At 39.1% G+C, this 288,358-nt stretch overlaps 1 protein-coding gene and 2 long non-coding RNA genes across 3 annotated transcripts; 2 read left to right on the top strand and 1 right to left on the bottom strand.

Annotated features, from left to right (window-relative positions):
- Positions 1 to 1,047: 1,047 nt before the first annotated feature.
- On the top strand, positions 1,048 to 11,749 carry LOC146668406 (uncharacterized). Its single transcript, XR_014911992.1, has 4 exons — positions 1,048 to 1,219; positions 2,839 to 2,926; positions 9,101 to 9,188; positions 10,287 to 11,749. It is a non-coding gene; the product is annotated as an uncharacterized LOC146668406 (long non-coding RNA).
- A 42,241-nt stretch (positions 11,750 to 53,990) lies between these two features.
- On the bottom strand, positions 53,991 to 237,575 carry sgcz (sarcoglycan zeta). Its single transcript, XM_085410305.1, has 7 exons — positions 237,366 to 237,575; positions 187,135 to 187,236; positions 160,036 to 160,123; positions 133,695 to 133,817; positions 127,898 to 127,970; positions 82,455 to 82,578; positions 53,991 to 56,567 (listed from the first exon to the last, which is right to left on the bottom strand). The coding sequence occupies exons 1-7, from the start codon at positions 237,573 to 237,575 to the stop codon at positions 56,361 to 56,363; spliced, it is 927 nt and encodes a 308-aa protein (XP_085266431.1). The 3' UTR covers positions 53,991 to 56,360.
- On the top strand, positions 71,494 to 85,748 carry LOC146668405 (uncharacterized). Its single transcript, XR_014912150.1, has 3 exons — positions 71,494 to 71,564; positions 71,643 to 71,818; positions 84,601 to 85,748. It is a non-coding gene; the product is annotated as an uncharacterized LOC146668405 (long non-coding RNA).
- Positions 237,576 to 288,358: the final 50,783 nt, after the last annotated feature.

The following is a 288,358-nucleotide window of genomic DNA, read 5'->3' as shown; positions in this document are numbered from 1 at the left end:
GAATTTGATCGTGTAGAAGAATGTTACAAGCAACATAGTGTTCGCCACGGCTTCTCCAGACCCTTTCATGTCTGTAACATGTGCTCAGGGTTAACCTGTTCTCATCTCTGAAAAGCAAAGCGTGGCAGTGGACCCGCCAATTTTATATTCTGGTTGGGCTCCATGGTCCCAAGCAGTGAGCATAAGGCCCACCACAAGATGTAGGGCCTTCAGGCAACCCTCGTGAAATTTGTTTCTGATTGTCCGGTCAGAGACTTTCGCATTAGTGACCTGATGGAGGACATTCTGTAGGGCTCTGAGGGTGCTCATCCCCTTCCTCTCTGTACAAAAGAGCAGATACTGCTCCTGCTGGTTACGGCGCTTCTACGTAGGGCTGCTCGATTATGGCAAAAATGATAATCACGATTATTTTCACTGAAATTGAGATCTCGATTATTTGACGATATTTATTTAACCCTTTAAGACCTACTATAGAACCAAGTCCGCCAGAGCTTATATTATTTTTTTTACATGTTGTAGTGCCATTTGTGGGAGCATTTCAAGTTGCTATACAACTGTTATAGCCCATATTTTAATAATATGTATGCATTAAGTCCATAGTAATTACATTAATTGCAAAAAAGTGCAATAAACTACAAGAAAATTGAAAATCGTTTTTGTTTTTTTACATATATTTCTACTTGGAGAAATTTAAGAGGTTTATCCCTCAAAACTTTAAATACAAAAAAGTTGCAAAAAATAGTTTACAACAACAGGAAATTTATTTTGAGTGTCTTCATAGTTTTATTTTGGAGATACACCAATTTTTATATACACTGCAGGAAAAACAAAAAAACAATCCTATGATGCAAATTTGCAAAGAAAACAGCATGTGCATCAAAATAAACTATTTCCAGCAGTGCAATTTGAGTTCTAAGCATCCCAGCAACTATTCAGAAAAGTCAAACATGACCAGTATAGGTTTTTAAGGCCTACAAGTAAAGAACTACATTTCCGCGAAAATGACATCACTTCCGGTTTCGGCCAGGAAATGGCGGACATGTGATAGTTCGCGCTGACGACTTTTTCAATGTGGGAAGTGTTATGAACAGCTGATTGGATCGGCAAAGCGTGTTTCTGGAATATTATGTTTTTGTTCCTGCAAGCGCTTTTTATGCAATTTTTGCAAAGCTGTATGTGGAAGGAAACCGTGACTGAGGACAAGCTGATGGCATCAGATGTAAGTACAACTCCTCCGGTTTCATATGCAAAACAAATTATTGCGCTAGCTTACACGGTTCAGGTTCTACAGGGATTTAAAAATTGTTACACAAAACGGAGCATGCAGCTCTGACCGGCTTTAAAGGGTTAACAATGACTTTAAAAAATAATATAAAATAGTGTGCAACACCACTGAAGTTTTTTTTTTTAAACTCTCTTTTCAACCAACGGCAGTCACTCTCCAAATAACTTCTGCTTAGCTTTCCGAGCTTCCCTCGGGTCCTCTTAATCAGCGGTCTCCAACCTTTTTTGCGCCACGGACCGGTTTATGCCCGACAATATTTTCACGGACCGGCCTTTAAGGTGTCGCGGATAAATGAGGGAGGGGCTAATAATCGGCTCAGTCATTTTTAATGATCGTTGAAAGCCCAGATCGTAATCGTGATTAAAATTCGATTAATTGAGCAGCCCTACTTCTACGTCCCTTTCCAGATCTCCTAGAGTAACTGCTTGTCTCCTGGAATCTCCGTCATGAGACTGTGCTGGGAAACACAGCAAACTTTGTATTGATGTATTGATGTGTCATTCTGGAGGTGTTAGACTGCGAAACCTCTGTAGGGTTCAGGTATTCCGAGTCAAATACAAAACTAGTGACAAAACAGTCAGAAACTGGTTTTACAGTGGTCTCCATCTGTAAAACCAGTTTCTGTTTTGGGGGTCTCATTGTTTCCCCTGTACTGCACCTGTTGTTAATTTCAAGAGAACCAAAGCAGCTGAATCTGATTAACAACCCCCTCTGCTACTTCACCGACCAGATCAACATCGCAGAGGTTTTACTGACTTGATGCTATAAGTGTTTCTTTATTTTTCTTTTATTTTTGAGCTGTGTACAGCTACCACCTCAAGTTCTCCCCAGAGGAAAGAACCAGGTGAGGGATGTGATATTTGGAGTGAGTGGGTACATTAACTGACTATAGGAGGTTAAATGTAATCACCAAGAATATGAAAGGTGTAATTTAGGTAAGGCAGCGGAGAGGAATTCAGAAAAATACTCTGATGCTTTGATGAAATTCCCATCTTTCTATAAATTAAAATAATCACACAATCACAATCTAATCACAAAACGAAATACTTTAAATGCAGTAAAAATACCAGAAGAGCACTTATAAAGAAACAGCTAAATTTCTCCTTCTTCCACAGGGTTGAGAAAGATACAAGTGATTAAATTCTGAAGGTTGTTTTTAGTTAGCAACTTAAATCAGCCTGAGTGCGAGCAGACCAACAACTGATGGAGAGTGAGTTGAAAATATTTGTTGGTCCACGCAAGAATATCATCTGCATTTATCTTTTATTGAGATAACTGGAATGACAGTATCAATCTGATAAGTTGCTCTTTGAATTACAACAGTTGCCGAAATAGCTCAGTTGGGAGAGCGTCACACTGAAGATCTGAAGGTCCCTGGTTCAAGCTTGGTTTTTGGCATGGTGGTCCATTGACATAGTTTCCTTATGAATTAATAAAGTATTGTGATAATGTTGTAGCTTACATCTGGTGGTGAGATTTACACGGCAGATAATTTATTAATTAAACAAATACAATTAATCTATTTTCTTCCACTTATCTATGGACGGGGGCAGCAGCCTAAGCAGAGAATCCCAGACCTCTCTCCAGCCACCTCTTCCAGCTTATCCAGGAGAACAAGATCTTCCCAGGCCAGACTTGAAGGTGCTAATTCTCATTCTTTCCACTGCACATTGGGCTACAAACCACTAGTTATGGTCCTGTAATGCCAACAGGACCACAATTTCTAGCAGAGAAGCCTAGAAATTCTGTCCATAAAAATTATGAACAGAACCAGTGACAAAGGATACCCCTGTGGACTCAACACCCACCATAAACAAGTCCAACTTCTTGCCAGCAATGCAGACCAAATTATTGCAGTTGTTGTACGGTGACTAAATTGCACGTAACGATGGGCCACACACTATATTACCAAAGTATATCTCATATGACAATAAATGAGAAAACTGTTTGTTTCTATATTTTCAATGTCCAAAACTTTTTTTTTCAACTAGGATGTAATCATTTCATGATCATTACCAAACTAACTGGTAGCTGGTTTATGCTGAACTGCCATGGTACAGTTCCGATCAAAAGTTTAAGACAACCTGAAAATTGGCAAAAAAAATCACATTTTGCATGGTTGGATCTTAAAGAGATTACAAGTAGAGCTTCAACATGCAACAAGAAGAAATGGGAGTGAGACAAAACATTTTTGAGCATGCAATTTATTGAAAATGACGCTTAATCCCACCTAAGATGTTTTTTAAGTGCCACAGAGGAGGGGGTGCCATAATGGTGTGAGGTGCTTTTTCCTTCAGTGGAACAATGGAGGTCCAGGGGCATCAAACGGTGGCTATGTCTGGATGCTGCAGGGAGCGTCCCTCATGACTGAGGGCCTTCGTCTGTGTGATAACGACTGGATTTTTCAACAGGACAACCCTACAGTACACAATGCTGGCAGGACAAGGGGCTTCTTCCAGGATAATGACATCACTCTTTTGGACCAACCAACTGAGAACCTTTGGGGATGGATGGCAAGGGAAGTTTACAAAAATGGACAACAGTTTCAGACAGTAAATGCCCTTCGTGCAGCCGTCTTCACCACTTGGAGAAATGTTTCCACTCACCTCATGGAAACTCTTGCATGCTGCAACGAACTTTGGAAGTGATCAACAATAACACAGTGATGAGTTGTTCATGTGTGTTTGTTTTGTTTGCACATTTTTATTCTAAACATTGCACACGCTTATAAACCTTTTAATATCATAATCCAGAATCGAAATTTTTCAGCTAGTAATTGTAATTTTAAGCATTTATTGCTTTAGTAAAATAAAATACACTATTTGACACCTATGCTAATTAGGAATGTGCTATAAATGGTAAATGGCCTGTATTTGTATAGCGCTTTACTTAGTACCTATAGACCCTAAAGCGCTTTACACTACATTCAGTCATCCACCCGCTGGTGATGGCAAACTAAATGGTAGCCACAGCTGCTGGTGCCACCGGGCCCTCTGACCACCACCAGTAGGCAACAGGTGAAGTGTCTTGCCCAAGGACACAATGACCGAAACTGTTGGAGCCGGGGCTTGAACCAGCAACCTTCCGATTACAAGACAAACTGCCAACTCTTGAGCCACAATCGCTCCATGAGTGTGAGTTTCTATAAATCATAAAAATCAACTCATAAACAAAATAAGACCTCAAATAGGCCCACATTTTCAAGAAATTACAAGCTTAAAAAAGTTCCAACATATTTCCAAAGTTATAAAAATAACAAATTGCCATCTGATCTTTGGTTTAAGCCCTCTTTCTGCGCTGTAAAATAAATGTTTTATGGGATACTATTGAAAGGCAGGCAGACACACCAAACAGTGATGAGCTCATTACCTCCATTTTCTCAGTGAGGCAACCACCTGACTAAATATTTATATATCATGAAGTTAGAAATTAAATGCTAATCCACATATAAAATTAAACAAAACTATGTTGAAAGAATGGAAAGAAGGCCCTAGACCTGAGCACAAGCCTGTGCCTAAGGCTGTGCAAAGATGTAAGCATATATTTAAACAAGAAGCTGTTCAAAATAATGATGTATAATAATTTCAGAAAAATCTAAGAGATACATTTGCAGAACCAACAGAATAAAACTGCTTGGCCTTGAATGATTTATCACACTTAAAAGGCAATAAAACACCAACGCTGGAAAACAGAGAGAGCACTGATGTTGAATTTTGTTTGAAATGAGCCTTAATGAGCCAGAAATAGTTGCTAAGCAACATCTGTTTTGACATTCCCAGTGTGCATTTTCTGTCCCTATTTTCTTCTACTTTACCCTTTCTTCGTCAAAATATCATTATATAAAACCTATAACACTATCAGAATCAGAATCAGAAACTTTATTGTCATTGTCATGAGAACAACGAAATTAAGAATGGTCCCCGATCATTGCATCATCCCTAGCAATATCAAAATATAAATAAAACAATAAAATTCAATAAATAAAATAGATAGAATACTTAAAATACTAATAAGATATAACAGTAAAACATTCACATACATTCCCACACACATGCTTCAGACCGTGCATAGATTAACACAAGAGTGGCGTGATGGACATTTTTTTGTAGTATTCAGATGTGTTATTGCAGTTGGATAACAGCTGTGTTTGAGTCTATTAGTCCTTGCTCTGATTGCCCTGTACCGTCTGCCTGAGGGCAACAGTTCGAACAGGGAGTGGCCAGGATGTGAGGTGTCTTTTATGATGTTTTGGGCCTTTTTAAAACAGTGGGCGTTGTGTAGAACTTCCAGTGTGGGGAGAGGGCAGCCAGTGATCTTTTGGGCGGTGTTAATGATCCCTTGGAGTGCTTTCCTCTGAGCCCCTGTGCAGCTAGTGTACCAGATGCATATGCAGTAAGTTAGAACACTCTCAATGGTGGCTCTGTAGAAGGACACCAGCAGTCTCTGTGTGATGTTATTCCTCCTGAGAATTCTCAGGAAGTACAGTCTCTGTTGGGCCTTTTTCAGCAGCTCGGAGGTGTTCACACTCCAGGAAAGGTTCTCCTCTATATTGACTCCCAGGAAGCGGAAGCTTGCCACCCTTTCTACACAGTCCCCATTTATGAATAGTGGTTGGATCTCTGCCTTTTTCCTTCTGAAGTCTATTATGAGTTCTTTGGTTTTTGAAGTGTTGAGGAGGAGGTTATTGTCCTTACACCATGACGTCAGCTGCTCCACCTCGTCTCTGTACGTAGACTCGTCTCCCTTGGAAATGAGCCCCACCACTGTGGTGTCATCTGCAAATTTCACAAAGATGTTGCTGTGGTGGCGAGGAGTGCAGTCGTGTGTGTAGAGAGAGTAGAGCAGTGGACTGAGCACACAGCCCTGGGGTGAGCCAGTGCTGAGACTCAGGGCTGAGGATGTGTGATGGCCAACTCTGACTCTCTGTCTACGGCCCGAGAGGAAGCTATTGATCCACATGCAGGTGCTGTATGGAAGCCCCAGGTCTTGTAGCTTGGCCACCAGTTTGTGTGGAAGGATGGTGTTAAAAGCTGAGCAGTAATCCACGAAGAGCATCCGCACATAGCTACCATGCTCTTCCAGGTGAGTTAATGCAGCATGGAGTGCTGTGGCTACAGCGTCTTCCGTGGATCGGTTTGCTCTGTAGGCAAACTGGTGTGGATCCAGGCTGCGGGGCAGGGCTGCTGTGATGTGTCTGCGGACCAGCTTCTCAAAGCATTTCATTACCACTGGGGTGAGTGCCACCGGTCTGTAGTCATTCAGGCCGGTGATGTGGGGCTTCTTAGGCAAGGGGACTATGGTGGAGGACTTCAGGCAGAGTACGCACAGTGAGTAATAGTTCCTAATAGCAGTTATCTTGAATTTTGCTGGCAAGTTTTCCCTTTGAAGTTTTGGTTCCGTGGTATTGCACAAAAACTCATCAAACAGAATAAATATCAGTGGCTTCTGAGCATATTGGAATGATCAGCCAAAAACATTGTCTTTTTTGGTCATTTCTCCAACTCCAAACTGGATATGGCCAGAAATATGACTGAACAGAAATGCTGATGCATAAAAGGAAGTGATTTAATGCTAAGTATATATGCCTGCAATTCTTAGAAAAAAAGTGTAAATGTCTTGCCCCAGTCACTCAGGCCTAGAAATTGGTCTGCAACCAGTTGCTAGGGAAAATATTATCTATTTCCTGACCAGTTGGTGAGTGGTTGCTGTAGATGACTCACTCTGAATCTGTTGCTAAAGCCTGAGTCACACAAGCCCATAAACTAGTTAGTAAACATCTGGCAACCACTGGACTCTAGGGAAAAACCTGCTAGTTGCGGTTTTAAGGCACAACTTTGTTTTTAATCACTATCAGATTTTTGATTGATTTTGCCTGGCAGCAACCACCAACTTCCAGCAACCATTCGCCATCCTGTTAAGCAATATGCAATATTCCTTGGATAGGGCACACAGGTATAGACAGGTTTCTATGCATGTGTGACTAAGGCATTAGCTTATACTTTCATTGTGGTAATTTTAAATACTGGTTTTGCAGATTTTATTATTTTGTTCTGCTATTCTGTTACATGCTCCAAAAACTCACTCAGCAGCAAAATCCCATACAGAAATTAATGCAGACAAACTGAACAGAGAAAACTATTTCCTCGTTGTCCTTGCTTCACCAGTTATACACACATATTTTTATTTTTTCAGTGCTATTAATATGTAAATTGATATCATCCTTTCTGCACAGACAAACACACAAAGGAGACACCTTCATACAAGTGCTGATTGACAGACCAGTATGAGGCACACACTTCTTCTATTTGTCAGCAATCAATGCACTAAATTAAATAGCAATCCAGGGGATTAACTACTGCATGCAAGAAGAGAGGAGGGGTGAAGATGGTGTACACATACACAATGAAGATGCTGACTTTTAACATTTGAAAAAACTACTTAATCTTGCTGTCATTGCAGATATGAATACATGTGCACATATACAGTCAGGGACAGGAGGTGATATAAGTACTAGAAGAGAATACAACTTGTCCTGGCCACACAGCTGTCTCTGTTTCAGCTGCAGGACACACACACACACACACACACACACACACACACACACACACACACACACACACACACACACACACACACACACACACAGGCCTTCATGTTCTTGTTTTCCCTCCCTTTCAGGCTCTCTCATACACTAATGGCCTAGTTTCAAACTGCTGAATTAAGGGTTTAGTGACTAACAGACTGTGTTTTTTGTGTGTGACCGCTTTAGGTGCGCAGACAATCATCATTATACTGCCATAAAAATATGCCTTCTCTCACTATTTATTCTGATCTGTCCCAGTCTGGGAGAAATAAGATCAGATTTAGCATTGCTAAAGTCATACAAGGATGCCCTAATTTGGCTTCACACATTCCAAATTGTATCATAAAATGCAAAAATCATGCACTTCTTTCATGTGTTTCTGTGTGATTTGTGAAGTGTTTTGAAGCTAGAAGACTGATTTGATCTACATGTACACAGTTTTCTCATGGGTATGTTACATTTTCATCAGTTAGTTAAAACAAGAAAATTTCGCACTTGTGGAAATAAAGAAGATTAATACTGGCAATTATTTCCAATTATCCTCTATCTAATGGAAGCTTCATAGTATAGTTGCTTACACATTCACCTAACAAGTGAAAGGTTCCTCATTTAGTCCCAGGAGCAGACACAAATCCCTCGGGGGTTACATCAGGAAGGGCATTTGGTGTAAAAAAAAATCAAAAAATCTGCCAAATCGAACATGCAGAGCTACCCGCTGTGGCCCTTGGGGTCTACTGTAACAGATAGGCTTACTGTGAATGGGATTTTTTGCTCATGCGGTTTGGGAAATATAACTCTTACTTTCTTTTCCCCCCCTAAAACATTGATACATGATAAAGATGAAAGTTTTCGAATAAATTTGACATTAAAGTAATGTTAACTAAGTTTTTAAATGTTCAAAAGTCATCATATCTATCCAAAGACTCAGATCAGATGGTGAAATTGTGGTGCTCTCAGTGATGTCTCCAGATTTGTTTGACACCCACGGAAGACTATTGATGGAAGTAAATCTTTCTTCATCAGATTCATTATGTCTTGTCTTTTATTTGTTTCTTTTCGTGTCCCTATCAGGCTTTGCATTGCAGTTTATGAGGAAATCATAGCTTTGGTTCTGCCTTGTGAGAACGAATCTTTGATATATGGTTTGGTATGTTTCATAGAGAATTTCTCTACAAGCAGAGTTCCATGAAGCACAGTAAAGTGTAAAGTGTCTGGTCTTCTTGTTTTGGCAGATCAGACTGATGATGTTATCAAAGAAACATAAAGAGGCTTTTAAACTCTCAGTGAAGTCAGAATTCCAACAATAACAACAAAGAAAAGGTAAAATATTTTGGGAAATACTGATTTTGTCTATTTGTTTGTTTACTGCATGTACAGATAAACTGTTTAACAAAACAATTATTGCATTGAAAATCCTAATTTGCATGACCTCAATACATTTAATGTTACTACCTATTTTGCTGTACAGTATTTCTGATTTTTTTTATTGTATTTGATTTTTCTTGACGTTTTAAACTTTTATATTACTATTTCTAGGGAAGTTAGATAACTAACTGCTCATGTTAACAAACAAAAGAAAATGATAATTGAACACACAGACCTTTACTTTTCAAAGCACGACATAAGTGATGCTGTCATGGCTGCAGAAGCAGACATATAGAGTTATGAGAGAAGGACCCAAGTGCAGGCACTGACGACTGACTTTACTGCAAGTGAGCTTTATTTACAGTAGGAAAGTGAAATACAAACAAAAGCTGAGGGGATAGGAAACAGGAGGGACACACAGCTGGGGCTAATCAGACATCACGCGACAGGGAGGAAGCAAGGCAGTAAACGCTGACATAGGACAAGGACTGTCAAAGTAAAACAGGAATCACGAGACATACGCAAAGACACAGACTCAGAGAGACAGGCTTCACTCTGAGACATGGCTGACTCAGGAACACAGGGAAGATAGAGACAAGGGTGACTAGACATGGGACGTGGGACCAGGACTAGCACAGAGAAGACATAGGAATTGACACAGACTAAGAAAAATAGAAAAATACAGAGGAAGGAAGAACTAAGATCACTAAGCACAACAGAAAAATAACCTAAACCAGCACCAACAATAGTCAAATAATATTAAATCAAGATCTGAAACATAAATACTGGGTTGCAGACCCAGCACCATGACAGATGGAGAGGCTGAAGTGCAACTGACTATTTATCATTTTAATCTTGGCATGTGACGTGTCTTGTTTGACTATTATTTTTCCAAAAGTAAAGAGTAAAGATAAAGCAAAGATAAAATAGTAAAGACAAAAATTAAACAAATATAAAGTAAAAGATGTGGTTTCTACCCCTTTCATCCTGAACTGAAAGCATTCCCCTCTTCTACTTTTCCCTGTTTCATGTATGGTCTTTGATGGAGGGCAGCCAGCAGTGAACGACCCTTTCAGCCACTCACACTCTGAGCTATCAAAGACTGTGATAGATGATGGGAAAGAATTCTCAGTGATGGATTTGGATCACAATGTGTTGTGACACATTGTACGGGGCTGCTGACATAAAAATCCCATTTCTTGACTTACACACATATAACATACACACACGTATACATAGATACACACACTGAGGATGACAGTATCAACTCACTGTGTCATCTTTCTCATTGACAGCATTTTTAAGTGTCTCTGCAGGTTTGAAAGAAAGAGAATCTCTATAGGTTGGTGTTTTCACTAAAGACAAGTTGCAAGAGAATTTGAGTATCTCCTGTGACTCTTCCCTTACCATCAGGTTATAACACCATCTTCCACTTTGGGAAACACAACTGTCAACTCCCCCCCACCCCCTCCCCGCCTTTTTTTGTGAATACCATCTGAGCATCTTATATAAGGCTCTTGTGGCATTCCTTCTTTTCAGCCTCTGTCTTTTTATTCTCACCTGCAGGCATTTCTGAAGGAGCTTCCTCAAACAAAGATCAATGCTGAAAGTAGAGGGAATAGCCACATGAGAAAGCTTTTGTGTCTTTTTCCTTTAGCAAAAGAAAGCAGAAAAAGTAGAAAAAAATGGGGGGGGGGGGGGGGGGGGCTTCATTTACTTTATCATCTACATTGGAGTTCAGTGGAAAACCCCAAGGGTAAATGCCATCTTTTGGAAAGATGAATTAAGCACACAGCCATTCATCCACCAAAATCAGAAGGTTTCAAGTTGATTTTTCTGTATGTATGTTTAAAATATACAAAAGTGTGTATTTTGTGTGTATTTTGTGTAATGTTTTGTAACCCTCCCTACATAACCATAGAAATGAAAATAATACAAATGACATCCCTACATAAGAGCTAACCCAAAATACTGCAAAATCCAGGCTTGGATGAAGCATTAATATTCCCCTTGGTCAAAAAACATGATATTAACAAGGACAAAAAATAAAATATAGGAGAACTCAAATTAATGCATGCTATCAAAACAGGGATTTGCAGATATGCAATATATACTGTCTATGCTGTTCACTAAGACTATGGAAGGCAAGTTGCCCATTTGCAAGTGTTTTACTTAGTAATACACAATACAAATAAAATAATCTCTTCAGTGTAAACTGCATGAACTGTCTCCTTTTGGCTATCCCTGGGTAATAGATATATGATTGTAGTCCCTGTAATATCCCTTTGGATTGCAGAAGAAAAGGTTTACAGGTCTGCTACAGAACATGAAAATCTGTATTTCTGTAGACTCAGAAATCCAAACCTAATCTCATGCAAAATGACGCAGCGTCTTAAACCATGAATGGAAACCCAACTAAACTGATAGTAGGACACTGCTGACTTTCAAACCAATCATCATGCCTTCTTTGTCATAACCTTTGCCTATCTGACCTTCTGGTTTGTACCTACCTGTACTCCTTGGCAGCAAATAAATGTTAATTTTTAAAAACACTGGAGTTTAAATGTGGTCATATTCAAATGGTAATGATTATCTGAAGAACTGTAGTTTGCTAAGAATGAGATTTTGTTAGAAAGGATGTTAGTCGGTGCCAGGAAAATACTGAATGATATTACTTGTAGACACTGAGCTTTTTTAACTTTATTCTTTCACATCTGTAAGCTGCATTACAAAAGGTTTCTCTAAAGAGTTGTAGAAGGGAACTGCTCTGCTTGTAATGATTCTTCAGCGGCAAACTGTGTGGGACTTAGTGTCATTCTCAGTAAATGGGATGCTGAGAATCTAAGGAATGCTTCTCTATCACATACCCCCGCATTCATTTCTAAAGTTATGTAAGCATTCATTTAACTTTGGAATCGACTAGAGTCAGTCAGGTTCTGTCATCACAAACGCAAGCCCCAATTTTCCCTTTCAAGGTTTACCAAAGGACACACGACAATGGAGGTTTCAGCATCAGGCCTTGTAATTATTGTGAAAAATTCAAGAGAAGGATATTAATGCCCTCTACCATAGCACGTACTAATTTCTGCTCACTGTGTTACGCAAACTTCTTTCAAATAAACCAAGGGCAAAATATAAAATAGCCCTAATCATATTACGGCAACAAAATATTTTTGTCATGATCAGGCTGTGTGCAGGCAGGATGGGGACCCAAACGCAAACTCACGGGAAAACAGGACTGAACTCAAAATACAGCTTTATTGCTGACAAAAGATAACGGCGACACAAAATAATACGAAACTGAATTGGGAAGTACTAAGGAACTGACTTACGAGGAAACACACGGAGGGGCACACAGTCACGAGGGAGAACGCGACACTGAACTGAGGGAGATGTGGACATAAATGCACAGAGGGTAAACGAGGGAAGTGGGAGCACATGGGGAACACAGCTGACACAGATAACCGTAACGAGACAGGGCAGGGGTGAACACAACATGACGCATACTGACGAGAGACTGTCAAAGTAAAACAGGAAGTACACAGAGGTTCAGACAGGAGGAGAGAGCACGGACATAACGGAAAACATGGAATAAAACACAAGGAGGGGAAACAAGGGTTCACAGATACATAAAGGGGAACACAGGAGGTAACCAAATAAGGAACATCTTAACTAAACAACCTAGGAACCAAGGCATAAATAGAGAACAGAATACAAAACACACAAAAACTAAGAATACTGGCCCAGGACCATGACAATTTTGCTTTCAGAATAAAAATTAAGTCCGTGGATTATTCTGTGTCATCTCCTTTAATACAATAATAATAATAATAATGATAATAATAATAATAATAATAATAATAACTTTATAACAATTTCTCTCTACTAGACACAACAAATACACACACTTGTGCTGTCTATGTACTTGCATATTTCTATACTTATTTGCCGAGATGCTTTTGTGTGTTCTGGTGTATAGATGTCCTTCTGTCTCTGTTTGGAAACAGAGGCAGAATTTACTCTGTGTGTTTACTTCAGTACAAACAAGGATTGTGTTTGTTTTCTTATCTTGAGTGTGTGTTTTTGCACACCGGTGTATGTATGTGTGTGATGAAGTTTGTAATTAAACTCAAATCCATTACATTACAGTGGGGAGTTTTTCAGGAAGATTCATTTCTACAAAGGCACCACCTCCTCCAAGTCCTTTTAATTTGACAGATAAGTTTATCCATTTTTTCCTTTTGGGGGATAAACTGTACACAATACATCCCTGCATGGTGCCGCACAAATGAAAACTATAATTAAAAGTGACATGGCGGGTTTGGAGTAGTCATGAAAGCATTTGTGTGCATTTTGTCTCTCATAAACAACATAGTCATAGTTGACAAACTGTCCAGCACTTTTTGTAGTTGACATTCAATTCAAATTTTTTTTATATAGCACTGGCTCACAATAATTATAACCTAGAGGCAGTTTCTATTGTAAGTTCAAGACCCACAAATATTAGAGAGAAAACCCCAACAATCAGACAATCATCTACAAGTAGTACTTTGTAACAACAGGAAGTAAAAACTCTCTTTAAACAAGAAGAGACCTCCAGCAGAACCAGTCTTTGGGAGGGACAGTTGTGTCCTACTTCGGGATGAAGGGAAAGACAAGAAAAAAGAAGGGCACACAGAGACGAGGACAAAACACAAACTATGGGAGACAGAAGACAAAGTATTTATGACATGTAGCAGCGGTAGTGAGTGAAGAAGAAACACCCAGAAACCTGAGCCTATATCAGCATAACTGAGGACTGATCCAATCCTAACTATCGGCTGAATCACAAATGACAGTTATAAGTCTAATATTAACAGTAGAGAGTATGTCTGTCTCCTGAATCTGAAATGGGAGCTGTTTCCACAGAGGAGTGGCCTGATAGGTGAAGGCTCTGCCTCCCATTCTACTTTTAGAAACTCTAAGAACCACAAATAACCCTGCAGTCTGAGAGCAGAAGTGTTCTACTGGGACAATATGTTATTATTAGCCTTATAGTAACATAATCAGGCCCCCTCACATCTTACAGATCTTAAAAAATCTTTAAGATGCGACGAGCCATGATGAGGTTTTGTACGTGATAAGAAGGGCTTTAAATTAAGTTCCAAATTGAGTGTAGGGAGGAATCTGATCTTTCTTTTTAGTCCCTGTTAGTACTCCAAAAGTGTGACATTTTAAATAAAATTGTAGAATGGCTTGAGATGCCAGTTGGACTGAATAGCCTAATAAGGAATTACACTAGAGTGAATGAAGAAAGCAATTCTGCATATTTATTTAACATGCATGTTGAAGAACACATCCCAGTTAAGAATAACTCCAGTGACTTCTCACAGTGTTACCGTAGGACAGAGTAATGCCACACAGAGTAGGTTTCTGGTTGGATGCCATGTTTCTGAGGTATAAGGGCAAAGTAGAATAACCTCGGTACTGTCCGGATTTAGAAGTATAAAATTACAAGTTATCCAGGCCTTTATGGCTTTAAGGCATGCCTGTAGCACTGTGTCTTACATAGGGAAACACAGAGCTGTCCCAGTGCTTTTAATGGAAATTAAATAAAAAAAAAGAATTCAAAAATTTGAAATAAAAAAAGAAATGATGTATCTTATTCTATAATTATAATAACAAGTATACAATGATACTACACCCCTTTGTTAAATTATTGAGGTTTAGCAAAAAGTATACTGTCCACAGGTCACATACAAAGCAAATTTACAAAGAAATATGATACCAAAAATACTCATTACACAGGGAAAATTGCAATACATGCATTCAATTGATTGTATATATGTTTTTACCGTATCTGCTATTTTTACATGGTCACTCACTTTGGCCCAACTTCAGTCCCAATTTTGTAATCAAACCAATTTGCAACTGATTTTACAGTCTGGCAAACTTTCTGGTAGTTGTTTTCCTCTGCAATTTACAGGGAGTGTTGATGCCTGATTAAGTCCTAAACCAATCCTAATCTGGATCTTTTGGGTATCTGGCAAGATCCAAAGTCTGATTTCCCACAACCAAGCATGAAATTACCTCAGTGGCCTTGCACAATGACAGAAGTTAACAGTAAGAAACACAGTGTAGACCAAAGAGCTTGTTTTATGGACAGAACACAGGCTAGCATTTTTACTTTTCATTTTTTCCTCGAGGACGAGGATACAGCTATCTTCTTGTAACCCAGCTGGAATAATCTTCTCATCATCCAGAACAAGAAAACAGTCTCGAGTGTGGGGGTAGAAGTATAACTTTAAAATTCACACTTATCTTTTAACAGAAGACAGAAACATGATTTCAAAAAAAAAAAAAAAAGGTTATTGTTGAAATTTTAGTCAGCAGTGTCCTACTATCAGTTTAGTTGGGTTTCCATTCATGGTTTAAGACGCTGCGTCATCTTGCATGAGATTAGCCTTATGTTAATTATATCTAATAACTCCTGGTGTGACGTGACTCTATGGGCCATGAAAAGAACAAATCGCTTAGTACACACTCTCTCTCTCTCTCTCACACACACACACACACACACACACACACACACACACACACACACACACACACACACACACACACACACAGGGAGTCGGTGAGTGTTAAATAATGTAAAATGTGATGAGAACCATGTTGGTAGTTTCGTTCACTCGTATGTATGATTTATTCACAAAGCTCTCTCTTTCTTTTGATGTGATTTTGTGTGATGCGTTATGTGAGGTGAGAGACACACTTCCTTTCTTCACCCAAGAAGAAAAAGGGGATTTAGTCACAGGATAACACAAGTGAAACGGAACGGTCGAGGAAGATGGGGACGACGAGTTTTCAGGCAAAAATAAATAAATAAAAAATGCAGAAGCAGGGAGGACAGACAAAGTGCCTTTCAATTACTTTCCTCTAGAGAACATGAAAGAAACTCGTCATTTCACCTAAATGGAAATTGTTCCAGGTCTGGAGAGACCTAAACCCAAAACATTCCCACCCACATTTAAATAAACTAAACCCACTTAAACATCTTATTAGCAGAGAGGTCCAAATAAGATTAGCACTTACTGGACAGCTGTTAGTGATGTTACGCATTCGCTCTTTCCATTTTCCCCACTCACTAAGTGACAATAAGAAGTAGTTGTTTAACAAAAAGTCTAGTTTCTGCAATTTTTACTGCCTGTGATTATAATCTACAATAATCCACTCCATAATGCTTCCAAGACAAAAAAGAGGCAGAGAATTTGAATTGGGGATTTGTATTACTCCAGTTACTTTTGTTTTGCATATTTTTGTCTTAGCCTTACTTTTAAGCTTGCATTTGAAATGGAACACCATCTTAATCGAAGTTTGCACTAATCTAAATGCTAAATGCAGACAGTTGAGATGTGAGGACAAAAACAGCAACATTAACAGGAAAATACACAGAGGGAAAGCAAGTTTAGAATTGCAAGTTTATAATACTATCAACATTGTTTGTTGTTTATTGACCATATTTGTAGATATTTATCTGTATTTGTCAGTGTGTGTGTGTGTGTGTGTGTGTGTGTGTACACCAGCACTGAGAAATCTGACCTTTACTACAAGTTGTAATATGTTCCTGCTTTTCTCTCTGGTGTGCTTTAGAAGTATATTAATCTGTGGTACTAAACCAAACTCATATAACTCCAATGTCAAGTACCAAAGGGTAAAAGGGGAGCACAAACCTCAATTTCACCAGGTTATCCTGGCCTTATGAAAACATGAAACAAAAAGGACATCATGTCATTTATATACAGCAGTTTGACAGATGATTAGTTTGAAGAGTCACATAGTAATTCACTTCCCAATTTTGGATATATTCAGTAATAACAATAACAAAAACAAAGTAGTACGTTTGAACAAGGTTATCTGTTTTTGTAGTAAACATTTATTTCTATATTTTATGTAGACTGGTTCAGAGGAAACATTTCCAACTGAAATCATCATTCAGTCTAGCAGGTGACATTGTGTTGAGTGCTGGGATCCAGTGCATCTCTCTCTGTGACAGCAGCTTTGACAAATTGCCTCCTGTTGCAGGAAGAGTTACATATTTAACATCCAATAAATTCCTCCTCCAGCATTATGGATATTGCACTTATATGCAGCATACATAATGTTTTAAAAAAGTATTGGTTTGCAATGAATCACGGTGAAAGTTACTAGTCACAAATGGAATAAACTTGGAACAGTGGTGAACTTTCCCAGGAGTGGCTGATGTATCAAAATGATTCTAGTATTGCATCAACGACTGTTCCAGGAGGCCACAAAAGTACCCAGAACACTGAGGTCACTTAGGGTCAGTGTTTATTATTCAAAATTATGAAAGAAACTGGATAATAATGGTATCCATGTGAGAGCTCCAAGCTGAAAGCCACTGTCCATCCATCCATCCATCTTCAACCGCTTTATCCGAGGCCGAATGCACTAACATGAGACACAGACCTTCAAAGTAAAACAAGAAGTACACAGAGGCAGCCTGGAGGGGGAAAGAGAACTTGGAGGAGCACATGTTGGGATGAGGAACACAAGGAGTGGGAACACGGCACCAGAACTAACATCACAATATAAACACAGACACACAGAGGAGGACACAGAGGGCAACTATATGAGGGAAACTTATTAAATACTCAGGGAACTAAACAGAGAATACAGGAAACCTAAACTAGAACACTAGACAATATAGGATAAATTAGGACTAACAAAGTAAACTTTGAACATAAGCCTGTAGAGATTGGTACTGTTCTAGAGTTTCCCCCTCGAAACCACTATAACTAAGGAGATGGTGGTGGATCACAGAAGAGTTAGGCCATTCCATCCACCAGTTTCCATGTGAAGGACACTGAGGTGGAGCACTGTTATAAATGTCTGGGGCTCCTATTGAATAACAAGCTGAACCAGTCCCTGCTCTCTACATGAAGGGGCAGAGCCGCATCTACTTCCTGCAGAGGCTGACATCCTTTGGTGCATGTGATAAGATGCTGCACATACTTTATTAGTCTGTGGTGGCCAGTAGTCTCTTTTATGCTGTTCAGAGTGCAGCCTGATGGACAAATATAGCAAGTGGCTGGACATGCTGATGAAAAAAACACAGCTTGGTGCTTGGCAGGAAATCGGACTCGCTTAAGACTGTGGTGGGGAAGAGCACAATGAATAAACTGAAAGTTATAATGAACAACAGAAAACACCCTCTCCACAGCCTCCTGGCAGGGCAGAGGAACAAAGGTAGATGGCTCCTGTCACTGTGCTGCAGATCTGATCAGTTCAGGAGGTCCTTTGTCCCCACTGCAAAAAAGCTTTCTAAGACTCTCTGTAAGTGTGATAAATGAGGAATGGGCAAATACTTTCTCAAAGCTCCTTATGTACAAATGATTTTAAATCATTTGATTTAAAATCTATAGTGCTGGTGTAGAGAGGCAAAATTACAAAAGTGTCACTTTCCAAAAACATATGGACGTAAGAGGAATTGTGACTTTCTTTTGTTGAAATGAATCAATCTGTTTTTCCTTTTAGCATAAGAGGGATTAAATTGCAACAATTAATCTTAGTGCAGCCAAGCAGCTGTCATCCCTTTGCTGCTGCTTCTTTAAAACTTTGGTAGTTTATAAAACTTGCCTGTTTTCACAAATGATGCATATGCGTGTATGTGTGTACATGTGGGTAATTGTGTTAAATTAGCTGGCTGCTGAATGACGCTACACTTAATATTGTTAATATATTGTTAACTTTATATTACCATAATCATCTTGCATTTCCTCATTGAATCCTAATTTAATGCATCATTTAAATAAAATGATCACATTACATTAACTTATCAAACAATTATAACAGTACTTGCATTACATAAGTTCTCTGCACAATGAGAGGATAGCAAAAAAATACAAAAAAACCCTTCAGCTTCATAATATAGATATTAATGTGTCTATTATCCACAAAAAGGCAATATGATGAGACATGAGCACACTGCACCTAGACCAGATATAACTATTTAGTGCTGCTAACCTGGCACCCTCTCTTTTCAAGCGTAAAACCCCCAAACCCAGAGTGGTGCTCAAGATGAGTGTATGCTGACCCCGAACCAATCAGCAAAAGCTGGATTTTCAACAGGTATCAAAAGCAGCAATGAGCTGCCAGGTTTATAGTACTGTGGCCTCCACTGTACTAAAACCTCCACCTGTACCTACTCAAAAAATATATGTTGTTTGTCAGTTGTCAAAGGTTTATATTGTTAACTTGTAATTATGAGACAATGCACCGCAGGCCATGTAATGCAAAAGTGATACAAAATAACATAGAAGTAATGTTAGGAATTTCTTTTTAGTTTTAACTGTTTTGTGTAAAAACAAAGTACAAAGTAGGAAAACTCAATAAATCTGCTTCTTAAATGTTTAGCCAGGAGATATTTTAACACACCAGCTTCCACAGACCTCTAAATAAACAGTTTAGCATATATTTGGCTACTATGATAGTACATGATCATGGATGAAGTGTTGTGTAACTTCCTATCTCTTGGTAGCCAGTTGGACATATAGATAGAGTTAAACCTTATGATCTCTGAACTCAAATGCAATAACCGCAAACAAACGAACAAAAAATCAGCCAAAAGTACGTTTATAAAGGATACATTAAAATAAAAAAATATTTAATTTCATATTTTAGCACTACTTAGCAGAAATCTGTCTGTGCAACATGAAGATATAGTGCATGGGTGCAGTTTTCTCACTAAGGTTACGTCATGAATTATGGTTATGAGCATGTTTCTAAGAGATGTGTCAAATCAAGGGCTCACAAATCAATGGGGTAATGCAGTTCTAGCTTTGTCCTCCTTTTCTATACAGTCTGTGACTATGTCAGCTTTCACCAATGCCTTCACAGCACAGACCGTGTGAGGAAATGTTAGAAGAGGATTACAAAAGTTTGAGGCGTGTTTGGGAAAAATGCACATGACCTATCCAAATTTTCCACTGCTTCTGTTTGTGCCAGAATGATACACTGGCACACACACACACACACACACACACACACACACACACACACACACACACACACACACACACACACACACACACACACACACACATACAGAATAAACATTTTAATTATCTCTCTCCCACATATACACATGCACATAGAGATATGTACGCAAATGCAATCTCGCATCAACAGAGATACACACACTCATACATAAAGGCAAACTCAAAGAGTGCAGACTTAGCAAGGTAAACATAGGCACCATTACACATGCAGTTTAATATGTACCCACACACACACTCACATACACAAACTCTCACACATGCACAGTCCCCCCACAGCCCAAATCCTCTCTGGCTTGTTTAGACAACCCACTGCTTTCCAGTAAATCCTAAATAAGCTAATCCCAGAACATCAACAAATGTAATTTTCAGCTTACCATAAAACACATGCAAATGGAAGGCAACCCCTCTATGCCCTCACTGTGACAATATGTGAGTGCATGGATATGGGTATTTTGTAATGTGCAGGTAATGTCCGACAGGCAAAAATGATGATGAATGTAGGTGAAGAGGTGCATAAGGCTAAGAAGGTCATCCAAGCATGGCATATATAGAGAAAAAAATATGGCTTTTGTTGGAGTGGGGGTAGCAATTAAATCCACAAATTTCTTAAGTAACCTTGACATTGTTAGTGCTGTCTATGTCATAAAGTCACTGAGTTGACACATAACCCAATAATAATGTGTTACAAAACCTGTTACAAAACACATTATCACTGAAAAATACAAAACTGGGATCAACTAGTCAGACACAGACTATGATGTGAATATGAAAATGTGACATAGTCTGAGCTAGTTATTGTGTACTGTAGTTTGTTCCTCCTCTGAGTCCAGGTTGTGGGATGGGGAGGCCCTCCAGCCACCTGCAGGGCAGAGTCTGAGTTCCCATTCACCAGGAAGGCACACCCATTTCTCACCAAGCTGCAACCAACCACCAGTACTTAAGGATCAGTGCCTCCGGTCTTTGCCAGATAGTCTGTTGCTGTTCAGTGCTTAATCTTGCCTGAATCAGGAACATATCACTTACCTGTACAGCTTACCTGACTCCACAAGACTGGTCTTCTTTACCTTAAAACACTCACCTACATTCAGATTCCTACCGCTCTCTGCTGGCCCTCCTGGAACTCTCAAGTAAGCAATAGTTTCTCAATGTTTTCCCTGTCAACAATCATCTCTGCAGATCTCTCTCTCCTGAAACTGGATTAACTCCCCTCTCCTCTTCCTCAGTGTTCCTGAGGATCCAGCCCTCAGTTCCTGCTTCCCGGCATCTGCAAATTCTTAAAAAATAAAGACTCTGAATTTTATAAAACTGTCTCAACCATGGCCACATTTGAGCCCTCCCTTTTGTTTTTGCCTGTAATAAAATGGCATCTCTTGAAAAAGAAAAACAATCAGCAGATATTTATTTATTAATTTTTTAACAGAATTCAATTGAAAAGTGCAAATAAATTATTAATAAGGGTTTTGGTTTAGGCAGCAGTTGTGCTCCTCTCTTTAGTGATCCCTTATTTGTCAAAAGTGTTGGAACAGTTGAGATGCATTTTTTCTAAACACAGCATCTCCATGACTTTTAAACCCAAAAACACGCTGCTCAAAAACACCCGGTCCACCCCATGGATCGGGTCCCCGACACAAACATTGACTTACCTGGATGATTGAGCATGCATCAATGCTGGAAAACTTCTTAAGTTTAGGCTTGAATCACTAGAATAAGGTCTTTTGTTGAGAATCAAATACTAAGTCACTGATTTTCTTTTCTGGGCCATTCATTTATTAATTATCAATATTCATCCATTTCTTTTCAAGCTGCCAAAGAGTTGTGGAGCCTTTCCAAGATATACTCACTGGAGGGGAGTACTGACTGTTTGCCAGTCATCACATAATTATGGCAATTGCATTCACAAGTATAGACTAATTAGAGTGTCTTGTTTACCTCACTTTGAATCAGCTGGTAGGAAGACACAAAGGTGAATGCAGAAACAGAAATGAAAGTTTTAACACAAATCAAACTGAATATGCTGGCTTTACAGGTTATAATGTGTTACTGATACAGAATCTGAAGGATAAACTCCATAAGTAGCTGCTGGTATGCACAAAGATACTTTAAAAAGTGTTGACTAACCTGAGAATTTTCTTTCTACAACATCCTCCAGCCTACAGTAAAGCACCAGAAGACTTAGCTCAGGATGTCATGCACCAACACAAATGGAAGGAAATCTCATTTTTGATTAACCCAAAAGTGTTTACTAGATCTAGGAAATTTGTGCATTATTGAATCTAAGGGCATGCGTATATCCCAGTGCACAAGTTTCAGTATCTACTAGGGTTATTTATGGATGTGTCTGGAAACCTGTGTGTGCGCTCTGGCCCAGGTAAACATTAATCATTAGCCTTGCCATATGGTGGCCACGTTGATCACATTCCCCTGACAGGCAGGGCAGCTTATTCTGGAAAGAGAATGTACTGGTTCAGGTGAAAGCAAGTACACATGTTCATGCACACGACACACACACACCCAGACACAAAAACACACACGATCCTAAAGCCAACAGGAAACTCAATCTGTAACACAAATTCCCCTTGCTGCCACGTTGGGTTTGAGTATGTCTACAGATATGCTGTTGCTGTTATCAACAGTTAGGAAAAAGAAAAGGACTAAACAAGAGTTGAAGTTTCTTTTCCTCAGTGAAAACTGTGTCTATATTTCCTGTGAAGACAATTATCTGGTGTTGACAGAAAGAAAAATAATATATATTTAAAAAAGGGGGGAAGAGGCAGGCATACCCTGAACAGGTTGCCAGCTTGTCACAAGGCAACCAGAGAGACAGACAACCATTCATACCTATGACCAATTTAGAATCACCAATAAACCTAACCCCACTAACTGCATGTCTTTGGACTATGGGAGGAAGCCAGAGTACCTAGAGCCCAAAAACTATTTGTAAGTGTCTAGAGCTGTCTCTAATTCTTGGTGTGATGTAATACTAATGTTTTATAGGCCTATCTGTTATCATACAATACACCTCTACCTTCTTTTGGTAATTGTCTTTTTTCATACATACAAGTGGAAATATCTGGTTAGTGGCACAACTTTCATAGATTTTATTTTCAATGCCATCCTGCTTATTTCACTGTGACTGCAGGTGATCTAACATACTTTGGATTATGAGCTGTTCCTCTAATCTTTATCTGTCAAAAAAAATTGTTTTCCAAAGTGATCTGAATTTTCTATTCGACTTTTCTAATTTTCAGATGGATAGCAGATTTTCATGTTTTGTTGAACCTTTGTATAATGATTTCACATCTCTAAAAAATGTTCTTCACTTGGCTGGATATTGCAAAGTCTTTTTTCCCCTTTTACTTTACCAGGTAAAAGACACTGAAAACATCCAGTACTATTTTACCTCATGAGCACATGCGTCTTTTTATGTTGTTCCTTCATATGTGCAAAACTGTCCTAATATTCCCACTATCTCCCTGATAAATTTGTTTTGTTTTTGCAGTTTAAGGATTACCTTCATTTGCATTTAAATGTTTTTGGTTCACAGCAACAGCTTCCAAATGCAAATCCCACACTTAGAATCAACTTCAGACCTTTCACCAGTCTAATTTATGAGGAACTGCACACACCTGTCCATTAAAAAGCTTTTTAGTCAGTTGTGTATGAGAGTCTGAAACTAGAGGACTGTGTTTAAAAGTGACTATAATTCCTTGACAGTGAATGTAGTATTGTTAAATATGTAAACTTTGTTTTCAATTCAATTCAATTTTATTTATACAGCGCCAAATCACAACAGTCACCTCAAGGCGCTTTATATTGTAAGGTAGACCTTACAATAATACATACAGAGGAAAAAACAACAATCATATGACCCTCTATGAGCAAGGACTTTGGCAACAGTGGGAAGGAAAAAAAACCTTTTAACAGGAAAAAACCTCCTGCAGAACCAGGCTCATGGAGGGGCGACCATCTACCGCGACCGGCTGGGGTGAGAGAAAAAAGACCGGATAAAAGACATGCTGTTGACACGCATTTCAAGAATTCAACTGCATACTGATTGTTTTATTTAAAATCTGTTGTGGTTGTATACACGGTTAAAGCTGTGAACATGTCACTGTTCAAAAAACTGTATTTCCCTGTAAGTAGCACAATGTCTTATCATTGGCATCACATAACTGAATAAATGACTTTTTAGAATTGGAAAGCATTTGATTTCTTTTGTTTAATACCTTGTATTGGGTGTTACTGTGACCTAGGTTGAGTATGTTTCAGTTTCAGTATCAGCACCCCAACTTCCTCTCCTGTTAATGACCTAAGGCAGTGATTTTTGTGGAGGAAGCTGTACAGAAAGCAATACACTTTTGCATCTTGAGTGTTCTTGTACTTCATATCCAACCTGTTCAAGCACACTCAGGAATGGCATGCTTAAATATATCCAAGTTGGGTACTCAGTTATCACACTAGTTAAAGAAACTGTACTGTCAAACTAGCTTATAATGGATTGCATTTATATAGCGCTTTTCGAGGCACCCAAAGCGCTTTACAATGCCACTATTCATTCACTCTCACATTCACACACTGGTGGAGGCAAGCTACGGTGTAGCTACAGTTGCCCTGGGGCAGACTGACAGAAGCGAGGCTGCCATATTGTGCCATCGGCCCCTCTGGCCAACACCAGTAGGCGGTAAGGTAAGGTGTCTTGCCCAAGGACACAACGACCAGGACAGAGAGCCTGGGGATTGAACCGGTGACCTTCCGGCTTCCCAACCCCCTGAGCCACAGTCGCCCTAATAGTGGTTTAAAATGGAACTGAACCACCCAGAAAAACATCAGCTATAATGTATCTAAATATATACAAGTCTGGTATTAGTGTAATATTACTTTGCACTATGTATTATGTATGACATAGAAAACAGGCTCATTTTTGGTCCCAAGAATTTAGTCTATTTATTTTCACCTCAACCAAATTTGTAGTCTCAGTTACTTTAAATGTGCATTTATGATTGTCATGTCATAAATGACCACTCCTCCTTGAATCGCTACCTTATCGTGGTGGAGGGGTTTGTGTGTCACAGGGATCCCAGGGGCTATGTTGTCTGGGGGCTTTTGCCCCCTGGTAGGGTCTCCCATGGCAAATTGGCCCTGGGTGAGGGACCAGACAAAGAGCGATTCATAAGACCCTTATGAAAAGGACACCGAGGGAACAGTTTACCCTGCCCGGGATAGGGTTACCGGGGCCCCGCCCTGGAGCCAGGCCCGGGGAGGGTGCCCGAGGGCGAGCGTCTGGTGGCCGGGCCTTAGTCCATGGGGCCCGGCCGGGCACAGCCCGAAGAGGAGACATGGGCCCATCCTCCCGCAGGCCCACCACCCACAGGAGGCGCCATAGGGGTCGGGTGCATTGTGTGCCGGGTGGCGGCCAGGAGCGGAGGCCCTGGCGGACTGACCCCCGGCTGCCAAGACTGGCAATAGGGACATGGAATGTCACCTCTCTGGTGGGGAAGGAGCCTGAGTTAGTGCGTGAGGTTGAGAGGTACCGGCTAGATATAGTCGGGCTCACCTCTACACATGGCTTGGGCTCTGGAACCAGTCTCCTGGAGAGGGGCTGGACTCTGTCTCAGTCTGGAGTTGCCCCTGGTGGGAGGCGGCGGGCTGGGGTGGGTATCCTAATATCCCCTCGGCTTGCTGCCGGTACGTTGGGGTTTTTCCCGGTGGACGAGAGGGTTTGTTCCCTGCGCCTTAGGGTCGGGGAACGGGTCCTGACTGTCATCTGCGCTTATGCGCCGAGTGGCAGTTCAGAGTACCCAGCCTTCTTAGAGTCCCTGGGGGGGGGGTGCTGGAGGGTGCTCCACCTGGAGACTCTGTTGTCCTGCTGCTCTGTTATTGGACTTCTGTGCTAATCACAGTTTGGCCATAACGAACACCCTGTTCGAACATAAGAGTGTCCATAAGTGCACGTGGCACCAGGACGCTCTAGGCCGTAGGTCGATGATCGATTTTGTAATCGTATCAGCAGACCTGCGACCATATGTTCTGGACACTCGGGTAAAGAGAGGGGCTGAGCTGTCAACTGATCACCACCTGGTGGTGAGTTGGATCAGGTGGCGGGGGAGGACGCTGGACAGACCTGGTGCACCTAAACGCGTAGTGAGGGTGTGCTGGGAACGTCTAGCAGAGGCCCCAGTCCGCGAGATCTTCAACGCACACCTCCGGCAGAGCTTCAACAGCATTCCGAGGGAGACTGGGGACATTGAGTCCGAATGGACCATGTTCAGCGTCTCCATTGCCGAAGCTGCTGCATTGAGCTGCGGCCGCAAGGTGGTTGGTGCCTGCCGTGGTGGTAATCCCCGAACCAAATGGTGGACACCAGAGGTGAAGGAGCCACCAGGCTGAAGAAGGAGTCCTATCGGGCTTGGTTAGCCTGTGGGACTCCGGAGGCAGCCGACAGGTATCGACAGGCCAAGCGGAATGCGGCTCGGGCAGTGGCTGAAGCAAAAACTCGGGTGTGGGAGGAGTTCGGAGAGGCCATGGAAAAAGACTTTCGGACTGCCTCGAAGAGATTCTGGCAAACCGTCAGACGTCTCAGGAGGGGAAAGCGGTGCTCTACCTGCACTGTGTATAGTGCTGGCGGAGCGCTGCTGACGTTGACTGAGAAAATTGTCAGGCGGTGGAAGGAATACTTCGAGGACCTCCTTAATCCCACTGACACGTCTTCCGAGGAGGAAGCAGAGTCTGGGGATGAGGGGAATGACCCGCCAATTTCCGGGGGCGAGGTCACTGAGGCAGTTAAAAAACTCCTTGGTGGCAGAGCCCCTGGTGTTGATGAGGTCCGCCCCGAGTTCCTGAAGGCTCTGGACGTTGTAGGGCTGTCCTGGTTGACACGCCTCTGCAATGTTGCGTGGAGATCAGGGGCAGTACCTGTGGACTGGCAGACCGGGGTGGTGGTCCCCATCTTTAAGAAAGGGGACCGGAGGGTGTGTTCCAACTACAGGGGGATCACACTCCTCAGCCTCCCTGGGAAAGTCTACGCCAGGGTGCTGGAAAGGAGAGTTCGTCCGTTAGTCAAACCTCGGATACAGGAGGAACAATGCGGTTTTCGTCCTGGTCGCGGAACACTGGACCAGCTCTTTATCCTCTCCAGGATACTTGAGGGTGCATGGGAGTTTGCCCAACCAGTCTACATGTGTTTCGTGGACTTGGAGAAGGCATTCGACCGTGTCCCTCGGGGTGTCCTGTGGGAGGTGTTGCGGGAATATGGGGTGTCTGGCCCATTGCTACGGGCCATTCGATCCCTATACAACCGTTGCAAGAGCTTGGTTCGCATTGCCGGCAATAAGTCGGACTCGTTCCTGGTGGGTGATGGGCTCCGCCAGGGCTGCCCTTTGTCTCCGGTTCTGTTCATAATTTTTATGGACAGGATTTCTAGGCGCAGCCAAGTGGCGGAGGGCTTTCGCTTTGGTGGCCTCAGAATCTCATCTCTGATTTTTGCAGATGATGTGGTTCTGTTGGCTTCATCGGGTGAGGGCCTCCAGCTCGCACTGGAACGGTTCGCAGCCGAGTGTGAAGCAGCGGGAATGAGGATCAGCACCTCCAAATCTGAGGCCATGGTTCTCAGCCGGAAAAGGGTGGAGTGCCCACTCCGGGTCGGGGATGAGTTCCTGCCCCAAGTGGAGGAGTTCAAGTATCTCGGGGTCTTGTTCGCGAGTGATGGGAGAAGGGAGCCGGAGATCGACAGACGGATTGGGGCTGCAGCTGCAGTAATGCGGACGCTGCACCGGTCCGTCGTGGTGAAGAGGGAGCTGAGTGTAAAAGCGAAGCTCTCAGTTTACCGGTCGATCTACGTCCCTACCCTCACCTATGGCCACGTCCTGTGGGTAGTGACCGAAAGAACGAGATCGCGGATACAAGCGGCAGAAATGAGCTTCCTCCGAAGGGTGGCTGGCCTCTCCCTTAGAGATAGGGTGAGAAGTTCGGCCATCCGGGAGGGGCTCAGAGTAGAGCAGCTGCTGCTCCACATCGAAAGGAGCCAGCTGAGGTGGTTCGGGCATCTGACAAGGATGCCCCCTGGGCGCCTCCTGGGTGAGGTGTTCCAGGCATGTCCCACCGGGAGGAGGCCCCGGGGCAGACCCAGGACACGCTGGAGAGATTATATCTCTCGGCTGGCCTGGGAACGCCTTGGTATTCCCCCGGATAAGCTGGAGGAGGTGGCTGGGGAGAGGGAGGTCTGGGCCTCTTTGCTTAGGCTGCTGCCCCCGCGACCCGGCCCTGGACAAAGCGGATGAAGATGGATGGATGTCATAAATGTAAGAACTCCAAAGTTTCAAAGTCTTAACTAATACGCGTTTTAACCTTTCATTTTTTGTGGTAGCTGCTTAATCTGTCCACATCTTTTTCACTCTCTTGCCTTAGTTTGAATTGTTTGACTGTAAACCTATTTTCACAAAAAAACATAATGACTCATCAATGCAGGAAACACACAACTGAAACAAATTTCAGCAATGACGGGCCAGCTCCATTAAGTCATAATAATAATTGAGCACACACACTACCTAGAACCAGAAGCATGAAAACTAGAACTGTATTTACACACAAAGGCAGAGACGTGCTTACGCATTCTTATTAAATAAACAGGTAGGGGTCCTCTTTCATAAATGTCAGTCATTATGTACAAGCCTGGCTTCCACTCCCGTCTCTAGCAATAAACTGATGTAGACAGTCATTTTTTTTTAAACCGCAAGTTATTAGAACCGGCAATGCAAAAAACAGCAAAGAAGTAGCATAATTTCACTGAATGTCAAATTCATGGAATTGTGAAACAAATAGAAACTACTGAATGGAAAAATGGAACAAAATCGACTCGATCAACTCTGCAAGGTCTGCATTGAGGAAAGCAAAAAATATAAAATGGTCACAGCATAAATATATTGGCAAGATCCTCCAACAAAGCCTGAGCAGCCATCATTTTGCACAACTGCAGGAATTTATAGCGTCAGCATTAGCATAATCATAATTAAATAAATAAGTAAATGTGAAAACAGTAATAAGAACATGATAAATTCAATACACAGTCAATTATTTACAAGACTGATTATGAATGTTAAACTGTATATATCAATATTGCTGCATTTGTAAACTGAATAAATATTTAGATGATAATAAGAAATGCAATAAATAAAACTGGATGTTTTATTTGTGTTCACTTCATCACCATATTTTAATCTCCATAGCTTCTCATAAACTTGATTTACTCCAAAGCAATGTGTGTACACTTGTCCGCTTATTCTTCCTTTATATTTTGTTAATTCCAGCTTACCTGTGGCATGTTTTTGTGCATATATCAAGATGCTGCAGTTAATGGAAATCAGAATTCATTGTCTTAAGATTTTCAGTTAAAGTTGTGCTCATCCTGTTGCAGAACGTCTCTGGACAAAGACAAAGGTAAGCAATATATAAATGTATGTTTTTTAATAGTTATTTAGAATTTGCACGAGTTATCTGAGTATTAGTTCCAGTACGATGAGTTTGATGTCTTGTGTTACATATCCCATTAGAAATCTTTACAGATAAGTATCATAAAGTAAATCAGGATAATAGTTTGATGCAAATGATGCTTAAGAAGTAGAGTGATGCATTTTGTGCTATTGCTGTTTACATAGGAGTAGATAGAAGCAGTAAAAAAACAGTATTTCATCCACAAAAGTGGATTTTTAGTATATTTTACCCTCAGGCTGTCAGACTCACGGGTCACTCTTGAGAGGCTCAGGAGAGAAACTATAATAACCCCTCAATACAGAAGATATCATTAAAAGCAAATAATAAAAATGATCTGTATGTTTTACATTATACTTTTTCATTTTTCTTTGTAGTTCTTACAAGGACTTAGGCTCAGAGCTATTTGAGGATTCTGCTTTGTTTCTTCTGGTGTGAACATCTAAGCACATTTATTCTGTTTCAGGGTTCAGTCCAGGCAAAACGAAAACAAAAAAATATATGTCAGTGTGTATGTGTGTGTTTGTATTAAATTACTTGTTTGCAGCACAGCACTACTGCAAATCATTAAATGTCAGAGTACAGACTTTATTATTATGTTTTAGTTTAAGGCTAAAGTAAGGAAAGGACCATTTCTAATGAGAACTCCAACTTATTTTTTCTAGAGATATCCAAATTAAATTTAACTTTACAGCTTTTGAACATTTCCTCATAATTCTTAAATTCAGCTCCTGATCTTACTCTCCCATAAGATCTTAAAAAAACCCTCTTTTTTTTCTGTCTCCACTGATCTTTTACTGGATTAAACAGCTACTCATATAAATATTTGTATATAAAAGAGAAATCTTGACTGGCTTATAAATGAGGCTTTATGTGTGTACATGTGTATGTGTGTGTGAGGTCTTGGCTACAATAAAAATACTGTAAGTGTCAAAGAAACTGTACTGTGTTGGTATTGCAGTCCTGTTGTATGTCTTTATGCTTCTTTATCTGAACAGATATGCACATATGTGTGTTTGACCTGGCTTATGCCAGAGCCTAGTTAACCAGAAATAGCTACAAGAGCATCGCATCCCCAGCAAAGTGGTAATGGTTTCAATTCCTAAGTCATTTTTCAAATGTGTGGTGTGATTGAGTCAGCCCGCCCACTGAATTCAGTATTTAATTTCCTCAAGGTCTCATGAGCCATGTCTCTATTTCCAATTTCTCCTCCTCATGAGATCAGGACAGGACACTAAATGAAGGGTTTTCTTTTTCTTTTCTCCCCTTTTTTCAGTCCATCGTTTCCTTTTCTTGCCTGTACAATGCTGAAAGCTCAGGGTTGGATAGGAGGGGACAGGTTAATAGGTGTTCTTGGAGTAGAAACACTTTCCATTATCATCATTTCTCTTTCCCTTTTACTCTTCCACAGCATTTATCAGCCTTAATCCTTGTTTCCTTTTCCCCCTGCTATCTGTCACCTGATGCCATTTATTTTCCCCATTTTCTGTAATTTCTTGTAATTTGTATTAAATTTTTTTAAATGTGCATGCTATAACATAGAAGCAAAACTTTGCCCTACCTAGAATTTGTTTCTGTTCTCTCTCTTTAAAAGTGACCAAATTATAAATTTAAAAATAAGTAGAAAACATTTAAAACCTAAAGAAATCACATTTTCCACCTAAACAATTAACACAATGCAAAATTTTAAAGAGTGGTGGTCTTAATAGTTGCAGCATTTGAAGCTGGAAATCAAAACTCATATGTATGTGTGTACTGGTAAATGTGAAACAAATACAAAAAAGCGTACTGTCTCATGGTTGAAAAGCCTGGAGGGAGACAAAAAGTTGCTATTTATGGTGGAAATGTTGGGAAGAGAAAATAAACTGACCTCAGTCTTTACAGGAAGAATGACTGCACACAAGTAAAGGTAAACATGGTTTTATTTTTTTACTTTTTACTAAGAGGCCTACGTGACCAGGCATGACCAGGCATGCCTCTGGTCAATGGCATCGACCGAAAGCCAGATGACCGCTAATGAATCAAAGATTGAAAACACGAGTGGCTCTTCCCTCACAGGAGGATGCACTTGAAATGAATCACAAACACTTTTACATATCCATCCAAGTTGATTCAAACTTCAAGGGATATACTGTAAAGTCATTACACATACAAACCCAAGCACATGCAATTAGTTTTCAGTTGTAGTACAAGAACTGAATTACAAGTGCCAGAGAGCAAATTATAACTACATTAAAACTGTGAATAGGGATGCAAACAACCCCCTTGGAAGGTAACTAACTGAATATGGAGTTACTATATCACCCTTAGTCTTCAGCTGCTTTGACACGTCCTACAAAAGGCAAAAACTTCCACAGAAAACAGGCACTTTGAGGGATTTTTTTTTTAACCAGATAAACATTACTCATTTTGCTTTTTATTTTATCTCCTGTAGAGAAAAAAATATGAAAGTGTTGAATGCAGAGGTTGGTATCACAGTATGACTTGGGAAGCTCTGGTTGATGGATGGTGCAAGCCCAAAGTCAAGTATGTATAATTAAAAACAAAAACAAAAAGTAGAAGAAAGAAAAACTAATTGAACAGCAAAGTGGACTAGCAATTCAGTTTTCTCTAGCAACAAGGGAATTCACCATAGGGTGCTATGGGATCAGCTCAATTATAAAAATGCTACAAACAATCTAAACAAATGAAAGGGACTCCTGTGGTGCTTTCAATGAGCAGTACTGCTTCATTTCTTTTATTCCAAATGGGAAACACAAGTTGCATGTAAGTGTGTTTATATTTCAAAAAGAATATGAACACTTCTGAACAATTTTTAACTTTGTGTGCTTTGGATGCCAGTCCTCAAATGGAGAATTTTGGTTTTCACTGTTTTATCATTTAAGAAATTGTACAAGGTATTTCAGTAAGGATTATAAACTTAAATCACACATTGGATTTCAATGAATAAAATATTAATATGTTCTCTTATTCACTGAACATTGGTTTTGCATGGAACGGAAGGGCAAATAGGACAATAAATATAAAACTGGACTTTGGAGAATGACCTAGTATTGTGTTAAATTTAAATTACTAACAGACCTTGAGATAGTGGCTCAATGACAAAAGGTCAATCAATTATTTTTAAGATCTTTCTCAAATTTGGGGGATTACAACACAATAAAGATAAAAACATGATAATTGCTGTTTCCAATATACCACTGTGATTTTAAATGTGAACCACAAAACAGAGTTCCTAGGAAGGACTTTAATGTGTTTTTAAATATTTATGCCCTTTTGAAAATATTTTCCCCTTATTTTCCAAGAGTCATCCTTTCAGTAACATGCATGAGCTGGAAGAGTACATATTAAAGACTGCTAAAAGGATTCTAATTCATATAGATATAGGAGAATACCACTAAAGCACTTCTGTTGCTTGGAAAGACATGACTATAGTATCACTATCCTTCTTATGATTATTTTGAACTGTATATAAGGTAATATAAAGCTTCAGAAATGTAGGTCTATGCTTGCATGTGTGTATAGAAATGGATTGGCAGTAAAACATCATGAGCTTTTATTAGGAATAAACATTTAACTGATTGAATTTATATCAAAGCCGTTTTTCAGAATTAATCCTTAATCTTTGAGCAAAAGCCATTGATCAGTGACAATTGATCAATGGCCATTAGTACCATTCACAGAGAGTTGGGGAATGGCTGCAATGGTCTTTGATCAGTGGTCATGACAATTATTATTAATAACCAAAATACTGACCATTATCATTATGCAAATGTACTGTTTATAAGGTTGGGGAAACCTGCAGTCAGCTAAGACGAAATCACCTGGATGAGTGATGAAATGTTTCTCCCACTGAACATCCAGATGAACAGAATCCACTTTTTGGCATCCATCCTTCCATTCTCTTCTGCTTATCCTTTTAAGGGTTGCAGGGAGGCTGGAGCCTATACTAGCTCCTATAGGGCAAAATGCAGGGTACACCTTGGGCGGGGCTAACACATGGAGACCATTCACACCTGTGAGCAATTTAGAATTACCAATGAACCTAACCACACTTACTGCATGCTGTTGGACTGTGGAAGGAACATCTACACAGCAAGGTGGAATCGAACTCAGGACCTTCTTGCAAGGCAACAGTGCTAATCCCTGCGCCACCATGCTGCTTGACTTTTTGGCATGTAGATGAACTTTTAAAAGTACTTTTATTGCACTATGTTCATTCACTAATGAGCTTCTGTAACATGAATCAAATGGCTGAATTGCCACTTCAGCATTCGGTTAAGTTCTATAGAGTCTTACTAATGACCTACTAATTGTATTCAGGTGTGTTGCAACAGGGAAGCATGGAAAAGCTGCAGGACACCGGCCGTTGAGGGCTGGAGTTCGAGACCCCTGGTCTAAAAACAGCAGAGCTTATTGACGGGAATGAATATCCTCAACAACTCACCCCAGTACCGGTGTCAGAAGTGAGCTTTACTGACTTACTGACAAAGTTTGACAGTCTCTTCCAGAGTAAATAGAGGTAAAGACCCAGCCTATGGGCAGTAGGGATGGGTATCGTTTAGATTTTATCCGATACCAGTACCAAAATGGTACTTTTGAAACGGTGCCGGTGCTTAAACGGTGCTGGAACCGGTGCTTAAAGAATGGAGAACACACACTTTGTCCAAAAACCTCTCATGTTTAGCTTTTTTTGTGTGAAAAGATAACAGTGTTAGCCTTTTCTGCAGCTTTAGGGGATATATGGTATGACTCTTGGCTGGAAGCAGTGCTTAATCAATGGGGGAAAAAAAACACAAACTTTGTCTAAAAACCTCTCATGTTTAGCTGCTTCCCACTTTTCTTTGGTCATTTTAGCCTTTTGGTCATCTCAGACCTAGTCCCTGTCTTTAAAGTGACCACTTCAAAGGCAGGGATCTGTGTGTTGATTGCCAAAGCTGTGCTGCATTGTGCTGTTTTCTCTATTGTAACTGAAGCCTGATATATTAACCTGGGGAATTATGGTCTGGCCGGGTCTTCCGTAGCCTTTCACATCCTTGCAGTGTATGAAAAGCTATGGACAGGGTGGAATGACCCATAAGTGTATTCACATAGTGTCGATGATTAAATAAAGACACCAAGACATTCCACTCCATAGTTTGCCTGTTTGTTAAAACTGATGATAACCTTAAGACAATGACTCAACAGAAAGTGCTATCAACCCACTTTCCTTCCACCTTTCCACAACAAGAGGAGCCAATGCATTTCCAGAGAGCTTGCCTCTCTGCTACTGAACCTCGGTGGAAGATCCAAGTGGGTGAGCACCTTTATTGCATCAGAATGAAGCTAAAAAAGACTCACACATCAGTAATGGCAGGAGTACAGACTTGTGGCTCTCAAATAAACTTCCTGCCCTTTCTCCTGTTATCTGCCTGACTCTGTTCAGGCTATAAATTCCTTTCACATCAGGCTTTGGTTGACTGTGGTTTTGAGAAAAGTTTTCTAAGTAAGAAACAGAGCCACACACTCTCTGAAATGATGACAGTCACAACTTTAAACAAAGATTTTTTACTTATATCACCTAATATAATTTCCCTCGTCTCAATAATCCTATCATTGATTGATCAGCTGGTAGGTGGGGTAATTTCTTTCTTGCTACCTGTTTTCCGTCCACCCTGACTTCAGTTAAGGATCTTGTTTGAGCTGAGTAGTTGCTTTCCTTAGAATATAACAACCTTGAACAGGCCTTCAGCAAGGCTGGGCCTCGGATGTTACCTCCCCACTGTCCATACAAGTGCACCACAGATGTCCTCCCTTCGGCTCTGTTTCCCTCCAGCCAGATTTATAATCTATCATGCAGTAAACATGAAGCCATGGAGCAGTTCATTTTATTCTCTTTCATTATTCTCATATCATGTGTCCCCTGTTTACAAGAAAGAACAAAACCAACACGCTTGCAGTTTTTTGTCATTGGTTATACTATTATAATAGTTTTTCTACCATTAATCAGCTCAACTTGTTAACCTCTTCACTGTGGCCACCATAATTGTTGAGAAAAACCCAACAATCATATGACACCCTATGAGAAAACACTTTGGCAAAAGTGGGAAGGAAAAACTCCTTTTTAACAGAAAGAAACCGCCAGCAGAGCCAGGCTCAGGGAGGGGCGGCCATCTGCTGCGACCGGTTGGGGTGAGACAAGGAAGACACTATAACAGACATGCTGTGGAAGAGAGCCAGAGATTAATAAGAAGTATGATTCAGTGGGGTTAGGGTTAGTGCGTAGGCTGTAGCTAAAAAGCTGCAGCCGCGTGCGTAAGTTGACAGCTGCAATAAAGAAGTGTACTGAAAAGTGTGAGTATGTGGTTCGGTCTCTTGTGTCCCAGTCCTGGGTTTCGGCACCACTGTAAATGATGCACGACAGATCCGACCACATGTTCACACTTTTCAGTACACTTTTTTATTGTGGCTGTCAACTTACACACACGGCTGCAGCTTTTCAGCGGATGCGCATATTATAAATGTAACTGCTGTGAATTTCTTTGTTCTGACATAAAAGTGATTCCTATGTTAAACATTAGCGCTGCATGACTTTCCTGCCAGGTAACTTGCTCCTCACCTGTCAGAACTCTGCGCCACACACTTTGAGAACCACTGCATTAATCCAACACGTCACACCATAATCACTGCATTTTAATAGACAATCAGCATCATATATCACTTTGTTATGACATGACATTTATCAAATAAAGTAAAAAAAGAAAAATAGAAGTTGCGCTGTGTGTGCACCGCTGAGAAAAGAAATGAGTTTTTAGTAGAAATGTTACTAAAATCCTGAAATACTGGAGCGTGCTCTGTCCACTGTACAGAGAACAAAATGTGTTGGGATTCTTATCTCATCACATAAAGTTCAGTTTAGCTCTGTTCTGTTTTAATAAAATACTAGTGTTAATGCAAAGCATAAATATGTGGGGCTTCACTCTAAACACTTAGAGTGAAGAGTGAGTAAAGGGTTAAGGCACAGAGTCAAAGTTTTAGATCAGAGTTTTGAGATCAGAGTTTTGATCTAATGGCAGCTGTGCCAGTAATGTCTTTGTTATAATAACATCTCCCTGTCTACTTTCTTTCGCTAGCTGTAACTATCACATATATATATGGTGCTTTTTGGTGCTAAATCAAGCAGAGTTTGCATTTGTGTGATTGATTATATTCCATGCTCACTTGGGGAAATAAATGGAAGAGCAGATGAATTGCACTCACTGGTACAGACGGACTCTGAATGACTGCAATCTGAATTGCCTTCCACCAGGTGACCTGTGCAATTGCCTTGCAACCCAAAGTCTAAACCTCTGGGCAACCAGTGGATCACTGCAACTACTCACTCTCAGTTTTAGACAGATTGCAATGATCTTTCCTGGTTGCAAGGAGGTTGCAGTTCTATGTTTACTATTGTGTGACTGAATCTTTAAAGTTATTTACATTATACATTATATACATTTGGGAGCATGCTGTTCATTTCACATGAACCATGAGATCAAGTAGCTAATTTTATCTCACTGCAGTGAGATAAAATTAGCCCTTGTTACTGCTCTAGACAGATGACATACTGCACACTGAGTAGCAATCTCTTTATAATCTTTATTCTATTTCAGTGAAATTAAATTGAGTTTAAAGTGCAGGATCCTGATCAGAGAGTATATGCATGGCCTCAGCTGGATTGGAGGCAGGAAGCCATATTTAGGCTTTGATAGCTGCTTGTAAGAGGGTTTGAAGTTCATAAAAAGATTTGGGGAGCGTTGTCATGAGCCCAACCCCCCCACCCCACCCCCACCCCCAACCCCTCAGCTTCAGAGTCCAGGGAAGTAAATTAACTTAATTGGAACAAATCATTTTGTACATGCAACATCAGAAGTTCAAGTCTGTAATTATGAGCTTAAAGGATTTTAGGTATGCTTGTTATTGGGTTAATCTAATTTTAGAACACAGATCGTAAAGGTGTTTATTAGCTACTTGATCTCATGGTTCATGTTAAATGACCACCATGCTCACAAATGTATATAATGTATATTTCAACCAGAATGTGTCGTTGTAAATAAATAACAGAATGAGGAAAAAAGGCTTTTAAATATTCTGTCTGTGTTTCTTGAAATAATCTGCAGAAGGAACTGAAGATTATCAGAATTAGTTACCTTGGGGGAGTTTAAGTCCATTTTAAAGGAACCGGATAACTCTTTTACTCAGTGCGATTGTTTTTAATGTCACTCTTAATTGATTTGCTATTGTATATTTTTCACATGTTTGAACGGGATATTGTATTTGTTTTAAATTTTGTTTGTTTTAAATGTACTTATGTGGTACATGTATTTTTGACGTTTGTGGCCATGATGCCAGGTCTCTCTTGGAAATTAGATTTTTAATCTCAATGAGATTTTTTTACCTTGATAAATAAAGGACTAGTAAAATTTGGCTGAAGTCCTTCAAAATATTTCTGCAGATGAGTCAGAAACAGGATAATTTAGCAAGACTGGGGGTCCATACCAACTGGAGAGAAAAAAAGAAACTTATGTGTAATACTGCCTAAAACAGTCCACACTATTAATTTGGCAAAGAATATGAATTAATATTTTAAAAATGAATAAATATATTTTAATAACCATTATACCCAAAGCTATCCTTCATAGTTTAATAACCAGTCATGTTTTTAAAATCAAAAATATCTATTTGCTTTTTGTTGTAAATTGCAATTAAATGTAACAACACATCTTCTGGTATCTACTCCGCACTCTTGAGACTGCACTGGGAGACACACTAAACCTTGCAACTGGCAGATGTGGCAATGGTATCTTGAAGCATTTGGACTCCCTGGGTAAACCTGAGTGGCTGCAGGTAATGTCTCATGCAACAGAAGCGAGAGGAACATTAGCAAATAGCAAAATTATAGAACAAAAAGGTCAGGAGAGAAAAGGAGATGCTAATGGTTTGTGGCAATCACCTGTAATTATTTTTTAGGAGTTGTGTTGCCGCTGCTTTTCCAGTGACCTGTTGCCACTTTCATTTCCATGCAGGTGAAACGGATTCATAATGGTTTACACTTTCAAGCTGGACTAATTGATATCCATGAAGTTTAACTGACTTGGTGTTTCACTGTGATGATTGAGCGTTCTGTTAATTTTACTGAGCAGTGTGTACCCTCAGGCAGTTTTCATCTCACCTACTTAATGAATCTACCTTAAATTTTCTTGCACCCTTCTTCAAACAAAACCAGTATAGTGTATGGTTGGAAGTGACTGAGAGTGAAAGAAAGACAGAGAGAGAAACAGATGGCTAATCCTTTTCACCTAGTAGCAGTGTCATTGACTGTCACTGATAACAGAGTGAACATCCCAGGCCAACATACTCTTTCCCTGGTGGGTGATGTACACAACAACAATAACAACGACATCAAGCTGCTCTCACTCTGAGTCTGACAAGATCAGCTACTGGAGGGCATACCCGCTGCCAAGGTGACTTCAGCTGCCTCTGTGTGTGAATGAATCTAGCAAGAGTAAAAAAACAAAACAAAACAAAACATACTGGCAGAAGAAATACAACAGAAATTCATAAAACAGCCAAAACACCTGGCTGTGTATTACTCTGAGCATTTTGGTTTGTTACCAAATCATTCATCAAAAAGGAAAATGTCAAAAGAGAGATTTAATGTCATCTTTAATATTCAATAAAAAAAAAAAATCTAAAGCTTAAATAGGCGTAAGCTTAAATATAAAATGAATGCAGGTATTATTGTAAAAGATGGTAAATATTTTTGCGTGTGTTGTGATGCCAGAGAAAATGTTCAGCTGCATTTTCAGTAAGTGGTGCACAGGGCAGTCTGGATCCATTAAATATCTACAGCCATTCACCACAGCCACATTAGAGCGACTGTTGCGTCAGTTAATGGAGGAATGCACATAGTGTTGATTGAAATCACATTCAGATTGAAACAGAAAGGATGATTTCTCTCTGTGAGTAATAGGAGTGCATTTCAACAGCAGTTCAGTCCTGAAGCCACAAAAATGTCACTTCACAGTTACATATCCAGGTTTACACAACTTCCCCAACTAGTGTAATCCACATTTCTTCCTACAGCTCAGATTAAGGTTGCTGTCTCCTGAAAAGTTTTGAAGCCAGTTATGGTCACATTGTGGTCCAGGAAGTGTGAGTATTGTCACGTCTCACTGCAATGCTCCATGAACTTAATCCTTTCACTGTGCTCCCATTGGTCTTAATCAGCTCACCAAGCTCACCCACAATATTGCCCATATAACACCTTACAGTCTTCATGTTTGCAGGTGGATCAGCACCATTGCTGAAAACCCATAATTTCCTCCATAGTTCCTCCTGGATTGCAGTGTAATGTGTAGAAAACTCGTGGATTTGTAAAATTTGACTTTACAACACTTGCAGAACAAAAATGACCAATTAACCTTCACAGAAATCACAAAGCGCAAGAAAAGTAAACTTTAACAGGTGATAAAATATTTTTTTTTAAATCAAGGGATCTTCTGCAAGAGCTACTCCCAATTCAATTCAGTTTTATTCATATAGCACCACATCACAAAAACAGTTGTCTCAAAGCACTTAATATTGTAAGGTAAAGACCCTACATTAATACAGAGAAATCCCAACTATCAGACGTACACATATGGGCAAGCATTTTGGCAGTAGGAAGGAAAAAACTCCCTTTAACAGGTAGAAACCACTAGCAGATCCAGTGTCAAGGAGGGCCAACCATCTGCCGTGACCAGTTAGGAGTGAAAACCACCGCAACAGGCCAAGAAAAAAAAAAAAGGTCACATACCAGAGCTGAGCTTGAGAGATGCTGTCTTCATGCAAATCTGAAACATCTGGCTTGGTCTACCTTGTGCTTTTGGACAGATAAAAATAATATGGCCATTGTTTGGCAAGAATTTCAATAGGAATTTCAATTCATGAAGTCAGTTTCACAAAAAATATAGAACCAGTGGAGACAGTTATACATCAGAATCCAGTACAACACTCAGATTTCAGATTTATTAGGAAGACGCAGCTGTCAAAGTTACACTGTTAAAAACAATTCTAATGTTTATGCTTGGTAACATAAGTCTACTGTATAATGTCTCTTTAATAAATACAAAAAAACCTATCACTTTCATTCAGAGGTGTCAAACTGAAGGCCTGGGCCCATACTACACAACAGTAACTAAATAACAGAAAACATCCTACTGATTATAATGATTTCTTTTTTCTTTTCTTTTCTTTTTTGCAATGAGTCCACAATAAGGACATTTTCAGTGGGTTCAGTTTTGAGCTAACAGATATACATATTTAATTCTTACAGTTTAAGCCCAAACAGTCATGCTGACACATTTCTTTCATTTACCAAGCAGTATTTCTTTATCATGTTGGAAGACTGAGACATCCTTTTGGAACTGAAATTCTTTTTCTTATATTGAGGCATTTAATGTGTAATGAAACATCTTTACACTGACAGAAAGGGGAGTTTCGCCGGTGCTGCCCACTTAGCATCAAAGTGGTCTGCATGTTGTCCTCGATATAAAATGAGTTTGAGTCCTGCTTTTATTCACAGCCAAATCTCCCTGACCGTGCTAAAGGTCTCTTCCTGTTCAAAGGGAGTTCGTTCTTCCTACTGTGCCAGTGTATTTGCTTATCATCTGATTCTCTGTAATACTAAAGAGTCTTTAATATCAAGTTGACTCTTATGTGTTGGCACTATAAAACCGAGTTGAGTTGAACTGAGTTGAATATTTCGGTATGATGTATTTTTTTTTTACCTTAAAAAATATCAAATTTTCCAGAACAAGTGAATGATTACTTTAATTCTTATAAGTTAAAAGGTTTTTGATGATTTTGTGCTCATAGCACTGTGCTGTTTTGTGCTTAGATTTTGTGCTGTTCAGTCTACTCACTAAGAAACTATGTGATGTTTAATGCACAGTGCAGGATATTTGTTTGTGCTGGTAAATATTTATTTTATTCATCTTTGAGACCTGAATATGAATTAAAACTTCTTGCTCACCTTCCTTATCATGTTCTCTTTTTCTTGTTCTGCTTGTGTTTCTGAAATTGACGTTCATTTACAGTATAATGATGGAAAATATGAAAATGCTTATCAGTAACACAGGATAAAGCACATGTTTGATGCTCTGTGTACAGAACATCTATCTGCTTGTAGGATTATTTTGATAGTAATCCTTCTTCCAATCCTTATTTTGATCATTTGGAATAGACTTGGACTTAATTTTTGGAATTATTTGCATTCATACATGCGTTACACAATACACTGCTATATGATAAAGAAAAGAAAAATGAAATTTTAACAGCATTCCCTTCTAATTATTTCCTGTCACAGTTGTCAGGTTCAGGTTGCCTGTGGTAGGTAAACAAGGGAATATATAGAATTACTTTTTTGTTCATTGTGTTCAGTTTTATGTTTGAGTAGTTGAGCAAAAGAGTACAATGAATCGTTTATCACTGCTTATTGACTGTCTTGGAGATAATTTGCATAGAGACTTTCAGAGTCAACATCAGCATTCATTCTAGTGAGACTTGCACTCAAGACCATTGGCCTCGCAGTCTGCTGGTCTTCAGGTCCAGTTTCATCATATGTAAAATCCTTAAAGTTTTAAAGATAGAAAAGAGAAAAAAAGCAGTAAAACATAAAAATGCTATTACCATGCTGAAAGCATTGACATAAAAGTCACTGCCATCCTTATTAAACACAGCTGATGTTATCTTGTTACTGAAGATGGCATTATAAGGTTTTAGCTATCAATATTTTAATTTACGAATTAAGCTTTAGAGAGTTCAGTAATCAATATATTACCTCAATAGACGTTACTGGTGAAATAACAAAACTGTTAACTGAATAATATGCATGCAAACGCACACACCAGCCTGCCACCCCCCACCCCCACCCACAGACATCTAAAGAAAAGAAAAAGCAAACTAACTTACCACATGTGCATCTTCCTGTGGAGACACAATTTCTACTTTAAATTAGCCAGTCTGTTAAAACTACTTCTCCCTGAAATATTCATACAAAGTTTTAATTATAGTTTCGTTATTTTAAGGGTTAGGGTTAGGGTTAGCACCAACATGTATTTCGATCCACTTTTATTTTTTTTTCGCAGGAGCATAAAAAGCCCCCCAGGCGGCCAGCTGCTGGCAAGCTCCCCACAAAGACTGAAGGTGGAACGATCACGATCCCTTTAACCGTAATTAATCTGCAGTGAAAAATAGCGTTTGTAATGGGTTTCAATGGGGCACAAATCGACCACTAAGACCAATAGTGTAAGTTTGTCTGTAGCTTAGCCACTGAAGCTAATTTCCGGAAGTCATACTGGAATTTTAATAGTAAATGTGACCAAACTTTTTTTTGCAGACTTTCGCTATATTCCATTCAACACAGTGCGAATGGCGTGTATACGAACAATGAAAAATGGCACAAATCGACCCAAGACCACCCAGAGGTTAATATTTACCATTTAAAACCATGACTCTATTCCATTATTCTCCCTCCTCACTGCTCCACAGGTTCTAAATTACCTTCCTCCTATTGACTGGTAAAAGTAATATATTTGTGATACATCAATTAAATGCATGTATACATATAAATGTTTTTTTTTTTTTTTGCTTCCTGGGCTAAAGTATATAATGAAATAACTTCACTAATAGAAATTTGAAACTCCCACAATTTCTGTAAAACTGGCATTAACTTATGGCACTTTGCACACTTGTTGAATAAATTCACAGACACTGAAACTAATAACTGGACATGAATTCTTTCATAACTTTCTGCACTAGCATATTTAAAAATGCTAATGCAACTAAGCTAACCGCACAGCTAAGCTAAGCTAACAACCGGGTATAGCCTGCCATGCTAGCGACTTAACATGCAACATACCAGAACACAAAACATAGAAAAAACAAAACAGTCACATACCTTTCAGGTTGGCAATTGTTATTTCGTCCAGTTTTTCCATAGCGTGCCTTAATTTCTTCACACTGTACCAACTGTATCGCATCTACACCCAGACCCCAAAATCCTGCAATCCAACCGCTTAGGCACGGAGCTAGAGGCGGGAAGGTGGGCTGTACCAACTCAGGAGTATGGGGTTGTGTACGGAAATGGTTTAGTTCGCTCTTTTATACCTATAAAATGATATATATTTAAATATTTGACTATTTAGTTAGATTATGTTCTGTAAATACTGACGTGTGGGTGCTGTTACTTACTACAGCTGTTATAAGGCACTGAATTAGGATAGCCATTCCTACCCCATAATGGAATAATCCTGGTTATCTTGACTTTATGGGAAAAGTAGTTCACAGACCAGTAAAACAAAATGATTTGGCGCTGTGTTATCTACATCGTTTTTGTGGGTCTGACCCTCAAATCCCTACTGAGTCATATTAATTCTGCACATAGCCATAGTCCAGATTTCCGTGAAGATTGTGGCATAGATGGATGTGTCAAAGAATATCGTGTTTACAGCTAATTTTGGTATCACATTCTTCGAACACACTCCGACCACCTTGCCAATGGACGATGCAGCGGATCGATTAGGACACAAAAATCTGTAAGGTGAGACTGACTATATACTTTAATATCTTTGAAAATAATCATATAAAATATTCATGTTAGATGTCTACTTGTTTTTACAGCTTAACAGTAGATATGTTAATGCTTATTCCTTATAATCCACAACAATGCTATCTATTTATAAAGAATATTCTGATAGTGTTTAATTTCTTCTACTAGAGAAAACAACATTTTGTATTTTTTTAAACTTTTGTTTTAAATAAACCGATTGTCATGGTCCGCAGTCTCCTTGGTTGTTTGTGTTTATTAATATTCATTGTGTCAGTTAGTTTCCTAGTTATTTGTTAATTATTTCCAGTGTTTAGGTGTTCTCTGTACCTCCCTTGTCTTCAGTGTATTGTCCCTGGTTCGATATTCGTGTTTATTCCTGTTTTACTTTGATAGTCCCTGCCCTGCATCGGTGTATTCTGTTTTGCTTCCTCCTGGTCTCTTCTCATCTGATTAGTGTCAGCTGTGTTTCGTGCCTGTCTGCCAATTCCTCGTTTCCTTTTGTGTGTGTATATTTAGTGTGTTCTTTGTCGGATCGTCTGTATTCTCTCCTGTGTTATCATCTGTGTTCCCTCCCTGATGTTTTCATGTCTTATGTTCCTTGTTCAAGGTTGTAAGGTTTTTGCAACATTTTCCATGTTTCCTGTGTTCTTTAGTTTAGCTTTCCCATTTTAGGTTTTTGAGGATTTTTCAAGGCTTTTAAACTACAGTTAAGCTGCCAAATAGCAATGAGCATTAAATGAATATCCATTTATTAAACTCAGCTTGAAAACATGCATATTTTGGAGTAAATTATAAAATGCAGTATATTTCTGACATTAAAATTTTTTAGAAATTATCAGTGTACCTTGTATTTAATTTCCTTATCCGCAACTAGTCAATTAATCAACCAATCTCAATTGCAGTTCTAGGAGGGAACCCTCATCAGCAGTGAACAGAAATCTGAGTAACATGTGGGCATACAGGACTGATTCAGTGGTGGAAAGCCAGCCAACAATGATATGATATGAGATTCCATTCCATATTACAGTTTCACACACAAAGATATGACATGTGCGGTCATGAAATATTACCTGGGTGATGTAATTGGACTACACGTGAGCTCAACATATGTTTTATAAAAGGTACACTGCTTTACATGCATGAACTGTATTTTCAGGTTATTGTTTTGGACAGTTTTGTGACAATTTTTAAAATGAAGTTGTTGTTTTCCTATAAATTCTGACAGTTGAATGCGATTTTAGCATTGCCATAGTATAGATATACTGATGCTGATCTATTATTCTGTTTGACATGGCCTAAAGTGAATGAGTTGTGCTGTTTCTGTTTTTCAAATGGGCCTGTATTTCATGTTTACCATGTGCTTTTAGTTCCTGCCTTTGTTCATATACTGCATATTGTGTCAAACTTGACAGCAATTATATTAAACTTTAGTGTCAATAAATACATTTCTTAAACTGAGCAGCTGTTTAAATGCCCTTACTCTTGAAATGAGAAAAATAATCTTATTTTTATTCTGGAAATTCAACCAAACCATTGTCATGCCTTGTAACTGGTAAATAAAGCTCAAGATGAGCTGAAATATCCTTTTAAGGAAAAGTTAGACATATTTTCCTAGAATAAGCTTTATTTTCTTGTCCAAAACTTGCTTGTTAAGAATATATTTTCTTTTTAGGCAAAAAATAAGAAAAAATGTCCATAAACAAGGTTTTTTTTACTTTCTTGAAAATCGTTTTTTGCAGTGCAGAATACAACATGAAGAAAGCATGTGAACCACTGATTTAGTTCATGTGTGTTCTTACCATCTTTTTGAATGGGTGGTGTAGTTGGTGTTATATAGGATAGGACAGACAAATTAGTAATAATATCCAAATGGCTTGAAGGCATAGTCGTTCTGTTTAAAACAGCAAAGGACACAGTTGACCCAGCAGTGACTGTCTTAGCAGGTTTTTTGGGACCTGGAACCACAAATGCAGCATACATTTATAAATAAATTAAGATTGTAAGTTCCTTCTGATTTGAACAAAGGATTTGTTTTGTTTAATTCTTGAAAGAAAAGAAAGAAAAGAAACTCACCATGTACAACTTTTAGATTGATCTCTATAAGTGGATCAGAGGCGAGTCTCTCAACTCCACAGTAATATTTTTTTGAGTCTACCAATTTAAGATTATTGAAAGTCACTAACAAATCATTCCCTTTGTTTTTTAGGATTACTCTGTTTTGATGTTTAGTCTTTCCAGGTGCAGCAGTGATGATTATGTGTTTTTTATCTGAGCATGGACTTTCACAAAGGTACTTATTATTAGTGGTCACACTGAACCAAATGTTCCAGTTTGAACATGTGAATGACACCTTTCCCCCAATTTCACCTTGTACATTGAGTGTCATTATCTCCACAATATTGAGAGCTATAAGCAGAAATAAAAAGAAAACGTTTTCAGTGAATGCATACCTTCAAATATTAACATTTCTATCAATAGTGATATGAATTGTATTTTAATATTTGCAAACATTACTTGACAGCTACCACGTTTATGCACCTGCTTATTGTCTAGGTGCAAATACTAAAAAAAAAAGAAGCAACCCCCCCCCCCCCCCCCCCAAAAAAAAAAAAACAACAACAACTTACCAGAAAGAATAAAAGCACATCCACTGATTTTTACCATGTTTACGATGAAATCATAAAAATGATCAATGACATAAAGTGTGTGGCAGTATTGACAAATAGCTCCACTGTCGATAATTTCCACTTCCCCTTCCTGTTACTCTTTTATGAGCTAGACGCTCCTCCCTTTTGCAAACACACACAGACACACAGTCCATTCGCAGTTTTCTCCCAGTATGTTTTAAAGTTGAACAATGTTTTTTATTTACTGTTGTCGACTTTAGAACTTCACTATGAAAAACTAAAAAGACTGACAACAGCAATTGAGAATACACATTCAGTGATAACAGCAATCAGTATTTAATCAAACAATGCGGAACACTTCACAGCTTTACCCACACGGTCGATTAAGAGTGCTATAAACTTGAAACACTTTTCTTTTAACTTGTTTAACACTCATACCACTTAATGTATGCATGTGAATGTCTCAGGATCACTTTGAATCACTGTCAGAACTAATAAATTGAACATGAGCATTGAGGTCACATACTGTAAGAATAAGGTTTAAAAAGGTAAAAAAATATTTTTTTTCAGGGTATGGCTATGATACGCTATGATTATTTATTTGCGATCGTTAAATGAAGCCACAAACTGTGTTTCAGAAACTCACAACTAAAATAAATAAATAAATAAAAAATCCTGCCCTCATGCCTGAATGACTACTGGCCACTTGCACTGACTTTGGTGGTAATGAAGATGTTCAATTCAATTCAATTCAATTCAATTCAATTCAATTTAATTTATATAGCGCCAAATCACAACAAAAGTCGCCTCAAGGCGCTTCATAGATACAGAGAAAAACCCAACAATCATATGACCCCCTATGAGCAAGCACTTTGGCGACAGTGGGAAGGAAAAACTCCCTTTTAACAGGAAGAAACCTCTGGCAGAACCTGGCTCAGGGAGGGGCGGGGCCATCTGCTGCGACCGGTTGGGGTGAGAGAAGGAAGACAGGATGTTCAAAAGGCTGTTGAAGAACATCATCTCCTCCTCCATCCCAATCACCACAGGTCCGCTCCAGTTCGCCTACCGACCCAGCAGATCCACAGAGGACACCATCGCCTATGGCCTGCACACCACTCTCAGCCACGTGGACAAGAAACAGGGTAACTATGTGAGATTGCTGTTTGTTGATTACAGCTCAGCGTTTAACACAATAGTGCCCATCCAGGACTCAATGGCCGTCTATGTGCATGGGTGTTGGACTTCCTCACTGACGGAACTCAGGTGGTGAGGGTTGGTAGGTGTGTCTCCGACAGCATCACCATCAACATGGGAGCGCCACAGGGGTGTGTACTCTCACCACTGCTCTACTCCCTCTATACTTCTGACTGTGTGGCCACCCATGGCTCCAATACCATTGTGAATTGTGACGACACAGTGGTGTTGGGCACCATCTCCAACAATGATGAGGCAGCCTACATGGATGAGGTGAAGAACCTGGTATTGTGGTGCCAGGACAACGACCTCCAGCTGAACGTCTGCAAGACACGTAACCATTTGTGTTTTGCAGTGTACGTGACAGTAAACTTCTTGAATCTTGAACATTCCACTCACACAAAGTACATTTTCAGAATCCCAATTTAAAATTTCCAGATTATTTAATTTAATTTACTTAATGTATATAATTCACTTACCTACTACACATAATGTCCTCTTTTGTATATAATTCACTTACTGTATACAGTTTTCTCTTTTTGCACAGTCGATGAGCGTTTCAGGACACATTTCACTGCGTGTTAACTATACATGTGGCAAATAAAGAATCTTGAATCTTGTATCATCTACATCATAATTCTTTACAAAGATGAATTCTGCATTTTCTTATCTTTTAGATGACTATCACCTCCAATCTACTGAACATGGACAAATATTTATTCTCATAAACTAAACATCTTTAAAAAATCTTGGTGGACTCATTTGAACATGATACAAACACATCCTCTGGATACCATGCATTGTATAGGTCATCAGGAAATTTCAACATTGTAATATATGTGTATCATCATTCCTAATCAAGAGTGCACAGTTATTTCCCTTTCTCATTGAAAGGAGGCAGGTTTCTGAAAACATGTCATTTTGTTTTTTATAACAACAAAAAATTTCCATAAGTGTCACTGAATAGTCAAACTAAGTACAAAATCACTGTGCCAGTCATGTAAATCGAATTGTTTTGAAACGTCATCAGCTCCTGCATTCATGAGCAGATAATTTCTTTTTTCCTATTAGTCACATAATTGTAGTATTTTTGCATGCTCTCTAACATCAAAAAACCAGCTTAATCACACATGAAAATAGGCAGAATTGTAACAGAGTTGTTGATGCCTGTCATTACAAAGAACACTGTGTATTGGTGTTTTGGAAGCGCAATTTGTGTTTTTAGACTACAAAGAAACATAAATAGCTCTTTGTGGTGTGTCCTGGGAGCCATAAAATCTTTTTTTCTTTAAGTTTATCTTTTACAGCTGGGACTGGGATTTAAGCACATCAGAATGCTATGGTGATTTGCTATATTTGGAAAGGATAACAAAAGCTGATTAATGCCGCCATGATTGAAGGTAACCTTCACTTCACATACCTGTGGTTTAAAGAATGACCAAAAATATGTTCTATATTCATGGAAACATAGGACCTTTATCTAACCAGTGTCATTCTTCTTCTTCCCATTTCATGTCCACTGTACTCTTTTCTTTTCTCATATGTAGTGACCATAGTGGTTAACCATTCTCCTATTATAAGTAATGTGTCTTAATGTACAAGGAGGAAATGAGAGTATTATCTTGCACCTCTGTTGGCAGTGCTTGTCATTCAAGCACACACATTTATCACACACCGGCAGTACTAGACCTCTTCTTTGTGCATATGTACAACTTGGGTCATCAATAAGTAGAGATTTGTTGGAGCACCTCAGTAAATGCTGTCACTTGAGTACATGGCGAGTCATCTACTGTCTGTTTTGTAATGCAGCATTCAGTTCAAATTTAGACAAAGAAGTGGGCAGGCAAATGAATAAAACTTTTTTAAATAAAACTTACACTGTGGTGAAAATAAAGGTAGCCAAACAAAGATTAGCTGGAGATCCAGAAAAAGTAGGTAAGTCCAAGTATAAATCAAGCAAAAAGGGGAACAAAAACAGGGTAGAGAAAACACAGAAGTTAGGCGATACAGCCAGGGAACATAGGCAGGTAAACACAAGCTGACAAAGAAGGGAAAAAAACAAAAGGCTAAAAAGTAATGAGTGTTGGGAAAAAGAATAATGAGCCTGTTATGTCTCAAACTCTAACACAGAGCGCAGAGGACAGAAGGAGTGCAAAAAAAATGTGACATCAAGACACAGTAGAGACTCTCTGCATTGTTTTTTATTACATGCATATTTTGATGGATGCACCTTCCAGTGTGGCCTTCCAAGATTTACTTGCCAAATGGAAAATCTGCCTGGATTTTGCAGTTTGTGGACCCCACATAAACACCACATTTGGCCCATTCTCCTTTTTTTGTTGAGAATCTGAATTTTCTGCCACCACTTTAGGGAATTAGGAATAGGTGGCATAAACAACTTCGAAACCACATTAACAAATAATAAAAATTACTATATTGTGCAAATCTTGACAGAATTATACAAGACATTCCACTGAACACGGTCCTGGAAAGAGGTGACATCCAAATAACAAAAAATGATTAACAAAAAACAAAATATAGAAGGAGAGCACTTTTAATAAGAAAAAGGATTCTTTAATTGTTAATTTAACTTTTTATGTTTTGTTGCTTAGGCAACAAAAATGTTTCATATTGTTATAATATGAGAATATCATCTTTAATAAAAACCTACAGCTTCAAACAGAAATCAAAACCAGTAATGAAATTTAAGCTTCACTAGCCTAGCATTAGCTCACTGACTGCATTATTAATTATAAGAAAACAAACAAAGTAACTTGACTCACCGTCGAGTGGATTGAATGAGGGCACAATGCTGAATCAGTTGGCCGTGTTATTTTATACTGTCAAGTGGTATTGTGTCAGTAATTAGTCAACTTCTGACAGAGCACGCCAACTACAGGGAGCAGCAATGAAGCAGGGGAGATGCAGCAGATCGCCCCAGAACTTATGAAAAGTTCACTCCCACCACAATAACCAGATTGCTGGAAATGGGGTCTGATTTCAGCTTGTTTACATGATTCTCCTTCAGCTGCCTGCTATTGATCTGAATTGTCACATTGTTTCACTATATTACATTATATTCTAAACATTTGCAAAACTAAAAACCCTGGCTCACCAGGCACCATGACAAATAAATTACACTCAAAACATTGTCATTTTTAAGCTTGTAACCTCACACTAATTAGAGCCAATTTGAGTAAATTTGGCCTCTTTCATAAGTGCCCTTCAAAACAAACTATAATGCAAGATAATAGACTTCACTCCCACAAGTTGTCATTGTATCTTGCATCACTATAAGGTTCTATACAAATAAGGTTTAGGTATAATAAGGTTCTGAATCACTTGTCTTTATAGGACCACAACACAATTTTAAATGGTTCTACCTGTACATTTTTAAAATAGGTTAGAGCATATAACATCCTTCCATTACAGTCAGGAAGCCTAAGGGTCATGTGACCCACCGGCCTCACTGATAAATGACAATTGAATGTGCTGGTCAGGGTTGCTCTGCCCCAAAGCATCTATGTGGTTACATGTGTCTGTAAACAATTTTTTTCATGATTTTTGAAAGACACGAAAATAAATGTTTAGAGGGTGAGTTTACCTCTATAGAAAAATGTGTATACTCAGGGGTTAAAGTGACATTTGGCAGGTGGCAGAATCCTAAGATCTGTTTTAGTAGCTGAGCAAGGTGAAAACGATCACAACTCACATTCATTTCTATTGTAAGCTCTAGTATGTTTTCTTGGTGTACAGGGTGTGATGAGCTGACCTGCTTCTGCTCTGAGGTTTACTGCTCTTTGTGGAGTCACACAGCTGAATTCAACAAGATGTAAGCAGAAGTTTCAGGAGCAATCTTGGCTGATTTCCATCCCCTGCTCTAACAGTATACCATTTATACCATGGATGTGAAATGCATTTTGAAGCCAACGTACATGCCACTTTGATCTTAGGTGGGCCGGACCAGTCTAAAGTTTTTTCCCCATTTCTGTCAGTGTACAGTAGTTTAGCTGCACAATTAATCTCTGAGATACCTCAGTACAAGCTGATCGAAACATTGCATTTAAAATGACCTGTTACTTTAAAAAAAAAAATACTGCCTTAATTGTTGCCCTTCTTAGTGCCTTTACGTGGTGAAAAGACTCTGAAACAAACCGTGCAAGTTTCTCCTCGTATTTGCTAAAAATAGTTCTTTAACTTTACTTAAAGAAATCCTGATCAACATGCCTTTGCCTCAAGTTTGATAACTCAAGTATCCACCCTGTATTATAGTAAAAACTGTGATGATTCATTCAGAATCTTTTTTTTTTTTTTTTACACGACAATACAAACTGAGATGTGAAAATGATTGAATATGTTTTGCCAGCATCATAGTCCATTGCAAGGGGAATATGTGTGATATTATAATTGGGGGCTTGGCTTCCATAAATGTTCGATCCTAAAATCACCCCTGCTTGAGCATTTAGTTGAGTTGACACAATACCCAATGGGAAAAGACATCAGCAGTGATCTTAAAGAAGTAATTGTTCCTTCCCATTGATCTGGAAAAGGTTATAAGGCCATTTTCAAACAACTGTACATTCTACAATGAAAAAGATTATTCACAAATGGAAAACTTTCAAGTGAGTTGCCAATCTTCCCATTAGTAGACATCCGAGCAAATACAAACATTGGATACAAGCACAAACACCTCATACCACCTGTCAAGCACAGTGGAGGAGGGGGTGATGATTTGGGTATTTTAGAGCCAGGATCTGGATACCTTGCAGTCACCGAGTCAACCATGAACTCTGGAGTAAAATCTGACACAATTTGATTGAAAGTATGCCCTTTATCCTTTGAAAGCCTACTAGGAGTAACCCTCAAAGCTCTTTTCTGAACCAAGCAGTTTCATCCACATTTCAGGCATGCTTACATAACAAAATAACTAGGTGTGCATCAAAAGTTAGTGTGGGTGGTCATTGCCTGTGTAGTTACCCCTAGAAAATCCTGGAAAGTATGCTAATGGTCGTCAAACCACATCTTTATTGATAAACACTGAGAGGTCAAAATGTGAAATCAAGGGTACAAGGGGACGATGTCAGTTGTGATCTTTATGGGAGAAAAAGGTTAACCTTGGCTGAAACTGGGCCATGCAACAGGACAAGAATCCCAAGCACAACAGCAAATTTACAGCAGAAGAGCTGACAACGAAAAGCATCAAGGTGTCACAACTGCCCAGTCAAAGTCCATCTGAAATGATGCAATGATAGTCATTTAGTTTTATTCATGTTCAATTAATAATATAGCAAAAAAAACAACCCATAAAACTATTTTCTTTGGAATGACGTGGCAAAGTGATGGTGTCCTTAACAGACAGTTATATTCTCAGCTTATCTTTGGTAGCAGTTCTGGCCATGTTTGCATTCTAGTGCAAGACCAACCTTTCTGCTTTATGTATTGTTAAAGTGAGTTGTCAGACTGTAATTGAGCGATACAGCTGGCAGCGGTCTTTCAAATTCTTCTCCTGTTGAAACCAAGTTCTTCAGGTAAAAGGTAGCAGACAAAGAAAAGGATAAGAGCAGGGTTAAATATGGTATAGCTTTCCCAAGATAAAAAGTCCCAGAAGATAGTTGTGTTCTTGTCTGACCAAGTGCTTCTCGATGTTCTATATACCTTAAAAAAACATTGTTAGGAACATAAAAAAGTGATGGTTACATACTAATTACAACACCAGTTCAAGAGATTCTTTTTAAAAACAATACTATTTTATTTTGTATTTTATTGGTATTGTTATATACATGGCATAATTTGTGCTTTTTTATTATCAAGAATAAACCATAGGGGAACACATCAGAAAATTAAACTTTAAATGATTGAATTATTCATTGTTCAGCTGGATATACTGAGAGTTCTACAAAACCAGGAGGGAAGGGGCAGAAAGGGAAAACAAACTAGATAGGTAGATTGATAAAATAGATAGTTCAGAGACACTTGCAGATGGTCCACTGAGGGTAGTGTGAATGTTCAGACTGTGATGTGCTTTTACCAACAGTAGCAAAGGCACCTGTGTATCGCTTTGTTTAAAAAAGAAAGTAAGCTGCAGGGCCTTATTCTCGTTGAGTCCATACACATATAAACCAAACCCATCCATCACTTCTTGCAGGGGGATTTCTTCCACACAAATTTTTTTTCCGCCAGCCATTACAGATTTTGGGCACCAGGTTAACCAGCTCATGGCCATTCACACTGATCCCCCTTCTGGGACTGACTGAATAATATAAAAAACAAAAATACACCCCAAAATAGTATTTCCCAAGATTTCCATATTTTCTTGCCCAGATTTAGAGATATTTTGAATGACTATAGAGGGACATTTTCAACTTAGACTGGAGAAAGCATAATGGATAGGATGTGGAAACAACATTAATGTATGCTAGTTGATTGATGATTGGGATAAAAATATGAGATAAACAGGTGAGATGCTTCTTAACTGGGAAGATAAACAATGAATAGTGAGTGGCAGGCATACTGCAATAAAATACAGAAAGGACAAAATGGACTGAGCACAAAGAGTGAAAATGTCTCTTGGTGGCTGAGAAGGAAGAGCACAAACCTGGCATGAAAAGCAGAAAGGTCAAGCAAAAAAGATGTAAAGACAGTATGACCGACAAGACAGCCTGGATGAAGACGTATAATACCCCATAAGAGGACTAAAATTGGTCTGTCTTTCAGCTGACTGCTGCCTCTGCCTGGCGTTGGAAGTTTGGCCCTATACCAGAAAGTGGTCTGTCTGCTACAGCACCTACCTGAGTATGATCGAAGACTGATATCTCATTTTCTCCTCCCTTTTTATGTTCCATTTGCTGTCTGTAGCTAACCATCATATGTCCACATAGAATAACTTGTGAGAAACAAAAGACGTGGAGACAATGGTGGAGGAGGAAGTCGAAGCAGTCTGTATGTGGCGTTTTTTTCATTTTTAAACTACACTGCTGGAAGAAATAGATAGGCCTTTTCCTTACCTGAACAGTGCTAGTAGGTGCATAGACAGAACAAATAACTAGCGCATGGAGAGGGGCACATTTGCAAAATATGAAATGATAAAGGAATACAAAAACATTGATTGGGAAAAAAGAGAAGAAGTAAAAGATTTCATCAGAAAAAACTAAAAGAAAGTAAAAATAGATATGAAGAATGTAAAAAAAAATACTAGGAAAAGAAGCTGGTGAATACAATGGTTAAATCACAATAATTTGCATTAGTTATCATATGAAAAGTGGGGATAGAGAACATTTTTACTCTCAGGTGCGGATTAATGCAGAAGAGTCACATGTCAATGTTTGAGTTGAAGGGCTGGAGAGGAAATAGAGGGAGAAGGCCTTTCTGGTATAGATTGGTCCGTTAGCTAGCCTTAGCTTCCCTAGAGACAAAACTATATTTTGATTTTCTTGTTAGCTACCCACTGGGGTAAACAAATGTCATCATTGATGTCTGTTAGCCAACTGATAACCAAGTTTTCATGTCCATGTCACTGCCAAGTATGTGTTCCTTCATCATATTATAGCAACAAGTGTATGTTTTGTCAGGACATGTTGGCTATTTTCTGAACACACAAAGGTTGCTGTTCATAAAAAAAAAACCCAAAGTCTTTGCGACCTTCAGCAATCATCATGGCAGCAATTAAACAATGGGAAAGACACTCAACAACAGCCCCAGAATGAGACTGCTCACATATGTCCAAGAGTGGTCTAAGCATGAAACCCATCAGCTGATCTTGTTGGCTTTTGTGTCCCACAAAGTTATCCATGCTCTGGACTGGCATTGGCTACCCACCAACACATTAATTCAACCAGTGAGCTGGTATTAGCTTTGCTCAAGCTCTAGTCTCTGTTGATTTAGTCCTTTAGTTGGCATTAGCTTAACACCGAGCTACAGTCTATGTTGATTTGGCCTGTTAGCAACCATTAGCTTCCTGCCAAGCTGTAATCCATATTATTTGATTGGTGAACAGACATGAAATTGTCGCCTTGTTACAGTTCATGCTGATTCAGTCTGTTAGCTGGCAAAAGCTTCCCATCAAGCCATAAATCCATGGTGATTCAGTCTGTTGGCTATATTAGCTTCAAACTCAATCGTCCATATGTCCCGTGTGTATTTTGACCTCCCGCTTTCAGCTCCAGAGACAAAAGTTACTGGTGGTTTGGCAAGTAGAGCCTTTCTCAGCAGGGGACAGGTAGAGCTTGCCGTTAGCACAGGCACAAAGCTCGTACACAGTCTGTTTGGTGTAGGTGGTACCTGCAGGCGCTCCCTCCAGGGGATCCACAGCACTACCAAGGGGAATGTTGCCCAGTCTGATAGTGTTGGCATCTAGAAAGATCTGTAAACATAAAAGAAAAAACATGCATAAAACATGGAAACAAAAGTTACAAAGAATCCAGCTGTAGGGGGCAAAGCTCTTAGGGATGGTCTTGGTGCTGAAAGTAATGCACAAAAAAAGAGAATTTGAAAAAGGGAAAAAGAAAAAAAAGGGAACCAAGGAATGCTTGGTGCGTCGAAAGAGAGGTCACATTGCTGAAGGCAATGACTACTTCTTGCTGTTGACTACGGTTGTCATCATGAAAGATCTATGAAGACACAAAAAGGAATTTCTATGTAGAACAGGTCTCTTTTGATAAAGAGGTAGGGTGGGAGTGAATGAGGCAGAGAGCAAGATAGATTATGAGAAATGGAAGGAAATCAGTGGGAGAAAAGAGAAGTGAAGTACTAGCATGCAACAGAAAAAAAAACACACTGGAAGCAGCTCTTTTTTTCCAGGTGATTTGATATTGTATCACACTTATCACAAATCAGACTTAAAAGAATAAGACTGTCTAAGATAGATGATTTAAGCGCCACATTTAATTAAAAAAAATGATCACAAACTGTTGAATCTGAATTCTATAGTTTCTTTTAAAAACATATGCTTATTTGAAATTTAACAGACTTCTTAAAGGGTTGAAAGGCCAACAAAATTTACTTGCACAAGTTCATTTACTTCCAAGGTGCATGGAGAAGACAAAGATCTGATGATGTGAAGACTCCAGAGAAACTTAAAGTATTAGGGAACAACTTTATTGGGTGACCAACGCATTTCGCCTTGTGGCCTTCATCAGGTTCATTGCACAATATCAAACAGTTTGTGTTTAAACACAAAAACAGGAAACAGAAGAAAGTGGACCAATCACACATTTGCAAATGCTGACCAATTAGCATTTAACAAGGTGGTACTAGCTGACTGGTTAAGCCAGTACCACCACTACTGGACTGAACCACTACAGATTGAAAGGGGGGAAAAAATCTCAATAAGTCCAAAAGTAGTTCATACTCAAAATTACACAGAAAAATGCAAACAAGTTAAAATAAAAATAAAGTAAGAACAGGGTCAAAAGGCCAGCAAAGTTCCATGTGTCTTGTTTCTAAAAGAGAATAATTTGATTATTATATTAGTTGGCAAGGTCAGTAACATTATTGAATACCAAAAAAGCATCCAACAAATATTCATATCTGAACATGAGATCACTCAAAAAAACATATTTTCAAATCTGTGTTCAGTGATTTTTTTTGTTGTCGTTTATTTTGGATTCTCTAAAATCAAGTAAATATTTATTGATATTAACACAAAAATAAATATAAGGATAATAATATTTGATACTTAAACACTTCTTTGCTATATCTGGATGTCAAGTTAGCTAAACAAATAATTTCCAGTGTTTGAACCTTTGTACAGTTTTCAGCAAGCTGATACAAAAAATGCACCCCCCCAAAAAAACAAACAAACAAACATACAAGCAAGCAAGCAAACACCGCCCCCCCCCCTCCCAAAAAACCCCCCAAACAAAACAAAAAGAAAAACAAAAAACCCAAACAAAACCAAACAAAACAACAAAACAATAAAGGCCACTTTTAATTTATTTTAATGCATCCTTTGATGGACTTAATCACTGTTTTTTAGCAGCTTCTTGTTGGTGTCACTGGATCTGGGTTATGTGTCCAGACAAGCTTAGTGAAATACCCAGTCAAAAAATCAAAAATGCATTGCACTCTAATGTTGGAACATTATAAGATCAGAAGTAGTTCAGTAGATTAACATGATAACCTTGGTTTGATTTTTTGAAAATACATTTTGAACCATAATCAAGCACAGTTACTGAAAACATACTGTATAATCCACTATCAGGCTGCACAGAGTGATGTGGCTTCCCAGTCATAAAAATCATGTTCTAAAGAATCACAAGAGATTACAGTAATCAAAAAAGAACACAGTTTCATTTTCAGCTATTGATGTATTAGCCTTAATTACAACTTTGTGGACAGCTAAAAAAAACACAATTGTTTCTAAAAACTATCTGTTTTTTCCTTTGCTCTGTCTGCCTTATTTTCTCCTGTCTTCATAAGATACAAGGTGAGTTTTAAGCAATAATCATTAGACAATCTTCGCTTCTATTGACAGCTTCACTTGCCTATTTATTTACTCTGTAATGTTCAAGGAAGCTCTGCTTGTTATTTCTCGCTCTCTCACACATACCCACAGGCTGGACGGTAATCTCAGCAGACATCTGCATCCCTGTTATTTGTCTACTTCATTTTAGAAATGAGGACAGGGGAAGTGAAAAAGTGTGAATATAATTGCCATGAGTGCAAGAGTAAGGTAGAAGAGATGGAAAGGAGGGTCAGATAAAAGAGTGAGAGACAAAATGTCATATCAGAAGTGGTTTGAAGAAGATAGGCGACACAGAAGGAGGGAAATAGATGAATGTAGGAAAAAGAGGAAGAGAGGAATGAGGGATTAAGATACGCCGGTAGTGAGGAACCAATTAGTATAACTAATGATTTCACGTTAGCTGACGGGGCACATCTTGAGCTGTATAAACAACATCCGTACATATAGTGTATACACACACACACACACACACACACACACACACACACACACACACACACACACACACACACACACACACACACACACACACACAAGCGCTCTGTGTGTGCTGCTTATGTTTCCTTTGAGTATCTGTTTCGATAAAAGCAGTACATGCATTAACATGAAGGCAAATCTGCAGAACTTTTGAAATGATTAATTTCTTTGATACTTAAGAGACTCAAATTCCTATAAATAAATAAAAACTGGAATTTCATAATCTCAACATTAATTAATTAATCATAAAATTAAAACATGGCCTGATCTCTATCAACATTACACACAAGAGACAAAATAAAATAAATAAAAAAAATCTCTAAAATGGTTTATAGTACTACCTTTACCTACACTTGCTGCAATACACTCATAAAGTCATAATCGAATCAATTCTGCATCACTCAACAATGTATATTTTACTGAAATGAGAAATGAATCCTGATCAATGTTTTAATAGTCAGATTACAGTAAATGCTATTCCAAGCCCCAATGCGCTCCCTCGTATCTTAATAGGCTTCAGCATCACTTAATAATTTCATTTTATTTAAAAGAAGTTCTTTCTTTTTATTCGTATTTTCAGTAACTCTGCAGTCAAGAGCCTACCAAGTTGTAGAGTGGGGAGTGATCGGTTCCGTTCAGACATTTAATTTGGAAATTACAAGCGGAGAGTCAGTCTGTTCTGTTACTGTAGGGCAGTTTGACATGGGCATTGTGTTTGTGAAAAAGGGTATAATAATTCTTCTACTAACATTAAAGAAAGGCACACAACCGTAACCATGGTAACTGGTCTCACACAAAAAATGGCAACAGCTTCGAACCGCTTAGCCTCCAACAAGTGTAGATAAAATGACTTTAATACAAAATAGAAGTTACTAATATCATAGTTCTGTCTCTGTAGAAATAGATGGGCAAAAAGAAATAGATGATTTTGTGTTAAATAAAATGGGCAACCTCTTTAACAGAGCTGTGTAGAGCTATCTCATTAGCCTGTCATGCCTATTGGTTTTAATGAGACATAGTAACAATGAAAAGGAGACACTTTAAGAGCCAGTGAAAAAACGGGTGTGTGAACTTCTTTACTTATGTATAGAACAAAAGAAAATACCGCAGTATCTCTAAATGTCAAGGTATTCCTTTAACAGGTCCCTGGTGCACACCTGTCATCTTCCCTTTGGCTTCCAACAAAAGCTGCCAGGGCTCAGTTATAGCCTTACAGGAGCAGGACTCAGTCACGGTTGGCAACAGAGCCCAAATCTAATTCTAACAACCTACTTGCCACAGTAACAGAAAGCTACATCTAAAACAAACTTGGGTACGGCACTCGAATGTGGCGGCGACAAGAGTTGGGTGCATGCATGTTTAAGAGAGGAAATGGAAATCGGTTCTCCTTTAAACAATAGAAACATCAGTGCAACAAAATGGTGCAGCAAAAAGAGAGGATGAAGTTGGAGGAAATAGAGGTGAAGAGTAGGAAATAATGGGGAAGAAAACAAGGGGAGAAGAGGATATGACATTGGAAAGACAAAAAGGCAATTAGTGGGTAACAATGGCTTACAAGGAAGGGTAGAGCGAGGAAGAGATCAATAAAAAAAGGAAGTGAAGAAGATGGAAATTCAAGAAAGAGAAATGTATGTACGGTGATTATGTGAAGGAATAAGGATAACAGAAGTGAGACTATGGATGGACAGACAGATGGATTGATAGAAAGGGGAGAAAGTCATTTGATGAAGCTTAAGATCGGATTAGTGATGACATTCATTCTAAATGAAAGTGTCTGTAAGTATTAGGTGGCTCGACGTTAGCTGTCTATACACGTGAGACAGTGTGTGCTTGAGAACAAGTAGTGTGGGAAAGGATGTGTCTGTGAATATAATATTGTTTGTGAACAAGTATGAATAAGTGCTTTTCATTCTTTCTTCTGTTTATACGTGTACTTACTGACATGCCTTCATTACATTAAAATGTGTGTGTTTTACACATTATTTTTATGATTAAACTATTAATTTTCATGGGGTGCACTGAAGTTACTACCATGACTGCACAAAGTACACGTCGTCATGATTAAATAGCACTCCAGTTCAGATTTCACTTTTATAGTCATTGTTATTAAAAAAAATGGTATAATTATAAACAGAAGAATCAATATTCTTTCTTTTGACAAACACTACCAATTTAATTTAAATATTAAATAACATATAAGCGAACTGAAACAGTAAAGACTAACAGTTTGAATCCATCTCCAGTGCTTCTTGCCTTGCTTCACACATCTGTCTAGTCTCTTGCGCACACAATTTATCTACCTTCTCTCCATCCTATCAGCAAACTCTCTCTCTTTACCATCATCATTTAGCCTATTTTTAAAGTTGTTCCTCTAACCTTTGCAGTCCTGCCTTTCCTTCTCTCTCGCTGGCACCAAACATGCCTTCTTCTTCTCCTCTTCCTTTTGTCTTTGGCCAACAGTTACAGCTGTTTTTTCCGCTTTGTATGTAATAGTGTGTTTATAACAGTTATGCGGTAATAACCTAGTTAAAATAGTCCTCAAAGATAAAACATCATTTTGGTCCAAATTTGGTTTTTATGCTACTTCTTTTGGTAAGCTACATATTCCATCTTTCAAGTTAAATGTACAGAATTCTTTAAAAAAAAATGTAGTCTCCAAAATAAAACAAAAAAAATTAAAATAAAATATAAACATTGTCATCTTACAAGTTAATCTAAAGCTCTAAAAATAGCAATTTTGGTTTTCTGTGTGTCATATGCATTCCTTGCACATTTCAGTCCAAATATACAAGTCTGTGTGGGTGGCTGTTTATGTGGATACAGTATGAATGGAAATGTGTCTACACCCATCTCTTTCCAGCAGCAGTTTAGCAAGCACATTGCTAAGGCATTGAGAAGACGGAAACATGCAGGAAGTAGCAATTATGGGGGTTCAAAGCATTTTTCATGGATGATTTCCTTTGGCAAAACAAAGGAACAAAAGGGTTGAAGGCAAGTTAGCTGAAAGAGAGAAGGGGGACATGGTGGCGGTGAAAGGACAAGATTTTTCTGGGATTAAAAAAGAAGGGAGGTGGAGAGAGCAAAACATCAGAGGACATATCAGAGATAGAACATCTGGAAAGAGACCAGGAGAGAGAAAAAGAGCTCTCTGTATACAGTGGAGTTGTTTCAAAGGAGAAAAAACATCTTTTTAGGACACCTTTTTAGGTGTATTTAAGATGAAACCAGATGCATGAGGAAGAATAGTTAAGGACAAAAACGAGGGTGCAAAATTGCATCTGCAAAAGTAAAGCACATAAGAGTAAAAAAGCCAGAAAAAAGTTTTTTTTTCAAGAATTTATTTTATTACCGCCATAAGGTTTTCCATTAAATGCAAACAATGCCATCTTTCATTTTCTACAAATACCTAGAGGACACTTTCTGCACTTGAATGTGTGTAAGTAGCATGATACTTCTCAGTTGTCAGTGTCCTAAAAAGGTGTATAAATATAGTTTCTGGCATCACTGTCATTAAAGCAGCTGTCAAATTATATTAAAAATGATTTTACACAACTACCTTTTCCTTTCAAACCATTCTTGGCTGTCTTTATCTACTTTTTTCATCTGCTAAAAGCGAATCCTTATTGGCACATCCACAAAACCAAGTGGTAATTTCAGAATGAATGGGCTCTCTTTGCAATGGGTTTTATGGATTCATTCTTGCATTTATTTATTGTATCGAATGCCCCAAAGTATTCACATAATGTATGACATGTATAGGAAGAAATGAGCTGTGGCTATTGGGAAAATGAAAGCAATGTAGCTGCCTTCATCAAAAATATAATAATAAATAAAATGGTAATAGATACGTTTTTTTATTATTATTATTATTATAATAACCATGGGCTAATCTGAATTTGATTGGTTCCCTATGAACTTCTCTTTCATTTTGCAATTATGTCTGGCATCTGCTAAGAAATACCCCGGGTTTAATAGGGAACTGATAAAATGAACTGATAAAATATGGAAACTTGTGAGTTCAGGTAGTCATAGAAAGTTTTTTGTCTGTTTGTTGAAAGATGTGAGAATTTTACTGATCTTCATATCAACCTTTTCAGCAAGAAACTGAATAAGTATATTCGGTTTCCAGTGTCAAAATATAATCAACTGACTTAACCCTCCTCTCGTGTTAGGGTCGGCACCGACCCATTTTAAATTTCAAATGCATAAAAAAATCACATACATTTGTTTATTGTATCAAGGCTTTTTGACTTTGTCAGGAACCTCTATTTCTACAAAATATGGAACACACACACACACACACACACACACACACACACACACACACACACACACACACACACACACACACACACACACACACACACTCCAACAACACCAATAGGTGGGAGGCTGTGAAGCTTTCTGAGTGTATTACACAGACCATTAGGCTTGTTGAATGGACGGACGCTGGAATGGGAGCTGACAACGGACTAAATGACAGAGGCTGGAGAGAGACTGAGAGTTTAGTAACCCAGATGTAGCAGGGACATAAAGCAATATCAGCCTACTCTACTGTACCATACAAACAAACACATTCAGAACACACACAGGTGCAGGCATAGACAAATTCATTCACCCAAACTTCTACAGGTATACAAGAAGAGAGACTATAAAAATGATGTGTACAAACACACAACAAATGCAGGAAGTAAGAGCTGCAGAATAAATGAGCCCCCAAACATATGCAGCGACAGATGGTAAAACAAATGAGAGAGAGACAGACAGACAGACAGACAGACAAAACTCCCACACACAATGAAACACTCAGACCGAGAGTGACAAAATAACAAACACATCTATGACGATCACCTCAGGGAGTGTGAAGTAGGCTAATAAATTTCCATTAATCACACCTTTGAAAAAACATACACTACTTAGAGCTATTGGCAGATATCTGTTAATCTATTCCTCACACTCTGATGAAAACAAGTTTTGGAAGTAAACAGAAAGGCTCTGGAGACCAAGAGAGCAGGGGGGCAGCTGTGGACGTGTCCTTTGAGTTCATGTTTGTGTGTATGTGTGTGTATCAGTGCATAAAAATGCATGTGCGTCTCTTCATCTGTGGGTTGAAGATTTTGCGTGCATGTTTTGCATTTAACTTGTATATAGTTATATGTTTCTGAGGCTTCCACAGCACAGCATCACTTGGTACAACAGCGAGTTACCCCCTGCCAGCATTCTAATTTACTTACTATTCTCCCTTACCCGCAGGTAAAACATGAAGTAGTGAGGAAAAAAAAAATTTAGTCCCAGTGTACCACCCCAATAATACCTCCAGGCTACAGTTTCTTAATAAGCCCCATCATTGTGTCAACAAACAATAAAACTCCATGGTAACCTAACTTTGTCAAAAGTTTGTGTAAGCTGACCTGATTTCACCTCGCTGAACTCACTGGTAGAAAGCACATACAGATGTGCAAATGTGCCATGTTGGGTATTGTAGACATCTTTTGAAAGAGTTTAAGGTGATCAAGAAACTTTGCCAAAAAAGCTGCAAGTGAAAAAAGTTGTCGGTTTTTATCAGGTTTAATTCTGCATTTAGAGATTTTGGTCTTCATTTTTTTTTTATTTGTCTTATTTGTTCAGACTGCTTCAGACTTCACACAGCTCTTGCTCCTGAGGTGAGAAAATACAGCCCACACTTAAAATACATGTGGTTGAACTAATTAAATTAAATTCAGTTATCTAAAAATTGTATTTAAACATAGTAACTAGTTCCTATTATCACCATGATAACAAAAATTAACGTGCACTCCCTATATAATGATTATAGTAATAATAGCAGTCATAGTAAAGACCAAATGGTTTTGTTGTGCCAACAACATGATAATACAGCTTTGTGGATTCCACTTCCTGGTGACAGGGGAGGTGTGAAATTGGTATACCACATTCACACCTTTACATATAGAAAAAATGATATCTTTAACCTCCTAAGACCCGAACTCTTCCATATCATGCATTTTTAATTTCTCTTTGAACTTTGGGCATATTGGGAACTGAAGAATGTAAAAACAAAGAATTGCCAGATTTTTTTTTTTTTTTACCTGATTTTTGTTCCTGACAAAAATGAGATGCACATATGAGGACATTGGTCTTAAATTTTGATAGAACAGTGCAGTATAATGTCCTCGTAAGTGATATCAGGCTGCTGTAGAGCAAAATTTAGTATTTTGGTCTAGACAACCCAAAATGTGATGTCCACATATGTGGACGCCAGGTTAAATAAACAAATGCAGTAACATTCAACATGCAAGCAGCAATATGCAACATGAAGTCACTTTCTATTTCTCATTATTACACATTTTGCAAATGAAAGCAAACTCTACACCAATGTATGAGCATGCAAAAGCTCTTTAGCGTCTGCAAACCAGTATGTAAACTACAATGGTTTGTGTGATTTCTGCATGTAATAAATTGTTAAAAATGGGACTAACACCCTGCCCACAGATGGGGAAGTCATCATGGAATTTATATGTCTTGCATTTATGGAAAACACATCACTGCAGTTGATTTTGTTCCCACTTAGTAAATAAATGAATGATTTCTATTTACAAAGTTGTAGTTTCACTGGAAAACTGCCACTGTTAGAACTCATAGACCTTACTCAAGGGCATTCTAATTGTTTGTAGCTTCCCTTACTGCAGTGGTTCCCAAACTTTTTTTTGCTGGGCCCCCCTTTGTTTTAAAAGAAAAATATTTGCCCCCCCCTCGCCCCCGCCCACGCACGCACGCACACACACACATGCACAATCACAAACACATCCTCCAACCACACACACCCACATTTTGCTCCATTGTTACGGTTCTGGGTCAGTGTTGACCCAGCATTTTGAATTTCTTATATTTTGGTTTATTTTTGCATTATGGATTGTTTTTTGATGTTCTGGTGCTTTGTTTATTATTATTATCATTATAGATCTGTTTCTGTTATTCTTGGTGAGGGATCAGTTCTTAGGTTTTGGGTTCTCATGTGTATTGCAGTTTCTGTTCAGTGTCTAGTCTGTCTCTCAGTGTCGTGTCTGCATCTTTATTTAGTGGTTCTTGTTTCCTGTCTTATTGTGAAAGTCTTTGTCTTATGTTAGCGTGTGCAGCTTAGCTCCCCCGTCTCATTAGCCCTGATCTCCCCCAGCTGTGTCTCCCTTCTGTTACCCATTCCCTGATTACCACCCTGTGTATATTAGCCCTGTGTTGTCCTCAACCCAGTGTTGCATCGTACCATCAGATTATGCCTGTCTTTTTTGGTCTCAGTGTTCAGTCTTCACTTCATGTTTTGTTTTCTTGCCAGCAATAAAGCTGAGGTTTTGAGTTGCATTCCGTTTTCCGAGTCCTGCATTTGGATCCTCATCTCCGCCTGCCCGCACACAGAGCCCTGACAGTTTGTCCGTGATTTAAACAGCCCAGCGCGTGCTCTCGACGCAGGGAAAACCAATTCTGCAGGGGAAGCCAAAGGGAAGATATGCTTCACCATATTTTCGAGTCTTTGGCTTAGAATGAAGTTGGTTTGGAAACATATTCAGCTATGCTTCATCTCCTGCTTTGCGTTTGTGTGGGCGCCCCGTGCTAGCAGTGTCCAAGCGTTGTTTTGTTTTTTCCCTTTTCATGCCGCGCCCCCCCTGCAATGGCTCTGCGCCCCCCCTAGGGGGCGGGCCCCACACTTTGGGAAGGTCTGCCTTACTGGAACATATTTCTGTACTTTTTACGTAACAACAAAAGTGTCTTATTAATTTTGCTCACCTCCAACGCTATGCAGCTCAGTCTTCATGAGGACTTCTGTGTCTTCCTTTTCATTTCTTCTTGCCCCTGCTTTTTTTTTCTGTGTCTGTATTTTGCCCTGTGTAGCACCTCCTTCCAGCTCTTGGCAACTACCAGTTTGGCACAGATGCATTTAATCACTCAATCAGCCTCAGTAGCATATCTACCCCAGTGTTTATTCAGTGCTCGCTAGATTATTCTGTGTGCTTGTTTGGTAGCAAACTTGGCTACTTATGTCAAGTTTGTTGGTTCCTTGTATGTTTACTGCTCCTGACTGAAATGTTGAATCCTGTATGCTTGGTTACTCGACTTCATCTGTTGTTTTCCGCACGTGCCTACTCTGCGTCTGCTGTGCTCCCAACATCCCTCGCGCTCTCGGTCAGGCTTTGTCTTTCCACTGTTTTCTTCTCAGCCAGACCTGATCTAGTACAAATTTCTCCTGTGACTTTGTTCACTGCAAACTTCAGCTTACTTCAGACACTTCTCACTTTTTTTTATGTATTCATTTGGCAGTCTTCTCTGCTCTGAATTTTTAATAACTAGTCTGAGCTACTGAACTCCCACATCTAAGTGCTTACGTATTCCCTATTTCACAGACACTCACCTACCAAAGTTATTTGTAAGTCTTTAAAATGTTAACATTAAAGCAGTCATCCAGATAAAATGAAGCCACATTAATGATAGAAGTGCATTGCTTTAGAAAATACAAGTCCAGTGGTTCAAAATGTTGGGAATTTACTCACCATTCATTATGTGAATGATGAGTAAGGGTGAGTAATTTTACTCTAATTTTACTCACCATTCATTATGTGAATGGTGAGTAAAATGGTGAGTACCTCCTGTGGGACAGAATATAAAAAAATGAAATAGAATAGACAATTAAGTAAGTGCATATTATGTGGCATACATGTCTTCTTGCATCATTTCATTTATGTTCCTTTCAACTTGACTCCTTCCAAACTGATTTTAGTGGTTCCTGCATGAGCCTCCAAACTGTTATGCTCCCTTATTAGGGCCAGGGTGTCCGCAAAACAATAACAAAGTATCTGAGTAAAAACAATGTCAAGACTTTCTTTCAAGGTTTAATTTGCATAGAAATTAACTTGAATATGTTATTTCTCTCTTCCTTTCAATAAACACGGACATTATTGCAAAATACTTTTCTGTTCTCGGATAGAAACAGTCTCACTTATAACTGTAGACTGTATATAAAAAGATGGATATGGATATGCCCATTGGTTATTAAAGTCCTGATGTGCAGCTTCAAACTGAAGATATAATGAAAGGGAGTTGATCTGACTCAAAAACCGAGGGACTGTGTATGCTCATATGCTAGCAATTTGACCATCGCATTAACGTATACTCAGGTTTATCAACCTTCAATTAGTTAACCCTTTAAGACCTACCACAGAATCACATCCGCCAGAGCTTATCTTTATATTTTTACATGCTGCAGTGCCATTTTCAAATTCAAATTTTATTTGTCACGTACACAGTCATACACAGTACGATATGCAGTGAAATGCTTGGGAGCATTTTTGGGAGCATTTCAAGTTGCTATACGTCGATACAACCGTTATAGCCCAAATTTTAATAATATGTATGCATTAAGTCCATAATAACTACATAAATTGCAAAAAAGTGCAATAAACTACAAAAAAATTAAAAATCATTTTTCCTTTTCTTTCTTTCATTTTTTGCCAAATTTGCCAAAAAACAGCATATGCATCAAAATAAACTATTTCCAGCAGCGCAATTTGAGTTTTAAGCATCCCAGAAACTATTCAGAAAAGCATCAAGTCAAACATGACTTATAAAAAGGCCAGTATAGGCTTATGAGGCCCCGATGGTAAAAAACCCCCAAAAAAACCCCCTACATTTTCCGCGAAATGACATCACTTCCGGTTTCGGGCAGGTAATGGCGGACATGCGACAGTTCACGCTGACGTCTATTCCAACGTAGGAAGTGTTATGAACAGCTGATCGGATCGGCAAAGCGTGTTTCTGGAATATTATGTTTTTGTTGCTGCAAAGCCATATGTGGAAGGAAACCATGACTTAGGACAAGCTGATGGCATAAGATGTAAGTACAATTCCTCCTGTTTCATATGCAAAAAAAATGATTGCGCTAGCTTACGTGGTTCTGGTTCTACAGGGATTTAAAAATAGTTTTGCAACCAGGAGCGGCCCAGAAAACAGGTTTAGGGACTTCCTACTTTAGCCCCAAAAGCTCTGTCCATCTTTTACTACAGTCTGTGGTTATCACAGAGGGACAGTGATTTCTGAGTTATGAAGACGCAAAGGTGAGAAGTAACAAGAATTAAAAGAATAGAAAGCTCACATAGACTAAAGTGTCGACAAAGGGAGAGTGAAAGAGACAGAAAGAGAGAGAGAGATGACAAAAGGGGAGAAGACAATAAAAAAAAAAACACAGGAGGACTGCAAGAATCCTGAGAGGATCTGTCAGCTCTCGTTGGCTTTGATTTTAATGGAAGCCAGCGCTCCCCTACCTCTAACCCATTTGGCCCTAATTCCAGCACTGCTTTCCAAACTTTTTAAACTTTAATGGCCTCTTCTTAAGTGCCAGCTGCTGACAACATTGATTTGGCTTTAAGCCTTGCTGTCCTGCACGCCTTTATTTTCTCCTGCAAAATCGACAGAAACATCTATTTTCTGCCATCCTTCTCCACCTCCTGCTCATCCGATCCCCCTTCTATCCTCCCTTCATCCGCTCTTCTCTGTTCATTTGATGGTGTCAGCAGTCGAGGAACGCTTGTATGAGACTGGATGAAAAGGAATGCTTTTGGATAAAGTCTTCTTTTTAGAATGTATGTATTTTTTGTTTTTAAAGAAAAGCTTGGTTGCCATTCAGTCGTGAATCTTTACAGAACAGAGCTGAGATTTTTTTTTCTAATGTATTTGAATATTCCTGTGTGGTATCACTGCAATACCTTTAGGTGTTGCCCAAAGTGGAACACAAAGGGAAATACGGGTCATGATAAATGTTCTTTAATAAGTAGGTGGATTTACCAGGAGCCCATGTAAAAAACCCAAACAACCTTTATACCCCACCAAACTTACTACTGAAGGAAATTCAGGGATTCAATCTGATGGTTAACTTATAAAAAGTTTAAAAATTGTTGAAGATATTAGTTGCTTAAAAAAAAAAACTAACTAAAAAGCAAGTCCAAGTTCTGTATTAGAACAAGACCGCAGCTCAAATTTATAAAAAGCTGAGAATATTGTTGAGTGTGCATGCGGTTCATGCAGATATGAAAGAAAACACTGTAATATGTTTATTTTCTTGATCTTTTAACCAGTATAGACAATTCTTTCGGTTTCACAGGGTCATGTTGAGGTGGATGTGGTTAACTGGGGATAACTGGAAAAGGTCATGCGAAATGCAAAACCACTGTTGGATGAAGCAGTAAAAGAATATGAAATTTATATGAAAAATGTCACTGATTGTAACATTCATAAATGCCAGAAAAAATGGTATGAACTTGAATCTGTAATCTAGGTATCAATCAGATGTTCTTCTATACGGATAACACATCTCCTCATAATGGACCGTTTTCAAATGGAGCTTCTCTAGACATTGCATCATTGGGCTTCATTGTGATAAAATGGCTCAAGGGTACAGTATGATCTTTAGAATAAACCCTGGATGCCATTTGTTAAAATTATTTTTTTTTCCTGCCTTTCAAGCTGCTTATTATCCCATCTCTTTAGGGGCCAGATTTACAAGGGCAAATTAACATAAGGTCTGATGATGTGATAATGTGAGTAATCTAACATAACAGTAATCCGTCAATCATAATATATAAAGGCATAGGTTCTACAGATGTGTTTCTCTTGGGAAACAGAATGACAGCACAGACCAAGGAGAGACATCAGAAGGAGAACATTTTTATGAAAGAGAAACTACAGAAAAATACTTTGCAAGTACAAACTGCTCCACAAAAGGTACGTCTGGAACATCATCATGGGAAAGGCCAGTGTTACCCATATGGAAAAGAAATAGTAAAAACTTATAAAAAACTTGCATACGTTGTGGCCTACTTCATATAGTGAATCATATAAGGCTTATATGATTTACTCATGAAAGTGGCCACTTTCTCATTACTTTCATATATTGTTTTAGGAAGTATCCAAAACATACAAGTTTCATTTATATAATTTTTCAAGGGATCTTATATCTATTTACACTCTTGTATGCTTTTCATACAAGTTTCACACAAGACAGATACAACTTTATAAGATTTATACATGATGTGACGGAGTTACACCGTCCCGGGCCGCAAACAGCTGATCTGGGCGCATACACGCACCACCACCATTAGTTGTACAATTACCGTGGCTGCGCGTCTTTTAGTCGACCGGGAGGATAAACAAAAAGGGGTGAGAGGTATATTTTGAGTAGGGATGGGTATCGAAAACCGGTTCTTGTTGAGAACCTGTTCCCACTGTTTCAATTCCTTGAAATTGTTTGCCATTTTTGCAAACGATTCCCTTATCGATTCCAGTCGCCCCGAATGACGTCATCACGTTGCGGAGCGTCATTTACCTGGGAGGAAACACGGCGCCTAAGCGACTCAAACGCTCAAAAGTTTGGTAAATAAGGTAAATAATCAACTAACAGTGCATATTATGTTAGTGCGATCTGCCTTATTACAAAACCTGCCATTACTGTGCATTTAGGTGACCATGATGAGAGAGACAGACAGAGTCTGGCTGGCTCAGATGCTGGCAGTTCTCGCTGCAGTCTACCGGTAGCGTCTCCTTTCAGGCCATGATAGACGAATGTCACCGAGCAGTGACTAGGTTTGTGGTAAAAGGCTTGCACCCATTTGCCACAGCAGATGCCCCGATTTTCGGTAAGTGAATGCGTTTAATTGTAGGCAGGGACATTACTGGATAATTTATTTTATACTTTGTTATTGCTACAGAAGAATATTTATTTTATTATTTTACATTTACAATTTTTTTTTCCTGGGGACCCTTGTTCAAAGAGAAGATATAAAACAAAGTTCTAAGCTAATCGATCTTAGTGTTCTCCTTTTTTAAAAAGAATCGATAAGAGAATCGATAAAGAATAGAATCGTTAAACAGAATTGAAAATGGAATTGGAATCGTGAAAATCTTATTAATACCCATCCCTAATTTTGAGCAGAGGGTGGCCAACATATTCTTTTTTGCTTACCTTTAATAAAGCCGGTCGCATACTCTCTGTGATCGCCAATAAGACGAGTGGTTATGCAAGCCGATGGTATGGTGTTCTGGGGTTCAAATAGTGGGTTCGCACGCGCTTGAAAGGTCACATGAACTGCATTATTTTTGTTTGGTTTTTTTGTTATTGTGAAACACTGTAGACTGCCTGGAAGTGGCCATAAATGTCTGTATACACATATATATGTATTGTAGGAATACAGCTGGAAATAAGCTGAGGAAAAAAAGAGTGTTTTGGGAAAAGAAATGGTGAAGGGATGACTATTATGCCTAGTGGGAGGGGCAATGGGGTATAAAAGAAGGCTGTCAGGGCCTACCTGGGCATTATGTGAGATGTTACAGAGAGGGTAACATGCAGACTGGCTCAGCCGCTTGTGTTTTGTACAGATGTTTGTTTTGTGTTGAATTGAGTTAGTTTTCTATTTTCTTTGTAAATAATCTTTTTGTGCACCTGGGAGGCCGGCCGAATAAACTATCCACACTGAATGCTTCCTGACTACGCCTGCATTTGTTGGGAGAAGTTTAGGAGAGGACCCCGCGACACATATATTTTCCATGTAGGTAGAGGCACTGTAGATGAAAAAAAGTGAATGTTATTTGGAAGAAACAATACGAAGAAATTGGCTAGACAGAAAACACTGCGATACACAGTGATGGATGTTGTAGGTTACGTTTAAAAAGTTTAACATCATCATACTTAATTTATAGGCTTATATGATTTCAAAACATTAACAGAGGTACACAGTTTGGAACCAGATTTGGTGACAGTGACTTCATTAAAAAAAAAAAAATAGACAAACTGAGTAGATGAGACTGACATTGAGGACACAGTATGATAGAGCTATCTGGCTATGCCTGTGTGTGCTCTGGTCAAGGCTCAACAGGCCACAAATGAATCCCTGATGCACTGAATTGGCTGACTCAGGATGACAGCAGAGACTCCACAAGCTCAGGGGGGTGAATATGAACTGGATGACCAGCATTTCAGTGTCCCAAAGGCCATCAAAGGCAATCATGAAGGCAAAAAAGTAATGCAATAAATATGCCACTTTTTCATATCTTATTTGACCTCTTTTTGGGTATATTTATCATCTATCTTCATAATGTGCTCTTAATTTAATCTATTTTAAAAACAGCATATTTTTAACCTTATTTAAAATAGTGTAATCCATGAAAAATTTATTAAGATTTGAACAAATTGACTTCATTTTACTGAATGCACTACTTTGGATAACCTTTTACTTTTGTTCGTTTTGTTCTGAAGATTATGCTCAGCACATTTCACCATGTGTGCCTGGTTGTGTTTGATTTTTTCTAGTTCTGTATATTATATGATATGTGTTTTGCAATTATGAGATTGCCACCTTTTATGTTTCAGATTTTTTTTTGCCCATTTCCAGATCCTTATTAAGGTTTAATATAGCACTTAGGTTTTATCATCCCAAATGAAAAGTCACTTTTGTTTCTGTTCAAACCAGACTGGTCTTTATTTAACTGCAATCTCCCAGTTGATATTTCTGTGTTTGATCCATGTACTATATCCACCCAAGCCTATGTGGATTTTGTCACTTTTATTATACTGTGGACATTATCACTCTCTTGAGTTTAGCAAGTCATATGAGGTAGAAATAAAATGGAGAATGGTACCGAGGAAAAGCCTCAAGCCAACCCTTATTTCTTTATGTTTTTCTTTCAGGGATCTATACTTTCTTCTAATTTTTTAAGTGCTCTTGAGCAATGGTTTATTAACTTTTTTGGTTTCTTTTTTTGGAAATTTCACTCATTTTCAGTCCAGTCCTTGTATCTGGCCATTTTCAAGGGAATGTTTTTTCTTTGTTAGGGCACTTAACACTGACATATGAATTGTTAAACATAAAAAGGCATCTAACTAAATGACACATGCTGATGTCCAACGCATTATAGATGACTTGGGAAAAAACTGTTTTCAAAAACACATATTTTTTCCCTTGTTGAAACTGGACAAGAGGTGGACAAAAGAGGAAGTGGCAGATTTAAAAAAAAATTCTACAGTAAGTGAACAGCATCTGAAAGTCATTAAGAAATAGAAAATCCAGCAAAGACACTGGACCTGAGAGATACACCTGGCCCATCTACTGTTTACTGAATGTAATGGTCTCAATGGAAGTGTTACTCCCTGTTTCTCCTTAAGGAAGGAAAAGGCTGAGGTAGTCTTACACAACTTACCCAAGAACTGGACTAAAAATCAGTGGGAACTGGTCTCATGGAATGATAAAATGAAGTTTATTTAGCACAATTCAACAGTAAGGTGATTCAAAGTGCTTTACAGAGACATTAAAAAACCAAAACAAATAAAAATCATGATTTAAAATGGGAAAAAAAGCAAGAAAGGAACAGTAGATGAATTCAGTAGTTGAAATGTAAATTTTGAATTTGGTGGTTTATTCAAATGCAGCTGAGAACAGGTGAGTCTTCAACCTAGATTTAAATACACTGAGTGTTTCAACTGATCTGAGGCTTTCTGGGAGTTTGTTCCAGATATATGGAGCATAAAAGCTGAATGCAGCTTCTCCATGTCTGGTTCTGACTCTGGGAACTGATAAAAAACAGGATCCAGATGACCTGAGGGATCTGGAAGGTTCATACTGGGTCAGGAGGTCACTGATGTATTTTGGTCCTAAACCATTCAGAGCTTTATAGACAAGCATCAGAACTTTAAAGTCTATCTTCTGACGGACAGGCAGCCAGTGCAAAGACCTCAGAGGTCTTTAGTGAGCTTTAGGTCTGCCTCCATCACTACACCCAAATTTCTCGCCCTGTTGGTGGTTTTAGGTGTAAAGATTGAAGTTCTCTGGTGACCTGTAATTGTTTTTCTTTGGCTCCAAAGACTATTATTTCAGTTTTGTTTCTGCTTAGCTGGAGAAAATTGTGGCACAACCAGTCATTAATTTCCTCAATGCATTTACCAAGAGCCTGTACAGGGCCTCGGTCTCCTGGTGACATTGTGATATATATTTGTGTGTCATCTGCATAGCTGTGATAGTTTATTTTGTTGTTCTTTATAATCTGTGCCAGTGGGACCATGTAAATGTTAAACAGAAGGGGTCCCAAGATGGAACCTTGGGGAACTCCACATGTGATACTTGTCTGCTCAGATGTGAAGTTACCTATTGATACAAAGTATTTCCTGTTTTCTATGTATGTTTTGAACTAGTTTAGTACAGTTCCTGAAAGACCTGCCCAGCTCTCCAGTAGTTTGAGTAATATGTTGTGGTCAACTGTATCAAATGTTACACTGAGATCAAGTAAAGCCAAGACTGACATTTCTCTTCTGACAGGAGGTCAACACCACGTGTCTAAAGCCATATAGAAAACTTGGTGGAGGATCTGTCATGTTTTGGCTGGATTTCATCCAGTGGTTTTGGAGATCTTGTCAAACTTGATGGAATTATCATTAAGTACAGTTAGCCTTTGCTCTACTATACAATGCCAGCATCTGATTGGCCATGGCTTTATTATTAAGATTGACAATGATTTTCAAACATACTCCTGAAGAATATAAAAACACAGTGAAACACTATCATTCATGGACTTCTCCAGAGTTTGGAACTCAACATTGTTGAAGCAGTGTGGGTTCGTCCTGACCGAGAAGGGAACAAAAGACAGCCAACATAAAAAGAAACCTTGGATGTCATTCAAGAACTACTTTATGAAATCAGAAGAAATCTTGCTTAAGACATTTCAGGCTGTTTTGAAGGATAAAGGTGGTCCCTTTAAAATACCAACAAGCCTCTTCAAATTGTACAAACTTGGTTTTGCCTTCTATACTATAGTTTCATCATTTTTGCACCTATTCTTTATTTTTCTAGTAAAATGTAAAGCAAAGATGATTGGCTCCAGACTTTTGCAAGGTATGTATTTCAGACTGAAATCAATGCAGGCAAACCTAATCCATTAAATAAGTAGGTGGAAACGTTGTAAGCTTCAGTATTGACCCATGATTAATTATTCCATGTGAAGATTGACATGAAGCCACAATGTTTTTGACCAGGGTGACACCCCAAATATAATGTACTCCTTACAGAAAATAAATACAAGCTTAATAAGTTAATTCATTATGAGGGGTTCCCAAAGAAAAAAAAAATCATATAAAAACCGCTACCACCATCTTTCATTTTCTGGAAAAAGGTTGATGATATTTCAAAATGAAGGAATTGTAGTTGGACCCCGGGTATTTAGCCATGGCACTGGTAATTAAAGTTGTGGAGTTGCACCGTACTTGGACGTTGATAGAGTATTTGTGCTTCCTGCTGTGGAACAGACTCACTTTCAGATACAGTGATCAGCTGAACATGTGTTCCCTTTGGCTACTCTGTAGAAATCTGCAAAAGCCTGCCACAGCCTTAGACCCTTGCTTGAACCATTAGCATTATGTGCTCCTGCACTCTAGTAGTAAAAAACTGCAGCTTCAGACGGTTCTCTTAACCTTCCTGCCTTCTTGGGACCTTTTTGTGCCACTGCTATGTGTTAAATGGCTGCCATTTCCACTGTGTTCAGTGGAATATAACCAAACTTGCCACAGGATAGTTTTTACCTGTCAATGTTAATATTCCAGTGTGAATTCCTTAAATCAGCCTAAAATGGCTGAGCAGCAGAAATCCCCACACCCATCACCCTGGGGACCATTTTCTGCCCATTGACTTCCATTATAAACGCTATTTTTCAACCCCAAATTATCATCATATGATTTTATTTTTTCTTCTTTTCTTGGATGTCAATGAAGACTCAAGGCCTTGAAGTTTTAATTTTTAAATTGCAAAAAAAATGCAAAAAAAATAATGGCAGGTCAAAATGTATGTTGGTGCCAATCTTTGGTCCATCTAAAGGCCTACTTATAATGACAATCACATATTACTTCAACTGGTTTTTTGTGGAAATATTTAGTTTCGTTTTTTGGTTTTTGGGGCTTATAACACAGGGCGCTCATGTAATAACACTGGGATTTGAAGGGTTAAAACAACGAAAATATAATTAAAACTTTACATGAATATTTCAGGGAGAAGTAGTTTTACAAGGTTGGCTAATTTAAAGTGGAATAAAATATGGATATATGGTCTTTTTATGGCGTGGCTGAGAATGGTCCCTAGGGTGATGGGTGTGAGTTTTTTAAAGGATGGCAGGAGGGTTAAGGATACTGTTTGGAGTTTAGATTTTACCATGATAACACGTTTTTCCACAGTAATTATTCTTAGATTCATTCACATCTTCTACTCAAGCTGTATTCTTTTCAAGTGTGACCTTATTCATTTCTATATTTTGATAATTTAAAGCTTTTTATATAAGCCCTCTTTAGCATTTCAAAACTTATACCTTTGGTGAACAAGGTTTTTCTTTCTGTTAATCTAAAGCTGACAAGTGCTGTAATAAAGGGTGAGGAGGTTGAGAAGCAGTGCACCACAAATCCTTCATTTTCTCAAGCCTTTCATGGTATCAAGTCTTGCTAAAGGCCCACACCAAAACCCTTGTTACACTCTGCCTCATGCTAATGTTCACCATCAATAGGGAGACATCTATTTATGCTGGGATGACAGACAGAGATGGAGACAGAAACAGAGAGAGATAATGGATGAACAAAGACCACAAAGAGACCAAAGACTAAACATATGAAACAGAGGGAGTGAGAGAGAAAGGAAGAGATGACAGAAAAGAGGTAAGAATTAAAATTCCCCTCCCCTTTTCTTGTGAAGTGACAGCTACAGTGATGTATAACCCTAGCAGTGGAAAGTTAATTAGATAGGCTGGGTTACTGAGAGATGAAGGACTGAGGGGCTGCAGAGGAGAAGAGGGAGGTGGAGGAAGAGAAGAAGATGTAGAAAGAGAAGGTTACACAAAAAACAAGAGGAGAAAAGAAAGGAGAAGTAGGGCATAGGAAAGGTGAGGAATGAGACAAATGATGAGAGAAAGGAAAATAAGATGAGGTAATAATTCAATGATAGACAGAATGAGAGACTTGCTGAAAAGTAAAGTTGTAGAGGGAAAGATGAAATAAGAGGGAAAAGCCTTGTCAAAATTCTTTTCTTATTCTTTGAAGCTGTAAGAATGTACAGAAACAACTACATGGTAGTCACACAAGCCACATCAGAAAAAAATCAGCAATATGCACATATTCAAAATCATCTGTCTCGCAATAAAACTTTCATGATGCTCTCTGACAATGAACTTGGTTAAAAGACAATCTTAAATATATCATCGGCACTGCAAGGCAGGCAATTGAATGTCTCCTCTCCATGCATGACACACATCCTAACAACAATCCTAACAGGATAAAAACAAATGCCACTGAACTTGCAGACTCACGCACTCTCTGTCCCTAGAAATGTTTCACTGTTCGAATGAGTACCCACTCACTGGAACCAGACAGTCCTTGGGGATTTTTAATACTTCTGAACACTCAATAAGTTCATAACCTCCTTTAGAACTCCCTGTAAGCTTGCCATGTATGTCACACAGACTGCTGTCATCTGAGTGAAAACTATATGTTCTGAAAATCTCTTTTGAGTGGAAGTTACAACCCATGGGTAAAATAATAAACACACAAAAGAAATAATAAATACAACATAAAACGCTTTTTTATTTAGTAGCTGAACATTCTGGCTTCCCTCTGGCACTCCTCAAAAAATGTATTCATATTATTTTAATTATTAGGATGTTTTTTGTTTCTTTTTCTATTTGAAGTAAAGGGAAAAATATCCTTCTTCCAGGATAGATCCTTTCCTTTCAAAAACAATTTTCTGATTGACATCCAGACTTTTTACTTGTCATCATATTACTGAGCTGAAATGCCTTTTCTGAAAACAACAACAACGAAAAAAAAAAACAAAAAACATTGCTTGGTGGGATTATCATTCTGAAAAAATCCTTCATCTTCATTAACCCAAATTTACAGCTAATGTTTGGACAGAATGAGAACATTTCAGCATGTACCTGTGCATTTACTGATAATGTAATGATTCCCACATGCTCTGATCCTTTATATGGCATAAAAAATCCCGATCATAAATGAGTGAGGAAAACTGCTTGTTTTCTCAGTTTTAAAAGTTTTAGTATCACCTCTGCTGCTAAAGCAGATTTGTTATTCATCACTGTTAAACATTACTTTCATCCAGTCATCCAATGACCAAAATTGCTTCACTTTAGTCCACTGATATCCTTTGATATCGTTTGTCTACCTGAATATTTTCCTTTTATAACCCTCTCATTTTGTTTGTATTTGAACCAAATCATAGATAGAACTGATTCTGTGTAGTAAATGATATAAATTTTTGATATTGGTTTCCTTCTTAGACTAGATGGATAATCCCTTCCATTGTTTCACCTGACAGCTCTGTTGTTGTGGTCATGCTTTCTTTCAGCGAGGTGCAATGTCTTGAAAGTACTTTAAATGCAGCGTATTAGATTTTTACAGTATTTATATTAGAAACAGATTAAAAGTTACAATTCTTCCCTCTATTTGTTCTGGAAAAATATCATTAATTAAAATAATAATTTTAACTTAATCTGTTTGCTTGTGTCTTGTGGAAGATTCTTGGATTGTTAGTTGAGTTACCAAGTGAAGTGGTGAACCGAGAGTACGAATACACATAGCATAAGTAAAGTGGAACAAGTGAGCTGATGGGGCAAGCTGGAGTGACTGGGCATTGTTAAAAACACTGACAGCCTCTGCTGGGTGGAACAGGCAATTAACAGAAAAGTACTAGTAAATCTGGTTCATCAAACTCATGTCTTTAAACGGAATTTCTACTGTGGTGGTGTGGGTTTAAAGTTAAAATGCTGTTAGCCTAAAAACTAAACATATGCCAGGTTTAAATAAACCAAAGGTAATTTAGTATCTATGAAGTGACAATGTTTCCAGTTAGCTGGAGATACAAACATTTTAAATAATTTAGTCCTGGCAATAAAAATAGTATTGTGAAATAACAGACACTCTTACGATTGTGCGGTTAGATACCTACATTATATATTTCATACGTCATTAAACATGACTTCAAAATTTGCACAATAAAGCACAATACTGTGGAAAATGTCTGTGCAATTTGTCAAAGCCTGATCTGCAATTACTGTTTAGATAAATGGACTATTGTCCAGATACAAACACATTACACTGTCTGCAAAACAGGTGTTTATGTTCATTTAGTTTTATTATGCCATTTTTACTATAACGACAATACAGTGCACTAAACCTCACCATGCCCTCTACACATCATCAACAATTTCACTCCTGTATAGTCCGTATGACTACATATATTGGGGTAATCCTATAGATGTTGTCCTAGCTCTCCCATTTTGTTATTATGACTACTGTATTCTTATCATATGCTAAAGTTAGAATTTGTATCCACAGTATCATGTTATATGTAGCTTTTGTTATGTACTTTTTCCAAGTAAGGCCCGGTGGAAGAAAAAAGATAAGGAAATGAGAATAAGGCAGTAAGAATCAACAGCAGCAGAAGGAAAGAGAAGAAAGAAGAGAGAAGATTGTGATAAAACACAGGAAATGAGAAATGGAGAAGAGAACCCAACTTTTACCTGTTTGTGTCTGTTGGTGTGTGTGTGAGAAAATGTGAGTGTGTGTATTTGTAGTAGAAGTCAGTTTGTGAGTGTGACTGACAATGACAGTGAGTGCAACGAGTGGGGGTCATTCTTCTGTTAATTAGTAAGTTAATGACACACTATGCTCCAGCGGACATGCAATATGGCAGGCTGACACACACTTACATACACACACTTACAGCCACACATAAGGATAATGGCTAAGTCTGCTTCGGTGCTCACGCAATGTGGCAGGCTGCTATGCAAAGAGCTTGACAGTGAGATAACAGGCTAACAATGACACTTCACACATACAAACACACACACAGCAGCAACAACTGACAGGGAATCTCATCAAACCAGCTTTAATGAAGTCACTTTTCCCAAATAGAAAAGAGGAAGAAAGGAGTGATGAGCAGAGGAGGGGAGAAAAAGGAGGACAAGGTCGCATGGATTGATGACGGTCATTAGCCTAATAAGGTACTTTAATGAAGTGCCACAGAGTCTAAAGAACACACACACACACACACACACACTAACAAAAACACCCAACTGGTTTGTGTTCGCTTGTATTCACATATAAATATAGCTATTTTTGTCAGCTTCTAATAGAGCTGGGCGATATAAGGAAAATCTAATATCGCGATATCTTTTGGCTATATCACGAGACACAATATTTAGCACGATATTTTTTAAATAACCTCCAAAAAGCAATGTTATTTTCAACCACATGGTGCCTAAAATTGCACTTGTGTACTCATTCAAATCAACCGTTCAATATTTTTTTTCTACTTTAAATACAAAAAAACTGAATTAATTAAAATCTTTCATTTTAACCGCTTTTTAACCATCCATTGCCCACCAAGGTTTTTCACAAATGACTATACTGTCACAGTATGTCTCTTTCTTTAACAAACAAAAGATCATAGTAAGGAAAAAAAAGGACATTAAGCAAGAATTCACGGGGGAAAAATAAAACAACCGAAATTAAAAAGGTGCTCTTTTGAGCTTATAACATATAAAAATTGTAAAATAAAAAATGTGATGACCTCAAATTACAGAAACAAAAGTCAAGACAGTGGTTATAAAAATGACTGACCAAGAACAGTCACAAGTATCACTGTTGGTTTATTTAATGTTTTCTTTGGTGTGTGAACAGACTGAATTTTTCAGTGGATGACTTTTCAGCTGGTGGGATACATTTCTGGTACGCCTACGTTTTGCAGGAATAGTTTAACTGCACATTTTGCAAATTATCGGATTTTGTTCAACATCCTCCTTGTAAAATCCAAACGACAGTGAGTCTCATTCCCTCACTTGTCTGAAACTCCCGCTGTCACCATATTGTCCCTGTCTGGTAGTATATAAACACCCATGTTCAACGCAGTGAACATTTTACGGGTTAATAATACATTCGCAGCATTGGCATAAAAAAACTCATAAAAAAAACTCAGTAAATTACCTGCAGACAGCTTAATATAACCATGGCAACTTATACTCGATGATTACAATAAAGCCATTTTAACCACTGTACGTGGAAAAGTCCACAATACATTGAGTATATTCAATATATCGCCCACCCTAGCTTCTAACTTCCATTTCTCTTCCAAACACTCACAGATACCCAACACAGTAAAACATAACAGTATGTACACAAACAGTTTTACATGCAAACACACACATGCATAAACAAATACAATGTAAGCTCACACTCACCTCTCCTTCTGAGGACTGCAAGAGGAGGTCTTTTCTACAAGATGCCGTAAAATCTCCCACTCCAGCACTGACCTCCACACCTCTGGGGGCCTCTAGAGTTAGGGTCCGAGTTGGGGATTCCAACCTGAGAACCATTAGCACAGTCTAGTCATGCTGGAAGCACTGGAAAGAATAGACACACGCACCTGCAAGGATTTGTAGTATGAACATGAGCAGGGTGATTTTAGGTTGATGCTTCAGCTGCCATTAGATGATTTTGTTTTTGTTTTTTTAACTTTCTCAGTGACTGTTTTGTGAACACAGTTTTTTAATCCACCAGCTTTTCAATCAAAAGCAATAAAGGTTCTTGTATAACAACTGAATATTTACTCTTGAGTGAGTACGGAGCATCGTACTCTGTAGGTAAACAAGGTAAAACATTCAATAAAATACAACTTCTTGAACACAAAATTTGAACTTTCACAGTTACTCATTTAATGATTAATGTACACTGAAAATTTTGGATAGAGCCCTACTATATTCTTAAGAAATTTCATGAAATCAATGAATTTGTGATTACTTTGTAATAAGCACTAACATAACCATGTATTTAGACTTCCCTGTTTCAGGGTTATCAAGTAAGCTCTTGAAAAGCTTGTTGAGACAGCCATTTTTGCTAATCAATGAATAAAAGTACACTCCTTTTTTAGCATTGCACAGTAAAGTTTCATAGAAAATTGTATTAAACTTTTTATTTAGTCTTTTTTTTCCACATGTTTAATACATATTAAAATAAACAGAATGTAATGTTTACAGAGCGACACATCCATTTTCAGGTTTTGATAAAAAAAAAAAGCAATTTAATTTTAGTGAGCAGAAACGTATTTTTCTTTCAGAGAATACAGGTGCATTGAAGGGTCAGTAGGTAAGGTTGTGTGAAGCTGAAAATAATACAAGGTGATTAAACAGTTTGGTGGAGTAAGATAAGCACAATGCTTCGCTCAAGGACATATTGGCAAATTAAATCGAATAAAGAGCAATTTTTGATGTGAAGTATAACAAGTTACACACCACATACACACCAAAGACCAAATAACAAACATGTTTCAGTATAGGGTCTGCATTGGTGCATCATATCTTTATTCTCTTCCCCCTCCTGCCCCCCCCCCCCCCCCCCCCCTCTTTCTTAAATAGATAACTATCATATCTGATATCATATCTCACAGTACAATAATATTGAATGGGTTGCATTGTTGTATTTTGTCATGTTTCTCAGGTCTTTGTCTGAATTTCTACGAACATTATTGCTAAGGATTGTCTTATTGCATTGGAGTCACACTGGGTTAAATATGTACACTTGGGTTTTAAGGGGTATTTATTATTTTCTTCTTCTTTTTTTTTTTTTTTTTTTTTTTTTGCGTTGTATGGAAGCCCCAAACGCAATTTCATTGTTCTTGACAATGACAATAAATAAATAAATACTAAATACTAAATAGGGGAAGTTTTCCAGACAAGCTTTGCTCAAGGGCACTTCAAAAGATTGGTTTCCCAATCCATACGGAGAGGCTGAAAGGATAAAGTGTTCAAGCCAAAGACTAAATTAACTGAACTCATGATGTTTGTCAGATCTGTGTTCAAAAAACAGATGGACGTAAAAAAGAAATAGGAAAGAAGCCCTTGGCCAGGAGCACTTTGGTGATGATATCAAGCTTCCACTGTTAATGTCCTCACTAGACTACAGTCCCCGGGCTAAAGTCATTTACTTTTACTGTGTAGAAGCTGAAAACTGTTTATTCACACAATTGACACACGCACTGTGGTGGGGAAAAAAATGAACAATTGAAGATTCAATCTGAAAAATTAAACATTCTCTGACAGAAAAAAAAAGCTACTTTAGTAGTGTCATGGTCTCTGTGCCTTCACTCACATTTTCTCCCTTATTCTTGCTCATGAAGGCATAACAGGTTGCCACTCTGGGGTGTGGCAGTTAATCAAGACTGGGAGGCAGTGTACACCTGGTTTCCATTATTCATCCTTTGTATATAAAGACCACCTTCTTTCATCCACCTTTACCAGGTTGTTCAACTGCTGTAGCAGTAATATCAAGCTTCACTTGTTTCATGCTTTCTTTAATTCCTTGTAACTTATCTGTTGTTTCTGTCTTTAGAAACCCCTTGGTATGTGCTCCAGATCTTCAAGGCTTCTCTGAAAAGGTTTTGTGGATCCCCCAATCTCACTGGAACTGGACACTGAACACTGACCTTCTAGCCCACTCATTAGTTGTCTGCAACAATTATTCACTGCTCAGATTAGCCTCTGTTAATAAACAATTTGATTTGCAGTTGTGGACTACATATAAAGGTCTATCCATTTTGAGTTCATTATGACAAAATGATCAAATGAGACACAGGAGAACCACAAAGGCACGGTAGTCATGTTTGAACCAGTTGGAAGAATGGACAAACACAGCTGCAATGATCTTGAATATGTACAAGGGGAGGGTGGTTTTAGATTGATGCTTCCGGTACAGGCTTTGCATCAATTAAAAAATTACCTTATTAACCAAGGATTATACTCAGTCAACAGATTATCTGCACATTGCTGGAACAAAATCACATCCCAAAACAAGTTATTGTAATCAGAGCTCTCCTCCAATCTCTAGCTTCACCAAGCACTTTTAGTTTTGTCTCAGTCCGCAGCTAAAACCCCTACAAGCCTAAAAAGATTCCCCACCTCCCTTCTGTGATGCTTCTTCCCCCATGCTTGAGGCTGAGGGAGGTTATATTGGTAGTGGGTAATTGCTTCAGCAATTGCTTCCTTTTAGTCATCAACCCTGCTTGTTTTCTATAGATTCTCCCCAGGTTAGTCTTTTAAAGAGAAGGCCTTTAGAAAAAATAAATAGATACATTTATTCATGAAAGTTTATTTAGCCATTAGGACCCATGCCTATTAATGATTTGTTAGCTGAGTTTGATGACCTCTTTACTCTGGGAGAGTACTGCTCATAGACATGTCAATCTCTGGCAGCATATCTGATTATTCAGCTATGCTACTGCAGCTTCATGTGACCACTGGATCGCAATGGTGAAATTTTGCTCTCCGAGATAATTTTAACAGTTTTAATGGACAATTTAAGGATTAGCTAGCCACTAAACAGCTCCAATGTAGTCTCTCGTGCAAGTTGGTGTTACTTTTGTCTTTCCACTTGCTTTCAGTCAGCCATATCAGCTGTCATTTGACCTTAGCCACTCTCCATCCTGACCTCTGTTCTCTGCCAGAGGTTTACTGTGGTCTAGGTGCCTCAACACACTCTCATTTTCAACACATGACCAGAGATGGGCAGTAACGCGTTACTTGTAACCGCAGTCCTGCTTTACAGGTGAAAATAGAGCAACAGGACCGCTGAGTCTTTGACTTTATTTATTTTCTGCTGTGTTTTACTTGCATCTATTTGAAAGAGTGAGCGTAAACACAAAAAATATTTTATTTTATGTGCTGGAATGTGTAGAAAATAGGTTTAAATGTTAAACTAATTTATTCAAGTCAGAGAATGTTGCATATAATTTAATTTTTGCTTGATGCATAAAGTTAAAAGATTAAAACTGATAAAACAAGTTTAAAAAAGAGACTTTTCCATTTGATTACATTTTGTATGATGGATTATGCAGAAAAAGTAGAATTGGGCTGAAAGATCTATCGCTTTATCACCTCTTCAGGTTGTAAATCGTGTTTTTAAAAAGTAACTAAGTAACTAAGTAATTAATTACTTATGAAAATAAGTAATCAGTAAAGTAACGGGATTACTTTTTTGGGGAAGTAATCAGTAATTAATTACTGATTACTTTTTTCAAGTAACTTGACCAACACTGCACATGACACATTTTCACTATGACCGTGACCCATCCTGACGACCAAATTATAGAATCTGTCACAGCCAGAGAAAGACGCTATAGAAAAATAGGTTAAGGAGTCCTTAGAAGCAGCAATCTTATGGCTATCCTCTTCACCAGTGGAAGCAAAACATGTATTGACTATAAAAGTCTAAACCAGATCACAATCAAGAATAAACACACCCTCCCCTCAAACAGTACAACCTTATAGCCTTTGCAGGGAGCCACCATCTTCACCAATTTGGGTCTCAGAAATGCTTATCATTTCTAGTATGTATTGATAAGATAAATGTAAAACTGCAGTCAGTACCCCCAGGAAACTTTGCATATGTAGTCATTTCATTTGGACTAACCATTACTCCAGCAGTTTTCCAAACCCCAGTAAATGACTTTTGAGAATCAGTGTTTATATACCTTGATGACATCCTCATCTTTTTCATACTGGGTATCAACAGTATGTGAGGAAGCTATTGTAGAGGCTCCTAGAAAACCAGCTCTGTGTCAAAGCTCCATGTTTCATGTAAAGCTGTGTGGCAGGCAGGTGAATGACTCAAACGTAGGACTCAGAAACAAAGAGAGTGAACTAAAGGAGGCAGCTTTATTTGCTGCAATATGGTACTCGAAATAAAATATGAAAACACTAATAGAAACAAACAAAAGATAAGCTAGGAACTATGATTTTGCAACTAGGAATGTACGACTATTAAATACACACAGGATAACAACAGGATGGGAAACAGGAGGGAACACAGCTGGAACAAATAAAGACTAAAAGGACAGGGGACGAAAAACTCAACACACTGAACACAGGATGAGAGACTGACAAGAAAACCCAAAAAGTATGATACCCATGGAGACAAAGACAAAGGCAGACAGGCTTGGCACTGGGACGGGGAGAAACAAATATAGGAACATGACTGATTGGGGAGACGGAAAGAGTCTTCCCAGATGTCTCCCCAGAATACATAAACGCTGAGTCATAGACCCTAGAACCATTACCACATTTCTTCTTAGTCTCATTTTTGGGGTATATAATTCAGAGTGGGTAAATGAAAGCACATCCAGAAAAGATGAGAGCAGTGGCTAAATTCCCTCTCCCAGAAAACAGCATCAGTGAATCCTGGGTTTTGCCAGCTTCTCTATAAGTGTTATTAAAGAGTTGTAGACACGTTCTCAAAGGCAGCCCACTTTACTACTACCCAAATTGTCCTCCACTGCAGAGACAACTAATTTATCGGTTCACTACAGCATGTTTTCTTCTTCCATAGTTTCCCCAGTGACACTGTTTCTGAAAGAGGTTCCCAGTTTATCTCTCAAGTGTAGAAGACATTTTTAAAGCACTACATGCTAAAGTTAGCTTGAGTATCATCCAAAAAGTAATGGGGATGATGCAAACGATCTACTCACAATCTGCAATCTACCTAAAGCTTACATTGGCCTTGAATTGAGTATGCACACAACTCTATTCTGCAACACCTTTTGAAGCATCCCCAGGCTGCCTGCCTCTTCTGTTACCAGCCCATGAGGATGACATAGCAGTGCCCTCAGTCCAACACCATTCATGATGCTTTTGCATGGTGTGGAATCAGACCAAGGTTGCAATTCTCTGGACAGCTGAGTGAAAAACGCAGTTGGTGGACCCCAGGAGTACCCTGCCCCACAACTACACTCCAAGTCAGAGTTTTGCTCTCAAACCAAAGAGAGATATATATATATATATATATATATATATATATATATATATGTATATATACACACACACACTATCCATCACAGCAGCTGGATAGCGTAGTGGTTAGACTACACGCCTTTGGAACAGAGGATCGCAAGTTCGATTCCTGCCTGGGGCGTCTGTATCCAGTAAGGGTCCTAAGGCTAGACCCCCTATGCTAAGCAAGCCTACCGCAGACATGAGCGAGACAGATAAATATGAAGGCATGCCGGCTCGGACGTCGCCCGGATCAACAAGGTCCGCGTCAGGTGTTGAGGAACCAGGGCACCCTGACGAAAAGTGGGCTACTGGAACAAGAAGGCATCGGTGGGCAAGGGACGAAAACAGGGCGTTGTTGGAATGCTACTACGCAAGTAACCCCGGCGGAAGGGGCTACATGAATAGGATGAGGGACCTATGGATTCTTCGATACCCAACATCCACAATGACGGCGAAACAACTAGTAGCTCAGTGTTCCAACATTCGAAAGAAGGGACTGCTCTCACAGCTAGAGATTGACGAGGTACAACACAAATGCTACGGCAAGGAGGAGTCAGGACGCCAGGTCAGGGGGGAGATATCATCACCCCCACCCGAGATTGGGTATATAGCCCCAAGTGTGATAGGAGAAGGATCGTTGAGTGCGAGAGGAACTGACCTGAAAAATAGGATCATGGCCAAGCTTGAAACCTGGATCCCCCGTAGCCGGTTACCAAGATTACGTGAAGTACCCTCAGAAGGTCTGCTAGATGATGTTAATGCAGCACTACGGGCAATACCTACAACCACGATTACCGACACTAACAAGCTGATCTACAATACGGCATCAGTGAGATGCTTGGCTACAAGTTGAACAGCCACAAGGGGCAGTACCCTCCATGGAGAAGGAGGCTAGAGGGCAAGATCAAAGTAGCACGGAGAGAGGTTAGCCAACTAACGGAGTTGCAGAAAGGTGCGACGAATAAGGTGCCTAAGAAATACAGCAAGCTGTCCATACCTGAGGCCTTGGAAACTGCCAAGCAAAGACTCACAGCCTTGGCCAGCCGCTTGAGGAGGTACACCAGAGAGATAGAAGGCAGGAGAATAAACCAGCTGTTCTCCACAGAACCAGCAAAGGTGTACTCTCAGTGGCAAGGGAACAATAAGAGAACAGCACCACCAAGGCTGGAGACGGAGCAATACTGGAAGAGCATATGGGAGAAGGATGCAACCCATAACGGCAATGCTCAGTGGCTAGAGGATCTGAGGGCAGACCACAGCGACCTCCCTGAACATCCAAGAAAGGGTCTCCAGTATGAAGAGTTGGACAGCACCAGGGCCCGACATGGTTCACGCCTACTGGCTGAAGAAGCTGGCAGCACAAATGAACCAGCTGCTAGTTAACGAGAGACACCCGGAATGGCTAACTGAAGGCCGGACGGTCCTGATCCCCAAGGACCCCAAGAAGGGACCGGTCCCCTCCAACTACCGACCAATAACCTGCCTCAGTACTACATGGAAGCTCCTGTCAGGCATCATATCGGCTAAGATGAACAGGCACATGGGTCAATACATGAGCGGGACACAGAAAGGAATTGGCAAGAATACCAGAGGCGCAAAACACCAGCTACTGGTAGACAGAACAATCAGCCGAGACTGCAAGACCAGACTGACCAACCTGTGCACTGCCTGGATTGATTACAAGAAGGCCTATGACTCAATGCCCCACAGCTGGATACTGGAATGCCTAGAATTGTACAAGATCAATGGGACCCTAAGAGCCTTCATCAGGAACTCAATGGGGATGTGGCGTACAACACTAGAGGCCAACTCCAAGCCCATAGCACAAGTCACCATCAAGTGCGGGATCTACCAAGGAGATGCTTTGTCCCCACTGCTGTTCTGCATAGGCCTGAACCCCCTCAGTGAGATCATTAACAAGACTGGCTACGGATACCGACTACGGAACGGAGCAGTTGTCAGCCACCTCCTGTACATGGATGACATCAAGCTGTATGCCAAGAGTGAACGAGACATCGATTCACTGATCCACACTACCAGGCTATACAGCAATGACATTGGAATGTCGTTCGGACTGGAGAAGTGTAGTCGGATGGTAACAAAGAGAGGGAAGGTAGTCAGAACTGAGGGGATTGAACTACCAGAAGGCAACATTGCAGACATAGAGGACAGTTACAAGTACTTGGGGATCCCGCAGGCGAATGGGAACCATGAAGAGGCCGCTAGAAAAGCTGCAACCACCAAGTACCTGCAGAGGGTCAGGCAAGTCCTGAGGAGTCAGCTGAATGGTAAGAACAAGATCCGGGCCATCAACACGTACGCCCTGCCCGTGATCAGGTACCCTGCTGGGGTAATAGGCTGGCCAAAGGAGGAGATAGAAGCCACTGACATAAAGACAAGAAAGCTCCTTACCATGCATGGAGGGTTTCACCCCAAGTCCAGCACCCTGAGGCTGTACGCTAAGCGGAAGGAAGGGGGCTGGGGACTGGTGAGTGTCAGCACCACAGTCCAGGATGAGACAAGGAACATCCAAGAATACATTGGGAAGATGGCCCCAACTGACCGAGTGCTCAGTGAATACCTCAGGCAGCAGAAACCCAAGAAAGAGGAGGGAGACGAGGAACCATCATGGAAGGACAGAGCCCTGCACGGTATGTACCACCGGCAGATAGAGGAGGTGGCTGATATCCAGAAATCCTACCAGTGGCTGGACAAAGCTGGACTGAAAGACAGCACAGAGGCACTAATCATGGCAGCACAAGAACAAGCTCTGAGCACAAGATCCATAGAGGCTGGGGTCTATCACACCAGGCAAGACCCCAGGTGCAGGCTGTGTAAAGATGCCCCAGAGACAATCCAGCACATAACAGCAGGGTGCAAGATGCTAGCAGGCAAGGCATACATGGAACGCCATAACCAAGTGGCCGGCATAGTGTACAGGAACATCTGTGCGGAGTATAACCTGGAAGTCCCGAGGTCAAAATGGGAGATGCCCCCAAGGGTGGTGGAGAATGACCGAGCTAAGATCCTGTGGGACTTCCAGATACAGACGGACAAAATGGTGGTGGCTAACCAACCGGACATAGTGGTGGTAGACAAACAGAAGAAGACGGCCGTAGTGATCGATGTAGCGGTTCCGAATGACAGCAATATCAGGAAGAAGGAACACGAGAAGCTGGAGAAATACCAAGGGCTCAGAGAAGAGCTCGAGAGGATGTGGAGGGTGAAGGTAATGGTGGTCCCCGTGGTAATCGGAGCACTAGGTGCGGTGACTCCCAAGCTAGGCGAGTGGCTCCAGCAGATCCCGGGAACAACATCGGAGATCTCTGTCCAGAAGAGCGCAGTCCTGGGAACAGTCCTGGGAACAGCTAAGATACTGCGCAGGACCCTCAAGCTCCCAGGCCTCTGGTAGAGGACCCGAGCTTGAGGGATAAACCGCCCGCAGGGGCGTGCTGGGTGTATATATATATATATATATATATATATATATACTAACAAACTTGTACCCTCACTTCCTTGAACAAAATGTTCAAGGAAGTGAGGGTACAAAAGCAATTCTATTGCTTTTTGTCTTAAGTTTCCTAAGACTATGCGACTTACCCCACTTTCTATGTGTCCAAACTAGAACCTCTCTCATCCAGCCCACTGCATTATGTTGTTGTTATGTTTAGCTGCACTCAAGTAATGAACATTTAGAATATATTTCTGTTTAAACATTTCTTCGACTCTCTTATCAGGTTTATATTCAGGATGTTTATGCTTCACCTGATGTTGTTTCTGTAACAGAAAGGTGTTCCTTTTAAAATTACTCTCTGGAGAAGTAATTTTAGGTGGACATTGCTTTTCCAAACTCATGTTTAGAGACAAAATGAAAACAATTGTCTTTATTACACTAATTTCAAATGCAGATTCACTTCATTTCAGACGTTTACTTCATTAAGTGCTAAAGTAGAGTAGATCACTAGCATCACGATAATGTTTCCTGAATTAGAAATACTTGAAGTAGGCTGATTTGCATCAGAATTAAGTAATTTCACCACAATTTACTACTCAATACTTTTTAGACTAAATTACTCCTGGTGTGTTGTTCCCATTGTGTGATGTAATGAAAAGCTACATTAGAGCAAATTGTCATTGTTTCTCAGTATTGTCTTTGTTGTTTTTACATTTAATCACTTTTATTAGCATTCAAAATGTTTGGCTTTGTAATGGAAACCTACCAAAAAAAAGTTGGTGGTTTTTCTTTTTGTAGCTGTCTCTTAAAACCTTCATAGCTGAGTAAATGTCTTCTGTCGCACCGTTAGATGTTTCTTTGAGGTCAATTTGGTATTTAGTCTGGGTTGAAAAGAATACAGACTGGCCCATCTGGAACTCTTTGAGCATTCCTGGTAGGCCACTTAATTGTTAAGCCAGTTTTCAAATGGTAAGCAATACAGTTTTAAATCTGAGAGTCAACACATTAGTTAATCTACTCTAATACTAGGCATGTTCAACTAACACATTCTAAGATGTTGGGACAATGAGGAAGGAAACAAAGGATACAAGTGACCACTCTGTAATAAGTACAGCAGTTACTGTGTATCATTATTGCATTGCATTCAGCTGTTCCTATCGTATTGCATGTGGTGAGGAGTTCGATATCTGTGTGTTTTTGCTTTTATTATTTTGAATAAATTATTATTTAAATAATAACCAGCATATGATGGTCTACTTTATGGTGTAAAACTATGGATGCGTCTGCCATTCAGAAATTTCAACCATACTGGATACTTATTAATTTTGGTGTTAAGATTTTTAGAGCAAATATACACTGAACAGAAGCCATAAATCCAAATTTTGATTTGCATTTATTTATTTTAGTTTATTAGTTAAAAATGACTCTTGCCTAGCTGAAGGTGAAGGTATTCAAGGTGAAGAGGAGTCATGAGGTGGATTAAATGTGATGGGAGGTTTGCTGTCGTGCAGTACTGAGCATCCAAGTGACATAATAAGTGTTGTAAGCAGACACTTCACACTGGGTCTGACTTATTGATCCGTGCAAAGAGTATACGCTACTTCAGTCATAGGTTGAGAAAAGGATAACCAAATGGTAGGACAGGCAGGAAACCAAATGGATCAATAGATAGATCATGATATAAGACGGTACATATGCATATGTAAAAAACAGAAGATGAAACAGACATCTAGCAAGGGAGAAAGAAATAGTTTTAGACCCAGTCAAATCTGATGATGTGAGAGTCTTTGGCTGGTTTGACAGCTGAAGCAATTATAGTGATGCTTCTGCAAGGTGAAACCAGCTGTGATGGACAAGCAGACACTTACATACTATCCTGCTACGACTCGCACCTCTTTCTGTCATTTCTAGCATCATGCCTCATTTTCATTCACTGAAGGAACAAGTTAGCTTTACAGTTTTAGCTTCACCCCACCCTGCCCAACACACACACACACACACACACACACACACACACACACACACACACACACACACACACACACACACACACACACACGCACACACACTAATGTTCCATGGATGGATTATTGGGAGAATGACCAGGATGGATGGGTTTCATAATAAAATTGCCATGAACATCGATTAACAGCTGAAAAATTGAGTTTGTGATCTCATACAAGTTTCAGCTTGATTAACCTAAGAAATTCTACGTAATAAAGGATATTCTGGAGGTCAATTACTCTTTGAAAAATTATTTTCTTATTTATGAATGGGTGTTACACTTGTATATCACTAGAACTCAATTTCTGCAGGATGCTGGACCTCCATTTTTTCAAAAACTGTAAACAAATGCTGTGCAATTTTAAATTATTAATGTGTTCAATGGCCATTGGCATTCTGTGAATTTAAAGAAAGACTCTGTGACAAAATCTGTGACAAATAATGGGTGGGTATCAAATTCAATCTTTAGATAACTCACATCATTGCATGTTTCATAATTCAGGGATTAGTGATAATGGATGGATCAATTTGATGTAATAGTTATAAAACAAATTACACCCCAAGGATATGTAGCTTGATTATCAGCTATATGACTGATCGTTTACTTTACCTACATTTTTACCCACACTGCATTAAGACTGTATATACTACATGTATTTTTGCCACTGTCCTCTTTTTTGACCGAAGTAAGTCTACCTCGGAAATATTGACTGATACAATTGCCAAGTGGATTGCAACAAACAGCAGACCGATTAATATCGTTGAGAACACGTGTTTTACATAGCTTTGGTTCCTCATTTCAAGGACTTGAAGTGCCTCCCCAAGAGTGACAGAGAGAGAGTGGATACATGTTTTGAGTGATAAATTGTGATAAAAAACAAACTAAACAAACAAACAAATTTAAAAACTTTAAAAACATATCCCATCAATGTAAGCTTTACTTTGTTTAAATTGTAGCTCGTACATGTTAGCAGGTTGATACTGATTAGGGTAAGAATTTTTCAGCGAAACATCATCAAACATAAACATCAGCGTGTTAAAATGATCATTGTGAGCATGCTGCCATGCTTTACACTGTTTCACAATGAGTAAATACAGCTTCACAAAGCCCCCATATTAGTTTATATGCATTCTCTTTGTTTTTTGTCAAACCATATGGACATTCAATTGAAATACACAGAATTTACTATTTTCCTTTCTTGATTTAAAAAACCATAATGAAATACAAGATCTTTAATATGAACACACACACACACGGCATAAAACTTCTGGTCAGCGCCCTAAGGTTGTGTTTTTCATGGTGCAGATAACAGGAGTCTGCAGCTATGCTGTTATCTTTGCAATTCATTATTATTACAGAAAACTGCCTATCCTCCTTCTCAGCTTCCAATTCGTATAGTATTCCTCCCCCTTTTCTCTCTACCATATACCAGCAATCCCTTCCTGCCTTTCATAGATCTGTTTTGACCTTCAGTTGTGACAATGCCTTTTTAATGCACTGTCCATATTTGTCCAATCTGACAAGATAAGCTGGATGGAAATAAATCAACGTGATTTTTTTTTAATATTAGCATATAGAAAATAGAAAAACAACACTGCATGTGTTTATAATATTATAAACACATTTATCATAATTTTCATCTGCAATATCTAACGCTAATAAAAAAAGAAGACTAGGTTTGACTTTTGATATCTGTAAGAACTTCAATAGGATATATACTGGCAACTCCTTCAATTGTTTGGCTATGAAAGCATTGTGGAGTGAATGACTGGTTGAAGTAAAAACATCATATCGGGCGAAAGACTGAAAAAAATATATAATTGCAGGACTATTAACAAATCTCCAGTTTATGTGTGTCCCAGTGAGCACAGTGTGCTAGTATTCATAATATGAAAAAACTAAAGTGGATTACCTAGGTGAACATCAGCCCTCATAATTATTTACTTTTCTGCTTTTATGACTCCGTACAAGTGTTGTACGGAGTCATATTGTTGAGCCACTGAGTTTAATTTTCTTGTATTCTGGGCACTCATAACATAAATCCATTTCTGAAACTTGCATTGTAGAAAAATTTGCAAACCACGCTTTAAGACAATTTGTATTTTTGTGCCATTGCAAACTCTGAAAGTAGATTTTTTTTTGAAAAGGCCAGTAGTGGGTTTGACACTATACAAAGCAATTTGTTTGTAAAGCATTTGTAATGCACTCATGTAATTAGCAGTCACATTTGTTAGTAAACATGCATTTTATGACAATTATAGATAAAATGAAAAAAAACAACAACCCCCTAATACATCTTTGTATACATACTTGCACAACCAATGGCTGACCTCAGACAGGAGAAAACACAAGCATGCCAAAGCAAGCTATATTGTTTTATGGGTGAAGATAATTAATTAATAGAAGAATATCTCAGTAAAGTGTAAACTATGACCAGGCCAGAAACAGCTATCAAACTGAGAGCCAAATGACAGAAAAGTATATAAAGCGCCTTGAGGCGACCTTTGTTGTGATTTGGCACTATATAAATAAAATTGAATTGAATTGAATTGAATTAAAAAGTAACATGCTACTAAAAAAGCTAGTAGCTAAAAAATTAATAAATAAATAAAAAATCAATAGAACGTCAGCAATGCTCAAACTGAGTGTATGCATTTCAGCAGGTCAGAAAATCAGTTTCTACAATTTTATTTCTTTTTTCATCATTTTTTTCCTCTAAAATGCTCCTTGGAGTAGTTTGAAATAACTTTGCAATGCTCAATTAGTGAAAAAGATTTTGAATATGTTTTTCCTGTAACGGCAGGGATTTGTGTCACGCATATATAAGATCTGATGCTATAGCGTTACTGTGCAAAAAACTGTCATTTTTAGTTTGGTGAAAATAACTTCTGTCCAACTGTGTAATTTTGTAAATTAAGAGTAAAGCAGGTCAGAGAATTTCTGACCAGATTGAGAATGTGGAGGAGCCCAGGATTAATTTCCTTTGTCCTTCCTGCTTCTTACCACTGGAAAGAAGCAACACTTAATTTATTCCAAGAATTCATACTGTCCAAGTGTAAAAAAAAATGTCCAAGAAGTCTGACAAGATGGATATTATAGAACTCCATCCAATGCCTTAGATGAATCTGCATTTCAAGAGAAATTACCCAGTATGGTGTATTTCTGAAAGCAATGAGTGAAGTTGTGCAAAAAATATTCAAGTTTGGGTTTTTTAGTGTGATTTATATTTCCCAGAAGACTTGGCTGACATTCATCCTGCCCTTTTCCTCTTCAGAACTATGAAGGCCAACACCTTATCGCCACCTTGCCATTTGGGACGCAAACCTTTAACCTTTTCACGCTAAATGCTCCATCATTTGCCTCAGTGCCCCTGTCGCTGTGGTCCAACCCCATCCAAGAAGCACTTTAAAAACTTTTTAAATTTTAAAAAATGGTGTTGAGTGATGCATTGAGACAGGACTGAAGATGGGGAAACACGTCAGTCTTTGACTTTTAGAGAGTTAAATTGAGGCAGAATCCAGAAACATGGCATTTTAAAGCTTCTCTACCTTTTTCTTTGTTTTTTTCAGTGAGTCTGTGTCTGGGTGAAGGAGGGCGATGCAGCTTGTTTAAATTGCACCATGAATCCTGCAGGTGTGAAAAAAAGAGTGGGAAGAGAAAGCCTTGGGGTGTTTTAAAAAGTTATCTGAGTCCCTACTGAGTTATTGAGGTGGGACAGGAGAAAGTTAAGGTACATTAGACATTTGTCTTTGTGGAAAGAATGTGTGTGTATGTTTGTGTGCCATAAAAGATCAAGAAATATATATTTTTGTGCTGATGTGTGTGTTTAGCAAGTTAAACCTGATATAATAAAAATGGAGATAAAAAATACGGGATGGAATTTGACTTATTAACAATGGATTTCAGCTCATCACCTTTTTTTTTGGTTAGCATTCACAAATTAAGTTATAAATGATCCATCCGTCCATCTCTTCCATTTATCCAATTCACTGTCATGAGGGGGCTGGAGCTGATCCCAGCTTGCACAGAGAGAGAGGCATAAATGATTAAATGAGTTCTAAGTAATTTTCTACTTCATTTAATTGTTTTCTTGAAAGAATTAACTATAGGTGATGATGGCTTTATTATTGGACAACCTACAAGAGAAATCTTGACAATCCGAAAAAATATTGTGTAATCACATTTGCTTTTTTATATACAGAAAGTTTTAGCAAAGTTTTTATACATCTGGCTCCTGATGGTAAAATTACATTTTATATGTACGCATATTGTGAGAATAGACACATAAAGATTTAGCAATGGGTGTTAGCGTATTTATTTTCAGTTAGTATCTTAACAATCAGCCACTTAATCACATACTTCCCAGAAGTTAGTGCCTTTATACAGCTGTCTCATCATGATGTCCCATACTTCTGTGTCCCTATGCATGATACACATTGCCTGACAAATCCTTAGGTTACTACTAAAAATGATTTTCTGAGGCTCTCGCTGTCCTCCTTGCTGTGAAATGTAGCTGAGGAAATGGCTAATGGCAGAGTGCACAGGGAGAAAAAATGTCAAGCAATTTCATGCCTTTGTGCCTCCGATGGGGTGCCAAGCTGATAATTTAATCAGTAGTGAAAGACTAGCTTCACTCCTCCACAACTTTAACCATTCCATCCATTATTCATTGACTTGTTTTTGCAAGGAAAAAGGAAGAGTTGGAGAGCAATTTACATGAAAAAGATGGCAAGTAAGAAAGAAATAGGGTCGGCAAATGGATATGTCAAAAAAAAAAGGTTAAAGTCATTGTACAATGTGTGTCTCCATTAATACATGGCGCTTCTCAGTGTTGCACAATATGCACTAAAATTCCAAATTTCAGAATAACTATCTTGCATTTTTGTTCATGTTCTTGATTCACAAAGCAGTGATTGCTAAAATTATTGTGCATTTTCACGATGACATAGCATTGACTTACTTTGTGACAGTAACAAAAGTAACCTGGGGAAATCATGCACTTACGGGTGCACCACTTGGAACCATGACAAAGTCTGACTGTGAATATTCAACTTAAAATATATGCGATGATGTGAACAATGAAAATGAATACTGAAAATCCCATAAATAACTCTGCTTGTACACTGAAGTCCATTTCTCTCTGAACAAAACTTAAATTAGTGGTTCAACTTTTGCAATCCTGTATCTTTTGTAGAATATAAACTAATTCACCCCATGAGAAAAAGACTTAGCTATAGTGCAAAGCTACATGCTTGTTTGCTTAAAAACAAAAACAACAAAACAAGCCTTGTTTTTCTTGATGCCTAAAGATATAACAAATGAAGAAAGGTATGTGCATTTGCTTCTCTCCAAAGACTAGACATAAGGTCAGAAAAACAGCAGGGTATCTTATTCTTTGGTTCATTATTATTACTGTCTCACAGTAATACAAAGGAGCATAACAGACAACACAGAAAAACATTAGATTGTCTCACAAAAGCAATAAAAAGGCTACACTGCATTTAGTCTCTGGAATGTGTATTCTCTTTACCCATCTGTGGTTTATTCCTTCTGTAATGCCACATGGCTTTTTTTTTTAATAATGAGTAGGTAGCATTCCCAGATAAGAACAAACATTTAATTCCGTAGGTCATATTCCTAATTTAATAGACTTTAAAAATTAAAGAGATAAATTAAATGTAGCTTTTCTGTTTTTATATATTTAGTCTAGTTTATTTTGTTATTTATTTATTTATTTATTCTTATCTAAGGCAAATTTGACATTTTTATGGGACTGAAGGTGCAAATCATTAGCACCAGTTTGGTTCCCCTTTTGCCTTAATTCTTCATGGCATAGATTACACAAGGTGGTGAAAATATTCCTTAGAGATTGTGGTCCATACTGAGATGACAGCTTCACACAGTTGCTGCAGATCTGTCAGTTGCACATTCCACATGTAAATCCCTCATTCCACCACATCCCAAGAGTGCACTGTTGGATAGAAATCGGGTGACTGTGGAGGCCATGTGAGTACAGTAAACCTATTTTGATATCCAAGAAACCAGTTTGAGATTATTTGAGCTTTGTGACATGGTGTGGTATCTCTGTTTCCTACTGCAAGAAGAGATGAGCTGTGGTGATCATACCAGAAGGCGATGATGTGCTGTGGTCACAAAGCAATTGAAAGCAAGAGCACCACCATTCAGAGTGGCTGTAGCATTTAAACAATGGTCAACATGGCCAGTAGTACTAACTAAATGTCACTGCACCACCACAGACAAGACTCTTTTTTTCAATTTTCTATTGTCTGAATTTGGTGGGCTTGTGCCTGTGTAGCCTCAGTGTCTTGTTGTTAGCTGTCAGAAGTGCAGCATTAAGTGTGGTCCTCCCCTACTGTAGCCTGTCTGCTCCATGTGTTATTCATTCACAGATCCTCTTCTGTGTGCCTTGGTTGTAAAAAGTAATATTTGAGTGACTGTTGCCTTCCTATTAGCTCAAGATAGATCATTCTCCATGACCTTTTGACGCCTGCTGAGAAAACTGCTGCTCAATGTATATGTTGTATTTTTTGGACCATCATTGTAAACCCTAGAGATGGTCGCGTACGGAAATCCTATAGATCAGAAGTTCCTGAAACACTCAGGCAACCCCATATGGCATAAACATCCATTTCAAGTCATGTAAATCATCTACACTATTCTGATGCTTTTGCGTGCATGTCAACAGGTTGTTTTGACCATGTTTACATTCCTAAGGTGCATCTTTTACATGTAAAAATAAGCCTTTCTTAAAGTTTTAGAAGTCACACAGCTGCTTATGAGGAGACAAATCATGTTAGCAGACTTTAGGCTCAGTGTGACAGTTGGAATAAGACATCATTTAAAGAGGCTACAATCCCTTGCTGCATTAGTGACATCTGTAGCTATTGTATTTCAGTCCTTGTTATTTAGTATGCCTGGCAAATGTAATCTTGTATTTTGTATGGATTGGATGAAACTTTAATTATCCCTACGGGGAAGCCAAATATTTACTGCAGCAGTGAGGAATAGATCGATAAGAACAGCACAAATACAGAGCACTGAAGGTAATTTGATAAATAATTGTCACAGCAGAACATACTGGAATTAAGGAAACTGATATAAAATGAAAAGACAGGGTGTCCTCACCAAGGAAAGTGAGGGCAGGTCAGAAGTGTATTTGCAGTGTTTGACTTTAACTGTGCACATTACTGATTATATAGATGGAAGAGCATATGTTGGGTATGAGACTGTGAATGTCACTCTGGTCCCATAAAAACTGATAAAGTGCACCTGGGATGGTACCTAACCCCACTGTTCCACTTGTACAAAAAACACTGCCTTGACCTTTGGTAGTGATAATAAGAGCACAGTTTTTTATTGCGTGTATATTTATTGCATCACACTTATACGCTAACCAGAAGTTGATGGTCCTGAGGTTTCTTTAACATAAAATCAACCACAGTGACAAAAATAAAAAATAGAAAGTGGGAAATAGATACAAAAATAGTTAGCTACAGTTTGTGTTGTATTGATGTTAGATTCTTTTTTGAATTCATATCCTTTATATCTTACCTCCCTTTGGTGCCAATTAGTCCGCATTAAAAAACTAAAGAGGATTCTTGTTTTTAACAACTTGAATACATATCCCTATTTGCACTCATGGATTTTCATGTTTATTTAGCTTTTTTTTATTTATTTATTTTTTTACATTTGTGGCACTTATTCATGATTACATATTCAATCATTGTAAAATTGCACAATTGAGGTGGGGAAAAAAACCTTTTGGAAATGATGACAATATATTTGTGAGCAATTTTCTCAGCTTTTTAGAGAAAGTAGGTACAGGAAAAAGTTTAATAAGTGAAGAGAAAACATCTACATCTTTCAAGATTCAGGGAGCTCTGAACCTCAATGCTATTATTTAATTCAGAGCTTTAACAAAAATGAATATCAGTAGAATTTATTAGTTCAGTATTCAAAGAAAACTAATTACAGAAAGACATGCTCGATGGATCGATGAAGCAAATGAAGGATTTGAACCAAACAATAGGTGAAAAGATTATATACGTTCCTCCCTCTGGTGGACACAAAGAAGAGTCAGAAAATGCTTGAGGAATCAGACCAAAGCATGGGGAAGAGAAGAAAAAAAAACAAAAAACGAGAATACTTTGAAATGGAGAAACAAAATCCTCCACAAAAGCAATAGCAATCACAAGATCAGCTCTGTGCTTAGTTTTCTTCATTTCTCTGCCTCATTGCCTGCCCTCCTACAGTCATGCTATCAGTGTTTCTCTCATTTTTCCTCCTCGTCCCTTACCTCCTGGCTAGATTCTGGCTGTGCTCACTCTCTGTTAACTAAAATGTACAAACAGATACGTTCTGGTGGTATAATAACACGCCTTCCCACCACTTCATTTTCCTCTTTTGTTATTATATATTTTATCTTAGTCGTGCACTCAGTGGTTTTTGTTTTAAAGGGAGTTTTTAATTTAATGTTGTAAAAATTGCTGGTAAGTCAAAATTATTTTGACCTGCAGTTCTCATGAAAATATTCCTCTACTCATTAGTCATTGAACATTCCACTAATTTAAACATATTTTCATTCATTCATTTATTGATACACATCCTATTTAAATGTGAACTTATACATGCAATATATTTTATTGCAACTCAAATAATAGAATTAATTCAAAGTCAGTTGTAAAATTCCACAGCATTACACGTTTTGTTTGAGGGCCTACTGCAGAAATATATTAACAATAACTACATGTGATCTCAAAGGGAACAAAGGCCAATGATATATTTTGCAATTTCAAGCAAACTGAATATCCAGAATTTTTTCCCCTCATGTTCCACTACTTCACTAAGTTTCCTGAAATTTAGCCTGGTACTTTTTGCATAACCTTGCTGAGAAAAAGACATACAAATAATGATGATCACATAATGCTTGGCTTTGCCAAGATAATGCATCCTTTTCAAATTTTAGTTCTAAAAACTTTACGGCTACATGAGGGATGATACATTTTAGAGTCCCCAGGGTGGTCTTTGTCATGTTTTTACTGCCTTTTCTTTGGTTTTTTTGTTCCTTTTTTAAAAAACAAATTTTTTCTCCTGCCTTGAAATCCCACCATGAACACTATAAACCTCTCTGTTGCTCTGTTTGGAACAGGAGCATGTGTGTGTACGCATTTGAGGTTTTTGAATCTGTGATGTCTGTGTGTATTTATGTGTTTGTAAGTTCAATAATTTCTAATGTTATTTATTTTCTGTGATGCCAGTGTCTAGCTGAAACAGCCTGTAGCCATTTACAATAGTCTTTATCCACAGTGGAACATTTGGCTCTGTCACAAAATCAGATAATAAACACCGTCTATCTTTGAAACCCACACATTCAAATGCACACACAGTAAGCTATTGGCACTGACACACACACACACACACACACACACACACACACACACACACACACACACACACACACACACACACGCACTTAAATTTCACAAAAGGAACAGATGTGTTGCAATATGGTGAGACTGTTGAATATTTACTTGTTGTTCTTCCTTTTGCACATCCCCCCCAAGATGTCTACAGCAGCAACCACTGATAAACAGCAGTTGATAAACAAAAATAAACAACAATCAGCAAAGACAAACAATGACAGAACAACACTGTTCATGAGGAAATGCTCCAAAGCTCTATCAAAAAAAGAAGCTCTAATAGGAAGAAGGGCATCCATGTTAATCACTTCAGTGCTTGTTTGCAGCAAATGTAAAGCAGCATGCCACATTTAATTGCCTTGTTTATACAAATTGTAGACATTTGGCACAGGTTGCAGTTACCAGCGGTTGCTGGAGGTAACTGGCAGCTGCTAGGTGAAACTCACCACAAAGATGTTTTGAAATAGATTTGATTTTGAAACATGACGATTGTAGCGATATGGGGGACAACGTTTACTTGAGTACTGTTTTGATGGCATAGAGTAACTGACATATGCAATGGACTCAGCCCTAGAAAGTTAGTTTTTATTCCAGTGTAAAGTATATAGGGAGTGCAGAATTATTAGGCAAGTTGTATTTTTGAGGAATAATTTTATTATTGAACAACAACCATGTTCTCAATGAACCCAAAAAACACATTAATATCAAGGCTGAATGTTTTTGGAAGTAGTTTTTAGTTTTAGCTATTTTAGGGGGGTATCTGTGTGTGCAGGTGACTATTACTGTGCATAATTATTAGGCAACTTAACAAAAAACAAATATATTGTCACGGACCCGGCTCTGGGGACTCGGGGTCCGTGGGCAGTGGGGACTGTGACTATTATTGTTATTGTTGTTGTTATTATTATTATTATTATTATTATTTGGTGTGTTGTCTGCACTGCCCCTATGCACATCTGTATGTAGGCAGGTATGTGTGTGTGTGTGTTTTGCCTTTCTGCTGTGGCCAAGTTACAGGCACCTTCAGCCCTGGGGCGTGGTCTAACTTGAGGGCTGGCCACACCCGAAGTCCTGGCCGCACACCTGCTCCTCATCTGGGCTCGTCGGGGGAGCTATTTAGATGAGCGATGGAGCTTCCACCGACGCTGGATTATTGCGTTTGACTACACGTCAGTCTTCAAACAAGTCAAGTGTGAGTGTATGCCTGCTGGGATAAGTGTTAACGGCTGCCTCTATTGTTTTCCCCTCAGGAGGAGTGTGGGACGAGAAGGAGCAGTGAGCACGGGGAGTGCAGGGACACTGGGGCAGAGAGCACTACACGGGGACTTTTGGGAAGAAGACACTACATGGGAGTCTGGGAAACTGGGGATTTATTGTTGTTTACTTCACCACCTTGTAAATAAACACTGTTGCACTGAAGAGTCCGGCGTTTGGGTCCTATTTCCCCATCTCCCCACGGTCTGCCAGCCAGACCGTGACAGAATAATCCAGCCATTATGGGCTCAGCGGACTCAAGGACCGTCTCACAGGAGGAATTGCTCGCCCAGCTCTGGAAATACTGTCGGAGCATTATCCAGGCGGCGGATCCACATCAGAGACACATGCAGGTCGTATTTTTTGATGCCTTCCTGTCTTCAACCACCTGTTCCATGAGCTTTCTGGACATTGCAAAACTAATTCAAATTGTAACTGTGTTGAGGGCTAGCTCTAGCTTTGAACTGTTTGGTTTAGGCTGTCCAGGCAAGGAGGATGCGGCTGCCTCCCTGGCAGCCCTCGCTGCCTGGTTTTTTCTTAATAGGCGGAAGGTTTTCCCACCGCCGCTTGCTGCTCACCTATTGGACCCTCCACTGCAAGGAGGACGGCGCCCTACTCCATCTCCTCTCACGTCTTCAATGACCTCTGTGTCAGCAGACCAAAGACCGACAGTGCTGGTCACCACAGTGAGTAAACCGGACCCTGTCATTTTAACTAATCCAGTCACAGATGAACAGGGGACAGGTTCCTTTGCCCCGCCAACACGAAAGAGACGGCGCCGGCGTCATCCTCGTCAAACCGAAGCTCACCTCACTCCTGTGGTTTGGGAAGAACCAGCTGACTCTGGACTGACCGTACGAGGAGCCGCGGACCCAGTGCTAGAACATGAGCCTGCCACTACAGACAATCGGGAGGCTGAGATTCTCCCCAGGGCTTCCCCAGAGGCTGAACTGGAGGCCTCAGTTGCCTCTGGCCCCCTGGAAATTGCTGAGCCAGCGGTAACATTGTTTTCCTCTCCACCCTTCATGTTGGACATATCACCCTCACTTCAATTAGCTGCCCAGCTAGTCGGTCAGTCATCATCTGTTCCACCTTCCACATCCACTGCTCTGCCACCACATCCACCGCCTGCTGCTGCCATGTCGCCATCGTCACCGCTAGGTGACCGGCTCAGCGTGCAGGGGGATCCCGCGCCGCAGCCGGAGGAGCTCAGCGAGCCGGAGGAGCTCAGCGAGCCAGCTGGGGGGCCAGCGCCGCTGCTGGAGGAGCTCAACGAGCCGGAGCTGGAGCTCGGCGAGCGGGAGCCGCAGGAGGAGCTCGCGCTGCCCGAGCAGGAGCTCAGCGAGCGGGAGCCGCAGGTGGAGCTCGCGCTGCCCGAGCAGGAGCTCAGTGAGCGGGGGGAACCCGCGTCGCCAGCTGTGGAGCTCAGCGAGCCGGAGGTGCTCAGCGAGCCGGAGGGGCTCAGCGAGCCGGAGGAGCTCAGCGAGCTAATGCTGGAGGAGCTCGGCATGCCGAAGGAGCACAGTGAGCCGGGGGAGCCCAGCGAGCTAATGCCGGAGGAGCACTGTGAGCTGGAGCAGCTCAGCGAGCCACCCACTGAGAAGCCCGCACCGCTGCTGGCGGACCTCAACGAGCCGGAGGGACCGGCGTTGCCAGCAGAGGAGCTCAGCGAGCCTGGTGAGCCCGCGCTGCCACCGGAGGAGCTCGGAGGTCCGGAGGGATCCACTGAGCCAGAGCTGGAGGTCGGCGTGCCGGAGGGGCCGCCACGTCCAGCAGCCCGGCCGCCACGTCCTGCAGCCCGGCCGGTACATCGAGAATCATGGGTTGTGCTGAGGCGGGAGCTACACTGCCGCCGCCACCGGACCCGTGGCCGCCCGCCGGAACTGCAACGCCGTCGCCACCGGACCCGTGGCAGGCCGCCTGAAGCGTTCTGCTCCCACCACGGGGTTGGAGGTAGGCCGCCCGAACGGTTTTCCCACCACTGCCTGACCCATAGCGGGTTTTGCCTGCTTGCGGTCCACTGGGTCGGCCGCAAGAACTGTTGCTGCCACCATGGCAGTGGTTGGACTTTTGAACTGGGGTTTTCTGGCCCTCCGTCCTGTTTCCCCCCCGCCGCCCGCCCTGGGGTGGTTGGGTTGTGGTTTCTGTTGTGTTTTGGGTCGTCGGGAGCCGACCCTTAGAGGGGGGGTACTGTCACGGACCCGGCTCTGGGGACTCGGGGTCCGTGGGCAGTGGGGACTGTGACTATTATTGTTATTGTTGTTGTTATTATTATTATTATTTGGTGTGTTGTCTGCACTGCCCCTATGCACATCTGTATGTAGGCAGGTATGTGTGTGTGTGTGTGTGTGTGTTTTGCCTTTCTGCTGTGGCCAAGTTACAGGCACCTTCAGCCCTGGGGCGTGGTCTAACTTGAGGGCTGGCCACACCCGAAGTCCTGGCCGCACACCTGCTCCTCATCTGGGCTCGTCGGGGGAGCTATTTAGATGAGCGATGGAGCTTCCACCGACGCTGGATTATTGCGTTTGACTACACGTCAGTCTTCAAACAAGTCAAGTGTGAGTGTATGCCTGCTGGGATAAGTGTTAACGGCTGCCTCTATTGTTTTCCCCTCAGGAGGAGTGTGGGACGAGAAGGAGCAGTGAGCACGGGGAGTGCAGGGACACTGGGGCAGAGAGCACTACACGGGGACTTTTGGGAAGAAGACACTACACGGGAGTCTGGGAAACTGGGGATTTATTGTTGTTTACTTCACCACCTTGTAAATAAACACTGTTGCACTGAAGAGTCCGGCGTTTGGGTCCTATTTCCCCATCTCCCCACGGTCTGCCAGCCAGACCGTGACATATATACCCATTTCAATTATTTATTTTTACCAGTGAAACCAATATAACATCTCCACATTCACAAATATACATTTCTGACATTCAAAAACAAAACAAAAACAAATCAGCGACCAATATAGCCACCTTTCTTTGCAAGGACACTCAAAAGCCTGCCATCCATGGATTCTGTCAGTGTTTTGATCTGTTCACCATCAACATTGCGTGCAGCAGCAACCACAGCCTCCCAGACACTGTTCAGAGAGGTGCACTGTTTTCCCTCCTTGTACATCTCACATTTGATGATGGACCACAGGTTCTCAATGGGGTTCAGATCAGGTGAACAAGGAGGCCATGTCATTAGTTTTTCTTCTTTTATACCCTTTCTTGCCAGCCACGCTGTGGAGTACTTGGACGCGTGTGATGGAGCATTGTCCTGCATGAAAATCATGTTTTTCTTGAAGGATGCAGACTTCTTCCTGTACCACTGCTTGAAGAAGGTGTCTTCCAGAAACTGGCAGTAGGACTGGGAGTTGAGCTTGACTCCATCCTCAACCCGAAAAGGCCCCACAAGCTCATCTTTGATGATACCAGCCCAAACCAGTACTCCACCTCCACCTTGCTGGCGTCTGAGTCGGACTGGAGCTCTCTGCCCTTTACCAATCCAGCCACGGGCCCATCCATCTGGCCCATCAAGACTCACTCTCATTTCATCAGTCCATAAAACCTTAGAAAAACCAGTCTTGAGATATTTCTTGGACCAGTCTTGACGTTTCAGCTTGTGTGTCTTGTTCAGTGGTGGTCGTCTTTCAGCCTTTCTTACCTTGGCCATGTCTCTGAGTATTGCACACCTTGTGCTTTTGGGCACTCCAGTGATGTTGCAGCTCTGAAATATGGCCAAACTGCTGGCAAGTGGCATCTTGGCAGCTGCACGCTTGACTTTTCTCAGTTCATGGGCAGTTATTTTGCGCCTTGGTTTTTCCACACGCTTCTTGCGACCCTGTAGACTATTTTGAATGAAACACTTGATTGTTCGATGATCATGCTTCAGAAGCTTTGCAATTTTGAGACTGTTGCATCCCTCTGCAAGATATCTCACTATTTTTGACTTTTTTGAGCCTGTCAAGTCCTTCTTTTGACCCATTTTGCCAAAGGAAAGGAAGTTGCCTAATAATTATGCACACCTGATATAGGGTGTTGATGTCATTAGACCACATCCCTTCTCATTACAGAGATGCACATCACCTAATATGCTTAATTGGTAGTAGGCTTTCGATCTATACAGCTTGGAGTAAGACAACATGCATGAAGAGGATGATGTGGACAAAATATTCATTTGCCTAATAATTCTGCACTCCCTGTGTATATATATATATCTCGACTGTAAAAGACTAGACCGATCACTCCTAATTTGGAAGGCACTGGTGACCTATCACATCACAAGGAACCTTTGGTATCATATACGCAATTCCTAGACAATTTCTAGATTTATAGACTAAAATCTGAAAAATCTGAAACAGACATAGGTAAATTTTCTCTGCTTGTCTTATAAGAGCTGTGGCACAGGTTCCACGTTAAGCTTTCTGCAGATAGAATTGCCAATTAACATGAGGTTAAAGGGAATATATATATATTAGGGGTGCAACGATACACAAAATTCACAGTTCGTTCGATACTTTGGTGTCACGGTTTGATACTTTTTCGATACAAAAAAAATGTTCAAGCATTTCTAATTTGTCATTTATTAAAATTATAAATATATATTTTAACTCAAAAGTACAGTTTTTAAATTTAAGGTTGCTGAAACAACAAAGTAATAAAAAATTAAATCTATGTGATCGAGAAATCACTCATCTTTGGAAAAGAGAGTTTATTACAGAGAAAAGGCTCTTTCCAAAATAAAAGCTATACTATACGCTTCTTCTGAGCTATATTCTCAGCAGCATATTAAACATATGAGGTCCCCATAAGGAGAATCATGTGCTAACGGCTGTCTAAATGACTCCTTGTTTGTTGTTTTTGTCTGCTTCCACTTGTCTTGTCTAACTTGGTGTTTGACTACCCTTGTCGCACAATGTTGCCTTGAAACAACAACCCAATATCTGTTTGGGTGATTATATATTATTAGGGACCCTAAAGCTCCCCCAAAATAGGGTGAAATATGTTTTTCCCAAAAAATTAAAAAGGCATTCAGTAGAGGGTTAAAGAAGCACCTTTGCCTTCCTATCTCTTCATGCAGGCTTGATCAGAGGGCAAGAGGTCGCTGCCATGGTAATGGCAGTGTTGCCATGGTGATGTGAGAAACATCATCTCCTTATAGGCAGTGTCCGAAGGAGCATGAGATGAAACGTGAGCCTGACATGGGGTCTAAAAGCTTTCCTCCAACATTTTGACCAATCATGTTAATATTCTATCGTTACCACATGCAATAAAAGTGTTTGTTGCCTGCGTGTGGCAGCACTTGTCTCTGAGCCAGAGAGATGGAAGATCCATGGTGCCATGTAAAACTAATCTGAAATTCTAACCGTTCGATAATAAATTGTGAAAGCTTATCATTTCAGTATATTTGTCTTCTCTCATGGAAAAAAATGAACAAATGTAAGCTTTAAATAGTTTATCAAACACTACTGAGCAGTCCTTACCTTTAAAACTAACCTCTGTTCTTCCCCTTCTGTCCTGTCTTTCTTATCTTTCTCCAACTCTAAGTGAAGTTAGCTGTTTCTTTAGCTCTTTGTCTTTCTTTTCTCTCCCACTGAAAAACAGCAGCTGGACCTTTAGCTAGCAACACACTGTGTGACAAACTACTAACTACAGTTTTTTCCTTTATGTTCGCTACTCTTATGTAGGACTAGCTAGATGCCAAAGTACCGCAACTGCAACTTACAGACACCTGCAGTCATTCTGGTGTTGTGGAACCCCCCTCAAAAGACCAAACACCGTCCCACTTTTAACGCCTGACTTTGGCACACATCAGGTCTTTTTGGAGGCTCGAGGTGACGAAATAATAACTTGCGCATTAAACCAAAATTAACAAGTCTATTTTTAAAATGTAAGGAGTAGAAAGTACAGATATTTTTAGGAAGTAAAAGTAAAAAGTTCTCAAAAAAATTACATAAGTGAAGTACAGATTTGTAAAAATTGTTCTTAAGTACAATAACAAAGTCAAATGTACTTGACAGAAAAAGAAAAGAGTAAGTAGGTAACTGAAATTGTACTTTGTTACTTCTAACCTCTGCCTAAATAGCTGCTGAAAACCTATCAGTGAATAAAATGTGAGTTAAAGCTTAAAATTCTAAAAGCAGGAGTCCTAGAGTGGACCTAGTAAAAACAAATGTAGTGCATTGCCCCTAGCCATATCATTATAACATCTGACCGTTTTTTCTGCAGTCATTCGGCAACTTTTTCTTTATTTACTGATGTGAAAGAAATAATAACTGCTTCAGTTACACAACATAGCAGTATAACCAACATAAAAAACAGAAATTCAGATATGTTATGGATTGTTCCCATAACCATCCTTGCTTGACAATTGGCTTGCCTTCCCTCTCTCGTTTTGTTCTCAGTGATTTCCCTGTGCGTGTACTCAATAAGAGATGGATCAAAGGAGGGCTGGACTGATTGTCCTTGTTGTACCAAGGAAAAGAAAGTGATCGATGCATCCAAAATTCAATCACACAACAGCAGATTGTATGTGTACGCGTTTTCTTTAAGGAGCTCAAAATTGGTTTTGGTTTACGTGATTACAGAAAACTCTAGTGTTTGAGAGAAAGACTCGGGATATATTGAGTACTAACGCTAATGCTACTCAAACTGACAGGAGGCCGCAACACAAGTCAACAATTCAGTTAAAAAATAGGCTTCATAAGCAGAATTCTAATGTTTTTTGTTTTTTGTTTATAAAACAATTATTATTAAATACAATCAGCATCACAGTTGTAGATATCAAATATTGTTCTTTAAATTGCTCTGAAGACAGCACTGCTTGTTGTGGTCATGACTGAAAACTTAAAGACAAAAATGAATTGAGTACAAACAAAACTTTTTTCTTCTTCTTCTGTCAAACTTTTCAGTTAACCTTTCTTTCTGCCATTCTTTAAAGAGAACTGCAGTCTGAAAAGAAAAGTGCAAAGAGAATGTTGCTCATCTGAAATTTCAGTGATTTCCAATGGCTTTGACACAAACCTCAGTCTTAATAAAACAAAAAACTGAGCTAATTAGGTTGTGTACTTTGTCATTCCACACCATGCTTCTCAATCGGGCTTCCCAGAAAACATGGTCAAAACTCTGCTGTGAGAATTTGCACTGGAAGACAGGGTGCTTCAACACAGACTGTGTTGCAGGTTTTTCAATGAACAACTGATCTTTGGCCATTAAAGTAGAAATAATCATTTTTTTTATTAAAAAGAAGAATATTACAGAACTAAGGATACATTCTGATCACAAAACTCAACTTTAGTTGTGTGAAACATGAAACATGTTTTTTCTGTGATCTATTAGTTGTGTAGCTGAGGGGGAAAAATGTTAAGAACCAATTTATTTTCCCCCAACTTCAAATATTCATAATAAATAGTTGTATGGGGGGAGTAAATATTTTAATATAAAATACAATGGCTTCCTTGATGAAAGTGTATAAGCATACCAGAAAAACTGATCTTAGTGAAGTGACATAATTTATTGTGCTTTCAGAAGTTTTCATTGTGTATGTGGCAACTATCAGATTCCAAATAAAGATGATTCAAATATAAAATGCTCCATAACAAAAATCAGAAAAACTTCTAATGCCCTATACTGCTTATTGTGTGGGTAAATTTAACTATGTTATATTTTAAGATATAGAAGCCAAGGTCTGTCTGTGATAGGTGTTGCTGTGTCTCCATCCTGATGATAACTGTTAGTTGCCCTTTCTCCCTGACATTGTTTTTGTTGGCATCTTACTGGACAATCTTATAAGCTTAATGAGTCCATTCCTAGGAACTGTCCCATTTACAACTTCAGTGCAGTGACATTAATGACTACGTTTTAGTCTTACGGTTTGTGATTCTAATGATTCTATTTACTTGTCGCTAAAATCCTGTAATACTGCACCTGAAATGTAATGTACGTCAATGTGAATGTAAATTAATGAAAACCTTCAGTGTGGATTTAAACTGCCACGATGTTTTCCCTCAGTCTGGAGTTTAAGGATAGTACTTGCATAGATTAGTTTTAGTTCAAAGAAATTTTTTTTATATTTTTATATTTGCAACTAAAACATGCTACTAGTGAAGGAGCTTAAAAAACCCTTGTTTTGCAAGAGCTTTAAAATTCTTTGACATATCTATTGTTAGTATAGTGCACAGTCTTTTGGCTGTTTTTCTTTTAGAAAATGTAATTCTGTTTTGTGTCTGAGAAACTTGCTGCCAAAGTCCACTTTTGTAAACTGCTGTCTGTCTTATCTTTTCTAAATAATCAATTCTAAATAAAATCCTTTCCCATACCCCTTAGCCTGACGGGGCACTGAGTTCCACTGCAGTCTTCTTGACTTTCTTGGATGGAAGGCTAGATAGATGCATCCAAATAAAGCAATGACTAGGAAGAAGGAGCACTGTGCACAAATCCCTTTCCAATGCCCTTGTCTGAGTTAGGGCTAACTCTCCCTAGAGAGCTCCCTTATGACCCTAGGGCGGGCAGAGGAGAAGGTGGCTCAGAGGGAGGGATAAGAGGATGAAAGGTGTATAGAAACAGAGAATATTGACAGCAGGAGCTTGTTTCCCTCTGCTGTGGAGCCAACTAGATGATACTGGAGACCTGCAGTAACCTGATGTCAACTAGAATCTGCATGATGTTTTTCCTGCATGAGATTCCTTCAACTTTTTTGGTACATTGTTTGTTGGTGTATATATTTATTTATTTAGTATTCTCTGTTGAATCATTACTGGTTAAGGGATACAATATATCTGACAAACTGAACATGGTTTCAGTCAAAATCATAGCACCAAAATAGCATTACTAAAAAACTACTAATGAGACTGTTATGGTCTCAGATAACAATTACTATTCTGTTTTAGTTCCACTTGACTTGCCTGTGGCCTTTGACATCATCCATCAAGGCATTCTAACAGAGAGATAATTTAACTGATCTCAAGTGGTTTTCAATAAACTTATTACCAGACATTAAGATTTATATGTTTTCATCCACTCCTCTCCTGTGTGGGGTAAGCAAACGATTAATCCTTGGATTAGTTATTTTTTATTAATATGTGTTTTCAGTGGGTCATCCACTTAACGTCTTCAGTGTTGTTTCTAACCGGTGTTATGCTGATGATATGCAACTATACATTTCTGTTAAGCCTAACAACCTGGACAGCCTTTTCTACCTCACTGACTGCTTCACTGATATTACTAATTGGATGTCTTTAACCTGACCTGGCAACCTTAATAAGGAAGTAAATCCTCTCTGCAGCAGTATCAAACCATCTGCAAAGAATCTTGTTATTACTTTTCAATTCAATTTCATTAAATTCACTTTTATTTATACAGTCCAAAATCACAACAATGGTTGCCCCAAGGTGCTGTATATTGTAAGGTGGGCCCTACAATAATACAAATACTTACTTCTTACTACTTCTGATGAACATTTGGATTTTTATTTCTAAAATTATACAATATACACTGTAACTTTCTGTGTTTCTGTCTGGATTACTGTAACTCTGTTTTACAACCATTACTCAGTGTTTTCTAGCCTGACAAATGAACTCAAAACTGACAACCACTTGCCACAAGATTCCCATCAAATCCATGTTCTCAAGTGGACCTAAGAGGAGACCACAGCAACCTCCTGGAACAATAACCAGTCAAAGACAAAATTACAGCACGGGGCTGAGATACTGGCTCTAATATTGAAAACTTTACTGTAGAAAAAAGTAGCCAATTTCTCAGTGAATAAAAATTAAAAAGCAGAATGACACACATTTATGTTAATAAGTTAAGACATAAAGGATTGACTGAAGGATTTGACTTCATTGTTTCAGGAATGGAATGCATTCGTATAGATTAAAAAAAATTCTATATTTTCTCTTAGTTCTCTTTTTGATATCTTTACCTTTTTACAGTTTATCTAAGGCATTTTAGGTACCACATATATTAACAGCTCTGATGGGAGCAATAGGATGGATAATTTGAGAAATGGCATTAAAAAAAGTATTCATTATTTCATCATATGGTGATAGATAGTACTAGCAATGTGCACTGCAATGTGTCAGCCATACCTAGATCACACTTAAACTATACTTGCCTTGATGTCATGCTTGTTGATAAATTGGCTGGTATTTATTTTCACAAATGAATAGGATACTTCTGAAATTATCCAATGATGATCAGAGATGGCAACATTTAGAACAGTGGTCCCCAACCTTTTTTTCGCCACAAACTGTTTTTTTGTCTGACAATATTTTCACGGACCGGCCTTTAAGGTGTCACGGATAAATATAACAAAATAAAACCAGTACCGGTACCCAGAAAAAGAAGATTTATTCATAACACACTGGAAAAGACCCCGGGAAACTGAGTTAACGATAAAGAAGATTTTAAAAAAATAACGCTAAAAACCAATAAAACCCCTGAAAACCATCAATTTCACACCCAAGCCTCAACTCTCGTGGCCTGGTACCAAAAGACTCACGGACCGGTACCGGTCCGTGGCCCGGGGGTTGGGGATTGCTGATTTAGAACATTTCTAACTGTAACATCAACAGGTGACCTGTTGTATGGGTGGGTTCAGTCACATGTTTAAAATCAAATGATTTTACTAAACTCTAATATATAATAAGGATTAATACAGCAGGAGATAGAAGTAATTAAGTATTAAACCTAAATTATTCAAATTCAGATAATTGTGAAATAACACAGATTTACAACTGTTTTAGGTATATAACTAATGGGCGCTGTTTCAGTCAGGTATGTGGTACCTGTATAATCAAGCCAGGTTTCCATTAAAGGGATAAAAGCCAGTTTATTACTAATGAGGGTGTCATTAATAATACATGACTCATTTGTTTAATGTGTACAAAAGCAGCAAGTATTTACCGATTGCTTACTGGTTGCTTGTTATTTGTGGAAAACTGGTGTGGTATTTGCAGAATGTCCTTTAGCTGTGCTGCAATAGTCCTCCCATGATGCACTGAGCATTTCTCCCTTATTCACCTTTTTCACTGTATGTCTTTTTTGCCCTGTCCCTGATAAAACTGAGATTTTCTTTCCCCACTGTCATCAGTTGCTTGTTCATATGGGTTTGTCTGATTGTTGGGGTTTTCTCTTTATTATTGTAGGGTCTTTACAACATATAGTACCTTAAGGCGACTGTTGTTGTAATTTGATGCTATATCAATAAAACTGACCTTTATTGAATTTTGCTCATCATGCACCACAACAGTGGTGACTGAGGAACGTTGATGAAGCAGCTGAGGGACAGAGGTGTTTACATCGTTAACAGTAGCACCTGGGGTGCATGAAGTGAGGCATCTGATCATTTTTATGTGATGGACTATAAATGGTCCAACAAAAATCAGACAGGGAGGTTTGGAGTGACCGTCTACAGCAAAAGCACAAGGACAAGGATGCAAAAACCACTCAACCATTGGCTGAGAATGAACCGGGCACCAGTACATCTCCCTGGGTAGCATGTAGACTGGTCCAGTGCTACTAGAAGAGCTGGACAACACCGGGACCTAAAATGATCCATGCCTAATGGCCGAAAAAGATGCCATGAATGACGAAAAGCACCAATAGGTGGGCTGGTAACAGCAGGTACTCATTCATCTAGAGTGCCTAAGGATAGCTGAAAGGACAGCACAGAGGCTTTGATCAAGGCAGCATAGCAACAGGCCCTAACCACTAGAGTCTTCCAAAGCCAAAGGAACCCAAGTTGCACGTTGTGCAAAAGTGCCCCAGAGACTATCCAGCATATACCAGGATATAAGCTGCAAACTGGGACAGTATACACTGAGAGGCACAGCTAGGTGGCTGGGATAGAATAGATACACATGTGGTTTCAAAGTCCCCAAATCCCAGTGAGAGTCACCTCTGAACCACCTTTGGCCAATGTCCTGTGGGACTTTAATCTCCAGACACACAAGTAGCTGCTGGTCACCCAACCAGAGATAGTGATGGTTGACAAGGAGCATAACACTTCAGTTGTGATAGATGTGACAATCCCAGTGGACAACAACAAAACCAGAAAGGAGCATGACAAAATAGAGAAGTACCATGTGAATGGTAAAGTACAAAGAAATAGGTTTGATCTTGACGGGTGTTTGGTTTGATAAAAGCCTTGCTCAGTCAGACAATTTCAGTTCTATTCAGTTTTATTTATATGGCACCAAATCAGGACAGTTGCCTCAAGTTACTTTATATTCTGAGGTCAAGACCATACAGTAATATAAAGAAAATAATAGCAACATATACAATGAAGTGTTGACCATTACAACCACAATGATTTCAACTTTATCTCTTTATCTTTATTTGACCTGTACCTGGTCTTTTTATGTGAAAACATTTCTTTGAATCGTTCCCTGCAATTTCACCTTTTTTCTTAATTGACTGCCAGTGGACATTTGCTCCTGATAAGTGTTGCAGAGATATCTCACTAACAAAAACTACTGACCATACCTTGTGAATGAAGTCACTCAGACTTGCTGAAAACATGAATCCTTGGGTCAAGGCTAACAGACATAAATAGCAAAATCTGAAAAACTATGCATTTTCTATGGTGAATGCAACTGTTACTGACAAGTGTTTTTAGTGTGCACCATCCTACATTTAACATAAATACTTCCAACACAGTGGCATTTGCAAAACGCTGGTAATATAAAGAGTCTTCTAATATGACTACTGATACATGTGATCATATGATTACAGATACTGACTCATTGAAATATAAAATATTTGACTGGTGAAAGGAAAAGGAAAAGGAAAAAGAATTATTGTCAACAATTGTTCAGCCATTTTACATAGCCATCCTTGTTTTGTTGTGGCAAATGCTCTCATCTATCTAAGGGTGTGCATGTATTGCTGTGGTTCTCATAGGTAAAGCGCTGTCTCAGCAACATGCTGTACTGATAATGAAAAGCGGTTTTCTTATCGCAGTGACCCTTTGCTTCTATCAGTAAACTGTACCAGCTACAACTCTTAAACATTTAGAAATTCCCACATTACAGTGAATGTGCTCCCGTCAGAAAGAAAAAAAACCCAACCCAAAACATGCACCAGTTTTTTTCTACAGCTACTTTCTCCATTTTCAGTTTTTGTTGTTGTTGTCAGCAGCATACAAATTGTCAAACCCAACTTCCTTTTTCATGGTATTTAGTCAATCACTGTCATGAATGCTTTTATAAGATGTTGAACTGAGCTGCTTAAAAAGATGCCAGGCACAGCACTTTTTTTTTTAAAGCAACTGTTTTCCGTTTGCCTTGCGGCCGCATACACTTTAAAGTGGAAAAGCAGTTTGAAAAAGCAAAAGAGTTTGAACATGGCTTAAAGTGGTGAACACACTAGAGGCTTTGAAAACACACGGCATAGCTTTCCTTGAATGTTCTCTGGCAGGCAGACTTCTGAGCATTTTGTTTCTGTACCACTAGCATAACCCAGTTCCTGCTCTTGTATGATGTCTCTCTAGCTGCAGTCACATCTGCTATCCACTGAAAGACTCCTGAAGCAAACAACACAGACAGAAATCTTAACGGCATTCTGCTGTGGTCACTGTGATGGCACTTTCCATAACGTCAAGTCTACTAACAGTTACCTCTAGTGTGGCTCAGTAATGGACTGCAAATGCAATGGCTAAACTTTTTCCTATTTCAAGATGTAAAATGTCAATTATATAACTGAGCAGTTCTTTAAACTGTCAATAGCCTTTTCACACACTGAATGTTCCAACTTGATGCTATGTGTTTCGTCCAGTCTTTAACCTATTTTTGTATCTGCTGTCCTGTCATTCTGTCCAAAGAAGCAAAGTTACTCACAGAAAACTACGTGTGTCCGTAAAATATTAATTTGCAGAGGTTATATACCAAATAGTTGCAAATACACTCCTTTTATTGATAGTAGGGCTGGGCGATATGACCCAAAATTCATATCTCGATATTTTTTTAGCTGGATGGCGATATAAGATATATATCTTGATATTTTTTTAAAGCCATAAAGTAAGAACAAAAAGAGAGTTCTTAGTCAAAGCTGTGTCCCAGATGTCACACAGGCACTTTTATTAACATAAAGCATAGATGTACATGAAAAAAACTACTCAAAAATAAATTATGAGCATTTATTAAAAATAATGCTCCATAAATAAAAATAGTATGTTGTTTTTGTCCATAACAAAAAGCTCACAATTGTGCAGTCAAAATGTAAACTAAAAGACGCTGAGCATAATAACATAGGCAGATTTCACAGCTGCTCTGTTCCCAACTTCTACTGCATGACTGACAGCCTTGAGTTTGAAATCCTCTTTGTAACCATGTCTCTTGTTAACAGGTGACATTTATGGTCCTTATACACACACAATACGGTAATATTACGTTGAAGCACAGTGCGTATTACTACGCGAGGCTCCTCGGTAGCCGCTCCGACAGTCCATCAAGCGGTGCAGCCCCGTAGCTTACCAAAGTCGTACTAAAACATTTTTTGACAGATTGCTGAGCGCCGTGTTCCACATAAAATCAGTTCGCGGTCATCAAGCACAACCAGAATTCATACATAAGGCGCGCTGTCAACTTTTGAGAAAATGAAAGGATTTTAGGCTGTGCAGCCCCTGTGGGCTGCATGGCGTTAGCGTGGTTAGCTTGTTAGCGTGGTTAGCTCGTTAGCACGTTGACGCCATCCAGCCCCACGCACGGAGGAATGCGCAGTAACTCGTTAACGGAGATTTGCCATGTTCATCTTGTCGCTGCCTGGAGGTGAAGCTATGAGGGAGGAGGGGGAGTTGTGTTCAGTGAAGGAGAGGCGAGGCGGAGTAACGTTGCGTAAAGGCAAAAGTGGACGAAAGAGAGGCAAACCTGCGGCTCCACAACTATAATTATAACGTATATATCGATATAAAGGATATGGTCACATCTTATATCTCGTATAAAAATATATTGATATTTTTAAAAAACTCGATATATCGCCCAGCCCTAATTGATAGGGATTTTTTGACCTGCACTTCATCATGTAATCATGTAAAGTGTGTGCCATATTTTTTTCAAGGTTTCCCTCTTTACTTCTCTCCCTGTCCTGCTGTTAAACGCTAAGATAGATCATTAGCTTTAAATGGACTTCAGTCCTCTCATTACATGTCCCATTTACCTTCACTGCATAGCACTCTCCTTTCATAACAAGAAGGGGTGGGAGTGGTGGGGTGGGGGTCATATTTAGGATCTGAAGATTTGGACAAAAATATGATTTCAAAATAAACATTTGTTTAAAAAAAGAGTTGGGAATAGAGACTCTTTCTGTGTTGATATCCACCAGTAATCTAAAAGATCGGCTTATATTGAATACACCTCTGTGCTCCAGCAATTTGTTTCTTTCCCTACCATTTGACAGCTAATGATGGGACGGAGGGACTGGGGGAGGGGTATTATTTGAAGCATGTAATCGCCCCTTTTTTCAGTGCTATTTTTCTTTGACTTCCATTAACCCTTCAGTAGATGCAAAGGGTAGTCTATGCTTTCATATGGCTGCACTGCTGTGTGAAGGGTGATAAATGGTTTCACGTCATGCATGCCATATGTACGTGTTATATATGTGTGTATAAAAATTTGGCAACGTGTGGGTTGCCTTTTATTTTGTGCTTTCAATGCTGTGCTAACATTTGTTAAGTGTATATGTGTTATCGTACGTGAGTAATGTCATTGTGCTGTGTTTGCATACAGAGTTAGATGTATGTGCTAATTGTTTTTAGTATCAGTGTATTGATATTGTACTGTACTAAGGTGACACTGATGATGACAAGGTCACTCAAGCAACACTAATACATTAAGTGTTTCTTAAAAGTGGTCATTTGTTCTCATTTTGTCACGTCTATCATGCTAATTAGATACGGTCTGTTAAAACAGCCCAAATACATTTTTTGTGCTGATATTTTAATATCATATACTGGCATGCTAAGCTTACTTTCTTTTTCCTTTACCTTCATCACAGATGTCATCGTCTTATTCGTCTGCATTGACCCAGTGTTCTCATGCCTCCTTTTCTCAGCACCTTTCTATCCTCACCTAACCTCCAAACTTCCCTATATCACTTCTCAGTTTACTTCAGCTAAGCTAACTCCTTTTAATCTACCTTTCTCCAGCACTCTCTATCTCCCCTGCTCTCTTTTGATCCCTGAGACTATATGGGACCCTATTTCATGTATTACATTTGCTTTTCATCCAACTATTATTTAATAACCAAATGTATATCTATCCCACACTCCTTTAATATCGCTGTCTTTGTTTCAAAACTTTACTTTTTTTCTAGAACATTAACTTTCTTTAGTCCTTAAAGATTTGCTTGAAATTCCCCTAAGAAAAAAAGAGAAAAAAAAAATCAATCAAGGGGAACCCCTTGTAGTTTAAAAAAAAAAGAAAGAAAAAATATGTGAAAAAGAGTTATCCATTCATTTGTGGTGATATATATATTCTTCAAAATACAAACCCAATTCCCAAAGGTTATGAAGCTGTGCCAAAGGCAAATAAAATAAAATTTAATAATTTGCTAACTGGATAAAATGATTTATTTACAACAGAAGACAGAAAAAACATCAACTGTTTAAACTGAGACATTTTCATGAAATATATTACTTCATTTTGAATGATCTGTTGGCAATAACATGTTTCAAAAAAGTTGGGATAGGGAAACAAAAAAATATGCAAAACTTAATGGTACTGAAAAGAAACAGCCGGTCATGATTGTGTATAAAAAGAGCATCTTAGAGAAGCAAAGTTTCTCATACTTGAAGATGGGCAGAGGTTCATCAATCTGCAACAAAATGCATCAACAGATTGGAACAATTCAAGAATAATGTTCCTCAATGTAAAATTACAAACACTTTGAATATTTCATCACCTATGGTGCATAATTTCTTAAAAAGACAGACAGAATCTAAAGAAATCTGTATGGGCAAGTTTCAAGCCTGCACTGCATTGCCAACAGGTGGTTGGCCTAGCCTGACAACAATCCAGCTCTTTTACCATAAAGAAATGGTGCATTATGAAAAGAAAAATACAAAAAAGAATACACAGGACTGTTGAGCAGCTAGAATCCTATATCAGAAAAGAATGGGACAATAACCCTTTTCCAATTTGCTGTTGTAATAATCCTTACTTATTCTTTAAGTCAGGGGTGTCCAAACTCCGGCCTTGGCCCGCGGTCCATTTTTAATTGGCCCGCAAGTAATTTTATAAATAGAATAGAATATGGCCCGCACTTCAACTTTTGCTTGAGTGTATTGCACTTCTTAGTTTTAACACCAGGGGGAGCTGCTGTTGATCAAGGCAGTTGCTCCACCAAAAAGGACAATCACAGAAGAAATTTACCCCCAAGTTACTAAACATGGCAGAACCAAAGAAGCGAAAGGTAGAAAGTGAGTGCAGAAAATTTCAGACACGGTGGGAGAGTGAATATTTCTTCAAAGAATTCAAGGGGAAGTGTGTCTGTTTGATTTGCACTGAAACTGTGGCAATTATGAAAGAGTATAATGTACGACGTCATTATGAAACCAAACATCAGGCCTATGCATTCTACACTAGTGCTGAGCGAGAGCAGAAATTAAAGCAAATTGTAGCTATCCTGCGGGGTCAGCAACAGTATTTTTTTTGTGCTCAAATTATCCAGGAAAAGGCTCCAATAGCCAGCTATGAAGTCGCCCAACTCATTGCAAGACATGGCAAGCCTTTTTCAGATGGAGACCTCATAAAACACGGCCTCGTTAAAGTCACTGAAATAATATGCCCGGAAAAAGTGAAGGACTTCAACAACGTCAGCATGTCCAGAAATCCAGTTGTGCGACGCATTGAAGACTCGTTTTTACTCCATTGCATGTGATGAGAGCACCGATGCCTCAGACACCGCACAGCTGCAAATTTTTTTTGCGGGGAGTGGACGAGAGCACGAGCACTTTAGTTGAGTAAAAAATATATTCCACAGTACCCGTGTGTTAATAAGCATGCATATGCAGGTACACATGCTTCAAATATCAATTATGCGCATCAATTCTGTCACTACCCTGCTTTTGCGCACCACTTTCTTATATCCGTTTTTCTTGTTGACACACAGAGTACACACCGCTGTGCACAGCGCACGCACACGTAGTCAGCTGATGTCATCTGATGCAGATTTGCTCCTTAATCAAGTGACATTTGTCTGGATTTTTGCCACGAGTGGCGATCAGCACCGCAGCTGGATGGCCCGATTTACATACCCAGCGCAGCTGATACTCACCAGAATAATTTACTAAAATTATATGCACTCCTGTTATTAAGTCCAGTTCAGTCTGTTAATGTTGATAATCGTTTCAAACGGACGTTAATAGATGTTTTGCCAAGCCTAATAACTTAAATAACAAACTTGAAATGTACCCGTCCCATTTTCCCCTTTATTGTTTTTTTTCTCTGTACTGTAAATCTTCTGTCTAAGAAGAAATCTGAGGCTGCTGTTCTGAGAATGAGCTAACAAAGCTTTTTATGAATAAATCAATAAAGATCCATTTATGGAAAGCTGTGATGAAGGAAGTTTTGTCTTTAATTATATTCAACGATACAACACATTTGACCACTTTTAAGTGATTTTTCTAACTTTAATATAGTAAAGTACCTAATTTCTAGCCTCTTCTGTCCTCTTTATTGCTCTTCTTGTATCTTTTGACTGTCCTCTTCATCACCCCTACTCGGCCATCTTCACCCACTGTCTATCCTATTTAATGTCTAATCTCAGTGTTTTTCCTTCCAACATCACCTGAAACTCACTTCAGAGGGTGTATGAGAAAAAGATATGCACATAACTACACAGTTAGCTGCTGTGACCCAAACGAATGCAGTGGCAAAGTGACCAACACTCAAGCTTGACACCATTTTAGTTTTCCTTCCATTCAGTTAGTCAATCATTCAGTGTGCTTTGTGTCCTCCAGTGACCGAGCTCTCTTGTCATTTCAGACCTTGCCACTCCCACCTGTCTGTCTTTTCCACCAGTCATCTGACCTGCCCCTTCTCTCCACTCAACTCCATGTACTTCACTGATTCATCCTTGCAGCATCACCCCCGCTTACCATCTCTCACTTGCCAGATTGTGTCTTTGTGTAAAGTGCAATTGCTTTCTGGCATTGTGTTGTTTTCTTTTTCTCTTCTACCTCGGCTGTGATCTGGATTTCGCTTCTGTCTGAGCACTGTGTTTAGTTTGTCTGTCATTGTCTCACATGTAAAGTTTTTTTTTTTTTTTTTTTACTAATTTGAATTTTGAATCATGTTCTTGAGCCTCCACCATTTCTGAACCTGAGACAGTGGGAAAAACAGAATGTATCATAAAAGCACATAAACCTTAGCATCTGGTATCGTTCTGCATATATCTAAAGCACCTGATAGAACCGTTAGTTTAGCTTGAGCAGCCAAAGTGATTTGAGCTTTAAACCAGAAAATCTCCAAGTTTTGTCTTGCGAATAGCAAGTCTATGTTCCCGATCGTGACTCAAGAGTTGGGAGTTCGTCTTGTAATCGGAAGGTTGCTGGTTCGAGGCCCGGCTTGGACAGTCTCGGTCGTTGTGTCCTTGGGCAAGACACTTCACCCGTTGCCTACTGGTGGTGGTCAGAGGGCCGGGTGGTGCCAGTGTCCGGCAGCCTCGCCTCTGTCACTGCACCCCAGGGTGGCTGTGGCTACAATGTAGCTTGCCATCACCAGTGTGTGAATGGGTGGATGACTGGTTGTGTAAAGTGCTTTGGGGTCCTTAGGGACTAGAAAAGTGCTATACAAATATAGGCCATTTACAACGCTTTTCTACAATATGAATAGCCACATCTTGGTTAGAGGTCTTCTTGTGCATAAGAGGGTTTCAATTCTCTTTTCACATTGCGAAAGGAGCGGCAGTGAAAACTCAGTGGAGTGAAATCTGGGGAGCGAAAATAAGACAAACTGCAGCAGGCTTGGAATGTTAAATGCAATGTCAGTGCAGGCTAGTGGGTAGTGGGTAGGAGGGACATTATGCTTGGGAACGGTGCAACGAAAACCGTGACTAGTGTGAGTACAGCCTAATCCAATCCAGGCTGCTATGTTTTAACAGCAGAGACCTGTATTACTAGCTCACCTCCACCTTGATTAAGCACATCTGTGTGTGTGTGTTTGTGTGGGTAGGGGATCGGAACAGTGAACATGTGCTGTGAGACTCACAAGAAGAAAACTCTGGTGTGTCCCATTTCACTGTAGGTATGTTATGCATTAAAGTTTCAAGTGAGTCGTTGAAGAGTGACCTCTCCTTCCTTTTTTTCTGTTTCCCTGTGTGTTTGCTGCTTTCTTCTTCAGGTGCCGTGGTGTTAAAGCAGAGTTTAGTTTTCTCAAGGCTGAAGTGCTCTGCCAGCCCAATCCATGGGTTGGCTTGGCGTTATTAAGTCCAGTTCAGTCTGTTAATGTTGATAATCGTTTCAAACAGACATTAATAGATGTTTTGCTAAGCCTAATAACTTAAATACAAACTTGAAATATACCTGTCTCATTTTCCCCTTTATTGTTTTTTTTCTCTGTACTGTAAATCTTCTGTCTAAGAAGAAATCTGAGGCTGCTGTTCTGAGAATGAGCTACCAAAGCTTTTTCTGAATCAATCAATAAAGATCCATTTATGGAAAGCTGTGATGAAGGAAGTTTTGTCTTTAATTATATTCGACAATATAACACATTTGACCACTTTTAAGTGATTTTTTTAACTTTAATACAGTAAAGTTAAGGTTATATACCTAATTTCTAGTAAGTGGCCCAGCCCCTCCTATATTTTTATGTATGTGGCCCTCAGTGAAAAAAGTTTGGACACCCCTGCTTTAAGCCATTTAAACATTCCAGTCAGGTATTTTTTTCAGTTAAAAGTTTGTCTCTTAGTCTGATTCTTGTGTTTCTGCATTTCTAACTTCTTTATACTTTTAATGTAAAAGAAAGGTCATTATTTTGCACTCACTAAAAGCTTGCATATTTTGCTGTATCCTATTATCTGCTGTTCCTACAACTTAGTCTCTGTGTCAGAGCCAATTTTGATTTTATATATTCTTCCACAGCCTGACTTCCATCCTCACCTCCTGCATTTTTTTATTTCGTCCCCCTTCTAGCCTCTTCTGTCCTCTTTATTGCTCTTCTTGTATCTTTTGACTGTCCTCTTCATCACCCCTACTCGGCCATCTTCACCCACTGTCTATCCTATTTAATGTCTAATCTCAGTGTTTTTCCTTCCAACATCATCTGTCCAGTCAATTATATCTCATCCACAATCTCTAATCCTTTCTGTTGTATAGAGCATTCAGAGCATCTTTGTTTCCACCACCCCTTATCTGTTCCTCAGTTTACATCAGTCCTCCCTGACTCCATCTTTTTCACCTTCTCCCTCAGTTTGTGTTTTCCTCTCTGGCAAAAAGCCCCTTCAGCCTAATCCTGTCTGACAATTCCCAAATGAGGCTAAGACACTAGTAATAAAAAAATGCAGCATGCCTCTTAAAAATACCTGAAACTCACTTCAGAGGGTGTATGAGAAAAAGATATGCACATAACTACACAGTTAGCTGCTGTGACCCAAACGAATGCAGTGGCAAAGTGACCAACACTCAAGCTTGACACCATTTTAGTTTTCCTTCCATTCAGTTAGTCAATCATTCAGTGTGCTTTGTGTCCTCCAGTGACCGAGCTCTCTTGTCATTTCAGACCTTGCCACTCCCACCTGTCTGTCTTTTCCACCAGTCATCTGACCTGCCCCTTCTCTCCACTCAACTCCATGTACTTCACTGATTAGTCCTTGCAGCATCACCCCCGCTTACCATCTCTCACTTGCCAGATTGTGTCTTTGTGTAAAGTGCAATTGCTTTCTGGCATTGTGTTGTTTTCTTTTTCTCTTCTACCTCGGCTGTGATCCGGATTTCGCTTCTGTCTGAGCACTGTGTTTAGTTTGTCTGTCATTGTCTACATGTAAAGTTAGTTTTTTCTTTTACTAATTTGAATTTTGAATCATGTTCTTGACTCCAACCCAGTTATTATCAGAAGCAGCATTGAACTGGACTAACGTCAGCTATCTTCTGCTGTGTAATTCACCATAGTAAAATCTGTGCATCATGCTAGGAGCAAAACTACAGTCCAAGGTTCAAAAATGTACCTTGTTTCTTTGCTTTAATTTACGTCTATCTCCATTACACCATTTCATATAACACCGAATCTACTGTCACAAAACCAAAACAGAATTTTTTAAGTGAAAACTCTTCAGCATATAATAATACTCTAAGTATTTGCCAAAGTGGTTCAATAGCCATATACTGTACCTAATTAAGGATCGAGCACCATTGACACTTTACCTTAATTGCAGTAAAACTGTAATTGAGTGATATTTAAAAGCTGAACAAGAAACAATTTACGTCATGACTTGCAAGTGACCCTTGTTATATATACTTGTTATAAAGACAACAAACCCTACAGCCTGTTTCATTTTGGTTTGATTTGTTTGTTTTGTTGTTTGGTTTTGTGGTTCCAGCTTATACAAACTAAAATTGACTATTTAGCAGTGAGATGAGAAGAACGAGCTGGGGAAAAAAGCCCTAACAAGTCCCAACAAGTCAAAATAAAATAACATTTCAAAAGGTATTTACATATTAATATAATCATTCAGTTAAGGTTAACAAAACCTTTTTTCATTTAGATTCAAATTTCATCATCACCATCCTCATCATCACCATCAGTATCATCTTTTGAAATTCTATGCAATAATAAACGCTGCTGATATACCCTGCACATGTATATACCTGTATATACCACACATGTATATACCTATACATGTGTTCAGTGCTTGTTTCAAAGAAACAGTCCATTCACTGCCTTGTTCACTGGCTCCCAAAGGGCCTTTGTTTCCTCCGTAAGCCCTGACAAACTATCAGTCAACAGCATACATCATTCTGCTGTATACTACTTAAAATCATGTGCATGCTGTACAGCAGGACTGGCTAACTAAAACACCCACTTAAGTTTTTACTTAAAACCACATTTTCACTAAATTGTTATTTGTGGTGTTACTATCTTAGAAATTATTCACAAGAACATAGACTTCATGAATAATAAAGCACAACTAAAATATTAACAAGGGAAACTTGTTAAGTGGACCAATGTACCAGTCTCCCTGTCTGACACACACACCCATACAAATCCATGCTCACAAAATTATTTAGACTACTTACTTTAGGTCCTGGGAAGGTTCTGCTCTTACATGTGACGTCTCTCTTTTTTTTTTTTTTTTTTTCACTAAATTGTTATTTGTGGTGTTACTATCTTAGAAATTATTCACAAGAACATAGACTTCATGAATAATAAAGCACAACTAAAATATTAACAAGGGAAACTTGTTAAGTGGACCAATGTACCAGTCTCCCTGTCTGACACACACACCCATACAAATCCATGCTCACAAAATTATTTAGACTACTTACTTTAGGTCCTGGGAAGGTTCTGCTCTTACATGTGACGTCTCTTTTTTTTTTTTTTTTTTTTTTCACTAAATTGTTATTTGTGGTGTTACTATCTTAGAAATTATTCACAAGAACATAGACTTCATGAATAATAAAGCACAACTAAAATATTAACAAGGGAAACTTGTTAAGTGGACCAATGTACCAGTCTCCCTGTCTGACACACACACCCATACAAATCCATGCTCACAAAATTATTTAGACTACTTACTTTAGGTCCTGGGAAGGTTCTGCTCTTACATGTGACGTCTCTACAGAATGACTGAACACTACTCCTTCATTTCCTGCCGAGAGAATGAGAACGAATTACAAAAAGGAAAGCAACCACTGAACTCTTGAGTTATAAACTTAGCAGACATTTCAAATGCACGCCAGGGTGCTGAGGTATTCTGTGTCAGAAACACAATTTCCTTCAAAAACAAGGTACCACTGGGTTGTCACTGTTAAGAAGTATGTGTCCTTTGTGCTGAAAATCAGAGTTGATTTAATGTTTAAAACACTTTAACCACAGGCATCATATTTCTCTCTTATTAACAAAGCAATTTAAAGTATTTAATTATATCTCAACCATCTTTTTTCTCTGTTTTCAGTATTTTTCTGTTCCTGCATGTTAATAACAATAATAACCATATGGCATTACTTTCCTCCAAAATCAAAATTTCCTGATGCAAAATACATTCAAGCATGCAACTGATGTGCATGCTTTTTCCTTGTAAGAAAAGTCTGGCTCTGATATAATGCAATGTTTAACCCCCCGTGTGCAGTAGCCACCTTTGCAGCTGTGAACAGATGCTCATTTTTGGCTCTTGCTGAGACCACAGACAGCATGTTGGAATATCAGCACTGCTGCGGATTTAATACTGCATGAGGCTATCTTTCCCATTGGCAGGCACACAGATAAGAAACTGCATAGTCTGAGCTGTTTGATACTGAAGCAGCATATGCCAAGTTTAATTCTAGAAGATTCAAGGAGGTCCCGTAGGTAGGATGAGAACCTACATCTCCAAAAAGCTGCAACTGAACCCCCACAGGAGCTAAACTTGGAAGTTATTGTGTACTGTTGTATTTTTCAGTTAAATCTCACTTTCTGTGGTTCATTCCAGGGAACACTGAACTATGCCTATGAACTGCCAAGTAAATGAAACAACAGGTAAAATGGCAGATAAGGGCAAACCTTGCTTTGTGTTCTCCTGTTTGACTGTCTGCCTCTATGATGTTCATAACTTAGTCAACCATGCCACAGCTTCTGGCTGATATTACTTTTCCATATTATTGCTACTCTGTCTTTTCTACTATTGTTCTGCTCTCATGAAAACTTTATGAGCTTGTTTGATGACACTTGTTCTTGAACACAACAATCCTTGAACTATTTTTAAAGTGGATAAACTGAAATCAACTTTTCATACCGGGTTTACAGTTTCAGACGCGTCAACTGAGGATAAGCTCGGTATCACTCCAAACTTGCTGCCATGGTATTGGCTTGCATTGGCTGATTCATTATCTATTTACACCTTGTTACTGCAAAGGGCAGCGATATGTGGAAATATGATCTATCTTCATTAGAAAAATACATCAATCTATAAATCTAAAATTTAAACAGTAGCACAGCATAACCCGGCAGACCTCAGTGCCTGAGCTGAATGAATGATGTGCCCATATTTGTATTCTTTTTGCTATCTACGCTCTTTTCGTTCACCTCCTTCAAACAGCAAATGACAGCAACAGTGACCTATAGACCTCGATCTCCTCACCCTCCCCTTGTTCTTCTGCACCCTTATTCCTTCAGAGTGCCTCTAATGAACAAATTACCCAGGTTAGTGTGTGTACGTGTGCTAAGGTGTGCGTAGTTTGTTTGAATTTGTGGTTTCGTAGCAATATACACTCAAAAACTTTTGGGTGTACATGTTGTATTACATACAAATTTTAAGTGTACAGGTGAACAGACATGAGCGGACTCATAATCTTCTGTCAGCTTCCATTTGATTTTCTCACTTCCAATGATCGAGAGAACACAAATGAATAAATGAGAAAAAGACAAATAGATGATGCAGAGTGAGAGTATTTTCCCCTCTCACTTTTTCCATTTTTTAATTTGAGCTAACTACTTTCCCCCCAGTGATGCTTACATGCCATGTCACATATTTCTCATCCATCTGCCTCGTTACCCCTTCTGTCCGTGTCATTATTTTAATTATATATATATATATATATATATATATATAGCAGCTGGATAGCGTAGTGGTTAAACTACACGCCTTTGGAACAGAGGATCACAAGTTCGATTCCTGCCTGGGGCGTCTGTATCCAGTAAGGGTCCTAAGGCTAGACCCCCTATGCTAAGCAAGCCTACCGCAGACATGAGCGAGACAGATAAATATGAAGGCATGCCGGCTCGGACGTCGCCCGGATCAACAAGGTCCGCGTCAGGTGTTGAGGAACCAGGGCACCCTGACGAAAAGTGGGCTACTGGAACAAGAAGGCATCGGTGGGCAAGGGACGAAAACAGGGCGTTGTTGGAATGCTACTACGCAAGTAACCCCGGCGGAAGGGGCTACATGAATAGGATGAGGGACCTATGGATTCTTCGATACCCAACATCCACAATGACGGCGAAACAACTAGTAGCTCAGTGTTCCAACATTCGAAAGAAGGGACTGCTCTCACAGCTAGAGATTGACGAGGTACAACACAAATGCTACGGCAAGGAGGAGTCAGGACGCCAGGTCAGGGGGGAGATATCATCACCCCCACCCGAGATTGGGTACATAGCCCCAAGTGCGATAGGAGAAGGATCGTTGAGTGCGAGAGGAGCTGACCTGAAAAATAGGATCATGGCCAAGCTTGAAACCTGGATCCCCCGTAGCCGGTTACCAAATTACGTGAAGTACCCTCAGAAGGTCTGCTAGATGATGTTAATGCAGCACTACGGGCAATACCTACAACCACGATTACCGACACTAACAAGCTGATCTACAATACGGCAGCAGTGATCAGTGAGATGCTTGGCTACAAGTTGAACAGCCACAAGGGGCAGTACCCTCCATGGAGAAGGAGGCTAGAGGGCAAGATCAAAGTAGCACGGAGGGAGGTTAGCCAACTAACGGAGTTGCAGAAAGGTGCGACAAATAAGGTGCCTAAGAAATACAGCAAGCTGTCCATACCTGAGGCCTTGGAAACTGCCAAGCAAAGACTCACAGCCTTGGCCAGCCGCTTGAGGAGGTACACCAGAGAGATAGAAGGCAGGAGAATAAACCAGCTGTTCTCCACAGAACCAGCAAAGGTGTACTCTCAGTGGCAAGGGAACAATAAGAGAACAGCACCACCAAGGCTGGAGACGGAGCAATACTGGAAGAGCATATGGGAGAAGGATGCAACCCATAACGGCAATGCTCAGTGGCTAGTGGATCTGAGGGCAGACCACAGCGACCTCCCTGAACAGGGTCCAGTAACCATCACAGTGGCAGATATCCAAGAAAGGGTCTCCAGTATGAAGAGTTGGACAGCACCAGGGCCCGACATGGTTCACGCCTACTGGCTGAAGAAGCTGACTGCACTCCACGAGCGTCTGGCAGCACAAATGAACCAGCTGCTAGTTAACGAGAGACACCCGGAATGGCTAACTGAAGGCCGGACGGTCCTGATCCCCAAGGACCCCAAGAAGGGACCGGTCCCCTCCAACTACCGACCAATAACCTGCCTCAGTACTACATGGAAGCTCCTGTCAGGCATCATATCGGCTAAGATGAACAGGCACATGGGTCAATACATGAGCGGGACACAGAAAGGAATTGGCAAGAATACCAGAGGTGCAAAACACCAGCTACTGGTAGACAGAACAATCAGCCGAGACTGCAAGACCAGACTGACCAACCTGTGCACTGCCTGGATTGATTACAAGAAGGCCTATGACTCAATGCCCCACAGCTGGATACTGGAATGCCTAGAATTGTACAAGATCAATGGGACCCTAAGAGCCTTCATCAGGAACTCAATGGGGATGTGGCGTACAACACTAGAGGCCAACTCCAAGCCCATAGCACAAGTTACCATCAAGTGCGGGATCTACCAAGGAGATGCTCTGTCCCCACTGCTGTTCTGCATAGGCCTGAACCCCCTCAGTGAGATCATTAACAAGACTGGCTACGGATACCGACTACGGAACGGAGCAGTTGTCAGCCACCTCCTGTACATGGATGACATCAAGCTGTATGCCAAGAGTGAACGAGACATCGATTCACTGATCCACACTACCAGGCTATACAGCAATGACATTGGAATGTCGTTCGGACTGGAGAAGTGTAGTCGGATGGTAACAAAGAGAGGGAAGGTAGTCAGAACTGAGGGGATTGAACTACCAGAAGGCAACATTGCAGACATAGAGGACAGTTACAAGTACCTGGGGATCCCGCAGGCAAATGGGAACCATGAAGAGGCCGCTAGAAAGGCTGCAACCACCAAGTACCTGCAGAGGGTCAGGCAAGTCCTGAGGAGTCAGCTGAATGGTAAGAACAAGATCCGGGCCATCAACACGTACGCCCTGCCCGTGATCAGGTACCCTGCTGGGGTAATAGGCTGGCCAAAGGAGGAGATAGAAGCCACTGACATAAAGACAAGAAAGCTCCTTACCATGCATGGAGGGTTTCACCCCAAGTCCAGCACCCTGAGGCTGTACGCTAAGCGGAAGGAAGGGGGCCGGGGACTGGTGAGTGTCAGCACCACAGTCCAGGATGAGACATGGCCCCAACTGACCGAGTGCTCAGTGAATACCTCAGGCAGCAGAAACCCAAGAAAGAGGAGGGAGACGAGGAACCATCATGGAAGGACAGGCCCCTGCACGGTATGTACCACCGGCAGATAGAGGAGGTGGCTGATATCCAGAAATCCTACCAGTGGCTGGACAAAGCTGGACTGAAAGACAGCACAGAGGCACTAATCATGGCAGCACAAGAACAAGCTCTGAGTACAAGATCCATAGAGGCTGGGGTCTATCACACCAGGCAAGACCCCAGGTGCAGGCTGTGTAAAGATGCCCCAGAGACAATCCAGCACATAACAGCAGGGTGCAAGATGCTAGCAGGCAAGGCATACATGGAACGTCATAACCAAGTGGCTGGCATAGTGTACAGGAACATCTGTGCCGAGTATAACCTAGAAGTCCCGAGGTCAAAATGGGAGATGCCCCCAAGGGTGGTGGAGAATGACCGAGCTAAGATCCTGTGGGACTTCCAGATACAGACGGACAAAATGGTGGTGGCTAACCAACCGGACATAGTGGTGGTAGACAAACAGAAGAAGACGGCCGTAGTGATCGATGTAGCGGTTCCGAATGACAGCAATATCAGGAAGAAGGAACACGAGAAGCTGGAGAAATACCAAGGGCTCAGAGAAGAGCTCGAGAGGATGTGGAGGGTGAAGGTAACGGTGGTCCCCGTGGTAATCGGAGCACTAGGTGCGGTGACTCCCAAGCTAGGCGAGTGGCTCCAGCAGATCCCGGGAATAACATCGGAGATCTCTGTCCAGAAGAGCGCAGTCCTGGGAACAGCTAAGATACTGCGCAGGACCCTCAAGCTCCCAGGCCTCTGGTAGAGGACCCGAGCTTGAAGGATAAACCGCCCGCAGGGGCGCGCTGGGTGTTTTTTTTTTATATATATATATATATATTTTTTTTTAACTGTATGGCACTGGCCTCTTTCTCAACTCTGCTAAAGCTGCTCTGCTTGCTGACCCGTAACTTGTTTGGCTGCACTCATCAACAGCACTCTGTTTAACTGCTTATTCTGTGTCTGTATGTGTGTATATTCCTGTACCCTTGTTACTCAACATGAATAAGTTTGAATTCGCTGTCCACTACTGAAAATAAGCATGAAAAAAATAAAAGAAATAAGTTCCTTATGAATTCAGCCACATGTATTCATTCAAATTGTACACTTTACCTTTAGTATGTTATAGAAGGTGGGGAGAAGGTGCAGCGATGTCAATGTCTGTTTTATGCTTTTGTGTAACCCTACCTGTGACTTTGAGTTTCTCAGTACCGATGGTGATCTCTTCTTCATCTGCAGAGAACAGAACTCTCTCTCCATCAGCATTCCTCACCTCAAACCTCTGACACTGAGCCTCCACCATTTCTGAACCTGAGACAGTGGGAAAAACAGAATGTGTCATAAAAGCACATAAACCTTAGCATCTGGTATCGTTCTGCATATATCTAAAGCACCTGATAGAACCGTTAGTTTAGCTTGAGCAGCCAAAGTGATTTGAGCTTTAAACCAGAAAATCTCCAAGTTTTGTCTTGCGAATAGCAAGTCTATGTTCCCGATTGTGACTCAAGAGTTGGGAGTTCGCCTTGTAATCGGAAGGTTGCTGGTTCGAGGCCCGGCTTGCACAGTCTCGGTCGTTGTGTCCTTGGGCAAGACACTTCACCCGTTGCCTACTGGTGGTGGTCAGAGGGCCCGGTGGCACCAGTGTCCGGCAGCCTTGCCTTTGTCAGTGCGCCCCAGGGTGGCTGTGGCTACAATGTAGCTTGCCATCACCAGTGTGTGAATGGGTGGATGACTGGTTGTGTAAAGTGCTTTGGGGTCCTTAGGGACTAGAAAAGTGCTATACAAATATAGGCCATTTACAACGCTTTTCTACAATATGAATAGCCACATCTTGATTAGAGGTCTTCTTGTGCATAAGAGAGAAAGGATTTAAATTCTCTTTTCACATTGCGAAAGGAGCGACGGTGAAAACTCAGTGGAGTGAAATCTGGGGAGCGAAAATAAAACAACCCGCAGCAGGCTTGGAATGTTAAATGCAATGTCAGTGCAGGCTAGTGGGTAGTGGGTAGGAGGGACATTATGCTTGGGAACGGTGCAACGAAACCGTGACTAGTGTGAGTACAGCCTAATCCAATCCAGGCTGCTATGTTTTAACAGCAGAGACCTGTATTACTAGCTCACCTCCACCTTGATTAAGCACATCTGTGTGTGTGTGTTTGTGTGGGTAGGGGATTGGAACAGTGAACATGTGCTGTGAGACTCACAAGAAGAAAACTCTGGTGTGTCCCATTTCACTGTAGGCATGTTATGCATTAAAGTTTCAAGTGAGTCGTTGAAGAGTGACCTCTCCTTCCTTTTTTTCTGTTTCCCTGTGTGTTTGCTGCTTTCTTCTTCAGGTGCCGTGGTGTTAAAGCAGAATTTAGTTTTCTCAAGGCTGAAGTGCTCTGCCAGCCCAATCCATGGGTTGGCTTGGAAAGGATTTCCATGAAGTGACACTTCAAATCTGTAAACACTTTACTCCCCTCTGTAGTTTACTGACTGTAAACTACAGACTTTAAGACTGTACAGCGTACCAAAATAATGACGACACTATTCACCTGAGAGCATAGTCAGATTCATTTCACTAATTTTATGCACAAAAATGAACTTAAAGCTAAAATCGGGACTAAAGTTAAACACTTCTTATTTCTCTTCATATTCAATATAGAAGTTATATGAAATGTGAGTCGAGACATACACGTGACTCTTTGCTCAGTCTAGCTTCAGTTTACCGTCTTAATAACTACCTCTAATATTTCATCAGTGTCCAAAATGTGTGTACCCATGCGCGATTTTCTGTATAGATGCACATATTCTCCACTCCTATTTATCCTTTTAGGACCCAGCTGTGAAGTGGCATGCATGTTTCCATTTATATAGACTTTGAATCATTTAAAAGCATTTACTCATCAATGTGCTGACTTGATGTAATGTAACAAAGAAGGTGGGCTGCATATACTATGCTGCCCGGATAAAGATGATTTCTAATCTTGGACCTTAGTGGTAACATTTCACAATTAAAAAAAAAAGGCAGTGTTCCTAATAATGAGGAAACAACAGCATAAATAAATAAATAAAAGCTACTTAAAAAGTTGATTAAGTAGTGGCTTTTTAATAGAAATGTAAAACGTTGACAATTAATTACTAGGTAATTATTCAGGTGATTTTGTGATTTGGCCTGTGATTGGATGGCTTTCCATCCTTGCTGAATCTATAAAGAGGTCTCTCTCCATTTCATTCTATCCCTTTTCTTCACTCTCTAGGCTGCCCGGCTATTTTGTGTCAATTAGAAAGTCAGAGTGCCTTGTCAGTCATAATCAAACGTTATTAGCACCTATCAATCTGGGATTAAGCTCTATTTCTCGTCTCATTCTGACTGCCTTTATCCTGTCCAACTCTATCTCCTTAAACCCTCTCACTCCTCCAGTGACTGTGTGAAAAAGCAATTGAGATTTGTGTTGTCAAAAGCTCACGCTAAAGTGAGGTGTGTATGAGTGTGTTACAAATATATGCAAAGACGTAGCAGATAGAAGGGAAGTTGGCAGTTAGAGGTGGGAGACGTATGCTGAGAGAGGAATCAAAGGAAGAAAAAGGAGGGTTTATGTTTGAGACGGAAAGATGAATAGAAAATGAAGTTTAAATTGGAGATGTGCTGTTCTAGTTGCTGTCTCAGGCATCTAGCTAGTTCTCTTTGGCTCTTCAGCTCTTGCTCTATAATACATCTTGTAGTGCAGATTTCCAGTATGGGCGCAGGTCAGCATATTTCCAGAGATTTGTGTTTTATTCACAGAAATTGCTCTTCTTGTCTTCTCAGTAGGGGTGAATAAAGGATTCTAAAATTGCAGGAGATGGAAAAGTTTAGTGGCCAAACTTAGTGAAAAGGAAATAAAAGGAACCTGCTGATGCTCCTGACAGACTTTAGTAGTGCAGTGGCACCAGCAAAGACAATATCGAGCTATAATTGAAGTTACATAAAGTCTATTTACAGGTGAAAACAGCAATTGACAAATAGCCAGTGTTACAGTTTCATTCAAGATCTCAAAAAGGCAGTTTGCATGGAAGAGGAAATTCAGGAAATTGGACTTTGCATGAAAACTGTGGTTGTGATAAACTGCTGTATATATATGACTGCATCAAAGTACGAAACATTTTCGGACAGTGTTGAGATGACAGGATTGCAGAGTTTGCCGGAAGAGTTGTGTTTAAGTGAAACAATAAATGCACCCAATGACATTAATGCTCACTTCAAAACTAATAGGAAATGGAAAAAAATATGTATAGTCAACTTAAAGCTCTGAGGCAACAACATGATGAGACAAAGTAACCAGAGGTTATTAAATTCAAATGATCGCTTAGAGGACTGACAGAGATTGGCAGGTATAGCTTGCAGAAACACCTCTCCTGAGTTGATGTATTTTATGCAAATGAAAAGTGATGTGGTGTACACTGTTCCAAAAAATAGTAATGTAAAATTATTTTACTGTGTATTTTACAGATGTGTACTGTTTTTCTAGAATATCATTACATTTACATAAGTGGACTGTGATCTGACACGTCAAATGTAAAATAACATAACATCACTGTAAATGTAATACTTACTTTTAACTGTTATCTTGAATGTTGTGTTTACGCCGTGGTGCAGCGTCACTGACAGTTGTTGTTTTGTAGAGAGAGTGCTGTACCATGAGCATGGTACAGCACCATGCTGTTGTTGAACCTTGAGGCATATTGTTGCACTGGCAAGTGTTTTATTAAGGAGCTCCCCCTACCAGCTTGGGGTTAAATAACAAGCTCAATCTCTCTCTGTGAGCTTCTATGTTAAGATTTCTCTGCATGCCACAGTGTAAAACATTGCACGGACACGCTGTGCTAATTATGTATTTTGAAAAAGAAATGTAGAGGTAGGAATTGCAATTAATATAAATAACATGACGCTAAGCATCGGCCAATGAATGTGAACTAACAACAAGGTCGCGGGTAACGCTGCGACCGTAGGAAAAAACCCCTAATATGAAGGTATTTTACTGTGCATTTTACAGTGATGTTCTGTTCTTCTAGAATATCATTAAAGTTATGTAAATAGACTTTGACTTCACATTTTGAATGTTAATTAACGTTAAATCACTGTAATGTAATAAAACATAATTGTCATGATTATTAAATGTATCTGTCTGTACATATGCATATTTAGATTGTTAAAATACATTCACAAATGTATCATGATTTCACAAATATCTGTCCGTTATTTGAAAGATTGAACTGTTGAATTCAAATGTAATGCTATGGAAAAGTATATAACATGAGCCCTATAAGCTTGTGTTACATCACATAAGTATTATTATCATTGCTACTTAGGCCGTTCGTGGCTCAAGAGTTGGCAGTTCGCCTTGTGATCAGAAGATTGCCGGTTCGCGCCCCGGCTCGGACACTCTCCGTCGTTGTGTCTGTGGTCAAGACTCTTCACCTACCGCCTACTAGTGATAGCCAAAGGGGCCGATGGTGCGATATGGCTCCCTCGCCTCTGTCAGTCTGTCCCAGGGCATGCAATCAATTATTATTTAAACCAACTGTTAACGGTGTATTTCTGTACATTTACGTATTATGATTCATATTTCCACATTCAGTGACCTTGTTTATAGGTAATTTCATTGTTTGATCGCGTAAAAATGTTCCTAATTTAATGTCTAAAAGCACTTGGAAAAGGCAGAATCCCATGTCAAATTAGCGCAACAAACTCTATTTTCATTACTGAAAATAACCATATTTTTATGGGACAGTTATTTTCTGTTATTTTACGGTCTTTTTTTTGGCGCCCCAGCTGCCGGAATATTACCGTTTATTAAGATGGTTTTTTTTCCTATTTATAGATGGTTTCATTGTTTAATCACATTAACATGTTCCTGATTTAATGTTTAGCAGCACTTGAAAAAGGCGAGATCCCCTGTCAAATTAGCGCAACTAATTGTATTTTCATTACTGGAAATAACCGTATTTTTATGGGACAGTTATTTTCTGTTATTTCACGGTCGTATTTTGGCGCCCCAGCTGCCGGAATATTACCGTTGTTTTAGGATTTTTTTTTAACAGTGTAGCTAAATAATATGGCAGATGTATTGTGTGTTCAGGGTAACTTTTTTCTGCTGCAAAATGTAGTGATTATGGCTTTAATAGATGTGATAGTCGATAACACTAGACTGTGAAATGAAAGAAAAGTAGTCACTTTTAAAATGCATTGTTAGTGGCTGTTAGGACTAACATAAAAAGCATAAAAAAGCACAGTATGCATCTCCTTCATTTCTAATAATTTCTAAACACTTTGAAATGACATGAGCTTTTTGCATTAACCTGCTAGGGTATAACCCAATGGTGTTATTTTAGGTTCCTTTCATGTTGTGCTTGTTTTTTCAAACATGTTTCTAAGCCTTTGGGTAACAAACAAAATTATCAAGTGAAGAAATATTTAGTTACAAACAACCTAGGGAGTACTTTTATAACTAGCTGATATTTGTTCATCTTGTTAGTGATCCCCAGTTAGAAAATGTTAAATCTGTGTAAATGAAGTGCATTTGAACAATTAATTTGCTCCTGCAAATGTCTCTCCCACTGATAACACTAAAGTAATTCTGCTGTCACCAATAACAGCACGACTCCTCGTTAGGCAGACATATTAATTGATGCACTGATTTAAATAATCACTTCCTGACAGAATCTCCTCTGTTGTCACAAGTGCCTCCCTCAGCAGGATCCTTCAGCAATAATAATGCTTTAAGAATACCTCACTGATGAAAAGAGGTGCTACAGATGAAATAATGGGGAAAAAAGCAGCAGCGCGTGTGATGAGTGTGCTCCTGAGTCATATCTGACTTGTGAAAAGACATTAATGTTAAGAAGCATGGTGAATGATTACGCCACAGACTGCTGTGTGTTACGTATACAGCAGCAAAGAAGAAATAACAAATAATAACAAGAATTAAAAAATGAAGAGAAAATAGAGAATATTGGTATTTAGCAGCCAAAAAGGTGATTCAAAAACATTGTACCGAGCAAGGGGATAATTAAGATAGTTCTGTTATTCTATTATTTATGTTATTATGATTTTGGTCAACCTACTCCCACAGACATGAAAAAAACAAAACCTTAAGGCGGCAGATGGTTTAAGTCTGAAACTGATGTGAATCATATGCTATGACCTTTGCAGTCAACATCTCTTAACCCAACTGAACACCTATGGGAGATTTTGAGCATGCAAATGCCATTTGATTCAAATCCCCACTACCTACCAGGAATATGACTCCGCTGCACTATAGCTCATTCTTATTGTCACATAGATATTTCCATTTTTTTTTTCACTATAACTGTCAGTTCAGTGTCTGTCTTTGAAGTCCCGGTTTGTGTTTAAAAAAAAAAAACTTTAATAAATGTTCCACGTAGTAAAATTTTGAATTCCCAATTTGTATTCAGCTATTAATGAATGGGGCACATTATAGAGGTACCTGTGTAACTTTTTTACTACTGCACATAATAGCATTGAGGCCATAATAAAGTTATATGGATTTGCTCTCCTGGATTTTTAATTCAAGCCTTTAAATTAGAGCTTCTAGCAATGAAGTGATATGGTGCAAGAAGAAACTGTAAAAGGCCCGAGGCATAGGTACAAAGAAGAGTATGGCATAGCCAAGCAAACACTGCATGCATGGTTAATTTTCCCAAGCAGGTCAAGATGAATGTTTAATTAAAATCTCTTTTAATGCACTTTTTCATCATGCCATCCTTCCTCCACATCTTTCTTTACTTTGTCCTTCACTGATATTATTCACAATGTAGAATGACTTGAGTCAGATAAGCAGCTTTCTTCCTACAGTCCAGGCCATACTGATTTGACTTTGTGCCTATGTAAATACCAATGACATTTTCAGCCAAGAAATCCATCTAAACTTAGATTGTTTTTGTCTTATGGCTTTATAGAGAAAGGTGACAATGGTTAAATCTCTACAGTTTTCCTAAGGTCAAGATTCTGTGAGTAAAAATAAGGTTATATGAGACAAAGTTATATAACTCATACTCAAATGTCTTTTTACTGCTTAAATGTGGGCTTTGGTTTTGATATTTCTCTGCTCACTTTCAATGCCTGGCTGGTTCTAGCTAATGGCTATATCACTTTTCACCTTTTACGAATCAGAGTACAGCCTAGGAGCTTCAGGCAGGTCCTGTTCTACAGCTACACAGGTTAGACTAAAAGGTTAGAGGAATTTCAGGCATTTTCAGGCATTAGCGGGAAGATCTACTAAAACTGAGGCCACACTACTTGGCCCAGAAAGATTTGTCTAGTAACATAAGGTACAAGACAGGGGCATTATTGTTTTACCTCCCACACACCTCCTTTATTTAATTGAAATTCAACCATTAAATGTCTATGTGCATATCTAATAATTTATTAACAGGCATCCAAATAATAGAGTGACACAAACAGACAAGGAAAAAAACAGAAAAACAAAAAATAAAAATAAAAACCACCGCTATATCTATTACATGTGACACAAAAGTTTAGTTGTAGACACCAAAGAACATGTCAAATTATTCTTCTATCTATAGCAGTGAATAGAAATGTATATGAAAAGCATTCAGTGTTTTCCTTTATCACATTTTGTCATGTTACAACCTAACAAAGTGAAAAAGGTTTGCTTGAAATTCTTGCAAAATTATTAAAATTGAAAAACAAAAGCATAACACGTAGATGAGTAGCTGTTGCCATGACACTCAAAACTGAGCTCAAATGCATGCTATTTCCACTGATCTTCTGTCAGATGCTTCCACAACTTCATTGGAGTCCACCTGAGGAAAATTAATTTAATGTGATTCGACATGATTTGGTCACAAGGTCACATAGTTGACGTGTCAACTATGGGCATGTCAGAGCGCAAATCAAGTCATGAAGTGCGAGGAATTGTCTGTAGAACTCTGATATAGGACCGTAGTGAGGCACATATTGTGAGAAGGATCCAGAAAAATGTCTACAGCATTCAAGGTCAGAAAGACCTAGTGGTCAGTAAATGGAAAAAGTTTGGAGCCACTAGGACTCATCCTAGAACTGGGGTCCCATAGTCAGAGAAGTGACCAAGTACCCAATGGTTATTGGTTCCTCTGACAGACCTCCAGTGCTTGCTCTGTGGAGAGAGGAGAACCATTTCTGCAGCACTCCAGCAATCAGGCCTCATCAATCAGTGGCCAGACAGAACCCAGTCCTCAGTAAAGGCATATGAGAGCCCACCTAGAATTCGACACCTGAAAAACTCTCAAACCATGAATAAAATTCTCTGATCTGATTAAAGACAAGACTCTTTGGCCTGAATGCCAAGTGTTATGTCTGGATGAAACCAGGCACAGCTCGTCACCTGGCCATTATAATTTCCTAGTGTGCAGAATGGTGGTGGCAGCATCATGCTGTGAGGATGCTTTTCAATAGCAGGAACTAGGAGACTAGTCAGGGTCGAGGGAAAGATGAATGCAGCAATATACAGAGAGAACACTGACGATAGCCTGTTCCCGAGTACTCTGGTCCTCAGATTGGGGTGAAGGTTCGCCTTCCAACAGGACAATGATGCTAAGCACAGAGCAAAGATAACAAAAGAGTTTCTTTGAGAAGACTCTGTGAATGCCCTTGAGTGGCCCAGCAGATGCCCAGACTTAAACCTGATCGAACAACTCTGGAAACATCTGAAAATGACTGTGTATCAGCATCCCCTATCCAACCTGATGGAGCTTGATATGTGCTGCAATGAAGAATGGGAAAAACAGCTATGCAAATATTGTAGCATCAGACTCAAAAAGACTTTAAGCTATAATTCCTGCCAAAGGTGCTTCAAAGAGCAAAAACTGACTACGAATACTTATTAATCTTTTAATGTATTAAAAATATAAACATTTTTTATACATATTCAAGAACCTTAAGCACTTTTTTATTATGGGGTATTGTGTGCAGAATTTTGAGGAGAAAAATGAATTTCATCCATTTTGGAATCAGGCTGTAACATGACAAAATGTGGAACAAGTGAAGCTTTGTGAATAGTTTCCGGCTACACTGTATGTCAGGCAAATAAGTTTGACAGAATTTCACTCATTAACTGTTCTAATTAGTTATTCAGACATGGTACAACTTATCAGTGGATTAAGATGAGCATTCTGTTGAGTGAGTCAGGCTGATATGCCTGTCAGCTCCCCTCCTGTCTGGAATGTCAAATTTAATGAATATTCAAAAGCCCAGTGGGTCCTTTTGTGAGTATTGCGAAGGGAACTGCTCCTATGGGGTAATTTTGCATTTTGCATTAAGCAACACACAATCCATGTCTTAAAATATTTAGTCAAATCTTGAGCCAAATGTTTCTTCGTTTTCGAACGCGATGTGAGAAGGGTGCATTTAGCTCCATGCTTGCAGGTGAAACTACATTGCTCCCACCAAGAAAATATGTTTCTATTCATCACTTCTTGCCATCTGTTAACTAAAAACATAGGCTTTAACTTTTTAATGATAGCAATAACAAATAAAAGCTCTTGAAAAGAATATCTTCAATATTACTGCATCTTACTGAGTTACTGAAAAACATCTTGCACTACTAAAGTACTTGTTGGATTAAAGTCATTTATAAATGCTGGTACTTGTTATGCTTCTCTCTGGGACCCATTTTATACACAAGCGATCACTTGATGAACCATAATCTAGCACCTTCATAGTGTCTTTGTTGCCATTTTTTGTCATTTAAGTCCAATCAGCTTCAATTTTACTGCTCTTCAGCTGTGAATCACATTGAACAGGCTTTATCAACATTTTCTCTTTCAGTGAATGACACTTCAAAATGCTAGTATACAGCTACTTTGTATTCCCATAATATACAGAATGAAAGTTGACCTTACTTTTATCTGACAGTTTTGCTGCTATGAGTGACAACTGCAATTGTTAAGTGAAGTTATGCTTGGACATATGAGCTAGGATTTGCCAAAAAAGTCCTAAGACACACATGACAATGTTGTGGATTATTATTATTACCCATGTGTTACACGCTGCATGTCACGTATACTTGAGTATCAGTAAAACAGAAAGAAAATTGACTTGGCTGTGACAAAGTAGCCAAATACTTACTGCTTAAGGGCTATAATTTAGCTACGCATGATGGCTACAATATGGCCACTAGTAATGTTGGCAAGCAGTCATTTCAACAAATTTCACAATATGATTTATTGCAAGAAGTAAATATTTCAGAGACACACACTACATATTTTCTTTGAAATATTTAAAAAATGCTTCTAATCTAATTAAAGTATAGAAAATAATATATAAATAAATGAATAAATATTTGATTAATAAGAAATTTAAAAATATTAACTGATCTTTCATGCTTGCTAATGACTGTTTTTTGTTTTTAAATATTAACTATCCATAGAGCAAATATGAATGAACATAGAAGCTATCAGGAGTTTTTCTTTTAGTTTCATAATTTAAATATGTTATTTTCATTAAATTGGTGACAACTATGCATAAAAAACAATCTGGGGATAAAACATACAGAAAACATTTTTTCTTTCGACTGCCAGTACAGAAACTTTGCTCTTCTTGCCTTTTCAGTGGCAAAGCTTTAGATGACCTTCTTATTAAAGTCAGGGATGTCTCTGACGAGTTTCTACTCCATGGGGAGCACAGCCAGAGCATTAAGACGATCCTGTGTCATGGTGTTTCTCAGGAAAGTCTTGATCCTTTTCAAAAGCAGAAAAGTACCTCTTGGATTCAGTTATTGTCAGGAGTGTGGTGAGGAGAATCTTGAGAAAACTGAATGTGTATGTGAAAGTGCTCTGTAGGCTGTTCTTGATGAAAAAAAAAAAACACTGATACCAGGCACAGCAGCACTATGTTTTGAAAGCAGCTCTTCATGCTGAATGCAGAAGAAGCGTTCCATGGCATGCTTCAAGATTGCATCACACGCCTATCAAAAATACACGACAAGATTAAATATGCATTAAATCTTTTTAGATGTAAGAAATTCTACCTGAACACGTGCCCATGTCCATGTGAAGTATATGAGTCATAATGTTTAAGCACTATTATTCACACACTTTACAGTATGTTTACTTTTTAGTGGTTTTGTTTTTAACTTAATTCAATATTGGTCATTAATGAATCATTGTCTACATAGTCATTTTATTACATTAATCATTTTTTCATATTAAATATTATGACATATTTTATACAGAATATATATCCGATGTATGAAGATGACAAAATAATCTTACTAATAATAATAATTGATGATTTAAAAAAAAAAATCTGCATCACAACTCTAAAGCCAGTCTCTGCTGTTCTACTAGTCCCAACAAATAACCTCAATTTAAGTTGTTATCAGATATTCATTCTTGTTTATTTTATATAATATAAGTAACATAAATTTTGTGTATGTTCTGAATTACAAAATTGATCCTGAATCTTCCATCCATCTTCTACTGCTTATCCAATGCTTCAAAGAATATAGATATCAATAGGCTGAATAGTTTCAGTGGTCAAATAGTTCCAATGGTCTTTATTGTCCCCAATGGGAAATTAATTTGCAGTATGTCCACACATTAAACAATAAACACACACACACACACACACTCACACACACACACACAAAATGTAGTATATTATATGTTGCATGCTCTTGAAGAAGAATGACAGGAAAAAGTGAAATTCTCATGTTCAAGGATCCTCACAAAGCCTCCAACCTTTCAGAAAACCAAGGTTATGAAAATGTTATAAAAAATGGGTTTTTGCTTGCAAGTTACGATGAATTGGGCAAGCCAACAACTTTATCATGTTTTATAGGAGACAGTAGCTTTCATTCAATATTATAATATAGTATTTACTTTAGACCTTTGGTTTTGAGTTTTTGTGGAGCTCATAAATTGCTCCTGTAATCAACATGCTGTCCAACAGCTCAATCTAGAGTTTCAATGACTGCGGGTTGGGTCTTGTAGAAGTAGGATTCTTGTTTGCTATTGTTATGTGGTTAATGTAATCTCTTTTTAGTTTATCTGAGGCTCGGGGTGATAAAATAATTCACCTTTTAGTATAAAATTTAAGCACACTGATTGGCTAGGTTTGGATTTCTCTAGACACCAGTGCTGAATTTCGGCTAGTCTGAGAAGACATACACTATATTGCTAAAAGTATTTATTCCCAAGTTAGTGTTCAAGTTACAGGTGTATAAGATTAACCACCTAGGCATGCAGTCTGCTTGCATTTGTGAAATAATGGGTCACTCTTGGGGTCTCATTGGATTCCAACATAGTGCCGTGATAGGATGCTACCTGTGCAACAAATACAGTTGTGAAATTTCCTTGATACTAAATATTCCACAGTCAGGATAGCCCCTTCCTGTTCCAACATGACTGCCCCCAGTGCACAACGTACAGTCCATGAAGACATGGATGAGCAAGTCTGGTGTGAACTCAACCTGACAGAACACCTTTAAGATGAATTAGAGCAGTAACTTCGAGACAGGCCTTCTCCCCCGGGTCTGCCTGCACAAATGCACTTCTGAAAGAATGGTCAAAGCTTCCCATAAACACACTCCTAAACCTTGTGGCCTTCCACAAGAGTTGAAGTTGTCACAGATTCAAAGGGTGGACTGACAGCATATTAAGCCTTTTGGATTAAGAATGGGATGTCCCTCACAGCCGAATACTTTTGGCCATATATGTTAGATAACATAAGCCTACCTGCAAATTACTTGAAACCCAATATAGCAGCTAGTGAGAAGACAAAATGTACCTTGCTTGCTTGTTCTCTGTCACTAGCAACATACAGACTAGAGCACTATTAGGTTTTGTTTTGGAGTCCTTGTGTGTTTCAATATGTATTATGCCAGTAGTTTAGTAGTGATTAGTGGGCTCCATTCCTAAAGAAATGTGATTCATTTTGTCTTTTGTGGAAGGCCTGTTGTTCTTCCCATCTGATGTTTGTTATATGTAAGAAACGTCATAAGGAATCAGGAATGTAAATGGACTACTCTCCCGGAGTACTCAAAGCACTGTGTACAACATGCCACATTCACACCCATTCTCACAAGACTCTAAACTGAGTGCTTTTCTAACGACATTCACACTCCAATGGACGCATCGGAGAGCAACTTGGGGTTGGTATCTTGTCCCAGGATACTTGGCATGCAGACTGGAGAAGCCAGCGATTGAACCACCAACCTTCCAATTAGTAGGTGACCTGCTCTACCTCCTGAGCTACAGCCACCCAATGTGTGTGTATGGGAATCTGGGTATTTTGTACAGAAGCACAAATCTGTCGCAAACCAATGTAAAACCGATCCATGTGTCTTTCCTTTATTACCTCAAGTTAGACTGCAAAAATGATCGTTTCCTAATACCTGCTTTCACATTAGGGTAGTGTTGCAAATTTTAATGCATATGCAGGCTTTGGTTAGCATACACAAAAATAAAGAAATAAGTAAAAATAAAAATGTTTCTTTTGACTTGAAAGTCAACCACAATAATTTTGAGATATACAAAGTAATATGTGACAGTGTTTGTGGAGTGAGAGAATAAAAGTGGCAGAGCAGGGGGGGGAATAGAAAGCAGCTGCATTATTTCGGCCCTTTGAAAGTAAACAGCATGCAACATGACCATGATGCAACAGCAGGAAACAAGAGGGTCACCATATCATTTGAAGTGTTTCTACCAAAGACAAAGACAGGCCCTCTGGTGCGCCACAGCTCACCTTAAATCTCTTCGAGGTATTTTTTCGATGTTTTGTAACAAACAGACACAGATAAATCCGGAAAGAAAACATACAGAGGGTACTAGGGAGAATGGGAGGAACTGCACTGCAAAGCAGTTTTTAATTCAACTTCTGAATTTGCTACAGGTGGGAGGATAAGATTCATGCACGGAGGGACACAAATTATTTATTTAGAGTTGATTATAGTCATTAATATAGTAAGAGAGGAGAGAAAGCGACAGAGGGAGAGACAAATGAGTGCCATTTGTTATCTACATTAATCAACACGATCTCTGGTGTCAAGGCTGTGGGATGGAGGGAAGATGAAGTGGTAGAAGTGCTGATGAAAAGACATGCAAAGGTTGTGCCACACAGCTATACATATTTCTTTATAATTTAAAGCTTCAAACACAACCAAACAGCTACTGCCAGGCTTAACACAATTAGTGATGTTAGTAGCTTGGGGCAGGCTATGCGTGAAAACAGAAGTTATTATTCAGTAAACAAAATATATAGAGTATACATTCCTCTACACTTTATATTCAGCAAAAGATCAACTGAGGATTTATGTTTAAGGTAAATGTGATGTAATCAGTTCTTGTATTTTAAAAAAAAAAATTCCATGATTTTACTCTTTTCCTTGTCTTGGTTGGGTGCTACTCTCTTTAAAAAATATGATGTTTACCGTAAAAGCATCACACTGAGCAGTGCATGGCTTCACACAGCCTACTTTTGAAGACTTATGTGTAACTTAAATATAATCTATAAAGTATGTGTTCATGACTTAGGCATCAAACACATATCAAGGTAAATATAGCATGAATGTGAAGTTGATATATGATTCTCGTGGTCACAGACAGATTCACATTGACACAGCTAGTGTAAAGAATTTCAAACTGACGGCTAATCCAATGTAAACAGAGACAAGATTTTACAATGAAGTGTGGGCCCTTGATTTGTTTTGGGTTTTTTTTGCAAACTAAAAGTTTTATTGATATTATATTTCACACACCAGCTAAAATTAGAACAATTAATTTTAAGCAAGATGATGGCATATTTACTTATTAAACACATATTAATGTCATAGTTCCTAAACACCAGCTCTCTTAGAAATGATTTTATACAGATGGAAAATGGTGTGCTAAGAAAAAGTGAATGAAGAAATATTTATAGCTTATAAAATATAACACATATAAAGTTTTAATTATTTCCCAAAGAGACACTTTTTTCATCTGGTTCATGCCACCAAGCAGCTTTTTGTGGATATTTTATTGCCCACAAATAACAAATGTGTATTGTTTATAGCTCCATCCACTGCATAAACAATGAAATAATCTTGTAGCTTTTATAATGTTCTCTTCAAGGCATAGTTTACCAGGGAAAATATTCTCCAGTACCCATAATGTTGTAGCTACACAACATGGACAAAATAAAAAAAAATGTGTGCCATATAATATAATGCATCCCAATAAAACAACACTATACGCTATTACATGAGACAATTTTTTTCTCTCTCTCTTTTTCAGAAAGAGTCTTAGAGTGGTGACTATATGCCCGTCGGCAGTTAGTCAGATGCGAGTCTGGGTTTTGTAGAAATCTTTTTATTTTTCTGTTATTTTTTGAAATGTCTACCATACCCGAGTAAACAAACCCACAAAGTATGTCATTTAGCCATGGATAAAATCTATTTTGTAATAATCACCACTCCTAAGATAACTGAAAACATGACAGGCATTATAAGTTTTTTCATTTAGCGCAAATATTTATGTGGGTCTTGACTGCTGCATATGTGGATAACAGTTTAAATTGTTTTGATTACTAATTGCCTTTATTAAATCCCAAAATTGTCACTAACTTATTATAATAAAAAAATCATAAGCTATTCAAGATGTCTTTATTGAAATTGGAAAATATTATTAAATCCTGCAGTGCTGGAAGCAAGGAGAGAACGCTGATCTTTATAATACAACATAGCTGTTATTTTAATATTGTGTCCAACCACCAACAGCATGAAGGCCGTAATTCAGTGGTGCAGAAGAATGACTTGATATGGTCCATTAAATCCATTCCTCGGGGCATGCCTACACATATGGGCAAGTTACGAAAACAATATTTGCCATATTGAAACCCAAACTGTATGCAGACAATTACACTTTGTGCAATTAAAGTGCAATCAAAAGGATAAATGACAACAATGCCAGTAAATCCATGCCTTTATTGAGTCCTTGATGGTCCCTTAAGTGTATTACAGTTTGTTAATGTGCTGCTCTATGTATTTTTAATTGCCTCATTATAGCCATTGATTTGATCTTCGAGCTGCAGCAAAATGAGGAAGACGTGCTGTCTGAACTTTGCTGGTAGGGTGAGGGGAAAGTCATATGTAGAAACAGACTATTTGGTATCTTTGTATTTCTCATCCAGCCAAGCCAGGAAGATCTCTCTTTAGCCGATAATATGATCCCTGCTTAATATGATTGTTATGTACGTCATTTGTTTCTCAGAGGGGGATTTGAAAAGATGTAGATTCATAATTAGACTGTGTGTAATGGAACAATTGAATTTTATGCAAGGCTTTGCAAGTTCTCATTCCGCACACTAATCAGAAACCAATTTTAGCTGGCATTCAACTGTTTAACTACCATGGAAACACCATGTTACTGAAAAGAATGAAAGCTTTTGTTTTTTAAGTTTAACAGCTATATAATTTGTAAGGCCAATAATGCAGAGCTAAGTGCAATAACTCATAAAAAAAATCTTACTTTCTACAACAAAATTCCCACCAATTTTACTACAAGTTGTTAATTATCATTAATATTCTGTATGGCCTTTGCCTTTTAGCCCTCTAATTTTACTGCTTTGATAAGCCGCTTTTTGAGCTACTTCAGCCAAATGCCAGAGTGATTCTGCTAAGATAAAAGGGAACATAATTAGTATAAGAAGGTAAAGATAATGAAGTGATAAATGCAAGTCTGAGTTTAGATGAAGGTCAGTTGGGAAATCATTGGTTTAATATGAGATGGAGGTCCATGCATGTCTAAAACGTGAAAGGTAAAAATAACACAAGAAAAAGGAAGGAGAACGGCAAAAGAAAGAGGCATGTGTGTGTCTTATGTAGTCTGGAAGATGTGTGGTTGGTGGGGTGGGTGCAGTTTTCTCTGTGGTGGGGTTGGGTGGACTGTCCAGGGCTCTGTGGAGCCGGGGGGCGCTACTGCACTGGGCCCCGGTCTGATGGGCCTGGGCCCCCCTTCCCTGGCGGGTCGCGGAGGGTGGGAGTGCCTACTGGGGTCAGCGGGGGAGCTGGCCCCAGGGAGGGGTTACCTGCCCCTCCCTTCCTTCCCTCCCCATCTCCAGCTGCCTCCCTCTTCCCGCTCCTCCACAACCACCCACACATGCAGGGCCTTGGAGTGGGGGTATGTCACCAGGGTGCAGAGGAGGCTACCCCCCCCCCCCTGTCCCCTTCTGGCTGCCTCTGCCTCAATTTTATCCCACAACTTAGACATTCACATTATTCACACTCTCATTACACATACATATAGGATCTTGGGGGTGGGCACAATCACGGAGTCCAAATCACCATCAGGGTGTATACCTCACCCCTGACGTCGTTGCCCACCTCTCAATTTTAAATACACTTAGTCATTGAGGGTTAGCAGGAGGGACTATGCGCTTACCTGCTGCTCCTTGGCAGGTAGCTCCATGCCCTCCTGGGTTTTAATTGCACCTTAGAACACATATGCATCAACACTACAATGAGCGGGTGGAGGGAGGTTTGGAGTCTTCTCCCACCCCCATTCTCTGCGGCCTGCTGGAGCGGGAGGGCTAGTAGGAGGAGTTGGCTGTCCGACTGCGGTCTGGGGTGTGGGGCCTCCCTGCTGCTGCGGAGTCGGGGTGGTCTGCCTCTCCCCACCGCAGGGAAAAGGGTAACACCACCTGGGTCTGGGTGCAATTCCCCCCTCCAGGGGCAAGGGTACCTAGACCCGGTTTGTAGAGTACGCTTGGGGAGTGTGATTGTGTGTACAGCGTCTCTTTATGTCTGTCTCCACGTTGGTTGAGTGTGGAGTGAGTGCATATGAGAGCATGAGGGTGGGAATGGATGTTTGTGTCTGTGTGTGCCTGTATGTCTGTGTCTATATGTCAGGTTGGGTATCAGACGCCACCTCTCTGGGGACACCTCAGGCCCTCCAAGGTTTGGAGGCCTATCTCCACCCACCACCACTTCCCCTGCCGGTGGCGGACTCCCTCAGGTGTCGGTGTGTTGGTGGTTCTTTGTGTCTGGGGGTGGGCGTCCGGGTGCACACCGGCTCACTCCTTGGCGGCCGCTTGTCGGGGCCTGGGGCCTGGGGCTCGCTCGGGCCCCTTTGGAGGTGGGGTGCCCCCGGCCTCTCGGCCTAGGGCTCGGTCACTCAGGCGCAGCTGGGGGCCGGCGGAGCTCACGGGCGCGTCACTGCAACTCCCCCTGACTTCTGCTCCGCGGCTGCTAGGCGAGCCCTCATCTGGGACTCTCCTCAGCTCTTACTGGGACAGTGGCGCGGCTGCCCCTCTGTTGGTCTTCCATGGTCTCTTGTGTTCTGGGGGCCTCTGGATGTCTGGAGTTTTGATCTCCTCCATACCCGCTTCACACCCTGGAGGACGGGGCTGTGGCCCCCCCCACACTCCCTAGCAGATCATTACATGGAGAAACCTTTGGAATGCAAGCATGCTGATCCACACAGGTATGCACACATGGCAGTGGCGGCTCCTGAAAAAAATCTCAGGGGGGGCAATTTTTATGATATCGACTAAAATGACCCATTTAATGAGTACATCAAACAACACAATTTTAATTTAAATTTAAAATGAACAACCATATTCTGGCCATTTGTATAGATTTGTAAAAATGAACAACCACGACTTGCGCTGGAACCAACTCCGACAAAAAGTCCTGTTGTATGCTTTTGACTTCTCCTTCGTTGCCTGGGTTAGTTGAATTTCGGGCTTGTCAGGTCCCAACTCTTTAACTTGCAGTTTTTCTGCCATTGTCCTTCTGGCAAAAGGGTAGGTTAGAAGCGATCTAACCGAATTTGGGGGAGGCTGTGCCTCAACCGTTAACAATACCGCTGCCATCGTCTCTCTCTGACCTTATAGCTCACTTAGGCTACTGACTGAGGTAAAATTCTAGAACAGCAAATCTTCGCGCGTTTTCTGCAGGGGCGCAATTTTAAGCGCCCCCAAACCATTTAATTCAGCGACGCTGATAGGTCAAATATTTATTATTTTCCCCTGGCAACCATTTAATGATAGGCTATTTCGCTGCATATCAAGGGCGCTTTGACGAGCGCCCCAGAAGAAGAAAAACACCGTTTGTTGGTTGAACTTTAATGAGTCAGCTGGTGAAAATGTTAAAATACGCCTGTCTGTATATGGGCACACACATAGTAAAACTATCATTGATGAATTTTTTAAAAATATATATTTTTACTCCTCCACATTTGGGGGGGCGGAGCCCGAGCACCCCCTATGGGCCAGCCGCCACTGACACATGGGTATTCACAGACGCGGACTAAAGCTTTCTTGGCTGCTGCCTCAAAGCACACTGTGCGCTGTCTATCTTGCGTGCTGCACAATATCGTTTATTACTTAGTAAATACTGATATCTATGACTAGCTAGTTTATTGTGATGGTGCTTTGTTTTCTCTATTATTATGTTGCTCTTTGTTGTTTGCTGTCTCCTCTGTTTGTTTGTTTTTTTTTTTTCTCCATACAGGTGACCCAGGAGTTTTTTTTTTTTTCTCTCTCTTCCCCCCCCTTCTCACCGTCTCTTCTCCCCTTTGGTTTTCTTTCTTTCTCTCCCCCTCTCTCTCTCATTCATTCCCCCTGTCCTATTTATTAAAAAAAAAAAAAAAAAAAAAATGACAAAGGATGAACTGAAGCTCTACCATCACGTAATGTCGCATACTGCTGTTTCTGATGTCATTTAAAGTGAATTAAAGGATGTAAAGGGAGGTGGAAAGAAAGAAATTTGATATTGAAAGTTTTTTATTAAAAAAAACAGACATGTAAGCAACTTTTCACCTGCAGAACATTTTTTAATGTGCTCTTTCTAAATCACAGATTATTCTTCACCCAAGACTAACTGTGACTGAATAAGAATATTAGCAATAGCAAGAGCAGCAAGAATATTAGCTGTAATACAGAGAGCGAGAGAGCGAGAGAGAGCTACAGACAAATGCAATCACATTGGTAATGAGCGCTATCAGTACCTTTGCATCAAACAGCACAACACGTGTAGGAAAATGAAAAGTCAATAGCCAGAACCTAAATGTACACCCACATAAGTTGTAATGAATGCCAGCTTTCCCAATGGACAGATGCACAGGTAAATTAAATGGAAAATGTGCTGTGAACAATAATTGAGCTGACCAGTTAATGGAGATGTCAATATTATAGATGCAGTGTTTTATTTGTGTTTAAGATTTAGGTCACAGACATTTAAGAGCGTTGCATAATATTTCAGAGAAAGTTGTACATTTTAATTGTTGTACACTTCAACAAAAACACACTTCCCAGCTTGCATGAGTTTAGAATAACTTTTACTTGTTTCCTTTGGTTCAGGTGCCTGCAGTGTGCAACTTGGCTGCACTCTGCAGGCTGCGTACCAAATGACACACACTTCATAAACAAGTGTGTGTCATTTGGTGTGTGTCATTTCAAAATTCATACAATTTTGAAAGTTGTATGAATCATAAAATGTCCTCTATACTACAGTATACTCCTCTGTACTACACAGAGGAAAGAAGCTCCTACGTCCTCTGTACTACATCTTATCAAACTCCCACGGGCAATACTATGCCCACTTACACGACTTGGAGAATATGCAACAGGTAGTTGCATATTAACAAATATGCATTAACAAATTACACTACATTGTTTTTTTTCGCAAATTCCCAACATGAATGTGTTCTTTACATTCAATGTAGTGCATTGGTCTAACATATTCATTATTCATCTGTGTCCCTGTGTTTATAGAAATTCTGGCCATTTTTGCTAATTGGAAATACAAAAACACAACCACATTAGTATAACGTGGGTGCATTCTGCAGACCCCTCCTCTCCTTCCCGCACATCCCACTCAAAGAAAGCCTAAGCTGCCCCAAGTGCCTGTGTGAGCTTCACTCATGCAGGCAATAATTAAAATTAGTTTACTGTCTGTCAGACTGCAAATGGCCAAGATAATAATAGCAGTAATAAGCCCAGACAATAAAAATAATAAGACTGGGAGGTGGGATGTCCATTAATGTGTATTAACATGCCTTACAATTCTATGGGTCCCACACTACCACCACTACAGGGTAATTAAAGGATACAATGTATAACAATGTAAGAATAAGCTCTTCTTTTTTTCCAATCAACCAACTACGACCACTTTCTCTGTACTGATTATAAGGTGCTATTTTATATAAGTAATGTACACATTCTCAACTTAACTCAACCACTCACAATGCAATAGGAAATAGTCTTTCATGCTGCACAACTGCTTCCACAATGCTGTTTAGACACCACTCCACAGCCTGTAATGTTGGAACATGATCACCTAGGTGGGTGAAAGGGTATGGCTTCAAAACTCCAAGTTCACTCATCATCTTTATGGTTGGCCATTGAGAAGACAGAGATGACAGGTTCTCACTCACATTAACGAGCTGACAGCAACACAGCGGATGAGAGGGGATGGAGGGATGAAAGAAAGAGAGCAATAAAACAGAGACGAAAAGCCCAAGGCCAACAAATGTACTCAGATCTTCTCAATCAAAAGATGATGCTTCAGGAGGTTGCAAGCTAAAGGTAGAAGAAGGGCTGTGTGTTTTGTACGGTATTTCTCATTTAAAATACGACTAATTACATAATATGAGCCCTACCTGAATAAATAATATTTGTTTTAACATCACAACACATTTTTTTTCACCTAGAGCTAATATATGACTTTAATCCCAGTCTTGCTATCCATTCATTTTTAAATATTTGGAGCTTAGTTCTTGTTTTTTTTCTTATTCTTCTGTGCAGATTTAACAATCCAGTATATAATGAGGTGTCAGTGTACCTGTGTCTGGATATTAATGCACTACTCCAAACATTTGTGGCCATTTTACCTTTCCATACCACTAACCATGATGATCTTGTACCTCTTGTACAAGCTAAAGCAAGCTGTTCCTCTGGTGAGTTTTAGTGATGAATACTAATAAGGAGGTTGCTGAAGTGGAACTTTTCTGCTTCAGATTTGGCAAGTTTCTGGTGAGTGGAAATAACTGCCTTACTTTAAGAACTGCTGAGAAGCTGTATGAAGAGAGTGAAAAGAAAATGAGGTTAGAGAGGATGGATGTTTGTATTTGTGTGTTTTGTGATAATTCTGGTGATGAGTCAACACAGAAGCAGCAGCAGGATGAGACCAAACGGTTGTGCTGCTAGATAGAAGAGGCTCCTCAAGAAGATTCATTCCCTCCCCTCTTATGTTATTAGTCAGTCTGTGAGAACTTCAAAATGTGATCATATCTGTGGGTTTTTTTTTTTGTTATGTGGTTACTGCTAGATCTCCTACTGGCATGTGCCCTGTGTTTAAGGATTCGAAGCTCTAAGCTAGGGGTGTGGAACTTCAGGCCTCGAGTGCTGGTGTCCTGCAGGTTTTAGATCTCACCCTGGGACAACACACCTGAATCAAATGGTATAAATAGTTCATTACCAGGCCTCTGGAGAACTTCAAAACATGTTGAGGAGGTCATTTAGCCATTTAAATCAGCTGTGTGTGTAACAGAGGGTAACAAGTACATGTCTGACCAAACCTGACCACTGCAAACAGCCTGACTAGGCTGGTTGCAGTGGGTTCTCTAGCTGTATAGTTTGAAAACTGGCTGATTCTACTGACTGCAAGACAGGCACACGGATACTTATTCAGACACACATAAGCATTAAAATGCTTTTCTTAGTGAGGAAGGGAGCTTTAGGGGGGGTTTTCACAGGAGGAGGTGATCTGTCAGGAATTTCAAGCCCTTGAAGTGTCAGAAATGGAAAGTCTGTGTATATCGATACTGCAAGTGCCCGGACGACCTACAGGAGATGAATATCTATATGCTGCATTAACATCAAATGGAAGACTTTGGATGAGAAGTTTCTGCCTCAAAATACCATTTATTTCACCTGTCAGACTGCAAATGATGTTTCATGTCTGCAGCAACCTGAATTCTGGCATCACCACCAACCACCCAAAGTCAAGTCTTGCTTTTAAAACACTGGTCTTCTAGGTCTGAGAACTGAACCAATATAGACTTGCCGACAGCTCCTTTGGAAGATATAGTAAAAGTTATTTCCCCATTGATCTGTGACGTGGGAATTCTGTCATTATGGTTTAGGTTTTAGTTTTACTATCATTGGTCTTATAAAAAAAAAGAAAGAAAGAAAGAAAGAAAACAAAACATAATACTGATCTTGTGAATAGATTCATTCATTCAGAAAACAGATGATCAAATTGTTGCTTTTAGGATTTGGCTACATTGTGACATTTGAAAGTCGCTACCATGAGAGGACACAGTATACTTTGGTTTATTCTTTGGTTACACTTATGCCCCAGTCATCACATCCAGTTTTAAAATGCCACAAAGTATCTATTGTGAACAAAACCAAAATGAAAAATGATTAAAAATAGATCCTACTGTGTTTTCCATGTTTCAGAACCATAATATATAACAAAAATAATTTGTTTTTCAAAAAAAGCAGGAATTGTATATTAGAAGAACAGAAAACAATGAATTGTAATAACATAAATAATAACATAAAATAACATCCATCCATCCATCTTCATCCGCTTTATCCGAGGCCGGGTCGCGGGAGCAGCAGCCTAAGCAGAGAGGCCCAGACCTCCCTCTCCCCAGCCACCTCCTCCAGTTTATCCGGGGGAACACCAAGGCGTTCCCAGGCCAGGCGAGAGATATAATCTCTCCAGCGTGTCCTGGGTCTGCCCCGGGGCCTCCTCCCGGTGGGACATGCCCGGAACACCTCACCCAGGTGTTTTTAATAACATAAAAAAGCTGACCAGGGCCTTTTGTGATCTATTTTTAATTTGATTGTGTGCCAAATATTTTCAGTGGCTGACTGGTCTAGACTGCAGCAGCCGGTTTATTTTTTACCAAAGAGACATGCTGTTGTAAAAGGTTCAGTCCTGCTATAATAGGCAAGGCCTTTGCTCAAACTTGGCCTTCCAGTCATTTGGATGGTACCACATACTGATCCAAAATGTATTTATATTTCCATATCTTAGCAACAATGTGGATCACATATAAAATTAGGACATACATAGTTATCACAAAACACTATATTTTATTTTATTTTTTTAGAAACACAGTTGCATATCAAAATATGATGTCAGCTATATCTTGTATAAGTATGAAAATGGTGGCAATCATATCTTACATTAGATTATATTTTGGAATCAGTGCACAGCCAGACCTCATCAAACATTTCATTTAAACCAATCAGACCGAATCAAAGGCAAGGAACAGGGTTTTAGTGGATAAAAAATGCCACGGGGTTAAAGACACTGGGAATTGGGTCAGTATTAAATTGAAAAGTCACACAACACACAATGAAAGACTGGGGAATTTATATGGCAAGTAGCAGGACCTTGAGTCAGATTTTTCCTTTTAAAAGAATCAGCATTACAAACATTTGAGACGAAGTAGCTAAAAAAAATTATTTTAATGTAACCCTTTAAAGCAGTTTTGCGTAACTATATTTAAATCCCTGTAGAACCGGAACCACGTAAGCTAGCGCAATAATTTACTTTTTGCATATGAAACCGGAGGAGTTGTACTTACATCTTATGCCATCAGCTTGTCCTTGGTCACGGTTTCCTTCCACACATAGCTTTGCAAATACTGCATAAAAAGCGCTAGCAGGAACAAAAACACAATATTCCAGAAACACGCTTTGCTGATCCGATCAGCTGTTTGTAACACTTCCCACATTGAAACAGACATCAGCGCAAATGATGGCATGTCCGCCATTACCTGCCCGAAACTGGAAGTGACGTCATTTTCGCGGAAAATGTAGTTTTTTACTTGTAGGCCTTAAAAGCCAATGCTGGTGTTTTTATAAGTCATGTTTGACTTTATGCTTTTCTGAATATTTGCTGGGATGCTTAGAACTCCAATTGCACTACTTAAAATAGTTTATTTTGATGCACATGCTGTTTTCTTTGCAAATTTGCATCATAGGATTGTTTTTCATTTTTTCCTGCAGTATATAAAAATTGGTGTATCTCAAAAATAAAACTATGAAGACACTCAAAATAAATTTCCTGCTGTTGTAAGCTATTTATTGCAATTTTTTTGCATTTAAAGTTTTGAGGGATAAACCTCTTAAATTTCTCCAAGTAGAAATATACGTAAAAAAAACCAAAAACGATTTTCAATTATTTTGTAGTTTATTGCACTTTTTTTGCAATTCATCTCGTTACTGTGGACTTAATGCATACATATTATTATAATATGGGCTATAACAGTTGTATTGATGTATAGCAACTTGAAATGCTCCCTAAAATGGAACTATAGCATGTAAAAATATAAAGTAAGCTCTGGCAGCCTTGGTTCTATGGTAGGTCTTAAAGGGTTAATAATATTGTTTTTTCTTTTTTAGATATTACATTGAGGTTGACCTCCCTACACTGGTCAACCACAGAAAGATAAATATGACATCCAGACCAGAAAATAAATTCAAAAAGCATATTTATCTTTATGTATTAACTTATTGCTTTATGGGTATAGTTTCCCACAGCTTTTCATTCATGACCTTTTTAGTGAGTCCCCTGAAACATGCTATATAGACTACATGTCATGGTCCTGAGTCTGAGGACTCAGTGTTTTGTGTTTCCTTATGCTTTTGTTCATTCCGAGTGTGTATTCTGTTGTGATTTTGCCATTTGTTAGGTTTCTGTTCTTTGCCTGCCTGCTCCCACTTCTCTGTGTTCCCTCTGTCTGTCCATGGTGTTATTGTGTCTGCTCATGAGTCTGCCTGTCATGTTCAGTGTCCTGTCTGATTCTCTGTGTCTGTTAGTTTCCTGTTTTATTCTGAAAGTTCATGTCTCATGTCAGTGTGTTCAGTTTTACCTCTCCCCTGTCTCGTTAGCCTTATTGCTCCCAGCTGTGTCTCCCTCCTGTGGCCCATTCCCTGATTACTCCCCGTGTATTTAAGCCCTGTGTTTTCCTGTGCTCTCTGTCGCGTCGTCTGTTTAACTCCGTGTCCGTCTGCATCATTCTGTGTAACCTGGTGTTTAGTCTGCGTCTCTCCGCCATCTTTCATTGTGTATTTTGTTCCTCCCCCTGTGCGTGTTTGGTTTAAGTTGAGTTCTTTAGTTTTCCCCAGTTTAGGTTGGTTTACTCCCCGCTCTGCTCCTCCTGTTTTTGTCCCCTTATCACCTCTGCAAATAAATATTCACTCGCACCCCAGTCAGTGCCTGCATCTTGGATCCTTTACTCAATTCACCACACGACTGCTGTGCAGCCGTGACACTACATGTCCTTTGAGTTCTGTATTCTGTAGGACATTCACTAATTCAATAAGAGCTTGGAAAGATGATATAGTCAAGACAAAAGCCCAAAAAGCCCGGCTCTCAGCCTCAGTGAAACACGCCAATGGAAACAGATAGCATTCGGTTTGCAAAACAGAAAGCAGTGGAATGTATTTAGGAATTCAAGTACAAACAATGCCTTAGAGAAATGATCCGGTTTGGAGGTTGTTTAAAGAGAAAATCTTGTATGTCTTTGGTGTATGTCTTACCCACAGTTAGCTGACCAGTCAGTTGTCCCTGTTCATTCCGAGCATTGACAGTCACATTTCTGTCTGACTGGAGGATCAGTGGACTGTCCTATAAAGAAGAGGAGAGAGAGATGACTAAAAGAACATCAAAATGTAGATTTATTGGACTCTCACAAACATAACCACGAATACCAAAATAGCTTCATAGTTTTCATTTACACCTATTTACTTTACTTTCTGTCTGTGCCTTGTAGGCTCTTGCTTCACTGGACACCTTTCAACCAACCAGCCAGTACTGTCATAACTTGTATCAACCTCCACAGTTCACTCTTGACTCCCTCTCCTCTCTGCCAGCACCGGATCCTTTGCACTCAATTTACATAATCCATTCAAAATGGCATCCATCTGTGATTGTGTTTGCTTGTGTTGAATTGTGTGTATGTCTGCGAAAAGCCAATTATTCTCAACCTAAATGATATAAATACAGCTGTGACCCTGACCTCTGCTTTCCTCTTTTAAAGTCTGACTGGGACAACTTTGGTTTACATTGAGTGGATATGTGTTGCAATGAATGCAAACCTGATGTCTGCCATTTTCATTGGCTTACAAAAACAATCTAACATCGCTCTCTCTCTGGGTCCTTCTCTCAGAGCTACCTCGGCTGTCGCTCCCAGCCCTTCCCAGTCTGCTGACTCTTCCCACTTATATACTTAACCAAGTTTCCACCTCTTTCATTACATCTCTGCACTTGCATCATTTTCTTTTTTTTATTCTCTTCCTCTGCCCTGCGTCTCTCACTCTTACCCTTTAAATTGCTTATTTGTTTTGGCTGCTTGAAATGAATAGCTCACAGGTGACCCAATTTCTCTGTTGATTTCCCCAAATTAATATCTTGCTGCATTCTGGTCTGAATTCCAAATGAGTATTGTGTTAAAATTGGAAAGTCGTTGATCCGTTGAAATGGGGGGGGGGCCCTTTCCATCCTCTTCTGACTGAATCTCCCTCATTCACCCACCCATTCTCTGTCGTGCTATTTGTTATGGATGGATATTTATTGTTCTGCTTATGCAAGTGAAGACCAAATTCCTAATATGGCACACCTGTCTGTGTTCTATTTTAGAGCATCAGTGGCTCCTGGGAGTCACGAATGCAAACATGAACATAAGTGTTATGGGTACACAAAGTTATGAACAGACACACACACACATACAACAGCCTTACACGTACACAAGACAACATGTGGCAAACAACGTTTGCGTATGACTGTACACCTCACATACACACTTTGATAAATGCACATTCTAGATATGAACACATGCAAACATTAACACCTGAAAGGGCACTTAGGTGCAGTTCAAAGCACTCAAGCTTGTGTGCATGTGTACGCAGAAACACATAATCCACTCATACAGACTCGGGTAACAAATTTGCTAAACAACAAATGAGTGCTCCACTCAGTTTATTGTGCAATGCGTCTCTCTTCTATTTCCTAACACATGTACGCTGGATTAATTATTTTCAACGGGGCGTGTGATAGGCTTCACTGTATTATCTTTCCACTCTGTTAAAAGCGAAGGGTGCTTTGAAAACTATGACAGATGTAATATGCCTTGAATCATTCCAGCTCAATGGGCGGTGTGGACGAACATGCCTGGTCTTATTGTGTTAGCGCAGGACTCTGTCATTTTAAATCGCAACCATTGATGGGAAGTCTTATTCTATTAAATGCATATATAATCTATGGATATAAAGTTTCCAAATAATGACTACGTGTTAAACAGTTGCTAACGTCGTTATACGACAGCTGAATGTTGCCCACGATGTATGAAAAAGTAACAATACTGTCTTGTCCTTCTTGATGAGAAAATTGTCAGCTCCCCCTAAAAGACATTAGCAGTAATCAAAGACTGAAAATCAAAAGCTTTTCGTCACTTGCATTCCTAATTCTATTAAAATAAGATCTTTTATTCACTCATTTGACACACAATACCCCAGTGTGCAGCCTTTATTATCTCTGTAGAAAATAAAGGCAACATTTTTACAATGTATTATCTACCCATAGCGCCCACTGTACTAGTTCAGAGCATGTTCCTACCATCTGAAGAACGCTCTATAGACGCAGTCTTCAGATAATTAAGGGCCCAGGGCAGCTGCTTTATAAATACTCAACCTGCTGTTACTGTTTGCTTCCCTTAAAGCTACTAAGAGAGTGCTGCAGATCAAGTTTAAGAAAAACCTCAGTTTCAGCAATCATAGTTCATATTTAGTATGAATACTAATTGAGTTACCATTTGGTGATGTTCAGCTTTGCCTATTGCCCAAAACCTATGCCACAAAAGCACACAAACAGCAAACAATAAGAGTTGTTTGTCTCTTTGCTAGCAGTGACACCTAACACTGATCAAACTAGCTCCAATTTACCCAGAACAAGAAAGCACCACTAGTAGCCTGAACAGTATAAAGGACAATTATATGCAAAAACTGGCTCCTTTAAATATGAGCTAGGCCTCTAGCAATAAACAAATAAATAAATAATTTTAGTCTTGTTTGCATGGAAAAATACACACATTTATCCTGAGATAAATTTTGTTCTTTTCACACTTTGCAAGTTACCACGGAGTTACACACGCACACACATATACACACATATAAAACTAGTGCTTTTAAAACAAAATTTTAGGGGGGAAAAAGTTTACAATGAAACAATAATAAGTAACAAACTTTATTTTAGTGAAGTAAATTAGCTATGGTTGTCAGATTGTGCTTTTAAAATTTAAAGACATTGTTGCGGTCCGCTAATTTATTAGAGGACACATTTTGGTTGGAGCAACACTGAACCCTTACACCAGGGTAGCAAGAAAAAGGTATAAATAAAAGGAAAAACAAATGTATACAATGTGTATCGTATCAAATGCATAGAAAACAAATCCACCAGTACTAGTGCAAAGGTATAGCGTGGAAATATCCATACATATCTCACATATGCTTTGTGTTGTTCATCCATTATTGTCCCTCTGGTTTTGTTGTTAACGTCTCACTCATAAATCTCATCGAATAATGCAAACTATGCACTGAGGAACAAATACAGTCACAAGCACCATACTCTCTCTTGCGAGCTGACACAACATACACCACTGCACCATTAATTAAGTTAATAGTTAAATTTTTGCTTTGATTATGGATACAGGCATAGGGCTGCCAGCCTGAGGTAGCCAATGTAATTAGTCAGGTAATAATAAGCTGTAGACGGGTGGCTCATCATCACAGCCTCCAGCCCCCAGTACAGATGGGTCCTAAAAGCAGCTCTCAGCTCTCCTGTTTCATTGGTATGTCACTGACTGCCTGACTAGTCTGGTCAGGACACATGGTTCAAAAGTGATTTTTATTTAGTTATTACTCCAGCTTTCAACTCTCCTATCTGTCTCTCATGATTGGTCTCACAAGCGGTCTAACTTCATACATTAGCTGTTTCGATAGTAATATAGTCAAGCCTCATACAAGATGCATTTGACTGATTCATCTTTGCCGTCAGCATCATAACAGCTTTTAGCTCTCCTGACTGTCGTGCTGATTGCTTGTCTCACTAACAGACTGACTCTAAATGGCTATGGATGTAAGCTGAACAAGCAACACTTCTGGCTGTCATGCTAATAAAAAAGCTTTAATCTTTCTGGTCTCTGGTCAGCTCGATTCTCATGTTTGTCTCTCCGACTATGCAAGTGACTGCTTCTTCTGCAATATCCCCTCAAACTCAAACCTTTAGGAATTGTTACTTTTTGAATGTGATGCAACATATGAGGAAACTCATTTATGGAAAACTGAGATCTCAATATAGTAGAATGATTATGTTTAGTCTGCTGTGTTTTTATGTCTCTCTATTGATACGTGTGGAACCTTTTCATTATAAATGTCCTCTAAAGCTCTGTTGTTGATGCGGTTAAAATTACAAAGTTGTTTTAATTTATCAGTTAAGTCAAGTATATAGTAAATCGTTCAGGGCTAAATACAATACTAATCAAACACTGTATGATAAAATGCCTGTGGGGGTTTCCCAATTCCTCTTTCAACCTTAATTCAGTTATCTAGCATAGACTATTAAATAAGTAATGTGCTTGGTGGCATGCAGTGCTAATGTGGTGTTTTCTGTTCCCACAGCCAGAGACAATAAACTAGCAGTGCCCTTGTGTGTATGGGTATTTGGACTGAATATGTTCAAGCTTCTTAATGTCCATTCATAAGCCTTATCATCTATTTAACTGGTCACCAGTGTTCGTTACAAGACTTTTATCTACAGATGTGAGATCTGTGTAATCTGTTCAAATCTCAAGACAAGAATGAGATTGAATCGATTAAAAATTAGCAGTTCGTCCTTTTCTACTAAGTAGCCAGAATGGTGACTATAGAGCTCAAGAGATAGGTTATGTAAGTAAAAACCTCATTCATATTCTCTATTTGGATTTTGATAATCCACCACAATCTTGTATCCATCCAAAGAAAACTTGCTATTAGCTATGAGAGTGATTAAGTCAGGAATGGAGCACTGTACCACACTGATGACTAGGATATACTATTAATATTATGATACGGATTAAATCTGAGAAAGTTAGAAGTCCTTTGGGGAATCTGGGAATTGCAATGCATTATGGGATGAGCAGTTCCTTCACTGTCAAAAGGAATGACATTTTTTAAAGCAAATTTCTTCATTGCTTTTATTGACCTCATAGATAGTTGTCTCATTTACATGAGAATTTTCTGAAATGTCCATGAGGAGAATCAATGGGAAATTAACTTTCGTGACTCCAGCTCAGTCACTATTGAAGTTTTCGGGTCAAGAAGTGTATAGCATTCTACTCACATCTGATTCACCGTTATCATACCCTCCTTGTACTCAGAGCAATGCATCTACTGTGAATGCACTAATGCACTTAAAATAGCAAGTGCAGAAGTATACCAAATGAAACACAGCAACTGTGTCACCAGGTTTCATTGCAAGACTAGCCTGCACAAAGCAGGTAATTACTCACCACAGAGAGACAAAGAAAAATTAAGAAAATGTGAGAAAGCCTGAAGGGCCTCAAGAACACTGAGGGCAGAGGGTGGGACAAAGAGGTACGGGTACAGAGGGACAAGAGGTGTACGCAGGGACCTCCCGGCTCCAGGGTTGCAGAGTGATAAATCTTACAAAGAGCAACGAGAGAAAAAGAAGAGTGGGAGAAAGATAGAGATGGGAGGCAGAGTAGGGTAAACCACAGAGCATCTGTTTTAGAGATAGAGACACCAAATAGATCTATAAACTGAAGTCGCTACGTCAGCCCTCTGCTTTCTGCTTCTTCATGATAATGTATGGTGCTTAAGCGACCAGTCAACAAAGTCACACAGCTCAAGGAAAATAAATGCCAGCTGAGAAAGAAATACTTCAAGATACTAAAGTTAGATGTACCACTTTTTACAATACTGCATTACAAACTGGAGCTTTCTTAAAAGAAATAGTGATTATAATGTTTATTTTATTTACTCTTTTTGCTCTCCACATTGGTCTGTATAACTGTATGTCCTCACAAGCAAGGCATTTATAATAAAGTATGCCATTTATATTGAAACATTAACAGGCTTTGAGAACCTAATTCAGACATCTCATTTAGGGAGACACGCAGAACATCCATATCAGTAGTAACAAATGTGTTTGGCTACATCATGGCCATATAAGTAAATTCTCCCTCAAGTCCTGTGTCCTGTGGAATGCTTGAGGACAGGAAAAGAGAAAAGATAAGTGCAGAGGATAGAGGTAGTGAGGAGAGCAGAGAAGATAAAGTTGCAATGCTCCATTTACCATGAAATATTCTCCTGTGGTTCAAATACTTGAGGTGAAAGAGAAATAAGTTTACTCTGTACAAGTTTTTGTTTGTAAAAGTATGCAGGTGACGGTGACTGCTGTTTGCCCGAGTCAATATGTGGAAGAAGTGCACAGTGTGTGTGCAATGTGTGAGACAATATATTTTATATTCTGTCCATGAATATTTCTAAATGCATATGTTGTGTTTGCTTGCATGCATTTCTGCCTGCCTACACAGACGTGTTGGTGCTCATAGATTATTGATCAGGGTCAGTTTCTTAGACCTTCAGCGGCACACACAGATACACACTTAAACACGGACTTGCGGTTTCTGAATACTTTTTACTGAAAACAATATAATATGGCTACTTCCTGATTTGACTTTTTACTCTTAAAGGACTCGTACTTTGGTAGTTTCCAATACCTGGGTTTAAGCTTGGTTCTGCAGAGTCATAGATTCTGCACAGCAATCTCAGGAATGAAACTGTATTAAAAAATTAATTGAAGATTTCATACCAATCATTATATCTATTTCATTCCTCTGGTATCCGTCTTTCCTCTTGTGGTTTCCTTTCTGTCCCTGTTCAACTCAATTCTCCAAGGGATCATAACAGATCCCTTTTCATTTGTGCTAAACCCATGGATGTGTATGTGTGTGTGTGTGTGTGTGTGTGTGTGTGTGTGTGTGTGTGTGTGTGTGTGTGTGTGTGTGTGTGTGTGTGTGTGTGTGTTCTGCTTTATATATATGTGTGCGTGTGTGAGAGAGACAGAGAGAGAGCAAGCGAGAGAGTCCATTTTTTTTTTTCTTTAATGGCCACACAGACGCTTCTGTTTAACCCCGTCACCCCTGCAAAGTCAGGACAATCCATTCCATCAAAGCCAGACAGGATCAGGTAGCAGCTACCAGAAATAAATACTTACATCTCTGGTCTATGGTTAGCCTACAGGCGGCAGGTTTACTGCTAATGTATATCAGTTATCATTGCTGGTTTATCCTTTGCCTCAAGGTTATCCATTTCGAGCCTAATGCGCAAACAATAAATTGCACATAACTGAACCTCATGTGGAAATAAGTAATAGCACCACCGCTGTCTGTAGCCGGATAGTTTTGTTTTTCCGGTCACTGATGTATGCAGTCAGAGAATGAAATTATAATAATATAAATCCATCTGTTCCAAAGTGACCAGTGAGTTAAATGTCTTTCACTTTACCCTCAGTACTTACTTTTATCCTGCTCAACGCCACAATCCTATAGTAATAACCACTGAATAATGTATGCTAGGCCTTTCCTACTTACCCTAGAGAAGCAGTGTTGGAAGGATATGGCTGCTTCAAATTTAATACTCTGATTCACTGGGGGCTTGAGGCTGGTGGGAATTTTCATGTTCCTATTTTCTATAAAGACCCAAGCCTTTTAAACAGTACAAGAAAAATGCTGTCCAATTCTTTGTCCGCTTAGAAAAGCTTTGAAGAAGGAATCAGGCAGAATTTCCAAGATGTTTCAGAACTTTTTTTTTCCAATGAACCAAAGTTTTAGAGTGTTTATCTTATAGGATTTGTATAATTTATTCTGTGCCAAAAACCAATTAAGTGTAACAATTAGCTCTTTGGCTGCAAAATGATAAGTCACTAAGCTTGTTTAGCCGTGCAAATTCCATGCAATTTTATCACTCTTTGCATGAAGACAATCAAGCAAGGAAAATAATTGTTTTTTCAAACCCCATCTCTAACATCCTTTAGTGGGGCAACCTTTGTGCTTGCATTTCGTTTCCAAACTGAGGTTTTAATCAGAGCTCCTCTGGGCTTTTTAGCTCATTTTCTAGCAGTTCAGTATATCTTGTGGTTTGTTAGTGTCTCATTGCTGTGACAGGGATTTCCTGATGTTGGCCTCTCCTCAGAGCTCTGAGCCATGTGATGAAATCCCCAGTCGAGTTGCTGCCTTCATAATTACTGGGAATGGTTTACAAGGGTGGGACATAAGAGAGATGAAGTGGATTCTCTTGATGGCAAAACATTGAATAAAATGGGACATGGGAATGGTTTACAGAGATGAGAGGAGAGTGTGAGAGCGACAAGTGGGAATTTACATACTGAGGAGAAATAAGAGATGACAACGACAAAAAGGACAGAATATAGTTCCAACCCGTGGACTAAAAAAAAGAAACCTGTTGGAAATCATTTATTTTTTAGTAACATGCACTGAATACAATGTTTCATTATGTGTCACATCACGTTCATGCTAATTCCTGCCTGCCATCTAAGTACCACAGAGATGCAAGAGTGACTTGGACTTAATTTGTTCATAATAACTGCCTCCTTACAGGTAAGTGCAAATTACAGTTGACTTGATCCAGAGGACATGAGGAGTCACTCAATAGTTTAATGAATATAAAATGATTCTGGATTAAAAACATAATCTGATTATTATAACAAGTTGCAAAATTAAATATAATGTATAGCATTGCTAACCTTCAGAGTACACAGTACTCAGTTTTATTCTATTTTATTCACTCATTCATGAAAACCATCTCCTTGCAACATATGCTGTTAAAACATATCAAACCTGTGGATGTTGTGATTATTTTTTTCATTTATTTTTGACAAACTGCAATTGGAGTAGATAGTAAGCTACTATTTGCATTTCAGCATTGGCTAACAGCGCTATGCTATCTATTGCTTTTTTAAATTTTTTATCAGTGCACCATAAAAAAAATACAAATACAGTACAACATTGTGCTGCTTTTGTCATGATCCAGGTCTTTGACGTGGCATTTTGATTTTTGGAGGGCTTTTTTATAATTTAAGTTCATGCTCTGTATAATACTGTTCTGAGTTCAGTATTTCCTAGTGCTTCAAGAACTATAGTTCTAGTTCTTGGTTTCTTGTTTGACGATGTTGGTTCCCTTTCATGTCCTAGTCTCATCTCTGTGTTTTTCCCTCTGTCTGTGTCAAGTTCATTTCCTGTTTTATTTTGATGACAAATTATCTCTTGTGCTTAGTATTCAGTTGTACTTCCCGTGTAAATGATGGGATATTAAAGAAATTCAGTAACAATGACCCAAAGGTAAGAAAGCCTAAATAGGACAAACGGAATAAAGGATACATACAAAGACACATTTCTTTTATCTGTCTTTTTTATTTTCTTCTTACTGTTCTCCAACTTTAGCTGTTCTCTCATCACTTAATTTTAAAGTTGTCTAGTGACAAGCTTCAGCTTATTTATTCCTTTGATATACACTCAACAAAAATATAAACGCAACACCTTTGTTACTGCTCCCATTCCCCATGGGATGGACGTAGAGACCTAGAATTCATTCCAGATACACAATATAACCATCCCTCCCAAACAGTGGTCACAAATCAGTCCAAATGTGTGGTAGTGGGCACATCTGCTATATTGAGATAATCCATCCCACCTCACAGGTGTGCCACATCAGGATGCTGATCTGAGATCATGAGTAGTGCACAGGTGTACCTCAGACTGCCCACAACAAAAGGCCACCCTGGAATGTGCAGTTTTTTGCGCTATTGGGGGTCTGGGGACCCAGAACCGGTCAGTATCTGGTGTGACCACCATTTGCCTCATGCAGTGCAACACATCGTCGCATGGAGTCTATCAGATTGTCAATTGTGGAATGTTGGTCCACTCCACTTCAATGGCTGTGCGAGGTTGTTGGATATTCGTGGGAACTGGTACACGCTGTCGTATACGCCGGTCAAGCACATCCCGAACATGCTCAATGGGTGACATGTCCGGTGAGTATGCTGGCCATGCAAGAACTGGGACATTCTCAGCTGCCATCTGCCCTGAACAATGTGAACCATGATTCATCCGTGAAGCGCACACCTCTCCAACGTGCCAGACGCCATCGGATGTGAGCATTTGCCCACACAAGTCTGTTACGGCGACGAGCTGGAGTCAGGTCAAGACCCCGATGAGGACGACGGGCATGCAGTTGAGCGTCCCTGAGACGGTTTCTGACAGTTTGTGCAGAAATTGTTTGGTTGTGCAAACCAATTGTTCCAGCAGCTGTCTGGGTGGCTGGTCTCAGACGATCTTGGAGGTGAACCTGCTGGATGTGGAGGTCCTGGGCTGGTGTGGTTACACGAGGTCTGCGGTTGTGAGGCCGGTTGGATGTGCTGCCATATTCTCTGAAACGCCTGTGGAGACGGCTTATGGTTGAGAAATGAACATTCAATGCACGGGCGACAGATCTGGTTGACATTCCTGCTGTCAGCATGCCAATTGCACGCTCCCTCATTGCTTGTGGCATCTGTGGCATTTTGCTGTGAGACAAAACTGCACATTCCAGGGTGGCCTTTTGTTGTGGGCAGTCTGAGGTACACCTGTGCACTACTCATGATGTCAGATCAGCATCCTGATGTGGCACACCTGTGAGGTGGGATGGATTATCTCAATATAGCAGATGTGCCCACTACCACACATTTGGACTGATTTGTGACCACTGTTTGGGAGGGATGGTTATATTGTGTATCTGGAATGAATTCTAGGTCTCTACGTCCATCCCATGGGGAATGGGAGCAGTAACAAAGGTGTTGCGTTTATATTTTTGTTGAGTGTATATTGCCTTGATCTCTATGTAATGTTTAGCCCTTACTTTTAATTCCCTTTGTTGTGTTACTTTGTTTCTAGTCTTTATTTTCTTTACACCGTGACTCTGCATTCACTACTCTTTGACATCTAAACAGAATTTCTTTTTTAAAAAATAAGGAACTGAATAATTTTAAGTGCATCAGAGGTTGTACATAACTTCCATGTGGGTGGATAGATGGATGGATGGATGGATGGATGGATGGGTGGATAGATAAGACTGCATGAAATCCAGTCCTAACAGATGAAGTTGTCCCTCTCTATCTCTCTCTCTAGTTTAAGTCTTTGCTCTCTTTATATTAGGACTGCCTATAAGTTTTTGGTTTATATAGTTTTACTCTACAGCATATCACACACAGTAATCTGGGTCTTTATCTTCCTGGAGATCTAACCAGCAGTTGTCCTGTATGTCTTAACAACTGTTTATGCATTACCGTTTATCAGGACAAGCAGTGGGTACTTAGTCAAACCAAAAAATAGACATCAATTAAAATACACCAAAGTAAACTGATCCCTCTCCTTTCAGCTCAAACAGTGCTCTGTCATAAAGCTTTTTGCTTGTTTGCATCCATTCCTATTTTTGCATGAAGCACGCTTGCTTTGGATCCCACTGGAAACCGTAGCGTGTCTCCATTTCACAAGTTTGTCAGTCCCACATTAACAATGACTAGAACCTTCCAGCAGCTTTTTAAGGGTGCCTGTACATGTGTATTGTGGATAAAACCCAGGTCTTTGGCCGGAGACTAATGCTAGACAGGGTGTAGTTGGCTCTGCTTTCACAGCTCTTAGATTAGCTAGGAGCGGTGCCCTGTGTGGAAGCAGAGCTACAACTAGCAAACAGATAAACTTCTGTGATTTATCATTGTAACAGAAATTTTCTCTTATTGACCACCAACATATTTGTAGAGAAGGAGGAGAGCAGTGTGAAAATCTTTTTAATAATACCTTTAGCACGTTAGGAATGAAAACCTTGATGATGCAGAGGAGATAGCGCATCAAGTTTAATAAAACAGGCAACAGGAACAGGCAAGCCAACGCTTTCATACTAGTGTCTCTGAGAAATCATATTATGTTTACCAGTTGCTTTGTCAACACCCCACCTGGATTTTGATACGTTATGTTTGCCAATAATAGTTAATGTGTAGTCAAGTGTTTTCAAGTAATTCTCTGTCAAAGAAATGATTCAGTGATCATGGACTTAGAGGGTTTTAGGGTAAAAATATGACAATAAACAATATTGTAACATTGTTTATTGAAGAAAATTAAAAATAAATGAAACACACACACACACACACACACACACACACACACACACACACACACACACACACACACACACACACACACAGTGAATTTCACTGAATTCAATTTCCAAGTGTCTCATATTTGGCCCTTGGATTAAAGTTTAAGGGCATTTTCATTTATTATCCTGTGTGTTGTAATTTCAGAATTCAGGTTTGTAGCATATGGAACAATCCTCTGGCTAAGCTATGAATCGCCAGTTTAATTACAGACAATTTATTGTTGGCTGGAATACTGAATTTCCCAAACGCCATCTTTAGAGCCTCATACTCCTAGAATTTTTCCATTGTTTTGCTATGATAATTGGCTTTCCTGTTTTACAGTTCTGCCAAGTTCCAACATCTTAAGGGAAAACAGGCTCTTCAGTTATCACCTCAGTTGTACCAGTTTGGCATTTGAGTACAGCACAGGGATTGTCTTAGTGGCAGATCTATTGCTGTGTTACTGCGCTGGCTCCAGATCTGTTTGTCTGTCTGTCTGTCTATCTGTCTGTCTATCAGTCTGTCTGTCTGTCTGTCTATCAGTCTGTCTGTCTGTCTATCTACGTCTTCATTCCTTAATTAAATTAAAAATTAAATCTAAAGTAGCTTAAATTACCTTAAGAAATCTATCTAAGCACTGAGGTCGGTAGAGTCGAAAAGAAAGACTGCAGCTATTCTGGGGATTGGATTAGACCTGCTTCAAATGAGACATATATGGTTGGCCATAACTTTTCCCCATTCAGTGTGCAATTCTGTTATATCTATTTGATTATGTATGTATTCAGTCTTTTCTGAAAGGTTGTCTGAAGTTCCTCAGAATGTTTACATTTTTTATGTATATACTTTGCTAAAAGCACAAACAAGAAATTGTTGACAGCATCGATTCTGCACGTTAAGAATTTTTGGGGCAATATGGAAAGATCACATAAGAAATGAATAGTAGATAACACCAGCTTAGATAAATAACTTGGCGAACAGACTTCAGGAAAACTGCACACATACTCCCTCATCTAACAAATCTTTGTACTGGAGAATTGCAACAAACCAACAATCCCTAAAACAACAAAACAGCAAAAAGAAGTTTTACTGCTTTGAAGGCAGGGAAAAGACACACCAGAGTCTAAATATGGCCTGGCCTGTATTTGTATAGCGCTTTTACTAGTCCTTAAGGACCCCAAAGCGCTTTACACAGCCAGTCATCCACCCATTCACACACACATTGACACTTAAATATCTTGAATGTATTTATTTTCTTGAATTACTCACTAGACCTTAAGCATTAACTGCTGTCCCTTCAGTTTACATTAAGGTTTCTAACCATGCATTTGTATTACTCATCCTGAGGCTGTTTTTTATCATGACAGGAAATTTGCCACCTGTAATAAGTTCTTAGCAAAATATTATTAACTTTATTCCCCTTCTTGCACATAGAAATAAAGCATGCTACTATAGTGGTTTTAAGATTAAATGGGTCTGCCCAGGACAGGACAGGACTTTGCTATAGGCAGCTCATGACCTATTTAGCTACGGAATAAAGGCGTCACAGTGGTGTATAATAAGTATAGCTTACATAGCTTGCATGAATGATATTTACTTCTGTGTAAAAGCAAAACCAGACCTGCAGAGAACTTGCCTAATGTGAACACATCGTTGAATTTCATGGAACAATATTCAGTTTGATTATGATGAGTATGCAGATTCACTGGTGGACAATTGGCTATTCTGCACGAGTGAGACAAAAGTTTTTATTTATTTTTGTGTTGTTTTGCTGGGAAACTGGGTCACAATTGTAACGTCAATGAATTCCAACTGACTAGAGCTGCCTATGCTCCAGTGCAGAGCAGAAAGCTGCCTTTCAAGCCAGTGGGTGGGGGAATTGTGCCCATTTTAAACTGAAAACACAGGTATTTGGTCGAATATTAGCTTCTGGAAATTTGTGTGCTTCAGTAATAGCTGCCTGCCACTTCAGCTAAGTTAGCACATACTGTTGTACTCACATTAATGTTACATACACACACATGCAGCCATAGTACAATATGTAATTTGGGATGATCCACATTGTACCAGTGATCTGCACACTGGTAATTAAATTGAATCTGTGTGTCTTCTTACTGCAAGATTGTGTGTGTATGTGAGTGTGAGTGTGTGTTTAATGTCATAGGGCCAGAGAAGTGTAATGCCACACTCCTAGTTAATTAATTCAAATGTCCACCCTTAATTAATTTCACACGGTGGAGTGTTCCCATGGAAACAATGTGTGAAAACACAATACCTGTAGGTTCCAAGGTGTGTGCTTGGGTGTGCGTAAACACAATGACTGTCAGTTAGGTATATTTTAACAGTGGTAGGCCAGAGAGTAATTTTAGCACAAGCACATCAAAATAGAAAATATGAATGAATGGTAGTTGAGTGTATAGGCAGATATGTCTGTATACATGTGGAAGTGTGTGTAAATGGAGTTTTTTATGAAGACTAAATTTCATACTTATTGTATATATACTTTAAAAAGTGTGTATATATGTATGTGCTGAATGATAACTGGCTAAGCAGAATCTATAACATATTTTAAAGAAGACGTAAGGGAGTGGATATTGCTAACAGGATTTGGCCATACCAAACCAACCGCTTTACTTAAAAGTGACCATGCTGTATTCATGCCACATGAAGTTAAATTCCTCTCATGACAGATTATGCAGTCTACATGACCTGGTGATTACACTCAACACATGCTTTAAAACACTTCAGTAAACGGGCACTCCGTGGTTGAGAATGAAACATCTCTATCTTGGCTGTCCCTTTACCTAATATAGGCCCTCATTTTCCACTGATGCTATCATTGAAAATAGCTATGGGCTAAAAGATAAATTTGACTGTACAAAGCTATCTGCTCGCCTGATCACTATGCCAATTACTACTCAGAAACCAAGATTGGAGGGTATTCAAAGTTGAAAATACAGAGAAATATCAGCTCTTCATGCTTTAAAGTGAAGCATTGTGATTCTTCTTTTTGCATAAATTATGGCTGCCATAATATATCTGAGGTCATGGTTGTTACTGAAGGATAGAAAAAGCACAGTGCTAAATGGGGCTAACTTTAGATTTAGGTAATGAAATCGAAAATAAAACAGCACTCAAGAAGATGCCCGGCCAGCTATGAATGACCCTGAGTGTGTGTAGTTCACTAAATCAGATGTTAACTGGAGTGCTGGCACAGAGTTGATAGCCTTGTGCTCAATAGTTACTACTGTCTTTATGCCAGCAATGCAGCAATTATGGATGTCGAGGGATGTGCTGCCTTGAGCCAGGACTGGTTATAAGGAAATGAGTTGTTCAAGAGAAGGTATTGCTTTTTCAACATTAGCACTAGAGTTAGCATGTTGAGTCAGATTTAGAAAGGAAAGGCTTAGGAAAATATCCCAGTCTTATTTTCTCCTTTTTACATTGTGTCAAGGTTTCAATAATATAGGCCAATATTATTACACTAATCTCCTTAGCAGGCTTTTTTTTAAATTAAATTATATTCATCCTTGCAGTTTTCGTGGCTATGAAAGTGCAGTAGAGCTCAGTACTCTGCACACAAATTAAAAGTTCTATGCTGAGTTAGTTTAATTCACTTTGATGTTGTCCATATAAATATGTAGGATAAAGCATTTGGATGCTACAACACCATCTTGTTGGCTAATGCAGGGTTTTTGGTTTGCTGCCAAAGGCAGAGGTACAACTTGACAAGAAACTTGGAAGAGTATTTTGATGGACTTTAGGTCAAGCGATTTTTATTTTAATGACAGCATTATTAAAATTCTTAGATTTAACATGGTATGGCATGATGTGCCCTTTCTCTTCAATCAAGTTTTGTGATGAGGGGATTTGTTGTGGCTTTTAGATGATGTGACCTCTGAGACAGCAGCTTGAGGGAGGAATTGAATGGTCTTTAAGAGCAAGGGATTAATATTCTCATTCATTTTGTCTCGTTTCCTCTCTCGTCTCTAGGGCCAATGTGACTTTCATTCTTCTGACATTCTAAAAATGCTATTAAATGTTAATGGAGTCTATTTTTACATGGGTCATGACCACATCTGGGACACACATATGTATCAGAGACTTATACAATGGACACACAGGAATTTGGACATTTGCGCAGACAGGACAGACACAAACATAGAATCGAATATAAGAGCACATCTTGCAGTGACTCTATGCCGGTTAACACGGGGCTTGCCTCACAGTTTGAGAGCGACTGTTCTAGCCTAACAAAATTTAAGGACCTTGTAAAGTTAGTCAAATATGTTCTGAATTTTTAAAAAAAATATATTGCTATTGCTATGCTGTGCATAATGAAATACTGACAGTGTCTAATATCCCTTAAATTGCATCAGTCTCTCTCTGCTGTGCACTTTCAATGACCCACATCACAAACAATTCAAATACAATATTTCTAGCTATTGTACTTGACAGTGTGTCCAATTTTTATCATGTTTTATTTTATTCATTTACTCATTTCAATGAAAGGTGACCCTTTGATGGAACGACAATGAACAAAGATAAATAGCGCTGTAGACATAAAAGCATGCCGAGCTCTATCCCAAATAAAATAGCATAATGAAAAACTATAAAGAAACCAACCTACACCATGTGCTTCAGGTGATTGCAATTAAAATCAAGTGTACTTGACAGCTGAGCTTTGAAACATTTTCTTAATTATAAACAAAAGATGTAAACACAAAAACAAAGGAATAGAACTTTACATGCATTTATTCTTCTGAGAAAGTTGTGAGCCTGAGCTCTCGTAAGTCACATGCTATCAACGTCAAGCAAAACCGTGTGATACCAGCCACAGTGCAACAGTTCCACAGCAACAGCCTCAGAATCATAGTTTATACTAAGGTCTGCATCCGTTCAGTTATATTTATCTGAGACTGTTTACAATGCTGCAAAGTCAAAATCAATAGGTCCTGCCAAGACAGGAACAGCCTAATGCTCCATTAGAACTCTCTGCTATTCAATTACAGCGCCAGAGTTGGAGAAGTTTCAGCTAGCTCAGGTCCCCAGAGGAGAACCACAGAGAAAGTATGAGGCAGAAAGAAGGAGTAATAAATCTAAAACTGACAAACAGCAAAAAATAAAGTTATGGCACCCATCCCCTGTATGTTTCAGCATTCCTTGAAGCTGCAGTACAGGACATGGAAGACTGGAGTTCTTTAATGATTGCTGCTTTGAACTTTTTTGTTGTCATTTTATATCATCGTTCCTATTTTTCAATCTCACACATCTCTTTTCCAGTTCTTTTGTTTTTTTAATAGGTTTTGCTCCATATGACATGACTGTTCCTACATCTTACCTAACTCCTTTTACATATAGATCTCCACTGTGTGTGCAGGTATTTTTTTTTTCCTTCCCAGGAAGTGAAGCCCTATCCAGGCAGTCTACTACATCTAACTATGCCTGTCTCTGGGGAGCTAGCATCAGTACAGGATTGAGAGAGAAATACAGACCAAGAACCGACGTAGCAAGAAGGGTACAATGGCAGAGAGAAAGAAATGTCATAGACAGGGGGAAGAGAGAGAAGGGCCTAATAAAAGGGAACAGAGGCACATAAAAGAAAAGCTGAATCAAAAAGAGAGGGACAGCAAGAACAGAATAAATGAAGTTTTCTGTGTGCCTCCCGTGGTGGTGATAGGTCCTCATGGGGTCCCTGTGGGGACAATTATAGGACCTACTGGCAAGAGTCAGTGTTTGAGTGTGTATGTGAACGGATGCAGTCATGTATCTGTGTGTCACTAGAGAAAGATCTTTGTGGATGTAAAATAGAAAGAGTGAAATACAGAAGGACTAAAAGTTGAAAAACACCAAAACACCATGAAGCACCCCCGAAAGCTACTTTTAACATCATCCCAAAGCCTTTGACTTTTAGTCTAATAAACACCGAGTTTTAGATTCAGGAGGGAAGTAAAAGGACATTTTGTACTTTAAATTTGCTCAGCTATTAAAGCTAGGATATTTTTTGCTAATATGATTGTGCTCCAGATGCTGAAACAGATTAATGGTATTACCTTTGATTAGTAAAACTGTTTTTTTCCACAGGTTTTACATTTAATTTCTTTTTGTTCAATGTCGTTGTGGCGGGTTGTGGTTTGTGGCTCAGCTGCAGGGGAGGAGGAGGCTGACACACACCTGAGCTCCATCAGTTGATCATGTCTCCCCTATGAACGATGTGCCAGGACCTGAGCTGTGGTTGTGTGTGTGACTGGCACACACCCACACCCGACCGAGTGTTGGAAAAAACCACAAACAAATAAAACGTGTAGTAACATGCGAACTGTGTGTGCGGGTCCTCATTCATGTCACACTCATCTTTGCAAAATGTGTTCAAATATGTTGCATTTTTGTTTAGTATAAGCTGTTTGACTTGTGGTTTAGGCTCAGTGCTTTTTTTCATATTGCTTCCGTGACACAAGCTGGATGGGGTGGAGTCACATGACAACATATCCACTGAGGAAAACATTAACAAAGAAAACAGAAGTACTTAGATTAGTCAGATCACATAGATTACTAATTCTGAATGTTGGGTTTAATTAATTTTTGATTAATTGCTCAGCATAAATTAAGTGGAAGCAGCAAATGAAGTGTCCTACACTATGCAGCTCTACACTGTCAGAATGCATACAAACTAATGTGTCTGGTGTCTTCCAAGCATGGCTGGCACCTGGATTAACCATTAATCTGTTACGGGCCTCATTCTGTGCCCACACAGCCTTTATATGTACTGGGTACACCATACAAGTATGCTGGGAAGTACTCAAACACTGGGAATGTGTGCTGATGGTTTAGGTGTACTCTAGGTGTTATTTTCTTCCTCATTTGTTCTTCTGGTTTATGATCATGACCTGCAATTGTGCACGTGCACATACACCCCCCACACACACAAACAGCATAACTTCCAACTGTTTCTCCCCCAAAATCTCTGAGCACATCATTAAAACCTGGCTTAAAAACAAATCTAAATAAGTTTGCCGAAAGGTTTATTTTGCCAAATTTGTGAGCAATGCTGATTTATCTGACCTCACACTCAGCCTACACAGTAATCTATTTACCTGTAAGGCAGGTGTAACAAAAATACACTGTATTTATACCATTTGTCCTTCCCAATAAAAATGTGAAACACAATCAGAGGTCTACAAACAACATGCCAAAAATTGCAATTCATGTTGGGATGTTAAACTTGGCATAGTTAGATCTGGTATTTTCAGTCTTTCTGAAGTTGTTCTTTATACCTGCATGTGTCTCTTTGCCTCCCTCTCACTTCTTTACTTCACTGTGACCTCCTTTCCCTCTTTTTTCTATTCCTTCCCTTCCTCTCTCAGCGATTATGTTTCTCTTTCTTGCACTCAGCTTATACAACCCACCCCTCCAATCTACTTTCTCCCCATGTCTCTCTTTCTGTTAGTGTGTGGTTTATATGCAGTTTTCTGTATTTAGCTCTCACTTGGAGTCACAATGTTCCATTTACTGCTCTGACAATGCACTGCTGGGGGATGGCCTCGATTATGCAAAATGTTTGTGTGTAAAGATGTGATGTTTTGAGCAAGGCATAATTGTGTGGGAGGGATGTCATCTTCATCCTTTTCCTCTGTTCTTTTACATTTCTTTATATCATATATTTTTTTCTAAAATTGAAAAAGCTATTAAACTTTTCATATTTGCAGTATTTATTTACTTTTGTGGATTATCAAACTGTCTTTTGGACACCAAACAGTTGTGTTGAAAATTGGGCTCATATTATGGGAACAAACCATTTAGTGAAAAATAAATCTGTCACAGTTCTGATTGAAATTTATTCTTTATCACAATCAAATATTTTTCCTCTTCAAATCCTAGACTTTTTCTGGTGAACAGCTAAACACATATCTGAGCTGAAGCCTCCCACTGATCCCACAATTTCAGGCTCTATTTTCGATTTTCTCCCCTGTTTTTGTGGCCCCACTTTTGTGAGTTTTTTTTTCTAACTCTTCCCTTCTTTTTGATGGCTTGTAGAAATACTGTATCGCCCAAACTATACAAAACCTCTGAGTATTAATTAATGTAGCAATCTCCTACCATGGTTGCCAACACTTGAATCTTCTTTGTCTAAGGAGGTTTTTTTGTTTGTTTTTTTATTGCAGAACTTCCTACAGCTGACTACTCATTTAAGTTCAGTTGGCTAAATAAACTTAAACCAAATCCTAATTTACCGTATCTGTGCATTTCTTGACCATTCATTTACATTTCATAGATTGGAAGCACCTTGCTAGAGAAAAGGGATGGTATGTATTTAATAAAAAGTTTTGTTCTGACAAAAAAAAAAAAAAAAAAAAAGTTATCCGCAGTTGAGAAATATTAGCAAAATAATAAATGATGAACTGCATCACTATCTGCATTAATTGCAGACATCTATTTTGGAACACTCTGGAAAACTCCAGTGACAGAACCCTGATGGTTGTGCATACATAAGCATTAAAAAGTCCACTAAACAGCACTAAGAATACTGATGTTTTCAGCTGCATAGATATTTATGGATTTTTCTATATTTACATTGCATTTTATTCTGCAGAGCAAATACAAGCTAAAACAAGCAGTGTTGTCAGAGCAAGAGATGTATTTCACATCATGAAAATGTTCAAGGTGTCTTAGATTTGCATTATAATTTCGCAGGATAACATATCCTGTACACATCTGGCGTAAAAATCTGTCAAATCAAAAATGTGGAGCTACCCCATGAGAATATTTTTTGGTTGTTTTTTTTAAACAAAATGTATGCTAATAACTTTGCTGTTCTTTTGTCTTTAATGAGCTTTTAAGTTTTTAGTACTACTATAGCCACGTGCCAATAAATAAATACACAAACAACACGGTCAAATGATTTGTATTTACAAAGGTTGTGAATGGGTGTGATTTGAACTATTACATACTTGCAGACTGTCGAAAAGAGACAAGATGACCAAATATCATGTATAACAATTAATAATGTGATATGTTTATGATTTCAAAGGAAGCTTATTCCAGTATGTAATCATTAGGGCCAGCTTATATAACTGAGTAAAGGCATTAGAATTGCATATTTATTTATTCATGGTAGTTTTTTTATGGTTAGGTTTGGGCATGCTGTGTCATGGAAAGTTATGGATATTTATTCAGTGATCGCTTCGATTCTATGAGAAGTTGTGGGGTATGTCATTGCACAATTCAAACTGTGGAATGACTGTCTACTAGAAAAAACTTTTGAAAAGGAAATTTGTCATCAGGTGCATTTTAGCCTTTGCATTTGGGGGAAATGTTTTCTCTTTAAATTAGATGCAACAAAATTTCTGTTATGTATCCAGGAAAAATCTGATGATTTGTACTGCCCAGCAGGTGCTAAACAGTGTAAGATAAAGCGACATTTGTAGCTTTTTTTAAATTAACTTTGCAATATACTCCCTTATCACAGTATTTTCTCCTGCACCTTATTTTTCCTCCTAGGCTTATTTCTTTTTCTATTCCTTACTATGATTCTGTATCAGTTCACAAAACAAGCAGTAGACCTAAGGTTCTTAAGGAGATTTTTTTTTTTCGGGGGGGGGATACTTCTTATTCAACATGCTCTCCCTGAATGCAAACAAACAAACTTCACAGTAAAAGTGTGGCAACTGTCAATATCAAAATAAGAGCATGCATGCTCTTTAGAAAATGTGAGGGCGACCTGCTGTTTGCTTTCATGTAAAGCAATATATTCATACAGCTCAAGCACACAAACTTGCAAATACACAAATATACCTCGGCCTTCACAGAAACACAAAACATCAATATCTATTCAAAATAAAGTAAAGGAGAAACATTTGGGGGTAAAAGTATGAAAGCTATGTAAAAAGGTGCACATGATGACTCAGAGACACAATAGCAGAAAATCACATACAGCCAAAGCACACAGTGTGTTGCTAAAAAGACACGCATAAGCAAACTGTTATCACTCAAGTGACTTAAATTGGCTTTATACCTACTAAGAAAATTTTACTAAGGGACTTCGTGAGACAAGGTTAATAACATGTACAGTGGTCCCTCGCTATAACGCGGTTCACCTTTTTTTTTTTTTTTATTATAGCGCATTGTGTTCTGCGTCCCGAGTGGCTGTAGACCATTGTCGATCAATCTTGTGCCGAGTCTCCTGTACAGGATGCGACGAAATGTTGTTTGGTTTCATTCTATAATACTGGACTTATTTTTCTACAAAGGTTTGAACATTGAGAGTGTTTAAACAAGAGAGAAAATGTTTGTGCCTTTCTGAGAAAAGTGTATAAAGTGTGTAGTGAGGGGTTTTACGCGCCTAAAACATCTATAATAATCGTGACAAATAAAGTTGGGTACTTTGCAGATTTCACCTATCGCGGGTTATTTTTGGAACGCAACTCCCGCGATAAATGAGGGACCACTGTACTTCAATTTCTATGTTCAGATTAGACAATACTGCGTCATTCATGGCAATACTAGAGCGAGGACATTGAGATAAAGTCGCTGATGTGAGTATAAAGTATTCAGGGGAATACAGTAAGATGGCAGATTACACTTGATAAATATTAATGCTGGAATACATTAACAGCAATTTCTCTGACATCGCTGAAGATATATATTGTTGAATAGAAAGAAGCTACAGTGTTTAGAAACAATATCCATCAAGTAAATCATTTTACTTTCGGCATGCCATTAGGAATTATTACATCAAACTACTGAGTAGGTTAATTCAATCACTTCAGCTCATGTATGAACTCAAGTGAATGAGTAATGAGAACAAAAAAGCAGAAAAAATAGCAATGCACATTATTAGTTTTTGATTGAGATGCCAAATTATAGTTTACTTGCATTCCTGAACAGAAAATTGAATAATTGTTGAATATTATGCTGAATGTTATGGGATCAGTCAAAATGAATGTAATTTTGAATATTATCGTTGCTTCATTTCTGAGAAGTTCAAATTTTGGTATAAAAATGTGAGCTCAGTTTATTATTTCCCTAATTTATGACTAATGCAATTTTTAAACAAGCATTTGACAGATTTCCTCTTTGTGATAAGTGATCAAATACACTTTAAAATATATATTGTAGCGGGTCAGGGCTGTTTGGGGTTTGACAGCTATGTTCTGTTGTTCCAGGCGGCACAGTTATGTTGCCATGATTACAGGTGTTCTCCCCTTCATTTGTGTTCATCCCCCTTTACTTATTCTACAACCCCACTTGTCACACTTCATGTGAAATATGATGGCGCCGGTGAGGTCGGCTGCCGTCACGACTGCTCCGACCACTTTTTCTTTGTCTTTGTTTTTTAAGTTAGTTTTCAGCGTTTCTAAATTGGCAAAATCATCACCATTGGGTACATTAGGTATGACAGTGACACTCTTGTTTCTATTGGTATACAATGTACTCACAATTCGAAGTTTTTAACTCCGGATCCGAGCTGGCCGAGTGAGATCTCGAGGGAGAACAAAGGGAAGCGGCGGCGGCCTAGAGGGAAGCGAGCCGGCGTCAGGAACAGGCTGAGAGCTCGTGCACACCGCACACCTCTGCCTAGCATCCTGCTCGCCAACGTCCAGTCACTGGAGAACAAGCTTGACGACCTCAGCGCCAGGATAAAGTTCCAGAGAGACATTCGGGACTGCAATCTCCTCTGCTTCACCGAGACATGGCTGAACCCAACGGTGCCGGACCACGCCATCCAGCCGGCTGAGTTCTTCTCGGTTCACCGCATGGACAGGACACGGGACTCGGGGAAGTCAAGGGGAGGCGGCGTGTGTTTAATGGTGAACAACAACTGGTGCAACAGTGCGAACGTTGTTCCTCTCACACGCTCCTGCACACCAAATCTGGAACTACTGTCCATCATGTGTCGTCCTTTTTATCTACCTCGGGAATTTACATCGGTCATTGTAAGTGCCGTTTATATTCCACCACAAGCGGACACGGTCACCGCCTTATGCGAGCTGCATGAGGCACTCACACAGCACCAGACACAACACCGGGACGCTGCGCTTATTGTGACTGGGGACTTTAATAGCGCCAACCTCAAACGCGCAGCGCCGAACTTTTATCAACACATCACCTGCCCCACCAGGGGTGAAAGGACACTGGACCACTGCTACACTACGGTCAAGGACGGCTACAAGGCACAATCTCGCCCTCCGTTTGGCAAATCTGATCACGCCGCCATCTTCCTCATGCCAAAATACAAACAAAGGCTGAAACAGGAAGTTCCGGTTCAGAGGAAGGTCGCGCGCTGGACGGATCAATCGGTGGCCGCGTTACAGGACGCACTCGATGACGCAGACTGGGGCATGTTCAGAAACAGCTCCGACGATGACGTCAACGTGTTTACGGAAGCGGTTGTGGGATTCATCGGGAAACTAGCGGATGATACCGTGGAGACAAAGACTATCACAACGTTTCCCAACCAGAAGCCGTGGGTGGATAAAACCATCCGCGACGCTCTGAGATCCCGCACCGCTGCCTACAACACGGGACTCATGACGGGGGACATGGACCCGTACAAAGCCGCGTCATATAACGTGCGGAGGGCGGTGAAAGAGGCGAAGCAGCGCTACGGGAGGAAACTAGAGTCACAACTCCAACAGAGTGACTCTAGGAGCCTGTGGCGGGGACTAAGGACAATAACGGACTATAAAGCACCAACAACCGGTATGACGAACGCGGCCGTGACTCTGGCAGACGAGCTGAACACTTTCTATGCTCGCTTCGAGGCTGCAGCTAAGGTCTCCAACAATGCTAGTGTTAGCGGCGCTAACGGCTACAGACAGGAAGATACTGCCAGCACCGGAAACGTGCTCGTCATCTCCGAGCATGAAGTAAGGAGAGCCTTCAAGAGAGTGAACACCAGGAAAGCAGCAGGACCAGACGGCATCCCAGGTCGTATCCTAAGAGACTGCGCATACCAGCTAGCTCCTGTGTTCACTGAGATATTCAACATCTCTTTATCTCAGTCGGTGATCCCCACATGCTTCAAAGAGTCCATCATTGTTCCTGTCCCGAAGAAACTCCACCCTGCTTCTCTCAATGACTATCGCCCTGTAGCCCTCACCTCAGTAGTGATGAAGTGCTTTGAACGCCTGGTCAGAGACTTCATCATTTCTTCACTACCAGACACACTGGACCCACTACAGTTCGCTTACCGTCCAAATTGTTCCACAGACGATGCCATCTCTCATCTCCTCCACACATCACTCACTCACTTGGACACTAGAAGGGGGAATTATGTTAAAATGCTCTTCATAGACTACAGCTCTGCATTTAACACCATAATTCCCTCCACACTCACCACCAAGCTGGAGCATCTGGGACTCAGCTCATCTATGTGTCAGTGGATCTCCAACTTCCTAACTGGCAGACCACAGGCAGTAAGGATGGGCGGACATGTCTCAGCCTCCACCACTCTCAGCACTGGAGCCCCCCAGGGGTGTGTTCTGAGCCCCCTGCTGTACTCTTTGTACACATATGACTGTGTGGCCACTACCAGCTCCACCACCATCATCAAGTTTGCTGACGACACCGTCGTGGTGGGCCTGATCTCTGATAACGAGACGGCCTACCTGAAGGAGATTAGGAATCTGGAGAACTGGTGCCAGAGGAACAACCTCCTTCTAAACGTCAGTAAGACAAAGGAGCTGATAGTGGACTTCAGCACTAAGCAGGAGAGGAACTACCAGACCCCCGTCATCAACGAGTGCCCAGTGGAGAGAGTGGACAGCTTCAAATACCTCGGAGTTCACATCACGCAGGACCTGTCATGGTCCTGTCACATCAACACCGTGGTGAAAAAGGCCCGTCAGCGTCTCTACCACCACAGACGCTTGAGAGACTTCCAACTGCCCTCCAAGGTGCTCAGAAACTTTTACTCGTGCACCATAGAGAGCATCCTGGCAGGAAACATCTTAACCTGGTTCGGGAACAGCACCATGCAGGACAGACGAGCTCTACAGAGGGTTGTGCGGTAAGCTGAGCGCACCATCCGCTCCGAGCTCCCTGACCTGCACTCAATCTACAGCAGGCGGTGCTGGACCAAGGCCAGGAAGATCGTGAAGGACCTCAGCCATCCCAACAACAGACTGTTCTCTCTGTTGAGGTCAGGAAAGCGATTCCGCTCCCTGAAGACCAACACAGAGAGACTGAGGAGGAGCTTCTTCCCGCAGGCGATACAGTCTCTCAATCACACCACCACACAGTACTGACCCACACATATGGTTCTTACACACACACTGGACTTTCTGGACTTTGGTTTTGCACAACACTGGTCACTATATTCTTCATTTCCGATTAATACTTGTACAGCTGCTGTTATTGTGTATATATTTATTTATATTTAGATTTCTTCATACATTCTTATATAGTTCTATATTGTGTATTGTGTATTTTGTTGTACAGTTATTTTATTTTCAACTTTAATTTATATATTTATCTTTATCTTATTCTTCCCAGTTAAATTTACCCTTCATTCTAATTTGTGTTGTACAGTTATTTCATTTTTAACCTTAATTTATATTTTATTCCTTCCTAGTTAAATTTACCCTTTTTAATTTTTCATATTTATTTCCTATCTTATTCATAGCCTTTTCCTTTTTTGTTTTCTTTAGGTCACGAGCAGTTGTCCAAGCATTTCACTACATATCGTACTGTGTATGACTGTGTACGTGACAAATAAAATTTGAATTTGATTTGAATTTGATTTGAAGAACCATTAGCTTTATCTGGATAATAGAACATCTCTGAGCAATGTTTGGATTATACACATTTATCTTCCAAGCATTTTAGTTGAACACTAATAAAACAATAATAAAAAAATGGGGTATCATTCATAAATGTATGGTCCTGTTTCTTTCTGTTCTACTTTACCGTACCATTAATCTCTTATTGTGCAACTGAATATCAGCCTCTTCGAATCACATTCGCTCAACATGAATACACCCATACAATATCTTTGTAGCAGCATGACAAAGCCCCCTGCTCGATTTCATATAAAAACATAAACAAGCACATGTGCACACACTGACACAAGTGTTGTTGTAAAGTAAGTTTTCATGTTGCCTTAGCTGCTGAGATCGATGATGACTCTGTGTATGATGAATGGAGACAGCTATATTATGTTACACACATAACAAATAGACCCTGACTGCAGGGAACACCATCTGATGTCTGCTAATTATAGAGGCTGGAAAACAGAGGTGTACACAGAGGCACGCAATCAACTCATATATCTTTCTTCTATAATGGGGCAGGGCTTTTTTTAGCAGTATAGAGCACAGACACACATAATGTTATATATACATATACATCCAAATGGTCACATGCAAATGGTCACACACAAATGGACGTGTTCTTACCCTACGAGACTGGATCTCTTTCACATATAAAGGCAATAAGAATTCTGACACTCCTTCAAGTCTCACTCCTTCTTTGGTCACCCGGAGATTCCCCATACCATCCTAGAAAAAGGTACGAGATAGAAAAATACAGTTTTTAAAAAGTTAATGACAAGCCAAAACAATACAAATGAAATTCTCATCCAGTGTTTTGCTTTGCTTGTCTATTATATATATTAAAAAGGGCACAACAATGTATTATTAAAGTGTACAATGATATTACACACAAGCAGACAAACACACACAGTAATCTGAGAAGTTACACAGTTTTTTTCTTCATTTTATTGTGCATACTGTGTCAGCATGGGAAAAACACTCCCATGCTGGCACAGTTGGAGTGTTTTCCACAAAATTGTTTGAATGCCTATAGTTAATGTGGTTGCCCCTTATTCGTCTACTAATAAATATATTTCATAAAAACAAACATACAAGGGAGCTAAGTTTACAAAATCCAAGCTCCTATGCAACACATGGAGGATAAATAAATAATTTTAAGCTTTTTTTCTTTTGCTTTATCAATTAGTGTGAATAGCAGTACTTGACACAATTATATATACCTGAAGATCTTAAATGGAAATAATTGAAAATATGTTGACAGCTTTTAAGGCTCTGTAGATACCAAATACTGAGTAATATTAGGCACTGACAAGCAGCGTTTATTCTCAAATCCTGGGTTCATCAATGGTCAATATATAAATATTATATTTAATTATCAATGGAGAATCATTATTTTTTATCATTTATTACGTTATCATTTGATTCAACACCAATTATGTTATGTAATTATGAAATAAATAATGACAAACAATGTGTAACTGGAAATAAAGTCATGCTGGATACACATATTCTATTGATTTGGCATTCAGCAACAAAGTCTCATGAGAGCTCTAGTTTTTCTATGCTAACGCAATAGTTGCTTTATCCTAGTCAAAGCAATGGAGTGGCAGATAACCATTTAGTTTACAACACGGAAACAAAACAGTAGAAACAAATTTTAGCTGGTCAGAAAGACATATCAAAGAAATCCATGAAGTTTGGCAAATGAAAAAGAGGATAACTGGAAGAAGGATGTGTTGTGGCAACCATCTTCTAAGAAAGGCTTTGTACTAAAATGAACTTTCTTTCACTTTGCATTGCCTGTGAACTGCTATTAACTTGTATTGCCATTACAATAACTGCCAAGAAAGATTTTGATAATTATAAATTAATGTTTTCCCTAAATTTCTAAAAGCTCTTATGATAACTAAGGGTTATATAAATATGCGCATCACTGCTCTGACTAAATCTGGTTTTATGGTCTCATGAATGTGTCTATATGCGTACATGATACGGGAGGCAGGGGGGGTTTCACCCCCCCCCCCCCAGACACGCCCCAATGCAGTTCTCCAAGATCCTGACTATGCGACGCTGGAAGCAGATGACAGAAGCGATTGTCGAATGTCAATTGGTTGACAAGTGGGCTGAAATAGAGAAAGGCGCAACAGCAGAGTTCGCCCGGAAGAGTAAAAACTTCAAAGATCAAAAATTACAGCATCAAAAGCACAGACAGAGGCTGCAGTGGAAATTTTCATTGTTTTTAACACTCAGTTCCACTTCTGCACTTTGTATGTCATAACTTTGCTCTCCTTACAAGAGTGGCCCACAGACCTGCTGTACCACATACTTGGTACAATGCCTCCATCTGACAACAAAGCTCACTGCAGGCAGACGTGCTGTCCTACTTCTGCTCGACCATAAAAGCAGCTTCAGGCTTGTGCTTCTGCTCACATCAAAGCAATGTTTCTGATGAGCTTGCTGACTATGTTTGATAAAAATGGCTTAAATTCAGTTCCTTTAAAACAGACATGCCGGGTATGAAGAAAGTCAAGCCTCTAATAGAGTAAAAAGGCAGCTCCTGTAGTATATCAGATCAATTATCTCACAACTTAGACATTCACATTACTCACACTCTCATAACATATACATATAGGATCTTAGGGGTGGGCACGCTACACGGACTTCAAATTACCATCAGGGTGTACACCTCACCCCTGACGTCGTTGCCCACCTCTCAATTTTAAATACACGTAGACATTGAGGGCCAGCAGGAGGGACTATGCGCTTACCTGCTGCTCTCTGGCAGGTAGCTCCATGCCCTCCTGGGTTTTAAATGCACCTTAGAACACACATGCATCAACACTACATATGAGCGGGCAGAGGGAGGTTTGGAGTCTTCTCACACCCCCATTCTCTGCGGCCTGCTGGAGTGGGAGGGCTAGGAGGAGGAGTTGGCCGTCCGACTGCGGTCTGGAATGTGGGGCCTCCCTGCTGCTGCAGAGTCGGGGCGGTCTGCATCTCCCCACCGCAGGGAAAAGGGTAACACCACCTGGGTCAGGCCTCTCGGCCTGGGGCTCGGGCACTCTGGCACAGCTGGCTGCCGGAGGAGCTCCCAGGCACGTCACTACAACCCCCCCTGGCTTATGCTCCGCAGCTGCTGAGTGACCCCTCATCTGGGACTCTCGTCAGCTCTTTCCGGGATACTGGCACGGCTGCCCCTCTGTTGGTCTTCCTTGGTCTCTTGTGTTCTGAGGGCCTCTGGATGTCTGGAGTTTTGATCTCCTCCATACCTGCTTCATGCCCTGGTGGACAGGGCTGTGGCCCCCCCACACCCTCTAGCAGATCATTACATGAAGGAACCTTTTAAAAACAAGCACGTTAATGCTCATACCTTAAAGCACACTGTGTGCTGTCGATCTTACGTGCTGCACAATAATGTTTAACATTTAGTATTTACTGTTATATTCCCATAGATCATCACGATGTTGTTTATTCTATTGCTCTCGTCTTCTTCTGCTTGTTTTCTTTTTTCTTTCTCAACAGGTGATCCAGGAAAAAGAAAAAAAAATGGTCTGTGGCACACAAAAGACAGTGATCCAGCTGCTGTCTACTCAGCAGTGACAACTGACGAAGTCAGTTATGGACAAATAACCATCAGACCAAACAAGACCAGAGACTTTAAACCAGAGCCAGACATCGTCTACTCTTCACTGAAGTAGTCCACCAGTCCAACCATTGACGTCCAGCTGCTGGTCTCTAACTGGTCCCCCCAGCACCTCAGACCAGAGGACATCCCTATGTTCAAGATTTTTACATGTCTTATGTCTTTCTATCACCAAATTAAAAATCTGTCAGCAGATCGGTGGTTAGGAGAGTGCAGAGTCCATAAATGTGTAACAGATGTGTTGAATATAGTGTTGTTAGAGTTTGGTGAGTCTTTTTGATTCCGTAAGAGTTGTTGAGCAGTTATTATTGTCAGTTATTCAGTTATTAAGCATAAAAACAACTCTGAAGGGTTTACTAATCAAAAGAAATGAGTTAAAATGCTTAAAAAAAAGAAGTAAAAAAAATACAAAAATTGGAAAAATGATCAAGAAATTTTAAACAAAGTAAATAGAGGCTGGGGAGATGGCAACTGTCTTACTGTCTCATTACTTCGCAGTGCAATTGCTATTTGAAGTTTTATGAGTCAGACAGTCTGTGAAGTGACTTTTTTTTTCAGAGGTGGAACTAAAACATTCTGTATTGAACCTTTTCCAGCTTCAACTGAAATATGTGTTATTCAGTGACAACAGATTAGTCTTGCCTGCTTGGCTTCCAGTTTCCTTTTCATGCTCAAAATGTTTGACAAAGTGTTCATGGAAATAGTGATTCTGATCCCATTGATTATCATTAATTGTTAGCAACAGCAAAGCAGCAGAGCCTTTCAAATTGTAATAGTGCAAGTTGGTTGTAAGAGCAACTTGGAGAAATTTGTAGGACAAAACAATGAAAACAATGAGTAATGGGGCATACATGAACCCCCCCCCCCCCCCCCCCCCCCCCCCCAATAAATACATAATTACCTACCTTACTGTTGGATAACAGTTGGATAACAGTAACCATTCATTAATGAAAAAAAGTAATATTTTTCAAGCCATGCCTTATACCTTCTTTGTTGTAGGTACAAGTATAAAAAGATAATTTTAGCTTGGTGCTATGTGGTTGCTAGAGAATATGAAGATGTCTAATATGTGATATCAATAAGAACCTTCAGCAGCTGAAGATGTATGTGTTTACCAATTCTCATCCTGTAGGAAGAGTTAGTGACCAAAGAAACCTTTTATCTGCCAACATTCTTTAATTACAATGGCTAATAAGAGAATGGAAATCTACATGTTTTGTATGTCTTTTTCAACTAAGTGTGCTTTGCTAAGAAATCTACAGGTGCTTGTCCCCCAAATACCTACTGGAGATACATTTTCTGTGTCATCATTACACAGTAAAGTACACTCCCTTGCCTCTATACTTACTTAGTACTGACTTATTTTGGAAATAAGTGTGAGCTTATGAAACGTCCGAGCTATTGTTGCAGATAGTTTTTTGAAATAGATATTTTTTAACGTTATTTTAACCCTGAACCTCGATTGTTCTAAACCTAACCAAGCCATTTTCTTGCCTACATCAAACCAAAGTGTACCTGAAAACCAGATGCAAAAGAACAAGAAAATAATTCTGTTAGAAAGCCCTTAAGGCAATCTTCTCCCATTTGCACTCTTGGCCTGAGAAGGACCTGAGGGAGGTTTTCAGAATCAATAAACCCTTAAACACAAAACACTTCAGGGTTAACTACTTTTTCACTAATGCTATTTACTTTAAATAAAGAGAATGGTGAAAGGCAAATATATAAAAAAGGCTGCCATATATGAAAATTTTAAAAGATATATCAAATGTCAAAGACACACTTCCTTAAAACCGCAAAGTCTGTGAAATACAATAATGAAGGGTCTTCTTGTGAAAGAGTAACAACCATAAATAAGAAGTTGCCAGGTAGTAATGGTGTTGCTTGCACACAGGTATGATAAAAGAAAAAGCATGATATTCAAAACATGAACTACTGTTTCTTACTCAAGTCATGAAAACATGATGCAGCATTTCAAATACCAGAATGCTTTTAAGACCAGTTAACCTATATTTCTAAAGTAGGGATGTCAAAGTGATTTTACATCGAGGGCCAAAGTGGGCTGGACAAGTAAAACTTCAATTTTTAACTATACACTTAATTCATGGGATATTTTACATTAAGATAAAGAAGTGCAATATCAACAGCATATGTCAGTTCTTTTACATGATAAAAGTGTGAAAAGCAGAAAACGGTCTGTAATTCACTGCCCAGATTGTCCTCTATTTATAAAACCTAAAGTTTTTGTTGTTTGATGAAGATTTTCTTGTTTTAACCAAAATGTCTATACTATACAGTAAAAAAAAACCCATGAATTTTTCTGTCATTTAACTGTTTATCTATTACTTAACCACTCTGGTTTAGTGTGAATAGCTATGGGGGAGTTCTTCACCAGCAGGAAAAGCTGAAAAACTTCAGCCTCCTTCATGTTTTCCAAACCCACCTAGCACCTCTAATTGGACATTTTGCCAGGCCAATATTGACACTGCTGTACTAGAGCTTAATAGAGAAACAGTGTGATGGCCTTACTTGCAATCACACATCTATCCTGTCGGGAATCCCATGTATAGCTGTGGTAGGGGTGCTGTGGGGTTGATGCAACATACCTAGAATGGGCGTGTTTGTGTTCCCTATACGTACGGTAAACAGAATGTGCACATTTATAGATGTCCTATTCAACACAGTGCCTTTAAAGGGAATGATGGATTCCCTTATCATGACGAGGTTAACTAGTAAACTGTCCCATTAGATGAAACAATACCATATGCAAGGTTATGCACACAGTACACCCACACCAGTCACATACAAACGAAAGACATGTTTACCACAATGACTTTTCAGTGTCCAAACATAGACATGCACGTGCAAAGACACATAATAGGTCTGTGTGTCCCTGCGATGATGGATAGGCTGGGAAACTATTTTGCAGGGGCTTCTAATATTCAGGAGTGTTGTAATTTTTCATACAACCTTTTATGTCAGCAAGTAGACCCAGAGAAAAACAGAGAGCAAGAGGGAGTGAGTACAGTGTCACCTTTGGTTAGAAAAAAACAGCTGGAAAAATTGCTTAAGGGATGCACAAATTGGGAAACTATAAAACTGCTTTGGTTGCTCCTTGGCTTGTTGAACTGAGACACTATGTGAGGGTTTTTAAAAAAGCGTTGTATGGCAAAATATTAACTTTTTTAAAAGTTAATTTGGACCTTTTCATTTTGATATACCACTGAATAAAAGTTGAATTCAAAATAATTTCTGTGAATGCTTAGTGAGTAATATAAATGACCATTTTTAGGTGATAGTTTGGCATATCTATGAATTTTTACAAACTGCAAAATCCATGTCACATTCAATTTTTCACATGAGGCATTAATAGCTTAAGAGCTCCTTCTGGAATGTATGGCAAAAAATATGAACTTATAGCATTTTTATTGGTTATCTTTCTCTTCTCTCACTCTTCCACTGCACCTCTTATCTTTCTTGCTTGCTTTTTCCACATATTACACAACTCACTCGATTTTATGGTGCACCAGCACAGCTCTAACAGTGCCAGACTCAGATTAAAGGATGGAGTCTAAAATGGTTAAACCACACACGTGTCATGCAGTGCAGCCAAAGTAATTTCCTTTATCAAGAAGTGTTTTGTATATATGAGCTGAAATTTTGTTAAAAGTAAAGCTTTAATGTCTGCAAATTACCAAGGTGTCCAGTTAGCTTTCACAACAGCCAAGTAGCAAAGCAGCCATTGAAGAGTTACTAAAGAATTCAACCATAACTGTCCATATTGCACATTAAAAAGTATATTGTCCTACTTCCACATCAGGCTTTTTAATGTACAATAAATAAAAAAAATAAAGCCATGTGTTTATTATTAGAGACATGCTTACATATCGAATTCATGCTGTTTTAAAATTAGCCATTGTGGATTCCTCTCCCATGTGCTCTGTTAATTTGCTGTTGCTGCTGCCATTTGCTGTTAATGCAAACTCAGCACATTCCCCATCTGTTTCACACTAAAACACATTGAAAGAATTAAACCTCCTTAACTGCTCACTTACCTACAAGGCCTTTTTTTGTTAAATATCAGCAGCAATTCTCATCTATCAGCACTGATGTAGAAAAGTCAGAGACTAACCGCTATTATAAAAGCGATCATAATTATAGCCATAAATGATGTAATGTGTTAATAATATATAAAGTCCAAAATGTACTTTTCATCCTTTCCTATTTGTTTCCTTTAATCTAGAGTAATTTTGCATACGCTAGACCGCATGTTGGGAAGTATTTGTTGTTAACTGAACAATCAGTTCTCATACTTACCATGTGGAATCAAGAAGATTGACGAGGGAATAACAATCACAGCCAGATGAAAAGGCATATTTTAAACTGCAAGGCTTCTACTGTGCTTCTGGTCAGAAGTTTCACGTTGCTATGATTATTTTATCTGCATATCAAGCAGATAGAAAGAAAACAAAAGTCAATCAAACAAGCTTTCTTCTTCTTGAGCACTTGTGCTAAAATCAGCGGTAGTGCTGTGCAGTACTAGAAGTTTTTGTATCAGTTTGATAATAAGTAAATAGAGGGCCAGTATTGCTAGAAGCGATACTGATACTTTTTACCTATAAGGGTAACTTATGTAAGGAATAGCAGTGTGTCATGATTTATGAGCTGCATCAGTAACTGAGTTTTTTTGGAGACCGTACCTCTGTATCTCTATAACACTCTGAACACTCTGGGTCAGTTTTCGTTATTTAAATATTCTATAGGCTATAAATAAAGTAGACATGACAGTCACCACGAAAAGGTTCATATGCTGGTATTGATCCAATACCAGTGGTGGTGTCAATACTATTCGTGTTGATGTGTGCGACCATAGCTGTACCTGTTAATTGAACACCGTAACAATAAAGTAATGTAATGTAATGAATTACTTTCTCTGTGGTGTAATGTATTACTTTTTAAAAAAACAACCCTAACAAAGTTCTCAACACAGAAATAAGAAATTGACAGAGTTCAAGTTAAACACACTAGTAATTACAGTACTGTTCCAAGATAGTGTCTTCAAAATATGCTGGCATTCCAGCAGCTCTGACAGGCTAGAGAAACAAGCTAGACAGCTTGACTTAATGTCTCTTTTTCTCAGAATGTGAAGTCTTTTCATTTCTGTTTACATTAGTTGTTTATTGTATACTGAAGGTGCAGTTGAAACTGACCATTTAACATTTTCTATTATAACCTAAGGCACCAGATCAATACCAAGCATAAAAATAGATAGTTAAACTAACCTTGAACTAAAAGTTCCAACCACTCTCATGCAATAGTATGAACTTTAATCAAGTTTTGTAATCTAAACGCATCGTGATGCAGTGGCGCTGTCATCTCGAGCCAAAAGCATTGTGGGTGCAAACCTCCTGGTTTCTTCCTGTGTCTACAAGAAATGGTTAGATACTAAATTGGCTGTAAATGTGGATGCATGTGTGTGGTTGTCTGTCTGTCTCTCTTTGAATGAACTGTCAGCCTGTTAAGGGTTTACCCTGGCCCCACGTTCTGGAAGGGCTTTTCTTTTTTTAGTAAGTGAACTTTCTGTTATGATGATGTAGCTACAGGGGAGAGACTGCTCTACACAGGATGACAAATATTAACCTTTCTTAAGTACTGGGTTGCGTTGACCACAGCTGCACACGAATAGACATCCCTTAGTGTCCACAAATGATGCACTTGCTCTGTCTCCTTTGTGTGAGCCCCCACCTGCGTCCTGAATCACCTTTGACTGACAAATGACAGCAAAGAGTTTCCTGCTGCTTTGCCCAGTCCACACAAACCACTCATCCACACAAATTGCACAGAATATCACAAAGGGACAAGCTGACAAGTGCAGTTAACATCACCTTGCTTTCACCAACAGCTGTGCCCCACTTCACCTCTATAGCCTGAGAGACAGTCTGACTGACAAATGACAGCAAAGGTTTAATGCCTTCTTGTCACGGACCCAGTTCCAGGGATTCGGGGTCCGTGAGCAGTGTGGACTACTATTGTAGTTATTATTATTATTATTATTATTATTATTATTATTATCATTATTGTGGTTGTTGTTATTATGGTTGTGTCTGCTGTCCTGTTTTTCCGTGTTGGTGTACTGTCAGGTGTTTAGGGGTGTGTGCTTGTGTATGTGAGGGTGCGGTCGTGGCAGGCACTTTTAGGCCTGGTGGGTGTGGCCCTGCCAGCTGACCGGTCCCACCCAGGAATCCACACACACCTGGCGCCGATCAAGCCTCGTCAGAGGAGCTTCAAAACAGTGTGGCTGAGAGCTCCTCGACGCTGGATCGTTGAGTGACTTCCCGTCAGTCTTAAGTGTATTGTGCAAGGTTAGTGCAAGTCTACTGTTAGGTTTTGTACTCACGGCTGCCTTTGTGGCGACCAGGAGGCAGCACACGGAGAGTACACAGGGAACGGAGACAGAGCACGGAGCACGGGATAAAGGAGAAGACACGGAACGGGAGTTGGGATCGCACGGGGGGATTTATTGTTGTTCGGATTGTCACCACTGTAAATAAACACTGTTGCACTGTAGAGTCCTGCATTTTGGGTCCTCCTTTCCCCACATCCCCACGGTCTGCCAGCGAGACCGTGACACTTCTCACACTTGTGTTTGTCTACTTGCCCCACAGCTGTCACCCCACTCACTCTTGTTGTAAAAAAATAAAATAAATCTAAAGTGTTAGGTCAATGGGGAGAGAAAAGAAATAATCCTGCAAGGCTCAGTGGTTAGATGAATGCTTGCCACTCACAATTGGACAAATAATTCAAAAAAACTTGTCAGCGACTTTCAAGACATTGGAGCGCCGAAAACTCACATTACTGAAAGGACCCGTGTATTATTTTGAGGTTTAATGAGTGCAAGATCAATGTATATTTTTAGAAATTCATCATTTAACTTGTTTCAATACTTCAACAAGTCTCCATGTTTCTGTTATGCAATTCTGCCTAAACTTTGCATAGGTTATTTTAGTTTAAGAAAGATTAATGTTCATAGCACAGAACATCAATCATAACAGTCTTAACTCCACTATAATGGAATTAAGACTGTTATTGATAGAGCTATCCTCAGGGGTTAGAGTGGAATTTGGCAGGTGGGGAAAGCTTAGGTTCCAGTGTGGCAGTGCAGCGTAGAAAATCTGACTCAAATTGAAATCGAGTCACTTAATAATTTATTTTTAAAGCTCCAGCTTAATCAGCTACCTGTGCTACTAGTGCTCTGAGGTTTATTGCTCTTCATTGATTTAGCTGAATGCTTATTACAACACATAAGCAGATGTTACATGAAGCATTATTGCTTCTTTTCAACACCTCCAAGCCAAAATAGCAAAAACGGGGAATTAGGTATCATCAGTTTAAACTGATGACTCCTCTCAAAGTCCTTCCAGAACCAACTCCTATTAGTCTGCAAGTATATTAAAACACATTTAGGCATTTATTTGGGCAGTTATTTTAAAATAGTAAATGTAAATGAACTCCATTAAAACTCCTTCCAGTCAATGATTTATATATATCTGTTTCTGTCATATATAAATATGACAGAAACACTTCCTTTTTGCTTGGAAGTTATAGTTCTAGCACAATTTCACAGTTGCAAAATTCTACAATAGTTTCCATTTCTTCCCTTAAGCTACTTCAGTCTCTGACTGTAGAAGTCACTTGGATGAGAGGTGAAACGTTTCTCCCACTGAAAACGTTACGTCCAGTTGAATAGAATTGACTTTTTTGGGATTTCCTTCCCTAGATGATTGAGCATGCATCAAGACGTCCCTCACTGAAAACTGTACTGCTAATTACCTAGTTTAGCTTGCATTTACTCTCTGGTATAAATTTGAATAACATGAAGTTATTATCATTTAATTTGTTGCCAGGTGTGTTTCTCTCTGGATCTGTATAATGTCAACACATCCGACCCAGTGCCTGCTTAAAACAAAAACAAAAAAACCCAATCAAAAAAGAACAAAAAAACAACAACATAAATTAGGACCAAACTGTACATGTAAGCTTTAAATTTACAGTTGGGCTTGCTCAGCAATCCCTACCTTTAAAAACAATCTCTCCTCTCCACTGCTCTCTCACTTTTTTCCATCTTTTTCCATCATTTTTTCCCCTTTGGAAATAAAGTAACTGTATCTATTGCAGGCATTCAGTGCCGAACTGCACTAACATGTGCTGAGCTGTTTGAAATGATGCAATTTAAATTACCTGTAACTTAAAAAAAAGAAGTCACTCTGTTTCCTCCATTAAGTATAACTCGCTGAAAGCTGAAGTTCTGACAGTGAGTGGGAAGAGAAGGAAAAAAAGGACGTGTGCAAAAAGGACTATTAACTGTCTCTACCACATCAGCTCGAAGGACCACCGAGATGCAGTCCATGAAAAAGTATCTGGCGTGACAGTAGCCTTATCTGTAGTATTGCTCTCAACTACACATTAATTCAAGGTTTTACAATGCTGTTCCAGATTATTCCTTCTATTTTAACCTCTTCCTATTCCTCTATTCATCTTTCATTTTACTTTACTTGTTAATCCTTTACTCACTATAGTTGTACATAGCAGGTTTAGAACCTTAGACAAAAGAGAAATAATAATGTGCACTGTTCTTGTCAATAGCTCCTTCCTCTTAATTTAATAGTCAATAAATGCCAATGCAGTTGGGTAATTAAAATGTCATTATTATATTTGGACAACACCCAAGGTATTCTCAAGCATTTATAGTTACACATATGAAGCTAGAAATAACACAAAATGTGGTTTTATTTTTAAAAAATGCTTTAAAAATCACCTCCCACACGCATACAGACATTTAGCAAACAAGGTTTAGCTAAAGTTTATCTAAGGTAACAGCAGAATCCAAACAATTGAAAAAAGTATCTTGAATAGGAAGTAGTGGTGCAACGGATCAAAAATCTCACGGTTTGGATCGGATCACGGTTTTAAGTCACGGATCGGATCAATTTTCGGATCAGCAAAAATAGAAAAAAAAAGACAAAAATTCGACTCGTCATTTACTTATTTAAGTATTTTTTGCCTATTAAAAAACATTCAACTGAAGACTCATTCCACGCACTTATATAAAAACAAATTAAGGTGCAATATGGACATTATGGACCATGCTGGGCAGCCTCTACATCCTCTGCACATGGCCATAACCAACCAGAAGATTCTGTTCAGTGTGTATAGGAATTTCTTTGACTTATGTATTAATCACATTATTTTATTGTATGATGCCTTGGTGCCACTGGATTTTAACAAGTCTCACACTCATACATTAAGACAAATGGTGGGGGTCTAGTAAGGAAGTTGGGGGAAGCAGACAGCTCCACAGGAAGAGTCTTTTGTCTCTTTGAGGACTCTGGGAGGTAGCAAGGGAGTGTGAACCTTAAGATGTGAAACAGCTGTGTACTGCCTTTTGTTCCTGGAGAAGGTATTTAACTGAGAGCCATGCTAGGCTCAGGGAGACTCTGCTGACCGTCTGCCCCGCGGTCATGTAGGCTCTCCATAAGCTTGGTTTTCTGTTCTTTGTGTGTTTTGATTAAAGAATGTTAGCTACCGCTCACCGCTCGTCTGCAGGCTTTATTTAAATGGAAAACTTCCACAACAAGTGACAGGTTGCTTCTCCCAAAGTCAAGGACCATGCAGCAGACTTAAAAAGTCCTTTGTCCCACACGCCATTAAACTGTTTAACTCCTCGCTGGAGGGGAGAGGGAGGGGAAACAGGGACAAAGGAGGGGGGAACAAGTAGCTGTAGTGCCTTTTCACTGTGCAATAGTTTTTGTTAATATCCAACGGTGTAATAGACTCACACAGAGGTGTGGACTCGAGTCACATGACTTGGACTCGAGTCAGACTCGAGCCATTAATTTTATGACTTTTGACTTGACTTGAAAAAATGTTCTAAGACTTTTGACTTGACTTGGACTTTTACACCAATGACTTGGGACTTGAATTGGACTTGAACCGGTTTACTTGAAAAGACTTGATATTTTACCCCAAATATAAAATTTAACATGCATATTATATAGAGATTGAAAATGTGACGTCATTCACGGGTAGAACCGCAAAGGATTCTGGGAACTCGTGGCAAGCGGTACTAGTGCACGCAGGCTTTCAATTGAAATCAGTCACACAGCGATAAAAAGAAACACAAAAATGTCAAGAAGCTGTTGTATTATTAACTGCAATAGCCGGTCGCATGACAGCCACGGGAAGCCGACGGGTAAAGAGATCGGTTGTTATCGGATTACGTCGTTGAAGAGAAATTGTTCGAGCCATGTTTCCGAAGTAACAAAGAGGCGACTGGATTGCAGCCATTCAAAGACCAAATATAACGTCCCAGAACACTCCAGCTCACAGGTTAGTCTGCTCCAAGCATTTCCACAAAGGTCAGAGTTTTGTAGTAGTTAATACGTCATTTTCATAACATAATTGGTGATATAGGTTACAAGCAAGTCTGGCGCTGAACAGAAATTGTCGCGCTATGCTCCTTTATTTATTGTGCATAAACAGTGAATTGTCCTGACACAATATTGCGTTTCGCTTCTGTTATTATGGTACATTGACAAAAACATATACTTTTATTCACAGGATAAAACAGGTTTTTTGTATCACTAATTGCCCAGTACGATTACAGCATACAGTATTATTGTCACTGCTACATTTCTGTGATGCTACCAGAAATTATTTCCACTACTAATTAATTACCGTTGAGCTCAAAGGTCCTATTAATAAACGGTTAACGAATGTGTATTTATGAAGACAATTTGTGAGACTGGTAAACTTATGATAGGTACGATGGTCTTTACTTTCTACACGGTGCATTTCAAGGTCCTGCACCCATCCGTCGGTAAACTGTACCTGGGCTTGTTGCAGTGACCTGAAGTTACTAAACTTCATGAGTGTATGCACTCACTCCAAGAACCGTATGATTATAAATATGCATATAAATATGCTAAGATGAGATAGCTGACTTCATCTAACTAGCAAATGTTGTCCAGGCTACGTTGGTGATACAGTTTTTTTTAATGTGTATGATATTTTTGTCATGCGATTTTAAAGCTGGTCCTACAACCGCATCCAAAAATAACATGCAGCTTATCTCAGAACTGTCGGTGAAAATTATTCTTGGAGCTAAGTTTAATTGAGCTGCATTTTAAAGAGGTGCAATTTCACAATTTGTGTATATTTTCTAAGTTCACTATTTTGTCATGTGTTGAGAAAAACACAGATTTTAAAATTACATGGTCTAATATTTACATTTAGCATAACTGCAACATTATTTTTTCGTTTTTTTTTTTTTTTAAAGACTCGAAAGGACTTGAAATTCAAAGTTTCAGACTTGTGACTTGACTCGGACTTTTACACCAGTGACTTGAGACTCGACTCTGACTTGCCTGACATTACTTGAGACTTGACTTGAGACTTGAGGATAAAGACTTGAGACTTACTTGAGACTTGCAAAACAATGACTTGGTCCCACCTCTGGACTCACAATACTTGAAATGTGCCGTTCCCTTGTATTCTTATTCCTATTTATTCTATTTATCCCTTTTGTATTCTCTGTATTTATATATGTGTATATATGGTATATTTCTGCTCACATTCTGCAACTTCTGTCGGTGCTGTGCTGCTGGAAACTGAATTTCCCGGAGGAACCCACCCGAGGGATAAATAAAGTTTCATCTAATCTAATGTAATCTATAGGGCAGTACAGGGCTTTGTATCTACCACTCCGCTGTGATATAACGAGCAGTCACGGTCACGTGGCTTTCCGTTGCCCTGGAGGTCCACCCATTTGTAGTTAGGGCAACAGAAGATGCCTGGGACAGTTCAGCCATAACTTTAAACTTCTCCTGCTCATACATGCTTGGAACGATCTTGTCACACTGAAGTGGACGCGCAACGAGATATCATAGTGTGGCTCAAGCACGTTCATCACAGTTTAAACCCCTTGTTTTGCACAACGGAATACGGCCTCCCGTCTGCAGCTAAACACCCCAGTAGCTTTTGTAATAGCTTTAGCCCGGTCGGACTGGGCAGCAAAGGGCTGCTTAAATGCCGCAAACTCCTCTGCTCCTCCACTACTAGCGTTGGCCATAACTACCATCTTGACAGACCCACCACGCGCACCATACACATACTTTTTTTTTCTTTTTCGAATCTTCGGATCACGTGCGTGCCGAACCGTGGAGTGGGATCGGTTTGGATTTCGGATCAACCGTGATCCGTTGCACCACTAATAGGAAGTGTTATTTAACTTAATCGTATTGACAGTGAACAAATCTACTGCAGAAGTGGCCTGGCTCTGTTGCTTGCTGTTTTCACCAGTCCAAGAACTACTTCAGAGAACTCACACGCTTCTTTAACAATTTGAACTGGGTTTGTGTAAAGAACAAGCCCAATGTATTAGGCAGGGTACAAACTAACATAAAGCAAGATGAACAAATAAACCAACAACCAGAAAATGAAGACACATATGTACACGAAGGGAGCTAATATTGACCTGAATGCAGAAGGAAAAGCAATTATCAAAATTAAATTGGAAGTAACAATAGATAAGGGAACACTACAGACAGAAAGATGCCAAGGAGGAAACACAAGAGAAATGGGGAGGAAAGAAAGACAAATGAACTAAAACCAGAAAACAAAACTCAACAGATACTTTATAAAAACACAGCAGTCTGCATTAACAATAATGAAAAAATGTTTTAACTAGCTTCTCAGTTGTTAAACATGTATAATACATTCATTTATATTGTACAAGGTGCTAAAATTTCAGGCACCTTGAGGGTGTTTCCACAATCACTGGTAGCCCAGTATTGTTTTTATTTCAAAAGAGAAGCAAAACTAGTCGTGGGAAGACATACTGTCTGAATCTACAGCGACTTGGTTTCAAGGGTAAAGCCTACATCTTGAAAGCAACACACAAATCCCAACAGCGGTTCAGCCCCCACATTCATGTACTGCATTAGCTAAATAGTCTGAACAGGGACTATTTAAAGGTACCAAGTGAGAAGCACAGAAATGCTAATATTGACTTGCAGATATTCAGAACAACTGCCGTCATTTATTTGCCTTCATAACACAGAGATCATATTTAATCAATAGTGCATCCATGTTGTAGAAGACTGTAAGTCTTCTGCATCTCAGTGGTGTTGTGGGGTTATAATAAAATAATCTGGCCCAGGTAAAACAGAATCAGATTTACTGCAATTTTGATGCTAGCAGCAATCTCACGTTTCAGCATTTATGCAACATCTGCAGGAGTCTGTAGGAGTCATGTACTAGGTTGTTGGCAGTGCTTACAAATCATCTTCAAGAGATTAAGTATTTTCAACCTGAACAGACAGGAATCTCACTGAACCTGAAAAGAGAGTATTAGCCAAAGGACTCAATTTCGCCATTTCTCCACAACAGTTGCCCATAGTGGACCTCATCACAGCCACAGAATCTGCCATACGGATTAATAAATTATCACAGACAGAAGCAGAGCAAATCAGGATGAAAGTCTCAGCCACCCTCTCCAGTGCCAAAGTCCCTCCGTCCAACCTCACAATACAGGAAAAGAAGGCCGTCGCTTCCCTGAGCAAAGATCACAACATCACTGTTTTACCAGCTATAAGGGAAGATGCACCGTGGTCCTAAACACTACAGATTACCATACAAAGATCACTACTCTCCTCAGTGACAACAATACCTATGAAGCCTTAAAGCGAGACCCCACAAGCAGCTACAAAAAGAAAGTTATATCTTGCCTTCAAGACTCTGAAAAGGACAAAATCATTGACCGCCTTACATATCACCACTTTACCCGTGGGATGCCATACCCTGCATTTACGGACTTCCTAAAATCCACAAGGAAGCTGTCCCACTCAGACCCATAGTCAGTAGCATAAACTCAGCCACTTATAACATTGCAAAACACCTTGCTACCATCCTTGCTCCTCTCGTGGGGAACACCCCACACCACATCAAGAACTCCACCGACTTCACTGACAAGGTCCAGAAACTTACCCTGGATCCAGATGAAACCATGGTGTCCTTTGATGTAGTCTCTCTCTTCACTTGCATACCCACCACGGAGGCAGTAGAGACTGTCAGAAAACAACTACAAGAAGACAGCTCCTCTGCCTCACCACTACATATTTCAAATACAACGAAGGCTTTTACAGACAAAAACATGGCTGTGCCATGGGCTCCCCCGTGTCACCTATTGTAGCCAACCTTTACATGGAGGAAGTGGAAAGGAAGGCTCTTGGCTCTTTCAAAGGAAGAGTACCCAGCCACTGGTACAGATATGTAGACGACACCTGGGTCAAAATCAAGACACAAGAAGTGGAATCCTTCACTGCGCACATTAACGCTGTGGATAAAAACATCAAGTTCACCAGGGAAGACACAAAGGACAACTGTTTGCTTTTCCTGGACTGCGCTGTGCACATTGAAGAGAACGGCAACCTCAACATCGAAGTTTACCGGAAGCCCACACACACGGATCAGTACCTCCTCATTGACTCCCATCACCCTCTGGAACACAAACTTGGAGTAATTAGGACCCTACACCACCGGGCAGAACATGTTCCCTCTAAGCCTGAAGGAAAAAAGAAGGAACACACACATGTAAAGGAAGCACTCAAAACCTGCGGCTATCCTAAATGGGCGTTCTTAAAGTCAGCAAAGAGGCACAGAAAAGAAGACCAGACACCAGCGAGGGAGGATAAGAAGGACAGACACAACAACATTGTCATCCCCTGTGTAGCCGGTGTATCAGAAAAACTCAGGAGGGTTTTCTCCAAGCATGACATCCCAGTGTATTTCAGACCCAGCAACACGCTCAGACAAAAACTGGTTCACCCGAAAGACAAAACGCCAAAACACAGACTTAACAATGTGGTGTATGCGGTACAGTGCAGCGAGGAATGCCCAAACCCCTACATTGGAGAGACCAAACAGCCACTTCACAAGCGCATGGCACAACACAGAAGAGCCACCTCCACAGGACAAGACTCAGCAGTCCATCTGCATCTGAAGGATAAAGGACACTCTTTCGAGGATGCCAATGTTCACATTTTGGACAGAGGGGACAGATGGTTTGAAAGAGGAGTGAAAGAAGCCATCTATGTCCACTGTGAGCGACCATCTTTGAACAGAGGCGGTGGTTTACGACACCAACTCTCTGCCATCTATAATCCAGTTTTGAGATCCCTTCCCAGACGCCTTAATGCCCACTCACATCCTGGGCCATCTGATCTCAGGAATTCGCATGATAAGCTGGGGCCAGGTTTCACAATGAGCTCACCCGAAACTCTGGCTGATTGGGACCCACATCCAATTTCACACCTTGGCTCAGGCGATTAGAGGATCATCAGGGGGTCCTTTTGTCCCTCTGTGGGGGGATACTCCCACTAGGTTTATATCTGGGACTCTCCACCATTTGACCTTAGAACTGAAGAAGCTTCTCGGATGAGAGGTGAAACGTCTTCAAGTAACTTAAAGAAGTCCAGACGCTTTTCTTCGCAAGCTCCTTTGACTACGATGACCTGGATGACTGAGAACCTTCACAGACAACCTGAACAAACTCAGCAAAAGTCCCTCTTTCTTCCTTTTTTTCCTTTCTTTTTTTTTCTTTTTTAATGAAAAAACTGGATGTTAATCTTCTTATATTACTGCATTTCTAAACTTTGGTTAAGGGTGCAAACTTCAGTGAGAGGGCAATACAGGGCTGATGTCTGCTATTGAATCTGCTGGCATGACTTCAATCCTTCTCCCTGAATACCTGAAGAGAGTAATACTATTTTCAACAGAGTTTGCTCAAGAAAACATGCCTGAGGGCCAAAGTACTTTAGGGAATGCTAGTCAAAATCCCAAAATGAAAAACATAACCACAGCCCAGTAGAACTTGTGGTATGAGTATGTCAACTCACTCTTGAAAGGCTGCTTGACTTACATGAAGTGAAGCCTTATGTAAGTCTAGGGATAATAAATATCTCTATAGCCAGAGAAGCCACCACGTTTTATCTATAACATATATATAGTTTACACAGTAGTCCCTGTTATGTGATCCTAGTCTGATCTGAGCCGCTACATTCCATTTGCCATCCATGTCAACAGCCTTGTCCAGCATAAGTGTGCTAGCAGATGAAACGTTTTTATAGTTTTTTTTATAGAGTACACAAAATAATGGGCAATGTTAGCTGTAATTCTCATTAAGCCTAAATCAAGTCACTGGAAGCTGTTAATACATTTCTGTAATAACCATGCCATTCAATACAATTCCACAGCTGATTTAGCAGCAATTCACTACATTCTGAGTTTAAATTACACTTGATGCACATGTGATGTGATGTTGCATGGCATGGTTTATATCAGAAAAAAACTGAAACCTCATACATTGCCTGGAGTTGCAAAGACATACTCTACTGAAAGCCAACACTGTGTCATATTCAATCACATCTTTCACTCACTCACTTCAATGAAGGCAGAATTTGGAAGTAAAACCACTTTTGTGTGTCTATGTGACTCGAGTAATGCTTTTTAGCGTTCAAAACATGACAAGCATGACTAGAACACAACCACCACTGAAAGGATGAAAATGCAGAAAAAAAAATCATGCTGTGAAAAAGAACCTAAACCAAACTTTCCAAAAAATATTTTTCTCATTTTATTTTTTATTTTTTGTATTTGAGTAACAATGACATTACATCTGTATCGCCTTCTTTAAATTATTATTAGCAACTCATATGACATGATGTCTTGCTGCAGAGTCAGTGCGTCAGTCTATATTGCTTCACACCCTTCACTCGCAGACCAAAATAAACTAGGTGACCGGCATCCATCCTACCCTGGATACCACATATGTGACTGGTTTAATGGTTTGTGGGTGACAGATCATCATTGCTGGATCCTGTGGCCACTAGCTCCCCAGTCTGCCAATCATTTGCCTCCAAAGAGCACCCACACAGAGAGCATGTCTTCTTCCACTGTTGGGATTGTTTCTGAGTGACAAGCATAACAAAAATACATCTACTTTCATCCACAGAGTTTATATTGATCCATTGTTGGCAAACAGGCAGAAAATAAAGGGACAAAGTTCAGTATTTTACTGTCTGTGATGCATCTGATTTTTGAGTGACACAGTGAGTAACAAGTGACAAAATATGTCTGGTTTCATCCATCACCCATCCATTTCTGTCCTTCTTTTCTGCCCAATCTTTGTTTCTGCCATTTTTTTTCAACCCTGTCCGAGACATTTCTCTGTCCTCCACTGGTGGCATAACAAAATAAAGAGAAGAGGATAAGAAAACAGAATAATGTATAACGATGCATAAATTATTTGTGAGCAGGCATTTAGTAGTAATGGCTATGTAACTGCATAGCCAGTGTACTTTCAACATGTTACACATCTGTACTACAACATAACAAAAATAGTGCGTGACAGTGGCTATCTTGAATGACAAGTGACTGTTGATATGGCTGAAATCCCATGCCTACTACGTGGTCACTTGTCTGCCTGGAACTGATATGACCTGAATATCAAACAGAGTGGAAAATATTACTGGCTTCACTGCTGACAGACAAGTTATAGTAGATGCTTGTGTGCTGCTGTCCATGTTAATATCCGGATGCATTATTTGTCTCTGCACATGTCCTTCGTCTTGTGTTATGGGTAGATGAGAGCCCACCTAAACTGACAACAGTCTGTGTGTCCGGTTCACGTCTATGGTTACAATAATGGTATGGTACAATAATGTTATTTTAAATAAGAGCAGGTGGCAGTAAAAACAAATTAACATAAATCAGTTTATGCAGGTTAAACCTTAGTACAAAATTGTAAAAGTTGTTAGATTTTGTCTGTGTAAGTTTTTAGTCATTCAGGAAGGAGCCTGAAAAGAAAGCCACTGAACTTCTTTAAGTTTTTTGAAGATGTTTTACCTCTCATCTAAGAGGCCTCTTTGGGTCTAAAACCAAAATGTGGAGAGTCCCAGGTATTAATTGATGGTGCACATGATTAATAGTGGATCAATGACTCCTAAGGGACAACCCCCACTAGGCTTTAAATACCTGAGACTCTCCATCTTGTGGTTTTAGAACTAAATAAGCCTCTTGGATGAGAAGTGGAATATCTTCATAAACCTTTGAAAAGTCCAGTCGCTAGCTCAGCTGCTACATTTCTAATACACACCTGAAATATAACTTCTTTGTATCTGTAATAGTTTATGTGGGGATATAAAAACATCCTTTCTTGAGCACTGAGTGAAATTAGGCGCTGAGTTTATAGGATTTAAGTCTATTTATCATTAAACATGTATATAGCAGCCAACAGTGAAACTGTGTGCTTTTGCACATCTCAAGTGTTTAGTGTATGTCTAAGTATGCCTCTAGATGATACAACAGTGCAGCAGATTGCAGCAGTGTGATATATAAATATACTGATAGAGAAATGTGTGCATTTGTGTAAGGGCAGAACGCATAGCACTCACATTTGTCTATCCATTTTTCTTAAGCGTTTATACAACTTAGGGTCAAGAGGGGCCAATTTACAGTCCTGACATGTCTGTGAGAGTAAGCCAGAAAACCTAAACTAGATGAAACAGGCACAGGAAGAACATGCAAACTGCAAGTAGAAAGGCCCCAGATCAAGCGGTTCAAACCTTGACCTTTCTTGCAGTGAGGTGATAATGCTAACTACTGCATCACCTTGCTGCTTCAGCAATGATATGTATTACATTCAGTATGTGAATTTAAGTGTCAGTGAGCAGATGGATGTGTGCAAATTTCCTACATGACTTGTAAAATCTTCTTTGTAAGTGAGACTAAGTGAGTGTGCTTGGTTGTGTGTAGCCTTTAGCCCATAGCCAAAAACTCTTTGTTTGTATGCTGTCAGTCACTGCAGACTGCCACTGGGTAAACAATGCGCAAGAGATATAAATTGGGAGAGATGCAGAAACATGTGGCAGGAAGGAAGTAAAGATGAAAGGAAACAGGGAGATACACACATGGGAAAAAGAGGAAGAAAAACTGAGACACAAAGGAAGTTGGAGACAGAGAGAACTGGAGACAGAGAAAGACAGAGCGAAAGAAAGGGCATCAGTGGCAGAGAGTGCACTAGCAAAAGTGTCGAGAGAGAGACAGAAAAAGTGAGGAGGTTTTCTCAAGGGTGTGCACTCTGTAAATTATAAATGATGACTCATGTGCACTGAAGCCATACACACAGAGATGTATATAAATGTAGCATCACCTTGGTGATATAACATTCTTTCCCCAAGGTCTACTTGTCACTTTACAAGTAGTGTAAAGGTGCCACATACCCTGTAGAAGAAAGCACCGATAGAAAATCTAAAACGTAAATAATATAAACCAGATTAAATAAATCATTACAGATGGTATGAATATAAAGTCGTTTAAATCTATGATGATTTCAGAGAACTGATCTGATGTTCCTAATTGTTTTTTTGTCCTTCATAAAAAGTCAGAATTCACACAGAATTTATACCTGGATTAAAATAAAGTGAACAAGAAAAGGTGCAATATTAAAGAGTAGGAACGGCAATTTTAGGAAAAGCGTTCAGTGCAGTGTAGCCTTAGTATTTTTGTGAGAATAAATCCAATGAAACTGATAGTAGGACTCCCTAAGCGCTCCCTATGTCTTACTGATTTGTCTATTAAGTTAGAAGACCTTTCCATGAATCACTACCAGTTCCATAGGTGCAGTTGGAAAAAAGGTTGTGACATAAATTCATTTCCACCGGGGAAAGTAAACTGTAATCTTATCATAAGACTCTAAAAAAAATTAGAGAGGCAATTCTTGAAATAGCTTAAGCCCAGCTTCAGCTGGATTCACTGGTCTTTATGACTCGATTTTATGCTTTGTACATTCAGATTTTATTTTATACCAGTGCAATAAAAAGGAATATATGTGTAAAGACCAATCCCTTGTTGACAACAAATATCAGATGACAATTAAACAAATTCAGCAGAATGAGTAAATCTCCTGTAACACTGTCTTAGTGGATGTTGAGAAGACATCCAGCCATTGGATGGTGGTGGTGGTGGTGGTGGTGGGGTCTCTCTCAGTGTGATTGTAAAATAAAATTGTGCCAACATGCAATTTTAGTCTTACAGGCAGTGGGTGGTTCAATCCAGCCTGCAGTCAGTTCATGACAATGAAGTAACAAAACAACCAGAAAGACCTTTGTAGCAATAATGAGGATGGTTTTCGCAGAAGTGACAAGAGAGGACATGTCTTCTTTTTCATCCTTTGTCATTGTATTTCTCTCATTTACAGACTTGCACAAGTTCACATAAACATGCTGACTGACTGATGGCTCTTATCAACATACCTTAGCCAGAAGTTCGAGCTACGCCTAACCTTTACATGTTCAATTAACCTACAGTAATTTGTACTGTCTATGTCTGTGTGTACATACAAAACAAAACAAAAATGTTCCCTTTGATTTAATGGGGGAAATACACAACTATAAACCTGTCAGTACCCATCATATTCACAATAACTTGCTGGGTTGAATGGTAATTAGTTTACAGAGAAACAGTCCCACTAAGTTCAAGGATTTCCCTTGTTTCTTCATAGAAAAGTACTTATTGTCACATCCCATCTGTCATCTCTGAAAACACAGTGGTTCCAAATTCTTTTAACTCCATCAATCTGTCTGCAGTTTGTCATATAATATCTAACATTAAAACCTTCAGCTGTTCCCTCAATATAATTAAAACTAAATTCCTATTTTGGCATTACTGGAATTGTGCAAATCATCGAAACCTCATGGTAGCTGGCTGTGTTCCAGAATCATTCAAAAATGCAGTTGTCCAAACACTTGGACGACAGATCCTTCACTGTTGAATACAGATCAATCTCTAAATCCCATTTTCCTTCTAAACTCCTGAAGAAGAAAGAGGTCCTGTTCTCAGCTGCTTTTCATCATGGTTAAAGCTGGTTTCAAAGCTCTTCACAGTGCAGAGTGTGCATTACAGGGAGTAAGTAATGACCTCCTACTAGCTGTTGACTTAGGCAATTGCTCTGTCTTCTTATTCTTAAATACATGTGCAGACCACTTTACTGTAGATTCAATCTTAGGTTAAATCAGGGTAGGGGTTTCCAGTTCTACCGCAGCTTGGTGTTCCACATTTGTCAAACAGGTAATTTGGTAATTTGTCCTTATCTTCAACAGCAATTTTCTTGGCTCCTTTACACCTTAATACAGTTAAAACAGTCGTCCTGTTTTGTATATATATGCGTTCATTATTTGATATAATTTAAAAGCACATTGTTTCTTTTAACTGCTCTGTGGAAAACTTCTCTGATGCACATAAAACTCAGTAGGAGATCAAATACTTATTCTCCCATCTTGATTTTTTTTTTTGCTACCATGTTTGAAAATTCTGTCTGACAATTGAAAAAAAAAAGATTTATTTTAATATTCGTACAACTTTCTGATTAGTGTGATTGCTGCAAACACTGTACAAGAAATTATAACAGAAATACTGAATTAATGTGCAGTAAAAGCTTAAAATGGGTGCTGAGTAAAAATATTCAGCCTTGCAGGGTTAGCTGAATGTTTTGCCAGATTGAGCAGGATTGCATTTTTTTTCTTTTTTAGCTCAGAAGTCCTGTGACTTCCCTAAAAGGCACATAATACAGATTGATGACAGCAAAGTTTATAGAGCAGGTCACGTTTCTGCAGCGTAACATCCCTCTTTTCCTGTCACTCTTCGCTGGCTACTGAAGAATGGCTGAGAAAATAAAACGATACCAAGAAAATTCATATTCAAATGCCCTACAAAGAACTATGTGGCCAACAGAGTTATCTATTTGCTACTCCTATGTGCCAAAAATCAATCATTCATTAGATTTACTGCCAAATTTATCTTAATTCGTATCTTACATTGTTTATTGTTTTTAGAGTTCTTCTCACATACTGATAGTATTCAATTGTGACACTGTCTGTAATTATAATAAACAGGTGTTTGACATGTACAAACTAAACAGAAGGTGTAGTCCAGATTGTTGGAGCATAAACATCTGCAAATGGAGACTGAATTTGGCAGGATGCTGTATTAGGACAAACGAACGTTTCCCAGCTCATGCAGAACCACTGTTACTTTGCTGATCTTTTGCTAAACTTAATATTTAAAATATCGTATAAGAAATCAAGGGGTTTCTCAGGCTATTCAACCATATGCCGAGGAGATTTGAAGGAACATTAAATCCCCTTAAGGATTACAGGGCTGTTATATACAGTTTACTTGAGCATACTTGAGTCAGTTCCAGTAGGAACTCTAGTGATAAGTGTTAGAGTGTTCAATAAGTAACAGCTGAAAAAAAAATTGCCTATGTGGAAATGCAAGAAACTGCAGTTCCTCTAATGTCTGGACTGACTCCAAAAGAGATTCAGTTCCCATAAACTGTAAAAATTCCCAGATTAAGCGATGAAATTCAGGTGGTGAAAATCAATCTAATGCCTGAATCAATCAAGGAGATTTTGTTTTAATTAATGTGAATTAGAACTAATTATTAAGTATATCTGTGTCTATTGGTTGCACCCATACTAAGCGCTGCTTTCTATTGTTCAAAAATAGTCATTTCTGGCTAAAAAAACAACAACATGGTGACTGGCCTTTGCAATATTTCTAAAGCTGCTACTTTTTTTTGTTAGTTTATGTCAGTCTTCTTTTTTGGTTTTTATTTTTTTTTCTGTTATGCTTCTTCAATCAGAAAATTACTTTACCCCTGTCCCTCTCTATCTGACATAAAAGAAACAAATATGATGGCAGTAAATGTCAGAAAGATTCTCCTTCCTTTCTCTAAGGGGAAAGAAATGGTAAGTTTCTCCCAGTTGGATGTCAGAGGGATGTCTTTTTATCATCTTTATCTGTCAAATGAGAATTTCTGGTGTCTAAGCTGACTTCAAAATGGCACAGAATGTACTCTTTGACACATTTTGTCTTGTTTCGCAACAAAGTCAAAGTGGCACAGGCCATTTAGGAGTTGAACCTTGCTGTTAACTTTGCTGTTTCAAAGAGGCTCGACTGTGTATACATCACTAGCTGGTCAGGATGTACAATCCCATTGCAACATTACCTTGTGTGGATTGTTCCTCTAGAACCTAGCAATCCAAGCTAATAAGTACTAAACAATAAATCAAACCTAAAGTATTTAAAATTCAGCTGAAACAGGGTACAACAAGTACACATACAATTCAGCAACAAGTTTCAACAAAGCACTACATATTCCGCTTCAACAAATAAACGGAATAAATGACTTTGGCTTGATTTTCAACCAGCAGTGTATGCTTAAGGTCAAAATTACCTAGGAGCAGGTTTATTCAGTGTAAACTAACTGGATAATGGACTTAAAATGGCTTTTGTATTTGAAAATTCCCCCAAACATGGCTACTTCAATCTTATGAGAGGAACCTGTAATTTGTATATGTATAGTTACAGTATATCAAATAGAATTTTATATAATTTATTACTTTAAGAGATGGAGGAAATTATACCTTATTATCAGCCAAGAGTAACATTTCCTGGAACACCGCTCACATATTTATGGGCAACATAAAGAAATTAGGCTGCATCACAAGCTCTTTGAAATGGTCTGAGGAAATGTCCAACAAGCAATTTTTTTTTTTGCCATAAAATTATATCACCACCACTGCTGCTCAAGTTGACCCTTATCCTTCTTTTTGTTGTACATCATCCTTAACTTTGATTTTCATGACAAAATTTTATGACGTAGTTAGGCTACTGTAGCGTTGATGTAATATGGTTCATTTTTTTCTGTTACAACTGATTGCCACGCTATTGGAGAGAAAACTTTTGAGCAGCATGAGGACTGCATACATGTTTATTGTTCTGTCAGCTATTTGTGTGATATTATTAATATTACAAAGCACTTTGACTAATTTTCTACACCACTACACAGAAATTCTTCTTCCACTGAGGTGAAATTTTGAGCTCTTCCAACTAGCCTTGCTTCAGTAGTATAATTAGCAGCTTGAGGCAATTGTTGTTGTGATTTGGCACTATATGATAAAAATAATTAATTGAATTACTAATCATGTTTATGTTGATCATGAGAGCGCGTGGCTAGTTTTAGCCATCTCTGATGACTGAGTACAGCTGTTATAACTCATTCTTGTGCTCTCTTTTTGAAGTACTAAACTTTTTGAAGTACTAAACAAATCAGATTATCTTAACCAGGCTAATAAAAACCTTAGATTCATTGAGTAATTTTGGAGAATAGGCCTTTGGCGAAAGGTGTCACTTAAGGAGGATTAACAACTGTTCCACCATCGGATTAAACTGGACTCCTTGTTATCTTGTTTCGTGACAAGATGAAAGAAACTAACTCTGTTTCCATGAGGTAGCAGTGGGGAGCTGAAAACACTAGAACAGACTGTTCCATCCATCCATCCATCCATTCGATTATCCTTTTCAGGGTTGCGGGGGGCGCTGGAGCCTATCCCAGCTGTTATAGGGCGAGAGGTGGGGTACACCCTGGACAGGTCGCCAGTCTGTCGCAGGGCCAACACACAGGGACAGACAACCATTCACACTCACATTCACTCGCACATTCACACCTAGAGGTAATTTGGATTAACAGACTGTTCCCCAGTGAGATATTAAAAATAAATGAATAAATAAAGACTATTTAATAAGTTTGATTATATGTCCCATTAAACTTTAAATAAGTCCTTTTAGCCCCTAATAACTTTTTTGTTTTAATGTCTTTACATTGCTTTGTAACCTTTTGTCTTGCATTAATATTGTTAGAGCAACTTAAAAAAAAAAAAGTTCAAGTGTCTGTAACAATATGAAACTAAAATCAGCCATAACAGAAAATGAATGAGAGATGAATGTGCTCTTGTGTTTTCATTGGATTTGCCTTCATGACTATGGATAAACTCTGAATAGGGGTATAATGCAGAGAATTCTCAGCAGAGAGTTATTCAGTAACCAATATATTGTTCGTAACAAGGACAAAGCAATAGTGATTCCCTTGTTAAAAACACGAGCAGCTCCGACGTAAACAGTTCTTTTTAACTCGATCTCATGCATCCAGTATCATATAAAACAATTTGTAAAGGCATATTTAACTTCGTAATATAGTGTAGACAGTTTTATCCAAGCAGGTGGCAAGTTTGTCCCAAGAACTAATCATTCATAGTTTGCTGTGTTTCATTAAGTGCAATACCATCCGGCCATACAAACTCCGTCCCAAACTCCACCAACTGGGACTTAACTCTTCTCTGTGCAACTGGATTGTGGACTTCCTCACTAACCGTAGACAGAGTGTCAGAGTGGGTAAGAACACCTCTTCCACCCTTGTGGTCAACACCGGTGCCCCTCAGGGGTGTGTTCTGAGCCCTCTGCTATACACTCTCTTCACCCATGACTGTATTTCCTCCTGCGCGTCCAATCTCATTGTTAAGTTTGCAGATGACACTACAGTGCTCGGACTTATATCCAACAATGATGAGACAAACTATAGGACAGAGGTGCAACAACTAGAGTCATGGTGCCACGACAATAACTTGGTCTTAAACACCAAAAAGACCAAGGAGATCATTGTAGATTTCCGGAAGAGGGGTCATAACAACCATCTGCCTCTCTTCATTGGCAGTGAGGCGGTGGAGAGGGTGAGCAGTTTTAAATTCTTGGGGGTAACTGTGACCGAGGACCTGTCCTGGGGCAACCATATCACCTCAGTTGTACGGAAGGCCCAACAGCGCCTCTACTACCTGAGGAGACTGCGGAGCGCACACATTCCCAGATCTCTGATGTTGAACTTCTACAACTGTGCCATCAGCAGCGTTCTGACGTATGGATTTCTAGTGTGGTTCCTCAGCTGCACCAAGGCCGATCAGCAAGCACTCCAGCGGGTGGTGAAAGAAGCTGGCAGAATTATTGGAACAAGTCTGCCAGAGATCAGTAATATCTTCCCCACTCGCTGTCTGAGGAGGGTGCACAGTATCCTGCGGGACCAACATCACCCTGCGCACCACCTTTTCCATCTGCTGCCCTCAGGGAGAAGGTACAGGTCTATACAGGCCAGAACATCCAGACTGGCCAACAGCCTGTATCCACAGGCTGTGAGGCTCCTGAACTCTCTGCCCCCCTCTCACGGACAATAACCATATCCAACTTCTTAATAGCAATGAACTGGTCTGCATTGGTGCATCATATCTTTATTCTCTTCCCCCTCCTGCCCCCCCCCCCCTCTTTCTTAAATAGATAACTATCATATCTGATATCATATCTCACAGTACAATAATATTGAATGGGTTGCATTGTTGTATTTTGTCATGTTTCTCAGGTCTTTGTCTGAATTTCTACGAACATTATTGCTAAGGATTGTCTTATTGCATTGGAGTCACACTGGGTTAAATATGTACACTTGGGTTTTAAGGGGTATTTATTATTTTCTTCTTTTTTTTGGGGTTGTATGGAAGCCCCAAACGCAATTTCATTGTTCTTGACAATGACAATAAATAAATAAATACTAAATACTATGCCCTTCAGTGGTTAATCATGTTTTGAAATGTATTTTTTTTTATAATAATTACTTACCAGACATTATAGGTGGCATCCCATCAACAAATTCCGGTTATATAATGCCAATGGCATTGTTGCAATAGCTCACACTGAGCAATATCATTACATGAGAATAATTCTCTCTTGCAGCCAGGCAGGGCCTTCTGCGATTCTTACCCTGTATGGGTGTGTCCTGCCTTAGGTGCCACTTTTTCCAGTACAGCTGACTCTACATAGCAATTAACCAGAGAACTTAAGGCCAGAGAAAGGAGAATCCAGTGCCAGAAAGCCTTTTTGGTTTTCAGCTAGTGAGCTGTGTGTTATGGCTGCTTACTCTTGGTCTGTGGAGATGTGTGTTTGTTTCGGTTACCTATACTTTTTGACTTACTTTTCAGTTTAGTGACCAGCTCCTGGGTTTTGGGTTTTGTTTCTTTTTTCATAAAGGTGATAGTGGCCTGCTCATCTCTTTCAGTTTAATTAATAATAAAAATATTAATAAACCATTTTCTTAAATCTGTGATGAATATGACCTATAACATCTTAAAAACTGTAGTCATATAAAAAAGAAAAAAAAACATAAGTTTGATTGTATGCAGTGTTGAGAAAAAATAAGTGGACCACATGCAGCCTGTAAGATCACCTTTAACAGAAATAACTTGAAGTAATCATTTTTTGTATGACTTTTTTTCTTGCTTTACTTCAGTTCATTGAAATCTGTGGGAATTTGTTCATGTACATCTCTCTTAAGGTCCCTTCAAAGCAATTGAGCTGGGTTAAAGTCCCGACTTTGACAGAGCCATTGCAACGCCTTGATCACTTTTGATCACCCCTTAATCACTTAGATGTAGATTTCCTGGTGTGCTTTGGATCATTGTCCTGTTGCAGGACCCAGTTTCTGCCAAGCTTAAGGTGTTGAACAGATGGCTTCACATTTGACTAGAATTCTTTGGGACAAAGAGGAGTTCATGGAAGATTCAGTGAGTGCAACATGCTCAGATTCCATGGCTGTAACAACATAGCCATGTGATCATCACTCCACCACTGTACTCGACAACTCTTTGGAGGTGTTTTTGCTGAAGTGATTTTTTCCCCAAACATGGCACTGTGCATTATAGCCAAAAATAATCGAATCCACTTTTATAAAGGTGGTAACTAGGGCAGGGGACTGAACCAAATCACAACAACAGTTGTCTCAAGCTGCTTTATATTGTAAGGTAAAGAACCTACAATAATACAAGGAAAACAGAGAAACCACAACAATCATATGCCCCCCTATGAGCAAGCGCTTTGGAGACAATGAGAAAGAAAAACTCCCTTTTAACAGGAAGAAACCTCCAGCAGAACTGGGCTCAGGGAGGGACAGCCATCTGCCACGACTGGTTGGGGTGAGTGGATGAAGACAGGACAAAGACATGCTGCGGACAAAGACATGCTGTAGAGAGGAAGAGATTAATAATGACTAATAATTACATGTGGAGATGTTACGCGTTACTGCCCATCTATGGTCACCAGTGATGATGATGAAACTTAAAAGATTGTTCACATCTAGTTGGATAAGTTGTCCATGGGCAAAACAGGGCTTTTAAACGCTAGCATTATTAACACTGGCTTCTTTATTTTGCTGTTTACAGTCAACAAAAATGTAATATGGGATAGCATATCCAAAACCATAGTATGTAACTAGAGTTAATAATAGTCTAACATTAGTATTCGATACTGCAGTATATCACAGTGACAAGGATGTCAACATCATGTACATTGTCAGATAATGACTGGGGCAGCTCAGTGTGATGTAAAACTGTTAAACAAATAACAACATGTTTCAAATGAGAAGTCAGCATACTGTTGCCATGTTTAAGGGTGGAACAAGATCGTAAATATTTTACTCTATATGATACCGTGAATCTACTCCTGGGTGTTACGAGAGAGAGGGTTTAGCCATTCAAAGAAAAGAGCACTTACAAAGTCAAACGTATGCTAATTGATAATGATCTGCTATCCCCTAGCTACTAAATAGGCATTAATATTTCAACTGCTGCAACAAAGGAAATTTCTGTATATCGAATATGGAATTTTAAAATGTATTTAAATTATCATCTTATTATTTTATTTGATTATTTAGAAGCAAAACATTATCAATCACAGACATGGTGAATATTGAGAAGCTTTGATTAAAAATATTTTTTTAACCCAACAGTGTTTAAGTAGAAGACATCTGAACTTCTTTCTGACTGAACTACTAGGATGCTTCCTCGGTTCTAACTGGCTCGAAGTTAGTAAATTTCTTTCAAGAATAAAACTAATTCAAAGCTTGTTACTATCCAACACTTTAATGATTCAAAGTGTAAATGGTGATGAAAAAATGTGTTGTTAACAGTCAGATGTCTGGCTGAGACATTCTTTTCTTTGACATGCTTGGCTTCTTTCTCTCTCCTTTGTCCAAAATGTCCACACTGCTGCCCTCGGAGGAGTTCCCCTTATCTTTTAGATGCAGGTGGGCTTCTGAGTAGTAAACTGAAGAGCACAATCTCCTGTGTTGTACCATGCACTTGTAGTTATTTAGACTCCCTATAGGTCTATCTAACTCCCCTTGCATTGGACTGTATACACAACATTGTGTTTGGGCTTTCTATCCTTGAAGTGTTGTTGGGTCTGAAGTGAAGCAGGATGTTGTGTTGGGAACAAATCTTTTGGCACTCAAGCCTGGTATACCTCAAAAGTATTTTTTGTTCTTTTTTTTATTGAGGGGGTGGTGTCTTTCTTTCACTTTTCTAATTCTATGCACATAATGAAGGCTCTGTTGGGAGAACCACATTAATACCTGTGCGTACTGCTTTTGTTTCCTTCTGCAGGGGCAGGGAAATGCCTTGATTTTCTAAGGTTTTGATAACCCCCAGCTCATGTTGAAGTAGTTGGAAGGCATCGAAAGCAGGTTGGTCCGAGTGTGCAGTTCAGTAAACCCTAATCATGAGTCTTCTGTTTTCACTAGCACAGATAAGAAAACTGAGATTGTTTTTCTTTACTTTAATGTATTTCATATATTTGCTGATATTTTTTATGTTGTGTACATGTTAGCTGGTATGCAAATTAAAGGAAAGGTGGGACACACAAACTACTCTACGGTTCTGTTAGGAAAATGTTGTAATAAATAAAGACTACTCAAGAGAACCACATAATCACAATAATCAAACATTTGGTGGAGACTATTGTTTGTAGTGTTTAATACTTTGTTTCTACTGTGGACAACATTGTCATGTTAAAGGCCGTGTGTCTGTCTATTTATTTGATTTACACAGTAGCCAATACGATACTACTTCCCCAGTAAAAATTAATTTCCCACAGTGTGAAAACACAATAATGGCAATAATTTGCTAGTCATCAGCAATGATCTATCAAGGGTGCTGCATTTGCGTGTGTGTATTTCTGTGTGAGCAAGACAAAAGGAACACAGAGGAAATTGACTACAGAACCAGTTCAAATCAAATGCTTTGAAATCTTCGCACCGGGTTTGTTCCGCTGATACAATAGATGCAATCAGATCACTTTTATAACTTTTCCTCTTCCCCTCATCATTTCCTCTTATAATGTAACTTCATCTACTTTTCTCTCCTCAACCACCAATTATCATTTGTTCTTTTCACTTGCCCGTTCTGTATTTTTTGATATCATCTTCTGGTTCCCTGTGTCCTCATTTTCATTCCTCACTTTCCCTTTTCAACAATTTTGATTTATTTTTATTGTGTTTTAAACATAAACCCTCGTTGCATATTTTCTTCTTCCACTTTTGTCTTCTACCAGAAGAGGGCATCTCACAAAGAATATAAAACACTCTCCAATCATCTTCTTTGTAGAGGTGGAAAAAAAGGAGGAGGACTGAAAAAAAATCACTGATCTATTTTGATCCCCGCTGTTTTCAGGCAGGAAGTCTGGCAATCTGTCCTATATAGACACACACACACACACAGACACTGACAGATTTCCCACAAAGACCGTAGACTTTTGAGCTTCCAAAGACAATAACGTAAATGGAGAGAAAGGCAGCCAGGGATATGGATAAAAGACAAGTAAAGATTAAGCATGAAAGAAAAAGATGGGAATCAGGAGCCCCGGAAAAAAGGAGGGAGGAAAGGAGTAGCGGGAGGGGTGTTTGCAATGAGTTACGGCTGAGTAAGGTATTTCGGGCAAGAGGAGAAATGACGAAATAACAGACAGCGAAAGTACATAAACATTATGACCACAGGTGATAACTGTTTTTTAATTCGCACAGCTTTAACCTATTATAAAATGGTTTTCTATTTACACATATAAATGAAATGATGGCAGTGTACTATTGACATTAAAGATCACCATTTTATGATGAGTGCTTAGTGACACCCTGGTCAGATATTATTTTATAAGTCAGTGTATAATATGTTTGCCAAGTGTGAAAAATGTGAGACCTAGAGCAAGTATAAGCACCCATGAAATGCACCAGAATATGAGTTTGGGTGTTCATTTTCCTTATGGTAAGCATCTCATGTCATTTTTTTGTGCTAATGAGTTGAGGTTCAGCCTCGCTTAATGGACTATATACATGATTTATGGTTAACAGTGATGTTAACTGCGATGATTTTTGAACAGGTTACTGGTCAAAATTGTATTTGTATTAATATTCTTAACTTTACACGCTTCATTGTTGCAATAATTTTCTTTTTTTAACCTACACATTTTATGTTCTTAGTTACTATGTGTAATCTCTGCAGTATAAATTTTAGATGATGAGAAGAAATGATATAAATGGATAGGCAAATCACAATCATTATGATTGGTGGCCAATGAGAACTGGTTTAATTTAATTTGAGATGTAAGATTTTAATGTAAAGGAATAGTTTCACTTTGGTTTATAAATAAATTGATAACACCTTAATAAACTTCAGCAGATGTGATATAAATTTGGTCTAACTAGCTTGACATTTCAGGCACATTTTAGGTCATTCAACACTCCGAAATGACTGAATGGTTAGGGTAAGAGTCATGGACAGAGGGTCCTTAGTTGGCACTACATGCAGTGAGATGCTTAACAAAACCAAAAAATCTCCCTGGAGAACCTCTGCCAGGTCTTTACTGTAGCAGCCTTCAGTTGCTGCTTGTTTATGAGTCTCTCTGCATTCAGTTTTGTATTTAATAATTGAAAGGCATGCTCTGTTGCGCAAACTTCAGGTTACTGACTTATCCATTAAGGAATATCTCATTTCTTTACCATGGGAAACTCTTGGGTTGCTTCTACAGTAGGATTTGGTCATTATCCATTTGCACTGTGAAGTGTTGTCTGATTAGGTCTGAACCCTGTACAACTCAGAATTCATACTGCTACTTCTATCAGCACTCACATCATCATAAACACTAGTAACCTGGTTCGACTGGCACCTATACAAGTCCATGCCATAACAATGCCTCCAACATGTTTGACAAATAATATGGTATACTTGAGATCATGCTCAATTTTTCCCTTTTACATATTTTCTTTTCTTCTCATGATTCTGGTACATGTTAATCTTGGTTTCATCTGAGCAAAGAAAAACATATTTAGAACAGCCTCTTTTAAAAGTTTTCTGGATAAGTCTAAGCTAGTCTTCCTGTTCTTGAGGGCGAACAGTTTTTCACCTTGCTGTAAAGCTTCTGCATTTATATTCCTGGAGGCTTTTCGTCGCAGACCTTGACAATGATACATCAACCTACTCAGAAGTGTTCTTGACTTGCTTAGATGTTGTTGTTTTTTTCAACTTGAATATAATTCTGTCACCATGTGCTTCACCAAACAAACAAAGTACCATGACTGAAAAGAAGCTCACATCCTAGTTCCCTTAGAAAAAGAAAAGAAGAAAGGGAAAAAGAAAGTTAAAAAAGATTACTAATCATTTAAACTTGCCAGAAAGTCTAACCTTTTTTTTCAAAGATCATTCTAAGTCACCTTATTGCGCAAGAACAAAGAGAGAAATCAAAGGACATCATGAATAAGAAATCATACAGGGTGAGAGATGAAAGAAATATCAAAATACAGAATGAGAACGTGTGTTAACTTGTGCATTGATTTTAGTAATCCAAAGTCCACACTTTGATCCTCCACCAGCGCCACTGAGAGTACAAATGCAGAAAAGGTTCATATCAACTAAGGAATAAAATAGTACATTTGAAAGTACAAACTTTGTTGTCCAGACTTTGATCACTGGAGAACAAATATGGTAGATGATAGTGATGACCATGCACTTTAAAATACTATATTGTTTTTAGGATTAACAATGAACATGAAGATCTTAAAAAAAACAAAAACAAAAAAAAACCCCAAAAACAAATACAAGCTTGGAAACCTAGATCATAAAATCCTCTTTTCCCTGGTGTACTCTGGTAATCAGTTCTGACCATGTTTGATCGACGCATATATTAGTGCCCAATATTAGTGAGAATATTCAGTGCTGGAGATGTTTTGACAGACACACACACTACCAGTCAAAAGTTTGGATACACCATTTCATTTAATGTTTTTTCTTTAGTTTCATGACTATTTTAATTTTTTACAATTTTACTAAATTGTAGATTCTCACTGAAGGCACCAAAACTATGAATGACCACATATGGGATTGTCTAGTGAACAAAAACATGTTAAATAACTCAAAACATGTATTATATTTTAGATTCTGCAAAATAGCCATCCTTTGCTTTGATTACTGCTTTGCACACTCTTGGCATTCCCTCGATGAGCTTCATGAGGCAGTCACCTGAAATGGTTTTCCCAGAGATGCTGAGCACTTGTTGTCTCTTTTGCCTTCACTCTGCGGTCCATCTCATCCCAAAGCATCTCAGTTGGGTTTAGATCAGGTGACTGTGGAGGTCTGGGCCAAATAGCCCTTACACAGACTGGAGGTGTGTTTTGGGACATTGTCCTGTTGAAAAATAAATGATGGTCCAACTAAATGCAAAGCTGAGGGGACGACACGTCACTGCAGGATGCTGCGGTAGGCCTGCTGGTTCAGTGTGCCTTAAATTTTAGATAAATCCCCAACAGTGTCACGAGAGAAGCACCCCCACATCATCACACCCCCTCCTCCATGCTTCACAGTGGGAGCCATGCATGTAAAGACCATCCGTTCACCTTTTCTGTTTCACACAAAGACACTACAAGTGGAACCAAAGATCTCAGATTGTGACTCTGACCAAAGCACAGATTTCCACTGGTCTAATGTCCATTCCTTCTATTTCTTGGCCCACACAACTCTCATCTGCTTGTTGCTTTTGTGGTTTCTTAGCAGCTAAATGACCATAAAGACCTGATTGAACAGTTAATGTAAAGACACATCTGCTACTGCAACTGTGGCATTCATCTGGGATTTAATCTGAGGTGCTGTTAACTTGTGATTTCTGAAGCTGGCGGACCTCTGCACAACACAACTGATTGTCCCAACCCCATTAAGAAGGCAAGAAATTCCACGTATGAACCCTGAAAAGGCCCTGTGACGTGCAAAACATTTCAGGTGACTACATCATGAAGCTCTCCGAGAGAAGGCCAAAGCGAAGGGTGACTTTGCTACATAATTCCATATAACTTGCTTGCATAAATTCCCCTCTTGGCCCTGCAGGCTGTCTATCCTTCAAGCTCGGGTTGTCTGCCAGAGGCCTGGGAGCTTAAGGGTCTTGTGCAGTATCTTTCCTGCTCCTAGTACTGTGCTCTTCTGGACAGAGATCTCAGATATTGTTGCTGGGATCTACTGTAGCCACTCACCTAACTTGGAAGTCACTCCACCTAGTCCTCCATATTGTGTGTGTGTGTGTGTGTGTGTGTGTGTGTGTGTGTGTGTGTGTGTGTGTGTGTGTGTGTGTGTGTGTGTGAGAGAGAGAGAGAGAGAGAGAGAGAGAGACTTTTTTTGGTTTTATGGTAGGAGATTTTGGTTACACCATAACTCATACAGCATTATTATACCTGCTGAATATGCTGACACACTGTATTTATCTGCTTTCTTATACTTGAAATCTTGTAATTGGCTCTATTCTTATTTATAACCCTATTTTTCCTTCTCATTTGCCGCTGCAATGATCCAATTTCCCCTTGGGGATTTTCAAAGTTTCATCTCCTCTAGAAATCATTTAATGCACAATGGAACAGAGAATGCATCTGTTCAGTCTATGTGGAATACATCTGACACCAATTCATGATAGCTCTCGCTACAAGGCCATACCGGTTATATCACATCTGTATATTTTCTACTAATGGATAAATAAGACATATGATGGTTCAACTAAGGAATTTAATGCAAAGTGTCAGCTGAAGTTTAGCTCCCTTCCAGGTACACTCAGTCTTAGTACATTTACTTCATATGGTCATCTGTTTCTCTTTAAATAAATATTATTTTCATTGAAAGTAGAGATCTCTCTGTCTATTTATATATATATTTTATATCAAGTTTAAGATATTTTTCCCAGTCATAAGGCATTGCAAAACATGATACATATTTCAACTGTTGTTTCTCTGTTTGTTTTTTAACTTTTCTGCTTTTACTCAGATGGGAATTTTAAATCTGGGAGCAGAATCAGAGTAACAGCTGTACGACAGCAGTGCCACAGTCACAGTGAGTGCCTGTTTGAAAGTGAGTGTTGGTTAGCATCTTTACAGAACGTCAGTTTGGAGACCAATACAACATGCCCAGGCATGCCTATGCATTTTCTGCAATAATTATCAACACAATGTAAAAGAAAAAATTTTAAATGTTCTCAGCCATTTTATCCTTTTATATTTGACTGCTGCCTGTTTGCAATGCCAAATTTAAAAATACTCTTTCATCTCTCAATAATCAAGGTAAGGTAATGTTCACAATAAATGTAGGGATTGTAGTTTATTTTTAAACTTTCCATGTGATGTTAAAAATACAAACATCTAAGCAAACAACCTAGGACGTCAGCATAAACGTTAACAGCAAACCTCTATTTCCCTGAAGATGCATACACACAAACAAATGTGCCATTTCAGAGTATCTCCATCGAACACACACACAAACGCGCACACGCAAACAAAGTCCATTAACATGAGTGTGTGTTCATTATTTATCATTGTTTATATCTTTGGTTGAATGCCAGCTAAGATAACAAGGCTAAAACTGCTGACTGTTGGGTAATTTGCTTTCACACACTTACACACTAAATTGAACAATCCGGTTTCTTTGTTCAAGCACTCACGTACTGAATTTACAGAGCTGGACAGAAAACAAAGAAGTCTCCTGTGATTATGTCTGCATATTCGTTGTTGGTTTTTTTTTTATTATTATTTTAAATATTGCTACTGGAAATACCAGGACTAAACTGCTGACTGATTCACATTTATACATTACATAAAGATGCAGAAACTCCATGGTTGTCTTACAGAGCCAAAAATACTCTTGGGTCTATGCATAAAAATACACATCACAGTGATTCAATGTTATATTTCTTGTCTCTCTCTAAGTTTAAACTTAAAATGTTGCTGACTCTATAAAAAGATGTCTTTGTTCTGTCCAAAGTGGTAATCAAGGAGATTCTCCTTCTTTTCCTCCCCCTCTCCCTGGTGCTGTGCATTCTTTGTTGGAGTGGTTTTCTCAGAAAATTGTCTGTCAAACTGTGTGGCGACAGTGCTTCGATGAGCTTGATGAGCTTCAGTATTCTGTGTTCACAGTGGCTCACAGTGCTCATGGAATCTCACCACTTGTATTATAAGCTTCATTTATCAGTGCAACATTGGAATATTAAAACCACCTGTCTAATATTGTGCAGCCCCCCCGATTATTGCAAATGAAGTGGTATTTACATAATGTCTGGCACCAGGATGTTAGGAGGTGATCACTGAGGTCATGTAGGTTGCAGGGATCGGGCCACGGTGGACTGGTCTTGATCTGTTGTACCTTGGGAATACTCGATCAAATTAGGATCTGGCAAGTTTTTGTATATTGCATGAGGTGACACTGACCTGCTGAGGCAGACATTTTGCAACATTGTGTTGTACCTTAAATTGGACATTTCAACCATTTTGTTTATTAAATGGCTAGAAATGACAGAAAATGTACAGTATCCTTCGAAGTAAGTTATCTGTGAGAGTAAATCACATTTATGTTAGTCTTCCAAATCTTCCAAAAGGCCTACTTTGAGCAAAAGAAACAATATAACTTGTTTAGCTCTCTCTTCTCTCTTTACCACACTAATCACTTTTTTACAGTAATTTATATTGACATAAAATTTACTTCAAATGGGAAAAATATCAAACCTTACTTATATTTCTTTCATGTAAGAATGTGCACAGTATGTGAGTTTGGGTGTTTACTGGCCATTCGAGAGATTAACATCAGATATGTCAGCAGTCTGATGGATATGTCACATTAACTCTAGTTTTTGTTTGTGTGTGTGGGTGTTTGTGACACCAGAAGACAAGGTATTTCATGCTAGACTCTTCCATTACCTGAGCTCAGCACTGTTACTGACAAAGTGAGAAAAATGTGTGCATGCATGTGTGTCTGTATGTGTGTGAGCAATAAACTGCACAGTGCAGGTGTGAAGAGCCACGGTGACAGTGGCTGGTCTAAACCAGGAGCTGAGTACAGCTGGTCTGGGGTCATGGGAGTTCACTCTAACCTCCCGCACACAGGAGGGTCCTAACAACCTAAAGCCTTTACCATTCACGGGCAACTGTTTGGGCATGTCCAGACAGGTGCATACCTAGCTGCTATTTTTAGATCTCTCTGTGTACTGTGATTGCAGAAAAGAAGCAACTTCTGGTTCCTACTAAGTCGACTTTTTGTGTGGAAGTTACATTCAAATAGTTTTAAGCAGTTTTCTCTTATAGAGTCCACAGTTTCCAAAGCTAAAGGCAGTGCCTCAGGTGAGGAGTGAGACCAGGAGAGTGCTCATTATATTCTTCACCATTTGCTGGGTTGTGCATCATGAAGTGGTCTCCAAGGGTGAGACTAGACTTAGGGAAAACATTCAGTGTAAACGATATTAACTGTGGTGCATGCCAGCATACCATCTTGAGCTACCTGAGAGAACATTAAAAATACAGGAGGTTTTTGGTCATAAAAACATTCTTCACCCATCATATGTCTCCTAGTGAATTCATCCTCTGTCCCAAAAAAAGTAACTCAAGTTGAGGGACCATGATTTTGTCAAAATGGAGGTGGTCCAGTACCCAGACACAAGTCTTATGGGCAGAAACGGCCCTAACCAATCTGGCGCCCTAGGCAAGATTTTAGGTGGCGCCCCCCTACATCAGCAGTGTAGTGTAATGTTGTAACAAATAATATTTCTATTAAATGAGCTTTACTTTGCATTTTAATTAACGTGGGATTATTTTTTGTATTTAGAAATAATAGTACCAACTTTTTTTTTTTTTCAACATTTGTGGCACTGGCGATACAAAAAAATGTTCAAGCATTTTTAATTTGTCATTTATTAAAATTATAAATATATATTTTAACTCAAAAGTACAGTTTTTAAATTTAACCCTAACCCTTGTGCGTGTTTTTTATTTTGACAGCGAATGCGCACCTGCGGACCACTTATGTGCAGCCCTGGTTATTTAGCTCGTCATATTGCAGCCACAGAAATTATTTTGTCCATGAAACCATAAAGCTGCACTTTCTTTTTGCCTTATAGTCTGATTTGTCATAACTTCTCCGTTTTGTGGTAAGCTTTTCTTTGGCTGTCACTTCTTCACCCTGACCTGTCTTATTTGGCTCAGCAGAACTGAAATGCTTTCACACACGCACTCACATAAGCTCAGCGATTCTCTGCGCGATCAACCTCTCACATGTTTAAGCTTGCTGCGGGAGATTTCACTTGTCATGTTTCCATAGTAAGCTAACGATTAATAAGACGATGTCAGAGGAATTGGTGCACAAATTATCATGACTCACAGATCAGTGCTGTCGCTCTCTATACACAGTTCGCACGATTGCAAAGTGAAAGCAAAAAAACAAGCGCAAATTCAAACGCGACTTCAATATGTCACATATTGACAGTGGCTCACCGATGCCAATGACATAATTACCCAGATACATTTCTGAAAGAATGCAAAAGCATTGACATATATTTTTCCTACAATAGCCCGACGGGCAGGGAAGAGATAGAATTTTGGTAGCCCGTCTGAAAAAAATCGCTAGCTCCGGGACGTCGGGCTAGCGATATTGCAAGCCCTGTATCTGATTAAGGAATCACTCATCTTTGGAAAAGAGAGTTTATTACAGAGAAATGGCTCTTTCCAAAATAAAAGCTATACTATCCGCTTCTTCTGGGCTATATTCTCAGCAGCATGAGGAGAATCATGTGCTAACAGCTGTCTAAATGACTCGGCTAAAGTTAGTAGCATGCTTGCTTTTTTTTGTCTGCTTCCCCTTGTCTTTGCACTAGGATGATGTCGGCGTAAATGTGCAGTCATATTCGTTGTGTTCCCACTAGTGCTTTCAGGTTAATCTCGTTGAAATGACCTTAACGCCACAACACGGCAAATCTCCGTTAACGAGCTACCGCCGATCGCCCCGTGCATGGGGCTAGACGGCCAACACGTTAACGAGCTAACTGCGCTAACACACTAGTTCACACCAATGTAATTGAGCATTGCATGGCACATCCAACATACTGTTTTACTTTAGTCCATGACTCGCTTACCTTCAGGGTCATACGTCACATGAAAACCAAAATAATTCCAAACGCCAGATCTGAATGAGAGTGGGGGAGGTCCATGTTAAAAGGAGAGCTTAACTTCTGTCTCGCTAGCTTGCCCTGCGCTCTTCCTTCTGACGATGCTGTCTGTGTTGAGCGCTCAGTGGATCTGCGCTGGACAGTGCAGCCTAGGCGGAGTAGTCGAACACAGATTCACTGAGCGCCCAACACAGACAGCATCGTCAGAAGGAAAATTGATAAAATAAATTACAAATGTTGTATTGTTCGATACATATGCGTACCGAACCGAAAGCACTGTATCGAACGGTTCAATATCGATACGAATATCGTTGCACCCCTAATATATATATATATATATATATATATATATATATATATATATATATGCTATATATATATATATATATATATATATATATATATATTAAAAAAAACACCCAGCACGCCCCTGCGGGCGGTTTATCCTTCAAGCTCGGGTCCTCTACCAGAGGCCTGGGAGCTTGAGGGTCCTGCGCAGTATCTTAGCTGTTCCCAGGACTGCGCTCTTCTGGACAGAGATCTCCGCTGTTGTTCCCGGGATCTGCTGGAGCCACTCGCCTAGCTTGGGAGTCACCGCAGCTAGTGCTCCGATTACCACGGGGACCACCGTTACCTTCACCCTCCACATTCTCTCGAGCTCTTCTCTGAGCCCTTGGGATTTCTCCAGCTTCTCGTGTTCCTTCTTCCTGATATTGCTGTCATTCGGAACCGCTACATCGATCACTACGGCCGTCTTCTTCTGTTTGTCTACCACCACTATGTCCGGTTGGTTACCCACCACCATTTTGTCCGTCTGTATCTGGAAGTCCCACGGGATCTTAGCTCGGTCATTCTCCTATATATATATATATATATATATATATATATATATATATATATATATATATATATATATATATATATATATATATATACATTTGTAATTTATTTTATCAACTTTCCTTCTGACGATGCTGTCTGTGTTGAGCGCTCAGTGAATCTGCGTTCGACTACTCCGCCTAGGCTGCACTGTCGAGCGCAGATCCACTGAGCGCTCCACACAGACAGCATAGTCAGAAGGAAGAGCGCAGGGCAAGCTAGCGAGGCAGAAGTTAAGCTCTCCTTGCAACATGGCAAACTGAACCTCCCCCACCCTCATTCAGATCTGGCGTTTGGAATTATTTTGGTTTTCATGTGACGTATGACCCTGAAGGTAAGCGCTCATGGACTAAAGTAAAACAGTATGTTGGATGTGCTATGCAATGCTCAATTACATTGGTGGGAGCTAGCGTGTTAGCGCAGTTAGCTCGTTAACGTGTTGGCTGTCTAGCCCCATGCTGTCTAGCCCCCCCAAATAATTTCTGTGGCTGCGATATGATGAGCTAAATAACCAGGGGTGCACATATGTGGTCCGCAGGTGCGCATTCGCTGTCAAAATAAAAAACACGCACAAGGGTTAGGGTTAAATTAAAAAAATGTACTTTTGAGTTAAAATATATATTTATAATTTTAATAAATGACAAATTAAAAAGGCATGAACATTTTATTTTGTATCGAAAAAATATCGAACCGTGATACCAAAGTATCGAACCGAACCGTGAATTTTGTGTATCGTTGCACCCCTAATATATATATATATATATATATATATATATATATATATATATATATATATATATATATATATATATATATATGCCACACTTTAACAGCCACACATCAAGCTTCACACACTTGTCTTTGTCAGCCCATCATCCGCTCCCTTCCATTTCATGAGATGGTGAAATACACACCTCTCCAAGTCCCAAAGGACCCCAGAGTCTGCCAATAGGAGAGAGAGGCTGAGAATGGATGATGGGACGATATTTAAACGACACGAACACATACTTCCTCCTTTCACTCCCTCTCCTTCCTTTTCCCGTCTTCTTCGATACATCACTCACCATCTCCTCTGCTTGCCTCTCTCACTCAAACCTCCCTTTGTTTCCATCGCTCGTCTCTCTTTACCACACTAATCACTCAGATTAGTTTTTTTTCCTTTGGTAAAGAAATTAAGCTTTCAATATCAAGTCTAGTATGAAACACACATACACACACACGCACATCTGATCAACATAAACTGCAATGCAGCTGTGACAGCAAAGACCAATCCATCCACTAATTGAGATCATGTGCCTATTGCTCTGTTTGCCTGAAGGAAATGACAAACATTCTGCTAAACAGCACTGACTAAAAGCTTCAGACAGAGAATGCTTTCCACTCTTTCTCGTCCCTTTAATCTAATTTGGCATAGAACAACACATCTTTATTTACATATAAGCACTGGTACCTCATTTTCAATGAGGTAAGTCTAATTTTCCTTTAGTTGAAGTAATTGAAGTAAACATTTTGAAATAATTTGCCAATAATAAAGATTTTTTAGACAAAAAATGAAGGCATAAACATTTAAAGGACCCAATGCTTACTGCACATCAGATCTTCTGAAACTGTCTTGCATCTCAGTAACTCATTGTGGAGATGTGAGCATCAAACATGATTGGTTAAACATTTTTCTTGGTAGGCAGCTAGTATACGTATCTTGAAAATGAAAGCAATCTCAAGTCAATGAAGATGCTTGCTCAAATGTTTACTCTGGAATTCATGCTGAAACAGTGTACAGCGCACATTCATGAAAGGGTGACGTTAAGGCCCAAAATCTCAACTTAGTTTTGTAGTGAGTATTCACATACAAAGAAAAGATGGAATGCAGATAAAATACTGAAGTCAGGGCTCATAAACAGGAAAATGTGCATCAACATTTAATTATATCGCATCATATGAGACTTTATAAACTAATGTTCCAAGTCTGACTATGTTAGATCCACTTCAAAGAAAGTTTCAGTAACACCCATGAACAGTCGTCAACTCTGGCAAAAACGGCAGCACTTACTGAAAACTCACGATATCCTCAACAACTCAACTCAGTATCACCATCATCAAAGAGTAAATAAACATTTACACTCTGCACTGTGCATGGTAATAATAAAGGTAAGCAGAGGAGTAATTAATTCAGATGAATGCCACCCAGAGCATTTGTGGTGACTAGGAGGTAAAAATATAAATTACTGCAAAATATCTTATTGACACAGGCCCATTTTTAAATTCCTGATTCATTGCTAAGTATTGATATTCAAGTATGTTAAAATATAGTATGTACAAAAATGCTTTTATCCAAAAGACAGTATTAGAAACTTTCAGTCACAGGCCTTTAAGGAGAAATGTGGAGTGCCTGGCTGGGATCTTGGTGGGTTTCAGGGGGTTAAAGTAAATTGGCTGAGTTTACAGCAAAATTAAGCCATTAACGGGAGTCACGTCAGCCCAGAATACGACAATCAAAGCTGATGACCCTGACCTGTAGTCATTGCTGTCTTTGTCTGTCTGTTCCCTTAGTTTTATGAGATACATGAGCTAGAATTGTTTTGGCCTCTTTTATACCCTGTCGTATTTTTTTGTTTCAAACTATTTATGTAGCTATAACCACATTGCTAATTAATGATGGCGATTTTTATAGATTTTCCAATTGTTGTTTTAAAACCTTTTGTGACACTGATCTGAGAAGTACCACAAGAATACGATTTTATTTTATGACCCCACTGATTGGCAGCCAATCAGGACTTAAAAACAATAAAAGCCCACTGCACTCACTGCCAGTAAAATTTTTATCAGCATAAAAGCTGTGTGTGTGTGTGTGTGTGTGTGTGTGTGTGTGTGTGTGTGTGTGTGTGTGTGTGTGTGTGTGTGTGTGTGAATGCTGAAACACACTGCAGACCTCTGACAGTTTTATAGTTATTCATAGACTATTTATCGCTTCGGTGTGGTGAATTAATAAAGCTTCTGCACAAAGTTACACATAAATGTTTCAACTCAGGAGTTTCAACCACACTATAAAAACGAATTCTGCTGTTTTAACATACACACTTAGCAAAACTGGACAATGGTTTTGTAAGGCCAAAGTTGAAATGCAATTCTCAGTGTTGTAAAATCGCATCTGGTTTATGGCTTAATGTTGTAGCAGAAGTATTTTAATAATTTACGCACATATTAAAAGAGGTCATTATGGAAGCACACAAGGCAGCACATTACAAATTACATTATGCTTAGCCAAAAAGAATAAGCAGGTAAAAAAGAAAACACTCACTCTACACAGTGCACACTCTAAGACACACACATGCACACAAACACACCACGCTCAAGTCCAGACAGGAATTAGGCAGGCTGATTGGTGAGTGACAACTGAAATTGAATTTCTCTGCTGTGAAGGCCCAAAGGACTCAGGGGAGAACATAAACACAATCACATGTGAGTATCGGTACACACAGGCATGAAAAGGCACACACACGTCAGACATATACACACGTCAGCATGAACAATTGCTGAATAATTGCTGGCACACACACAAATACACGCACATATTCTTTCTCCCTCAGCTTCGCTTTCTCTCTTGTTCTCTTTCTCTTGAACAAATACAAATACAAACACACACACACATATAAACTTATATCCCCACCAGTCCCTGCTCTCCAATTTACTGCCAAAGCTGTCTCTTCAAAAGCAAATCTCTTTTTTTTTTCTCTTCCCAAAACATCACAATGGCAATCACATCTGGCAGCTCCAAACAAAACAAGTTTGAGAAAGGCCATCATTATACTGTGGCCAGCTAGATGTGATTTGAATTGTGATGATGAAAATGACAATCACTGGGCCACACATGATGCCAACTCCCACTAGCCAAATTTGGAAGAGAAATTTAGGAATTATGAAGGGAAATTTAGTTGTGCATTGGTGTTTCTGAGCTTGTAAGTTAAAGAGTTTCTATTCTTATGGCATATGCCTTATAAAATAATAGCAGATAACTGTGCTTGCAAAATCAGTCAACATAATACACCCCAGAGAATCTTCTGCTAACATCCACTGACAGATACCACAAAATACCTGCAGAGCCCCTTTGTGACCTTTGTCACATAGGTCCCCTTTGTCACAAAGGGGACCTATGTAAGAATAAACCAGTGATTTCAAAGTTGTGGCTGAATGGTATATATTAGCTACCTCTGAACTTACTTTGCTGTGATTACAATGATACAGTACAGGCACATTATTTACATGATGAAAATAGTGTTGTTTTTTTACTTCTTTAGCAAAGTTTCAATAATTTATCGCAAACATCTGATTTTAATGGAATTTGTAAAGCCATTGTATTTGAATTGCTCACTAATACAGTAACTGCACTACATGCAGCTTTTTTTTGGAATACAATGGAGGCTCCCTGGTAAGCAGAGCATGAACACTTTTTAAAGTACACTTTGTGCCAGATTGCAGCTAAATTACTAAAAACTCATATTGCCAAATTTCTCTGCTGGCAGACTTAATTTGTCACACAGCTGTGCTCCAGTAAATATAAATACACATCTTCAAATAAGCAAAGAACTATGATGGAGAATTGCATCACTTATAAATTCAGTCTTTTCCATTTAGCTATTCGCACCATGATTTGAGGTCTAAATCATGCACTGCGCATTTTAAGCAATATACTTGATGGTTGCATTTTTCTGTAAACAAGTTATAGTCATCAAGAAAAAGGGTGCTGCGTGACCATGTTGCTGCTTATTTTTTCAATTATTCATTGATTTCATAAACTAACAAACTACTCCTCTCAGATAAGTCGATCCATATCTCTGAACCAGCTGAAGACTCAGAGCTGGCTGTTAGAAGGGAAATTAGTAAATCATAAGAAATTCCAAAAAAATATTCAGATTTCTCCAGTGAGCAACAATCCTCTCCTGGAATTTTTAGAAGGCGAAATTCTACACTGTTCACTCTTTTATGCACTATAATGTTTTTTTTTTTTTGGAGGAAATTAGTAAGCGCCCGAGGTCTTCTGCTTCAAAACTGCAGTCAATACTAATACTTCACAGTCTAAACTATAACTTTGCTCTGCTCCAACTGTGATCTCATCTGTTGATCTCTATCTCTAAACCAACTGAAGAAACAGGCTTAAAGCTGGCAGGGAAATCATGCAGCTATTACACTGGCACTTCATAGTCTAAATTGCTAATTGTAACTTTCCTCTGCTCCAGTTGCTACCACCCTTTTTTTTCTGAGTAAATTCCCACCATTGCTTGCTTTCTCTTTCTCCATAGGTCAATCACAAACTCACTAAACTTACTTTTCTGTGAAAGAAACGTGCAGCAGCCAGCAGTGGGTTAACAAGTAACACGTTAATATGTCTTCTTTCTGACATGAGATTCATGTTTACTGTGACAGTTTTAAAAAGATAAAATAATATAATACTGTGTATAAGGTGTGTTGCTCCATCTCCTGTTATTTATTTAAACAGATCCTAATGTGGTATACAGTCACTATGTTTTAGTCTGGATGCTAGATAAACCCATGTCTGATTTATTTATCTATCACAGATATAAGTAACTCCTTTCCAATATTACGTCTGTGTCTTCTTGACTTAGCATTTCGCTTATTGCTTTTTGCTAAAATCTGACCTGAACTACTTTCAGGCTGGAATGTGTTAGTGTATACTTTGGTAACAAGTTTTTGCACCAGTGACTGAATGTCAGACTATATGTCAGCTCATCCACCACCCACCTCCCTCCATGAGACACTGAAATAGCCATGCTTCCAGGCCCTGTCCATTTAAAATAGAAAAATTAATTATTGTCTTTCTGCAGCAGCAAAAACAACATCATGTGTATCATATGCATCATTCATAGACATAGCTGATAATTGGTGCCACATATAAACAATACATAACATAGATGGCTTTTAGTACAATTAACCACCTGAGTCGAGTTTACTGAATAGCTTCCTTAGCACCCACCTATCACATAACACCAGTCACACCTCTAACAGGCAGTTTGAACGAACTACTTTTTTACAAGACTATAAATGTATTTATTTTGATATATAGAATTCTTTGAGGATTGTCTGTGAAAAATATTTGTATCTGCCTCTGTTATTTTCACACAAACGGCATGGCCTATGCCATATCTTCATCTCTTTTATACTTCTTGCTTGCTGTGTCTTCCCTGAGGCATTTACCCATCCACCTCTCGGACCCTTTTTCTCCCATCTTAATATTCTGAAGTTGCTTACTGAAACATAAGGCATTATGTGGAAAGACTTTACTAGAGGTTTACAGGGGTCAAATTCTGCCTCATTCACATTCTACTATCACAGTGTAGGTTCTTAGGCCCCGGGGCAATAATGGATATTGCATGTGTGTATGATGTAAGCCTTAGAAAGTGTTTACAAAGCAGGACATGAGCCTTGGTGTGTATATATTAACAGGATTAATAAAACACACAAAAAATAAGGACATAGTTAAAATTACAGTGATGATGGAACAGAGGAGCAAAGTCTAATACCACCTATACTGAATACACAATGAAGAAAAACAGGTTTGGGGATGAGCCTTCAATGTCTTTGTTGATTCTCCTGGATTACTTTATTGTGTCCTCCCACAGTGAACATGAATCTAGAGTTTATAGTTTCAATGTCAGCCACTATGCAGGTATTTGCTTAGGTCCAAGAGATGTGGACAAAGATATGAACAATGTGTTCATGTGAACGACAATGAAGTGGAATCAGTAACCGTAATAATATATGTTTGACTAAACAAACTTCATATAGAGTGAAGACAACTGATTAAGATTTAATTTGAAGAAAGAACCCTCCCCCCAAACACACACACACACACACACACACACACACACACACACACACACACACACACACACACACACACATAAATTATCATCACTCCCATGTTCCATTACATTACAGAAGCCCTTTTAAATGCACTCTCTCAGATTTTTCACATAAACCCCCACATAAACACAAGCCCATATAACATTCTGGCACTTTAATGATATAAACACACACACGCGCTTCTTACCGGAGTGAAGTTCATGACTTTGAGAATCCAGATGGTCAGTGCCAGGTTGACAATCATGGTGACGAGGAGGAGGAGGATGAAAAAGTACAAGCATCTCTTTCTCCAGCCATAGATTCCCACTGCTGGATAAACCTGCGCACCACAAACTGAAGCCCCTCTCTGGTGGAGGGGGTTGGGCTGTGCTGCAAGGATATACTGCTCCTGGGTCATCTGAGGGAGACACAAATATAATGTTACATGTAAGATGTAACATTTTTTTTGAGAAATTTCTCTCATTCTTCAATTTTATTTGAAGAATATCTATATACTGACATTTTTTTTAAGAAATGGAAATGCAGAGGGTTTATTATCCCTGTTTGTCAGCTGTAGATGCCCTAGTAAAATACTGAACATATGTTGTCTATTATTGTGAATGTTTGTATTCATTTAGTTATACAAGGATGATAAACAAATGTGGAGAAATGTTATGACTGTGAAGAAACAAATTCAAAAACAAGCAATTAATGGAATCTTATTTCTCCCTTTCAGTCAGTGTTGTGGCCATTTTAAGGCATAGGTAAGCCTGTACCAGATGCCTCCAGTTGGAGGAACACTGTTAATGTACAATCGGTATTAGCTATTACACCATATAACTGTGATTTGTCTTTTATTTGCAGGTGTGTACTAAAATACAGTCAGATCTAGCCAACGCATAAGATAAATGGTCTCTACATTTTGCATCCAAAATAAGAGTTTTTGGAGCTGATCCACAGGCGCTAGATCCGGGCCAATCTCATACTGATTATAACTGCAGCTCATTAAAAAGAAAACTAGAAATAAGTTACCCTGAGATGTGGATACATCAAAAAAAAAACAAAAAAAACTCCAGCATTAGACCTTATCATAATAAAACTCAATGATAACTTGGAAATGACTAAAAGAAAGTCTTAGTCGTTATTAGGAAGTGTTACATTAAAAAGTTGTGTAGGGCATCAAATTGTTCAGAAATGTCTCTGTATGCAGCATAAGCAACAACAGGAAGAGGAGAGGCTAAACTTTCAGCATTTTGGAGGAAGGAAGAACAGAAAATACAAAAAACATAAGATAGCAAAAAAGAGGAAGAATGGAAGCATTTTAGAGTTTTGAGAGTGAGATAACAGGAGAGAGAAAGAGTAAGACCAAAGCATGATAAAAATGAGATAGAGGTGGAGCTGTAAAGTGGAAAGATAGCACAGCATTGAGTACTGAGAGATAGGAAGGGAGGCTGGAGAAAGAGAGAGAGGGCAGATAAGATGGTAGAGGAGGACAGAGTCCATTAGTTGTGGTGCAGCAATTGGAGTCATTGGTGGCAAGAGATATGGACACTGGCTGCAAGGCACTATTATCTCTGTCCATCTGACTCCCTAACTCTCTTTCACTCTTTTACCCCACTCGCTATACCTCAGATTCCCTCTTGGTTCCTTCATGCTTTCTCCCTAATTCACCTCCTATCTCACTTTTGCACATCTCTCTCTCTCTTCCTCTTTATCAGTCTCTCTCTTTACGTACACACGACACAAACACACACATACACACACAAACACACATTAAGTCTTTATTTGCTGAGACTGCATGACCTTAACACCTCAGTGACTGTTGATTTTTCTTCCCCCCTGCAATGCCTTTTCTCTATATAGTCTCACATGATGATACCCAACAAGCCTTGATGATAAACAAAAAATGCTGACTTTTGCCTTAGCCTGCAGAAAAAAAAGAAATGCAGGCTTTGCTTGTCTAAGTTTTATTGTTTCATTTTGGGGAGAGGAGCGTCTAAAACAACTATCAGCTTGTGATTGGTGTCTCCACAGGGGTCCTGTTTCTTATACGTAAGAGGCAAACCCCAAGGTCTGCTTGAGTTATTCATGCCATGACAGTGTATAAAAAATAATAATTTCCCCCAGGGATCAATAAAGTATTCTGATTCTGATTCTGATTCTGAAACACCATGGAAGTCTAAAAAAAACATTAACAAGCTTTTAAAGCTAACAGCTTAACCTTGAGGAGGATTGATAGTGGGGCCTCAGCTCCTCTGTCTCCTTAAGGCTAGGGCTGTCTGACCCATGAGTTTTAGCACTGAAAATAATGTAATAATGTAAAAAATGACTCTTTAATATTTATGAGTCAGAATAACAACATGTTGTGGCTGAAGATTTACTTTGATGTCTTGGGAAACAGCACTGTTTTCTTCCTCTTTCCATTAAGGATTAAACTCCAGTTCTTAGATGGTCTTGCCCCTCAAACTGATGAAGATTACTAAGTATAAGATGAGGCATAAGATAAATTTTAATTTAAATTATTCATTACATAGTATTTTTTATTGGATTCAGTTAAATCCAGTGTATCCAGTGTACCAAGCAGCAAATACAAAGAGGACACAGGAAAAATATCTTCAGAATGTTTTTTTTTAACCCCAAAAAGTTTAAAAAGATAAAATTCTAAATATAATAATCGGGCCCATAAAAGAGGTCAACTAAATATAACGCTACTCAAAAGTAACTTCCAGAAACCTAATCACACAAAGTAGACACGACCTAACTTACAAACTGACCTAAACACAAAGACACAGGAGGGTAACCTTTATAGTGGTTTGACCAAACCATTTACACACAATAGACATTATCAAGACATCACATATTTGGAAAAGTGCTCCGACGTTTTCGGAGAGCTGGCGAGGACACCGGACTCCCAGCACATCGTTTTCAGACTGTCTTTTGCTAATCAGATGAAACATGATATATAAGTCACTTAGATAACTTAAAAATGTTATTGTTTGGCTTTTTTCAGTGTTTTATTTGTTCCTGAGTAAATCGGTGTGGCTGAGATTAAAGTTATAGTTTTCACACAGTTGTACAGACGTCAAAAAGAAAACAGATTGAACAGAAGTGTGGGATGGTAGGGAATTTACTCCAGTGTCCAGTTATACTTTACATAGCAAGGAGCAGACGGCTGAGTTTATTAAATTCCACCGAGACTGCTTGTGACGCAAATCTGAAGGCTAGACCATCCCATTTCACAGCTTTGCACTTCCAGCCTTCTCGGTCTTCGGAGGACCCGGCCTTCGCAGTCTACATGGGCCGGGATGCGGAAGGATGCAGCCCCTGAACTCATACACAGCTATTGTGTTTCCAAAGTCCTCAGCCCTTGGCCAGAATTTTAGGATATCAGTAGAACTTTTTAACCAAACCAATATTAACTAATCTAATCCAAAATCTTACTCTAATTAACTATAATCTAATAGCGTCATCACACGGCAGTATTACTGTGCTTTCCTTTACATGGCAGGAACCCTTTTCCAACTAAATTAACAAAAATACTGGATGAATAAACTGTGACAAGAGAAAGCAGAAGTACATCAATATGAGGCAGAATTGTGCCCAAGACTGAGTCAAGAGCAGATCAACATTACCATTAGCATCTGTAGCAATCATGTCAGTTTTAAGGCCAATATTTGTTTAAATGGAGGAAGAAAAAAACACTTTTGAATACCAGATTTAAATGAGGTGATGAAAGGATGTGATAGATATTGCAATCTGCTTTTTTTTGGCAAAAGAAAAGCTGAGGCTACTTTAGATGTGCATAAAAAAACAAGCATTCAACCTTCTATCAAAATGTAACCCAATTGATTTATATCCAAGCGTAATTTGGGTATGCAACACATATTAATGCCAAGTGCAATGAGGGCTTAATATCTGTCAAATGGGCTAATGGATTACAATATTTTTTGCCTTTTCACAGTGAAAAGAAATCTCCTGCAACAGACACAGCAGTTTCAGCTATTTCTCTTTTTGGGTGCATCTGTTCAGTGTGTGCAGACACAATGCATATGAATCAATAGCACAGCATCGCTGTAGAATAGGACAGAGAAATGGGCTGCTGATGATTTTATCTCTGAATTCAGAGTCCACACTTAATCGATAGCACACCGTGTGTAGCTCTGTGCTGATATGTGTGTACTGAACTTTAATGAAGTCTGTACTGACCAAGAGTGCTTATCGTTTTTCTCCATGCATGCATCAAGAATGGGAATCAATAGATATTCTTGTTCGTCGATGTGTATATATCATCTTTGCATGTTTCACTGGGGCCACACTGTCACTTGGTAAAATGAACGTCAGATGTGTTTTTGTTTTTTCTTAAATTCCACAGGTGGCAGTCAGATGCATAATGTCACTGCTTAATTGCGTGTGGTCAGTTTTGTGACTGTGCCATTTGTCACTGTGTATTTTCCTGTGAACACCCCACATTACACTCTTTCACTGACACACTCATTGTCTTGCAAGTGTATTTATGTCTCATTTCACTCAGAGATATCCAAGGTTATCAGTCTAACTCGGCAGTCTGACAAAATATTGTCTGTCCGCCCACTAGGCCCTTTGCTACAGAAAAGCCAAAAGAAAAACAAATTGTTGCTTAATCTTTTCTTTTTTTTATTATTCTCCTGTTCACCTCTCCTTCACTTATCTCTTTCAGTTATCCTTGCTAACGCACATTTCCTTTCTTATCAAGTAACATAAATTGAGCAAAATAACATAAAATAAGCTTGTGCTATATATAAAACTATTTTTTATTTTCCTTTTTAGCAGATTATTTTAAATTTTCCTTCTTTTCTTCCTCACTGCATTTTTTCTTCTATTTTCGTTGTTGCTAATCAATCAATTTTGTTCTCCCCTTTCTCCCCCTCACATCTTCTGCCCTACACTCGTCCCTTCTTCTCTTCTAATGCATTTTGTAGATTGAACTGACAAGAGAGCCATCAATCAATCCTATAGTGTACCACAGCCTAGAGGCCTTGCACTGTGAGACCTAACTTTATTAATATCATAATGCCATGACAGCTGTAAAAACAAGAGGCACTATAGCTATATTGCAAGTGATACCATTATAGCTCACTATCAGCTCCATAACAGTGATTTCTTTCAATTCAGTTAGTCTGCTTCATTTTCTCTGTTGTATGTGTTGTAGAGGTGCGTAAACAACACTTTGACTTTTACAATTGACAAATATTCAAAAATATAAGTTCAACTATAGAAATTAGAGGTTGCACACTTATGAACAAAACTGCCAGCATGATGAGGTTGGTGTGGATGTGGTGTATATGACAAACCTAAGTACATACTACGATAGCGCCATCATATTATCTATCTTTTTAAGCAAGAGAAGACAAAATACGAGAAAAAGCTGATAGGAGATGACACGTGGATATGAACAGTGGGGAGAAGAGACGACAAATGAGAAAAATGAACAGGAGAAAAATATGATTGTGATCCATCCATGTGACATCTCCACCCCCACAACCTCCCAGAAGAAGCAGCCCAAAATGAACAACATTAGTTTACAAAAAGCTAATAATGAGAATTATAGGACAGGAGATAGTACTAGAAAAAAATCTTTCCATTATATTGTAGTTCATCTTTCAAGCAGTGACATTTTGCATAAAAAGAGACATTCAAAATCCATTATGACATGAGAAATCGCAAATTTGTCTTCATATGGAGGTCTTGTGGGTTCCTTGCAGATACCAGATTATAGTTCAGTACAGACTGAAAGCAATGTCATAGAAAATATTATTTTAATAATGGCAAAAATAGCCTTCAGTAAAGTTGTGTTTTATAGTCCCAATAATTAATATTTTTTTCTACTTTGAAAACAAAAAATCTAAATGAATTGAAATGTTTTATTTGTACAATATCAGTTGCACACAGAGGTGTTTCACAGATGACAATACTGTCACAGTATCTGTCTCTCTGTGGTCAACACTTGACCTCTAACAAAAGATCATAGTAACAAAAAACAACATCAAGCAACAATTGACGAGACAAAACAAAACAACCGAAATTAAAAAGGTGTTCTTTTGTGCTTATTACATATGAAATTGTAAAGTAAAAAGTGTGATGCCTGCTAGAGCAGAGCGATATGACCAAAAATATTTATCACGATATACATTTGAAAATTTGCGATAACGATATAACCGACGATATAATTGACACTAGACAAAATACTTTACAACTCCACAACTTTATTGATGCAAAAAAAAAAAAAAATCAACGTATTTTCACTTAAACACTTATGTGCATTAAAGTTATATAAAAATGTAACAGTGCAAATGCAAATTCCTTGCTGACAAGTTTAACCAAAAGGCATTTCCAGTGGAAATTGGCCAACATATCCTCAGCATAACCATGCTTAAAAAGAGGTTATACACACAATATACGGTAATATTATGTTGAAGCACAATATGTATCACTCCGCGAGGCTCCTGCCTACGATAGCCGTAATGCTCCAACAATCCATCAAGTGATGCGGCTTCGTAGCTTAGCAAAGTCGTACTAAAACATTTGACAGATTTTCGAGCGCCGTGTACGACAAAATCGTTTCGAGGTCAGTAAACACAACCAGAATTCATACATAAGGCACACAGGATTATAAGGGGCACTGTCGATTTTCAGAAAAATCAAAGGATTGATTTTAAGTGTGCCGTATTTTCCAAACAACACGGTAATAACGACGGCCTGCTAGCATGCGCTACCAAAAATAGTGCTTTGTTGTGTATCTGACGGACGAAAGCTAAACCAGTTCCACACCACTGAAGTTGCAGCATTTTTACAAACCAATTCTGGTTCATCTGTTTCATTCACCGATCCGCTTTCGCCCTTCTCGTTCTCTGTTGCCGCCATGCTTTTTCCGCCATGTGCGTATGAAAACAAAGGTACGCATGCGCGTTTTACCCATATTCTATCGCGATATTTCATTTTCTTATCGTTGCCCGACATTATACCGGTATTACCGTGAACGGTATGATATGGCCCAGCCCTAATGCCTGCAAATGACAGAAACAGAAGTCCAGATAGTGTCTATAAAAACAGTCACAGGTATCATAGCTGGTTTATTTAGCGTTTTCTTTGGTGCGTGGTTAGACGTTGACATGTGGAGTTTAAAATAGTCTTAATTGTGCAGTGGATGACTTTTCAGCTAGTGGAATAAATTCGTGGTACTGCTACCTTTTGCAGCAATAGTTTTACGGCATGTTTTGCAAATTACCGCATTTTGTTCGACATCCTCCTTGTGAAATCGAAACGACAGCGAGTCTCATTCCCTTCCTCGTCTGCAACTCACACTGTCGCCATATTTTTCTGGCAGCGTATGAACACGCATTCTCACTGCAGTGTGCCAGGTAGAACGTTTTCCAGTGGGGTGGGGTGGTGCAAGGGTGGATAATAAATAGAAGAGTGAATGGACTTGCCAAAAGAAAATCAGGAAACTTGGGAATTTTGGTTCACAGCTGAAATCCAGATCAAAGCGTAATTTAACATGCATGCATAGCTGATTGGTACTGCTGCTGTGGAATTTCAAGTGCTGTGGGCATGCCACTGTATCTGTCAGAGAGCAATGAATGAAACAGGCAGGACAGGGCCATGTTTACCATTACATTTTAGAGTTCTGAGGAGACAAAGTTTTCAGGCCCCTCTTCTGTGGAACCAGCTTCCAGTTTGGATTCAGGAGACAGACACTATCTCTAATTTTAAGATTAGCCTTAAAACTTTCCTTTTTGCTAAAGCATATAGTTAGGGCTGGACCAGGTGACCCTGAATCCTCCCTTAGTTATGCTGCAATAGACATAGGCTGCCGGGGGATTCCCATGATGCATTGAGTTTTTCCTTTCCAGTCACCTTTCTCGCTCACTATGTATTAACAGACCTCTCTGCATTGAATCATATCTGTTATTAACCTCTGTCTCTCTTCCACAGCATGTCTTTTATCCTGTCTTCCTTCTCTCACCCCAACCGGTCGCAGCAGATGGCCGCCCCTCCCTGAGCCTGGTTCTGCCGGAGGTTTCTTCCTGTTAAAAGGGAGTTTTTCCTTCCCACTGTTGCCAAAGTGCTTGCTCATAGGGGGTCATATGATTGTTGGGTTTTTCTCTGTATCTATGAAGCGCCTTGAGGCGACTTATGTTGTGATTTGGCGCTATATAAATAAAATTGAATTGAATTGAATTGAACAAATTGTTTTATCATTAAAGCAAAATGTATTACTAATTACCAAGGTTTTCAAATTTTGTGGTCTTAAAAAATGGAAGATGCAACAATTATTCCAACAAATGTAGAAAGGTTAGCTAAGCACACAAAGTCTTTAATTATAGAAACATGTGAAAACAATATGGTTTGGCATTGTGCTTCTACTACATGTGATAAACCACTTGCACTTGTGTACCATGATGGATGCTGGTTTTTGAAACGGTCATTCATACTAAGTTGAACTTTACATTATCACTTTACCCTGAAAAGGAGAGTGTCCATGGTTTCAAAAAAAAAAGGAATTTCTAAATGGGATCAACCATTCAATCTGGAATTCATCGATTTCTCTTGCAAACAAAGATTTGACCAGATTCTCCGAAGAAATGATATGTTACTGTACATAATAAAAGGCACAGTGAACCCAGGGTTTGTTTGTTTTTTTTGCTTTTTTAATTTATTTTTATTTTGTTTTGTTTTTTTAAACCCTCTTCCATTTTATAAAAGTTAGCCCAGGTAAAATTTAACTTTAAAGCATGTATACATTTCTTCACTCTATCAAAGTCTGTTTTGATTTCATACCCAAAGCAACCAGTTTTCTCACCATCCATTATCGTTTCATTATTCACTATGATAGCTAAAAAATATCAGACTTATTTGCCTTTTAGGAAGACCATTCTCCTTGTTAACTAAGGATACACAAACAAAATCAGTAGCAGCACTGTAGGCATCAGTTGTTATGATGTGTGCTGGTCATTATAACAGGGGATTGAACGCTTACGCATGCAAAATACTATTGATGTCGCAATGCTACATTTGTTTTTTGTTTTTGTTTTCATGTGTTTGTGTGAGTGTGTTTGCACTAGTGTGATAAAACACTAAGCCAACTGAATTGGGAGCACTCGCTGTTGGCTGTTGGTTGTTGGTTTGGACAGCCTGCCATTCCTCTCTGTCACTGTGGGCATTCAGGTGTTCAGCCACTGGAATGGACAACACACACACACACACCACCTCTACCACACACACACACATGTATACACCAAAAAATAAATAAATAAATCCACACAAACAAGTAAACACAATCACAAAATCACACTGCAGCTACATGCACCAGCAAACACACAGTGATGTATTCAAATATAAACAATGTGTTCACACCTAAATATATTCAGACACACAAACGGGGCTCCTTTGCAGTGAGCCGTTCAGTATTCCAACAGATTCAAGAGGTTCTGCTGTAGGCCGAGTGTAAAAAGGGAAGACTAAAAAGGACAGGTCTTGTTCTCCTGGTCAAACACATTCTTAAGTAAAAGCACAAACAGGTGTCCTCATCTACCCTTCTTATGATGGACAGAGAAACAAGACAACATGATAGCACTATCACTGAGAAGTCCAGCTCCTAAATAATGGCATCTACTCACTGGTTAAGATCAGAGCTCAAAGTAAATGGTTAACACACGTATCAACCCACCACATTACCATACTTGTTCAACTTCACCACTTGGCACCAAATTAAAACATTCAAGCCATAGTTTATAACAATGTTGGATTGTCAGCAAACTATAAAGAAACAAGCCTTTTCTTTTCTACCCTCCTTCATTTTTGTTTATCCTGTTGTTCTGATGTTTATGCTTTTTGAAACCCTGCTTTGGAGCTAAAGGGATGTTTTACAGTCATCTCTATTTATAGAAACGAAACTGTCTCTAGACAGAGATTTGTCTCTGTCTAGATTTATCTACCTCGAATGAGGTCTTTCGTTTGTTCGGGGCCCACGAGACTAATTAGTGGGTGATTAAAATGGAGAAGGAAAATGGGAAAAACCAGAAAAAAAATTCAATTTTGAAAAAGAGCTAAAAAAAAACAGCAGGCAGAGAATTAAAAAAAGAAATCTGCATTGTGTTCTGATTGGCAAGTTTACTCCCCCCACTGGGATGTTTCCCCACTATGGAGCAGGTGTCCTCTCATGCTATTATATAATCATGTGCTGCTAGCAGGTAGATGATTGAAGAAGGTCTTTTTACACTGCTTGGCTACTCAAAATTGTTAAATAATGGTTAGAAAAATGTTATCTTTTTGCCACACACTCACAGCAGACCTGAACTGCATGCTTACACCAAAAAGACACTGTACTGTTTCAGAATCAATTTTAGTTTCATTTTAGAGGTAGCGCTAAGACAGGCAACATTACATGAGGCTTGAGTTATAATGTTCTTGCCCACCAACTTATCATCTATATTAAGAAGACATATTCTCACTTAAATATTTGAATGGATACAACACTTTTTTTTCTGCATTGTGCAAACAGCGATACCCTTATATTTAAAGTCTTACAAACTGACTTAATGCTTTCTGTTCTACAGTATCTGCTCAAACCTCCAGTATCTGTAAATTATTAAGGGATGACAGCTTTGTAATAATAATAGGAGTAAAATATGATTGATAGCTGGTTAGACAGTAGCTATGAGCTGTAGTTTAGAGGCTCAACAATCATCGCTCATCTCACTTACTCACTGACAGCTGGCAAAGATTCCCACACACTGATTCATGACACCCCATGACTTTTCAGATGTTCAATATTCAAGTTGAACAATTTTTATTATTACAGTATATCTTTCTTAACTCTGAACAAAACACCCCACACAGAATTCTGTAGAGTTTGTCCATTAGTATTTCAAAGGCTTGAGCAGCTCTGTCACGAAGATGTCACCGACGTCCTGAAATAGAATCTACTTTTCTAATAATATGATGATTTGGTTTTAACATACAGCTCCGTTTATGTAGTTATTTAGAAGCTGAATGCTGTACTGAGACAGATATAACACCGAGACAGAATCCACATAGTCCCATATGCAAAATGTGTAAATGCAGTGCTCTCCAAAGAGTAATGTTATTTTGGTTGTCATTATGTGTGCATCTTTGTGAGTAAGATCTGTAAAGCACATTGCGGTTTCCCTTTTGTTTCTTTCTCTGTCATTATGTTTGCCTCTCTCTCCGCTTAAATTGTCTTCCAGCCCCCTTCTTGCTCTTCCAATATTGTTGATTTCTTTTTTCCCTTCCTCCCTCTCTTCCCTTCCCGCTGAGTCAGTATCTGTCAATCAAGAAGCCGACACTGTTAAACACCGCCAACACCAACAGCAGACTTAAAATCCTCTCTCTCTCTCTCTCTTGTGCTCTCTCATCACGAGGAGATAGATGGAAAGCCTCATGGAAAGAGACTTTGCTGGCAATGTGGCCTCTTTTTTTAAAACTCTTTGAAAACCACCAAAAAAGATGGTGAGAGACTAAACTGTTTTCTGGGATGCTTTTTAGCTCGGTAGCACAGTACACAACATAAGGAAATCATTATGATTGGCTGTGATTTGCCAAATATATATTTCAGTGTTTAACCCTAACCCTGTCATTTGTTTTTTGTGAGCAATAAGTTGCATAAAAATGTTGCATTTTTTATGAGGGTAGAAGTAGAAAATACCACCAGTATTAACATAGTTGACATTTATTATTAACATTTATTTCTTGATCAAACATAAATAAATGAAGAAAAAAAATAGCAAGTAGTCATCCGTCCTGCAAGCTAGTTTACCACCACAGAAACAAGTCAACTCACATTATCACTGTCACACAGTCATGATCTCATATTTATATACGTCAATGACAAAACGCTAAACGAGTCCCTTCTACCATGTAAGGAAACCTAGTGATGGTGTGTCAGTGTCCATTGGCTGGTGTCTGTGTGTGTGTCTGTGTGTGGCATTACAGTCGAGAAGATAATCGCTGTGACTTTGAGAAAGGGACTAAAAAAAACCAAAAAACTGTTTCTGTTTCCCACTGTGTTATTACTAAGAGGGGGTATAACAATGGTGTAGACCACTCTGTGTGATTGAGATAGCGACACTTAGAGAATAAAAATACAACGAGGAATAACAAGAGGGAGAGAAAGACAATTTCCAAGGGGAGTCATACTCTGAGAGATGTGATGGACGCCTTCTGTAAGTACATCACATGCTTGTGTGTGTGTGTGTGTGTGTGTGTGTGTGTGTGTGTGTGTGTGTGTGTGTGTGTGTGAGTGTAAATCTTCTGGTGACAGAATCAGCACACAGGCTTTATGACCCCGTTCAGGGCCTCCTCTATCATTACCCCACCACCCACCCCCACTACACATTAGCACATACTCACACACACGTCCCTCATATTGCCCAGCCGTCATGCTTTTGGAACTTTCAGCAAGCTTTCGCCCCAGCTTTTACGTTAAGAATGTTCCTTTTAAAAGAGCACAATAATTCAATGATTTTTGTCAATTTCATCATGCCTTTGATAGAAAAGCAAAATAAATACAGGCCAAAACAGCAAAGAGGCATATAAACAATAAAAAAGGGAACAACACAAAATGCATCTGATTATTCTTTATGATGCATGCAAGGGTCACTGATGACATCATTTTTTTAAACTACTATGTCCTAGTAGCTACTTTTTATTCTATCATTTCATTTCATTGGATTTTGTTTTGTTTTTTGGATTTTTGCCCGTTTCCAAAAAACTTTCAAATTAGTAACTCAAAAAAAATAATAATTGATGAGTTTGATTTGAAACTGCCATAAATTATAAGGCAAGGGCATTGTTGCATTACAGTGTTAATGTCTTTGAACTCACAACTTTAAACTGTACAAATTTATCCCTTGCATGTTACCTACAGTAGTAGTTAGACCATAAAATGTAAAAGTACTAGACATGTTTAGTATTAGCATGAAGCATAATTCACTCCATCTTGTTCTTCTACGCTGGTCGCACCATCACTTAAACCTCATTCTTCTTTGAACACCAGCTGCAATAACCCCCCACAAACACACACCACACACACACACACACACATCTCCGTTCACTGTATTACAGTACTTGCATTTCTTTATGCCTTCTATCTTAATTGAGTTGTGTGTTGTCAGCCAAGCAGCTCCACTCAAAGCTCCCTTTGATGCTTTTGACCAAAGAGTGTATGTGTGACTGATGTATGTGATGAATGTCCAGCAGTCTCTCATGTCCAAGTCCCTCTATGGAGCACTCATACATCAACCTCTGAGCCCCTGCACCATATAATGGAATGAGGACAGACTGGCTTACAAAGTGGGGATGAAAAGGAGAATGAGAAAAGAGTTTGGTGATATGGAATTTAGTGAGAGGGAGACAGGCAATTGACTGTACGATTCCTTCTCTTTCATTTCTTTATCTTTTGTTTTATTGTCTAAAAAAAACATCTTTAGACACTGTTCAAGTACTTTACACAGCACTTTCAACTCTTTCATTTCTAAAGGGCTAAATGCTGTTAGTCATTTTCTTTTCCCAAGTTTTTAATCTTTATTGGATTACCCGGTCTAGTCTCCATCAACTTAATAGCCTTTTTTTCAGGCAGCACGGTAACATGGTGGTTAGCACTGCACAAATCTGGATGTGATTTCCCATTTCGCCAGGGCCTTTTTGCGTGGAATATGTGTGTTCTTCACACGACTGCAGGCGTAGTCGGCTTCCTCCAACAGTCTAAACACGTGCAGTTAGTGGGCTTAAGTTAATTGGTGATTCTACATTGGGAGCAGGTGTGAATTTAGATGTGAATGGTGGTCTGTCACTCTGTGTTAGCTCTGCGACAGAGTGGCAATCTGTCCAGGGAGTACCTTGCCTCTCACCCTATGGTGGCTGAAGTAGCTCTAGTGCCCCTGCCACCCTGAATTGCATAAGTGGAAGAAAATCATGTTACTCTTTCTCACTCCCCTCTTTTCAGAGAAAATCACAAGACATATTAATTAAAAATTCATTCTTGAACAGGTACATACTTTTCTCTGGTATTTTTTGACACAAAGTCAGACTTTGTTGCTTTCTGATGCTTTGACAGCGTGTGAACATCAAATCCCTGTTTACCCTTTCAATCTCGTACTGACTTGTCTTTGAAAAGGTCTCTCCTTCTGCTTCTGAAACTGTATGAAAATGTATTATTTTTGTGAGTTTTCAATGGATTTAATGGTAATTTAAATAAAACTTATGACCACTTTAACTCAATAATTAAGTCAATACTCTTCACACATACAGTAGTGTACAAAAGTGCATACATACATAAACCACACAGGAATAAGAAATAAAAAAGAAATAAGAACAGAGCTAAACCCCTGAGCACTTTGTTAAGATGTGTTACTTTGCCATAAATCTCCAGTACTTTATAAAAGTTTGGAACCATGCCTCATTTCTTTATAATTTGCTTCTAAGGAGCCAGAAAGAGGCCTTGAGCAACAGTTCTCCAGGCTTTCTGAAGGTCTTTCAAAGTTTTTCAAAGGACATTGGCTGTTTTTTCCACTCATTTTCAGTCCAGTACAAGAACATTTTCAGTTCAGTTTGTTGTTTAATATTGACCTATGAATCAGTGAATCATGAAAAAGACACCAAACTCAAGAGCAGCTTCGTGGGTAACTTAGCAAAGAAGCTGTTCATGTTAGGAACTAGAAACTGTGTGACCTGGGGTAGGAAGAGACTGAGTAAGTTCCCCCTGGTTGCCTCTACAACATAGCAAAGAAAGGTTAAAATGTCTTAATATCAAGTTTTATGTGAGTAAAACTGACCAGAGTGCTAAAACAGAGCTTTACTATATTATCTAATAATAAAGCATTTTTATTCTTAATCAAAGAAAAATAAAAATATAAGTTTCATCAATATATAAATGAGAAAAGTACTTTGAGTAGTGAAACGTGTGGTGCAGGATGGGCATGAAAGTGACACACTGGAGCCACTAACTGCAGAGAATGTTTGACCTACACAATGTATGATTTAATACAAGTTTCATAAAATGCAAAAATAAATATATACATTTATATATCTATAAAATATATAAATAAATAAATGATGACTGACAAACACAAAGTTTAAAAAAAATAAAAGTATTCCTCAGTATTTGAATTGCAAAGGGATTATGTTATAATAAATGTTGATGTAAAAATGTCCAAAATGTGAAGATGTGACATCCAGTGAAGGAAGGGGAAGAATGGGTGAGCAGGTATAAAGTGGGGTATAAAAGAGATTTGGGATTCTTCCCTTTTATCCTCTGCAAGATGAGTGTTTCAGAAGATTGGATCTAAGAGGTTCACAGCTGAAAATTCCAGCAGAGACGCTAGAGGGGGAACAGAAGTCCAACCTGTAAATTGAGTTTGGAATTTATTGCTTTCATCTGCTCATTTTATGCCGTGTTAGATGGTTAATTCAGAAGGATTTTGATTTACATCATACTTCCACTGGATGCCCAGCTGCTTTCGTGTTCGGTGATTATCATCAACTCGGAACACAGGGATAAGTGCATCTTTGGATCCAGATATGCTCATCCTTTCTCAAACCTTTTCTGACTAAAGACAAGAACAAACTCAGCATTAGCTCAAAGTAAGTTCATTAGATGAGTATCGTTTAAGTGATTTGATGATTGTTTTGTGATTTTTATAATTTCCTTGTGCTTTTTTGCCCAGATGATTTCTAGGTGGTTAGTACTGAAGGAGTCCCCTCACCCACATTGGCTCACACTGACCGTGCCTATTGGGTAAGATTAACAGGATTGGGATTAGGACTTTTTTTTTTTTATCAACTTCCTGTATTGGGGTCAAAAACTTATCACTAAAATATGCATCAGTAAGGTGATTCCTAAGATGTTAATAGCCAAAATCTTGACATATTTTTGCATGGTGGGACGTATGTCCTTAAAAACTTTTAGGAAACTGGAGAAGTGGAGGAAAAAATCTGCCAACAGTCGATGAACTGTATCTGAAAGTTATGTTATTAAGAAATAGGGGAACATTTTTCCAGCAAAGACCTGACACAAGACCTGAGAGATGCATCTGGCCTGGATACTTTGATTTGCAGTAGCTTCATCAGTAATGATCTCAGTGGAAGGGTTGCTGTCAAGAAGCCATTGTTAAAGAATGGAAACAGGGTATAAAGGGTGAGGTAGACCTATGTCAAATTAGACAAGAACTGGACTGAAAATCAGTGGCAGACTGTGACAGAGATTTTTGGATCAAATCATCATCAGTATAAGGAGAGAGGTAAAACAGTGAGCATCTACAGCCACTGATTTAAAAGCAGTGAAGGCTCTGTCGTGGTTTGGGACTTCATTTCAGCCAGTGATGCCATGGATCTTGTCAAAATTGAAAGAATTACAAATGCAGAAAAGTATGGTCAGATTTTGATCCACCATGTAAAGCTTATTTTCAATTTTCCTAGAAAAATATTAATGAGAGGTGGCTCAAGACTTTTGCAGAATAGTGTATATTAAATGAAAATAATATAATAAATATTGTTGCCTAATCTTATTATATCATTGTTTTACACACCCATTCCCCAAATAAAGTGTTATACCACTTTATTTAATTAGATAAAGATCTCATTAAGTTGTTCAGACCTAGTTTTGTAAGATGGTCATCGGTCCTTCTACAGTAAAAGTTAATGTTATACAGTAGTTTTGTTTGGGACATACATGAATTTAATTAACATGAACCATTTAAATAAGAACCTTTCCATAATGACATACAGTTAAATCCTAATTCAGTGGAAGCTTGGATAAAAATTATTTACACATCACAGTACAAAAATAAAGTCCACAGCAGTGCAAGTACAGCGCTGTAAGCATGAATGTATGAAATCTCAATCTGTGTTAATACTAACCATCTTTTGTAAGATAAAAATAGTCAGACATGATTGAAATAGTGCATGAAAATGTGATTACTGGACGAAGTGAAAATATTTAGCTACAGTGGGGCAAAAAAGTATTTAGTCAGCCACCGATTGTGCAAGTTCCCCCACTTAAAATGATGACAGAGGTCAGTAATTTGCACCAGAGGTACACTTCAACTGTGAGAGACAGAATGTGAAAAAAAAATCCATGAATTCACATGGTAGGATTTGTAAAGAATTTATTCGTAAATCAGGGTGGAAAATAAGTATTTGGTCACCTCAAACAAGGAAAATCTCTAGCTCTCACAGACCTGTAAGGTCTTCTGTAAGAAGCTTTTCTGTCCCCCACTCGTTACCTGTATGAATGGCACCTGTTTGAACTCATCATCTGTATAAAAGACACCTGTCCACAGCCTCAAACAGTCAGACTCCAAACTCCGCCATGGCCAAGACCAAAGAGCTTTCGAAGGACACCAGGAAAAGTATTGTAGACCTGCACCAGACTGGGAAGAGTGAATAGAATAGAATAGAATAGAATAGAATTCAACTTTATTGTCATTGCACATGCACAGGTACAGGGCAACGAAATGCAGTTTGCATCCATCCAGAAGTGCTTTAGTGATATAGATATATTACAATATATATTAGCAATAATATAGATATGTGAGTATATTACAGAAATGGGTCTATTATGGTATGTTATAATGTACACGGTATGAAGTATGTTGTGAATATTCTATAACTATAAGTATGTACAGGCTGTAGTGAGTACAAGCTATGTACAGGATATGAACAGGATATAAATATGAAAAACTATACAGAATATGAAATAAATAACTTTACAGAATCTGGGATATACAGCTATACAGAAATGGGAACTATGCAAGTTGTAAACAGTTGTAGGATTAAAGATTATCGAATGTACAGAATGATTATTTACACAGAGCTATACAGTAGTGCAGTTAAGATAAGTGAGGGTGTAGATAGTTTCTACAGAGGCTATATAAAGTGCTAGTGGTTGTGAGTGGTGGTTCAGTCCATGTTATTATTGTGTTTGAGGGTACAGTTGTCCATTGTGGGTGTGTGTATGTTCAGTCCATGAGTTTAACGTGGGTCAGATGTCAGGAGGCAGAGTTCAGGAGTCTGACAGCTGTGGGGAAGAAGCTGTTCCGGTACCTGGTGGTCTTAGTCCGGAGGCTCCTGTGGCGCCTCCCAGAGGGCAGGAGGGTGAAGAGTCCATGTGATGGGTGACTGGGGTCTTTGATGATTTTCCCAGCCCTTTTCAGACACCGCTTCCTGTAGATGTCTTTTATGGCAGGAAGTGGTGCTCCGGCGATGCGCTGGGCAGTTTTCACGACCCTCTGCAACGCCTTCCGGTCCGAGGCAGAGCAGTTCCCGTACCAGACTGTTATACAGTTGGTCAGGATGCTCTCGATGGTGCAGCGATAGAAGTTCACCAGGATGTCTGAGGACAGGTGGTTCTTCCTCAGAGTCCTCAAGAAGAAGAGGCGCTGGTGAGCCTTCTTGACCAGCTTGGAGCAGTTGGTCGTCCAGGTGAGATCCTCGGAGATGTGGACTCCCAGGAACTTGAAGCTGCTCTACAATAGGCAAGCAGCTTGGTGTGAAAAAATCAACTGTGGGAGCAATCATCGGAAAATGGAAGACATACAAGACCACTGATAATCTCCCTCGATCTGGGGCTCCACGCAAGATCTCATCCCGTGGGGTCAAAATGATCATGAGAACGGTGAGCAAAGATCCCAGAACCACACGGGGGAACCTGGTGAATGACCTGCAGAGAGCTGGGACCAAAGTAACAAAGGTCACCATCAGTAACACACTACAACGGCAGGGAATCAAATCCCGCAGTGCCAGACGTGTTCCGCTGCTGAAGCCAGTGCATGTCCAGGCCCGTCTGAAGTTTGCCAGAGAGCACATGGATGATACAGCAGAGGATTGGGAGAATGTCATGTGGTCAGATGAAACCAAAGTAGAACTTTTTGGTATAAACTCAACTCGTCGTGTTTGGAGGAAGAAGAATACTGAGTTGCATCCCAAGAACACCATACCTACTGTGAAGCATGGGGGTGGAAACATCATGCTATGGGGCTGTTTTTCTGCCAAGGGGACAGGACGACTGATCCGTGTTAAGGACAGAATGAATGGGGCCATGTATCGTGAGATTTTGAGCCAAAACCTCCTTCCATCAGTGAGAACTTTGAAGATGAAACGAGGCTGGGTCTTCCAACATGACAATGATCCAAAACACACCGCCCGGGCAACAAAGGAGTGGCTCCGTAAGAAGCATTTGAAAGTCCTGGAGTGGCCTAGCCAGTCTCCAGACCTCAACCCCATAGAAAATCTGTGGCGGGAGTTGAAAGTCCGTGTTGCTCGGCGACAACCCCAAAACATCACTGCTCTCGAGAAGATCTGCATGGAGGAATGGGCCAAAATACCAGCTACTGTGTGTGCAAACCTGGTAAAGACCTATAGTAAACGTTTGACCTCTGTTATTGCCAACAAAGGTTATGTTACAAAGTATTGAGTTGTATTTTTGTTATTGACCAAATACTTATTTTCCACCCTGATTTACGAATAAATTCTTTACAAATCCTACCATGTGAATTCATGGATTTTTTTTTTCACATTCTGTCTCTCACAGTTGAAGTGTACCTCTGGTGCAAATTACTGACCTCTGTCATCATTTTAAGTGGGGGAACTTGCACAATCGGTGGCTGACTAAATACTTTTTTGCCCCACTGTAACTAATTAATTCATTAATCAATGCATAGACATATGGCATTATATCTACATTTAATCTGCACCTATATCAACTAAAATAAAATAAAAATAAAGTTTTCTTAGCGACACAAATAGGAACACACACACACACACACACACACACACACACACACACACACACACACACACACACACACACACACACACACACACACTTGTTTCTAAAAGCAGCAAACAGATGCCTCTTTCCCAGGATGCATTGACCTGTGGCTGCTGTTACCGTGGTGATATGATTTATTAATTAGAGTACTGTTTGATTGGCTTGTTAAAGGACAAATCTAATGAGGTGCTTGTAAATGAGAGAGGTGGAAGTGATTTATCGCTGATGCCAATCACCTTCACACAAAAACACACAGTTGAGATAATCTTTGCTCACAGACATGAACACGGACACAAAAAATCGCACACACGACACTTAAAGAGTGTTAACCTTGTACTCCGGCAAGGTGTTCTTGTTTGCGTCTGGGTTCACTGCGCATGAACCAGGTTCCCGTCTACTACAGCAGGATCTCGCATCCAGAGCACAGCAGTTTAAATAGAACTAAACAGTGAAGTGTGGCGGAGAAAAGCAGTGAGTTGTGATTAACTGCAGGAGAAGAAAAATTAGAAGAACTGTTAAATCTCCAAATGTAACATCGCTGTTTTTTTGTTTTGTTTTTTGTCAGAGCAGAGTTACACATTGGTGCAGTGGCCACACAGCAAGAAGGTTACTATTTTGAAGTTCCTGGTTGTCTGGGCTCTGTCTGTGTTTGCATGTTCTCCTTGTGCCTCCAGGCTCTCTGCTGCTTGTTAGGATAATTGGTGATTAAATTGGTCATAGGTGTGAATGTAAGCGTCTGTGGTTGTCTGTCTCACTGTGTTAGTCCTGTGATGGCCTGTCAACATATCTATAGGGACTACTGTGGCTCTCACTGCCTGTCAGTAGCTGGGACAGGCTCCAGCCAGTTGCCACTGTATTGGATAGGAAGAAAATGGATGAATGAAAGTTTAATAAGTTTAATAATACATGGCAAGCTGGCACATGCTTTTTTTCTTAATTAATAATATACTAATAATGTGTGTGATTAATTCATAAATGGCCATGCTTATTGAGTGGCATCTTAAAGCTGAACCAATACACCAATTCATTTCAGACCATATTTGAAATGACAAATCCACAAAAAATTCCTAAAGAGCTTAATAATATATGAAATATGTAAATGAATTAAGTTGCATTGCCAAAAGTAAAAAAAAAGCTCACACTCATGTGACCTATTTGCAACAAGCAGTAAACTGTAGATGCCTACTCTTTACATGAAATGTGCAATTATATAAATGCTTGACTTATATTACAGATGAAAAGTGTTTAAAAACATTTCACCTTTTAGTGAATTTGGATAGGAAGGGGCAGGTAAAGGTCGGAGTAAATCAGAACTATCTTGAAAAGAAGACTTTTTTTTGCTGCTTGTATACAGTATATACAGAAACATACACACAATGATACCAAGACACATGTGCAAAAATCATTGAATCATATCTCAGTAAGTATCATTGTACTTGAGTGAGTATCAAAAATACTAGACAATGTTAAGCATCAGAGAGATGTCCCAGGATTGGCATAAAATAAACCTTCTGACATTTTATTTTTTCCCTTCGGCAATCTATTGTGGAAAAACATGTAGGTGGTATGAATATACTTAGGATAATCTAAAAGCATCAGGGTAAGTAAAAAAGAGGAGAATGTAAAGGAGGAACATACAAAGATGCTGTGAAAAAAGAAAAATCTCCCTTTCACATCCTGGGGTAGTATGTGTGCAGTCTGGGAGTTTGGTCCTGCACAGTATCTTAGGTGTTCTAAGGACTGCACTCTTCTTGGCATAGAGCTCTGATGTTGTACCTAAAATCTGCTAAAGCCACTCTTCCAGTTTTAAGGTTACTACTCCTAATGCTCCTATTACCACTGGGACCACTTTGGACTTCACCTTTCACATCTACTCAATTGTTCCTTCAGCCCCCGGCACTTTTTTTTGTGCTCCTTCTACCTGATGTTGATGTCCTCTGGGATCACCTCAACTATCACAACTGCAATTTTCTGCCCCTTCTTAACCACCACAGTGTCTGGTTTTCAGTGGGCCATATTCTTGATGTATATGTGGATACTTGAAGTCTCAATCTGGATTGTGGTTTTGCCACTTGTTAATTCTTACCCTCTCTCTTTCTGTTTCTCAGGATGCTGGTAGGTGATGACTTGTGTGCATTTTGAAGAGTTTTCATGTCTTAATATAAGTGGCATACATCTCTTCTTGTTGTTCACATTGGCCTGTGGGATATCCAGGTACTTGTAGCTGTCCTGCATATCTGCTATTCTGCCTTTTGGCAACTCCATCCCTTCAATCTGGATCACCTTCCCTCTGTTCTGCAACAATTCAGCCATACTTTTCCAGTCTGGACGACATCCCGATATCTTCACTGTAGATCCTGGTCGATCAGTGAGTTCATGACAAACTCATGCCTGGCATACAGCTTGATGTCATCCACATATATGAGCTGTATCACTTCTAAATCTGCTCTTAGAATATATATATATATATATATATATATATATATATATATATATATATATATATATATATTTATTTATTTATTTATTTATTTATTTATTTATTTATTTAACTAAACTGCATACAGAATATGGGGAAAATAAAAATATAAAAAACAAAAAAAGTAGTGAGTATTGCAACGTGAAAGATAACTCTTCAGCTCTACTGCAGCGCTGTCATGGCAGAAAATGCACATGGCTGTTTTTGTGTGTGTGTGTGTGTATATGTCAGCCATGTGATCTAAGGTCTTCAGTGTCACTACACTGCCGTTTCTGTGATAGCAACCCATTCATCATCTGAGCATCTGGTGCCCTTGCAATAACACACACACACACATACACACATGTAATCACACGCATGCAAGCACAGGGAAAAACAGCCACACAAACTACTTCCTAAATTTCTTCTCTTTGCCGCTTTGTGCCATTTATCCCCTATGCTCTCTTTGTTGATCTTTTTTTTTTTTGGTATTTCTTGCTTTTCTCTCCGTTACTTTTCTTTCCTTCGTTTTTAATGTCCTCCTGTGACTTTTTTTTCCTCCATCCTCCTCAATCCATCCAAAATATCCCTTCCAGCTTTCCTGTTCATCTTACCTGCCTGCTTTTCTCCATTTTTTCATCAATAATCTTCTGACAGAGCACAACATGCATTACCACATAAATAAATTCAGTTGAAAAAGTTGACAACACATGCTCTTGGCAGGTGGATATCTGAAAAAGGAAATGAAAAATGATCATTTCAGAATAATAAAACCAAGAGTTATTAATATATTTAAGGTAAAATAATTAAATAAATAAATAAAAATACCCTGCAGATTTTTTTTGAAAACCTATTATATCCTACCAGTTTCTAATAGTATTTTTTAAATGATTAGCTCTGTCTGTTTTTGGAAGAACTTGTGCATGTATTGTGCCTAAAGGACACATAATCCTAACAGGATAAACACTGAATGTCAAATAATGTATAAGACATAGAAGAAACAAGAAAGTTTGTCGCTGATCAATATGTAAGGAATTCACATAACTAACTGAAACCAGTGCTAATATAAGACAATACAAAAAAAAAAATACACCTCTACTCTATACCTCTATGAGTTTATTCCTATGGCAATGAGTTAAGGAGTATTTTAACATTACTGTCTACTCAAACTCTTGTTATATATGTAATAATTAGTGGAGATTTTGAAGGACTTTATATTCAGGTGCCATCTAGCTAAATGTTTAATACTGTCACAATGTCCCCTGTTGCCAAAATATAGCACTAAATAAGTGTTTTTGCAGAATATTATCGTGTCAATATGAAGCTGACCATCAACCCTTTGGATGTAAAATGTCATAAATTAATTATTTGGGGTGATTTTTTTAAGCATTAGGATATGAATTTTTGAGTTATGGCCCAAATTTCCTTTGTGATGCTACGGGGATGCCTGCAAAACCACTTTTTTTCACACCCCTAAATATCAGCATGTGTCAAATTGATAAGTTTAACTTTTGGTAATTGAAAATGTATTTGACACACTGAAATGAAGGAGTCAAAATTCAAAATTTGCCACAAAAGAGCTGCTTGATCCAGACACTAAAAGTTCAAACTGTAATTATAACAAAGAAGTTATTTGGTGTGTGCCATTAATTAACCTATAGGTGAATTTGTCATTTTCCTAGCTGTGGGATCAGCTATCTAGAAACCAAGCGAAAAAAGAACATCTGCTTGTACACCACTTGATGATACTAATAGAGGATGGAGCAGCTTACATGTTTGTTACTGTTACTGTGTTTTTTTCTAACCCAGGTGTCAAAACAGTGTCAGTCACTGGTGATTTAGGAAGAAAATGCCACTCTTACATCCACAATACGTGAATGAACCTAATGAGATAACCGTATACATTGTTTCTCATTTGTATTTTTTTAGTGATAAAATGAGATTAACATTTGAAATGTGTTTGGCCCTGGGTGATTAGGTATGCAGCATCTTACAATTTTTAATATTACCAGTGGTTACATAAAGGTCACGAGATGCAAGGATGGGGCAATTTCATGTTTACATAGTGATATGGTGATAACGATGGCATTCTTGTACCCTTGTTCTAATTAGTTAGAGAAAAAAGAGAATTGAACAAAAACCTGGCTACTTTGTTACATGTATGATGTGTAAGTAAACAATTTCATGAGTCCTTTTTGAGATGAACGAAATTGTCCAGTCATTGTCCAGTCTTCCTTTATCCATCCAGGAATATGTTTAAAAATGTACACTGTGGCAATTCAAAAGCAATGAATCTGAAACTATGAACTAAATACACAAACCGAGTCTAACTGTGTTTCATATGAAGATCTTTAAGTTTCAAGTCATTTTAATGAAAACAAATATGGTGCTGTTCATGTGAATTCAAGACCTAGAAGCATTTCAAGCATTTTCACATGCTTGTGTGAGTCGTTTAAAGTACGTATATAATGGAAACAATTAGGTATGTATGAAAACATGAAAAAATTAAAAGCTAGCGAGAGCTAGTAATCATGCATAAGAGCATAAAGTCACACACATTTACACAACATTGGTTTATTGCTAAGAGGCTACCAGTAAAATAGACGGGCACAAGAGAAGAACATTTACATCCAATTTTCAAACACACACATGAAATGTATACAAAACAAAAGCCACACACAGAAATAAAAACAGCACCAGGCTGTTGTGGAAAATAGCACAAAAATCAAAAACTGGAAGACAGCAAAGATATAGGTTGACCACATTGTTAAGCTTTACTGGATCTAATTATATGAAAAAACCGAAGTGACAAAACCTTCTGAAGGGTTCAAGCAAGTATACATTTTTTGACTGACAACTAAGCCGGCAGAGTCATGGAGATACAACATAAAGACACTCGCTCTATTAGTTGGTGCTTTACAAGACAAGGAATAGACCATGTAATGTCAGCAAGACTATTTTAAACACCCCACCACTTTACATTTAAACTGGCCCATCTTGACACTTCCAGGCAAGTTAAGCTCTTCACTGCTGCAGTCTATCTGACAAAGCTAACGGGCAAAATTGCATTAAGTCAGTACACTTTCCCCTGGTGGACATTTCCGTGTCTGCCCATTAAACATGACGAGACAGAATATGTGTCCATGCCTTATGCTTTCAGCAAAAAAATGTGTGTAGCAGCTAACACTCTGTGGCTTTTTATGTCTGTGTGTAGTTTGCTGTTAGTTAGGACTTTTTTCTAAAAGGCATTTTTATATGAGTCATGAGTATTTTCACCAATGAATATGAAAGCAGTGTGATGAACATTACTGTCAGTTCACTTACACACAAGAAGAAGGCAACCGTATCCCTTCATTTATTAGCAAAATTAATATTGAATGTCGGACAGTGGCTATGACCCTTTGTTACATCTGTTACAATTACTAATTTATGTAATGATTAGGTATGTTCATCAAACATGTTGGCTCAGCAGCATGCTGCCACATGGCTATAATCATCCAAGTTATTGGCCTAATTAGCATTGGTGAGATGACTGTAATGAAAATCATTCTCTCTGCCAGTTCTGGAGATCACTGAAGTACCAAACTAATTCTGAGGAGTGTCTGAGCATGTGAGGACCTACGAAACATTTGCTTTCTTGTAGGAATATCCACATCCGTCACTGTCATCAGAGCACTGATTTATATTTTTCATGCCTGGGAAAACAGGTCTTCATCCCAATATTTATAAATATGCTCCTATTAAATAGGTATTGCTATAACAAACTATACCCAGTTTTCTCTAAATTTGAGCAAATTTAGCAGTGCATTAGAATTACACCACTAAATTACAAACAACAAATATGAACAATGAAATACTAAGTTGTTTTGCTGCTGCGATAAATAAGCTCTACTTTGAAATGCTTGGCTAAACAGAAACACCTTCATATAATTATGTAATACAAAGTATAAAGAATTAAAAAACAGTCCTACTATTAGTGAGGCTAAATGTGGAAATACATTTTGAGGAAATATTGCTGTTCGGCAAGCAAAATAGCGTCCTGTTATTTTGTTCATACTGATCTCTTTATTTGTCAGACACAACTAATCGAAGCAGGGATGGAAAAAATGTAGTACTCATATATGTTTTTTATATATGTTTGTTTTTATTTAAGCAACAATGCTGAAAGAATAAAATTTGACTAAAATTATGAACACACAAATATTTTAGCTTTAATTTCCTAATGGAATAGACAGTGCATTAACTCCATTTTTGTTTGTCTTTTTTCATTTCTTGCATATATTGGAAGCATGAAGGAGATATGTGTAAACTGCAAGGGAGAGGAAAAAACAGCATATGAAAGAAGAGGGCATAAAAAAGCTGGCAGAAAGGAGATGACAACAGGGCTAGATGAGGACAGAGATATAGCGCACATGGCACAAACTCAAACACACCCACCCACACACACAAACACACACAGAGTACCCCAATGTTCCAGCTCATTTCAGTACATTCTGACAACAGACATGCTCCAGAAGCATGTGGTCTCACACTGGTTTCACATCCATGGGAAACAAAATCAAAAAGCCAATTCACTTGCAACACTGGCCAAATATAAACTTTCCTATGTGCGAAAGAACCAAACAATATAATATATATAATATATAATATAATACTTATAATTTAAGTAATGATCTTTTCAGGTTAGAGAAGCCATGCATGGTCCTTTAGCTCTAATTTCCTTGCAATGTTCATTATAACTGAAAGTAGTTCCTTTACTTCACCTGTATTGCTTCTTATCCTGCAAAAAAGAAAAAAGAAGTAAAAACGTATTTCTTGCCTTTCTTTTACATCAGCACTTTTTATTATTAATACGATCTTGTTTATATGGCCTTTGATTTTTTTTTAGTTTAACAGGATTGTATGTTGAGTGAGAAGATGATGTGTAGCAAAAGCTGCTGATTTTGACGTTATGGATCAGTTTACAGAGGTTTTACTGTGTATGAAAGAGGTGTGTAACCTCACTGAGAGCACAAATACAACCATCAGTAGGAATCAAATGGATGAGTTAACACTTCTTTTCGGGGCTGTTTGTTCTTTGAAACATAGCAGAAACGTGAAACTGGCTTACACTCCTTGCGAAAGACATGATAGTGACATGATGATTAAAGACCGATGAATGTGTATAAAGAAGCATTTTTCAGTTTTGAAAACTATAACTGTATCATCTAAAATATATTAAAAAAAACATGTTTTGGTGAAAATAAATATTTTTGAGGTACTAATATATAACTGCTTAAAGTACTGTTCAAAACTCTTGAGCCACCCCTTACTTCTACATGATTTGATTTCAGTGATCCAGACTTTATGATATTTTTAATTGGTTTTGAAGAATCATGCGCCAACCTTTGTAGAGGTCCAGTCTTACCTCAGTACCTGAGCATTTTTAAAGAAACTAATTCAATTTTTTAAATTTTTGTTAAGGTTTGTTAAGCCTATTAACACTGACCTATAAATCATTCAAGTATAAAAAGTTATCTAAACATAACAAGCTACTTTTCAAAGAACAAATTTTAAATTGTATCTTTAGGCACTTTGTTACTAGCAGCCACTGAAACGCATAACTCTTTCACATTTCTTTAATTGAATCTACAAAAAAATGCCAAAGATAACACAGTTTGACAGGCATAAAATTGTACTTTTACCACATTAATGTAATTCCTAAAGAGCTATTAGCTGAAATCTTGGCATATCTCAGCTTGGTGCGCAGTCTGTACATAAAAAACCTAAGGCAACTGGAAAAGCAGAACAAAAGAAGGAATGGCCGGTCTGAAAACTATTTGCAGCAGATAAAGAGTATCTGAAATTCATGCCTTTAAGGAAGGGGGAAAAACTCAGCAAAAATCTGACACTGAACCTGAGAGATGCATCTATTGTTCACTGGAGCCTCATCAGAAATGGTGTCAGTGGAAGAGTGGCTGTCAAGAAGACATTCTTAAGGGAGAGACGCAAGGAGAACATGCTGAGGTTTGCCAAATTAGGCCAAAAATGAGTGGCAATCAGTGGCGGCATGTCTTATGGAGAATAAATCCAAATTTGAAATTCTCATTAAAGAACACAGAAGTGGTCAGTAGAGAGGTGCAACAGTGAGTGACTACAGTGAACTGTAAAACACAGCAGAGGTTCTGTCATGGTTTGGGGATGCATTTTACCCAGTGGCATTAGGGACCCTATCAAAACAGATGGAATAATGATGAACGCAGCAAATAACCATCCAATTTAATCCACTGTGCAATTCCATCTCTAAAGCATTCCATTGGTATCAGTTTCACTTTTCAGCATGACAAAGATCCTAAACACTGGCAATGCAGAAAAGAAGATAAAATAACACATAGTGGAAGAGCCCAGATCTCAACATTATTGAAGCAGTGTAGGACTGTGTTGAAAGAGACAAGAAGCCTGGAGAACTATTCCTGAAGACTGCTTAAAGAAATTACAAGAAAGCTTGCCCAAGATAGTTCAGACTGTCCTAAAGAATAAAGCTGGTCAAACTAAACACTGACTTTCAATCTCTTTACTGTTTCACTTTGCCGTACATAATATGTTTCCATTACCATTTGCATATGTTTTTTTTAAAGCGCTACATCTATGACGTACACAATTCCCTAATTCTATGTTTCTCTTTCTCTTTGTTTCCTCTTTGTTTTGTCCTTAAAAAAAAGTTTGTCCCTCAATGTATCAAAAAGAACATAATATTGGTAGGAAAGAAGAGCATGTATATGTGCATCCTACCATAGAAGTTGGGAAATTACAGTTAAAACAGTCAAACAAATAAACAAATTATCATGAAATTATCAATCCAAAGAGTCTCAATTTCCCTATTGCTTGGTTCAGAGTGATAACATAGAATGTGACAAGTATCTGTCACCAAATGGATGTTTGATTTTTAATTAATTCGCCTCCTCTCTGTTTTTAGTCCCCCCCCCCTCCCTGTCTTTCCATCCTGCATTAAAAAATAGCAAAAGCTTGGCAGATAGGAGATAAGGTAGGGCTGCAGGGCTTGCAGCTGGTACCCTGGATGAGGGCCTGGCGCAAGACAAAAAAAAAGAGCAGATAGAGAGAGAAAGGACATTGAGAAAGAATGGAAATTGGAGATGGACAGATGGAGGGAAAAATGAAATAGTGGCTAAAGGGAGAGAGAGATAATGATGATGAGACTTCAGCTGGGCAGCATAGAGCTACTGGCTGGATAGAAGTGAAACTGATTGGGTTGAGAGAGTTATGGAGGGTGAAAAGAGGAAGAGAAAGCGAGACAGAGAGGTTGGGCAGCAGATGGGTACACCCTAATACTCTCAGCTGACCACTTGGTTTTCATTAAAGAGATTTTTGGGCACAAAAGAGAGGCACAGAGATGGACAAAATAAAGAAGCAAGAAGTGAGAATTGTGGCTGTACTTTTGTTATTCCCTTGGTACATTTTGATTTTGTTGGAAATATTACGAAAAGCTTGTCTCCACCCATCTGTCTACATTCCTGGTCTGCCTCACTCACTATTCCTGAGTGCTAAGGGCTTATTAATCAGCTACTTACTATTCAAACAATGCAGTAACACTTTGAAGGATCTTTCCAGGTTAACACCTGTGTCCTCATCATGGCTTAGACCTAAATCAACTAATTAGTTTATCAGTAGTTGCTCATTACACCTCCAGCAGACAAATAGTTGCAGAATCAAATCATAATTTCAAACAAACATCTAACTTTCACTTTCGGACATTCCACCCCATCCAAACCCATACACCTCTTCCTCAAACCCACCACCAAAAGCTGTAAGAGCCACACACTGTCATATTGGCTGTATGTGTTTGGCTGTCATCCTGGACGTCTGTCTTTCTGTGGTCAAAATGTGCCAGACTGGACTGGATTCACCCAATTCCAGGGTCAGCAACATACAATACATCACAGACCTCTCGCTATCTCTCTCTCTGTGCTTCTTCAGGCTGTACTCTCCCCTTCATCTATCTTGTACAGCGGCTGTCTCCTCCTTTCACTATCTCTGACTACAAATGCAGCCCAGCTCAGGGGGAACTTCATGCTCTACATTGCCTCCTTTCCTCTCTGCCTCCATGACTCACTTTTCTTACGCCTTAGCCTCTGCTCTTAATTTTTCTTGTTTTGCACCATCATCTCTTTCGGTTTACCATGTGTTTCTTGCCCTCTTGTTCTTTTCCTCACTCAACCTGTATTGGCTTCCCTCCCACCTTCTCTTGCTTTACTCCATCTTTCTCTCACCTTCTCCTTCTGTTTTCTGTCTACTTGCCAGCAGAGCCCCGGGGTTAAAACATGCTGTCATCCACTGGATTGGTAGTTGTGTGCAAGTGTGAGTGTGTGCCTGTGCATATGCATGTTTTTTGCATGCATTTGTGTTTTGGATAAAATTAGTGCGTTATTACAGAGTCAACATCTCTAGTGTCCTGTATGCTACTTCTGCATCCATTTTATATAAAGCTTCATAAACCGTGTAAGAGGTACCAGTATGTGTGTGTGTGTGTGTGTGTGTGTGTGTGTGTGTGTGTGTGTGTGTGTGTGTGTGTGTGTGTGTGTGTGTGTGTGTGTTTACCAGTCTAAAATTTTGTGTGTTGTTTCTCTATGCACAATATCATGTAAACATACTTCAAAGGTGTCATTTGGGGTGTTCGTTTAATCTTTTAATATATGGTATATAAGTGTTGTAATCATTAGGTGACATGACACGCAGTCCTGCCAATAGCATTTCAGTATTTAATAGTTGGAGGAAGTAGGATGCCAAGAAATTTGGTTATGCCCTAATAGAAGCAAAGGAAGTGACTTTTAACATGTTTTGTTAGCTTCATTGTTAGAACTTTTAAAAGCGTGATTGCCACTTAAACAGCACATGCTAGCTCACTGACTTGCTCTTAATAACGTCACTGTATGTTAGGCAGGTGCTTTCCGTTGCTTCCTTATTTCCAAGAGGTCACCACAGTGGATGGATTCATATTTTTATTTGGCAAAGATTTTATGTTGGTTGCCCTCCCTGCCTCCCATTTATTCTAGTCTGTCATCACCCTCAGGCGGTAACAATGTATAAATAACTACAACGACCAGTGTCACAGTGTTCGTAACTATTCAGAGAAGGATAAAAAAAACTCCAAAATGCTAATTTATTAGTGTTCTTGGAATCATCAGTCCATCAAGTTTGACTGATGTGACAACCAAAGGAGCATTTTATAGGTTAATTTCACACATAGCCATCTAATAGCACCCTCATTTTTTTGACTCACTACAACAAAGGTTAAAGAACCCTCTTTTTTAGTGAAAAGGGATTTTTTTTTAAGTTTTAAATGACAACATTAAACTCGGTCTTGACACATAAACATAAGTTTAATCACAATCTGTACCCAGGTAGACACACATTTTCCATCAGCACACATCCTAAAATGCTTCAGGCGCACACTCAGTCACACACACAAACGCACAGATGCCCCCCCAACACACACACACACACACACACACACACACACCATGATTAAAGACCAAGGCCATCTGGCGCTGTAAAACAGAGCGAAGGGAAAGCACCCTCATGGATGCTGATGCAAGCCTTGAGACATGTCCTTTGTATCCTCTCCTTCCTTCCTTAGTTCTTTGCTTCCTCTTTTTCTCCCTGTATCTTCCTTCCTTTGCTCATCCTTCCCTGATTAAACACCATCTTTAAAACAAATTATTCATATTTTCTCATGTTTTGGAACGGATGTCAGAGATAACCTATGTACCCACCAGGTATCACTTTTCAGCCAGCAGCACTAAACAGATGCTCAGCGAGATTGCTGGTACTAGCTTCTGCTGTTGCTATGAGACTAATGAAAATGTGTGAAGCACTCAGCCTTTCACTAAAAGTTAGAATATTATTCATACTAAAACACTAACACTGTTGAGATTTTGCATTTAAAACAACAGAAAGATGAAGATGAAAACCCAAAGTTCCCACGAGGAAGCAGTTCAACGGGTATGTGGAAATCAGATGTTTTAAATGAGCTACTCAAGCTTTCAATTTACGGGATGATTTATGCTCCTACCTTCACATATGGCCACGAGCTGTGGCTAGTGACTGAAAGAGAAAGATAACGGAGACAGGATGGGCAAATCGGTCTTTGAGGAGTGTGTCAAAGCCGTTGGTGTTCTGCATCAAAAGGAGCAATCCTGTTGTTCAGGCATTTGACTGGGATGCCACCTGGATACCTCCTACATGATAAGTTTTGGGAGGATGCTTTTGGGACAAGACATGCTGCTAAGATCATGTCTCTGGGAAGGCTTAGGAGGACTTCGGCCTGTGCTGGAAAAAGTGGAAGCAGTGAAATGCAGTTACTGCTGCTTCTGTGACATAGACCTGGATGAACAGCAGAAAATGGACTGATGCATGCACCAAGCTCAGGTGCAATGCACTTATAACAATGATTATCGAGATATAATTTTTTGTTTTGTTTAGCCTTTGTGTGTTTATTTTGCATTTCATTGCAGCTGAAAAAAACAAACAAATAAAAATATATCTGTTCCACTTTGGACTTTTTGTTTTCCCTAAAGAAAATCATTTGAATGTGGCAACAACAAGGGCCACGGTTCGTTGAGATAATAATTTTTGTTAGTATGATGAAAGGCAGAGAGAGTCGGTACTCAGCATGGTTCCAGAAGACTAAAACACTAACAAAAAAAAAAGGAATTATTGACAGTTAAAAGAGGATCAGCTGCACTTATTTATTTCAAAGTTGAATAATAACAGCAAAAGTTATCACAAGTAAAAAGCATAATTTAAGAAAAGCAAATCCAAATGATCACAAACGGTAAAAACATACTATTTTCAAGTCACACTTAAAAAGCTTAGATGTCTGTCACTTGGGTCATAACAGCTTTGAGCAGTTCTGACTGACATGTTTGCCATAGCTTTCAGTCTCTTATCAAAAGTATTTTAAAGCATTACCATATGATTGTTATTTGACTCATTCATTAGTTAAGGTCTGTGCAATGTACAGCCGGGGTCAGGCATTTTTCGTACACTCATCAGGTATGTCATGGCAAGCTCTGAACTGTTGTTTTTCCAGGGTGAAATGATTGTACAACATATGTCTTTACTGACTTTTACAAAAACAAGAATTGAGTGCACAAGTTTGCATTTGTTTTGGATATATCATTGGAGTGTTTCTGGCATAACTTGACAATCTTCTTTAGTGTGAATTGTAAAATAAATAGAAAAATAAGTGCATACTATATTACCAATAATAATTTATATATAATAAATTAAAATAACAAGTGGTGGAGATTTTTTTCAAACCATTCCTTTAGGTAAAGAAATAATAAAACACTATGAACAGCTCACTACACATAACAATTTATTAACGGAAAATTATGCATAAAATATCAAAAGTAAAATGAATAATTCTTCAGAAAAATGTAATTCATCAGTGTTAAATAGATTAATATCACTGCTGCATGTATTTAAGACAAAGCCCATTTTAAATAATTTATTTTTTAGTGTTTAAGGTTCAGCATCATACTCTATAAATCACGTTTGTGGTGACGGTTCTGTGAGGGATACGTATCTCTGAAAAAAAAAACAAAACACAGTTATTCATGCACTTAGAAACACAGGTCTACAACTTGATTTTTTAAGCATATTAAAAGCAAATATTAATAACAAAGAATTCAGCTGGATTAAAATGGTTGATCCATGTGTGACATGGTTAACTGTCAATTTTCACAGGGGAATTAAAATATGAATAGAAATGTTGGCAAACCAGCTGATTAAACTTATTACATGCTAATCTGAAAGTGCTGCTTAGCCTGCACCTGGTCAACCTGCCTATTTTATTAGACTGGACGTGTTCAGAGTTACTTTTCCCTCCCATCATGGTCAGAGCTTTCCTTGTTAATATCCTAGAGTAGGTATTAACAACTCCACCTTGTTCCGGGCTTAAACCTTGGGGGTTCCTGGGTTTTCCTAAATGTCCGAACCAGTTTCCTCTAATCTGAGGGTGACAGTTTAGGTCTTTTTCCAGACCTTGGTAACACATCCAAATACATTGCACCGATGTAAAGTTGTTTGCAATAGTTTAGTGATGTCAGAGAGAAATTACCAGTTGTTCTCAATCATGATCACTAAGAAGAAGCTAATAGGCCTCGTCCTTGTCAAGTTAAAATACACTGTGGAAACTTCAGTGCCACTTACTAAAAAATTTAAGTGAATGTGTGTATACTTCTGACCCTCTGCAGATTATCTGATTACAAACGTTTCCACCTAATTCACATTTTTTTTTGTTATGTTTTGCTTTTTTATTTTTAAATCTTCACAAAGTGCGGATTGCAATGAAAGCAGAGCCATCAACAGCTTCCCTCTCACACTGGTCTTCCTGTTAGTTTACAATGAAACATGAGAGGTTTATCCACAATGTGCAAACCACCAGAAAAAAGCTGCTAGCCTCTCAGGTTACTCAGCCCAAGGCATTGTTGATGGGAAATAGACACGCCCATGAAATGGAGAAAGCAACAGCTTCTTATGGGCACGAAACAAGCTGAGATTTCAGTGACAATTGTGAACTGCAACCAATAAAAGGAAGGAATATAAAGAATGGATGTAAACAGGAAAGGAGCTTTCTGACACCACTGTCTGAGATTAAAAGTTAAACAGAGAGACCACTTTGTTTTAATTTACGTTTAATTAAATTTATGTTTTATTATATATATATATATATTTTATATCAAGAACAAAATATAGTCTTTCTGCATTTAAAGGAACTGCTTTAGTACAATAGCCACTTGTTTTTCTCCTGACCACTGTGCTCTCGGAAGAAAATTATGTGTTCTATATGACCACACTGCTTTGCATTGTATACAGATGGTTCTCTCATACACATTTTAACCTCCTGTTGATAATCCCACTAGTGATACTTTTTCTTCCTAAAAAAAAAAAACCACACACTGCAGAACCTATGCGTCTCTAATTTAGGGTACATTGCATTTTAATATGCCAAGCTATATGCTAATCACGAGGAATGTGATAGTGAACATCTACTTAAATGCAAACATAGGACCCCCCATCTGTCCCTGAGGCAAAAGAGGAGGAGGTAATTTGCATGATTAATTACCTATACCTAACAAGCATTGGCAATGTTCGTGGCACCTCAAATAGCGTGCTGAAATTTGTGTCTATGTGTTTGCAAGCATTTTCCAGACTTTATAGTCTAGTCAGGCATGGATCAAAATGCAACTATGTAGTCATATTTTATTGTCTGTAAGAAAAAGAAACTGAAAAAGTTCGTTTTAATTCAGTTTCAACATTTTCAACAATGATCACTGCATGGAAGTTTTGACTCAGTTTGAATACCATGGCCAAAAACATCTGAATAATAAGGCATATCACATAACTCTTATAACTGCTGACTCTCATTTAAACTAAAATGCTCTATAACCATAGAATCTGTAAAATGATCATAGATGAAACAGTATCCAGTGTTGTAATCCACTTATAGGAGTGGAGCATTTTAAGAAATGTAGAAACTGCTCGAGGATCCCAAAAATAAAAAGGTCCTAAAAGTTACAAAAGTAATGATTAGTCCACTTATGTGTACAGTATTATGAACATCGGGTTTTCATGTTTGTGTGTTTTTTGGAAAATTACATAAAGATTTTTTTTTAATTCAACAGATTTATGTAATTATCTGACATTCTTTCATTACTGTCATTTTCTTCTTATTTAATCTGTCTGTTGAATGAACGATATCCGAATGATACTGCAATTTTCAACTGGCATGCCTAAATAAAGCATATCTATTACCCTAAAGCTGAAATGCATATTTATGAAGCTTAGGAACCTCCACTGCTTCAGTTAACATGTAATGGAATAACGTTGTGTAAATATATATTTTATTATTATAGAAAAGCCTAAACAATATCTTAAATGCTTGAAGTTGCTTAAGAGTGTGTCCACCATTAACTGCATCTAGCTCTGGTAGGGTTGCACCAATTAAAAAAGAAAGTACTGTACTTGAAGATGATATTCTTTAGCTTTGAATGCAAGTGTCAACACAAGAAGTGATTCACAGTAAAGTGCTTATTAGAAACCTTTAATTGGAGATTATGTATTGGAATTTCGGAGCAGGACCACGCCTCCAAAAATGCTCCTTCTGGTTATCATCTATATAGGTTCCCCCAGTTCTGCAAGCTGTTCATTCTCGTTTATGTGCCCCACCGTCGCTCCCTCCTTGTTCTCAATTCTTTAATTTCTTCACTCCTATGTAGTACACGGGAATCTGCCAGGCCCGTGAGCTGTCGTCAGTCCCCTTCGAGGCCTTCCCCAAACTGCAGCTCAATTCATGTCCAAGTGTTCACCTTTACCTACTAAAATGCTGTCAAACCTAAAATGAGGATGTGGGCCCAGCTAGTGAAAGTCAATATTATTCAGTGACTAGGTCCTCAGTTAAACTTTTCATACTTCAAAGCAACCAGTTGATAAGCTAGTGTTAAGTACATTAGAAAGTAACTAGAAAGTAACAAACCATCTTGCTTCTAAGCAACACATGATGATTGAATGATTGAACTTTTTAAAGTTTAAAGTCAGACAGAGCAACCATGATTAGAAATGCGATGCACAGAAGCGATAAAAGGGAGAAATATGGGTTTAAAACAGAACAAAAAAAGTTAGTGATACCAGCAGCAATCTACCCTCTCACTCACTTTGAAACTGACTAGGAGCATATGGGCTTCTTCATTACCTGTAATATGACATAATAGCAACTTCCACAAGGGGTGCGCAAATGTGTCTGTGTGTAAGTGCATGCAGCTGTGTATAAGTGCTAGCCAAAATGACTAACCATGTGTGCATAATATTGTGTTAGGTTTCTTCTATAAATGACTGTTTACATACACACTGCTTCTATATGCACAGGTGTGTGTGTGTGTGTTATAGTAATGGACTGCACCACGATGCCACTGTTGTGATTAGGCAGCAATCAGAGCAGAATAAGCCATAGATATGAGCTATCAAAAGGCACACCATGGAGAGGACATTGTCATACACTCTCACTGAGATATAATGGCTTTCATGTACATAAGCCGCGGATTCAATTTCATTTATGCCTGTTTATTAACACTCACACATGCTGACATAAACACATGAGTGCATGCAGTGAATAAGTGGCATACATATTGTCAGTAAATGTCAAAACTATGACAGAAAGACTGGGAAAATATTGTAATGTGTTTTACAGAAAATCAATTCTAAATAATTTATCCACTGCTGTCTTTTGGGAAATTAGTAAGGAAAACTGCACAGATCCATATTTAGCTTGAAGCTTTGTTGTAGGATCAATGACAATTTGGAGATTTCTTACAAAAATACCCAGACAGGCCACCTTAAAGTGACATTATGCTTTCACAGATAAAATGTATAAAGTGAAACATGACAGAAAATAAAAACAATCGCTTTTATGGTGTAGTTTGAATTAAGTGCCTGAGTTAAAGAAGACATAATTTAGTGAGATGTCTCTGATGAAATCCTAGTCTGCAACTTGTGATGAGCAGTAGTGAGTGTGTGTCTACATTGTAAGTTATAACTGTGTGACTGATCCTGAAAGTTTGCTTAATGTGACAGATGGAGTCTGAAAAGTTTATCGTAGACCTTTAGGGGTGGAATGTGTAAAACATCTTTATCTTTCAGAGATCTATGTTGTTTTATGCCAGGGTATGCATACCCTGATTTTTAGTAAATTTTTTGATTATGTTGTACTTTCTACAGTGCATAGATATCAAGTTGTCCAGTATAGGACAGCCTTCATGCTGTGTGTTAACTTTATTGCAGTTACAAGAACTATACACACCTTTACACCCTACAACACTGATCTTATTGATTCCCACACCTCATTTAGTTTAGTTAAATGCACTTCATAAATGCCGAAGAGTGCACCCCCCCCCACCTCCCACCCCTTCTGTCATTGTCTTACAAGCGAGGCAGAAGTAATAAATAGCACCATAGTTAATTCTTCAAAAAAAGATTCTATGAGAAGACTCTTTATAATTTTAGTATCATTTTGAATGATGAATAAACTCTTTTTAAAATTGCAATCTTACAAATTGTAGCTATCAATTAATTTGGCCTATTTATAACACAGTAGATCACTGCCCATTTAAAACACTTAATGGACTCTCACTTAAACATTCTCAACACTCTGGATACTTCAAAATAATTTGAAGTAAAATGAATCCTTTGAGTTGCCCATACACTTAAGACTTATGAAGCAGCCTATTGCATTAGAACTAAGACTGAGGATGACGTTAATATATATTTTATACTACTAACAACTTAAAGAGAAGTCAGAAATGGCATCTGAACAGACATTTATTACAAAACATATGAAGCTAAACATAGGAAAGTTACGAAATAAAACCTCTCATTAGTTAAAGGTCATACTTTTTACTTATTCTCTTAATCTAACATCCAGTATAATAGTCACGCAGCAGCAAAAACAATCTACTGTTGTCCAGCCACCTTTACAGCTCCATGCATGCTTATTTTCTCTATGAATCATAGTTGACTGATACTGTAATCAAGTCATCTCTCATTGTTTCACTACAGTAAAAAGACAGACAGAGAGAGAGAGAGAGAGAGAGAGAGAGAGAGTGAGAGAGAATAAATAGGGGTCTTGAGTTGCTGCGTGGGAGTGTGTGGGAAGAGATTGGGCCCATACATCATAGAAAATGCACAGGTAAGACAAACCTAATGCTCTCCCATCCCATAAGGAGTTTTATAGTCATTCTCTGTTGTCCCACTCAAACAGAATATACACACTGGACAAACAAAAGTCTAGCCTGGATGTAAGAATATGTAAAATTAAAAGTATGAATATGTAAAGGACACATGTTTGGTAATATAAGACAAATGTACCAACATTTACTTATAAAATACATATAGTGTAGTCAGTCCCCAAAGTCCTTAAAAAGAATCAGAGATACAACCCTTGTGAGGCAGCAGCATGTTTATTTAAATTGTGCGGCCATTACTGTGGGAAATTACAGGCATATTGGTTAATATTCCCAAGCAGACATTAGTGCAACAAAAGGTGCATCCAAATGTGCGGGTATGTGTGTTCCTTAAGAGCACAGTGAGTGTTCGGTACAGATTCTCCAACTGTTAAACCTTGTCTTTCTGCCAGTACCTGCTGTCATCTCCACCTGTGCCATGAAAAGGCACACACAGACACACAGCTTTGCAGCTGTCTCACAACAGTGCACACACTGAAGGAAAGGACAAATTTCAAGAGATGAGACTTAAAAAAATAGTAATAATAATAATAATAATAATAATAATACAAAGTAATAGTAAAAAAAACCCAAAAACTCTCAAACTGCAGTTTGATGTATGTTTGAATTGTTACCATTAGGACTTTCAGAAAGACAAAGGAAACTTTTAGATTAAGGTCTTTGAAGTTACTTCTCTAAAAAAATAACTTTGACCTCTCTTATCTCTCATTCTCCTGGATTCCGACTTTGTCATCATCTGCCTTGGACTATTTCTCTTTTCCTGTAAGAGGCACAGATATGCAGATATGTTCCAGAACAGTGAAACATTATCTCTCCCGCCACTGACTTTGTCTCATTCACTGCTACTATATTTTTCTTGCACACAAAGACACTTTCAAAAAAACCAAGTTGAGCATGCTTAACCTGGCACCTAACATAGATAGATTAGACTAAATGTACTGAAACAAGGTGTATCCAAAGAGCCATGGTCTTTGTACAGCGTACAGTAATTACTGAATAAATCATTTGTACATTATTCTATAGTATTGACAATATAACACATGGGCCTGGTGTCCTGCTCAGTAAAATTAAGCCAAAACATGAATGACTAAAACCTTGGAGTCTACCAGATACCAAATCTGTGGTTGCAAAAATTATTTTGGTCCTACAGAAGTCTATGAGAAAATGGCTTTCTGCCTTGACTTACGTAAACACTTTCATTGTGAATTTATGGGCTCACTCACTTGTTATGAGACACATTGAATGCAAAAAAAAGTTAAATATATTTTTCAAATCTTGGTCAGTATTATGAACCCACACACTTACTAGCTAAAGAGCTGTCAGTCATTAGCCAATAAGAATGTGGTTTCACAATCAGACCTGCCCTTCCTTCTCACATCTGTTTTTTGGCAACCAAGATGGCAACAGTGGAAAGGCTTATAGACCCTCAAGGCTCCAAAAGAAGACTTCAGAAATCAGTTGGTGATGTCATGACAGCTGCATCCAGCTTCTAAACTGATTATACATTTCATCTGTCAAGTCTGTGTGACACAGTTGTAGTTTATCTACTTGCTTTTCTACCAGGCCTAAAAAACTAGTAGTACCATTTGCATGTGGTGGACTTGTGGAATCCATTACTTCAAATAATATTTGTTTCTTAAGGAGATGTGGCAGCTGAGCCAGCAGAACCACCTCAGTTGTGTTTCCCCTAATCTTAACCCGGGGGTTCTCAATTTAATTTTTTCTTACTTAAGAACCTGGAAACAAGTTTATGGCCACAATCTATCTCGTGATCAATTAAAAATAAACCAAGTTGAATTTTAATTAAATGAGGGTCAGCACATGCTATCAGCAAATGCTTGTTTTTCTCAGTGGTAAAGCCACATATGAGACGGTGGAGCACACAAAACTGAAAACACTGACGTAAGACACAGACCTTCAAAGTAAAACAGGAAGCTCAACACACATGCAGAGACAGACTCAAAACTGACTGAACAGGAACAGAGGGAGTACAGAACCAAAACCTAACAAATAGCAAATCTAAACAAAAGACATAACCAGAATAAACAAGAACATAAGATAATATAAACAAACACAAAACACTGAGTCATCAGACTCAGGACCATGACATCCATGACAGTATCCTGGAAATAGTTAGTCAGGATGGCTAACGCAGCTGCACTGTCGTGGTACAATACGGTTCAATAAGAAGAGAAAGAACAGATGCTGATAAAAGTGTACAAAACAGACCAAATCTCGGCCAGAAGGAACTTACCACAAAATTACTTCCTTTTAGTTTAGGTTTTTGATCAGTAAATCAGATTTTGTACACTGTGCATTCTGTTACTGTTATTTTGTTTCATAAAATTACTCTCAGAAATATACAGTTGGGATATATGATTATAGAACAGCATTACTTGTGAGGTTAGGTTAGGTGTTTTTTTGCTTATAGCACTTGCATTACTATTCACCCCACACTAAAATAAAGGAATTCTATCACAAAAGGATTAGATCCATTAGAAATAAATTCTTAAACCCCAGCAATGTTATTTCACATTATTCTTATGCTGTGGAGAGCAACCAAGCTTCATTCATCCAATGTTTTAAAACCATAGATATAAGAAAAAATGTGCTTTGAAAGAGGGAAAGTAAAAGAGGGAGTCAAACTTAATGTCACCTTTCTACTAGAATCAGCATGAACTTTTTCTGCAATTTTTTCTGCACACATGATCCTGTTGCTGGTTCACTAACTATTCTGCTGTTTTGATAGATACCGACCACTGAGAACGAAAGAGCTGCAGTTTTGGAGATGCTCTGATCCAGTCCAGTTGTGAAGCCATCACAGTTTCGCCCATGTCAAACTATATGTCACCCACCAACAGCTGCCATGACTGAGAAATAATTACTGTTTATATATATATATATATATATATATATATATATATATATATATATATATATATATATATATCTCCCAGGAACAACATCGGAGATCTCTGTCCAGAAGAGTGCAGTCCTGTGAACAGCTAAGATACTGCGCAGGACCCTCAAGCTCCCAGGTATAGAACGGCACCTTTTTGTATACATTTGTACATCACCTCAGTCGATTGTAAGTCAAACAGTCAAGTTGTGTTTAAAGGGAAGAATTTCAACTTTAATCTATAAGATTTAACAAAAGTATTTCACTCATTTTTGAGAATTACAGCCATTCTTACATGTGGTCCAGTTATATCTCACTGAGTGCACAGAGGGAATATTATTTTTTAAAAAGAGCATTTGTCTATACATTATAAATCAACAGCAAAAAGAGTGTCTACTGTGCTATTCAGTTTCATTTTTAAAACATGTCAATTTTATTTTCATCTACTAAAGATTAAAAATCAAATTACATGAGTGCAAATCAGGAAGCTCAACCTTTGCTTTATTTTACACTGTTTGAGCTATAATCTAACATTTTGTTGTACAGTTTGCTGAAATTATCATACAGGAAAACCATCCGTTCTTGATCTGGTATGACTGCTAGTGAGCAAAAATGCCTTTGTTCAGTTTTAAGGCCACAAACTGACAGAACAAAGCCATTTCCTTGAATGCTGCTAGTTTTGAAGAGTCATTTAGAGTTTCATTAATGTCTGCCTCTTGATTTTTTTGTCCCTTTTTCTAGTTGGTTCTTTTAGTGTTTTAATAGCTCAGGACTTGAACTGATATATAAAAGCACTATAAAAGAAAAGAAAATGTATCTGCATACAGATTTGAAAACAAATTACATTAAATTGTCCTGTTAATCAGAAGTCCTAACTCTTTCTTTTTTTTTTTACTATCTTGGTTGTCCCTATTGATGCCAGGTGATACTTCTCCACTTTCCAGTGTGCTGATTACTGTCAGCCAGTTCACAGGAAACTAATCATCATAAATGGAGGCACTACTATGGAGTAATTTGAACACCGGTGTACCACAAGGCTGTGTGATGAGCCCTTTCCTCTACTCCCTCTTCACCCACGACTGCAGACCTGCTGAAGGTTCCAACACCATCATTAAGTTTGCAGATGACACCACGGTGATTGGCCTCATCAGTGACAACGATGAGGCCGCCTACAGGGAGGAGGTGGATCGTCTGGCTGAGTGGTGCGACAGAAACAACCTGCTGCTCAACACCGAGAAGACCAAGGAGCTCATCGTGGACTACAGGAGGAATGCTGACCCACATCCACCCATCCACATTAAGGGGACGGCTGTGGAGCGTGTGAGCAGCTTCAAGTTCCTGGGAGTCCACATCTCCGAGGATCTCACCTGGACGACCAACTGCTCCAAGCTGGTCAAGAAGGCTCACCAGCGCCTCTTCTTCTTGAGGACTCTGAGGAAGAACCACCTGTCCTCAGACATCCTGGTGAACTTCTATCGCTGCACCATCGAGAGCATCCTGACCAACTGTATAACAGTCTGGTACGGGAACTGCTCTGCCTCGGACCGGAAGGCGTTGCAGAGGGTCGTGAAAACTGCCCAGCGCATCGCCGGAGCACCACTTCCTGCCATAAAAGACATCTACAGGAAGCGGTGTCTGAAAAGGGCTGGGAAAATCATCAAAGACCCCAGTCACCCATCACATGGACTCTTCACCCTCCTGCCCTCTGGGAGGCGCCACAGGAGCCTCCGGACTAAGACCACCAGGTACCGGAACAGCTTCTTCCCCACAGCTGTCAGACTCCTGAACTCTGCCTCCTGACATCTGACCCACGTTAAACTCATGGACTGAACATACACACGCACACACAATGGACAACTGTACCCTCAAACACAATAATAACATGGACTGAACCACCACTCACAACCACTAGCACTTTATATAGCCTCTGTAGAAACTATCTACACCCTCACTTATCTTAACTGCACTACTGTATAGCTCTGTGTAAATAATCATTCTGTACATTCGATAATCTTTAATCCTACAACTGTTTACAACTTGCATAGTTCCCATTTCTGTATAGCTGTATATCTCAGATTCTGTAAAGTTATTTATTTCATATTCTGTATAGTTTTTCATATTTATATCCTGTTCATATCCTGTACATAGCTTGTACTCACTACAGCCTGTACATACTTATAGTTATAGAATATTCACAACATACTTCATACCGTGTACATTATAACATACCATAATAGACCCATTTCTGTAATATACTCACATATCTATATTATTGCTAATATATATTGTAATATATCTATATCACTAAAGCACTTCTGGATGGATGCAAACTGCATTTCGTTGCCCTGTACCTGTGCATGTGCAATGACAATAAAGTTGAATTCTATTCTATTCTATTCTAATTTCTTGCTTTTTTAAGGCCATTTTTGCTCAGACAATGTTTTTTTTTTCACAATGGAGTAACTCAGGATGGCATAAAAGCATAAAAGATAGACCAAGTTGTCAGGGTGATAATATAAAGAGATGAACAGAAAAGTACAATTAAATAGTGACAACATTTAGCATGCAACACACATCCATGCATTTGCATTTCAGAGAATGGGAACTTTTAACATCCTAAAAGGTAACACACACACACATAACAGCATACCTGTTGGACAGGCTTCCATCCTCAACAACTCTTTGCTTCATAGTTACAGAATCTTTCTTTCTTAATCAGATTAACTGGTGAGTTTATCTGATCAAAGAGAAAAGGGAACACAAGAGAATTAATGGTAACTTCTTACTGCTAAATTGCTCTTTATCTCCATCTATTGTTGCAGGTAATACATATATGCACAAACACACATCTGCTCACACACACCTGTCAAAGGAGACCATTGAGGATGGTAAGTGAGTTGGCTGCTGCCAAAATGGCCGCCTTTTGTTTACAAATCTCATTATCCTCTTCAGTTCATGGAGAATGCGATGAGTAATTACTCCACCAGTGAGCAAGTCACACGGTTGGTGTGAAATTCACACTCTAGTAGGGATGTATAATAGCTCTTGGTAAATACATACCACTTGCCGATGACTAGGCCATCACTCACAATAGAAAGTAATAAGGGTGTATGGATTCACAATATTCACCTGAATGCAAAAACGTATGCCGAGGGTTATCACTGAATATAAGCACCACCATGAATGTCGCTTTGCAAACTTATGTACTAAAAAATGATCTTCTTGTTTGCAAGGAGAATATTTGTTCTCTCGTCAATAAAAGCTCCCACACTCTTACAACAGAAGTATTAAAAATTACGCTTTCTGTTCATTTTGAACACCTGTGTGTCTGCTTAATGAAAGAAAAACAGGCTTACACACAACCACTGTGCAAGCACAATGAAATTACTGTGATTTTTTTCCCCATTCTTTTTATATTTTAACACAACATGCATTCAAGTAAACACAAAAAGCATGTAGGATTTTGAATGTATACACATTAAAGACACAGAAAGTCTATGAAAGAATGTGTAGTGGGGTTTTAAGTAAGAAAACATTCAGGCTAGCGTTATTTGTGTCACGGTCTGGCTGGGGCAGACCGTATGTGTTGCAGAGGAGGACTCAAACGCAGACCAAAACGTAGTGTGGATAAACAAAACAAGCCGTTTATTGAGGCTAGCAATGAGGGTAAAAATAATCGGGCATCGGTGAAAACTAAACAATAACCTAAACTGGGTGAACTAATAACAAAACATGAAAAAGCTTAACCATAGTGAACTGACATGGGTACCTGGGGATGAGCAGACAACCTGACAACAAATGACTGAAAGCACACGGACTAAATACACACAGGAGGATGATGAGGGAAGTGGGAACACATGGGGAAACAGCTGGCACACATGAACATAATGACGTCACAGTGGGAGAGTAAGACTGAACACGATGAACACAGAAACACCAGACCTCTTCACAATAAAACAGGAAACATAATGAGACATAGACATGACAACCCGAACTTGACAACGTAAGACACAGACATGAAACGCATGAAGAGCAGGGGAGATTTAACATAGTTGGAAACACGAGGGGGAAATAATAAGAACTAGAAACACCTAGGCATGATAACAAATGAACTTAGGAAACCTGAAGGGCTTACATAAACTAAAACTCAAAACGCTGGGTCAACAGACCCAGGATCATGACATTTGACCCATAATTTAATTTTTGCAATATGGCAAACAAACCAGGAAGAATTATGTTAAATTTATAAAACATGTTTAATAATGCAGGCAGCAAGCTTTGTTCTGACAGATTTCCATTTATTGTACATTTGTATTCAATTAAAGCTTATATTTAAATATGGGTGATACCCAATGGAAATTGACCTTGTAACAAGAGCAGTGGTAATATCTTGCTGTACTCTGTGCTATAAATTTGCTTAAAGAATACAGAATGGAAGTATTCACTCTTACTCACTTGATTACAGAATAACAATTTATTGTTGCATACCAAAGCGGGAGCTCTCAGCAAATATAAAACTCACTGATGGCAAAACACTAACTTTAACTGTAAGACTTAACCTCATAGCGCTTTACACTATAGTGACAAGGCATGTGCAATAAAATTTTACTATGTCTCAAATTATTTGCCATGAAATTAGGAGGATTTTATTCGTATTTGTGCATTTCTTTGGTGTCAAAAGCAACAGGTGACTGCCTGCATCAGCATGGGTAAAAGTATGAGTGAAAATAATGACTACCTCAATGTGTAAAATTAGGATGTCACACATTATGTGTGTTTAGAGATGCAGAGTGCATAGAGAACAAAAGCTAACATGACAATGTGTATGTGAGCCATCAGAAAAAAACTAACAATGTATCAGCAAAAATTCAAATAATGTCTTGTGCATAATCGGTTAATATTTATGCTCCAGAGGATTCATAAAAGGGGTTTCCTCTATTGATGTTTCACTATATAATGCCAAGCCTTTCATACATGGCTGAAATGTATGCAGGTTTCTTTTCTTTTTTTCACGGAAGCTCAGGCTCATGCTAATAGTTCAGAAAAGGGTATTCAAGATGAGATTATTTGTCGGCAGAAACACACTCTAGTTTTGCAGTTTCAACTGTACTAAAAGTACCTTGTAGAAAATAAAACAATTGCATTGTGCTAAAAAGCATCTGACACCAGATTGTTAACGCTGCAGCTCATCTAATTCCATCACTGCCTTGACAAAAAGACACCGACTACAGCTGTGACGCAAACTTCAGAGACATTCAGTCACAAAGCTTGCAAAACAGTTTATATCTGTAGGTAATGTGCAGAAAGATGATTGGATTTGGATTCAGGACACAGTGTTAGATACAAGACTTTTTTTTTCAGAGAAAATTTGATTTAAACACAGAAATATGCATGCACAAATTTGTTTGACTTCCAGTTTGTGTAATCCAAACCATATAGAGAATACTTAGAATTAGAATATAAATAGAATTTTAGCCACACTAGTGCTGTAGCTCTAGGCGATGGCAATGCCTGTCCGTCAGTCCTGTCCACTATTTGGTAAAAACTGAAAGCTTAAGCCCACAGGGTGAAACCTAACATTATTTCTTTTTTCCTTTCCAATATTTTGGTTTGTGATCACATTCCTGCTACAGTAATATAGCTCACATCAGCTTAACCCGTTGTGAAGAGTAGGGTAATATCAGCTAGTGGGTATAATGGTCACACCTGGATGGACGACAATACAAAGTTTTTGGCAAAGTTTTTTTCCACATTATCCAATTTTTCTGAAATAAATTTGAATTTTATTTATATTTGCATTTCTTTTCAAACAAGCACAGATAATTAAAAGAGCTGGCAATTTCGCCAGAAACAAAATGTACAAGTGTGGCTGTCAAAAAGTCAGGGAAAGTAATTACAAAAGTAGCTACCATTGATAATGGAATTGAAGGAAAGAGTGGGAGAAAAGGTGAAATAGAAAGAAACAACACTAATGGACTTTAGGAGTCTACCCATTCTTCCATTTTCTTATCTAAGCAAGGGGCCTTGGATTGGCTGGAGCCATCCCAACAGTCATAGAGTACGAGATGTTTTACATCCTGTATAGCAGTCATAGATGTTTTTGAAACTTACTTTAATGCATCTCACATACACAAAGCAGGTGTGCCCTTAAAAATGACTGTGTATTTTCTATCAGACTTTTGAGTGAATTAATTCATCTGCGTGTTTATTTGTGTATTACTGTGCATCTGTGTGTTCCCCGTGGACACATTCACTGACTCCCTGTACTGAGCTGCATTATTGAATTGATTAATTGTCACTGATAACTGATGGCTGCAATGACTTGCTCTCTTGTTCTGTGTAGCAAGTGGAGATCTACTAGAAAATGAAATATGCCTTCAGTAATTGGTTTTAAATGGAAAAGCTGACTTGGGTGGTTTGAGAAGTTTACTGCATTAGCACAGAGGTTACCGTGTGTGTGCGTGCTGCTTTGTGTATAAATAGTGTAGCAATGTTTCTGCTTATTTCTCTGTGTGTGTGTGTGTGTGTGTGTGTGTGTGTGTGTGTGTGTGTGTGTGTGTGTGTGTGTGTGTGTGTGTGTGTGTGTGTGTGTGTGTGTGCGTTCTATATGTCTCATCTTAGGTGGACTTAAGACACTCATTAATTGCCTGAGGACTTCATTAGCCAGGCTGATTACCCCTGCATCAATCTGACAGCTTACGAGCTTACATACACACACACATACACACACACACAAACTTGCAGAACCTGTGACAATTCTATGGCACATCACTGAGAGCTATTTGTGTACTAAGAGCCAAATTCAATGCACAGGGATTTAACTATTCAGCCAACTGCCAGATCAAAACACTTTCCCAGAGGCATCTATGAAATGCTGAAAATATCCTTAATGTCTACGTATGGATAACTTGTGGTAAAACAGAAAAAGAATGATGTGAGGTAGAATCAATACTTCAGTTCTCAGAAGCTTTGCCAAATATTTCCCTCTGCTCTTACATTATTTGAAGACTTCCTCAACCTTTACTTCCCTTTCTTTACTTGTTCTTTTCCTTTCACCCCTACCTCTTTTCTTTGCACCTTATTCCCTGGTAACTGGACTTACCCATTTCTGTTCTGCACCTTTCTCACCTTAAAGATGATAAGTTCCTGTTCACCAGAAGAAAGAAGAGCAATTGGGGGTTGAAGAGCCCAAAAGACTGGCAGATTGTATCAGAATGTAATGAAGAGGGGCACACAGAAGCAGAAGAGGGTGGAGACAAAAAACGTGTTTGTGGATGACGACAGAAAGTGGCAGATATAGACGGTAAGACAGAGAACTACAAGTAAGTTAAAAGGACTGCCTAGGTTTTACTTTTAAAGGGGAATAAAGGCAATTTTATGTGCCATCCAGCTGAGATACTTTGTCATACAAAAATTGACTCATATCTTAGGTGACTATTCTTAATCACTATATTTGCAAGGCCTTGTGTCTCTAGTTCTCTTGTTTACTTTGTCACCTTTTCCTCCCCCTTTTTATGTCTGACTATTACTTAGTTCCCAACATTTTTTCTTAGGACTTTTTTTTACAGGCTGCAAAGCGTGTAATATTCATGGGAGGCTTCTTCATGCTACCAGTGTAGTTTTGTATTAAGGACAGTGTTCTGAATGTTTCAAGTTCAGTAATGTTCAACTCTTGAACTCCTGAACACAGTGGCCATTGTAATGGACAACCTTAGCCTGGAACCGCTCACTTCCTTCTCAGTTTCACAGGTATGAACAGGTACAGATCAACCAATCACAGCAATGTCATTTGGCATAACACTGAGTAAAGAAAAATTGTTGGCAAGCAAAAATTTGCAGAGATGAGCTGTGACCTGTTAGAGACATTTAAGTACTTCATATTTAAAGAGATTCTGAATCCACACAAAGAAGGATTCATAAAATCTTTTGTCATCACTGGTTGGTTTTTGTTGTTGTTGTTTTCTAAATATGTGTCCATGTGGAGTGTCTCTTCACAGTCATTGTATGTAATCTGCTCCATATTAGGTAAAAGTTGGTCCATCTGGCTTGGGCAAGTATGGGTGAAAATCTGCTCATTTTGTTCATTTTTAGGTTACCTTCCTCCTGAAGTCTTAACATTTTATAATGTAGTACTATTTACTATATTCAAGACAAAAATAGTTCAAAATAGCTGTGAAGAATGAAATAAATGACTCAGCCTTTTATTCAGTTTCACTGCTATCCTCTCAGTTGTTCTATAGACTCCATGATTTAGAGTTATTGGTAAGGGAGTAGGATCTATTTTACATTGCACTGCATTTGTTTAAAAAATAAAGAGGCTTATGAAATTTCATTTAAATTTCAAAAAATGAATGGGATGCGTTAGGGGTTATGTTTGTTTGTTTGTTTGTTTGCTTGCTTCAGTTACCATCAAGGGTGTTTCACATAGCCACTAATTGATTAGCAGCTTGCATGTTGCCTGTTTATGTTTTTGATTAACATGTGGAATAACGAAAAGGAAGAAAGAAAGAAAGAAAAAATAAAAATAACCATTGACAAAATACGACAAAACCAATTAATACTTGGAAAGCACACCACCCAAACGAGAGGGGAGCAGAACCTCTGGAGCAATTATTCATTATTCTACCATCAAAGTAAAGAGAATTCAGAGCAGCTGAAATATTCATTTCTTTGTTTTGACCCTCAGTTTCTGAAAGAAAGAAAAATATGGTTTTTTTTCTGCTTCGTCTCTCACTGCAGGAGATCATCACCTGTTAATGACCAATGTCAGCAGGACTGCTACAGTGTCTGTGTAGTGTGTGTGCTCGTGTGTGCACTAGGTTATTCACACTATAGACTGCCAGTAGTTGGAAATGTATGCATTTTTGGAGGGGCTATGTGCTGCAACATATTCTAAATTAAATAAACAGATATCTACTACAAATGGAGATTTCAGCTTTAGCTATGATGGAAAAAAGGAAAGTGCAAAGAAAAAAAGCGGAATTTGAGCTTGAAACCAAACCACACAATGTTATCTGTCAAAAATACTGTCATCTGTGAAGACTTGGATGTAAATGGAATGGGCTCAGTGGTACATGATATTTCAGCCAATGACTATTCGAACTGAAAGAGTAACGTTCCATTTGCCGGAGGAAAATTTTAGTGTTGTAAAACAATTGCAGCATGTAAAACAATTTTAGCTTTTTTAATGTCCTGTTGCATATCAATTTCCGCATTTAAA

The sequence above is a fragment of the Rhamphochromis longiceps genome, linkage group LG6 (genome assembly GCF_057381845.1).
Source record: "Rhamphochromis longiceps isolate RC_006_pf linkage group LG6, R_longiceps_female_GT1.1, whole genome shotgun sequence".
NCBI classification, from domain to species: Eukaryota; Metazoa; Chordata; class Actinopteri; order Cichliformes; family Cichlidae; genus Rhamphochromis; species Rhamphochromis longiceps.
The sequence above is the reverse complement of the archived record's forward strand: the minus strand, read 5'-3'. Positions and strand labels throughout refer to the sequence as shown.

Coding starts and splice junctions, on each gene's coding strand:
- sgcz (XM_085410305.1), bottom strand. CDS start 237,575: ATGACCCAGGAGCAGTATATCCTTGCAGCACAGCCCAACCCCCTCCAC. Junction 127,971..133,694: donor TGAGAAACTCAAAGTCACAG/GTAGGGTTACAC, acceptor TTCTCTCGGCAG/GAAATGAAGGAGTAGTGTTC. Junction 56,568..82,454: donor TGCAGTCCTCAGAAGGAGAG/GTGAGTGTGAGC, acceptor TTATGTTTACAG/ATCTTTCTAGATGCCAACAC.